This window comes from Oncorhynchus keta, chromosome 24 (assembly GCF_023373465.1).
Source record: "Oncorhynchus keta strain PuntledgeMale-10-30-2019 chromosome 24, Oket_V2, whole genome shotgun sequence".
NCBI lineage: Eukaryota > Metazoa > Chordata > Actinopteri > Salmoniformes > Salmonidae > Oncorhynchus > Oncorhynchus keta.
Genome location: NC_068444.1, coordinates 19,102,400 through 19,374,934, shown reverse-complemented (window position 1 = coordinate 19,374,934; position 272,535 = coordinate 19,102,400). Strand labels below are relative to the sequence as shown.

General features: G+C 43.4%; 2 protein-coding genes across 11 annotated transcripts in view; one reads left to right on the top strand and one right to left on the bottom strand.

Moving 5' to 3' along the window:
* Positions 1-25,244, bottom strand: part of LOC118402800 (proteasome activator complex subunit 4B-like) — a 75,719-nt gene extending 50,475 nt beyond the window's left edge. For 5 of the 9 annotated variants that reach the window (XR_008078336.1, XR_008078337.1, XR_008078338.1 and 2 more), the window contains exons 1-6: positions 24,688-25,244; positions 13,424-13,564; positions 12,394-12,510; positions 11,182-11,238; positions 8,970-9,014; positions 24-173 (exon numbers count right to left, since the gene is read on the bottom strand). Coding sequence is in view for 6 of the 9 variants with exons in the window: in XM_052477927.1 (XP_052333887.1) it covers positions 24-173; positions 8,970-9,014; positions 11,182-11,238; positions 12,394-12,510; positions 13,424-13,564; positions 24,688-24,884 (707 nt within the window). In the remaining 3 variants the exon portion in view is untranslated. Of the gene's footprint in view, positions 1-23; positions 174-8,969; positions 9,015-11,181; positions 11,239-12,393; positions 12,511-12,991; positions 13,068-13,315; positions 13,387-13,423; positions 13,565-24,687 lie in introns of those variants that run through there. The other 4 variants (XM_052477930.1, XM_052477931.1, XM_052477933.1 and 1 more) reach the window with 4 other exon arrangements.
* A 13,600-nt stretch (positions 25,245-38,844) lies between these two features.
* Positions 38,845-210,320, top strand: wdr27 (WD repeat domain 27). Of its 2 annotated transcripts, none has more exons than XM_035801061.2 (25): positions 38,845-39,070; positions 39,398-39,599; positions 40,519-40,660; positions 40,872-40,996; positions 41,197-41,310; positions 41,554-41,605; positions 41,696-41,766; positions 42,002-42,128; positions 42,855-42,939; positions 49,327-49,442; positions 50,270-50,334; positions 57,297-57,418; positions 59,286-59,359; positions 71,709-71,784; positions 72,501-72,572; positions 72,800-72,909; positions 73,035-73,124; positions 78,247-78,368; positions 84,498-84,634; positions 91,580-91,677; positions 92,972-93,093; positions 105,622-105,719; positions 122,466-122,568; positions 136,114-136,212; positions 209,662-210,320. In XM_035801061.2, the coding sequence occupies exons 2-25, from the start codon at positions 39,426-39,428 to the stop codon at positions 209,737-209,739; spliced, it is 2,472 nt and encodes an 823-aa protein (XP_035656954.1). In that variant the 5' UTR covers positions 38,845-39,070; positions 39,398-39,425; the 3' UTR covers positions 209,740-210,320. The 2 variants fall into 2 exon arrangements, with proteins under 2 accessions (XP_035656954.1, XP_035656953.1); XM_035801060.2 differs by having other exon boundaries at positions 38,846-39,234.
* The last annotated feature ends 62,215 nt before the right edge of the window (positions 210,321-272,535 follow it).

The following is a 272,535-nucleotide window of genomic DNA, read 5'->3' as shown; positions in this document are numbered from 1 at the left end:
TGCGTACGTGTGCGTGTTCTCACTTAAAGCCCTTGTGGTGCAGCTCTGGGGGTAGAGTGGTGGGGAGGAAGAGCTCAAAGTATCCTATTGCTCTCTGCATGGTCACATCAAATGGACAGAGCAGTGGACGCCACTCCTCCAACATCTCCTGGGTGGCCGACTCCGGGAAGTACCTGAAGAATAAAACAATTAGATTATTTATTGGACTACCGTGTTGGTGTAATGCATGTGAGCCATATGCCTACAACCTAAAGACAATATCTACATACATTCATTTTCACTCACCAAGGACTAACAATATGTGATAAGCATATGGCAATAGTTATTTTTAAACGCCTGCAGAATAATCACAGCTAATGAATTTATTTCATAACTAACCCCACAGCATAAAGGTTCAATTTAAAAAAATCCCACACCAAGACACGCAAAGAGCAACGTTGCACGTAGAAAATTGTCAAGGGCTGGTAGACAGAAATATATTCCTTATAATAGAATTTATATTTTCGCTGCTATGGCTTAGCATTCCATTTGTACACTGTATATTAAACAATGGTAGTTAAGCTGGTGTTTAGTTTAGTTAATGGAATCAGATTATGAGAAGACGTGTGAACACAACGTCAACAGCACTTGAACCTCAGAAGAGCTGTTATGCAGCGTTATAGCCCCACACCTCACCTCACTCCACCTCTATTCAATTCAAAGGGCTTTATTGGCATAGGAAACATGTGTACATTGCCAAAGCAAGTGAAATGGATAAACAAAAGTGAAAAACAAAAAGTCACCCGTAAATATTAAACTACAAAAGAACAAAGACATTTCAAATGTCATGTTTAAATACAGTGTTGTAACAATGAGCAAACATTGAAAAAAAAAGTGAACATAAATATCTGTTGTATTTACAATGGTGTTTGTTCACTGGTTGCCCTTTTCTTGTGGCAACAGGTCACACATCTTGCTGCTGTGATGGCACACTGGTGTTTCACCCAATAGATATGAGTTTATCAAATTATTTTATTTTTTATTCTTTGTGGGTATGTGTAATGAGGGAAATGTGTCTCTCTAACATGGTCATACATTGGGCAGGAGGTTAGGAAGTGCAGCTCAGTTCCACGTAATTTTGTGGCCGGTGTGCACATACCCGGTCTTCTCTTGAGAGCCATGTCTGCCTACGGTAGCCTTTCTAAATAGCAAGGCTATGCTCACTTGAGTCTGTACATAGTCAAATATTTCCTTAGTTTTGGGTCAGTCACAGTGGTCAGGTATTCTGCCACTGTGTACTGTCTGTTCAGGGCCAAATAGCATTCTAGTTTTCTCAGTATTTTTGTTAATTACTTGACACATTGGAAATAATTATCTTTTTGTTTTCTCATAATGTGGTGGTGTCTAATTGTGTTGCTCTCCTGGGTCTCTGTGGGGTCTACTTGTGTTTGTGAACAGAGCCCCAGGACCAGCTTGCTTATGGGACTCTTCTCCAGGTGATGGCTTTGTTATGGAAGGTTTGGGAATCGCTTCCTTTTAGGTGGTTGTAAAATGCAAGTTATTTTCTGGATTTTGATCATTAGTGGGTAATCGTCCGAATTCTGCTCGGCGTGCATTATTTGGTGTTTTACGTTGTACACAGAGTCTCAATTTGGTGTTTGTCCCATTTCGTGAATTCTTGGTTGGTGAGCGGACCCCAGACCTCACAACCAAAGGGCAATGTGTTCGAAACTCAGCAAAAAAAGAAACGTACTCACTGTCAACTGCATTTATTTTTTAGCAAACTTAACATGTGTAAATATTTGTATGAACATAACAAGATTCAACAACAGACAAACTGAACAAGTTCTACAGACATGTGACTCACAGAAATGGAATAATGTGTCCCTGAACAAAGGGAGGGTTCAACATCAAAAGTAACAGTCAGTATCTGGTGTGGCCACAAGCTGAATTAAGTACTGCAGTGCATCTCCTCTTCATGGACTGCCCCAGATGTGCCAGTTCTTGCTGTGAGAGGTTACCCCACTCTTCCACCAAGGCACCTGCAAGTTCCTGGACATTTCTGGGGGGGAATGGCCCTAGCACTCACCCTCCGATCCAACAGGTCCCAGAAGTACTAAATGGGATTGAGATCCGGGCTCTTCGCTGGCCATGGCAGAACACTGACATTCCTGTCTTGCAGGAAACCACGCACAGAACGAGCAGTATGGCTGGTGGCATTGTCATGCTGGAGGGTCATGTCAGGATGAGCCTGCAGGAAGGGTCTCAGATGAGGGAGGAGGATGTCTTCCCCATAACGCACAGCGTTGAGATTGCCTGCAATGACAACAAGCTCAGTCCGATGTTGCTGTGACACACTGCCCTAGACCACGACGGACGCTCCACCTCCAAATCGATCCCGCTCCAGAGGACAGGCCTCGGTGTAAAGCTCATTCCTTCGACAATAAACGCGAATCCGACAATCACCCCTGGTGAGACAAAACCGCAACTTGTAAGTGAAGAGCACTTTTTGCCAGTCCTGTCTGGTCCAACGACGGTGGGTTTATGCCCATAGGCGATGTTGTTGCCGGTGATGTCTGGGGAGGACCTGCCTTACACAGGCCTACAAGCCCTCAGCCCAGCCTCTCTCAGCCTATTGCGGACAGTCTGAGCACTGATGGTGGCATTGTGAGTTCCTGGTGTAACTCGGGCAGTTGTTGTTGCCATCCTGTACCTGTCCCGCGGTTGTGATGTTTGAATGTACCGATCCTGTGCAGGTGTTGTTACACGTCTGCCACTGCGAGGACGATCAGCTGTCCATCCTGTAGTGCTGTCTTAGGTATCTCACAGTACAGACATTGCAATTTATTGCCCTGGCCACATCTGCAGTCCTCATGCCTCCTTGCAGCATGATGAATGCACGTTCACGCAGATGAGCAGGGACCCTGGGCATCTTTCTTTTTGTGTTTTTCAGAGTCAGTAGAAAGGCCTCTTTAGTGTACTAAGTTTTCATAACTGTGACCTTAATTGCCTCCTGTCTGTAAGCTGTTATTGTCTTAACGACCCTTCCACAGGTGCATGTTCATTAATTGTTGATGGTTCATTGAACAAGCATGGGAAACGGTGTTTAAACTCTTTACAATGAAGGTCTGTGAAGTTTTTTGGGTTTTTACGAATGAATGATAGCTCACAGCTTTGTTGAAATTACCTGTGGCGCTGATGTTTAGGCCGAGGCATGAATAGATTTTTGTGTGCTCTAGGGCAACAGTGTTTAGATGGAATTTGTATTTGTGGTCCTGACAACTGGACCTTTTTTGGAACACCATTATTTTTGTCTGCTTTAGGCCCTCCATGGTTAGGGACAGAAGTCCAGATCATCAGCAAACAGTATACATTTTACTTCAGAAAGGGTGGGGCTTAAGCTGCAGTCCTGTCTCACCCCACAGCCCCGTGGAAAGAAATGTGTTTTTGCCCATTTTAACCGCACACTTGTTTGTGTACATGGATTTTGTATGTTTTCCCCCCAACACCACTATCCATCAATTTGTATAGCAGACCCTCATGCCAAATTGAGTCAAAGGCTTTTTTGAACAAAGCATGAGAAGACTGCCTTTGTTATGTTTCTTTGTCAGTTAGGTTATGCAGGGGAGTACGTGGTCTGTCATATGGTCATTTGGTAAAAAGCAAGTTTGACATTTGCCCAGTAGAAAATGTTTGAGTCTGCTGTTAATGATAATGCAGAGGATTTTCCGAAGGTTGCTGTTGACGCATAGTTATCGGGGTCAAATGTGTTCCAAATATTGGGGAATATGTCAGAGCTAAGGATGATAACGCTTAAGGTTTGAATTTTTTTGCCTGAAATGACATTCCCAAATCTAACTGCCTGTAGCTCAGGACCTAGCTCAGGATATGCATATTCTTGATACCATTTGAAAGGAAACACTTTTGTGGAAATGTGAAATGAAAATAGGAGACTATAACACCGATCTGGTAAAAGATAATACAAATAAAAAACCATGCGTTATTTTTGTACCATCATCTTTGAAATGCAAGAGAAAGGCCATAATGTATTATTCAAGCCCAAGTCTACCGATCCTGTAGAGGTTAAAGAGTTGAAGTATAGCCAATTGCAATTTGTGGTCTGTAAATGGTATCATTTCTATTAGGATACCATCAACACCACAGGCCTTTTTGGGTTGGAGGGTTTGTATTTTGTCCTGTAGTTCATTCAACATAATTGGAGAATCCAGTGTGTTCTGGTAGTCTTTAATAGTTGATTCTAAGATTTGTATTTTATCATGTATGTTTTTGCTGTTTGTTCTTTGTTATAAGGCCAAAAATATTGGATCCGTAGTTTATCGGTACATCTCTGTTTTGGATAGATAACTCTTCCTGTTGTTTGTTTAGCGGTTTCCAATTTTCCCAAAAGTGGTTAGATTCTATGGATTCTTCAGTTACATTGAGTTGGTTTCAAATGTGCTGTTCCTTCTTTTTCCATAGTGTATTTCTGTATTGTTTAGTGATTCACCATGGTGAAGGCATAGACTCAGGTTCTGGGTCTCTATGTATTTGTTTCAATTTCTTTTAGATTTTTGCATTCTTCATCAAACCATTTAGGGTTTCCGAGTGACACAGCGGTCTAAGGCACTACATCTCAGTGCAAGAGGCTTCACTGCAGTCCCTGGTTCGAATCCAGGCTGCACCACATCCAGCTGTGATTGGGAGTCCCATAGGACGGTGCACAATCGGCCCAGCGTTTGGCCGGGGTAGGCCGTCATTGTAAATAAGAATTTGTTCTGAATTGCCTAGTTAAATAAATAAAAAATTGATAGGGAAACCGAGGTCAAATATACTGTTTATGCATTCTACTGCCAAGTTCACACCTTCACGATTACAGTGAAATGTTTTGTCGAGGGAAGTTGTCTAAAAGGGATTGACTGTTGCCTAATTGTTCTTTGGTAGGTTTCGACACTAATTTCCTTCCTTAATATTATTCAGTTCCTTTGGCTTTGATGTCTCATGATTGAGTATTGCTCTGTTCAGGTAGACTGATTTTCCTCTGATCTGATAGGGGTGTCAGTGGGCTGACTGAACACAGAGACTCTGGGTTGAGGTCAGTAATAAAGTAGTCTACAGTACTACTACCAAGAGATGAGTTATAGGTGTACCTACCGTAGAAGTCCCCTTGAAGCCTACCACTGACTATGTACATGGCCAGTGTGCAACGGAGTGGCGCAGTGGTCTAAGACACTGCATCTCAATGGTTCAAATCCAGGCTGCATCACATCTGGCCGTGATTGGGAGTTCCATAGGGCGGCGCACAATCGGCCCAGCGTCGCGCGGGTTTGGACGTCATTGTAAATAAGAATTTGTGCTTAACTGACTTGCCTAGTTAAATTCATTTTTAAAAAGATCTGCAGGAGTTGTGACCCATTTTATTTGGTTATGTTGTCCTAGTTGAACCTAGGGGAGAGAACGCTGTAACCTCCAGGTAGGTGTTTGTCCCAGTCTGTGCTGAGAGTGTCAGGTTCCTGTTCAGTTCTGGTATTTAGGTCACCAAAGACTAGTACATGTCCCTGGGCCTGGAAATGGTTGATCTCCCCTTCTAGGATGAAGAAGCTGTCTTCATTAAAGTATGGGAATTCTAGTGTGGGGGTTATAGGTAGCACACAGGTGGATATGTTGCCCTGTTGAGATCATTTCCTTTAGAATTTCCAGCCAAAATGTAAAATGTTCCTGTTTTGATTCATTTAAGAGTGCGAGTAAAGTCTGCTCTATTCGAAAATAGCATACCCCCTGAGCCGCCACTTCCCCATTTCACACCTGGTAGTTTGGTGGATGGGACTATGAGCTATCTGTAACCTAGAGGGCAACCAGTGGGTCCACCTCCTCTATACCAACCACCTGGTAGTGTGGTGGATGGGACTACCAGCTCTCTGTAATCTAGAGGGCAACCAGTGGGTCCACCTCCTCTATACCAACCACCTGGTAGTGTGGTGGATGGGACTACCAGCTCTCTGTAACCTAGAGGGCAACCAGTGGGTCCACCTCCTCTATACCACCCACCTGGTAGTGTGGTGGGGACTGGGACTAGAGGGCAACCAGTGGGTCCAGCTATGAGCTCTGTAACCTAGAGGGCAACCAGTGGGTCCATCTCCTCTATACCACCCACCTGGTAGTGTGGTAGATGGGACTATGAGCCATCTGTAACCTAGAGGGCAACCAGTGGGTCCACCTCCTCTATACCACCCACCTGGTAGTGTGGTAGATGGGACTATGAGCCATCTGTAACCTAGAGGGCAACCAGTGGGTCCACCTCCTCTATACCACCCACCTGGTAGTGTGGTGGATGGGACTATGAGCTCTCTGTAACCTAGAGGGCAACCAGTGGGTCCATCTCCTCTATACCACCCACCTGGTAGTGTGGTGGATGGGACTATGAGCCATCTGTAACCTAGAGGGCAACCAGTGGGTCCACCTCCTCTATACCACCCACCTGGTAGTGTGGTGGATGGGACTATGAGCTCTCTGTAACCTAGAGGGCAACCAGTGGGTCCACCTCCTCTATACCATGTTTCTAGTAGGATGACAATGTCTGTATTCCACCTCTCGCTCCCTCTCTTCTCTGCTCACAGTAACAGGAAACTCTCCCCAGGACAGAATTAGATTTAATAGGATTATTAACCAACTAGTAGGTACACTAGCAACTCAGGGACTCAGTGACTAAGCTTTGACACACATGCTCACACAAACCTAGTCTTGCTTTGCATCCAGGGAAGGAACTAGCCATTATGACATTCGCAAATTGTCAGTCAATGTGCCTAAACTAAGTCCCTAAGAGAGAATTGTTCCTGACAGTTCAGTTTCACAGAATGTGTCTTATTTAATGCAGAGTAGACACGTGCCTCTGTCTGCATCTCTACTCTCGGTCTGTCATTCAATTGCAGGAGTGCTGAAGTAAGCACAATAGGTTAACATGCCATGTGAAAGAATCAGGTATTTTGGAACAGAAGAGACTGATTTGTTTCCGTAATCCGAGAGCACACACTTGTTCTTTTCTAGCGAGGGATGGAAGACGGGAGCGGCACAGTATAGGCAGGTCGGCCACCTGGCAGGCAGACAGAGAGGCCTAGTGCATGGTTCTATCTGCAATCAAAATCTGTATCTCACAATTTCCTGACTTGCAATGTTTCACAACTTCAGTAAAGCAGGACCTATCATCAATGAAGGCTGGGATATTCTACACGCAACAGGCCGAAGACTGAACACACAATCACATCATTAGTGAAGAGAAAGCCAGCGAGGCTCTATCACATCAGTGGAAACCAAGCTTGTTCTGGGCAGGTCTTCTGGTTTTGACAAGCAGAAGTGACGTTTGTAGCAAGATTGTAGAATTTATGCAGCAGTTTAGGAGAATTAACACAGCAGGTTATAAGAATTAGTTTAAGGTTAGGAAAGGGTTAGCAATTGTCCCAGATGACACGACTTGAACATATCTATCTATAACCAGGCCTGCCCTGAAACGGTCTTGATTTCCACTAATGCGATGCTGCCAGGGCAAGGGAGAATGGGAGGAGGCAGGCAGAATGAACCGTGGTGCGCATATGTCTTGGTAATCTGTGTCTCGCCTTGCAATATGTTTTGTGATAATTGCACAAGTGCTGTCACGTTACCAGAGTTTGGACTTCGACACCAGGTTTAGTATCCCGATACTCTATACCAAAACGATACCACGGCAACAAAACAAAAACAGATCGTATCAGCTAAAGTCACAGAATAAACACAGGTCTTTATTTTTTTCAACATTGAACAATATGTTGATAACTGGTAGAACTAAAATAAATAGAATATCCTCTATTCTACACTGAATAAAAATATAAATGCAACATGTAAAGTTTTGGTCCCAAGTTTCATGAGCTGAAATAAAAGATCCCAGAAATGTTTAAACATACAAAAAGCTCTAAAATGTTGTGCACAAATTTGTTTGCATCCCTGTTAGTGAGCATTTCTATTTTGCCAAGATAACCCATCCACCTGACAGCTGTGGCATATCAAGAAGCTGATCAAACAGCATGATCATTTCACAGGGGCACCTTGTGCTGGAGTCAATAAAAGGCCACTAAAATGTGCAGTTGTCACAATGCCACAGATGTCAAGCTTTGAGGGAGAGTGTAATTGGCATGCAGGAATATCCACCAGAGTGGTTGTCAGAGAATTGAATGTTCATTTCTCTACAATGAGCCGCCAACGTCGCTTTAGAGAATTTGGCTGTACGTCCAACTGGCCTCATTTTGCTGATGTCAACATTGTGAACACAGTGCCCCATGTTGGTGGTGGGGTTATGGTATGGGCAAGCATAAGCTATGAACAACAAACAATTGCAATTTATCGATGGCAATTTGAATGCACAGAGATACCGTGACGAGATCCTAAGGTCCATTGTCATGCCATTCATCTGCTGCCATCACCTCATGTGTCAGCATGATAATGCACAGCCCATGTCACAAGGATCTGTGCACAACTCCTGGAAGCTGAAAGTGTTCCAGTTCTTCCATGGCCTGCATACTCACCAGACCTGTCACCCATTGATCACGTTTGGATGCCATGGATCAACGCATACGACACATGTTCCACTTACGGCCAATATCCAGCAACTTCGCACAGCCATTAAAGAAAAGTGGGACAACCTTCCATAGGCCACAATCAACAGCCTGATCAACTCTGTGCGAAGGAGATGTGTCGTGGCACATGAGGAAAATGGTGGTCACACTGCACAGTGATTTTATTTAGTGTGGGGGATTGTTTTAGGTTAGGGATCTTTAATGTTAAGATCTCAATTTCATTTAAACATAACGTTCAAACCCCTAGACAAAATAACTCTTAAGGTGGTCCTCCAACTGTGTGAGTGTTGACCACAAGTGTCCCAAGAGTAGGCCTAAATGCAACCATGAGCACAGCAACTGAATTCATTAACAAATACATAGATCATAGGGGTTTAAAAATATACTTACGGTCTGCAGCTTCTCACAAGTGTTTTCAAAATGTTTTCCACCGAGCTAGAAACAGAAAGGGAGGAGAGAGAAAGAAAGAAAGAAAGGTAAGGCATCAGAACAGAGACAGATGTGTCTAAGGTGACTTAACTCAAACAATGAACACACTGAACACACCAACGCAACTAGGACAAGGATGAGTGACTGACTACAGGTACAGCCAAACCACGCATTTAAAGTGTACTGATCAAGTGTAGTGGGAAAAGTCCTGGCTCGCTACTCCTTTAGGGTGTGGTCACTACCAGTATGTTCATATGTTATGGTGCCTGTAATGAAGCAGTAGAGACTAGTGTATGTACCGGATCAACTTAAACACAGATGAAAAGTAAGGGATGTGTTGGGCAGGTGTGTACATCCACACAGCAAGGGAATCGAGGACACACAAACAGGCATAGCATGACAAAAGGGACTACAGAAACACCCGCCCCCACACAATGGGACTATTCCAGGGCCGTTCAACCTTTGTCCTGGATGGCCATGGGCCAGCAGTGTAACAGCAGCACATGAATGGTACCTAATTAACAGATTTACTTTGTTCATTCACAATCAGAATGAAGTCTTATCGGGCTTGGGGAAAATGTCTTGGAGGGAAAATAACTAGGCCTGAGGCTTTATGTAAACAGTAGGACTAGCCGTTATTACTTGTAATGAATGCTGACCTTGACAGTGGAGATAGTTGCCCAAAAGCAGATGCCCTCAGCCATTGTCTGAGGCTTCTTATCACCTAGCCTGACTAAACATATATATGGGGAATGTAACAGAAAAGGTTTACCAACAGAAAGTGGTTTGGACAAGTTCAAGTAGTCCCTTGAAATGAGCACAACTTACTGCCATTGTCCATTTTCTTCTGTTTGGTGCCTAAATAATACAACCAATACTAGTCCTCCATTACAGGACTTCTGACTGCTGTGGTTTTGGTTTGGTTACTTTTATTTTTTTGACAGTTACAATAGGGCCTCTGTATATAATGGCTTGTGAAGGTTAGACTCGTGTGACTAAACTCAGTGTCACATAAGTGTCAAAAGATTTAGCTGAGGACCAATATAACCCCAGCCGTTAGGCTCAAACACCCTCAATCCCCTGCCTTGCCCTCCACTCGTACATGCACGCTGAGCTCAAGTAATGCATTCTAAACTGCCCCTCTGTCCCATTCAACCGCGCTCTAAGCTCTGTTTCATTTAAGTATTTTTCAAATCAACCTGATTGCATTGCTTTAATTCAATAGACTAATGGGAACTACAACAAGCGATTTCTGCCAAGGACTCTTGGCTTTGCATCTCAGGGTTTGAGTGAGGAGAGCCTAATCTCTCCTTTCTCCTGAAATATGCACTTGTTCACTTCCCTTTATGGATTTCAAAGGAAATGATTGCTAGGCCTATATTGAAACTCCCTCTAGCCCATTCCAACACAAATATAATTATTTTAAATTTGTGGGGAATTAGTGAAAGAATGCACACTTTAGGAGGAAGGAGAAATTTGTGGGATGCAACCCACAGACAGACCACACTGAAAATCACCAAAGTAATGCACCAAAATAATAATGCAAAGCAGCATGACCAGAACACCATTACCAATGGCCAGACACTCAACCCTGGGGAACATCCAAATGTCCTTTAGAGTTTGAAGTGGGGGCGAGATCACCCCTATCTCATGCCAGTATACCGGGGGGTGATACAAGAGCTTCTACTCTTATGACTCTCACAGCAACATTTGTGGTGCAAAAGTGAACAGAACCGCAAAGATAAGCTACTCTAAACTTAATTATTATCTGGCAGCATGATTTAGGCCAAAAAACGCAAGCATTGAACCATATGCATTATAAGCACAGATCTGTGCTCTTTTGTACCACAAAGATGCCATCCATCATGGCCGTTTAGAAACCGGTTACTTCAGAATGGGCTAGGCTACTCTAGTGGGTCAATCCACCAAATCATATGGGACTTGACAAAGGGGGAGGGGATACATAGTTAGATGCAGTGCGACAGTGTCCAATATGAGAGAAATGTTAACATTGCTTTTTGGTAGTTGATTTTATGTCAAACAAGCTGCGTGGGGGTGTCCAGTGTGCTTTTCGGTTTTCAACATGCAACATAGAAAAATTAAAACCAAAAAGAGTGCCTCAATAAAAGGATGAAAAACAAAAAAAAAAACACAAGAGAAGCGTTGTCCTTACCACCTCTGAAACAATTTTATCATTACGTGTTTAGAGGAAGCACGAGGCCGTAGGGAACTGAATGTGAGAGGAGACAAAGGCATAAAAACACATTCAGATTCACACTATGAAAAGCCAAACCATTTCAATGAAATACATCCAAAAATTACACCTTTTTTTGTACTGCAGCAGCGCATCGCACATTTGATTTTAGATTTTTTTTCACTGCTCGTTTTCTTTAAAAACAAAAGAGGACCAAGCATCAGTAAACAAACAGTAGCAGCTTGCTTCCCTTGGTGAGAGAGCTGATGACTGTCATGTGCTAGCAAGGCTTTGTAGTGACACACAATGTTCCCATAGACCCATACAAGAGCACCTCGCACTGCTTGCTGGGAGAAAAGGTGGGGGGGTTTCCACTAGATTCCACAGCCAAAACTTGCTATGTCGTAAAAAGCCATTAAAACAAACATTGTTTTTAAGTCTTAATTTAAGGTTAGGGTTAAGCACAAGGTTAGCAGTGTGGTTAAGTTGGGGATATGTTTAAAATAAAAACAAATCTAGAAGATAAAAATGGTAGAAATAGGCAGGGTTTACAACTTTGTGGCTGTGGAAGCTAGTGATGACCAGGGACGGCAGCTCTAGGGCTATATGCCACCTGGGGGTAGGTACAGATTTTTCCACATTCAGAAATTAGCCCAGGCAACAACTGGGGGCAGGGACAACAGAACATGTGCATGTAAGAAAGGATGCATCGGGGGAGGGGGGGGCTGAACTGTATTTGGCAGTACCATAGCAATAGGCAGTACCTATACAGCACCAACAGTTACCAACATATTATAGCAATGTTTTTCACAATAAACCCATTTATAACACCACTAGAGATTCAGGGGTGAGGTCCATTTAAAAATAAAAGGTCATATCGATGAGTCTACATTGTGCGAAGCGGGGCACCGCCACCTTCCTGCTTTTAGAATCTTCCATGCATGCCTCAAGGAAGGGCTCAAAATGGGAAGAACCAATAGTGGCAGTCTTGGATGACTTTTGGATGTCATTGTATTGATGACTCTAATCGGGAAGTCACCCCGCAGTGTATGATGATGTCATAACACAGACTTTAACTTGAAGGTTTTACAGCTAAGTAGGTTGGTTTCAATGTGTCAGTCAATATGCAGAGTTATTTTTTATTTTCAAAGACCGTTTTAACCGTGCTGGTAAAAGAGAAGAGGGGCGTACTTGGGGAACCAGTTTAGTCCCAGGTGTTCAGTCTTTGAGTAGAGGATCCTGTCTTGCAGCTCATACAGGGGTCTCCAAGGCAACTCAAGATCCTCCCGCGACAGCAGCTCTCTTTTCCTGTCAGAAATAATAGTAGGTGGGGTTAAAACATGTAAAAGTACTTCATTTAAACTGTCTTTGTTGCCTCAGAGCTTCACACAATTAGGTGAGGGCAGGCCTCAATTTACAGAGAGTATTTCAACTCTTAAATGTGAGCGACACTTGAACTTCTCATACAATTATGAGGAAAACAGTAGACCCGCCAGTCACTGACAAACAAATAAATAGTCTATAATGTGACATTGATTGATGAGGATGGCAAAGACCTTGCATCATACTGGTCTCAAGCATGTTGATGGGGTTTTGTGTGTTGCTTACTTTAGGAGGTTGAGTGTGCGAGGCCCTGCATGAGCGAGCGAAGCCCATCACTGTGTGTGTAGCAGTAGCCCATGCTAACTTGAAGTTGATGAGGCGGGCCAGACCTCGCATCATGCCGATCTCCAGCATGTCAACGTGTGTGTTTGTATGCGTGACCGTGTGTTTAGCCCATGGGTCTTACTTAAGGAGGTTGATGAGCAGCCGGGCTAGTCCTTGCATCATGCCGATCTCCAGCATGTCAACGTGTGTGTTTGTATGCGTGACCGTGTGTTTAGCCCATGGGTCTTACTTAAGGAGGTTGATGAGCAGCCGGGCTAGTCCTTGCATCATGCCGATCTCCAGCATGTCAACGTGTGTGTTTGTATGCGTGACCGTGTGTTTAGCCCATGGGTCTTACTTAAGGAGGTTGATGAGCAGCCGGGCTAGTCCTTGCATCATGCCGATCTCCAGCATGTCAATGTGTGTGTTTGCATGCGTGACCGTGTGTTTAGCCCATGGGTCTTACTTAAGGAGGTTGATGAGCAGCCGGGCTAGTCCTTGCATCATGTCGATCTCCAGCATGTCAACGTGTGTGTTTGCATGCGTGACCGTGTGTTTAGCCCATGGGTCTTACTTAAGGAGGTTGATGAGCAGCCGGGCTAGTCCTTGCATCATACTGATCTCCAGCTTGTCGATGGTGATCAGCTCGTACAGCAGCTGGATGAACAGCACATGGTCCTCCTTGCTGAACTTCCTGCCATACAGCCGCATGTACCTACAAGAGAAGAAAAGCTTTAGGCTACAGCCACAAACACACAAGAATGCGGATTAAATCATATTCATTCAACAACTGTCGGTTTTTACTAGTCAAAAGTTCAATTCAAGGCAACTATTCTCGGACGAACTGAATATCCAAAAAGGACTAAAGCCTAGTGTGTTAGACAGACTATCAACTCTGTTTACCAACATCTGTCAAAAGAGGACTCCCACTGGAAAAAATAAGGAATTTTCAGACACAAAATGTGTGGCCCCAGCCATAGGGCTAGGCCTATAGCTAGCCTGAACAGCCACAGTTCAAAGTGAGCTGGCCAGGGAATAATAAATGCTTGACTTCTTGTATTGCGCAGAATGGACAGAAAAGGAGCTTTGGGCTATCCCTATATATAAAGTTAAATATAATATAAAGTTGCTGCTGCAGAATAAATATGTGCAAACGCCACAGAGACTCATGCTCCTGATCAACAAAAACAGCTTTATGGGTATAGCCTAGTATAGAGCAGGTGAATAAGAAATGTAGTATGGGGGTTTTTCTTTATTTTTACTCTTTTCTACATTGTAGAATAATAGTGAATACATTAAAACTATGAAACACATATGGAATCAGGTAGTAACCAAAAAAGTATTAAATAAAAATATATTTTAGATTCTTCAAAGTAGCCTCCCTTTGCATCGATGACACTCATGAGTGATGACATGTTCATGAGTGATGATTTTCCAACAGACTTTGAGTTCCCACATATGGGAACTGCTTTTTCTTCACTCTGCGGTCCGACTCATCCCAAACCATCTCAACTGGGTTAAGGTCGGGTAATTGTGGAGGCCAGGTCATCTGATGCAGCACTCCATCACTCGCCCTTACAAAGCCTGGAGGTGTGTATTGGATCATTGTCCTGTTGAAAGACAAATTATAGTCCCATTAAGCGCAAACCAGATGGGATGACGTATCGCTGCAGAATGCGGTTGTAGCCATGCTGTTTAAATGTGCCTTGAATTCTAAATAAGTCACAGACAGCGTCACCAGCAAAGCACCCCCACACCATCTCCTCCATGCTTCATGGTGGGAATCACACATGCAGAGATCATTCGTTCACCTACTCTGTCTCACAGACACAGCGGTTGGAACCAAAAATCTCAAATTTGGACTCATCAACCCAAAGGACAGCTTTCCACAGGTCTAATGTCCATTGCTCATGTTTCTTGGCCCAAGCAAGTCTTCTTATTGGCGTCCTTTAGTAGTGATATCTCTGCAGCAATTCGACCACGAAGGCCTGATTCACGCAGTCTCCTCTGAATAGTTGAAGTTGAGATGTGTCTGTTATTTGAGCTCTGGGAAACATATATTTGGGCTGCAATTGAGGCTGGTAACTCTTAATGAACGTGTCCTCTGCAGCAGAGGTAACTCTGGGGTCTGGCGGTCCGCATGAGAGCCAGTTTCATCATAGCGCTTGATCGGTTTTGCAAAGTTCTTGAAATTTTCCAGATTAACCTCTTGGAACACTAGGGGCAGTATTTCATTTTTGGATGAAAAAACGTTCCCGTTTTAAACAAGATATTTTGTCACGAAAAGACGCTCGACTATGCATATAATTGACAGCTTTGGAAAGAAAACACTGACGTTTCCAAAACCGCAAAGATATCATCTGTGAGTGCCACAGAACTGATGCTACAGGCGAAACCAAGATGAAACTTCAAACAGGAAATGAGCAAAATTTGAGCCGCTGTTTTCCCATTGTCTCCTTATATGGCTGTGAATGCACCCTGAATGAGCCTACACGTTCTGCCGTTTCCCCAAGGTGTCTGCAGCATTGTGACGTGTTTGTAGGCATATCATTGGAAGATTGGCCATAAGAGACTACATTTACCAGGTGTCCGCCCGGTGTCCTTTGTCGAAATTGGTGCGTAATCTCCAGCCCCCAGCATTCCTCCATGTGATTCAGAGGAGACTTCCACAAACGATATATCATCGAAGAGATATGTGAAAAATACCTTGAGGATTAATTCTAAACAACGTTTACCATGTTTCAGTCGATATTATGGAGTTCATTTGGAAAAAAGTTTGCCGTTTTGATGACTGAATTTTAGTTTTTTTTTGGTAGCCAAACATGACAAACAAAACGAAGCGATTTCTCCTACACGAAGAATCTTTCAGGAAAAACGGAACATTTGCTATCTAACCGAGAGTCTCCTCATTGAAAACATCCGAAGTTCTTCAAAGGTAAATTATTTTTATTTGAATGCTTTTCTTGTTTTTGTGAAAATGTTGCCCGCTGAATGCTAACGCTAAATGCTACACTAGCTATCAGTAATCTTACACAAATGCTTGTTTTGCTATGGTTGAAAAGCATATTTTGAAAATCTGAGATGACAGTGCTCTTAACAAAAGGCTAAGCTTGAGAGCTAATATATTTATTTAATTTCATTTGCGATTTTCATGAATAGTTAACGGTGTGTTATGCTAAGGAGCTTGCGGGATAATTACACTCCTGGATACAGGTTTTTTTCGTAGCTAAACGTGATGAACAAAACGGAGCGATTTGTCCTAAACAAATAATATTTTTGGAAAAACTGAACATTTGCTATCTAACTGAGTCTCCTCATTGAAAACATCCGAAGTTCTTCAAAGGTAAATGATTTTATTTGAATGCTTTTCTTGTTTTTGAGAAAATGTTGCATGCTGAATGCTACGCTAAATGCTATCAATAATCTTACACAAATGCTTGTTTTGCTATGGTTGAAAAGCATATTTTGAAAATCTGAGATGACAGTGTGGTTAACAAAAGGCTAAGCTTGAGAGCTAGCATATTTATTTCATTTCATTTGCGATTTTCATGAATAGTTAACGTTGCGTTATGGTAATGAGCTTGAGGCTGTATTCACGATCCAGGATCCGGGATGGCTAGAATCAAGAGGTTATTAAGACATGAATGTCAGTCAAAGTAATAATGTACCGTCGTTTCTCTTTGAGCTGTTATTGCCATAATATGGACTTGGTCTTTTACCAAACAGCCCTATCTTCTGTATACCACCCCTACCTTGTCAAAAAACAACTGATTGGCTCAAACACATTGGGGAAAGAAATACCACAAATTAACTTAATTAAGGCACACCTGTTAGTTGAAAAGCATTCCAGGTGACTACCTCCTGAAGCTGGTTGAGAGAATGCCAAGAGTGTGCAAAGTTGTCAAGTCAAAGTGTGGCTACTTTGAAGAAACTCAAATATATTTGGATTTGCTTAACACTTTTTTGGTTACTACATAATTCCATATGGTGTTATTTCATAGTTGTGTATTTTCCCTACTATATAGTAAAATAGTAAAAATAAAAATAAATAACCCTTGAATGAGTAGGTGTTCAAACCTTTGACTGGTACTGTATGAGTAAAGCAAATCGGGAAGGAGAAGATGCTAGGCCTTTAGCTAGATTCCGTTTCAAGGAAAGGAAGTCCCACACACAAAGCTTGCAAAGTAACAATATCGTATTAAACTAAACCTAGGCCTAAATTGCCTAGGTCCCAGTGACTCAGTCATAGTCTGGTCGGACATATGCATTGACATATGCATTGGCATGTAGCCTTAGTCCCAAATGGCACAATATTCTCTACACAACACAGACAGAGTAACCTGATGTAAATGCTACAACATTAACAAGGTGTAGAGTAACCTGATGTAAATGCTACAACATTAACAAGGTGTGAAGACACCGTCTAAGTGCAGCTATTTCCATAAATCAGGATGGAGCTTATACATTTGGAACAGGTCTCTTCTGGTTTGGGGAGCTCTGACGAATGCCTTACATTCAGAAGTTCTGAAATGGTTCACATAAAACTGTGCATCGATCTTTGTTAATTGTATAGGCTATTCTATACTGAAGGTATAGGTCTGGGGCACGTTCAGCAACAGGAAAGGTGGATACCTAGTCAGTTGCACAACAATACATTCAACTGAAATGTGTCCTCCACATTTAACCCAACCCCTCTGAATCAGAGAGGTGCGGAGGGCTGCCTTTATCGACATCCACGTCTTCGGCGTCCAGGGAACAGTGGGTTAACTGCCTTGCTCAGGGGCAGAAGGACAGATTTTCACCTGGTCAGCTCTGGGATTTGATCGTGCAACCTTCGGGTGACTGGCCCAACACTAACCACTAGGCTACCTGCCGCCATACCCAACGTTCATATAGAAATATAGTACGCAGAACAAACATGCATATCTGACATGCAGAATAAGGAATCAAATCAAATTAATTTGTCACATGCACCAAATACACCATAGACCTTACTGTGAAATGCTTACTTACAAGCCCCTAGCCAACAATGCAGTTCAAGAAATAGAGTTAAGAAAATGTTTACTAAATAATTAAAAAAGTAAAAGAAAATTACAACAATAATGAGGCTATACACAGAGGGTACCAATACCGAATCAATGTGCAGGGATACAGGTTAGTCAGGTTAGAAAATAACATAAAATTGATCAGAAACACAGTGTAGACATTGTTAATGTTGTAAATGTTTATTGTAGCTGGAAACGGCAGATTTTTAATGGAATATCTACATAGGCATACAGAGGCACATGTTAGCTAATCTATCATTAGAAAAGCCTTTTGCAATTATGTTATAACAGCTGAAAACTGGCCCCCTTTAGACTAGTTGAATATATGGAGAATCAGCATTTGTGGGTTAGAGTACAGACTCAAAATGGCCAGGAAGAACTTTCTTCTGAAACACAGTCTATTCTTGTTCTGAGAAATTAAGGCTATTCCATGCGAGAAATTGCCAAGAAACTGAAGATCTCGTACAATGCTGTGTACTAACTACTCCCTTCAGAGCAAAATGTCTCTAGAAAAGAAACTAGAAAAGAAACAGGAGTGGTGCACAACTGAGCAAGACAACAAGTACATTAGAGTATAGTTTGAGAAAGACGCCTCAAGTCCTTAAATGCAGCTTCATTAAATAGTACCCGCAACACACCAGTATCAATGTCAACAGTGAAGAGGGGTAAAGTGAATATGCATAGATAATAGACAGCAAGTAGCAGCAGTGTAAAAACAAAGGGGGGCAATGTAAATAGTTAGGGGCACAATTTTACATATATTATATGGCTCAAGGGTGTAGAAGCTGTCAAGGAGCCTTCTGGACCGAGACTTGGCGCTCCAGTACAGCTTGCCATGGGGTAGCAGATAGAAAGGTCTATGACTTGGGTAGCTGTTGGGCCTTCCTCTGACACCGCCTAGTATAAAGGTCTTGGATGGCAGGAAACTTGGCCCCAGTGATGTACTGGGTCGTAAGCACTACCCTCTGGGGACCCATGCAAAATCATTTCAGTCTCCTGAGGGGGAAAAGGTCTTGTCATGCCCTCTTCACAACTGTCTTGTGTTTGGACCATGATAAATAGTTGGTAATGTGGACACCAAGGAACTTGAAACTCTCGACCCGCTCCACTAAAGCCCGGTCGATGTTAATGGGGGCCTGTTCGGCCCTCCTTTTCCTGTAGTCCACGATCAGTTTCTTTGTTTTTCTCACATTGAGGGAGAGGTTGTTGTCTAAGACATCATCCCTATAGGCTGTCTCATCGTTGTCGGTTATCAGGCCTACCACTGTTGTCATCAGCGAACTTAATGGTGGTGTTGGAGTTGTGCCTGGTCGTGCAATCATGAGTGAACAGGGAGTACAGGACGGGACTAAGCACACACCTGAGGGGCCCCAGTGTTGAGGATCAGCGTGACATGTGTTGTTGCATACCCTTACCACCTTGTGAACACTATGGTGTTGAACACTGCGCTGTAGTCAATGAACAGCATTCTCACACAGGTGTTCCTTTTGACCAGATGGGAAAGGGCAGTGCGGAGTGCAATTGCATCATCTGTGGATCTGTTGGGGCGGTATGCGAATTGGAATGGGTCTGGGGTGTTCGGGAGGATGCTGTTGATGTGAGCCATGACCAGCCTTTCAAAGCACTTCATGGATACCGACCTGAGTGCTACAGGGCGGTAATTATTTAGGCAGGTTACCTCCGCTTTCTTGGACACAGGGACAATGGTGGTCTGCTTGAAACATGTTGGTTACAGATATTACAGACTCGGTCAGGGAGAAGTTGAAAGTGTCAGTGAAGTCACTTACCAGTTGGTCAGCGCATGTTTTGAGTACACATCCTGGTAATCCGTCTGGCCCTGTTGCTTTGTGAATGTTGACCTGTTTATAAAGGTCTTGCTCACATCAGCTACGGAGAGCGTGATCACAAAGTCATCTGGAACAGCTTGTACTCTCATGCATGCTTCAGTGTTGCTCGCCTCAAAGCAAGCATAAAAAGGCATTTAGCGCAAGTGGTAGCGCATCCGATAACAGATATTTAAAATTTTAGCGTCCTTTTAAGCATTCTCGTAGTTAGTTAACACACACGGAAGCAGTAGTCTAAGGCACTGCATCTCAGTGCAAGAGGCGTCACTACAGTCCCTGGTTCGAATCCAGGCTGTATCCCATCCAGCCGTGATACGGGAGTCCCATAGGGCGGCGCACAATTGGCCCAGCATTGTCCGGGTTTGGCCGGGGTAGGCAGTCATTGTAAATAAGAATTTGTTAACCTGTTATGGCTGCAACCCTTTGTTCTCAATTTCCACCTGAAGACATACCCAAAACTAACTGCCTGTAGCTCAGCATATGTGAGAGCCATAGGATGATAGTCATTTAGACAGATTACCTGGGTGTTCTTGGGAACAGGGACTATGGTGGTATGCTTGAAATAAGTAAATAAGTAGAAAATGTCAGTCAAGACACTGAGTACGTGTCCTGGTAATCTGTCTGGCCCTGCGAATGTTAACCTGTTTAACTTCGAGGGTAGGGGGCAGCATTCGGAATTTTGGATGAAAAGAATGCCAAAATTAAACGGCCTGCTACTCGAGCCCAGAAGATATGATATGCATGGATTTGGATAGAAAAGTTTCCAAAACTGTTAAAAATAGTGTCTGAGTATAACAGAACTGATTTGGCAGGTGAAAACCTGAGAAAAATCCATTCAGGAAGTTTTTTTGTTTGTTTGTTGGTTTTGTAGTTTTCTATTCAATGCCATTAGTATCCATTGACTTAGGACTCAAATTGCAGTTCCTATGCCTTCCACTAGATGTCAACAGTTTTTAGAAATTGTTTCAGGCTTGTATTCTGATAAGAGGGGGTGAGACCAGTCTGAATGAGTGGACCCTGACGTGTCACAGAGCTTTTTCATGCTCAATCCCGAGAGTGCATTTCTTGTTTTCCTTTTATATTGATGACGGTATTGTCCGGTTGAAATATTATAGATCATTTAGGCTAAAAACAACCTAAGGATTGAATATAAACATCGTTTGACATGTTTCTATGAACTTTACAGATACAATTTGGATTTGTCTGCCTGTTTTGACTGCGTTTGAGCCTGTGGATTACTGAAGAAAACATGAACAAAACTGAGGTTTTTGGATATAAAGAGACTATCAAACAAAACTAACATTTATTGAGTAAATGAATGTCTTCTGAGTGCAACCATATGAAGATCAAAGGTAAGGGATTCATTTTCTCTCTATTTCTGACTTGTGTAACTTCTCCTTGGCTGGCTACTGTTTGTAATGATTTGTCTGCTGGGCTATGTTCTCAAATAATCGTAAGGTATGCTTTCGCTGTAAAGCATTTTTTTTTTTAAATCTGACACCGTGGTTGGATTCACAAGAAGTTAATCTTCAAACCTATGTAAAATATGTTTTGTTTCCTGAACTTTTATAATGACCATTTCTGTATTTGAATTTGGAGCTCTGCAATCTCACTGGATGTTGGCAAGGTGGAACGCTAGCGTCCCACAAACCCTAGAGGTTAAAGGTCTTACATTGGATATGGAGAGAGTGATCGCACAGTACGGAAAATCTGATGCTCTCATGAATGGTTCGGTGTTGCTTGCCTCGAAGCAAGCATAAAAAAAGGTATTTAACTCATCTGGTAGGCCCGCGTTTCCCTTTCTTATCTGTGATAGTTTGCAAGTCCTGCCATATCCGACGAGTGTCAGATGCTTTATTCAGTACTTTGTTGAAACACCTTTGGCAGCGATTACAGCCTTGAGTCTTCTTGGGTTTGACCCTACAAGCTTGGTACACTTGTTTTTTGGAGAGTTTCTCCTATTCTTCTCTGCATATCCTCTCAAGCTCTGTCAGGTTGGATGGGAAAAGTCGTTGTACAGCTAATTTTCAGGTCTCGCCAGAGATGTTCGATCAGGTTCATGTCCGGGCTCTGGCTGGGCCACTCAATGACATTCAGGGACTTGTCCTGAAGCCACTCCTGCGTTGTCTTGGCTGTGTACTTAGGGTCAGTGTCCTGTTGAAAGGTGAACCGTCACCCCAGTCTGAGGTCCTGAGCACTCTGGAGCAGGTTTTCATCAAGGATCTCTGTACTTTTCTCCATTCATTTATCCCTCGATCCAGATTAATCTCCCAGTCCATGCAGCTGAAAAACATCCCCACAGGATGATGCTGCCACCACCATTCTTTACCGCAGGGATGATGCCAGGTTTCCTCCAGACGTGATGCCTAGCATTCGGGCCAAAGCGTTCAATCTCGATTTCGTCAGACCAGAGAATCTTGTTTCTCAAGGTCTGAGGGTCTTTAGGTGCCTTTTGGCAAACTCCAAGCAGGCTGTCATGTGCCTTTTACTGAAGAGTGGCTTCCGTCTGACCCCTCCCTCTACCATAAAGGCCTGATTGGTGGAGTGCTGCAGAGATGGGAGAACCTTCCAGAAGGACAACCATCTCCACAGAGGTACTCTGGAGTTCTGTCAGAGTGACCATCAGGTTCTTGGTCACCTCCCTTCTCCCCAAACTGCTCAGTTTGGCCAGCTCGAGAAAGAGTCTTGGTGGTTCCAGACTTCTTCCATTTAAGAATGATTGAGACCACTGTGTTCCTGGGGACCGTCAGTGCTGCAGAAATGTTTTGGTACACTTTCTCAGATCTGTGCCGACATAATCCTGTCTCGGAGCTCTAAAGGACAATTCCTTTGACCTCATGGCTTGGTTTTTGCTCCGACATGCACTCTCATCTATGGGACCTTATATAGACAGGTGTGTGCCTTTCCAAATCATGTCCAATCATTTGAATTTACCACAGGTGGAGTCCAATCAAGTTGTGGAAACAGGGTGCACCCGAGCTCAATTTCAAGCGTCTTGGGCTCCGGTCCAAACACTTAAGACACACCCTGTCCTCTCAACCCTCAAATTAAGTGGACACTTCTGATGACGTATCATGACAAGTATACACTTGCAGGGCGAGGGAAGGAGGAATGATTTTTAAATTAACCACCCTTGGCTGGAAATTCATTACTTGTTCATCCCGCGATGATCGTGTTTTCAGCCACAGGTAGCTTGTGGGTGCTTTATATGCGCTTCAGTCAATTATGAATGCATGTCTGCTTATATTAAATATATTATTAATATGCCTACTGTATGATAGCTAGCAAATTAATTAGCTAACTAACGTTAGCCTGCCTAGCTGGAAATTCTTGAAGGAAAATGTTATTTCCACAATTTCCTAAAGATAAAAAGTTAAATGTTTTTGTTTGGTTGTTTTGTTCGGTTGTGCCGTCATGTGCATTAGTAGCACAATTTCTAACGTATTGCATTTGTTTTTACTTACACTTGAATGTTCATTTCTCCATTGATGTTGTTAAGTTCACTGACTTTTCTTAGCGGGTGTACAATTGTCGCAAAATGGATTATGGGAAGTTTCAGGCCCGAGTGAACACAATTGTACCAAAAACGAGGGCTGAGGGGCTTACGTTGTAAACTTCCTCAGCTTGGCTAATAATTTGGACCGCCTTCCAAGATGGCGACGGGGATTCCCCCAAGGGCATAAAGCGAGGGTAAGTGAACGAGGGTGTGTCTTACGCGTTTGGACCGCAACCATAGCAAAGGGTCTGAACACTTATGTAAATAAGGTATTTTTTTATTTTGTATAAACTTGCAAAAAAATCTAAACTTGTTTTCGCTTTGTCATTAAGAGGTATTGTGTGTAGATTAGCAAGATATTATACATGTATATATTTTTAGTCAATTTTAGAATAAGGCCGTAAACTTTCAAATGCACTGTATGTGTGTCACCAAATACCTCAGAAAACCACACAGAATTTAAGTGTGACTGCATGTCATTAAAGGACTGGCAGTGTTAAGGCTATATGTGAACAGTGAGTGTGAAAGCAAACATTGAACAATTAGTGAGCCCTGAGCTAGGGACTACGGTGTCACGGGTGAGTGGACATTTCACTTTGGACCAATGAAATGGTCTCAATTGAGTAAACCCGCCTAGCCGAGCAATGTAAAACAAACTCGCTCAGTGTCTCAAGTAGCTAACTAGCTGGGCCATTAGGGAACATGGCAAGTGATGTTAGAAATATAAAGTAAATACTCTGTGGCAAGTTACCGGTAGTACAATCAACTAGTGAAGACCACAAGTATGTTTACAAACAAGATGCTTATAGAGTATTAGCCAAGTTAGTTAGCAAGCGTCATATTCTAATGACACAGCAATTGGTAGCATGGCGTTGCTTATGGCCACTGCTAACGTGAATCATATCGTGATGTATGACATGGCATTAGTTATGTTGCTTGCTATCTCGGGCTTGACATTTTAATGTTTACTCTCTGCTGCATGGCTATGTTAGCATTCTTACACGTTTGAGCACAAACCACATCTAGCTAGATACCTCACGTAAGAGCTTGTTTCTTGGCCTGGCTAATCCCGCTAGTTAGCTAAATCCACAACCGCCCGCCCAGTCAGTGATGCCAACACCGATCAAATAGTTAGCTCGCTACCGGTGGGCAGCACACTCGCTCCAACGTAAAACGAGCCTTAGCTAGCTATTGGCAGCTTCTAAACACTATTTGGCAAATGTATTATGTAGCTAGCGGCCCAAATTAACTTAAGAGTAGATGAATGATTAACTTTGTGCTTCTACATCTGCATTGCTTTGTTTGGGGTTTTAGGCTGGGTTTATGTTTAAGCACTGACATCTGCTGATGCAAAATTGACTTTATAAATACATTTGATTGATTAACTAGTTATCTACAGTAGCTATCTAGAAAGCCAGACAACTTAACTGGGTTAGCTAACGTTAACACTTACGTGGAAAGTTTCCTTGTCCAAAACAAGACACCCGGCCATATCTCTCGAAGCTGGACAGCCCGGCCCAAGTTTCCTTTGATTTTACCCAAAAGGTCATTGGATTCCTCGTCTAATATATCCGCGTATGGAAGAAGTTTGTTGTAGACGATGTCTTTTTGAGGGACAAATCCTAATTTCTCCGACACGTCTTCTTTCATATTACAATTTCCCAAATGTTGGTTGTGTTCTCTTCGTTGCTTGACAAGATAATGTAGTTCACTACCGTTGGCTCGTAGTATATCAGCTAGCTTTGGATGATCAGTTTGTATCCTTGTGTAACTTCGTGATAACGTTAGCTTGCTAGCTACAACATCTTAATGTTTCCTTTGTAACACCATGCTTGCTAAATATCACACTTGGGCATTGATATGGCTACACAAAAATGTAAATATCCGATATGCTTTCTTGAAAGAGTGCGTTAGCACTTAAAATGGGTTCCTTCTCATTTGGCTAGCTACTTATATCCATCTGACTACTTTCAACGTTTCTAAACCAGACACCCATCCCACGCAATCGGCTCCTCCCCTACAGTCATTTTCGCAAGATACAATAATTAGATGTTTCTTCTTCTTCTTCTTTGGGATTGGTTTGGCGGATCGTAAGGTGCATACACCGCCACTTACTGTACTGGAATGTGAGTCCATTCACGGTCAACCTACATTCAATTATTTGTGATACGTCGACATTTAAAAAAACAATCTCAAGCAAAGTCGATGAAACCAATTTTTGTTCTTCTTCTATGGGTTTAATGGCGAACTACACATAGACAAAAAACGAAAACTTCCTTAATCTCCATATGTCCCTTCTCAGGTTCTATGACCAAGGTCCTAGGCTAGGAATGGTACGACTTGTGACAAAACTATGCAACTCCTCCACTGAGCAGTGGCGGTTCTAGACCATTTCAAACTGGGGCCAGTTGTACTGTTAATAAGAGGGGCCAGTTACATTAGACGTTATTGTTGTCATATCGTTTTCTTCACTGCATTGCAGGCATTAGCATGCAAAATACCATGTTCATAATCATTCAACAATTTATTTGCATTTTCTGTCTAATAACGGATATAAAAAAAGAACCAGCAAAATTGAGTTATGTAAAAATTATTTCATACTCCACATTTAGGGGGGCCACAAGGGGGTCCAAAATTGTTGTCACAGGGGCACTGCTGCCTTTTTTTTTTATTTAGTTTATTTAGTAAATATTTTATGAACTATATTTTCATAAAACTGCATTGTTGGTTAAGGGCTTGTAAAGTAAGCCTTTCATGTTAAGGTTGTACCTGTTGTATTAGGCGCGTGTGACAAATACAATTTGATTGGATGACTTGAAATGTCACGTCAACTGCTTGTAATTCAAGGGAGAGAGATGCATAGCCATCTCGAGACAACTCCGATATAAACACTTTTTTTCTCAAAGTTCCCGGGATGTTACGTGTCCTACTTATATCAGTACACTAATAACACCGTAAACATTACAAAACTTACAAAAAATTTATCAAATAAACCTCCCGTAGCAAAAGAACAACTATTTGTTTGTTGACCAGATTCGGAACACTCATGGACTTCCATACAAAAAGTCATTGCTTGTTGAAACAACGGAAAATCGCCACCTGCTGGAGGGAGACAGATTTTCTGCCGAGTTGGGCCTCTCTTCCTCTCTGCTACGACCAAAGACAGTATAGTATGAAGATAGGCTAAAACTGCTTCTGCAATAGAAATCCCAGATCACACTTGTTGGCTAGCTAAACTCATGCGTAGAAACACGCCATCGGTTCTAATAGTCGTCTAGTGCCGAACTCCGTCGAGTGTTTTAGACACAACTTAAGGTGTGTCAGATTGTCACAAAAACAAAGGAATCATTTTTCACTTCCCCCAATGACTTCTCAAACCCCAGTCAGCCTTGTCTGTTTTGCAAGCAATCCCGAAAGTCTTGCAATGTTGTGTCTCTGGGTTTAGAAACTCTGCTACAAATCCCATAACTACGGAAGTGCAGAGAGGACAAATTAATACAAATCCATCCTCATGTCGAGATCACAACTTATTTATATCATGATCACAACATAGCAAAAGTTGTTTTGTCGAGATCACGAGATACATTCTATAAATACGAGCGGTCGTGTTGATACAGCGCTGTCGACTTCCACGCACTGGCCGTGAGACATGCATTTGACCCTCTTCTCACGTTCAGATGCAACAAGCCAGGGCCAAACATTTTTTGACAACCTATATTGTGATAATATCTTTGTATTATCTATAACCCATTAAAATGCATTCTAACGTTTACAGACAGTTCCAAAGTACAAATGTCACACAGTGGCAGAATAAATTCAAGTCCACAAATAAAATATTGCATGCAACAAACAGTTACATGACCTACACAGCATGGTCAAATGCAAGTTTGAAGTTAGTTGGCAAAGCTAATTTCACCATTGGTTTGCTCAAGTTATAATAACATCCTTACTAAAATGTTTTCCAAAGCAGCACGATTAAAATAGCCTAATGGAAAATACAAAATAAATGCACTTCAACTTGGACATGTTGTAGGCTAACTATAGGGAGAAACCCCTGGAATACTGATGTTAACCTGTGGTAACCCCAAGATGTGCATTAAAACAGACTCTGAGCACATTAACTATTGACAGAGAGTTTAGTTTAGTTTATTCATTTGATCATTCTAAAAAACAAGCACACATAAAACTTGAAAAAACCATACATACACACAAGTAAAATCATTGAGGATAACACACATTAAAGTCCGGGACTTATTTCCATTGTGGTTGTCTTGAGACAAGATGGCAAGGCAAGATCGAAACACGGTTGCACATGGTATAGCAGCGAGATAAAGATTTACTGGTGCGGCCTCCGCTATCAGCACCGACCAGTTGGACAGCGCCTCTCTCAACGAGCACATTCACACTGACTCGTCACAATAACATATGCAATTTAGAATAAACCTGTGCAGAATATATGCCCACAGTCCAGACAAGATAAATAGTTAAGTATTACCATCTTGCTGCAAACATGAAATAAACCGAGCTAAAACAATAAATTAACAATGAACATGGGACACAAATTGTAAGCATATAGACATTGATCATCTTATGGCAAAGATGAAAACAGAAACCATTTAAATAACAACATTTAACTATATGCCTAGTCTATTACAATGGCAATTTAATAACGCCATAAACAATTCAGTCAAATCAATCTGTGTGTGTGTACAAAGAGAACAACATGTTGACTCACCCTACTTGTAGAGGAATGCCATCCTCCTGTCTTTCATGCTGGCAAAATGGTCAATGACTTTGTCATACAGTACTCCGCTGGGCTTAAATTCATGCAGCACACACGTTTCCAGTGCCATTTTAGCCAAATGTGTGAGTCTCTCTTGTCCACAGCTATTGCGTAGGTAGGTTTGAATTATTTTCAGGCAGGAAAATGACCTTTCAGCAGATGTACTTGTAACAGGGATGGTGAGCATCAGTTTCAGGAGCTTGGGTAAAGTGGTGTACAGGTCATATTATTGCAGCAGCTCACCTGGTTTTTTGTGGAAGGAGGCATCAGCATAGGGTACCTGCAGCTATTCTTTCAACCACTGGTTGTCAAAGAAAGGGCGCATTTGGAACAGCTGTGTAAGTACTTTGTCAAGAAACCCCTCTTGCTTTGAGTACTCGGAAAATGACCCATATTCAAGAACATGGAAGAAGTCGATGCTCTTCATGTCAGCAAACCTCTTAACATGAACTCTCTCAGTTTCTATTTCAGAGCACTACTCTGGGCAATTTAATCTTTATCACAGTAATGATCCGATCAAAAGCAATGTCCAATCATCTCTGGCCTTTGTGCACAGCATGCACTGCTCTACTTTTGAAGTTCCAAGGAGTGGCACAGCCTCCCGGTACCTGAATGGTATTGTCAACCTCAGTAAGCATGACTGTGTTTTTGCATGACCGGGTAAAGAAGTTATGAAAATTGTCAATAGATGCAACAAAAAAAACAATGCATTTTGAATATTGTTTGTCCCCTGTACTAAAACTAAGTTTAGTTTGTGGGCATAACAATGAATGAACAGGGCATATTAACAATGGGTTTTCACGAACACCTAAACCCCACGTCACTGCTCACTAATGCAGCTTGCCCCATTGTAAGTCTGGCAGATGAGTTTGGCTGCTGGGTTGTATTTGCTGATAGTTTCCATTACAACAGTGCTAATCACCTCTTAGTTTTTGTCTGCGCTCATAAAAAAAAGGCATCTCTCACATATACACCTTTATCATATCTGTTGTGTTATCCACCTGGACTGCTATGAAGGGTGCTGAACTGATCTCACTGTCAATTTGACTTTGTATCACATCTGTGATGCTCTGAATGATGTAATTCTGTATGGTGTTTGACATACCTCTAAATATGCTGCTTGTCCCAAGGTGTTCAGCCGAGGCTGTATCGAACTCTGCAAATGCATTGACAAGTTCCCAAACGAGAGCCTTGTTGACCCGGACTCGACCAAAGAGCTTTAGTTTCAGGCTCGCTAGAATGTGTTTTCATTTTCTTTTCATATAGGTGAAGGGACCTACCCAGGTTAGCAAGATTTTGCTGCACCAAGACCATTCAGAGTTGAGCTACGGAGCTGTGAGGGGAACGGCACCACAGTACCTCCAGGCTCTGATCAGGCCCTACACCCAAACAAGGGCACTGCGTTCATCCACCTCTGGCCTGCTCGCCTCCCTACCACTGAGGAAGTACAGTTCCCGCTCAGCCCAGTCAAAACTGTTCGCTGCTCTGGCCCCCCAATGGTGGAACAAACTCCCTCACGACGCCAGGACAGCGGAGTCAATCACCACCTTCCGGAGACACCTGAAACCCCACCTCTTTAAGGAATACCTAGGATAGGATAAGTAATCCTTCTCACCCCCCCTTAAAAGATTTAGATGCACTATTGTAAAGTGGCTGTTCCACTGGATGTCATAAGGTGAATGCACCAATTTGTAAGTCGCTCTGGATAAGAGCGTCTGCTAAATGTCTTAAATGTAAATGTATGTAAATGAGCTCGCTCATCTCAGCTCAATGCTGATTGGCTATTATTTTATGATTATTTCTATCAAAGGAAGCCAAATGCTAGCTGGTTTCCCTTGCGATTGAATTCAATGCCAGGGGTGGCAACATCATGTTATACTCTTTTTGACCTGACAGCATCAGGTACATGGGCTACACATACGCTACTGAGACAGAGAGGATCTGTTTCCTTCGCTTTGATGATTTCTCTGTTGAGATATAGATTCAAACCAGGCCACTTGCGAATTGAATGAAAATTATGAAACAGAGATAGACGAAAAATAAATTATATGCTGTATATACTGATCAAAAATATAAACGCAACATGTAAAGTGTTGGTCCAACTGAAATAAAAGATCCCAGAAATCTTCCATATCCACAAAAAGCGTATTTCTCAAAATGTCTGTGCACAAATTAGTTTACATCCCTGTTAGTGAACATTTTTCCTTTGCCAAGATAATCCATCTACCTGACAGGTGTGGCATATCAAGAAGCTGATTAAACAGTTTGATCATGACACAGGTGCACCTGGTGCTGGGGACAATTAAATGCCACTCTAAAATGTGCAGTTTTGTCACACAACACAATGCTACAATGTCTCATGTTTTGAAGTAGAGTGCATGCTAACTGCAGGAATGTCCACCAGAGCTGTTACCAGATTATTTCATGTTAATTTCACTAGTATAAGCCGCCTCCAATGTATTTTTAGAGCATTCGGCAGTACATCCAACCAGCCTCACAACTGCAGACTATGTGTAACCACGCCAGACCAGGACCTCCGCATCTGACTTCTTCACCTGAGGGATTGTTTGGGGGGGGTTCCTTATATGAGCTGTAACTCAGCCTAAAACCCAACACAGCAAGAAATGCAGATGTAGAAGCACGGTGGCAGTCCTCTTCTGGCTGTGCCGGGTGGAGATTATAACAGAACATGGCCAAGATGTTAAAATGTTCATATATGAACAGCAGGGTCAGATAATAATAATCACAGTGGTTGTAGAGGGTGCAACGGGTCAGCGTCTCAAGAGTAAATGTCAGTTGGCTTTTCATAGCCGATCATTCAGAGTATAGCTGCCTCTAGAGAGTTGAAAACATCAGGTCTGGGACAAGGTAGCATGTCCAGTGAACAGGTCAGGGTTCCATAGCCGCAGGCAGAACAGTTGAAACTGGAGCTGCAGCACCACCAGGTGGACTAGGGACAACAAAGTCATCAGGCCTGGTAGTCCTGAGGCAAGGTCCTAGTGCTCAGGTCCTCCGAGAGAGGGAGAGAAAGAGAGAGAGAGAGGTTAAATTCAGACTGACCCTAGCCCCCCGACACATAAACCATTGCAGCATAAATACTGGAGGCTGAGACAGGAGGGGTCGGGAGATACTGTGGCCCCGTCCGACGATACCCGGACAGGGCCAAACAGGCAGGACATAACCCCACCCACTTTACCAAAGCACAACCCCCACTAGAGGGATATCTTCAACCACCAACCTACTATCCTGAGACAAGGCCGAGTATAGCCCACGAAGATCTCCCCCACGGCCAACCCAGACAGGAATATCACGTCAGTGACTCAACCCACTCAAGTAATAGGTAATATAGTAATAGGGTTTGAGGCAGAGAATCCCAGTGGAGAGAGGAGAACCGGCCAGACAGAGACAGCAAGGGTGGTTCATTGCTCCAGTTTCTTTCCGTTCACCTTCACACTCCTGGGCCAGACTACACTCAATCATAGGAACTACTGATGAGATGAGTCTTCAATAAAGACTTAAAGTTGAGACCGAGTCTGCGTCTCTCACATGGATAGGCAGACCTCTAAGCTGTTTGCTTAGAAATTCTAGAGACAGTAAGGAGGCCTGCGTCTTGTGACCGTAGCGAATGTGTAGGTATGTACGGCAGGACCAGATCGGAAAGCTAGGTAGGAGCAAGCCCATGTAATGCTTTGTAGGTTAGCAGTAAAACCTTGAAATCAGACCTAGCCTTAACAGGAAGCCAGTGTAGAACGGCCAGCACTGGAGTAATATGATTTTTAAAAATGCAAGATTCTAGCAGCCATGTTCAGCACTAACTGAAGATGATTTAGTGCTTTATCCAGATAGCCGGAAAGTAGAGCATTGCAGTAGTCTAATTTAGAAGAGACAAAAGCATGGGTTAATTTTTCTGCATAATTTTTGGACAGAAAGTTTCTGATTTTTGAAATGTTACGTAGATGGAAAAAAGCTGTCCTTGAAACAGTCTTGATATATTCGTCAAAAGAGAGAGTATTGTCCAGAGTAACGCATAGTTCCTTCAGTTTTATTTTAGACAACTGTACAACCATCAAGATGAATTGCCAGATTTAACAGAAGATCTCTTTGTTTCTTGGGACCTAGAACTAGCATCTCTGTTTTGTTTGAGTTTAAAAGTAGAACATTTGCTGCCATCCACTTCCTTTTGTCTGAAACACAGGCTTCCAGGGAGGGCAATTTTGGGGCTTCACCATGTTTCATCAAAATGTACAGCTGTGTGTCATCGGCATATCAGTGAAAGTTAACATTATGTTTCCGAATGACATCACCAAGAGGTAAAATATAGAGTGAAAACAATAGTGGTCCTAAAATGGAGCCTTGAGGAACACCGGAGTTTACAGTTGATTTGTCAGAGGACAAACCATCTACAGAGACAAGCTGATGTCTTTCCGACAGATAAGATCCAAACCAAGCCAGAACTTGTCCGTGTAGACCATTTTGGGTTTCCAATCTCTCAAAAAGAATGTGGTGATTGATGGCATCAAAAGAAGCACTAAGGTCTAGGAGCACAAGGACAGATGCAGAGCCTTGGTCCGACGCCATTAGAAGGTAATTTACCACCTTCACAAGTGCAGTCTCAGTGCTATGATGGGGTCTAAAACCAGACTGAAGCGTTTCGTATACATTGTTTGTCATCAGGAAGGCAGTGAGATGCTGCGCAACAGCTTTTTCAAAAATGTTTGGGAGGAATGGGAGATTCGATATAGGCCAATGGTTTTTAAAATATTTTCTGGGTCAAGGTTTGGCTTCTTCAAGAGAGGCTTTATTGCTGCCACCTTTAGTGAGTTTGGTACACATCCGGTGGATAGAGAGATGTTTATTATGTTCAACATAGGAGGGCCAAGCACAGGAAGCAAATCTTTCAGTAGTTTAGTTAGAATAGGGTCCAGTATGCAGCTTGAAGGTTTAGAGGCCTTGACTATTCTTTTTGTCAAAGAAGTTCATGAATGTATCACTGCTGAAGTGAAAGCCATCATCTCTTGGTGAATGCTGCTTTTTAGTTAGCTTTGCAACAGTATCAAAAATCCATTTGGGATTGTTCTTATTTTCCTCAATTAAGTTGGAAAAATGGATTGATCAAGCAGCAGTGAGGGCTCTTCGATACTACACGGTACTGTCTTTCCAAGCTAGTCTGGAGAATTCCAGTTTGGTGTAGCTCCATTTCCGTTCTAATTGTCTGGAAGCTTGCTTCAGAGCTCGGGTATTGTCTGTATACCAGGGAGCTAGTTTCTTATGACAATTGTTTTTTGTTTTTAGGGGTGCGACTGCGTCTAGGGTATTACGCAAGGTTAAATTGAGTTCCTCAGTTAGGTGGTTAACTGATTTTTGTCCTCTGACTTCCTTGGGTAGGTGGAGGGAGTCTGGAAGTCATCTAGGAATCTTTGGGTTCTCCGGGAATTTTGATGATCCTTGGTTGGGGTCTGAGCAGATTATTTGTTGGTTTGTGTCAAAAAGGTTTGTGTCCTTACCTTGAAAGAAGTCTATGGACAAGGAGACTGCAATCTATGATTTGATTTGGTTACCCACGGCCATCAACCATAACATTGTTATTATTACTTTATTATTATTTCCTGAATAAAGTGTCAACCCACCAAAAGAATATGTTGAAAACAATATTTGCATACTTTAGATTTCATTCCTGAAAATCTGAAAGTTACAAAGTTGTCGAATTTTGAGTGTTGGTTTAATGTTCAAAGCAGCCTGAAGACACCTGAGCTGTTTTTGGTTTTGTTGTTGTTGTTTTTTTTACTCACTCCAAGCTTTCTTCAAAAGTATGCTACACTGTTTGAAAAAAAGGTTTCCAAAATGGTTCTTCGGCTGTCCCCATAGGAGAACCCTTCTTGGTTCCAAGTAGAACCCTTTTTGGTTCCAGGTAGAACTATTTTGGGTTCCATGTAGAACCCTATGTGGAAAGGGTTCTACGTGTATCTCAAAAGGGTTCTACCTTGAACTAAAAAGGGCTCTTCAAAGTGTTCTCCTATGGGGACAGCCGAAGAACCCCTTTAGGCTCTAGATATCACAGTTTTTTTCTAAGAGGGTAGGTAGTATTGTTAGCTAGCTAGCTAGCTTGTTATCTATGCTGGTTCTTAGCTTCTGTAACTGATATGTATATAATTGTAAGGGACACTTCATGTTTTATGCATCATACTTACATTTACAGAGTGAGTGATCTCCATTCCTGACAGGCTGATTATATTCAATTTCAGCCTCAGAGCTTAATCAGATTCCCTAACAGCCTCAGAGGCTGGTAAAGTCAGGATTCTGTCTTGTAGACTGTTTCACGGGTAATGCTCCTTGCAGGCAGATTAGTAGTAAGTGCATTATGTATATGATCAATAGTTTGTGCGCTCTATTCCTAGTGCACTGATCAGATTCAATAGCAGCCTCAATGGCTGATAAGTCAGGATGCTGCCTTGTAGGCTGTCTGAAAGGAGTCTTATATATGAAACAGCTTACAAGGCAGTATCCTGATGTATCAGCCTCTGAGGCTGCTATTGAATCTGATCCGTCTGCTAGGAATAGATCTCAACCCCTGGATCAGATATGCGTCTGCCTATAAAGCACTTTGACTGCTAATATGCTTGAAAGGAGCCTTGCTCATGAAACAGCCTACAAGGCAGCATAATGACTCATCAGCCTCTGAGAACTATAATTGAATACCTTCAGAGGAATCTGTTAGCAGAAAAAGTATTTTATTAAAGGTCCAATGCTTTAAAAAAAATCTCAATATCAAATCATTTCTGGGTAACAATTGAGTGCCAGGAATAGAGCTCACCCACTCTGGATCATATGCATCAGCCTTAAAGGCACTGACTGCTTTGTCAGCCTGTAATGATCTTACCTATGAAACAGCCTACAAGGCAGAATCCTGATCTGTCAGCCTCTGAGGCTACTAGCAAATCTGATCAAGCTCTGAGGCTGAAATGGAATCTGATTGACTGTCAGGAATGGAGCTTTAAATTTAAATCAGTGGAGGCTGCTGAGGGGAGGACTGTTCATAATAATGGCCAGAATGGAGTGAATGGAATGGTATCAAACACATGGTTTCATGTGTTTGATACCATTCTATTCCAGCCATTACACTCCATTCCAGCCATTATTATGAGCCATCCTCCCATCAACAGCCTCCACTGATTCAAATATTATACACATATCAGTTACAAAGCTAACAACCAGCATAGATGACAAGCTTGCTAACAATACTACCTAGCTAGCTCACAAGAAGACAAGTTAGCTGCGTTGTCCCTTGCATGCGATTGGCTGTGGTCTTGGGGGCGGCTCGCAGCTTGGGAGACAGAACTTCATGTCAGGGATCTTTCAGGGCTTAAATGTCCCACGAATGCATTGCGATCACAGGGTTCCTTGAGGAGGTTATCGTGCATATGTACAAATGAATGGATGATGCATGCTACTTTTGATGATCATGATCTCGACAAAACAACTTCTGTTATGTCGTGATGAAGAGAAAATGATTGTGTGATCTCGACAAGATATACACCTATTTTTTTCCACATGTCCCTTCTGGACTTCTGTACATAACAGTATCGTATCAGTAAAATGCTTATCCTAGTTTTTTTATCCAGATAAATTCTGCTCCCTCGTCAGATGTACTCCCTACATGTTTTTGGAAGCAATTTTTAAGAGAAAAGAGAAAATCCCTAACATAACACATCATATGCTACAATGAAGATAATTTTATATGATCCCATGATAATGACATTTGGGTGAAATGTTGTCTTTCTGCTGGGAACAATTTAATGCGGGATCAGGATTTTGACAACATAGCATCATTTTGATTAAATATTTAGATAAACTGGGCCCTGGACTTTATTTGTCACGTGCGCCGAAACAACAGGTGTAAACCTTACAGTGAAATGCTTACTTACAGGCTCTAACCAATGGTGCCAAAAAAAGGTATGTGTGTGTGTGTGTGTGTGTATGTGTAGGTAAGTTAAGAAATAAAATAACAGTAGAAAGACATTTGAAAAAAGAGTAGCAAGGCTATATACAGACACCTGTTATTCAGGCTTATTGAGTATGTACATGTGGGTATCGTTAGAGTGACTGTGCATATATGATGAATAGCAGAAGCGTAAAAAGAGGGGTTGGCGGCTGGTGGGACACAATGCAGTTAGCCCGGTTAGTCAATGTGCGGGAGCACTGGTTGGTCGGGCCAATTGAGGTAGTATGTACATGAATGTATAGTTAAAGTGACTAAGCATATAAGATAAACAGAGAGTAGCAGCAGCGTAAAAGAGGGGTTGGGGGGGGGGACACAATGCAAATAGTCCGGGTAACCATTTGGTTACCTGTTCAGGAGTCTTATGGCTTGGGGGTAAAAACTGTTGAGAAGCCTCAATTGCCATGTGGTAGTAGAGAGAACAGTCTATGACTGGGGTGGCTGGGGTCTTTGACAATTTGTAGGGCCTTCCTCTGACACCGCCTGGTGTAGAGGTCCTGGATGACAGGCAGCTTTGCCCCAGTGATGTACTGGGCAGTACGCACTACCCGCTGAAGTGCCTTGGTCGGAGGCCGAGCAATTGGTGCCAGGCAGTGATGCAACTGGTCAGGTTGCTCTCGATGTTGCAGCTGTAGAGCCTTTTGAGGATCTCAGGACCCATTCCAAATATTTTTTTTTCCTGAGGGGGAATAGGCTTTGTCATGCCCTCTTCACGACTGTCTTGGTGTGTTTGGACCAATCTAGCTTGTTGTTGATGTGGACACCAAGGAATTTGAAGCTCTCAACCTGCTCCACTACAGCCCCGTCGGTGAGAATGGGGACGTGCTCCGTGCTCCTTTTCCTGTAGTCCACAATCATCTCCTTAGTCTTGGTTACATTGAGGGATAGGTTATTATTCTGGCACCACCCGGCCAGGTCTCTGACCTCCTCCCTATGGGCTGTCTCGTTGTTGTCGGTGATCAGACCTACCACTGTTGTGTCGTCAGCAAACTTAATGATGGTGTTGGAGTCGTGCCTGGCCATGCATTCGTGGGTGAACAGGGAGTACAGGAGAGGACTGAGCACGCACCCCTGGGGAGCTCCAGTGTTGAGGATCAGCGTGGCAGATGTGTTGCTACCTACCCTCACCACCTGGGGGCGGCCTGTCAGGAAGTCCAGGATCCAGTTGCAGAGGTAGGCGTTTAGTCCCAGGATCCTTAGCTTGGTGATGAGCTTTGAGGGTACTATGGTGTTGAACGCTGAGCTGTAGTCAATGAACAGCATTCTCACATAGGTGTTCCTTTTGTCCAGGTGTTTGAAGCATGTTGGTAATACAGACTTAATCAGAGATATGTTGAAAATGTCAGTGAAGACACCTGCCTGTTTGATGGTTCGTCGCAGGGCATATCGGGATTTCTTGTAAGCTTCCGGGTTAGAGTTCCGTACATTGAAAGCGGCAGCTTTACCCTTTAGCTCAGTGCGAATGTTGCCTGAAATCCATGGCTTCTGGTTGGGGTATGTACGTACAGTCACTGTGGGGACGACGTCCTCAATGTACTTATTGATAAAGTCAGTGACTGATGTGGTGTATTCCTCAATGTCATCGGAAGAATCCCGGAACATGTTTCAGTCTGTGAAAGCAAAGCAGTCCTGTAGTTTAGCTTCTGCTTCATCTACAAACAGGATCACATTAAATCCCCTTAAGATTTTTTTCTGAGCACTGCCTAGGGATATTCCTATCACATTGGCGTATTGCTAGATTAAGGACATGTCTCGGTCTGATTGAATGATGACATGAACCCTAGGTAGCTACAACAAAAGTGTACAGTATTTTGAGCACTAGGTACAACTATGTGTACAACAGACATGTATTTTTAGGTTATCAATTGGACTTGGTTAAAAACAGCTTGAGAATTATTATAAAAAGCAAATATCATCCATATTGTCAACTGCATCATTGACAGCTGAATATCCCCAACCTGTCCCAGCAGCGTCGTTTATGGTGATTGTACCTGTGGGCATAAATATGTATGTGTGTGTGTGAGTGTCAGTGTAAGTGTGTGTGAATGTATGGATAGAGACCTATGAGTGTGCATGGGTGGGCACTGGGCAGCCATTGATTGATTAGCTGTTCAGCAGTCTTATTGCTAGGAGATAAGCCTGTTGGTCTGAGACCTGATGCCAGACGGTAGTGGAGAGAACAGTCCATGGCTGGGGTGGCTAAAGTCTTAGGCAATTTTATGGGCCTTGCTCAGACAATGCCTGGTATAATTTTTTATTTTTAAGAACAGGGATTGTGGGTTTATTGTCAATGATCAGCTTTTATCAACTGGGACCCTGGAGCAATGAGGCTTCGGCTAGATAACACAACCACAAAGTCAAAATATGTCTATATTGTAAAAAATAAGGAAAACAAAAGGTCAGGGTCAGGCATAGTGTTAACAGTGTGATTAAGGATAAGGTTAACGTTTGATTTAAAATAAGATTTTAAGACCATACATTTTAGAAATGGGCAGGGTTTATGACTTAATTAGTGACGACTGAGCAATAGGGTTTAAGTGCCTTGGTTAAGGGCACTTCAACAGAAATCTCACTTAGTCAGCTTTGGGATTCGAACTAGCAATTATTCAGTTACGAGCCAAACGCTCTAAATGCTACCTGCCACCCCACAACACCGGTCAATCACAACTCCTTCTCCTCGTGCTATCGAGCGAGGACAGTTACGTTTAGATTGTGACCAATATTATACGTTATTTCTCCTCGCCCATTGACATAATTAGAAGGTTTGGCTGTTGACGTTGCGTTAGCCAGCATACAACAGTTGTGACCCGGCCATTCACGATCCAAGCTCTCTGAAAACCATGCACATAACAACAGTATCATCTGACGGTAGGTGCAAGTACTACAACACATGTGAAAGGGGAAACCTGAGCATCTGCTGTTGTTGTCCCTGGTATCCAAGCAACCCTCTAGAATACTTTTTGACCCATATTGCATGCTGTTGGTTGGTCTAGAAGGGTGTAGTGAGGAATTTGCTATATTTAGCTAGAGATACAATTAACCTGCATTTATTTTAAGGTGGGTGACTATCTATGTAGCAGAATATATTCTACTGTTAGAATACGACTGTTGTCTAAAGTATTAGCTAACGTCAGTTTGTAGGACATGTGCTCTGTTACCCATCTAGCTAGTAGGTTAACTTTAGCTAGCTGGGTAATCCTTACCACAGACCCCATATGTCGGTGAGTGACCGTACACAGTGCAGCTACTGCAACACATATTGCGATAAATAATATTTTAGCTGCTCCGATTTGGGTTATTAATATGGTTTTAGTGGGTTATTAGCCTAACTAGATATCCATTTATTTCAATTGATTATGATTTCTTTATTTTTGCTGTTTTCAGAGTAACTCCATAGCTAGAAACGATCACCATGGATGGTTGTGGGGAAAGCAGCGGGACCAACAGACTGATGGTGGAAAAGCTATCCTTGTCCTGTGATAGACTGCTATCTCACCTACAGCTGGCCTGCTGTCCCTCTCACTGTGCCTCACCACTACAAGGCAAGGACCTGTTGATACACTGCCTCCTGGACACAAAGCTGAAGGTCAGTTGGACACCCACACACACACACACTTACTCAAGGTCACATCAGGAGAAGATGGCATCTAAGATGTGATATTATAAAAATACCTATATGCCCTCCTCAGTAGCTTCCCACCGTTAATTACATGCATTCGGAAAGTATTCAGACCACTTGACTTTTTCCACATTTTGTTACGTTACTGCGTTATTTTAAAATTGATTAAATTATATTTTTTCCTCATCAATCTACACACAATACCCCATAATGATGATGCAAAAACAGGTTTTTAGAAATACCTTATTTACATATATATTCAGACATTTTGCTACGAGACTCAAAATTGAGCTCAGGTACATCCTGTTTCCATTGATCATCCTTGAGATGTTTCTACATCTTGATTGGAGTCCACCTGTGGTAAATTCAATTGATTGGACATGATTTGGAAAGGCACACACATTGTCTATGCAAAGTCCCACAGTTGACAGTGCATGTCAGAGCAAAAACCAAGCCATGAGGTCAAAGGAATTGTCCGTAGAGCTCCGAGACAGGATTATGTTGAGGCACAGATATAAATAGATATAGATATAAATATATATAAAATATATTTTGATTTGCTTAACACTTTTTTGGTTACTACATTATTCCATATTTGTTATTTCATAGTTTTGATATCTTCAATATTATTGTACAATGTAGATAATAAAATAAAGAAAAACCCTAGAATGAGTAGGTGTGTTCAAACTTTTGACCGGTACTGTATATGACGTAGTACGCCGTTTTTGGGGCCCACTTTTTGCTCATGAGCGCTACTTTCAGAACTACTGGCTATAAATTATACAAACGTACTGGAGAATTTCTTTAAAGTGTAAAGAAATCTGCCTGTTCAATCATTGCATCACTTGGCTCCACCACACTCCAATGCATCTCCTCCCCTCTGCAGGCCCTGCGACTGACTGGTCACCATGGAGACATCTCTGCCATGGTGTTTGGGACAGGTAGAGACCCTCTCCTGCTGTGCTCTGCCTCTGCAGATTACGTCATAATCTGGGACATCCAGCGCTGCTACAGGAGAACTAGGGAGGGTGAGAATTTTTGCTTCATAGCTGTATGAACAGTAAGACAACAATACTTTTAAATTCAGTGGCAACAACAATACTTTTAAATTCAGTGGCAACATTTTATATACTGGTAAGGCCTCATTTACTCACTCATTCAATTAATCAATTTACAATGCTATATAGTACAATTATTGAAATACTATTATTGAAATACTAAAAGCATAGATGTTTTCAGGGATAGTTACGTCTGGTACAGTTATTGGGACACTACTGGGCAAGGTCGTCCATCTGTCATTTTGTCCCTGTGATGAGCGAGTGGCTGCATGCTCAGGGGCGAAAGTATACATACTCAACTCCAATGTAAGTACAGCATGCTGAATGTGTACTCTACTCCTCAAATTCATCCTTTATAACAAGTGTTTTTATAATTCTTGTAAGATGATGACAAATGAATGGACAATAAAGTTGGACAATAAAGTTATCTTATCTTCTATTGCATATACTGTTTGTTTGACTGACCTCCAGATAGAGGATGTGTTGTCTGTTTGACTGACCTCCAGATAGAGGAAGTGTTGTCTGTGCTGGCTGGCCACCTGGGACCTTTGACAGCAGCTGAGTTCTGTCCATGGGACAAAGACATCCTGGTGTCCATATCAGAAGACCGCACGTTTAAGGTACAGTCATGTTATTCACTAACCAGTGAAATCACTTGGCTTCAGTTGTTTTGCTTGAAGTCGTTTTTGCGTCCCTTATCAAAGTGTACGCTACACTGTAGAAATGAAATGACTAGCTACTAAGTCAGCTGTAGCTTGCATCATTTCACATGTGCGATCATCTGTTTATTGCTCCAAGAGAGAATGTTGTCCATAGGAACAGGTTTTAAGCGTTTACTTATTGATCATTTCTCTTTTCGAAAGGTTTGGGGATTAAAAATGGAACAGATTCTCTATCAGTCTGCTGTATTGTCAGGTATGTGAACAGTGGATACACCAGTTTACGGTCCATTTGGTTTGATATTTAGTAAATAATAACTCTCTGTCCACACCCTCTGTCCTCCAGCATCTCCACTACTCAGTATGTTGTTCTTGGAGAAGAGCAGGCAGCTTGTCACTGGTTCTGCTGATGGACAGGTTGGTCTCTCACTCTCTCTCTCACTCTCTCACTCTCTCACTCACTCACTCACTCACTCACTCACTCACTCACTCACTCACTCACTCACTCACTCACTCACTCACTCACTCACTCACGCACTCACACACACACACACACACACACACACACACACACACACACACACACACACACACACACACACACACACACACACACACACACAGTAAATCTGGGATTTCCCATTGTTTCCAGGTGTGGAGCTTCACTCTTCCTGAGGACCACAGATGTCATTTGGTGACCAAATTGGACCTTCACAAGGTGCAGCAACGACACCAAAGACACCTGGACACAGTGGCCCCACAGACTGGTGGTGTACTAGGTAAGAAGAGATAGTAAAGTAGTTATGGACATGATTTGTTTGTTTCCTGTGATGTGTTTTAGCCATATGCCTGCTAGCCAAAGACACATTTTCATTTTCACATAACGTTTGGAACATGAACTTGAACTTATTTCCCACTTTTTCTCTCACATAATGAGTAAAATAAAATGTAAACTTGAAAGTGTTTTTCCTAACACTAGATGGAATCAGAACACTGAGTTATGTTCTGTAGGAGGTTTGGGGTTATATAGTAATATGCAGTGTCTAACTGTCCATCCAATAACTCAATAGCATTTTTTGCTACATTTCGTAAAGACTCTATCATGGACACTCTTACTGACAGTTGTGGCTGCTTTGCGTGATATATTGTTGTCTCTACCTTCTTGCCCTTTATGCTGTTGTCTGTGCTCCAATGTTGTTTGTACCATGTTTTGTGTTGCTACCATGCTGTGTTGTCATGTGTTGCTGCCATGCTATGTTGTTTTCTTAGATCTCTCTTTATGTAGTGTTGTCTTGTCTCTCTCTTCGTGATGTGTGTTTTGTCCTATATTTTTATTTTATTAGTTTTATTTTTAATTCCAGCCCCCCGTCCCCACAGGAGTCCTTTTGCGTTTTTGTATAGCCGTCATTGTAAATAATAATTTGTTCTTAACTGACTTGCCTAGTTAAATAAAGGTCAAATAAAATAATAAATGACCGTAAGCCACCTCTTGTGTTACATTCCAGGAATCACTCCAGACCCAGTGGAGTCGGCAAAGCCAGTCCTCAGAATTTGTGCTTATCACAGGCGCATTGATCATGGGCAGCAGAGGTAAAATGGGTTTCTCTCCAGGGTCCATGTGCTGTAGATAAAAGGGGTTAATGCAACACATTTCCTAATTTATCACTTGACACATCACGTGTTTAACCCATTGTCACAGTCAATTTTAGCAGATGTTTGATGCCTTTCTAGTTTATATCAGTGTTTCTAAACCTTTTTCGATTACTGTACCACCAAGTAGCGTAGCCTAGTGGTTAGAGCGTTGGACTAGTAACCGGAAGGTTGCGAGTTCAAACCCCCGAGGTACAAATCTGTCGTTCTGCCCCTGAACAGGCAGTTAACCCACTGTTCCCAGGCCGTCATTGAAAATAAGAATATGTTCTTAACTGACTTGCCTGGTTAAATAAAGGTAAATAAAGGTAAAAGTACATCTTGCTCTGCCCGGACTTCCCCTGAAATACCTCTCATGTGAAGTGCCCCCTCATCTGTAGCCATCAAATGCTTTGAAAGGCTGATCATATCTCAAACCAACACCATTATCCCAGACACCCAGGACCCACTCCAATTCGCATATGGCTCCAACAAATCCACTGATGACGCAATCTCTATTGCACGCCACATTGCCCTTTCTCACCTGGACAAAAAGAACACCTACGTGAGAATGCTGTTCATTGACTACAGCTCAGCATTCAACACCATAGTGCAATCCAAGCACCAAGCTAAGTATGCTGGTACTGGACACCTCCCACTGCAACTGGATTCTGGACTTCCTGACGAGCCACCCCCAGATGGTGAGGGTAGGCAACAACTCATCCGCTACGCTGACCCTCAACACGAGGGCCCCTCAGGTTTGCGTGCTTAGTCCCCTCCTGTTATCCCTGTTCACCCACGACTGCGTGATCGCGCACAACTCCAACACCATCATTCATTTTGCAGACGACACGACAGTGATAGAACTGATCACCTACAACGATGAGACAGCCTACAGGGAGCAGGTCAGCTACACTGCCAGGACAACAACCTCTTCCTCAACTTGAGCAAGACAAAGGAGCTGAACTACAGGAAGAGTGAACTACAGGAAACAGCGGCCGCCACCATCCACATCGACAGGGCTGTAGTGGAGCAGGTCACTAACAACCTATTGTGGTCCACACACACACCAACACAGTTGTGAAGAGGGCACGACAACGTCTCTTCCCCATCAGGAGGCTAAAAAGATGGGCCCTTAGATTCTCAAAACCTTCTACAGCTGCACCATTGAGAGCATCTTGATTGGCTGCATCGCCGCTTGGTATGGCATCTGATCGCAGGGCTCTACATAGGGTAATGCGTACAGTGCAGTACATCACTGGGTCCGAGCTCCCTATCATCCAGGACCTCTATACCAGGCGGTGTCAGACGAAGGCCCTAAAAATTGTCAGACACCCAAGTCATAGCCTATTCTCTCTGCTACCGCAAGGCAAGTCTGGAACCAACAGGACCCTGAACAGTTTCTAACCTCAAGCCATAAGACTGCTAAATAGTTAGTTAAATAGTTAACCAATAACTACCTGGACCATCTGCAATGACCATTGACTCTTTTGTCTCATCACATACGCTGCTGTTACTGTTTATTATCTATGCTGTTGCGTAGTGACTTTATCCCTACAAGTATGCTACAGTACCAGTCAAACGTTTGGACACACCTACTCATTCAAGAGTTTTTCTTTATTTGTACTATTTTCTACATTGTAGAATAATAGTGAAGACATCAACACTATGAAATAGCACATGGAATCATGTAGTAACCAAAAAAGTGTTAAACAAATCAAAATAATATATATTTTATATTTGAGATTCTTCAAAGTAGCAACCCTTAGCCTTGATGACAGCTTTGCACATTCTTGTCATTCTCTCAAACAGCTTCATGAGTTAGTCCCCGGGAATGCATTTCAATTAACAGGTGTGCCTTGTTAAAAGTAAATTCGAGAATGTCTTTCCTTCTTAATGTGTTTGAGCCAATCAGTTGTTTTGTGGCAAGGTAGGTGTGGTATACAGAAGATAGCCCTATTTAGTAAAATTCCAAGTCCATATTATGGCAAGAACAGCTCAAATAAGCAAAGAGAAATGACAGTCAATCCGGAAAAGTTCAAGAACTTTTAACGTTTCTTCAAGTGCAGTCGCAAAACCCATCAAGCGCTATGATGAAACTGGCTCTCATGAGGACCGCCACAGGAAAGGAAGACCCAGGTTTACCTCTGCTGCAGAGGACATGTTCATTAGAGTTACCAGCCTTAGAAATTGTATCCCAAATAAATGCTTCACAGAGTTCAAGTAACAGACACATCTCAACATCAACTGTTCATAGGAGACTGTGTGAATCAGGCCTTCATGGTCGAATTGCTGCAAAGAAACCACTACTAAAGGACACCAATAAGAAGAGACTTGCTTGGGCCAAGAAACATGAGCAATGGACATTAGACCGGTGGAAATCTGTCCTTTGGTCTGATGAGTCCAAATGTTTGATTTTTGGTTCCAACCGCTGTGTCTTTGTGAGACAGAGAGTAGGTTAACGGATGATCTCCGCATGTGTGGTTCCCACCATGAAGCATGGAGGAGGAGGAAGTGTGATAGTGTCACCAGCAAAGCACCCCCACACAATCTGTGATTTATTTTGATTTCAAGGCACACTTAACCAGCATGGCTACCACAGCATTCTGTAGTGATATGCCATCCCATCCCATCTGGTTTGCGCTTAGTGGGACTATCATTTGTTTTTCAACAGGACAATGACACAATACACACCTCCAGGCTTTGTAAGGGCTATTTGAATGAGTAGGTGTGTGTCCAAACTTTTAACTGGTACTGTACATATCTACCAAATTACCTCGTACCCCTGCACAATGAATCGGTTCTGGTATCTCGTGTGTATATATCATTACTCATTGTGTATTTATTCTTTGTTATTATTTTTCTATAACTTCTCTTTTTTCCTCTTTGCATTGTTGGGAATAGCCCATAATCATTTCACTGTTAGTCTACACCTGTTGTTTACGAAGCATGTGACAAATATTTGATTTGGTTTGATTAGACTTTACCAGTAGGCCTATGGTCTAATGATTCTTTTCAAGTACCCCTGTGGATAGGCCAAGTACCTCTGGTTGGGAACCACTGGTCTTTATTACAGTCTACTAGGCCTGTTTCCCCAGGTCATGTAGAGAGTGCTTGATTCGCCATTATTTCCACAGACCAGGAGTTTTGAGTGATCCAGGAAAATATGATATCATAAATGTAAATATATAACGTCGCCATTTACATTTCTCCAGCCTTGCAGGTGTTCATGTCTTTATTGGTAGTGACTAACAGGGTATGTTGGGGTGTCAGAGTGGTGTTTCCACAGTGATAGCAGGACACTTCCTATTAAAGGCTAGTTAAAGTGCCGTTAACAGTCTCAGGCTGTCCAATCAGCACTTGTTGCCATAGTGAAGTACTGTAGACACTATGCAAAGCCTGGGATGCACGTGCAGCTGTAGGCCATAGGGTGACTGAGTGATTAGTATAGAATGGTCAGGACTCAAGACTCTGACTTTGATCTGTCCATCACAAGGAGTCTTAGAGTAGGCATCAAAGCTATGCAGTGTGTCACAACAGAAGCCGGGTCCCAGATTGGTTTGTGCTATATAGCCAACTCATGTCAGTATACATAACCATCTGTACAGCTAACTCATGAAGGCATGACAGTGACAATCTGAGTCATGGCTACCATATCAGTATATACAAATAATATATATGCCATTTAGCAGACGCTTTTATCCAAAGCGACTTAGTCATTTGTGCATACATTCTACGTATGGGTGGTCCCGGGAATCGAACCCACTACCCTGGCGTTACAAGCGCCATGCTCTACAAACTGAGCTACAGAAGGACCAATAAATGTTTTAGCAGTTATAGAGACACAATTTGTATCACAGACTTATAGGCCTAGTCAATCATGGTTTGTTATTTCCTACTACAGTACAAGTTTATTTGTCAAGTCGAGACAAGGCATGGATTTCACTACTTAAACTAAACAGTGGACTATGTTGGACACGATCGTTGTTGGTTGAAGAGCCTCCTCTCCCTCTTCCCGTCTCCTCTCCTCTGCCACCCTGTCTTATTTATTCTACAGCGTGAGATGGCTATAGTTCCCTGGTTTCTACCTTATGATGTACATACAGTACCTTCGGAAAATATTCAGACCCCTTGACTTTTTCCATATTTTGTAACGTTACAGCCTTATTCTAAAATGTATTACGTTTTTTCCCCTCATCACTCTACACACAATACCCCATAATGACAAAGCAAAAACATGTTTTTATACATTTTTGCAAATTTATTACAAATAAAAAAACTGAAATATCACATTTACGTAAGTATTCAGAACTTTTACTCAGTACTTTGTTGAAGCACTTTTAGCAGCGATTACAGCATCAAGTCTTATTGGGTATGACTCTACAAGCTTGGCACACCCGTATTTGGGGAGTTTTCCCCCATTTTTCTCTGCAGATCCTCTCAAGCTCTGTCAGGTTGGATGGGGAGCGTTGCTGCACTGCTATTTTCAGGTTTTATCGACCCAGAGAATTTTGTTTCTCATGGTCTGAGAGTCTTAAGGTGTCTTTTGGCAAACTCCAAGTGGGTTGTCATGTGCCTTTTACTGAGGAGTGGCTTCTGTCTGGCCAGTCTACTATAAAGGCCTGGTTGGTGGAGTGTTGCAGAGATGGTTGTCCTTCTGTCCTTCTGTAAGGAACTTTGGAGCTCTGTCAGAGTGACCATCGGGTTCTTGGTCACCTCCCTGAACAAGGCCCTTCTCCCCCGATTGCTCAGTTTGGACTGGGCGGCTAGCTCTAGGAAGAGTCTTGGTGGTTCCAGACTTCTTCCATTTAAGAATGATGGAGGCCACTGTGTTCTTGGGGATCTTCTATGCTGCAGACATTTTTCGGTAGCCTTCCCCAAATCGGTGTCTCGACACAATCCTGTCTCGGAGCTATACGGACAATCCCCTCGGCCTCATGGCTTGGTTTTTGCTCTGACATGCACTGTCAACTATGGGACCTTATATAGACAGGTGTGTGCCTTTCCAAATCATGTCCAATCAATTGAATTTACCACATGTGGACTCCAATTAAGTTGTAGAAACATCTCAAGGATGATTAATGGAAACAGGATGAACTTGAGCTCAATTTCGAGTCTAATAGCAAAGGGTCTAAATACGTATGTAAATATGGTATTTCTGTTTTTTATATTTTATACATAAACTGTTTTCGTTTCATTATTATGGGGTATTGTGTGTAGATTGCTGACTTTTTTAAATTTATTTAATCCATTTTAGAATAAGGCAGTAACATAACAAAATGTGGAAAAAGTCAAGGGGTCTGAATACTTTCTGAAGGCTCTGTATGCAGCATTAAACCAGGGGAAAATTCAGCCTTGGCTTGGATCAAACACAATGCTCCCAGTTGGTTGTGTGTGTGTGGGCCTTGCCATCTCACCAGTTGCCGGCCACACTGTCTTTCTTTAGTGTGGGGTTACATTGTCATCTCCTCTTTAGTGTGGGGTTACATTGTCATCTCCTCTTTAGTGTGGGGTTACATTGTCATCTCCTCTTTAGTGTGGGGTTACATTGTATTGTCCTCTTTAGTGTGGGGTTACATTGTATTGTCCTCTTTAGTGTGGGGTTACATTGTATTGTCCTCTTTAGTGTGGGGTTACATTGTATTGTCCTCTTTAGTGTGGGGTTACATTGTATTGTCCTCTTTAGTGTGGGGTTACATTGTATTGTCCTCTTTAGTGTGGGGTTACATTGTATTGTCCTCTTTAGTGTGGGGTTACATTGTATTGTCCTCTTTAGTGTGGGGTTACATTGTCTTCTCCTCTTTAGTGTGGGGTTACATTGTCTTCTCCTCTTTAGTGTGGGGTTACATTGTCATCTCCTCTTTAGTGTGGGGTTACATTGTCTTGTCCTCTTTAGTATGGGGTTACATTGTCTTCTCCTCTTTAGTGTGGGGTTACATTGTCTTCTCTTTAGTGTGGGGTTACATTGTCTTGTCCTCTTTAGTGTGGGGTTACATTGTCATCTCCTCTTTAGTGTGGGGTTACATTGTATTGTCCTCTTTAGTGTGGGGTTACATTGTATTGTCCTCTTTAGTGTGGGGTTACATTGTCATCTTCTCTTTAGTGTGGGGTTACATTGTCATCTCCTCTTTAGTGTGGGGTTACATTGTCTTCTCCTCTTTAGTGTGGGGTTACATTGTCTTCTCCTCTTTAGTGTGGGGTTACATTGTCTTCTCCTCTTTAGTGTGGGGTTACATTGAAGAGAAGACAATGTACTGAATCAAAGGAATAATGTGTAACAGCGTTTTCCACATGGTTCTCTTCCTGTACCCCTCTGCTGTGTGTGTGTGTTTTTCCATATGGCATAAGGTTCTGTCCCTATGCCACCTGTATTGATAACAGCTGGGTGTGGATGGGAAGCTCTGATGGCCTCTACCTGGTTGACCTGGGCACCTCTGAGCTCCACATGACACTACTTTTCAGAGGTATGCTACTGCCCTCTGTGTGTGTGTGTGTGTGTGTGTGTGTGTGAGAGAATGAATGATGTGTCGATCTTGTGGGGAAAGGGGAAGAACAGCTTGGAAGATGAATAAGAATAACACCATGCACTGTATACTGTACATGAGTTATGACAGTATTTGTATTTATTATGGGATCCAGTATAGTGTGTCTCACTGACATATGCCCATGTGTATGATAGGTGTGTGTGTGTGTGTCTCACCGACATAGACCATGTGTATGATAAGAGTTAGTGGAGATGTGTGTGTGTGTGTGTGTGTGTGTGTGTGTTTCACCGACATAGACCATGTGTATGATAAGAGTTAGTGGAGATGTGTGTGTGTTTCACCGACATATGCCCATGTGTATGATAAGAGTTAGTGGAGATGTGTGTGTGTTTCACCGACATATGCCCATGTGTATGATAAGAGTTAGTGGAGATGTGTGTGTGTTTGCCTCACCGACATATGCCCATGTGTATGATAAGAGTTAGTGGAGATGTGTGTGTGTTTGCCTCACCGACATATGCCCATGTGTATGATAAGAGTTAGTGGAGATAGGTGTGTGTGTTTGCCTCACCGACATATGCCCATGTGTATGATAAGAGTTAGTGGAGATGTGTGTGTGTTTGCCTCACCGACATATGCCCATGTGTATGATAAGAGTTAGTGGAGATAGGTGTGTGTGTTTGCCTCACCTACATAGACCTTGGTGTCAGATAAGTCCCTGAGATTTATGGTTTTACCCTTCAGCAGACATTTGTATTCCACCCTTATTATTTGTTAGCTATTATCCCACTCTGTCTCTCTTATAGACTACCCCAACTTGAGCATCACCATGGCTGGATCATGGGCCATGTCCCAAGGACTGGATAACAGTGTAAGTAAATCACCATTGAGACCTGCTTCACTGTTGTCATGGGCCATGTCCCAATGACTGAATAACAGTGTGAGTAAATCACTATTAGACCTGCTTCACTATTGTTTCACTTCACTGAATAGGAATTTAGGACAAAAGCAAGACGGAGGGGGAGGCAGACAGACACGGATGTAATTCCCTGAAATTAGGCCTACCTTACACTGTAACACATAATTGCCTCTCATTCATAACAGAAAAACGTACTTTCCTCCTGGATGCAAACCACAGGCAACCCTTGTAAAGCCTTTACATCTCCCATAGTCCTAGTCTCGTGAAACCATAAACTGCTAATTGCATAGTTACACTGAACCTACATTATTTTTATATGTGAATTCTCTAAGACGCTCAAAATTAAGTATAGGGAACAAAAGTTTGAAAACAGTGTATTTTAAAAAAATATTTTTTTGTATGGAGTAAAATGTCAGTTGTAAAAAAATATATATTATTATGAAAAATGAGCAGCTTCCAAGAGGTGTGGAAAATACTCCGAGGTATGGGAATTGGACAGAATGGTGGAGGAATACAACACACAGGTCCTCTCAGAGCTAGATAAGATAGTGAGCAGTGCGTCTCACACAGCTCTGTTCTCTACATAAAAACATCAGTTATGACCCAGATGCAGACAACGTCAATTAACAATGGTTTAATTGTATTTATTTTAATAACATTTATTTAACTAGGAAAGTCAGTTAAGAACACATTTTTATTTACAATGACGGCCTAGGAACAGTGGGTTAACTGCCTTGCTCAGGGGCAGAATGGCAGAATTTTACCTTGTCAGCTCGGGGATGAGATCTATAAACGTTTCGGTTACTGGCCCAACGCTCTAACCACTAGGCTACCTGATGCCCAAATAATCCAACAGTGGCAGGCCATAGACAGGTCAAGGCAGGCAGGGGCAACGGTAGCAGACGGCAGGCAGGGTCAGGGTAGGCAGAGGCCAATAATCCAGAGTTCGGGCAAAGGTACAGGTCGGCAGGCAGGCTCAGGGTCAGGGGCAGGCAGAGTGGCCAGGCAGGCAGGGTCAGGGGCAGGCAGAGTGGCCAGGCAGGCAGGGTCAGGGGCAGGCAGATTGGTCAAAACCAGGAGGGAGAGAAAAAGAGAGACTGGGAAAAGCAGGACACAAAAACGCTGGTTGACAAACAAGACGAACTGGCAACAAACAAACAGAGAACACAGGTATAAATACACAGGAGATAATGGGGAACATGGACAACACCTGGAAGGGGGTGGAGACAATCACAAAGACAGGTGAAACAGATCAGGGTGTGACAAAAAGATTGTCGCCTCTATAGTGTGGATCCCTGGATATACATCCCTGACTTGTTTGGAAATGTCCCTTCTCATACCACTTTGACTTGATTTACTACATATATAGTAGGGATGTGACAAATGGAAATGTTTTCTTAACGTTTAAACTGCAGTTATTTTTAAAATCTGTTTTCCGTTAAAGCGATAAGAAAAATGTATAAAATGTAAATTCACAATACAGCTGCGTCGATGCCAGCAACAGTTTAGGTCTCACGGTACGTCCCTTTCAGATGGTTAAGCATTGCACCTGTACTACCATTATTGTACCTAAATTCCACTTCACAAAGTTTGCATTTCCTTTTCATTTAACTTGTTTTTTTATTTTTTTATTTTTTATTTCACCTTTATTTAACCAGGTAGGCTAGTTGAGAACAAGTTCTCATTTACAACTGCGACCTGGCCAAGATAAAGCATAGCAGTGTGAACAGGCAACACAGTTACACATGGAGTAAACAATAAACAAGTCAATAACACAGTAGAAAGAAAAGTATTGCCATACATCACCCGCTCCTGTCGCTTGCCTTTCTCTGTAATTTTTTCCAACTGTTAACGACGATGACGTAGTGGTGAAGAATTGATTCCTCAACTCAACTTAAAAATACGGAATCTTAAGAGAATATTGACACTCAGGAATGGGAGTCAACTCTGGTGTCGACTCCCATTTCTGAGTATCAATATTCTCTTAAGATTCAGTAGTTTTGGAATGGAGGATACTGATCAGTTGCCGCACTTCTGAGAACACAAACACTCACATCTTTCTTTGAGAGCTAGCGAGGGATGGAAAAAGAGGGAGAGGCACAGTATAGGCAGGTCGGTCACCTGGCAGAGATAGTCAGAACTGTGCGCTAGGCCTTTCTATCTGCAATCAAAGGCCGTATCTCGCAATTTCTTGCCATTCAATGTCTCACAACTTCAGTAAAGCAGGACCTATCATCAATGAATAAGCTAGGATACTGAGATGAGCGCGATGCAACACTTCGGTCACACACAGTAGCTTGAAAACTATTATGGACTACAAAGTAGAGCACAGCTGCGAGCTGCCCAGTGACACGAGCTTACCAGACGAGCTAAATAACTTCTATGTTTGCTTCGAAGCAAGCAACACTGAAGCGTGCGTGAGAGCATCAGCTGTTCCGGACGACTGTGTGATTACGCTCTCCGTAGCCGATGTGAGTAAGACCTTTAAACAGGTCAACATTCACAAGGCCACAGGGCCAGATGGATTACCAGGATGTTTACTCTGAGCATGCGCTGACCAATTGGCAAGTGTCTTCACTGACATTTTCAACCTGTCCCTGACCGAGTCTGTAATACCAACATGTTTCAAGCAGACCACCATAGTCCATGTGCCCAAGAACACCAAGGTAACCTACCTAAATGACTACCGACCAGTAGCACTCACGTCTGTAGCCATGAAGTGCTTTGAAAGGCTGGTCATGGATCACATCAACACCATTATCCCAGAAAGCCTAGACCAACTCCAATTTGCATACTGCCCCGACAGATCCACAGATGATCTGTTGCCCTTTCCCACCTTGACAAAAGGATGCTATTTTTATTTAACCAGGTAGGCTAGTTGAGAACAAGTTCTGATTTACAACTGCGACCTGGCCAAGATAAAGCAAAGCAGTGCGACACAAACAAAAACACAGAGTTACACATGGGATAAACAAACATACAGTCAATAATACAATAGAGAAATATATACAGTGTGTGCAAATGAGGTAGGATAAGGGGGGGTGAGGCAATAAATAGGCCATAGTGGCGAAATTATTACAAGTATGGCAAATTAAACACTGGGTTGATAGATATGCAGAAGATGAGTGTGCAAGTCGCAATACTGGGGTGCAAAGGAGCAAAATAAATAACAATATGGTGATGAGGTAGTTGAATGGGCTATTTACAGATTGGCTATGTACAGATGCAGTGATCCGTGAGCTGCTCTGACAGCTGGTGCTTAAAGCTAGTGAGGGAGATATGAGTCTCCAGCTTCAGTGATTTGTGCAGTTCGTTCCAGTCATTGGCAGCAGAGAACTGCAAGGAATGGTGGCCGAAGAAGGAATTGGCTTTGGGGGTGACCAGTGAAATATACCTGCTGGGGCGTGTGCTGCGGGTGGGTGCTGCTATGGTGACCAGTAAGCTGAGATAAGGCTGGGCTTTACCGAGCAACGACTTATAGATGACCTGGAGCCAGTGGTGGGTAGTATATGGGGCTTTGGTGACAAAACGGATGGCACTGTGATAGACTGCATCCAATTTGCTGAGTAGAGTGTTGGAGGCTATTTTGTAAATGACATCGTCGAAGTCAAGAGTTCGGTAGGACAGTCAGTTTTGCTAGGGTATGTTTGGCAGCATAAGTGAAGGATGCTTTGTTGCGAAATAGGAAGCCAATTCTAGATTTAATTTTGGACGGGAGATGCTTAATACTATTCATTGACTACAGCTCAGCGTTCAACACCATAGTGCCCTCAAAGCTCATCACTAAGCTAAGGATGCTGGGACTAAACACCTCCCTCTGCAACTGGATCTTGGACTTCCTGATGGGCCGCCCCCAGGTGGTAAGTGTAGGTAACAACACATCTGCCACTGATCCTCAACACAGGGGCCCCTCAGGGGTGTGTGCTCAGTACGCTCCTGTATTCCCTGTTCATCCATGATTGCATGGCCAAGCACAACTCCAACACCATCATTAAGTCTGCAGAGGACACAACAGCCTGATCACAGACAACAATGAGACAGCCGATAGGGAGTTCAGAGACCTGACAGTGTGTTGCCAGGATAACAACCTCTCCCTCAACGTGATCAATACAAAGGAGATGATTGTGGACTACAGAAAAAGGAGTTCCGAGCACACCCCCATTCTCATCGATGGGGCTGTTGTGGAGCAGGTTGAGAGCTTCAAGTTCCTTGATGTCCACATCACCAATAAGCTATCATGGTCCAAACACACCAAGACAGTCATGAAGTGGGCACGACAACGCCCATTCCCCCTCAGGAGACTGAAAAGATTTGGCATGGGTCCTCAGATCCTCAAAAAGTTCCACAGCTGCACCATCGAGAGCAACTGGTTACATCACCGCCTGGTATGGCAACTGCTCGGCCTCCGATCGCAAGGCACTACAGAGGGTAGTATGTACGGCCCAGTACATCACTGGGAACAAGCTTCCTGCCATCCAGGACCTTTATACCAGGCGGTGTCAGAGGTTGGCCCAAAAAATTGCCAAGGGCTCCAGCCACCCCAGTCATAGACTGTTCTCTCTGCTACCGCACGGTAAGCTGTACCGGAGCGCCAAAAAGGCTTCTTAGCGTCACCTGAGACGTCTGCGTCCCACCCAGCCATCAGGAAATGCAAATGCGCTACGCCAAATGCTAATAGCACTCGTTAAAACTCAAACGTTCATTAAAACACACATGCAGGGTACTGAATTAAAGCTACACTCGTTGTGAATCTAGCCAACAAGTCAGATTTTTAAAATGCTTTTCGGCGAAAGCATGAGAAGCTATTATCTGATAGCATGCAACACCCCGAAATACCTGAAGGGGACCTAAACAAAAGAATTTGCGTAGCCGGCGCTACACAAAACGCAGAAATAAAATATAAAACATTCATTACCTTTGACGAGCTTCTTTGTTGGCACTCCTATATGTCCCATAAACATCACTATTGGGTCTTTTTTTCAGATTAAATCGGTCCACATATACCCCAAATATCCATCTATGAAAACTATGTGATCCAGAAAAAAACACAGTTTCAAAACGCAACGTCATTTTTTAAAATTAAAAAAGTTGCCTAAAAACTTTCACAAAACACTTCAAAATGCTTTTGTAATCCAACTTTAGGTATTAGTAAACGTTAATAATCTATCAAATTGATCACAGGGCGATGTGTATTCAATAGCTCCACGTCTTCAAATCATGGTCGGAAATCTCTCTTCCAAAACATCCTGTCGTACACCGGATGGTATAGGGTCTCTCTTCTTCGTTTGACCAAGGAACAACCTCCAGGCAATTGCCAAGACTGGCGACATCGTGTGGAAGCTGTAGGACTTGTAAACTCGGAGCCATCTATTTAGCTGTGCCATAGACAATAAATGCAACTGGCGCATTGATATTTTTTCCACTTTTTGGTGATCAGTTTTCCTTGGGCTTTTCGACAACACACGTTCTGTTATAGTCACAGCCGTGATTTAACCAGTTTTAGAAACGTCAGAGTGTTTTCTATCCACACATACTAATCATATGCATATACTATATTCCTGGCATGAGTAGCAGGACGCTGAAATGTTGCGAAATTTTTTAAAGAATGTTAGAAAAAGTAAGCCATAGCCTTACCTTAAGAGGTTTTACCCCCAAGCCATAAGACATGCATTGTCCCACCCCAACCCCCATTTTTACACTGCAACTACTCTCTGTTTATTTTCCATGCATAGTCACTTTACCTACATGTACATATTTCCTAAATTACCTCGACTAACCGGTGCCCCCACACGTTGACTCTGTACCAGAACCTACTGTATATAGCCTCACTGCTGTTATTTTATTGTTGCTCTTTAATTATTTTTAATGATTTCTTTCTTAAATCTGCATTGTTGGTTAAGGGCTTGCTTGTAAGTAAGCATTTCACTGTAATTCCTGTTGTATTCGGCGCATGTGACAAATAACATTTGATTTTTATCTGTGCATGTGCACGGGGCTCGCTTCGTGCTTCAACGCTCTTAGTTGTTGTGGAAATTGACCCACTATGCTATTTACTTTCTGTTTACTTTTCTTAACGTTAAAACGGAACCCAAACCGCCTGCCGCGTGCGCCATCGTACATAAAAAGCATTTTTTGCCCCCACACCAAACACGATCACGACACGCAGGTTAAAATATCAAAACAAACACCGAACCAATTACTTTGGGGACAGGTCGAAAAGCATGAAACATTTATGGCAATTTAGCTAGATAGCTTGCACTTGCTAGCTAATTTGTCCTATTTAGCTAGCTTGCTGTTGCTAGCTAATTTGTCCTGGGATATAAACATTGAGTTGTTATTTTACCTGAAATGCACAAGGTCCTCTAGTCCGAAAATTAATCCACACATAAAACGGTCAACCGAATAATTTCTTGTCATCTCTCCTCCTTCTAGGTTTTTTCTTTTCTTGACTTTATATTGCAATTGGCAACTTTCATAAATTAGGTGCATTACCGCCATTAACCTTGTTCGTCTATCACTCATCCACGTAGGTATAACCAATGAGGAGATGGCACGTGGGTACCTGCTTCTATAAACCAATGAAGAGATGGGAGAGGCAGGACTTGCAGCGCGATCTGCGTCACAAATAGAACTGACTTCTATTTTAGCCCTTACTAATAACCCAGACGCGCGCGAGCAGTGGGTGCGATAATTGAATAATATAGATTTCTACATTTATTTTGCAACGCGAGTGGTGTAGTCATCCTGCTAACGTTAAGGATCCCAATTTCGTTTAAGTGTTTAAACGTTCACACCACTAATATATAGTACTTATCATACAGTACATTTGTCAATGACCTATGCTCCTCACAGAGTAAAAGGGTTCAGGTACAGTACTCACATAATTTCATTTTCTCTCTCTCCCCCTCCTCCAGATGATCTTTGTGGTGACCTCTCTATTTGAGGCCCTGGTGTCTGTATTGGAGGTGAGACTGCTGGGGTCAGGGTCCGTGGACAGCCTCTGTCAGCACCTGGAGGGGCTCTCCGTCATGCCCAGGTTTGTGTTTGTTTGTGTGTACTTCTGTTACCTTCTGGGGAAGACCCTGTTTGGGGTCGAGGCTATATCTGTATAGTGGACACAGGGTTCGCACTAGGTGCGTGAGGTGCTTAAAGTACTTGAATTTGGCACTCTGAAATCCAAGTACTGGATTCCTTGAAAATCAGAAATGTACTCAAGCTGATACTTAAAATGTACTTGAATTAAAAAGAGAGTAGAACAGAAAATCATCAAATATATTACAAAAATATTACAAAAACGTATTGGTCTTGCTAATTCGTTTTCAGGCAGAATATCGAGTTTTACAGAAATGACTGATTAGGCGCCAAACGTCACATCTATAGCATCCCCCAAACAAAAAAAACCTGACTCTCGGAGAATGAGTGTACAACTGGTAAATAGTTGCTGATATTTCAGTCAGATGTCTAGCTAGCCAGGTAGCTCAAGGTTATTAACCAGGTAGCTAGCTTTAACTAGCTGGCTAGAAGGATGAAGTTAGAAGCTAACATAGAAGGAGCCTGACCTTAGCAGCGGAAGTTGACTGAAATTAAGTTAGCTATAATCAAAAGATGGGCTACTATAAGTTCTCATAACAAAATACATTTTCTTTACTGAGAGTAGTGAGATAGACCGTGATTAGTCAGGCTGCAATGAAAGAGGCAAAAGAGATGCACAGAGAGAGGAAGCATCATCAGTACTGACGTGCCGCTCATGTATGTTGTAAATAAGTAGTGGAACACGTATTATTGAGTAGAACTTGTAAGGTAGTGATGAATAGTACGTTTTTTTTTTCATGAGGTTGTGGCGATATACTGGCACCCGGTGGCGACTAGAAACAATGGCATAATAGGAACCATTACATATTGATGGTCCTTGAAAATAAATATTAGTGCTTGAAAAAGTACTTGGAAGTCCTTGAATTTGACTTGCCACTGTCTGTACGAACCATGTGAACATCTCTAACAAATGAGTGTCTGTTCATCAAAAACCGTGTAATCTCTAATGAATAAAGTGTGAACTGTAAAGAATGTCTGAGCTCATGTTTGGCCAAGACTTTACAAAGAGAAATACGTAGTTGGACACTATTGCACTGATGCCATACAATTAACAACCAATGTTTTGACAGCAAACTGTCTTCAGCTTGACCTTACAGCACTGTGAAAAATAAGATGTACATTTCACAATTATGTAACCATGGCATGTATGGATGGTTTTGCAGGGTTAAACAGAAAGTTATACGGTTGGGCCCTGTACACACATTGGTTCAAACCAATAACTTACATGCATGTGTATCTATGGTGGTTCAAACCCCATTCACTAAACCGGTTGCTGCTTGAGGTGTGTTGGCACCATTAGCTCAGTGTAATTGGACACGTTTACTCATAAAAGAGTAGCAGGATAGAGAAACAGCACTGAGGCTTGTTCTCCCTCTCACGCAGATGCATGCCAGGGCAACCGACTGGCACGCATTGTGTGAGTACGTGGGTAGGGGTACTTTACTTTACAGGGTCTCTCCATTGCCATCGTGTGTGTGTGTTCCTCTAATGCAGATGCATGCCAGGGCACCCGACTGGTACCACCCAGCCTGTGTGTGTGTTCCGGTACTTTACTTTACAGCTGACTGTGTGCCCCCCTACGCTCAATCTCCATCCCCTCCTGGTCTCTCTGCTATTACCATCTTAAAGACCTATTCTGAACCTTTTATACTGTGTAGTTTTGTGATGAGTCAACAGTATCATACTGCTGAGAAAGTGGGTGGTGGGGGTTATTCATCCATAACCATCCATTGGAAAATGCAACACACACACAGCTTTTTTATTTCCAGTAGCCAAGGAGCAATTTAGTTTTTTCCTCTTCCTCCTTTTAGTGCCCCTCTGATGCCTGAATCTCCTCTCAACGCTGAGTTGAAAAAGAAGGGTCCTAAACCTCCCACAAAAACAGGTCAGCAGCAAGTATCAACCCTCCCAGTTTACCCCCCCCCACACACACACACACAAACACTGGGCTTGCCCCTTCACACATAAACACACTAATGCACACAACCACATGTTATAGCCCACACAGTGTTACCCAAGAACCACTGTTGAATGAATTTGAGTTTGTGGTTCGGTATGGGTCAGAGTGTAGTGCTAGCAACAGCAGGGTTTGTGGGTTAGGTTTCCATTGGGGTCACATATGCTAAAATACATGTGTAAAATATGCACTCACTTGGATAAAAGTGTCTACTAAATGGCATATAACAGTATTACTGTAGACATATATATTATTAAAAGGATTTACCGGTCCGTGGTTTTCTTTTATGATTGGCATGTCCACTGCTTAGTTTGGCTACAGGTCACCTCCCTTAAACTATATCATGTTCCATAGTGGGATTCTACATCTATTATTACTAGAGATACTGTAACTTCTTCCCCTGGCTAATTGCAGCCGCATAGACTAGAGCTACTGATCATCATTATCTGAAAATATAGTTGGAAGGATGGAATTATTACATTATCTACCTCTGCATAACAGATGGGATGGTCAAACTTCTGGACAGACATGTTTTCTACCTCTGCATATCAGTGGATACCCATGAAACATACATTATTAGATTCCTCTCAGTTCCTGTGTATTGCACATACAGAGTTTGCCTGACGACTCATCCTGAATTTAATTCCACTGCTCTGTTGGTTGCTCCACAGAAGAAACGTTAATGGAAGTGGTGTTTGGCTGGAGAAATGTGGATGGGTCGTCAGGCTAATACAGAATTGTACAAAAAGGAATATATGTTGTGTGTTCACTGAAATTATACTACCAGTGATGTAGATGCATTATTTGAGAAAAACTTTGATCTCAGTTCCTCAGATTGCACAAACAGAGTTGACTTCATTGATACCATTATCACTTATCATAGATGAGCTTATAACTTTGTACGACTCAGTTGGTAGAGCATGGCACTTCCACATCCAGGGTTGTGGGTTCGATTCCCAGGGTCAACCTGTAAGGTTCTGCTTTTCTTTTCTTCGTCAACCTTGTGTTTATTTTCTTTGTGTTCTTGAACGTAGGCCTGTTTCTTTGTGTTCTGTAGCATAGCCCTGTCTTTCATTTTTGATACCGCCCTGACTGCGTTCAACAACTTGAAACGCCTCTTCACCTCAGCTCCTGTCCTTCACCAACCTGATCCGACCCTTCCTTTCACCCTGGAGGTGGATGCCTCCGAAGTAGGAGTAGGAGCCATACTCTCTCAGCGGGTGGGAACACCTCCCAAATCACATCCCTGTGCCTTCTTCTCCCCCGCTGAGAGGAATTACGATGTGGGAAACAGAGAACTCCTCACCATCAAGCTGGCCCTTGAGGAGTGGCACCACTGGTTGGAGGGCGTACAACATCCCTTTCTCTTCCTAACAGGTCATCGTAATCTGGAACATATCAGAGGGGCCAAGAGTTTAAACTCCAGACAAGCCCGCTGGGCTCTCTTCTTCACACGCTTTCATTTTCATGTTAATTTCATCCCTGGACTCCCGGATGGCGCAGTGGTCTAAGGCACATTGCATTGCTAGCTGTGTCACCAGAGATTCTGGGTTCGAGCGCAGGCTCTGTCGCAGCCAGCCGCGACCGGGAGGCTCATGGGGCGGAGCACAATTGGCCCAGCGTCGTTTGGGTTGGGGAGGGTTTGGCCGGCAGGGATATCCTTGTCTCATCGCGCACTAGCGACTCCTGTGTCGGGCCGGGCGCAGTGCACGCTGACCAGGTCGCCAGGTGTACGGTGTTTCCTCCGACACATTGGTGCGGCTGGCTTACGGGTTGGATGAGCATAGTGTCAAGAAGCAGTGCGGCTTGGTTGGGTTGTGTTTCGGAGGACGCATGGCTCTCGACCTTCGCCTCTCCCGAGTCCGTTTGGGAATTGCGGCAATGAGACAAGCCTGTAACTACTACCAATCGGATACCATAAAATTGGGGAGAAAAAGGGGTAAAATAATAAAAATATACAATTTTAAAAAGTTACATCCCTGGAAAGAAAAATGTAAAAGCTGATGTTCTCTCCCGACAGTTTGACCTTCCGACCAGTAACTCAGACCCTACACCCATTCCTCCTTCCTCTTGCATTATGGGACCGGTACAGTGCGATGTTCACTCTGCCATACAAAAAGCCCTAACCTCTGACCCGGCTCCTCCTAAGACACCAGCTGGGAAGAGTTACGTACCTGCAGCTGTTAGACTCCAACTGATGCAATGATGTCACACGTCCTTGGGGTCAGGACATCCGGACATTACACGAACCACCAAACTTCTAGCCCGGAAGTTCTGGTGGTCCTCAATGGCATCCGACGTAAGGGATTACGTACTCTCATGTCCTGTCTGCGCCCAAACCTAAAGCCCTCGTCATCTCCCTTCCGGGAAGCTTCAACCTTTGCCAATCCCTCACAGACCTTGGTCCCACATAGCTGTAGACTTCATCCCAGACTTTCCTGAATCCTCTGGTAACACCACCATCCTTGTCATTGTAGACTATTTTTCAAAAATGTGTTGTCTGGTTCCTCCACCTCATCTACCTAACGCCATGGAATTGGCGGAGTGTATGTTCCAGCAGATGTTCCGTCTGTATGGGATTCCGGAGTACATCGTCTCTGACTGCAGGCCCCAGTTTGTCTTCCGGGTGTGGCAATCCTTCTGCGACTGACTGGGGGTCGCCCTCAACCTCTCCTCCGGATACCATCCCCAGACCAACAGGCAGACGGAACGCCTGAACCAAGAAATAGGGAAGTACCTCCGCCAACAATGTTCTGCCTCTGCACAAGGCTGGAGTCGGTATATGGCCTGGGCCGAATACGCTCAGAACTCACTCATGCACTCATCCCTCCACCTTACTCCGTTTCAGTGTGTCCTTGGTTACCAACCCCCCATGTTTCCCTGGGAGGCAGAGCCTGGTACTGTCCCAGCTGTTGAATGACTGCTTTCGGCGTAGTGAGCGGGTATGGGAGACAGCTCACCGGCCTACGCCACTCTTTCACCCCGGACAGTGTGTGTGGCTCTCTACCAGAGACAACCGGCTCCGCCTCCCCAGCAAAAAGTTCTGTCCTCGCTTCATTGGTCCCTTCAAGATAACTCATTGCATCAACCATGTCACATACTGCCTCATGTTACCCCGTCAATACAAAATCTCCTCGTCCTTCCGTCAGAGGGGAACCTGCCTACGCCATAAGGGCCATTTGTGATTTCAAACGCCTGAGAGGTCGCATCCACTCCCTAGTGGACTGGGAAGGTTATGGGCCTGAAGACCGGTCCTGTGTCCCCGAAGGGGGGCACGTAGCGTTCATTTTCATTTTTGTTCATTGATTTCACCTGTGTTGGTTTCTCACCTGGTCTCATCAGGTCGTGTCTTGATCAGTAGATACAGTGAGGTCATGTGTTGTTCAGTAGGGCTTGTTCAGTAGATACAGTGAGGCCGTGTCTTGTTCAGTAGATATAGTGAGGTTGTGTCTTGTTCAGTAGATACAGTGAGGTCATGTCTGGTTCAGTAGATATAGTGAGGTTGTGTCTTGTTCAGTAGATACAGGGAGGTCATGTCTGGTTCAGTAGATACAGTGAGGCCATGTCTTGTTCAGTAGATACAGTGAGGCCGTGTCTTGTTCAGTAGATACAGTGAGGCCGTGTCTTGTTCAGTATATATAGTGAGGCCGTGTCTTGTTCAGTAGATACAGTGAGGTTGTGTCTTGATCAGTAGATACAGTGAGGCCGTGTCTTGTTCAGTAGATACAGTGAGGTTGTGTCTTGGTCAGTAGATACAGTGAGGTCATGTCTTGTTCAGTAGATATAGTGAGGCCATGTCTTGTTCAGTAGATACAGTGAGGTTGTGTCTTGTTCAGTATATATAGTGAGGTCGTGTCTTGTTCAGTAGATACATTGAGGTCATGTCTTGTTCAGTAGATACAGTGAGGCCGTGTCTTGTTCAGTAGATACAATGAGGTCGTGTCTTGTTCAGTAGATACAGTGAGGCCATGTCTTGTTCAGTATATATAGTGAGGCCGTGTCTTGTTCAGTAGATACAGTGAGGCCGTGTCTTGTTCAGTAGATACAGTGAGGCCGTGTCTTGTTCAGTAGATACAGTGAGGTTGTGTCTTGATCAGTAGATACAGTGAGGTCATGTCTTGTTCAGTAGATACAGTGAGGCCATGTCTTGTTCAGTAGATACAGTGAGGTTGTGTCTTGATCATTAGATACAGTGAGGTCATGTCTTGTTCAGTAGATATAGTGAGGCCATGTCTTGTTCAGTAGATACAGTGAGGTCATGTCTGGTTCAGTAGATACAGTGAGGTCATGTCTTGTTCAGTAGATACAGGGAGGTCATGTCTTGTTCAGTAGATACAGTGAGGCCGTGTCTTGTTCAGTAGATACAGTGAGGCCGTGTCTTGTTCAGTAGATACAGTGAGGCCGTGTCTTGTTCAGTAGATACAGTGAGATCGTGTCTTGTTCAGTAGATATAGTGAGGCCGTGTCTTGTTCAGTAGATACAGTGAGGCCGTGTCTTGTTCAGTAGATACAGTGAGGTCATTTCTTGTTCAGTAGATACAGTGAGGTCATGTCTTGTTCAGTAGATACAGTGAGGCCGTGTCTTGTTCAGTAGATACAGTGAGGCCGTGTCTTGTTCAGTAGATAAAGTGACAGATCTGTGGTGTATAATTAGACCCTGGAAGCTCTGGCTCTACTCTGTTGGAGACAGTAGCACAGACTGTTTTACACTACAGACAGTTCGTTCCACACACACACACGCACACACGCACGCACACACACACACACACACACACACACACACACACACACACACACACACACACACACACACACACACACACACACACACACACACACACACACACACACACACACACACACACACACACACACACACAGAGAGAGACTGATTTACACACTGCCATTACACACAGTTAGTGCTAACAGAAATCTACTGTTAAAGAACATGGCTCCCCAGAGTGTGTGTGTGTGTGTGGCTCGGCCTACACCGTGCTCAACCCTAGAAAACTTTCCTAGGATTCCCGTAATTCATGGCCATTTGCTGTTTTGATTATACACATACTATATATACCATGGAGAATACAAACACAAGGAGTTTGCGGTGAATACACGCAGGCAGGCACGCATGTTTGCATGAAGGCAGGCAGGCAGCCACTTAGGTAGACAGGCACGCAGGCAGGCACTTAGGTAGACAGGCACGCAGGCAGGCACTTAGGTAGACAGGCACGCAGGCAGGCACTTAGGTAGACAGGCACACAGGCAGGCACTTAGGTAGACAGGCAGGCAGGCACTTAGGTAGACAGGCAGGCAGGCACTTAGGTAGACAGGCACGCAGGCAGGCACTTAGGTAGACAGGCACGTAGGCAGGCACTTAGGTAGACAGGCACGCAGGCAGGCACTTCGGTAGACAGGCACGTAGACAGGCACTTAGGTAGACAGGCACGCAGGCAGGCACTTCGGTAGATAGGCACGCAGGCAGGCATTTAGGTAGACAGGCACGCAGGCAGACACTTAGGTAGACAGGCAGGCAGGCAGGCACTTAGGTAGACAGGCAGGCAGGCACTTAGGTAGACAGGCAGGCAGGCACTTAGGTAGACAGGCACGCAGGCAGGCACTTAGGTAGACAGGCACGTAGGCAGGCACTTAGGTAGACAGGCACGCAGGCAGGCACTTCGGTAGACAGGCACGTAGACAGGCACTTAGGTAGACAGGCACGCAGGCAGGCACTTCGGTAGATAGGCACGCAGGCAGGCATTTAGGTAGACAGGCACGCAGGCAGGCACTTAGGTAGACAGGCACGCAGGCAGGCACTTAGGTAGACAGGCACACAGGCAGGCACTTAGGTAGACAGGCACGTAGACAGGCACGTAGACAGGCACTTAGGTAGACAGGCACGTAGACAGGCACGTAGACAGGCACTTAGGTAGACAGGCACGCAGGCAGGCACTTCGGTAGACAGGCCCGCAGGCAGGCACTTCGGTAGACAGGCACGTAGGCAGGCACTTAGGTAGACAGGCACGCAGGCAGGCACTTAGGTATACAGGCACGCAGGCAGGCACTTAGGTAGACAGGCACGCAGGCAGGCTCTTAGATAGACAGGCACGCAGGCAGGCACTTAGGTAGACAGGCACGTAGGCAGGCACTTAGGTAGACAGGCACGCAGGCAGGCACTTAAGTAGACAGGCACGCAGGCAGGCAGGAATGAAGGCAGGCAGACAGACATATAGATAGATAGATAGATGGGCAGACAGACACATGAATGGATGCTAGGTAGACAGGTAGACATTCAGGCAGGTTCAGCTAGTGTTCTTCATACTAGGAGAGAACAGTAAAACAGGCAAAACGTCAGTACAGGGACAAATCACAGATTATTATAAAGGGAAATCCAGCCACGTTGCGGACAGTGACGCCTTGCTCCTGGACAAGCTAAACACCTTCTTTGCTCACCTTGAGGAAAACATAGCTCCGCTAACGCGGGCCACTGCCGCTCACGGGGACTGTGAGCTCCTGTTCTCCGTGGTCGACGTGAGTAAGAAATGTAAGCGTTTTAGCCCTCGCAAGGCTGCCGGTCAAGACGGAATCCCTAGCCAAGTCCTCAGAGCATGCGCAGACCAGCTGTCTGGAGTGTGTGCGGACATATTCAATCTCTCCCTGTCCCAGTCTGTTGTCTCCACTTGCTTCAAGATGTCTACCATTGTTCCTGTACCCAAGAAAGTAAAGGTAACTGAATTTTAAGATGATGGCCGCATAGCACTCACTTCTGTCGTCATGAAGTGCTTTGAGACATTAGTTTTCATATCACCTCCACCCTACCCGACACCCTAGATCCACTCCAGTTTGCATACTGCTCCAACAGATCCATGGCTGATGCAATTGCCATTGCACTGCACACGGCCCTCCCCCATCTGGACAAGAGGAATGCCTACAGTTGAAGTCAGAAGTTCATATACACTTAGGTTAACATTTGTTTTTCAACCACTCCACAAATGTATTGTTAACAATCTATAGTTTTGGCAAGTCTGTTAGGACATCTACTTTGTGCATGACACAAGTAATTTTTCCGAAGGATTATTTAACTTATAATTCACTATATCACAATTCCAGTGGGTCAGAGGTTTACATACACTAACTTTACTGTGCCTTTAAACAGCTTGGAAAATTCCAGAAAATTATGTTATGGCTTTAGAAGCTTCTGATAGGCTAATTGACATAATTTGGGTCAATTGGAGGTGTACCTGTGGATGTATTTCAAGTCCTACCTTCAAACTCAGTGCTTCTTTGCTTGACATCATGGGAAAATCAAAAGAAATCAGCCAAGACCTTAGGGAAAAAATTGTACACCTCCAAAAGTCTGGTTCATCCTTGGGAGCAATTTCCAAACGCCTGAAGGTACCACGTTCATCTGTACAAACAATAGTACACAAGTATAAACACCATGGGACCACACAGCCGTCATACCGCTCAGGAAGGAGACGCGCTCTGTCTCCTAGAGATGAATGTACTTTGTTGCGAAAAGTGCAACTCAATCCCAGAACAACAGCAAAGGACCTTGTGAAGATGCTGGAGGAAACCGGTACAAAAGTATCTATATCCACAGTAAAACAGTAAAACAAGTCTCAAGGCATCAGTCAGGAAGTTAAAGCTTGGTCGCAAATTGGTCTTCCAAATGGACAATGACCCCAAGCATACTTCCAAAGTTGTGGCAAAATGGCATAAGGACAACAAAGTCAAGATATTAGAGTGGCCATCGCAACACCCTAACCTCAATCCCATGGAACATTTGTGGGCAGAACTGAAAAGGCGTGTGCGAGCAAGGAGGCCTACAAACTTTACTCATTTACACCAGCTCTGTCAGGAGGAATGTGCCAAAATTCACCCAACTTATTATGGGAAGCTTGTGGAAGGCTACCCGAAACGTTTGACCCATGTTAAATTTCATATGGCTTATATCCCGCTATCGGGATCGATATGACAACAGCCAGTGAAAGTGCAGGGCGCCAAATTCAAAACAACAGAAATCTCTTAAAACTTGTTGGGGCCGTGGTTCCGAGGTGGGAACATAAATCAGCGGAAATTTCAAGTGCGCCACGTATAGTTTTTGATAAAACGCAAACTTTCATTAAAATGCACATACAATGTACTGAATTAAAGCTACACTCGTTGTGAATCTATCCACCAAGTCAGATTTGTAAAATGCTTTTCGGCGAAAGCATGAGAAGCTATTATCTGATAGCATGTATCCCCCAAAATACTTCAACGTCACCTAACGACAGATTTTGCGATAGCCAGGGGCTACTCAAAACGCAGAAATAAAATATAAAACATTCATTACCTTTGACGAGCTTCTTTCTTGGCACTCCTAGATGTCCCATAAACATCATTTTGGGTCTTTTTTCGATTAAATCGGTCCATATATAGCCTAGATATCGATCTAGGAACACTGTGTGAACAACGGAAAAAAATAGCGTTTTCTAATGTAACGTCATTTTTTTAAATTAAAAAAGTCGACGATAAACTTTCACAAAACACTTCGAAATACTTTTGTAATGCAACTTTAGGTATTAGTACACGTTAATAAGCGATAAAATTGATAACGAGGCGATGTCAATTCTATAGGTGTCCGTCTGGAAATGCTGTCCGGATAAATCTCAACCAAAATATCCGGTCGGACACCGGAAGAAATGCGCTGCCTTGCGTCTGTTTGACCAAGAAACAAATAGTTGGCAAATGACAAGACTCTAGACAATGTGTGGAAGCTGTAGGTATTGCAACCTCGACCTCATTTAATCCGGTTCACCTTTAACAATCCTTGGAAGTGGCGCATGGATATTTTTTTCCATTTTCAGTGATCAGATTTTCCTGCACTTTTCGATGAAACGCACGTTCTGTTATAGTCACAGCCGTGATTTAACCAGTTTTAGAAACGTCTGAGTGTTTTCTATCCACACATACTAATCATATGCATATACTATATTCCTGGCATGAATAGCAGGGCGCTGAAATGTTGCGCGATTTTTAACCTCATAGTCCACCAATACCGGATCCGGGTTCGTGACTACGGCTCAAGCTCATTAGCATAACGCACAATGCGAAAAAATATTCCTAAAAATATTTAACCTCTACACATTAACAAGTAAAATAGCTCAAATTAAAGATAAACAAGTTGTTTATCTACCCAGCAAATCAGATTTCTAAAATGTTTTACGGCGAAAACATAGCACATATTTATGTCAAACCACCACCACAGACATAGCTCATTTGCATAGCCAAGTAGGAAAAAATATGCAATCAACAAACGCAGGATTAAAAGAAAAATCATTTCACTAACCTTTTGAAATCTTCATCAGATGACAGTAATATAACATGTTACACAGTACATTCATTTTTTTTCAATAATCTGCAATATATATCCATAAATCTCTGTTTACAATGATGCATCGTTCAAAAAATGCTACTAAAATGTCAGGAGAAATGCCGATAGCTCCGGCAGATAACGTCAGCTAACAAGGAATACACATCATAAACTTTGACTAAATATGCATGTTTTACATATGTATAGGAAGATACACTTCTTCTAAATGCAATCGCTGTGTTACATTTATTTTTAACGTTACAGGTTGCGTTCACTAGGCTATACTAGAGTCGGCGCTCCAAAATTAGCATTATCGCTCCTCTATCTTGGAGTCGACAGAAACCCAAATTTACCACATAAATATTCCCTTACCTTTGCTGTTCTTCCATCAAAAGACCTGGAAGGGATTATACTTACCAAACCAGCGTTTAGTTTTCAAGTCTGTGTCTTTCGGTTCTCAAAATAGCCACATTTCGGTCGAAATGTAGGCAAAATTCAAGTGGATGCGCACCAAAACGTCGAAATTACATATTAAATGTTGAGTAAACTTGTCAAACTATGTTCATAAATAAGCTTTAACATGTTATAAAGGTGCACAGAAATCGTGAGGACGAACAGAAACACACACGTCGTTTAATCGATCCTGAAGAAAATACATCACCCGGCCAGAGCGCGTAACAGTCACCTTTTTTTTTTTTTCGCTTGGCCGAGAGGTTTCGGCTCGCTCAAACTCCCGTGAGCGCGCGATTCTCACAATGAGAAGCCCCATTGAAAGCAGGCTTCGCGCTGAACACATACAGACTGTTCCCAGAGCGGTAGCTGTTTGGGAAGTGCGTGTGAGATGACGTCAAAGTTGGGCCAACTTTTTCCATGACAAGAGAGCATTTGGGAGAATGCATGCCCTGAGATTTCTGCTTTACATAGAGACAAAATTTAAACGGTTTTAGAAGCTTTAGAGTGTTTTCTATTCGATAATATTTTTTATATGCATATATTAGCAATTTTGGGGAAAAATATTTTCAGTTTACTATGGGCACACACTTTCTCCAACAGGGGCAGTATAGAGCATGAGTTCTAAGAGGTTAACAAAAAGCTGCGAATTTTCGCAGCTTCCCTAAGAGGTTTTAATTAAAATTCCTCAAACATAGAAGTATTTTACACCATTTTAAAGGTACACTTGTTGTTAATCCAACCACAGTGTCCGATTTCAAAAAGGCACACCAAATGATTATGTTAGGTCTGCTCCTAGTCACAGAAATACATGTATGTTTTGTTCGATAAAGATCATATTTACGTCCAAAAATCTCAGTTTACATTCGTGTGTTACGTTCAGTAATGTTTTGCTTCCAAAACATCCGGTGATTTTGCAGAGAGCCACATCAATTTACAGAAATACTCATAATAAACATTGATAAAAGATACAATGTTATGTTATGTTATGCATGGAATTTTAGATCCACTTCTCCTTAATGCAACCGCTGTGTCAGATTTCAAAAAAGCTTTACCGAAAAAGCACACCATGCAATAATCTGAGTACAGAGCTCAGACAACAAAACAAGCCATACAGATATCCGCTATGTTGTGGTGTCAAAAGAAGTCAGAAACAGCATAATAAATATTCACTTACCTTTGATCTTCATCAGAATGCACTCCCAGGAATCCCAGATCCACAATAAATGTTTGATTTGTTTGATAAAGTCTATAATTTATGTCCAAATACCTCCTTTTTGTTCGCGTTTTTAGTACACAATCCAATCTAACGACGCGCGGGCAAGTCCAGGCGAAAGTTTAGACGAAAACTCATATTACAGTTTGTAGAAATATGTCAAACGAAGTATATAATCAATCTTTAGGATGTTTTTATCATAAATCTTCAATAATGTTCCACCGGAGAATTCCTTTGTCTGTAGAAATGCAATGGAACGCAAGCTAACTCTCACGTGAGCATGCGTGATCAGCTCATGCCACTCTGGCAGACCTCTGACTCATTCAGCGCTTATTCCCCCCTGCCTCACATTAGAAGCATCAAACAAGGTTCTAAAGACTGTTGACATCTAGTGGAAGCCTTAGGAAGTGCAATGACCCCATAGACACGGTATATTCGATAGGCGATGACTTGAAAAACTACAAACCTCAGATTTCAGTTGGAAGAGTTGCAGAGTTCATTGAAAATAATGCCATTGTTGATTAGATGTTTTCCCATGAACCTGTTAGGCTAGCTTTGCAACCTTAGTCCAGAGTTACAGTTTGCACTGTTAGGCCTTCCCTAGTTACATTATGGCAATTATGGCAAAAGCAGCGCGGTGCAGTTCAGCTCTTATTTTATGGAAGTGTGTCACTTTTTACAAAGACTGTTTTAACATTCATAAAACTGCCTTCTAGTTTTAGTTAAGAACAAAGGACTTTGTTAAAACAGTAAAACAATCAAAGTATGCTCCAGAAAACACAAAATAACCATCTTTCCTTTTTCAAATGTAACGTGTAACCTTATTATAGCTTCTCTTAGTTACGAGGCTATTTGACTTTTCCTTATTTTGCCTGCGGACGACAGGATACGTTTTTTTGGGAAAACCACACACATGTTTTAATGGCTGTGGAAAAAGTGAGCTCACTCTCCACTCCAGAGAAGTGAAGGTTTTGACAGCGAGGAGAGGAGCAATGGGCTACGTCACACACACACACACACACACACACACACACACACACACACACACACACACACACACACACACACACACACAGGCACCATCATTCCCTCCCTTAGTCCACGAGGACAGAGACAGAGACATCTGTAGGATCCTAATGATGATCATACGAGGTAGAATATAACTACTTGATACTGTTGGTGAATGACGGGTTCATATAAATCTCTGCATATCCTATCAATGACTACATGTCTTATCTCTCTCCCTCTCTGGCTCAGGGAAACGTGGTGTGAAGGAGCAGCCTCTAGTTTTCCACACACAGGTCAAGTCATCAGGATACACACAATGTCCCCGGTAGGTGTGTGTGAGAGGGGAGTCCAACGGTTGAGGAATTGTTCCACCAGCAAGACTTTCTGTCCTTTTCTACCTATTGGAATAGAACGTTACACATCAGCGAGCTATAATGAGACAAGGAAATAAGTAACAGAGAAAATACACACAAAAACCTTACAATATTTAAACAGCCTTCATATTAGATTAATTATGTTTTTGTTAAATTTCTTTCTGTCTTTTTACATAGGTGTTAACTAAGACTGTTATTTTTCTAAATGTTAAGTATATGCAGATTATATTTTTGGTCCTGGGGTGTGTAGGTTCTGTTCACTGTTTTAGTTTCCAGTCCAAGTCTTGCGCTTAATTTATTATTTGGTCATATTTTATGTGGAAAGTTTAAAAAAATAAAATGCTCTTCCCTCTCTCATGTTTTCTTGCACAGGGGCAGACTGGGACCAGAAATCGGCCCTTGCTTTTGTAATACACCAGTAACTTTTTTTCTTTGAGGCCCCACCCCCATTATTAGCCAAATAATTATCATTTTGCGTAAAGAAAACAAGTTAGACAGGCCCACTGGGCTAAATATTCACGGGCAAATGCCAGATGGCCAGTCTGCCCCTGTTCTTGCATCAATATTAAGGCCGATGTGTTAGGGTTCAGGGTTGAAGTTACATTTATATTATGCTGTTAATAAAATGAAGAAAATGCAATTTTACATAAATATGTTTGCTTTTCAGAATGACAATGTTCTCACCCAAGACCAATGTTCAGAAGAAGACCCCAGGACCTACAAAGACCAACAAGAAGATGTAAGCAGACCACCATGTCCAGATATATTTAGGGCTGGTTTCTCAGACAGATACAGTACAAAGCTTAGACCTGGACTAAAAGGTAGTTTAATGGAAAATCTTCAATGAACATGCATTTTAGACCATTAGTTGGATTAGTCTTAGTCTGGGAATCCGGCCCTTTGTTTTGTACAACATTCTTGATGTTTTTTCCATATGAATATCAACATAATTCTGCTTTATTTTAGAGGATGTCTCATTAGTGAATACCCAGGAGACACTGCAGCACCCAGTGTCCCACACACTAACCTCAGCACAGTCAAAACCCCTACACCAGTTTGCTGTACCCAATACTCAGGTAACTCTCTCTCTTTTTTTCTATTTTTATCATACTTTCATTTGTTCCTTCTTTGCTTTACCAAGAATCATTAGAATCATACAAGCTAATATATATATATATATTTTTTTGTCCTCTCTGCCCAGGAGATGGAAAGCAGATTCTGTGTGGTCTGGGAGACAGATCTGTATTGTTGTACAAGTCCTCCCTCACTGGCACTCCAGCTGTTTACACAGGTAGTGGGGCAAGAAAACACACGCACACGCACACGCACACGCACACACACACACACACACACACACACACACACACACACACACACACACACACACACACACACACACACACACACACACACACACACACACACACACACACACACACACACACACACACACACACACGCACACACAGATTAGAAACCTCTCAAATTCTGTTTATTTTACCTCAAGATTGTTTTGGTCCACGGTTCCCTTTTCCTCCCTGTTCCCTCCTTTTCACTCTCCTTTAAAATAAGTCTCAGTGAAAAAGCAAAGCAGTCGAAACCTTAAAACCCAAAGAACATGACGGAGTGTGGTTTTTGATGACTTTGTTTTATTATTTATTGAACCACATTTTTTGTTTATCTATCTCACCTGTCAATCATGTTGTGAATGATGTTCTAGCTCTGAGGTGAATCAAGGCAACTGTGGAGAGGATTGTTTTTCTTTTTCTCCCGCATTATTACTGAGGGTGAAACTTAGTTACTATATGGCTGAAAAATAAAGAGAGGAACTGAGCTTATAACCCTGTTTTTATAAGCCTAGTGGAATACAGACTAAATCACTACCTAGCTTATTTTCACACTGTTCTCAGCCCAAGCTATCCAAGACCCAAAGTGTCCCTTAACCGTGATGGAAATAGTAACCTGCACCAGAGTCACATTCACTTTGGAATCTTACAGGATGTTTTAGCATTTAAAGCCTGTATGCTAGGAGTGTTGCTGGCCTTTTTCTTAATGCTTCATTACTGTTTTCATATAAAGTGTGAATGAAGTGAATACTCTTCAGAATGCTATTTAAACTCAACTATTATCTGATATTTTCTTTACTGTTGATACAGGGTAGCCTTAGCCTATGATGATTTACTTATTTCATCTGGGATCGTAAACGATACTGGAAACAGGTCCAGAGGCTCAAGATAAAAGGCTTCGGGAGAAGATCCAAACATCCACCCATATCCTCTAACATCGAGATAAAAAAAAAATATATATATCCTGGTTAAGCATTATCTGGTTCTCTGCCACGGCGTGAGCGTGAGTAAGGTGTTTGGTTAACATTGTCTTTTACATTCTCCTGAGAAAGAGTAGGACTTATTGATGGTTTGGAGAGAAAGCTGTGTTCTGCTCTCCTCCGCAGATGGGTACTACAGCAACATGTCTTCCTAACTGTTTCTGGCGCTAATTTAAGATATTGCTCAACATCTGCACTCCAGCTCACCCACAGCCTCCCTCCCTCCCTCCCACACACACACACGCACACACACACCCCTGATGCTTGCTTTGATAGCAGCATTCTCTTGGAGGTGAATTGTGTTGATTTATAGAGCTTTCTACAGTCAGCAGACCACAGGATTCTAAATATCTGTCCCTGTGATCCACACACAAACACCAGTCAGTCGGTGTGGTTGGGTTCTTAACAGCTAAGACAGAGACTAGTATGGCCAGTAAGTGTGGTTGGGTTCTTAACAGCTAAGACAGAGACTAGTATGGCCAGTAAGTGTGGTTGGGTTCTTAACAGCAAAGACAGAGACTAGTATGGCCAGTCAGTGGATGTCATATATCAATGAAAGGATGAGTGGTTTGGCATATTGTAGGCCAGTGCCTGTTAGTTGTTGTTAGACTGTCTCCACTAGATGACAGTTCTGTAGGCCAAATCAAATTTTATTGGTCACATACACATGGTTAGCAGATGTTAATGCGAGTGTAGCGAAATGCTTGTGCTTCTAGTTCCGACCATGCATTAATATCTAACAAGTAATCTAAAAATTCACAGCAACTACCTTTTACACACAAGTGTAAAGGAATGAATAAGAATATGTACATATAAATATATGGATGAGCGATGGCCGAACGGCATAGGCAAGATGCAATAGATGGTATAAAGTACAGTATATACATATGAGATTAGTAATGTAGGGTATGTAAACAATATATAAAGTGGCATTGTTTAAAGTGACTAGTGATACATTTATTACATCCAATTTTTTATTATTAAAGTGGCTAGAGTTGAGTCAGTATGTTGGCAGCAGCCACTCAATGTTAGTGGTGGCTGTTTAACAGTCTGATGGCCTTGAGATAGAAGCTGTTTTCAGTCTCTCGGTCCCAGCTTTGATGCACCTGTACTGACCTCGCATTCTGGATGATAGCGGGGTGAAAGGGCAGTGGCTCGGGTGGTTGTTGTCCTTGATGATCTTTTTGGCCTTCCTGTGACATCGGGTGGTGTAGGTGTCCTGGAGGGCAGGTAGTTTGCCCCCGGTGATGTGTTGTGCAGACCTCACTACCCTCTGGAGAGCCTTACGGTTGTGGGCGGAGCAGTTGCCGTACCAGGCGGTGATACAGACCGACAGGATGCTCTCGATTGTGCATCTGTAGAAGTTTGAGTGTTTTTGGTGACAAGCCAAATTTCTTCAGCCTCCTGAGTTTGAAGAGCCCTCTCCTGTACTCCCTGTTCACTCATGACTGCGTGGCCATGCATGCCTCCAACTCAATCATCAAGTTTGCAGACAACACTACAGTGGTAGGCTTGATTACCAACAATGACGAGACGGCCTACAGGGAGGAGGTGAGGGCCCTCAGAGTGTGGTGTCAGGAAAATAACCTCACACTCAACGTCAACAAAACAAAGGAGATGATCATGGACTTCAGGGAACAGCAGAGGGTGCAGCCCCTATCCACATCGATGGGACAGTAGTGAAGGTGGAAAGTTCTTCACCACGCTGTCTGTGGGTGGATCATTTCAGTTTGTCCGTGATGTGTACGCCGAGGAACTTGAAACTTTCCACCTTCTCCACTACTGTCCCGTCGATGTGGATAGGGGTGTGCTCCCTCTGCTGTTTCCTGAAGTCCATGATCATCAAGCCTACCATTGTAGTGTCGTCTGCAAACTTGGTGATTGAGTTGGAGGTGTGCATGGCCACACAGTCATGGGTGAACAGGGAGTGCAGAAGAGGGCTGAGAACGCACCCTTGCGGGGCCCTGGTGTTGAGGATCAGCGGGATGGAGATGTTGTTTCCTACCCTCAACACCGGGGGGCGTCCCGTCAGAAAGTCGTGGACTCAGTTGCACAGGGCGGGGTCGAGACCCAGGGTCTTGAACTTAATTTAGAGTTTGGAGGGTACTATGGTGTTAAATGCTGAGCTGTAGTCGATGAACAGCATTCTTACATAGGTATTCCTCTTGTCCAGATGGGTTAGGGCAGTGTGCAGTGTGATTGCGTTGTCTGTGGACGTATTGGGGCGGTAAGCAAATTGTAGTGGGTCTAGGGTGTCACGTATGGTGGAGGTGATATGATCCTTGACTAGTCTCTCAAAGCTCTTCATGATGACGGAAGTGAGTGCTATGGGGCGATAGTCATTTAGCTCAGTTACCTTAGCTTTCTTGGGAAAAGGAACAATGGTGGCCCTCTTGAAGCGTGTGGGAACAGACGACTGGGATAGGGATTGATTGAACATGTCCGTAAACACACCAGCCAGCTGATTTGAGCATGCTCTGAGGACGCGGCTAGGGATGCCGTCTGGGCCGGCAGCCTTGCGAGGGTTAACATGTTTAAATGTTTTACTCACGTTAGCTGCGGTGAAGAAGAGCCCGCAGGTTTTGGTAGTGGGCCGTGTCGGTGGCATTGTATTGTCCTCAAAGCGAGCAAGGAAGTTAGTTTGTCTGGGAACAAGACATCAGGGTCTGCGACTGGGCTGGTTTTCTTTTTGTAGTCCGTGATTGACTATAGATCCTGCCACATACCTCTCATGTCTGAGCTGTTGAATTGCAACTCTACTTTGTCTCTATACTGACGCTGAGCTTGTTTGATTGCCTTGCGGAGGGAATAGCTACACTGTTTGTATTCGATCATGTTTCCGGTCGCCTTGCCCTGATTAAAAGCAGTGGTTTGTTCTTTCAGTTTTGCGCGATTGCTGCCATCATTCTACTGTTTCTGGTTGGGGAAGGTTTTAATAGTCACCGTGGGTACAACATCACCGATGCACTTGCTAATAAACTTGCTCACAGAGTCAGCGTATCCGGAACATATCCAAGTCCACATGATCAAACCAATCCTGAAGCGTGGAATCAGTTTCTGTCTATATGCTGGGAGCAACAAAATGGAGTCGTGGTCAGATTTTCCGAAAGGAGGGTGAGGGAGGGCTTTGTATGCGTCGCGGACGTTAGAGTAACAATGATCCAGAATTTTGCCAGCCTGGGAGGCGCATGTGGATATGTGGTTTCCAGTTTACATAGAGTCCAATGAAGTTCTTTTTGGGCCGTCGAGGTGTCTGCTTGGGAGGGGATATACATGACTGATTATAATCAAAGATAATTTTCTTGGTAGATAATGCAGTCGGAATTCTAGGTCAGGTGAATAAATGGACTTGAGTTCCTGTATGTTGTTATGATCACACCACGACTCGTTAATCATAAAGCATACACCCCCGCCGTTCTTCGTACCAGAGATATGTTTGCTTCTGTTGGCCAGGGCTTGGTTAGGTGCTGTTAGACTGGCTCCACTAGAGGGCAGGGGGTCATTATAAAAGTTCTCTCCTGTACCTGAGACCAAAGACATGACATTGGTCAAAGAGCATTGGATGTATAAAAGTATATGTCAATGTCTGTGGGGATGTTGTTGTAACCCTCACTCTGTTTAGCTGTCCAGTACTCCGGTTTCAGATTCACCACTGTGGTTTTAATTAATACCCTCTTCATAATTCTAAGCCAAGCCGGCCATAATATACAGTAGCTTCTGGAACTTTGCTGGAAAAGACGTTAGCTACGTCCAAAATGACACCCTATTCCTTATGTAGGGTACTACTTTTGTCTGTGTCGTTATGAAGCTCTGGCCAAGGGTAGGGGACTAGGGAATAGGGTGCCTATCAGAGCCAGAACATGGCATTACAGCATGGGTTAGTACAATGAAAATGTATGTGTGTCTTTCGGAGGGGTAGGGTTAAAGATTAAGTCAAATTTCGGTTGGACTTTGTGTACATTTGACAAATAAAGTGATCTTCATCTTAAAAGGGTACCAGGTTCACTCACTACTGCTGTTTCATTAACTCCTTGTACTTGTCCATCAACTCCAGGCTGACTCAGCACAACTCTGGATGTGTTTGCAGGTCATGACAAGGCAGTGAGCAGTGTGGCCTGGAGTCACAGCAGACAGTGGTGGCTGAGTGCCTCAGAAGACAGGACCCTCCGCCTCTGGCCCACAGGAAGTCCTGAGCCTGCCGTTACCATGGTAAACACTCAACATACATACAGAAGGCACAATTAATCCCAACATTTGTTGTACACATAATATAGAAAACATTAGGAACCCCTGCTCTTTCCATGACATATACTGACAAGGTGAATCCAGGTGAAAGCTATGATCCCTTATTGATGTCACTTGTTAAATCTTCTTCAATCAGCGTAGATGAAGGGAAGGAGACAGGTTAAAGAAGGATTTTTAAGCCTTGAGACATGTCAAATCCAATTTTATTAGTCACATTGCAGAGTCCATGCCCCGGCAAATTAAGGCTGTTCTGAGGGCAAAAGTGTTGTATACTCAGTGTATATAATGTAACAAAATAGTGCTATCATCATGGCATAGTAACTTTCCATCTCAGGTTTTTCCAGTGTCCATGATGTGACAAGCCTCATGGAATAGTAAAAGCCTAGTTAATGAGGTTGATGACATACTGTGTCTCTTGGCCCGGCGTTGTGTGATGTTGTTAGAGGGAACATCTGCACAGAACTCTGCTCGTCTGTCTGTCTGTTGGCTGTGAGCATGTGCAGATCCTCTTCACTCCCTTACTGGACATCACACTCTCTCCTAGAAGTCCCAGAACATTTTACTCAAATCAAATCAAAGTTTATTGGTCGTGTGAAATGCTTATAAACCTGTATACGTCTTTCATTTATATCCCTATGCTTTCCAGGTGGGGATCAGTTCCATTTCAATTCCGTCTCAATTCAATTCCAATTTTCTTGAAGACTGCTTTAATAGTTTTGACAGAAGCTTCTGACAATTTGAGATAGGGTAACAAAGTTTGTTTGTCTCCAGAGCGGTTTAGAGCGCATTGTGACGTTTCATTTTGGCAGCATATTCTGATTCTTTTTCAAAGCAGTTTTCTCCCCTCAGCTGCTGCTAACCATCCAAGCATCTCTCTTCTAAATGAGGAGATCCTAGACTTGGCAGGAACTCTAGCAGTTTGTCTATTTGTCGTGAACTGAAGCAGTTTAAGTAAGCATCTTGGCAACAACAAATACATGTAATTCAGGGAGGGAAACTATGCAGGGTGAAGAATTATTGCGCATGGCTTTGCACAATGAAGTTGATAAGATTTCTGTGTAATGAAGATCCACTATCTATCAGACATTGGAATTGGTTCAGGGAAAAGAACTGGGAAAGACATTGATCTCTGGTGTTCCGGAACAGAACCGTTATTTTCAAATCTTCAGAACCGGTTAATAATGTTATTTTTTCTTCCAAAATGGTTCCTAATGTTTAGTACATAATTCTGTAAAGTTATAATGCTAGTAAAAGCCTAAACACATTCCAGTTCACATCATGTCATGATGTTCAGCGCTTCAAGCCAAGCCCCCTCCATGGCCACCCCTCTCTTGCTCTCTCCCCACCAGTGAAATTTCATTTGCGCCTCATTATCTGACCAATCAATGGTAAATAACTAGCTTAAGTGTTCCATAGCAAGCTTCTCATCTGTGCTAATGGGTCGAGTAAATTAATTCGCTATTTCGTAAAAATCTATGTTGATTTCACATGTAAAAAATATAGGAAAAAGGACTATATGAACCCTAACTTGGGTTCGAACTGGTTCAGCACTTTATTTTCCGGTGGGAACAAACTGTCATACATTCCGCATCACAGTTGGTGGTTTTCTGATTAGGGTCGCAAAATTCCAGAATCTTTCCCAGGTTTTTCAGGAATTTCTGTTACATTAGATAGGCTATATAACGTTGCAGCTCCTACAAGCCCTGGGGCTAAGCGCCTGATGAGGCATGACAGCCTATATATAATCTCTTGCTTTGTCTTTTGGCACTGAAAAACGCTTCCTTCCCCTCTATTCTCCTCTCTTTCCTTCTCTTCTCCTTTCTTCCCCACTCTTCTCTTCTCTGTCCTTTTCTTCTCCTTTCTTTCCCACTCTTCTCTTCTCTGTCCTTTTCTTCTCCTTTCTTCCCCACTCTTCTCTGTCCTTCTCTTCTCCTTTCTTCCCCACTCTTCTCTGTCCTTCTCTTCTCCTTTCTTCCCCACTCTTCTCTGTCCTTCTCTTCTCCTTTCTTCCCCACTATTCTCTGTCCTTTTCTTCTCCTTTCTTTCCCACTCTTCTCCTCTCTTTCCTTCTCTTCTCATTTCTTCCCCACTCTTCTCCTCTCTGTCCTTCTCTTCTCCTTTCTTCCCCACTCTTCTCTGTCCTTCTCTTCTCCTTTCATCCCCACTCTTCTCTGTCCTTTTCTTCTCCTTTCTTTCCCACTCTTCTCCTCTCTTTCCTTCTCTTCTCCTTTCTTCCCCACTCTTCTCTGTCCTTCTCTTCTCCTTTCTTCCCCACTCTTCTCTGTCCTTCTCTTCTCCTTTCTTCCCCACTCTTCTCTGTCCTTTTCTTCTCCTTTCTTTCCCACTCTTCTCCTCTCTTTCCTTCTCTTCTCCTTTCTTCCCCACTCTTCTCTGTCCTTCTCTTCTCCTTTCTTCCCCACTCTTCTCTGTCCTTCTCTTCTCCTTTCTTCCCCACTCTTCTCTTCTCTGTCCTTCTCTTCTCCTTTCTTCCCCACTCTTCTCTGTCCTTTTCTTCTCCTTTCTTTCCCACTCTTCTCCTCTCTTTCCTTCTCTTCTCCTTTCTTCCCCACTCTTCTCTGTCCTTCTCTTCTCCTTTCTTCCCCACTCTTCTCTGTCCTTTTCTTCTCCTTTCTTTCCCACTCTTCTCTTCTCTGTCCTTCTCTTCTCCTTTCTTTCCCACTCTTCTCTGTCCTTTTCTTCTCCTTTCTTTCCCACTCTTCTCTTCTCTGTCCTTTCCTTCTCCTTTCTTTCCCACTCTTCTCTTCTCTGTCCTTTTCTTCTCCTTTCTTTCCCACTCTTCTCTTCTCTGTCCTTTTCTTCTCCTTTCTTTCCCACTCTTCTCCTCTCTTTCCTTCTCTTCTCCTTTCTTCCCCACTCTTCTCTTCTCTGTCCTTTTCTTCTCCTTTCTTCCCCACTCTTCTCTGTCCTTTTCTTCTCCTTTCTTTCCCACTCTTCTCTTCTCTGTCCTTTTCTTCTCCTTTCTTTCCCACTCTTCTCTGTCCTTTTCTTCTCCTTTCTTTCCCACTCTTCTCTTCTCTGTCCTTTTCTTCTCCTTTCTTTCCCACTTTTCTCCTCTCTTTCCTTCTCTTCTCCTTTCTTCCCCACTCTTCTCTTCTCTGTCCTTTTCTTCTCCTTTCTTCCCCACTCTTCTCTGTCCTTCTCTTCTCCTTTCTTCCCCACTCTTCTCTTCTCTGTCCTTTTCTTCTCCTTTCTTCCCCACTCTTCTCTTCTCTGTCCTTTTCTTCTCCTTTCTTCCCCACTCTTCTCTGTCCTTTTCTTCTCCTTTCTTTCCCACTCTTCTCCTCTCTTTCCTTCTCTTCTCCTTTCTTCCCCACTCTTCTCTTCTCTGTCCTTTTCTTCTCCTTTCTTCCCCACTCTTCTCTGTCCTTCTCTTCTCCTTTCTTCCCCACTCTTCTCTTCTCTGTCCTTTTCTTCTCCTTTCTTTCCCACTCTTCTCCTCTCTTTCCTTCTCTTCTCCTTTCTTCCCCACTCTTCTCTTCTCTGTCCTTTTCTTCTCCTTTCTTCCCCACTCTTCTCTGTCCTTCTCTTCTCCTTTCTTCCCCACTCTTCTCTTCTCTGTCCTTTTCTTCTCCTTTCTTCCCCACTCTTCTCTGTCCTTTTCTTCTCCTTTCTTTCCCACTCTTCTCTGTCCTTTTCTTCTCCTTTCTTTCCCACTCTTCTCTTCTCCCCTCCTTTTCTTCTCCTTTCTTCCCCACTCTTCTCTGTCCTTTTCTTCTCCTTTCTTCCCCACTCTTCTCTTCTCTGTCCTTTTCTTCTCCTTTCTTTCCCACTCTTCTCTGTCCTTTTCTTCTCCTTTCTTTCCCACTCTTCTCTTCTCTGTCCTTTTCTTCTCCTTTCTTCCCCACTCTTCTCTGTCCTTTTCTTCTCCTTTCTTCCCCACTCTTCCCTTCTCTGTCCTTTTCTTCTCCTTTCTTCCCCACTCTTCTCTGTCCTTTTCTTCTCCTTTCTTTCCCACTCTTCTCTGTCCTTTTCTTCTCCTTTCTTTCCCACTCTTCTCTTCTCTGTCCTTTTCTTCTCCTTTCTTTCCCACTCTTCTCTTCTCTGTCCTTTTCTTCTCCTTTCTTTCCCACTCTTCTCCTCTCTTTCCTTTTCTTCTCCTTTCTTCCCCACTCTTCTCTTCTCTGTCCTTCTCTTCTCCTTCCTTCCCCACTCTTCTCTGTCCTTTTCTTCTCCTTTCTTTCCCACTCTTCTCTTCTCTGTCCTTTTCTTCTCCTTTCTTTCCCACTCTTCTCTTCTCTGTCCTTTTCTTCTCCTTTCTTTAACTCTCTTCCCCTCTCTCTCTCTCTGTTAAAGAGTACCACATTATGCAGAGCCTGTTCCAGTGGTACCACACCCGGCTCCTAACATATGTCGACCAAGAAGACCACCTGCGTCTGTCTTTCCCACTGTCTCCTCTATCTATAAACCTCTTTACTTCTATACTGCCAAAAATAAAAGCATCAAAGATATGAGTGGCTTCAAAACAGAGGACCACATAACTGCTCCACAACGAGAGCATAGCATGCTGACAAGGACACAGCCCCTCTCCCTCTGCTTCAATCCAAATTATATTCTTTCATGAGTCTCTTTTTCCACATGGAAAATAGAAATTCCTGTGTCTTACTGACTTTGAGGCCAGGGAAAACTCCTCACAAAGCGTTTTAAAGGGAGAAAGAGAGAGGGGAAAGAGAGAGAGGGATTTATGAATGCAACCAACCCTCCTATTATGAATGAAACCCATCTATTAAACCCATCTATTAAACCCATCTATTAAACCCATCTATTAAAGGGTACATCTATTTAATGCACATGTGGTATCAGGCCATGAAAGTAGAGGCTCATAAAGCAATAATTATATTCCAATAGTAAATTTCAATGTTATTTGAGGCTATATTCATTTTTAGGATAGGGGGCAGCATTCGGAATATTGGATGAAAAGCATGCCCAAAGTAAACTGCCTGCTACTCAGGCCCAGAAGCTAGGATGTGCATATAATTGATAGATTCGGATAGAAAACACTCTAAAGTTTCCAAAACTGTTAATATAATGTCTGTGTGTATAACAGAACTGATATGGCAGGTGAAAACCTGAGGAAAATCCATACAGGAAGTGCCATTATTTTGAAATGGCTGTTTTTCCAATGAAAGCCTATCCACCATTTAAAGGGATAGGACCCAGATTCCGTTCCCTATGGCTTCAACTAGTTGTGAACAGTCTTTAGACATTGTTTCAGGCTTTCATTCTGAAAAATGAGGGAGAATGACCACATTGAGTGAGTGGACCCTGGGATGTCCCCAGAGCTCTTTGCTGCGCACGACCGAGAGCGCGCCTTGTTTTTCTTTTATATTGACGACGCTATTGTCCGGTTGAAATATTATCGATTATTTAGGCTAACAACAACCTGAGGATTGATTATAAACATCGTTTGACATGTTTCTACGAACTTTACAGATACTATTTGGAATTTTCGTCTGTCTCTTGTGACCGCATTTGAGGCATTGGATTACTGAACAAAACGCGCCAACAAAATTACGTTTTTTTGATATTTAGAGGGACTTTATCGAACAAAACAAACATTTATTGTGTACCTGGGAGTCTTGTGAGTGCAACCATATGAAGATCATCAATGGTAAGCGATTAATTTTATTGCTACTTCTGACTTTCGTGACTGAGTGCTGTCCTCAGATAATCGCATGGTTTGCTTTCGCCGTGAAGCCTTTTTGAAATCTGACATGGCGGCTGGATTAACAACAATTTAAGCTTTATTTTGATGTATTGCACTTGTGATTTCATGAAAGTTAAATATTTATAGTAATTTAATTTGTATTTGGCACTGCAATTTCACCGGAAGATGTCGAGATGGGACTGATCCATAAGAAGTTTAAATAACTTATCATAATAACCCTTATTAAACAGTCATCAAATGGTTGGCCCTCAGCTGAGACGGATGCAAGATAATTCAAGTTATTCATCAGGTAGTGAGTGATTGGTTTGGTAACACTTAACCAAACACACTTTTGGTAACATTCTGCAGATATGTTTCATAACTTGTTATAAGCCATTTGTAAGCTTTTATAATTATTCTTCCTTCAGGGGGGTGATGAGAAGTTCTCCAAAACCATCCGGGGGGCTCAGTTCTACTACCTGGATAAGTTCCTGTTACTGGCATCTGGTCCCTCCCTACACCTCTACCTGTATCACCTGGACAACACACAGGACGACATTAAAAGGTAAGGATATGAAAGATAGAAAAGTATATAGATTGATATATAGAAGTTGCCTCTGCTGTCGTATGACCCCTCCTTACACCGGTACCTCTATAACCTGGCTGGATATCACACAGGATGACATTAAAAGATAATGATAGGAATATTTTAATGATAGGAATCACATTTGAATTATATGAACAACACATACTCATCTGCCATTGGGTAGGCTGGTGGATAGGGCAACAAAAGGTTCCCAACTTCTGGCTGTCCTTGGTCATCTTCTCCACTGTGCCCCAGTTCTGCTGATGGTGTTGGAGCTCAGTCTCCATTGTTCTATCGTACATTTCAACCAAACATGTAACATGTATAATAGCTCAGCTAGGAAGCACTAATTGACTTTGATTGCATCTGGGAGGAGGCTATTGGTTCATGTTTTTTGGACCATGGATATCAACAGATATTTTTTTAATGTGTCATCCCATCAATTCATACTGAACAAAATATAAATGCAACATGTAAAGTGTTCCATAACATGTAAAGTGTTCCATAACATGTAAAGTGTTCCATAACATGTAAAGTGTTCCATAACATGTAAAGTGTTCCATAACATGTAAAGTGTTCCATAACATGTAAAGTGTTCCATAACATGTAAAGTGTTCCATAACATGTAAAGTGTTCCATAACATGTAAAGTGTTCCAGAAATGTTCTATAAGCAGAACAAGCTTAGCTAGCTAGCTTTGTGCACAATTTTTTTACAGCCCTGATAGTGAGCATTTCTTCTTTGCCAAGAAAGTGAATCCACCTGACAGGTCTGGCATATCAAGAAGATTAAACAGCACGATCATTACACAGGTGCATCTTGTGCTGGGGACAATAAAAGGGCACACTAAAATGTGCAGTTTTGTCACAGAACACAATGACACAAATGTCTGAAGTTTTGAGGGAGCGTGCAGTTGGCATGCTGACTGCAGGAATGTCCACCAGAGCTGTTGGCAGAGAATTGAATGTTCATTTCTCTGCCATAAGCCGCCTCCAACATCGTTTCAGAGAATTTGGCAGTATGTCCAACTGGCCTCACAACCACAGACCACATGTAACCACGCCAGTCCAGGACCTCAACATCTGGCTTTTTCACCTGTGGAATCGTCTGAGACCAGCCACCCAGACAACTGATGAAACTGAAGAGTATTTCTGTCTGTAATAAAGCCCTTTTGTGGGGAAAAACTCATTCTGATTGGCTGGGCTTGGCTCCCAAGTCAATCAATCAATCAAATGTATTTATAAAGCCCTTTTGACATCAGCCAATGTCACAAAGTGCTATACAGAAACCCAGCCGAAAACCCTAAACAGCAAGCACGGTGGCTAGGAAAAACGTCCTAGAAAGGCAGGAACCTATGTGGGTGGGTCTATGCCCTCCCAGGCTCACCTATGGCTGCTCCCCTGCCCAGTCCATAGATTAGGGCCTAATTAACTTTTTTTTCAATTGACTGATTTCCTTAAATTAACTGTAACTCAGTAAAATCATTGAAATTGTTGCATGTTGCTTTATTTATTTTTCTCAGTATTGTTAGTTTACAGTCACATCACAGTCGCATAATTAGCTGCATTCCTGAAAATCACTTCTTAGAACACATTCTTAGGAGAGAGAGAGATGTATAGGGCAAAGGACAAGAGTTGGCTCTCCTCACTTCCTGTTTATGATCAAACCAACAAGTTTATATAACATGGGGTATGGAAAGCATGTGGGAAGATCACCAACGAGGAGATAGCCATGCCCAGCACATTAGCCGAGAAACGCTAAGCAAGGGGACATTGATCCTTGGACAAAACAACAAAACAAGGACAAAACAACAATTATTGATTCCCATTCAAAATCCTATTTTTGCTGCCCACATTATAATTTCCTCCAGACTGAGTCTCTCTCTACAGACATGCTGCCAACATGATCATTTATTCTAGACTGAGTCTCTCTCTACAGACAGGCTGCCAACATTATCATTTATTCCAGACTGAGTCTCTCTCTACATACAGGCTGCCAACATGATCATTTATTCTAGACTGAGTCTCTCTCTACAGAGCATGCTGCCTACATTATAATGTCCTCCAGACTGAGTCTCTCTCTGCAGAGCATGCTGCCTACGGAGCGGTCTTCCGGTCAGACTCCGGAGACGGGCACATTGTGCACCACTCCCTAGCATTCTTCTCGCCAATGTCCAGTCTCTTGACAACAAGGTTGATGAAATCCGAGCAGGGGTAGCATTCCAGAGGGACATCAGAGACTGTAACGTTCTTTGCTTCACTGAAACATGGCTCACTGGAGAGACGCTATCAGAGTCGGTGCAGCCAGCTGGTTTCTCCATGCATCGCGCCGACAGAAACAAACATCTTTCTGGTAAGAAGAGGGGCGGGGGCGTATGCTTCAAGGTTAACGTGACGTGGTGTGGCCACAACAACATACAGGAACTCAAGTCCTTCTGTTCACCTGATTTCGAATTCCTCACAATCAAATGTCGACCGCATTATCTACCAAGGGAATTCTCTTCGATTATAATCACAGCCGTATATATCCCCCCCCCCCCAAGCAGACACATCGATGGCTCTGAACTAACTTTATTTGACTCTTTGCAAACTGGAAACCATTTATCCGGAGGCTGCATTCATTGTAGCTGGGGATTTTAACAAGGCTAATCTGAAAACAAGACTCCCTAAATTTTATCAGCATATTGATTGCGCAACCAGGGCTGGAAAAATCTTGGATCATTGCTATTCTAACTTCCGCGACGCATATAAGGCCCTGCCCCGCTCTCCTTTCGGAAAAGCTGACCACGACTCCATTTTGTTGATCCCTGCCTACAGACAGAAACTAAAACAAGAAGCTCCCGCGCTGAGGTCTGTTCAACGCTGGTCCGACAAATCTGATTCCACACTCCAAGACTGCTTCCATCACGTGGACTGGGATATGTTCCGTATTGCGTCAGACAACAACATTGACGAATACGCTGATTCGGTGAGCGAGTTCATTAGAATGTGCGTTGAAGATGTCGTTCCCATAGCAACCATTAAAACATTCCCAAACCAGAAACCGTGGATTGATGGCAGCATTCCCGTGAAACTGAAAGCGCGAACCACTGCTTTTAATCAGGGCAAGGTGACCAGAAACATGACCGAATACAAACAGTGTAACTATTCCCTCCGCAAACAAGCTAAGCGTCAGTATAGAGACAAAGTAGAATCTCAATTCAACGGCTCAGACACAAGAGGTATGTGGCAGGGTCTACAGTCAATCACGGATTACAAAAGAAAACCAGCCCCGTCACGGACCAGGATGTCTTGCTCCCAGGCAGACTAAATAACATTTTTGCCCGCTTTGAGGACAATATAGTGCCACTGACACGGCCCGCAACTAAAACATGCGGACTCTCCTTCACTGCAGCCGACGTGAGGAAAACATTTAAACGTGTCAAGCCTCGCAAGGCTGCAGGCCCAGACGGCATCCCCAGCCGCGCCCTCAGAGCATGCGCAGACCAGCTGGCTGGTGTGTTTACGGACATATTCAATCAATCCCTATCCCAGTCTGTTGTTCCCACATGCTTCAAGAGGGCCACCATTGTTCCTGTTCCCAAGAAAGCTAAGGTAACTGAGCTAAACGACTACCGCCCCGTAGCACTCACTTCCGTCATCATGAAGTGCTTTGAGAGACTAGTCAAGGACCATATCACCTCCACCCTGCCTGACACCCTAGACCCACTTCAATTTGCTTACTGCCCAAATAGGTCCACAGACAATGCAATCTCAACCACACTGCACACTGCCCTAACCCATCTGGACAAGAGGAATACCTATGTGACAATGCTGTTCAGCGACTACAGCTCAGCATTTAACACCATAGTGCCCTCCAAGCTCGTCATCAAGCTCAAGACCCTGGGTCTCGACCCGGCCGTGTGCAACTGGGTACTGGACTTCCTGACGGGCCGCCCCCAGGTGGTGAGGGTAGGCAACAACATCTCCACCCCGCTGATCCTCAACACTGGGGCCCCACAAGGGTGCATTCTGAGCCCTCTCCTGTACTCCCTTTTCACCCACGACTGCGTGGCCACGCACGCCTCCAACTCAATCATCAAGTTTGCGGACGACACAACAGTGGTAGGCTTGATTACCAACAATGACGAGACGGCTTACAGGGATGAGGTGAGGGCCCTCGGAGTGTGGTGTCAGGAAAATAACCTCACACTCAACGTCAACAAAACTAAGGAGATGATTGTGGACTTCAGGAAACAGCAGAGGGAACACCCCCCTATCCCCATCGATGGAACAGTAGTGGAGAGGGTATTAAGTTTTAAGTTCCTCTGCGTACACATCACAGACAAACTGAATTGGTCCACCCACACAGACAGCATCGTGAAGAAGGCGTAGCAGCGCCTCTTCAACCTCAGGAGGCTGAAGAAATTCGGCTTGTCACCAAAATAACTCACAAACTTCTACAGATGCACAATCGAGAGCATCCTGTCGGGCTGTATCACCGCCTGGTACGGCAACTGCTCCGTCCACAACCGTAAGGCTCTCCAGAGGGTAGTGAGGTCTGCACAACGCATCACCGGGGGCAAACTACCTGCCCTCCAGGACACCTACACCACCCGATGTCACAGGAAGGCCATAAAGATCATCAAGGACAACAACCACCCGAGCCACTGCCTGTTCACCCCGCTATCATCCAGAAGGCGAGGTCAGTACAGGTGCATCAAAGCTGGGACCGAAAGACTGAAAAACAGCTTCTATCTCAAGGCCATCAGACTGTTAAACAGCCACCAATAACATTGAGTGGCTGCTGCCAACACACTGACTCAACTCCAGCCACTTTAATAATGGGAATTGATGGGAAATTATGTAAAATATATCACTAGCCACTTTAAACAATGCTACCTAATATAATGTTTACATACCCTACATTATTCATCTCATATGTATATGTATATACTGTACTCTATATCATCTACTGCATCTTTATGTAATACATGTATCACTAGCCACTTTAACTATGCCACTTTGTTTACACTCATCTCATATGTATATACTGCACTCAATACCATCTACTGTATCTTGCCTATGGCGCTCTGTACTATCACTCATTCATATATCTTTATGTACATATTCTTTATCCCCTTACACTTGTGTCTATAAGGTAGTAGTTTGGAATTGTTAGCTAGATTACTTGTTGGTTATTACTGCATTGTCGGAACTAGAAGCACAAGCATTTTGCTACACTCGCATTAACATCTGCTAACCATGTGTATGTGACAAATAACATTTGATTTGATTTGATATTTTGAATTTCCTCCAGACTGAGTCTCTCTACCGAGCATGCTGCCTACATGATCATTTATTCCAGACTGAGTCTCTCTCTACAGAGCATGCTGCCTACATTATAATTTCCTCCAGACTGAGTCTCTCTCTGCAGAGCATGCTGCCTACATGATCATTTATTCTAGACTGAGTCTCTCTCTACAGAGCATGCTGCCTACATGATCATTTATTCTAGACTGAGTCTCTCTCTACAGAGCATGCTGCCTACATGATCATTTATTCTAGACTGAGTCTCTCTCTACAGAGCATGCTGCCTACATGATCATTTATTCTAGACTGAGTCTCTCTCTACAGAGCATGCTGCCTACATGATCATTTATTCTAGACTGAGTCTCTCTCTGCAGAGCATGCTGCCTACATGATCATTTATTCCAGACTGAGTCTCTCTCTACAAAGCATGCTGCCTATATGATCATTTATTCTAGACTGAGTCTCTCTGCAGAGCATGCTGCCTACATGATCATTTATTCTAGACTGAATCTCTCTCTACAGAGCATGCTGCCTACATGATCATTTATTCTAGACTGAGTCTCTCTCTGCAGAGCATGCTGCCTACATTATCATTTATTCCAGACTGAGTCTCTCTCTACAAAGCATGCTGCCTATATGATCATTTATTCTAGACTGAGTCTCTCTGCAGAGCATGCTGCCTACATGATCATTTATTCTAGACTGAGTCTCTCTCTACAGAGCATGCTGCCTACATTATAATTTCCTCCAGACTGAGTCTCTCTCTGCAGAGCATGCTGCCTACATGATCATTTATTCTAGACTGAGTCTCTCTCTGCAGAGCATGCTGCCTACATGATCATTTATTCTAGACTGAGTCTCTCTCTGCAGAGCATGCTGCCTACATTATAATTTCCTCCAGACTGAGTCTCTCTCTGCAGAGCATGCTGCCTACATGATCATTTATTCTAGACTGAGTCTCTCTCTGCAGAGCATGCTGCCTACATGATCATTTATTCTAGACTGAGTCTCTCTCTGCAGAGCATGCTGCCTACATTATAATTTCCTCCAGACTGAGTCTCTCTCTGCAGAGCATGCTGCCTACATGATCATTTATTCTAGACTGAGTCTCTCTCTGCAGAGCATGCTGCCTACATTATCATTTATTCTAGACTGAGTCTCTCTACAGAGCATGCTGCCTACATGATCATTTATTCTAGACTGAGTCTCTCTCTACAGAGCATGCTGCCTACATTATAATTTCCTCCAGACTGAGTCTCTCTCTGCAGAGCATGCTGCCTACATGATCATTTATTCTAGACTGAGTCTCTCTCTACAGAGCATGCTGCCTGCAGTACCATATAATGGCTAGCAGTTGTCCGTTCAACACCAGTTATTGGAGGTGTAGGGCAGATTTTTTAGGCCAGGGCCCGTATTCATTCAAAGTCTCAGAGTAGGAGTGCTGAGTCAGGATCATTTTTGTTTTTTAGATCATAATGCCCAATGATTTTGAGACACTTTTTTTGAGTATCGGCCCACATCTGACTTTAATTATTAAGTACACAGACTTGAAGCTTTATATAGTATATTATACAGTCTATATCTAATTTCCACAATTTAACTCCAAGCACAAATCTATCTTTATTCTTGTTCAGGTACCAGCAGAGGAGTGCCATCAAACTGATAAGATGTTTAGAGACTAAGTCAGGAACAGACATCACTGCTGTGTCAGTCATCAACGACTTCTACTCCTGTATCCTTCATCACACAATCCAGTGATCACTGTATCTGAGAAATATAGGATCAGCTATCCACTCTCTCCTCAAACCGAGGTAGCAGTTCATTCATGTCTTAGATCATCATTACCAAAAGCATTCATCTACCCTCATATCTACTTACCATAGTAGTTTATTCTTAATATTAGTGACTCTATTTGATAGTATTTATCTACAGTTGTTAACACAATTCTACAAAGCCTTTGATTATGGATCATAATCTGTAGAGAGTCTTTATCACTAGTGCTGATCAACAATAACCCATATCATTCACTGACTGACAGCAAGGAATCTCTTCAGTCTCCATTTCTAAACAAACTCACAAATAACACCGTAACACACAGAGAGTGGAAAATCTTACAGAATCATCTGATGTCTACTTTCCTTTCTACTTTGTCCGTTGCCAAGCACAACGCAGCTTAATACCTCAGTAAAAACGACACTCAGTCCTCCAAACATTGCTATAAATGGACTTTAGGGTTCAGAGGATTTATTAGAAAATAAATGTATTGTAAAACTCTTTAACAAGGAGACATTCGGGATGGAGACATTCGGGATGGAGACATTCCTGAAACATTCAAGTAATTGAGTCCCAAATGACACCCTATTCTCTTTACAGCGCCCTATTCCCTCTGGGTCCTGATCAAAAGTAGTGTACTAAATATGGAATATGTTGCTATTTGGGATGCAGACATCGTGTTGATTTAGTGCCAAGATCAACTGTGGCAGACCGGAGGCTACACGTGAGGTTTGAAGCCCTTCCTGAGCAGAATAGGCTAGAGCAGCAGGACCTGGGGCTGTGGTGGATATGACACGGTTGTGTTACCAGAATGGTTTCGTAAAACATATTGAAATGAATGGTTCATTCTCGCTGAGTGGTATAATTTACTGGACTTTCACTTAAAGGGGCAATCGGCAGTTGCCACATAATTTTTTTTAAACGTATGAATTGATGATATGTACCCATTGAGTCTTGAAGAATCTAGCTTATAAATGACTCGTGTGCTTAGTTCAACTGTTTTACCTTATAACTTCAAAACATGGTTAAAACTGTCATTTTGATGTCATGGATGGTATCCATATCTCTTTGAGAGTGGTTACATTGTTCCAGCCCCATCCCTCAGCTTTTTACTGAAACAGGCAGGGAGGATGCTTTGATATTGTTTCTACTCCTTATTGCCCCTTTAACAATTATCCATGTGAGTTTCAAAGTGAAACTCAACTGCCCATTGAGTACTGTAATGGACTTTCCTTAGCAGCTGTATGTGTCAGACATAGTGCTGGTGAGTGGTGCTGACCGCTCCATCCAGGTGTTGGACATGAACACAGGGACAGTGGTCTCACAGCTCCCTGATGCCCACAGCAGAGCTGTCCATCACATCACACAGAACAAGGTAAGAAGAGAACCCCGAGCACACAACAGTCACAACACATTCAAAACCCTTATATAGACTAGCATAAACATTTACCAGGAGGAGGCGTAATCTGGGTTCAACAAACCAGCCCTATCTATATGTTGTCAAATGTATTTGAATTATGACTTTTCTAGGAAGTACGTGGAACAGTTCAGATTACATTGTCGGCTGTTGAAGTGATTGAGGTGATGTCACTAGGGTTTTTCGTTCAGGAAAGGTCAGAGAGGGATGGAGTTAGTGATTAAAATACCACATAATGGTCGAGTCTATAAAAGCTGAGAGAATCATGGTCTGAGGTCACTTCCTTCCCTCAGTGGGGCTGTGACATGTGGCTGTGATGCCACACTCCTCCATCTCTGGAATGCACACTGGGTTCCTCCAAAGATACAGCTTTATAGGTCAATAAAGTCACTGAAAATCCATTAAAGCAAAACCCTTTCCTAGTAATATGCCACCATGTTTTACTGTAGATTGGAATTTGGTGCATTCGGCGAGCAATTTATTTGCAAGTGTGTATCCTAAAAGTAGTACATCACTAAAAGCAAGTTTACCGGAGGACAGATTGGAGTGGAAAAGTGCACAGTCGTCTTGTCTTGGTACGTCCGCAACACCCATACTACAGTCAGACGATGTAGTGCTTGGCAGACCAGACATGGGTATTATATTATTATTTAAGGAGCAGTATAAGTTTACCTTAAAGCTCATAGGGATTTGGTCAAACTGTAGAAATAGGGTGCCTTTTGGGACTCGGTCTTTAACTCTTTCACAGTCCTCCCACGACACAGAACTTTTCTGGAGGACATAATGAAAGTGGGCTAGCTTGCCTTGGGCCTTGGGCAGGCAGTGGTATGGCAGCAACACCCATCTTCCATCATACTGGACTGTCAGAGGATGTATTCCTTGGCAGACCAGACATGGGTGTTGTATTATATAAGATAGGGTCTTAGCCTACATTGTGGAAGAAACAGATCTCTTTCTGGGGATGAAAGTGTCAGGCTGTGGTGTGAATGAAGAAGACCATGATGAGACAGTGGTTGTATCCTAAATGGCACCCTATAGGCCCTTGTTTAAAGTAGTGCACTATAAAGGGAATGGGATGCCGTTTAAGACGTAGTCTGTGTCTCCAAGAGTGAAGGACTCGTCGAGCCATCATCGGTATAATTAATCTATTTTAGGAGTAAAGCCACACTCTCGCTCACACACACACACATGCACACACACACTTTGGTTAAAAGTAGTGCACTATATGGGGAATAGGTTTCCATTTGGACCAGAGCCCAAGAATGGTCTCAGCCTCAACTAGTGCATATGGAAATATCCTGTGTGCCGTAAATGCATGTTCAATAAATTATACAAGTGTATAGGAGGGGTGTGCATATCATTCCAGTCTTTGACATGACTGTCAAATTAATTCAACATGTTTCAGAGCTGTTTCTATTTAAAATATTATATATTATGTCTCATACAAGACCAAGTTATTAATATGAAAACAAGACAGTTTTGTAACAAGAGCAATATCTATAAGTAGCCATGTTTTATGTCTCTGAGATATGTCTGGAATATTAGACAGACAGTAGATAGGGGGACAGACAAATGCACAGACAAATTGATAGACAGAAAGACAGAGACCGACACATTGACAGACAGACAATGATCATGGGGTTGAACTGGGTAGAACTGGAACACCAGGGAGACTGTATGGTTGGACCCATTGACCTGACTATGTTTACTGTGAAGAGGGGGCACGGATCTGCTCTCGTGTTGACCTGACCCGCCCAACACAGGCCTTTGACACACACACACACACACACACACACACACACACACACACACACACACACACACACACACACACACACACACACACACACACACACACACACACACACACACACACACACACACACACACACACGCTGCATTATTATCATCAGAGAACACACACGCAGTCACAGAGGCAGTAGTCTGGATTAACTGGGTGAACTGCACCTAGTGGCCTGGCTTAACTTGCATTAACCCATCCTGATCCCTTCTTCAGCTGGGAACCACTCTCCTACCACCTGCTCTCCCACCGCCTGCTCTCCCCCACCGCCTGCTCTCCCACCGCCTGCTCTCCCCACCGCCTGCTCTCCCACCGCCTGCTCTCCCACCGCCTGCTCTCCCACCGCCTGCTCTCCCACACCGCCTGCTCTCCCCCACCGCCTGCTCTCCCCCACCGCCTGCTCTCCCCACCGCCTGCTCTCCCACCGCCTGCTCTCCCACCGCCTGCTCTTCCACCGCCTGCTCTCCCACACCGCCTGCTCTCCCCCACCGCCTGCTCTCCCACACCGCCTGCTCTCCCACCGCCTGCTCTCCCCCACCGCCTGCTCTCCCACACCGCCTGCTCTCCCACCGCCTGCTCTCCCACACCGCCTGCTCTCCCCACCGCCTGCTCTCCCCACCGCCTGCTCTCCCCACCGCCTGCTCTCCCACACCGCCTGCTCTCCCACACCGCCTGCTCTCCCCCACCGCCTGCTCTCCCACACCATCTGCTAGCTCCCACCGCTTGCTCTCCCACACCACATGCTCTCCCACACCGCCTGCTCTTCCACCGCCTGCTCTCCCACACCACCTGCTCTCCCACACGCCTGCTCTCCCACACCGCCTGGTCTCCCACACCACCTGCTCACTCACACAAGCTGCTCTCCCACGCCATCTGCTAGCTCCCACCGCTTGCTCTCCCATACCGCCTATGTAGTTCACACCGCCTGCTCTCCCCCACCGCCTGCTCTCTCCCACCGCCTGCTCTCCCACACCTGCATATTCCCTATGTAGTTCAATACTTTTGAGGCTAGATGGCGAATCAGCCTGCTCTCCCACCGCCACGCCATGCTCTCCCACCGCCTGGTCTGCCTTACTATGGGGCCACCTGCTCTCCCACTTAGGGACAGCCTGCTCTTAATGCCTCAGCCATGGGAAATGCCTTTCTCCCTGTGTACACCACCTGCTCTCCCACACCACCTGCACTCCCACCGCCTGCTCTCCCACCGCTTGCTCTCCCACACCACCTGCTCTCCACACACCACCTGCTCTCCCACACCGCCTGCTTATTATCACCGCCTGCTCTCCCACACCGCCTGCTCTCCTGCACACCGCCTGCTCATCCCATCCTGACCGCCTGGTCTCCTCCACCACCTGCTCACCCACCACCTGCTCTCCCACGCCATCTGCTCCCCCACCGCCTGCTCTCCCCACCGCTTGCTCTCCCCCACCGCCTACTCTCCCCCACCGCCTGCTCTCCCCCACCGCCTGCTCTCCCCCACCGCCTGCTCTCCCACACCGCCTGCTCTCCCACCGCCTGCTCTTCCACCGCCTGCTCTCCCACACCACCTGCTCTCCCACACCACCTGCTCTCCCACCGCCTGCTCTCCCACCGCTTGCTCTCCCACACCACCTGCTCTCCCACACCGCCTGCTCTTCCACCGCCTGCTCTCCCACCCGCCTGCTCTCCCACACCGCCTGCTCTCCCACACCGCCTGGTCTCCCACACCACCTGCTCACCCACACAAGCTGCTCTCCCACGCCATCTGCTAGCTCCCACCGCTTGCTCTCCCACACCACCTGCTCTCTCACACCGCCTGCTCTCCCTCCACCTGTCTCCCTCGGCCCAAAGACGTCTGGCACCCTTCTCTTTCACGCAACATAGGATAGCATAGAATGTAGGCTGCAGCATATTCCCTATGTAGTTCACTACTTTTGAGGCTAGATGGCGAATCAGTAGAGTGAGAGTCAGGGTAAAGTAGTGCACTATATAGGGAATAGGGTGCCATTTGGGATGCAGACACAGTGTGTTGAGTCTCTTTTCACCTTGTATTTTCCCAGTCACGCCACCCCATTGTGTGCAGTGCATTGTGGGCGCGCTGCGTCAATGTGGGGTCATCCCTCTTTCTGGATGCCTTAGGGCTATGGGGCCACCTGGGCGCTGCCTTGGGGTCTTAGGGACAGTGCAGGGCACAGGGGCCGGAGGGTTAATGCCTCAGGATCATCATGGGAAATGCCTTTCTATGCCTGGAAAGACTGTGTACATCACACACACACACACACACACACACACACACACACACACACACACACACACACACACACACACACACACACACACACACACACACACACACAAATACACATACACACTGGTGATGCGAGGATTGACTCATAACGCACAGTCCCAGCCATTATATCTGCGGGGTTGGGTTTAGTGGCATTAAATATTGTATGGATGAAAGGCGGTGGTTGGGTTGAATAAAGAGAAAACAATACCTTAAAAATCCATAAATGTATCATTCTTGTGCAATTTATATCTATAGGCTACATTGACCTTTTTTCTTTCCTTATTTTAATGCTATATTGCATTAGTGTGTGAGCCTAAGCTTTAGGGCCTAACTGTACGTGGGCCAAATAGCCTACACTCCAATCACCAAATACTTTTGGGAACAGGCAGAAAATGTTAACGCCAATCCACGGAGGCAAAAAGGACAATGTGAGAGTTGAATTCAGTAAGAGAAAAGCTGTGAAATGGGACAGTTGAAATAAAAGTGAAGGGAGGTCCAGAAAAGTAATGTTTGGGAAAGACTTGGTCAAGTGTTACATTTACATTTAAGTCATTTAGCAGACGCTCTTATCCAGAGCGACTTACAAATTGGTAAAGAGGATGATAGCACTGCCGGTTGTGATGAGTATGAGGGGCTGTACAAATTCCACAGTCACAAGACGGGGGACTTCAAATAGGCCTATAGCAGGTCAAGGGAACTGTAGCCTACTGTTCAGATGGGTTACATGGGAAATGAAATCTGGACACTGACTGTTGGTCTATAACCTCTCACAAATCGGTAAAATGATACACCAAATGTTGGCAAATTTTTTACTCAGGAACAGGAGTGGAGAAATATGATTTCTTTCTTTCAGCATCTTGAGAAAATGCAAATGAAAAGTTAGATACCGTCTGTAGAGGTGCTGTCTTTATCAGCATCATAAAAGCTGATAGTATTTCAACCACAAAATATACACCCAAGCGGCACTGAAATCTTATCAGAAACATGTTTGGTCGTTTTCACAGCTTTCTATTTCCTTACAACCAGTCAAACTGTCATTTGGACATTTTGCACAGAAAATCATTCCTGTTTTTTTGGGTTATTGCATTTTCTTCCCGGTTCCTAAATGTCTTTGCTCAGCAAAAGAGGCAGAGATGGCAGAGAACTTTACCGATGTGAACCAAGTTGAATAATTATTTCTGTCGGTTTATGACATTCTGGTGAGCAAGGGTTAATTTAGTCTTCTAGGGCAACATAATGACAGAAGAGAAGCTGCATGTATCTAATTATAGACCAGTTCACTAACAAATAGGCAACGAAATGTTGGAAATTATAAGCAGAAATAAATCTAAATCTGGCAAAAACAATCCTGTACCCCCTGTAAAATAATATTTCCTCTATTTTCTATACTAGCGAGACAGGGTCAGGTGAGGGCCTCAGATTTACACTCATAGTCGGGCGGTTGTTGATGGGTTATTGGTAATTGCGGGCGAGTGCGGGTGAACAAAAAGCTGACACACACACACACAACATAGATAACATCCCCCCTCTCCTCACCTAATTTCCTCCCCTCACTTTCTCGGACCTTAATAAATCTGTTTTATAAGATGTGTTTCTTACCCCCCCCCAAAAAGTATTGAAGAGTTCAACGTAGAGGGATGTGTGTGTGCACCATATCTCTCTATATTGACTGGACATGTGGCTCAGACATTGTGAAGAGCTTCTCCAACCCTGCTTGAACTTTCCATCTTTTCCTTTCTCTCTGCAAAGATCACCTGGAAATCATCAGAGCCGAGGCACTTCTCGGAAACTACAACTTGAAATGCCCTCTCAGACTCACTTTCCCACACTCTTACTGGAAACCTAACCTAAACAAAACAAACCTCCTCTCCTTCATTATGTGCATCATCAAAGAATCTGATGTAGAAGTCATAAATTGACCCCATGAATATCCCTAAAGGGCAAGATGATAAAAAGTCTGTTTGTTTTAGTGAGTGAAGAAACAGCCTCAGTCCAAGGGTGTGTCCAAAATGAAACCATATCCCCTATATAGTACACTACTCTTGATCAGCTCTGGTCAAAAGTAGTGCACTATATACAGAATAGAGTGCCATTTGGGGGACAGACCAAGTCTCTTATCCCATCTTGATGGGTTGTGTGGTGGTGGGGGAAGATGAAAAGAATGACACATTTGTTTCCATTCCAGCATTCAGCATAGTAATGCAGCTATAGGCTCTCAGCACCCTATTCAGGTGTTACCTCTACTCTGTCTCCACCTGACTCTACTCTGTCTCTATCTGACTCTACTCTGTCTCCACCTGACTCTACTCTGTCTCTCTCTGACTCTACTCTGTCTCCACCTGACTCTACTCTGTCTCTATCTGACTCTACTCTGTCTCCACCTGACTCTACTCTGTCTCTATCTGACTCTACTCTGTCTCCACCTGACTCTACTGTCTCTCTCTGACTCTACTCTGTCTCCACCTGACTCTACTCTGTCTCTCTCTGACTCTACTCTGTCTCCACCTGACTCTACTGTCTCTCTCTGACTCTACTCTGTCTCTCTCTGACTCTACTCTGTCTCCACCTGACTCTACTCTGTCTCTCTCTGACTCTACTCTGTCTCCACCTGACTCTACTGTCTCTCTCTGACTCTACTCTGTCTCTCTCTGACTCTACTCTGTCTCCACCTGACTCTACTCTGTCTCCACCTGACTCTACTCTGTCTCCACCTGACTCTACTCTGTCTCCACCTGACTCTACTCTGTCTCCACCTGACTCTACTCTGTCTCTCTCTGACTCTACTGTCTCTCTCTGACTCTACTCTGTCTCCATCTGACTCTACTCTGTCTCCACCTGACTACTCTGTCTCTCTCTGACTCTACTCTGTCTCCACCTGACTCTACTCTGTCTCTCTCTGACTCTACTCTGTCTCCACCTGACTCTACTCTGTCTCCACCTGACTCTACTCTGTCTCCACCTGACTACTCTGTCTCTCTCTGACTCTACTCTGTCTCCACCTGACTCTACTCTGTCTCCACCTGACTACTCTGTCTCCACCTGACTCTACTGTCTCTCTCTCACTCTACTCTGTCTCTCTCTGACTCTGCTCTGTCTCCACCTGACTCTACTCTGTCTCCACCTGACTCTACTCTGTCTCTCTGACTCTACTGTCTCTCTCTGACTCTACTCTGTCTCCATCTGACTCTACTCTGTCTCCACCTTACTCTACTCTGTCTCCACCTGATTCTACTCTGTCTCCACCTGATTCTACTCTATCTCTCTCTGACTCTACTGTCTCTCTCTGACTCTACTCTGTCTCTCTCTGACTCTACTCTGTCTCCACCTGACTACTCTGTCTCCACCTGACTCTACTCTGTCTCCACCTGACTCTACTCTGTCTCTCTCTGACTCTACTCTGTCTCCACCTGACTCTACTCTGTCTCTCTCTGACTCTACTGTCTCTCTCTGACTCTACTCTGTCTCTCTCTGACTCTACTCTGTCTCCACCTGACTCTACTCTGTCTCCACCTGACTCTACTCTGACTCTCCACCTGACTCTACTCTGTCTCTCTCTGACTCTACTCTGTCTCTCTCTGACTCTACTCTGTCTCCACCTGACTCTACTCTGTCTCCACCTGACTCTACTCTGTCTCCACCTGACTCTACTGTCTCTCTCTGACTCTACTCTGTCTCTCTCTGACTCTGCTCTGTCTCCACCTGACTCTACTCTGTCTCCACCTGACTCTACTCTGTCTCCACCTGATTCTACTCTGTCTCTCTCTGACTCTAATGTCTCTCTCTGACTCTACTCTGTCTCTCTCTGACTCTACGCTGTCTCCACCTGACTCTACTCTGTCTCCACCTGACTACTCTGTCTCTCTCTGACTCTACTCTGTCTCCACCTGGCTCTACTCTGTCTCCACCTGACTCTACTCTGTCTCTCTCTGACTCTACTGTCTCTCTCTGACTCTACTCTGTCTCCATCTGACTCTACTCTGTCTCCACCTGACTCTACTCTGTCTCCACCGGATTCTACTCTATCTCTCTCTGACTCTACTGTCTCTCTCTGACTCTACTCTGTCTCTCTCTGACTCTACTCTGTCTCTCTCTGACTCTACTCTGTCTCCACCTTACTCTACTCTGTCTCCACCTGACTCTACTCTGTCTCCACCTGACTCTACTCTGTCTCCACCTGACTCTACTGTCTCTCTCTGACTCTACTCTGTCTCCACCTGACTCTACTCTGTCTCCACCTGACTACTCTGTCTCCACCTGACTCTACTGTCTCTCTCTGACTCTACTCTGTCTCCACCTGACTCTACTCTGTCTCCACCTGACTCTACTCTGTCTCCACCTGACTCTACTCTGTCTCCACCTGACTCTACTCTGTCTCCACCTGACTCTACTGTCTCTCTCTGACTCTACTCTGTCTCTCTCTGACTCTACTCTGTCTCCACCTGACTCTACTCTGTCTCCACCTGACTCTACTCTGTCTCCACCTGACTCTACTCTGTCTCCACCTGACTCTACTCTGTCTCCACCTGACTCTACTCTGTCTCCACCTGACTCTACTCTGTCTCCACCTGACTCTACTCTGTCTCCACCTGACTCTACTCTGTCTCCACCTGACTCTACTCTGTCTCCACCTGACTCTACTCTGTCTCCACCTGACTCTACTGTCTCTCTCTGACTCTACTCTGTCTCTCTCTGACTCTGCTCTGTCTCCACCTGACTCTACTCTGTCTCCACCTGACTCTACTCTGTCTCCACCTGATTCTACTCTGTCTCTCTCTGACTCTACTGTCTCTCTCTGACTCTACTCTGTCTCTCTCTGACTCTATGCTGTCTCTCTCTGACTCTACTCTGTCTCCACCTGATTCTACTCTGTCTCTCTCTGACTCTACTGTCTCTCTCTGACTCTACTCTGTCTCTCTCTGACTCTACGCTGTCTCTCTCTGACTCTACGCTGTCTCTCTCTGACTCTACTCTGTCTCCACCTGACTCTACTCTGTCTCCACCTGACTACTCTGTCTCTCTCTGACTCTACTCTGTCTCTCTCTGACTCTACTCTGTCTCTCTCTGACTCTACTCTGTCTCCACCTGACTCTACTCTGTCTCCACCTGACTCTACTCTGTCTCCACCTGACTCTACTCTGTCTCCACCTGACTCTACTCTGTCTCCACCTGACTCTACTCTGTCTCCATCTGACTCTACTCTGTCTCTCTCTGACTCTACTCTGTCTCTCTCTGACTCTACTCTGTCTCTCTCTGACTCTACTCTGTCTCCACCTGACTCTACTCTGTCTCCACCTGACTCTACTCTGTCTCCACCTGACTCTACTCTGTCTCTCTCTGACTCTACTCTGTCTCTCTCTGACTCTACTCTGTCTCTCTCTGACTCTACTCTGTCTCCACCTGACTCTACTGTCTCCATCTGACTCTACTCTGTCTCTCTCTGACTCTACTCTGTTTCTCTCTGACTCTACTCTGTCTCCATCTGACTCTACTCTGTCTCCATCTGACTCTACTCTGTCTCCACCTGACTCTACTCTGTCTCCACCTGACTCTACTCTGTCTCCACCTGACTCTATTCTGTCTCTCTCTGACTCTACTCTGTCTCTCTCTGACTCTACTCTGACTCTTTAACATGCAGGGGTTACCTCTACTCTCTCTCTCTCTCTCTCTCTCTCTCTGACTCTACCCTGTCTATCTCTGACTCTACTCTGACTCTTTAACATGCAGGGGTTACCTCTACTCTCTCTCTCTGACTCTTTTACATTCAGGGGTTACCTCTACTCTGTCTCTCTGACTCTTTTACATTCAGGGGTTACCTCTACTCTCTCTCTCTGACTCTTTTACATTCAGGGGTTACCTCTTCTCTCTCTCTCTGACTCTTTTACATTCAGGGGTTACCTCTTCTCTCTCTCTCTGACTCTTTTACATTCAGGGGTTACCTCTTCTCTCTCTCTCTGACTCTTTTACATTCAGGGGTTACCTCTTCTCTCTCTCTCTGACTCTTTTACATTCAGGGGTTACCTCTACCTCTACTCTGCCTCTCTATGACTCTTTTACATTCAGGGGTTATCTCTACTCTGTCTCTCTCTGACTCTTTTACATTCAGGGGTTACCTCTACTCTCTGACTCTGCTCTGTCTCTCTCTGACTCTTCTCTGTCTCTCTGCCTCTAACCTTCAGGGGTTACCTCTACTCTCTTTCTCTGATTTTACTTTTGCCTCTCTCTGACTCTACTCTGTCTCTCCCTGACTCTTTAACATTCAGGGGTTACCTCTACGCTGTCTCCATCTGACTCTACTTTGTCTCTCTCTGACTCTACTCTGTCTCTCTCTCTCTTTCTGACACTTTAACATTCAGGGGTTACCTCTACTCTGTCTCTCTCTCTCTTTCTGACTCTTTAACATTCAGGGGTTAACTCTACTCTCTCTCTCTCTCTCTGACTCTTTAACATTCAGGGGTTACCTCTACTCTCTCTCTCTCCCTGACTCTCTCACATTCAGGGGTTACCTCTACTGTCTCTTTCGTACTCTCACATTCAGGGGTTAGCTCTACTGTCTCTATCGGACTCTCTCACATTCAGGGATTTTCTCTGCTGTCTCTCTCTGACTCTTTAGCATTCAGGGGTTACCTCTACTCTCTCTCTCTCTCTCTGACTCTTTAACTTTCAGGGGTTATCTCTCCCTTCTCTCCCTGACTCTCTCGCATTCAGGGGTTATCTACTGTCTCTCTCGGTCTCTCACATTCAGGGATTATCTACTGTCTCTCTCGGTTTCTCACATTCAGGGATTATCTACTGTCTCTCTCGGTCTCTCACATTCAGGGGTTATCTCTACTGTCTCTCGGATTCTCTCACATTCAGGGGTTATCTACTGTCTCTCTCGGATTCTCTCACATTCAGGGGTTATCTACTGTCTCTCTCGGACTCTCACATTCAGGGGTTATCTACTGTCTCTCTCGGTCTCTCACATTCAGGGGTTATCTACTGTGTCTCTCGGTCTCTCACATTCAGGGATTATCTACTGTCTCTCTCGGTCTCTCACATTCAGAGGATATCTACTGTGTCTCTCGGACTCTCTCACATTCAGGGGTTATCTACTGTGTCTCTCGGACTCTCTCACATTCAGGGGTTATCTCTACTGACTCTTTCAGACTCTCACATTCAAAGATTTTCTCTGCTGTCTCTCTCTGACTCTCAACATTCAGGGGTTATCTACTGTGTCTCTCGGATTCTTTAACATTCAGGGATTATCTCTGCTCTCTCGGTCTCTCACATTCGGAGGATATCTCTGATTCTTTAACATTCAGGGGTTATCTACTGTCTCTCTCTGACTCTCTCACATTCAGGGATTATCTCTACTATCTTTCTCTGACACTCACATTCAGGGGTTATCTACTGTGTCTCTCGGACTCTCTCACATTCAGGGGTTATCTCTACTGACTCTTTCAGACTCTCACATTCAAAGATTTTCTCTGCTGTCTCTCTCTGACTCTTTAACATCTTGGGGCCACCTCTACTCTCTCTCTCTCTGATTCTTTAACATTCAGGGGTTTATCTCTGCTCTCTCTCTCTCTCTGATTCTTTAACATTCAGGGGTTATCTCTGCTCTGTCTCTCTCTGACTCTCTCACATTCAGGGATTATCTCTACTATCTTTCTCTGACTCTCACATTCAGGGAATATCTCTACTGTCTTTCTCTGACTCTCACATTCAGGGATTATCTCTACTGTCTTTCTCTGACTCTCTCACATTCAGGGGTTATCTCTGCTCTGTCTCTCTCTGACTCTCTCACATTCAGGGATTATCTCTACTGTCTTTCTCTGACTCTCTCACATTCAGGGATTATCTATACTGTCTTTCTCTGACTCTCTCAATTCAGGTGTTATGTCTACTCTGCCTCTCTGACTTTCTCACATTCAGGGGTGGTGGATTACCCAGCGATAATTCTGTGCAGTCTTATGTATATGAATTATGAATAATGTATTTTAGAACTGTATTTTCAGAAGGACACACCATAGCAAAACATTTAGCATTCTGTGTTCTTCGGACACGTTTGGGTAGTACCTCACTGTTTCACCCTGTTTAAAACGTGTTCTTTCTTCCTAACTTGACATAGAATTATTTGATATTAACCAGATTTAATTTAACATTAAAGATGAAATCCGCAGTAGGGGGAAACAGAAGCACTGGCTGCCCCATCACCACTCTTATTGTTTTTGTTGCCGAGCAGGGAAAGCGTCACGCAGCATGTTAAAAAAGAAAGAAGTGCAATCTATATTGTGCTCTTCTATCGTGCGTGCGATGTTGGGGGAAAAAACAGTGTTTGTTGTTTGCAGAAGCTTCTTTGTTGTTCTTCAACAGATGTGTCACCATTAAGGATTCCAGTCTTAATATCTTATTTATTTATCTGTTTATCCTCTAGGGCTCTATGTTCAGTAGCCAGACCCCAGACTCCTACAACCTCTTCCTGACCAGCGCAGTGACCGACGGAGTTAAGCTGTGGGACCTGAGGACACTCAGGTTGGTTGGTCAAACTCCACTGGTTCTTAGTCCGGCACTCTGTTCATAACCACTGTTACCCTATCCTCCTCTACTGAGTCTCCATGTGGCAGCATTCACTCTCTACCACTCTCATCCTCAACTGATTCACCCTCAACTGACTCTAAACCACAACTGAGTCTCACTCTGGCAGCATTCACTCTGTACCACTCTCATCCTCAACAGACTCACCCTCAACTGACTCTAAACCACAACTGAGTCACTCTGGCAGCATTCACTCTCTACCACTCTCATCCTCAACAGACTCACCCTCAACTGACTCTAAACCACAACTGAGTCACTCTGGCAGCATTCACTCTCTACCACTCTCATCCTCAACAGACTCACCCTCAACTGACTCTAAACCACAACTGAGTCTCACTCTGGCACTCCGCACCATGATTGCCCTATTTGTCATGCAGTTGGAATCACTAATCCTTTTCACTCACACACACTTGATTTTTCACATTTTTGAGACTTTGATTACTGATTAACTGCACATTGACAGACCAAGAACTTCAAACCAACTGCCATCCGGAACCATTCAAAATCTGCGGGCTATATAAAATAAGTACTTTTAAATATTTGATAGCTAAAGCAGGAATTGACTCCACATGTGGTTTAAAAGCATTTGATTTCTTTCCATTTCCTCTTGCTACAGGGAACCTGAAACATGTCCTCTACTGAGAGCTGGTGAGACTTTTCACACTTTCAGAGAGAGAGAGAGAGAGAGAGATATTTGGCAGCTTTTTTCCTCCCTGCTCTTGCAAAAAAATTTTTAACAAAAATTCCCATCTCATGCAGTTTCAGTGTGGTGGAAGAAGCTTTGGGGGATAGTTGCGAAGGCACAAGTTGCTTATTGCTTGCTTTTGGCTAAATTGATAACAGCGTGGCACTTTCAATGCCAAGATTGTGGGTTCAATTCCTGCACGCATTACATACAAAAATATGTAATAGTAATAGTTGTTAAACCCAGGTCTGAACTAAGTGCTGTGTAGTTGTTAAACCCAGGTCTGAGATAAGTGCTGTGTAGTTGTTAAACCCAGGTCTAAGCAACCGTAAAATCTGAGCTCTTCTCCACTTACCAGCACTCCATTGTCTTTGCCCCATGATGTAACCAAGCTGGTCCGGGTTTGTTTTAGCTGTCTTGCCAACTCCTATGGGTTAGGGTCACTGTCAACAAGACAGCACAAACGGATCTGGGACCGGTCTATATTTGAACTACAGGACATCTGAAAACAATCAGTATCCCAAATAGTTTGGCTTATGCATTTGTTAAGGATGAGTCTTAAAGTATTAGCACTAATTCAACGTAAATCATGACAAAGCTTTTGGCTGAGTGCCAGCTGGCCTAGGTGTTAGTAATCTACTTTAGAGCAGGTGTACTCCTCTTGCTGACCCTCGCATATTCAAAGTATTGCTCGATTTCATTAAATATTCTATGACACGAGAATTTTAACAAAAATATCAGACAAAAATGTTTTGCTGCCCCTTTAAGGTTACCTTGGTAACAGGGCCACTCGAGTCATCAAGTGTGCCTGTGAGGATATCACTAGCAGAGGCCAACGGTGTCTCTTTTTGCTAGCAGTGACTCAAACAACTCAAACAATGAAAAGCAACCTAGTTTGTGAACAAAACAATGTAAATAGCTAAGAAACACAAGGACAAAGTTTCACTTTAGTAGACTTTCGCATAAATTAGACCAACTTTTATGCCTGTGCCCATTGCTTATAAAAACAAATATAGCAGGACTCATAGCCCCCCAGACAGGCAGTGTTTCTGCATGAGGTTGGATAGCTATAACATTAGGATTCATATTTCTTTGTTCATTACCAGATAAGAAACAAAATGGCAGAAATACTTTGAAAACAGCTACTGGAGTATTTATTTTGCTATAAATCACAACTCGCACTTGTTCCCATACTTGACTATCTTTATTAAATGCTCACACCTTAGAGGCCGGAGTGTTACCACGCGCCAACGTGGCTGGTGAACTAGACATTCTTTCCCTCCAATGCCAAAATCGATCCGCATTTGGCAGGTGGCGGGTGTTAATTTTACGATTACAAGCATACTCATAACATGATGCAGGCACCGCTATGCTTGAAAATATGGAGAGCGGTACTCAGTAATGTGTTGCATTGGATTTCACCCAGACATAACACTTAGTATTCAGGACAAAACAATATATTGCCTTGCCACATATTTTGCAGTATTACTTTAGTTCCTTGTAGCAAACAGGATGCATGTTTTGGAATATATTTATTCTGTATAGGGTTCCTTTTCACTCTGTCCACCATCTCTGCAGCATTCCACCAATACGGCCTTTATGGTAGACTGTCCAGACGGAAGCCAGTGGAGTAACTACAATGTTGTTTTCTCCTATCGCAGCCATTAAACTCTGTAACTGTTTTAAAGTCACCATTGGCCTCATTGTGATATTCCTGACTGGTTTCCTTCCTCTCTGGCAACTGAGTTAGGAAAGACACCTGTGTCTTTTCGTCGGGACTAGGTGAATTGATACACCATCCAAAGTGTAGTTAATAACTACTCCATGCTCAAAGGGATATTCAATATCTTTGCGAGGCATTAGAAAACCTCCCTGGTCTTTGTGGTTGAATCTGTGTTTGAATTTCACTGCTAGACAGAGGGACCTTACAGATAATTTTAAGTGTGGAGTAGAGAGATGAAGTACTCATTAAAAAATCACGTTAAAAACTATTGCACACCGAGTGGGTCCTTGCAACTTATTATGTGACTTGTTAAGCACATTTTTACTCCTGAACTTATTTAGGCTTGGCATAACAAAGGGGTTGAATTTATTTACTCGACATTTCAGCTTTTCATTTTTAATTAATTTGTAAAAATGTCAAAAAACGTATGTAGGCCTATGACAAAAAAATCTATATTTGATCAGAACAATTTGGAAAAAGTTGAGGGGTGTGAATACTTTCTGAAGGCACTGTAAATGCTTTTTTTGTGCATTTGAGTATTTTCATTCGGATAGTATTCAGACCCCTTGACTTTTTCCACATTTCGATACGTTACAGCCTTATTCAAAAATGTATTAAATACAAAATGTTCCTCATCAATCTACACACAATACCCATAATGACAAAGCGAAAACAGGTTTTTAGAAATATTTGCAAATGTATTAAAAATAAAAAATAGAAATACATTATTTACATATATATACAGACCCTTTGCTATGAGACTCAAAATTGAGGTCAAGTGTATCCTGTTTCCATTGATCATCATAGAGATGTTTCTACATGTTGATTGGAGTCCACCTGTGGTAAATTCAATTGATTGGACATGATTTGGAAAGGCACACAGCTGTCTATATAAGTTCCACAGTTGACAGTGAATGTCAGAGCAAAAATCAGGCCATGAGGTTGAAGGAATTGTCTGTAGAGCTCCAAGACACGATTGAGTCGAGGCACAGATCTGGGGAAGGGTACCAAAAAATAATAATAATTCTTAAATGGAAGATGTTTGGAACCACCAAGACTCTTCCTAGAGCTGTCTTCCCGGCCAAACTGAGCAGTCGGGGGAGAAGGGCCTTGATCAGGAAGGTGACCACGAACCTGATGGTCAATCTGACAGAGCTTCAAAGTTCTTCTGTGGAGATGGGAGAACCTTCCAGAAGGACAACCATCTCTGCAGCACTCCACCAATCAGGCCTTTATGGTAGAGTGGCCAGACGGAAGCCACTCTTCAGTAAAAGGCACATGAGAGCCCACTTGGAGTTTTCCAAAAGGCACCTTAAGACTCTCAGAACATGAAAACAAGATTCTCTGGTCTGATGAAACCAAGATTGAACTCTTTGGCCTGAATGCCAAATGTCACATTTGGAGGAAACCTGCCACCATACCTATGGTGAAGCATGGTGGTGTTAACATCATGGGATTTTTTTCCATCTGTAGTTACTGGGAGACTAGTCAGGGTCGAGGTAAAGATGAACAAAACAAAGTACAGAGAGATCCTTGATGAAAACCTGCTCCAGAGCGCTCAGGACCTCAGACTGGGGCGAAGGTACACCTTCCAACAGGACAACGACCCTAAGCACACAGCCAAGACAACGCAGGAGTGACTTCGGGATAAGTCTCTCAATGTCCTTGAGTGGCCCAGCCAGAGCCCGGACTTGTACCTGATCGAGCATCTCTGGAGAGACCTAAAAATAGCTGTGCAGCGACACTCCCCATCCAACCTGAGAGAGCTTGAGAGGATCTGCAGAGAAGAATGGGAGAAACTCCCCAAATACAGGTGTGCCAAGCTTTTAGCGTTATACCAAAGAAGACTCGAGGCTGCAATCGCTGTCAAATGTACTTCAGCAAAGTACTGAGTAAAGGGTCTGTTTGATTACGTAAATGTGATATTTCATTTCGTTTTTGAATTTTTGGGGTAAAAAAATGTTACGTCTGTTTTTGCTTTGTCATTATGGGGTATTGTGTGTAGATTGATGAGGGGGGAAAAAACAGTTTAATCCATTTTAGAATAAGACTGTAACGTAACAGAATGTGGAAAAAGTCAAGGGGTCTGAGTACTTTCTGAATGCACTGTCTTTGAGTATTTGAATGGTAATTTGTAAAAAGCAAATATTTGATCAAATTGTATTTGAAAGTAAAATATTTATTTATTTATTTGCGTCAGTGTTTGAGTATTTTGAAATACTTTCTAAGTGTATTTCCAAATACATCCCAATATTCAACTACTTGTTTTTTCAAATAAAGGTTATCTGAATAGTTGTTTTGAAATGTATTGAAAAGTAATTCTACCCAGTACAGCCAGAGCAGGATAGGCCTCCCCTATGATTCTGGTTCCTCTCAAGGTTTCTTCCTTCTAGGGACTTGTTCCTTGCCACTTTGCCCCTGCTTGCTCTTTGGGATCTTGGCCGGGTTACTATAAAGCACTTTGTGATTGATAAATGTTTTCTCTCAATGAGGATTCCATTCTCTCTTATGAAAGGACTTTCATTCTTCAACACTAAATCCTTCTCAGCAGGATCTGAATGTTCACAATAACATTATTAGAACACCCCATGTTTGGGATATAGGTCCCATTTCTGTCTATTCAAATACACATACATTCTAATTAAATGAATTAAATCTCTAAAATTCCAAATGTAAACATTCCAAAGGAGTTAAGCCGCTACCTCTGGAGCGCATGTACGATGTACCTCTGCTAGCATGGGTTCAAATTTGACCCACTGCTTTTTCAGCACTCTCTCGCCTACCTTTCTCATCGGTCTCTCTCTATTCAATAAACAAAGTTGATTAGTATGGTATCTCCTTGACAAATGAATTTGAACTACGTTTTGTACATTTTGTTTTCCACCCTGTCCACCCTGTTTATAGATATCCACAACCTGCATGTATGCAGGTTATTGAGAGGTAGGTCTAAGCTAGAGTCATTGGCTCTGAGTAAGCCTATCCTATGTGGCTATCAATGCCAATTGATGTCGAACTCCACTTTGCTTTGGAATTTGAACACCTTCTGTGTCTCATTATTTTGTGTCTGAGCTGAGTGAGACTGCTTCCATTGCATGTGTTCTATCCAGCCCTGGGTTCAAACACTATTTGAAATATTTTTTAAATACCCTTACCGTTTAGTGTTGTCTGCCTGGAGTGCCAGGTTGGTGGGGTTTGCACTTTTGGGACTATTCTATTGGTTCCATTGCACCAGGTAAGCTCAATCAAAATGATTTCAAATCATTTTTTGAATCCAGTTCTGGTCCTATCCAAGGCCCAGACAGTGTCTGTCAAAGCCTGAATCTGTTTAGATAAATATTTGTGCCCCGTTTCCAGGTCATGTTCTGGTCAGGGTCTTGTTCTACGGCCTGTCATATAGTGGTCCAATCCTGTCTCTCTCTGTGTGTGTATATGTGTGTGTGTGATTGTCTCTTAGAGGAAGCCAAATGGTGGATGTGATATTGAAATATGTGTGAGGGCTTCATTCATCTCTCTTGTCATTCCCTTCGGTCTTAATCCTTGACGATATTATTGTTCTTTGCTCAATTTAAGAATCTGCTGGCGCAACACTGCGTCTCAGCAAATCCAAACATAGTTTACATTTACTTGGTAGAAGTGGTTGGACAAGTTAAGGATAACTTGACCTTTTTCTTCTGTGGTGTGGCCTTGATTCTATATTATAGAGGCTGCACACCCTTGCATCCTACTCATCATGATCATTGTTCCGTGACAAAGACAAATCTTTGTCTCCCTCCTCCACTCCATTTCACTTGTCTTCTTCTTCTTCTTCTTCTTCCTGAAGATACGTATTTCAGGTTTGGGTTTGTTCTTCAAAAGTCTGGTTCCTGTCAAGATGTCTTCCTGTACTCACAGCCTATCACCTGACAGACAGTTTATTGAAACAGGTCAGGATATTTGATTTACCTCTGCCCCTAAGCCTAGGGTTAAAGGTCAATGTAGAAGCCTCCAAGGAATGTCTCATATTGATGATGTCAGACTATTTAATCATGCAGGTGCACACATGTGACAGGCAGCTGGTCATAACATTGGCCTATGTCAGTTCATTAGTTATTAGTGTATATTTCCCTGAGCACTCTAATATTGTATTTATAACTAAACTGAGTTATTTTCCATTGTCTCAGGGTCTGTGTCCCAAATAAAACCCTATTCCAGATAGTGCACTACTTTTGACAAGGGCCCATATGGATCTGGCCAAAAGTAGTGCACTGTATAGAATATAGGAAGCCATTTGGGACACATTCATTGCCTTGCTATGACCGTGTGTTGACATCATGTACCTGAAAGGATTTGGTACCAAAACCCAAAGAGCTCGGAAAAGCTTACATTTTTTCCTCAAGCTTCATTAAAAAAATAAAGTGACATCATCTCAGTGAAAAGAAAGAGAAAAGTGAAAATGAAACATTTTGGCCATCAGTCATATACCTTTTCAGACAGATGGAAGTATATTTGCTTGTGTTGTGTCCCAAATGGTGCAAAATTGCCTATAGTGCATTACTTCTGACCAGATCCTTATTGCCCCCTTCGACCCTGGTCAACAGTAGTGTACTGCCCTTTCAGAAAAATCACCTAATTTCACAACTCACATGAGTTGGAACACTTCACATGTAGTTTCAAGTAATCAAGTGTTGCTTTACATGTCACCTGTTACCACATTAACTTCACATAAAATGGCGTGATTATATGAAAATGTGTTGAAATTCATGTTGTTTTTCCATAAGGGTGAATAGGGGAAAGGGTGCCATTTGGGACGAAGCCTTGGTTTATTTGCTAAGGATTTGTTCTATATAGACATTGGCCTCATTACAAGTGACCTGTAATGTCCCAATCTCATCCAAATCATTAAACTGCTCCCTAATCGGTCACAAACCAGAAAGTGACTATTGTGGCTCAGGAGAAGTGTGTGTGTGTGTGTGTGTGTGTGTGTGTGTGTGTGTGTGTGTGTGTGTGTGTGTGTGTGTGTGTGTGTGTGTGTGTGTGTGTGTGTGTGTGTCACTGGCGTAGCATTATTTGAGCTTAACATTTACATTTACGGGTATTTCACAAGGGGAAAATATATACACTACCGTTCAAACGTTTGGGGTCACTTAGACATGTCCTTGTTTTTGAAAGAAAAGCACATGTTGTCCATTAAAATAACATCAAATTGATTAGAAATACAGTGTAGACATTGTAAATGACTATTGTAGCTGGAAATGGCTGTTTTTTAATGGAATATCTACATAGGCGTACAGAGGTCCATTATCAGCAACCATCACTACTGTGTTCAAATGGCACGTTGTGTTAGCTAATCCAAGTTTATAATTTTAAAAGGCTAAATGATCATTAGAAAACCCTTTTGCAATTATTTTAGCACAGCTGAAAACTGTTGTGCTAATTAAAGAAGAAATACAACTGGCCTTCTTTAGACTAGTATCTGGAGCATCAGCATTTGTTGGTTCGATTACAGGCTCAAAATGGCCAGAAACAAGGGACTTTCTTCTGAAACTCGTCAGTCTATTCTTCTTCTGAGAAGTTAAGGCTATTCCGTGCTAGATATTGTCAAGAAACTGAAGATCTCGATCAACGCTGTGTACTAATGAAAACCAGCCAGTACACATCAGCGCTACATATCTCCTTCGCACAGAGTTGATCAGGCTGTTGATTGTGGCCTGTGGAATGCTGTCCCACTCCTCTTCAATGGCTGTGCAAAGTTGCTGGATAATGGCGGGAACTGGAAAACGCTGTCATACAGGTCAATCCAGAGCATCCAAACATGCTCAATAGGTGACATGACTGGTGAGTATTCAGGACATGGAAGAACTGGGACATTTTCCAGCATCCAGGAATTGTGTACAGATCCTTGCGAAATGGGTCTGTGCATTATCATGCTGAAACGTGAAGTGATGGTGGCGGATGAATGACACGATAATGGGCTTCAGGGTCTTGTCACGGTATCTCTGTGCATTCAAATTGCCATCGATAAAATGCAATTGTGTTTGTTGTCCGTAGCTTATGTCTGCCTATACTATAACCCCACCGCCACCATGGGGGACTCTGTTCACAACGCTGACATCAGCAAACCAATCACCCACACGACGCCATGCACATGGTCTGCAGTTGTGAGGCCGGTTGGACAAATTCTCTAAAACCACGTTGGAGGTGGCTTATGGTAGAGAAATGAACATTACATTACCTGGCAACAGCTCTGGTGGACATTCCTACATTCAGCATTCCAATTGCATGCTCCCTCAACTTGAGATATCAGTGGCATTGTGTTGTGTAAACAAAACTATACATTTTAAAGTGGCCTTTTATTGTCCCCAGCACAAGGTGCAACTGTGTAATGATCATGCTGTTTAATCAGTTTCTTGATATGCCACATCTGTCAGGTGGATGGAGAAATACTCACTTAACAGGGATGCAAAAAATTGTACGCACAATTTTTGAGAAATAATATTTTTGTGTGTATGGAATGTTTCTGTGAACTTTTATTTCAGCTCATGAAACATGGGACCAACACTTTACATGTTGTGTTTATATATTTTTTCAGTGTATTTTCTTGCAATAGCCCTCTTTGACTTTAAAGAATATTTCTCTCAAAACTGTGAGTTCTAAAAGATGTGTCTGGAGATTACGTGAACTCTGTCAGATTGGTCTAAACTCCTAAATGAATCGGGAATGAGCAGGGACAGCTATTCCAGAAGGACCCTTAATGTCCTCATTACATGTAGTGCAACAAGGCCACTCATGGTCCATAAAGTTCTCTACTTTTGATAGATTTAAATAAACAATTGGAATCACCATGGTCACAAACAAACTATTTCCACAACTCCATCTGCCTGAAAGAAAAGGAATTTTGTTTCAAATATGTTACATTTAATTAAGTTATAGTGTCATAAAGCATCATAGGAAAAGCTAAATTGCTACTCTGCATACCACTTGAAGGAAGACGAAAAATGTGTTTTTTGTCAAACATCAACTCAATTCCGTCAGAGCTGAAAGAGACGATTTGAATGGTTGGGATTTTCAAATGAATCATGAATCATATTTTATAAATGTTTGAATTGAACTTGTATTTAGTTTTGCAAAATGATGTCTGTTTTGAGTATCTGTTGTCAGCTCTGTCAGTGGCTTGTCAACTCCATCGCTGATTGCTAACCCCCTTAAGATTATATTTTTTGTCAATATTCAGAAAAAAATATTTTAATCGCTGCAACATATGCTTAAACAATTGACATGTTTGCTGTTGAAGACCTAAGGGATACTGTTTGCTTTATAACCCAGAAGAGTCTTAAGCCCTGGCGGGGTTCTACTAAGATATATGGAATTGTTTTAAGAAGGTTATACCAGGGATAATTTTGATACTTTGATTTTGAATTTGAATATACCTTGAAGTATAAAATAAATATATATCAAAAATATTTGCTGAAAATTATTAGCCCATACAACATATTGAATAACAGATTCACTACATAGAACAACAGACAGTACCCCAAGAATTGAAAAGGAAGTTTGTTCTGAAGTGTCAGTCCTGTCTGAGAGATATAAGAAAGATCAGGAAACATTTGTAAAAAAAAAAAAAAAATTCTACATATATTTAACACCTTATTTTTGGCATTAAATAGTCTCCATATATACCGCCATACATTTGTTCAACTGGTACCGGGGGACCTTCAGGTAAATCTTCTGAAGCCTGTTGGCGTCCCAGAGCCAAAATGACATGTTCGCAAGAGTCTCACCTTTCCACAGAGGGGTCATATTAGTGTGCATCCCAAACTGTCTGGATGCTGCAGATGATTTTGTGAGAAGAGCGATTTTCAGGATGCCTCATGGTCTGACAAACTCTAGCTCTGTCACTTAGTCATTTAGTCATTTAGCAGACGCTTTTACCACAAGCGATTTACAGGCACAATTAGTGTTAAGTGCCTTGCTCAAGGGTTCATTGACAGATTTTTCACCTAGCCGGCTCTGGGATTGGAAACAGTGACCTTTCGGTTACTGGCCCAACGCAATTAACTGCTACCGTCTATGGAAAATGACTGGTCGTCCATTCTAAACAAGACAGTTGCTATGCATGATGGATAACGTTCTTGTCACTTGCTAGCTAGCTAGCCAACTTCAGCAAACTCTGTTACCCATTTGCCAGCATCCCACTGTTATTCTTCTAATATAGTATGGACAGGAGTCATAGGAGAGCTAGGCTCCACTGGTAGGAGTCCAGCTAGAGACAGTTTCTTGGACACAAATTAAGTCTAGTCTGGACTCAAACACCTAGTTCAATGGAGATTCTCCATTGAGCATAGTTTTATTCCAGGACTAGGCTTAATCTGTGTCCAGGAAATCAGCTCCTATTCTTACACAGCTGTTATTCATTTAGTTGGTTCTGCTCTTCTCTAAATATGTTATATTGTTTTTCCCAAAAATGAAATGTTTGCAAACATCTTCCTAGCGCTCCCAGGGTTGATGACACAGGGTCCAGAATGCACTGCAGGGCGGCCAGGCACACACGCACCCACCAGGCAGTCTGTTGCACCAGGCAATCTGTTGGTTGGTTCTAGTCCACTGATTGAAATATGAGAGATTTTTTTAAATATAGTTGTTTATCTTAGTTGTCGTAATCTTTCATTCTAACGAGAACCAGGCAGGCCCAACCTGGATTGTGAAGAGAAAATGAACAAAAGGCACAATATTAACATTGCTGGGTTCAAATACTATTTGAAATCATTTCAAATACTTCGGCTGGGCTTGATTGAGCTTGTGTGTTTCAATGGAAGCAGTATATATTTTTTTTTCCAAAAGTGCCAACCCTGCCCACTGTTGTACTGTACTCCAGGAAGGTTGAAGCTGAATGCTGAACTTATTTTAAGAGATTTCAAACAGTATTTGAGCCCAGGACTGAAAGTGAGCTTTGCTGAATCCAAGTATCCTAAGTACTAAGTTATTAGTAATGTTGCCTGGCAGGCGAAGTAGGAACAAAAACTAATAAAAAGAAGGCAGGCCGTAAAGAAGCAGGCGGTCGGTTTGGGAAGGATAAACACATGCATGGACAAACATATGCACATGCGCAAACACACAAACCCACACAGACAGACAGACATACCAACACACACACCCAAGGGTGTTTGGTTCTCACACACAGGATGAGAGCATTTGAATTAGTGTTCCTTTTTATTGTGACCTTTACGTTAATAAATGCCTTTGTGTCCCAAATGGCACTTCTGACCAGAGTAGTGCCCTAGATAGTGAATAGGGTGCCATTTGGGACTCTGATTAAGCTTTTCAGGGTAGGTTAAGCACCAAGGGTAATATTCCCTGCGTGTTGTTTAATTTGAACTGTTGTGTAGATCTACCAGGAAATACACACACACTCTTTCTCCCACTGGCACCACAGCTACCATCAGCAACGTTTCTGTACTATGGCTTCTCCTATTTGAATAGTTGCTTCAGTTGGGAGAAACTGGCTTTATAAGCCATGTAAACCACTGACCAGCGTTTATTATTACTCAGCAATCTGTTATCCCTACACACGTCATAGTGTGTGCAGTTGTGGCCTCCAGCACATTTCCAAACAATGAGACAACAGCCCAGACGCAGCAAAAAAAACATTCCTCAACAATATGTGCTGGGTAACCAGTGATTCTGTGCCTGTAGTCAAAAGCCTCTCAGAGTAGCAGTGCTGATCTAGGATCAGGTGGGTTCGCATTATTATGCATTTTGATTAAAATGCTAAACTGATCCTAGATCAGCACTCCTATTCTGAGATGCTTTAGGAATACAGGCCCTGCACATCACATCAGCATGCTTCCTGTTTCTGAGATGAGTGAATGTCTAGTGGTCTGTTTCTGCTTAGTTCAGAAATATCTGCTGGAAACCCCCACTGTTAAATCCATACTGTAATCTAGCATTATACACTGGAACTTTAAAAAAAGAAGGATGAGTAGAAAATAAAACTAATTTTGGCCCAACTGCTTCCTTGTTAAAGGTGGTTGCATTACTTGACTGTCTGACAGGGATGACATCATGCAGTCTAGTTTCAAGAAAGGGAAGAAATAATCAAATAAAGCAAAAAAAGTAACTTTTTACATATTTTATCTTTACAGTGGTCTGCAAATTCAATTATGGTGGCTACAAAAACCTCTTATGGGAAAATGACTATGATATTATTCACCTAGCCTTTGAGGGGACACTGATTGAAGTGGAATCTAGCATTAGACATTTAGTAGCCAGATGATTTCTATGATTAGCTTGTTGATTATATTGACGAGTGACTCAGAGGACCAAGGTGGATTTAGTAACGTCGTCGGCTCGGGTCCAAGGGGAACAGACCTTCCTATCCCTGTCTGGGTTAGTCATCAGCAGCATGCCGCATTGTCATCACTCACTCACTCACTCACTCACTCACTCACTCACTCACTCACTCACACACACACACACACACACACACACAATGCATTGTCATTACTCAGATAACGCTGGGACGGTGGGTTGGACCAAACTCAGTTTCCTCCCCTTCCTCCTCCTCTACATCTTCCTCTCTGTGCTGTCATTGCTCAGTCAAAATATTATCCCCACACATTCTTCCTTCTCCTTTCCCTCCTCCTCCTTCCTTCTCCTTTCCCCTTCCTCTTCCTCCTCCCTTCTCCTTTCCCCTCCTCCTCCTCCTCCTCCTCCCTTTCCCCCCTCCTCCTCCTTCCTTCTACTTCCCCCCTCCTCCTCCTCTCTTCTCCTTTCCTTCCTCCCTCTCTCTCCTCCTCCTTCCTTCTCCTTTCCCCCCTTCTCCTTTCCATCCTCCTCTTACGGCTCAGTCACAGTGAGACAAAAAAGCATTAGGTCGTCTGTCTGTTATCAATCAAATGTATTTATAAAGCACTTTTTACATCAGCAGATGTCACAAAGTGCTTATTCAGAAACCCAGACTAAAACCCCAAACAGCAAGCAATGCAGATGTAGAAGCACTGTGGCTAGGAAAAACTCCCTAGAAAGGCAGGAACCTAGGAAGAAACCAGGCTCTGAGGGGTGGCCAGTCCTCTTCTGGCTGTGCGCGGTAGAGATTATAAGAGTACTTGGCCATTAAGACCAGATTGTTCTTCAAGATGTTCATAGATGACCAGCTAGGTCAAATAATTAACACAGTGATTATAGAGGGTGCAACAGGTCAACACCTCAGGAGTAAATGTCAGTTGGCTTTTCATTGCCGTGCATTCAGAGGTCGAGAGAGAGACTCAAATCAGCAGGTCTGGGATAAGGTAGCCCATCCAGTAAACAGGTGAGAGTTCCATAGCCGCAGGCTGAACAGTTGAAACTGGAGCAGCAGCATGACAAGGTAGCACGTCTGGTGAACAGGTCAGGGTTCCATAGCTCCTTCCTGTCCGGGGGGACCGGACAGGAAGGTCACGTCATTGAATCAACCCACTCAAGTCGAATATAGCGAGAGAAAAAAAAGCCTGGCAAGACATCCCTCTCAGGGACGGCATGGGAGAACACTAGCAAGCCTGTGACTCAGCCCCCAGAGGCAAAAAGGCAAGGGTGGTTCGTCACTGCAGTACCTTGCCATTCACCTTCACACCCCTGGGCCAGACTACACTCAATCATAGGACCTACATAAGAGATGAGTCTTCAGTAAAGACCTAAAGGTTGAGACCGAGTCTGCGTCTCTCACATGGATTGGCAGACCATTCCATAAAAATGAAGCTCTGTAGAGCTGTTTGCTTAGAAATTCTAGGAACAATAAGGAGGCCTGCGTCTTGTGACCGTAGAGTACGTGTAGGTATGTTCCAGTGTAGGCTGGTGGGAGGAGCTATTGGAGGACAGGCTCATTGTAATGGCTGGAATGGAATCAATACAATGCTACCAAACACATGGAAACAACATGTTTGACTCCGTTCCATTGATTCCATCCCAGCCATTAGAATGACCCCGTCCTCTTATAGCTCCTCCCACCAGACTCGTCTGGTACCAGTCTCTTACTGCAGGGCCAAATCGGAGATAGAGGTACGAGTAAGTGCATGTAATGCTTAGTAGGTTAGCAGTAAAACCTTGAAATCAGCCCTATCCCTAACAGGAAGCCAGTGTAGAGATGCAAGTACTGGAGTAATAAGATAAAGTTTTGGGATTATTGTCAAGATTCTAGCAGCCATATTTAGCACTAAGTTTATTTAGTGCTTTATCCGGGTTGCCGGAGAGTAGAGCATTGCAGTAGTCTAATCTAGAAGTGAAAAGCATGGATTTGTTTCTTTTCATAATATTTAGACTAAAGGTTGGGGCTCTGGATGGATCATTCAAGGACATTGAGACCTGTCCCAAAGCCATTCCTGTGTTGTCTTTGTTGTGTGCTTAGGGTTGTTGTCCTGTTGGAAGGTGAACCCTCACCCCAGTCTAAGGTCCTGAGCAGGTTTTCTTTACTCCATTTATCTTTCCCTCGATCCTGACTAGTCTCCCAGTCCCTGCCTTTGAAAAACATCCCCAGGTTTCCTTCAGACGTGACGCTTGGCATTCAGGCCAAAGGATTCAATCTTGTTTCTCATGATTTGAGATGCCTTTAGGTGCCTTCTGGCAAACTCCAGGCTGTCATGTGCCTTTTACTGAGGAGTGGTTTCCTTCAGGCCATTCTACCATACAGGCCTGATTGGTGGAGTGCTGCAGAGATTGTTGTCCTTCTGGAAGGTTCTCCCATTGCCACAGAGGAACTCTGGAGGTCTGTCCGATTGACCATCAGGTTCTTGGTCACCTCCCTGACCAAGGCCCTTCTCCCCTGATTACTCAGTTTGGCCGGCCAGCTCTAGGATGTGTCTTTGTGGTTCCAGACTTCTTCCATTTAAGAATTATGGATGCCACTGTGTTCTTCAATGCTGCAGAATGTTTTGTGCTTCGACACAATCCTGTCTCAGAGCTTTACAGACAACTCCTTCGACCTCATGGCTTGATTTTTGCTCTGACATTCACTGTCAACTGTGGGACCTTATAGACAGGTGTGTGCCTTTCCAAATCATGTCCAATCAATTACATTTAGCACAGGTGGACTCCAATCAAGTTGTAGAAACATCTCAAGGATGATCAATGGAAACAGGATGCACCTGAGCTCAATTTCAAGTAGCAAAGGATCTTAATACTTATGTAAATGAGGTTTTTCAGTTTTTTTGGCAAACATTTCTTAAAACTTGTTTTCGCTTTGTCATTATGGGTTATTGTGTTATTGATTATGCAATTTTTTATTGAATCCATATTATAAAAAGTATCTAACTTAACTAAATGTGCAAAAAGGGAAGGGGTCTGAATACTTTCCAGATGCACTGTATATAGGATGTCCCTTGACTATAATACAGTATTATACATACTATACATACTGTATGTACATTCCTTTCAGAAGCATTGGAGTCAACATGGGCCATCATCCCTGTGGAACCCTTTCGACACCTTGTGGAGTCGATGCCCCGATGAATTGAGGGTGTTTTGAGGGCAACGTGTTCCCAATGTTTGGTGTACTCAGTGTATGTTTATATTTTACGGTCTCTGACATCGCTTGTTCTGATATTTCAATTTTTCTGTATTATGTGTGTATAGTTTTTTATTAGATTTTTATTGCTAGGGATTACTGTACTGATGGAGCTAGAAACACAATCATTTCACTGCACCAGCGATAACATCTATAAATCTCTGTACACGACCAATAAACTTGGATTTTATTTGGTACTGTAACTCATTGGGCACCACTCCCACGTTGACACCTGGGAACCCTTTTTTGTTTTCTGCTGAAAGGAGCTTGCTCTGGGGTGCAGTGGCACTTTGCTGCTAGACTAGGTTAGTTCCTAGTCCCTAAGGGTAGCAGAATAAATGTGATATTTGATACTACTTCTCTTTGAGATCTCAATGGTGAGATGTTTGACATTTTACATTCTCGTAAATCAGTATGTTTGTGTGTGTGTTCTGAACGAGGCATTTTTGCAACTAGTGGAAATATTTGGCATCCTGGGTAACCACACACACACAAACACAACCACCCAATATGAACGACTGTGGATACCAGGACTGAGGCCATCGTTTGCAAATGTATTGTGAAATCTGTTGTAAAATGTATTTTAATGTTTCAAAATTGTATTTTATTGTATGTTACTGCCTTAATGGGTAATGGGGATCCATAATAACTGAAATACAACACACCTAAATAAATCTAAGCAGAATCATGAAATGTTCAAATAGAGCAGCAATAGTAGTTTTCATTGGCCTTCTTTAAATCTCCCACTCTGTTTTCTCTCCATAGGTGTGTGCGGCGGTATGAGAACCACTTGAATCGCTGTCATCCCTGCACCGCAGCCTTTTCACCCTGTGGACGATTCATTGCTTCTGGCTCTGAAGACAACTGTGTGAGTGGTGGTTCCTTCCTACTTGTCCTCCCTCTCCTCCTCCTCTTCTTTTCTCTCCCTCTATTCCTCCTCCTCTTCTGTCTCATCATCCTCCTTTCTATGGAAAAACGTGAACTGGTATGGAAGTTAAAAGGTAGGAGTTGAAATACAGGTGGAGAGTCAGAGGTCCGTGTTACTGGATTTCACAGGCTTCGTCCTCTCCCCTGCACTAATCATTTTTGACACCATCTAAAATACCTTCAATACCTGTAATAAGTCTGAAATATCTTCACCTAGAGTTGTTTAATGTTAAAGTGACACATGACACATCAGGAAATGTCATGGAAAGCATCTACGATGTGATGTCAAGGGCCACCAGCCCTGGTCTGCATAAAGCGCTGAAATTGTCTTAAATACCGTTAACTGGAGTCTGTACTGTATGGTGTCACAGGCCATCACCCTACGTTGTAATAGCTGTAGTAAATCATGCAAAGGGTTGCCATGAATTTGACAGTAACTTAAAGGGAGCAAGGTGACAAGTGCAATCCTGTATTTCCTATTACAGTAGGTGCATTTGTTTTATGTTACAGTGACACATGATACATAGTCATTTATTTGATGTAAATAATTTTCCCGTGTCCCACAGAGAATAGGAAGCACTACCATTTTACACAACATTAAAGACATGCTCCGGAACCTTTGAAACCTCCCGCTTTGGGCTGGATGTGTCAATGTGTAGTTCATACATGCATAATCTATGATCAGAATTACTGTTTTACCTCAATTAGCCACAAAATCCCTAGTTTGAAAGCAACTGTTTTTCTGGAAGCTTTCCCTACATTTCCTCCCGTGTGGGCCAACCCCCTAGCAATTTGAGTTCTAGCCAATGATCTTCAGCCCCTCACCATTTGAGTGACAACTAACAAGATGCACACACATCAGCAGAGCGAGAGAGAGCAATGACGTGGTGCAAATATCTGCACAGAGGTGACGGAGTACGCAATTTCCAGCTCAAGAGCACTACTTTCACTACTGGCTAAAAAGTATACAAAAGTACCGGAGAATCACTTTAAATACGGCCAATGACCAGTTTTATGTCTTTAGTACATTCACCTAGAGTTGTTTGATGTTAATCTGACAATGGAATGACATGACTCATGCTTTTTCCAAGACAGTCCCACAGAGAATAGGAAGCAAGAGGAATGCTTGTCATGGCAAGCGCATCACTGGCAAATCAATGCATGTGTGTGCTCTAACCTTTTGGGGTCCAAAGCTAAATGTTGTTAGGGGCCTCCAGACCTCATGGGCAAAACATTTTAGTGGCCCCCCTCTTGACGGCAAAGAGAAAAAATATAATTGTAGAGTCAATTTCCTGCAGTTCTCCACATTTTGCCACGGGACTTAGAAAGAATGTTGCAGTTTTAAAGCAAGTTTGCTGCAATTTGACTCATTTTGTCACGGGGCAAAGAGAAACATTTGCAGTTTTACAGTTAATTTTCTGCAATTCTACACATTTTGCCATGACTTATACCATGTTATTATGACATCTGGGTGAGTGACTAACAAAATCCCTGCGTGCCCGGTTGGTAATTCAACCATGATTACTACAAGTATAGACAGCTGACTCATTTACCAATCTAAGAACGTTTAGCCGACATGGAATGGCAGTGTTAATTTCATCAACAATAACTATGAGGAAAAGTGCTCATCAACGACTTATTCCTGAATGAAACTATAGCTAGAAGAGATGCCCTGGAAAAAAAACGCAAACTATAACAAATAACTTTTCATTTTAGTTGATGAAAATGGGACGAGACAAGAATTCCATGTGAGACTAATGGGCATTTAATTTGACATGAAGCTCCCTTTCATCTGTTTTGTCCAATCATACGCCAGCATACATGCATAATATTTTAGGTAATCCTCTCATTGGTAGTTGTGACTTGACTTGTATCTAACCTCAACTAGAAACAAACAGTTTACTCTCTTACTTTCATGTAGGCAATGTTTTCTTTGATCACAACAGAAGCTCTATTTTCCCATGTGTGCTGTTATTCATTAGTCTGTGTTGACGCACTTCCATTGTAGTTCACAAATGCGAGTTGCAGTTGCTTTTTGTTGCTATTTGTTGAATATTAGGAGTACAGTAGTACTTCTGGCATTTTTGTAAGCCCCTGTCATTCACTCCCTTGACAGTTATGACTGTGAGATTTTAGTAATTTAGCAGACTCTCTAAGCCAGAGCGATTTACAGTTAGTGAGTGCATACATTTTAATACTGGTCCCCTGTGGGAATTGAACCCACAACTCTGGCACCATGCTCTACCAACTGAGCCAAAGACGAGACTAAAATAGTCCAGTTTTAGTCGACTGATAATAATTCAAACTAACTATGGATGAAATTACAAACATTTTACTAAGACTAAAACTAAAATAGCTGCCAAAATTAACACTGACATGGGCTATTTGAGTCTCTGTCAGTGACTGACATAAAAAGAGAAAAACTGCTGATCCAGAGTTCCCCAATTTTTTATTATTGTCAAAGAATGGGTGGGGGCCCCCTAGCAGCCATGGGGCTGTAGGCGGTCGCTTATGTTGTTTATGCCTGGAACCGGCCCTGCATGTCTGTGTGCTTGCATGTGATTTCCAGGCAGTTCATTCCAGTGTATGTGTGTTTGTCGTTAATTTGTTTGCGCATGTTTGTGCGTGCATGCATATGTGTGTGTGTGTGTGTGTGAGAGGGCATCTAGACAGAGCAGTGCAGATTTACTGCAGTACAATGCCTTCTTTTCCTTTTATCTCCTGATAGAGATGGATTTGCAGAAGAATGCTTTCTGTTCTGGGTGTATAATTTATACGCTGGCATCCGATTTGAGTTATAGGCTCAAATTGAGTTATAACGCTGTTATGGGTAACTTCTAAAGCTCCGACTTTACTTTATCGACAAGCCTTGTGCGCCATCTGGGCTAAAGGCCAAACTGCAGAATGCTTAAGATTATGGACAGGGGCACACTCAACTACTGTAAATATAGAGCTCAGGTGAAAAGGTTGATGCACTGTAGTGCATATTTTGTCTTGAGCGGATGGTCGGGGGGCCAGAACATAATTACTAATAATTTGTTGACTACAAATTGACTACAATAATTTATTGACTACAGATATAATATTTGATTAAAACATAATAATTTCAAACCTTGATTACATTTGTATATGATCACGTCTCTCTATTATGCATGGCAATATATCCCATGGAGCTGAGTTCCTGGTGTTTTTTTTCAGCATTTTATGTCTGAAGAAATGTATTATAATAATACCCTGTTTTATTTTTGCTCAGGAAACAAGTTAAAACCACGGTCTGCCAGTTGGGGTGTAGCCTTAGTTGCCTGCCTATGAAACAACTAAATGCGCTGCTGGTGGTTTAGGTGCATGTAGTTGTACAATACATGGTAAACATGGCACAGTACATGGCACAAACACATGCTATACTGTTATGTTATTTCCATGACGGACACCTTTTAAACCTTCTACAGAATAGGTCTTCCCTCTTCTTGCTGTACAAAACATTGTCTGCGTCCCAATTCTCCACCCTTCTCCCCGTCATGGATTTACAAATGGTGGAAACCCAAAGCCAGTGCTTACCCCAATCCAATGCTTTCCAATTCATGACGGGGAATGTGAGAGACAAAGACTGTCATGGAATTGGATCTTCAAAGGCCAGAATACACACACTCACCTCAGATTTGTACCACATGGCAAAGCGAAAGGGGCTCATTCCTGAACGATGTGTAGAGGTCACAAATCCACGTTCATTGTCACATTTTATTTGCTCTCTCTTCCCTCTTTCTTCACAGTTTTTTTTTCTTCCAATCGTGTCTGTCTTTCCTCTGGACTTCTGAGTAAATCTAATCTCTGGTCTTTTATTGAGCAGCTGCTTTGTATTTAGTGTTCCCTTACGGAAAAAACACATGAATTTCACGTGAATACATGTGAAGTGTTCCAAAAACACATGTTTTTATGTGATCACATGATCTTATGTGAGGTTAATGTGATAACAGGTGACAACCACAGGAGGTTGGTGGCATCTTAATTGGGGGGGACGGGCTGGTGGTCATGACTGGAACAGAATGGGCGGAATGCTATCAAACACGTGGTTTCCATGGTTTCCATGTGTTTGATGCCATTCCAATCTCTCCGTTCCAGCCATTATTATGAGCCGTTCTCCCCTCAGCAACCTCCACTGGTGAGAACATGTAAAGCAACATGTGATCACGTGTGAAGTGTACCTAAAACACATGTTTTCACATCATCATTTTGCTTTACATGTTCTCACCAGTGGAGGCTGCTTCGCGGTGTAATAATGGCTGGAATATGTAAAAAACTTGATAATGTGTAAAGTGTTCCTAAAACACATGATTTAACATGTTAAATTTCATGTGAAATGATGTGATTTTCAACGTGAAATCATGTGGTTTTTCTGAAAGGGTTGATCCTCTCTATGACTGGTGCCAAACCAGCGCCAGAACTGTCTAAACAATTCATCGCTCCCAACCAAGACAACAGTCAGTGGAACTTCTTACATGAAGTCATCGTGTTGAGATGGGGAGTTATGTTAACCTTCTTAACAGGCCACTGAACAGTAAAACAGAACACTGGAACATCATTTTGAAATAGTACACTACCGATGTCACAAGAATTCATTCTTCTGAAGATTAGTCACTGGAACTTGGAACTTCTTCCATGTTTGTCCAGTGTTGTCATTGCTAGGCCACTAAACAGTCCACTAGAACACTGAATAGATCAAGAGATCAAGATCAGTTTATCCGTGTAATTGTACACAAGGTCCAATGAAAATGTAACTTCCACTTTATCCCAACGCTTACGAAAGACACACTTATGCATGCATACACATACAGGTTGGAGCAGGAGCCTGCAACACTACAGTGTCCCTGGAGCAGTGTGTGTGGGAGTTTAAATGCCTTGCTCCAGAACTGATGAGTATATCCGTCACAACAATTCATCCCTCCCAACCAAGACAACAGTCAGTGGAACTTCTAATCCATGGCTGTCCACTAGCACAGTTGTGTTGAGAGACAGAGTTGTTGGGAAGTTCTGTTCAATTGGCTTCAGGGTCACTAAACAGTACAACTGCACAGTCGATTGAACATTGAACTGAATAAACCACTTCAGTAGACCACTAGAGTAGACCACTAGAGTAGACCACTAGAGTAGACCACTTCAGTAGACCACTAGAGTAGACCACTAGAGTAGACCACTAGAGTAGACCACTAGAGTAGACCACTTCAGTAGACCACTAGAGTAGACCACTAGAGTAGACCACTAGAGTAGACCACTAGAGTAGACCACTTGAGTAGACCACTAGAGTAGACCACTTCAGTAGACCACTAGAGTAGACCACTAGAGTAGACCACTAGAGTAGACCACTAGAGTAGACCACTTCAGTAGACCACTAGAGTAGACCACTAGAGTAGACCACTTCAGTAGACCACTAGAGTAGACCACTTCAGTAGACCACTAGAGTAGACCACTAGAGTAGACCACTGAACCAATGATACGGTTAACCTTCAAACATTTATCTTTAAAGCTAGAGCACGAATAGAAGAACATTGAACCCTTGGGTATAGGCCTATAACTTTTAACTTTTAAGTCAAGCACTTTCTTGTTCTACAAAGAACTTCAACACAGTTATCGTGTTTTGGTGTACAGATAAAATATATGAATGCATGTAGTAGCTATTTTGGTGGCCTGGTGAGTCCAATTCCTTGAAGATGACTGTTCAATTTAGTATTTTAAAGAGTTGGCTCAACATAGCTTCTTGCCATGTGTGGACCAGACTAAGTAAGAGATTTAATTTGTATAAAAGAGTTGTTAGTGAAAGACATGAAAGCGTCCACTTGCCATTCAACATTTAGCTGGTTAGGACAATGTACTAAAATGTGATGGATTGCTTCCATCAATTTTAATTAGTCAGGTAGGTGAGAGGGTCAAGCACACTCAACTCGAGCTCTGTAACTCAAATGTTAGTTACAGAGAAAGTACAAGGCCCTGGGAACCATCACAACCTAAGAGGCCTACAACTCAGTCCAGTCATGAAGCTTATTTTAGATGGCTGTTGAGCAAAGACGGTGAATAGCACCCTGGTGGTTTGGTAATAAGAAACCCAGACCTTAAACTATGTGGTTTGAATGCTTCTTTCTCCAGGTATAAATCTTGCCCTGGTTTTGGAGGTCAAAGCGAATACGTTTTTCCCTCCCTCCACTCAGTGATATATATCTGTAATATAACCGAGCATGTTCTTCAGCCAAATCTTTGTGCCAGATGACTCGATCAACTGTCTCGATTGATGTTTTGTCTTGTATCTTCATACCAATGGTGTTCGTTTAGTTATGAATTCATGATTGTTTGTTATTTAGAGTGCATGATGTACAGTACATCTAACAACAAATGTAGAGATGTTATAGAAAGATGAGAGGCTGGTTACACAGTTTAGATGTTTGTAGAAAGATGAAAGGCTGGTTATACAGAGTCAGGTTTTTTTTGGTCTGATGACCTGACGAGTCTCAGGTATAAAACATGGGGGTCATTCCATGTCAATTCAACGAAACCGTGAACTCCACCAATCTCAGATCGTGAAACTTCAAATGATGAGAATCAGATAATACAAAGATACAGGCGTCCTTCCTAACTCAGTTGCTGGAGAGGAAGGAAACCGCTCAGGGATTTCACCATGAGAACAATGATGATTTTAAAACAGTTACAGATTTTAATGGCTGTGATAGGAGAAAACTGAGGATGGATCAACAACAATACTAACCTAAATGACAGAGTGGGAATAAGAAAGCCTGTACAGAATTTTAAAAAATCTAAAACATGCATCCTGTTTGCAACCAGGCACTAAAGTAATACTGCAAAATATTTGGCAAAGCAATTCACTTTTTGTCCTGAATACAAAGTGTTATGTCTGGGGCAAATCCATTACAACGCATTACTGAGTACCACTCTCCATATTTTCAAGCATGGTGGTGGCTGCATCATGTTATGGGTATGCTTGTAATCGTTCAAAATAAAAAATAAACAGAATGGAGCTAAGCACAGGAAAAATCCTAGCGGAAAACCTGGTTCAATCTGCTTTCCACCAGACATTGGGAGATGAAGTCACCTTTCAGCAGAACAATAACCTTAAACACAAGGACAAATCTACATGGGAGTTGCTTACCAAGAAGACAGTGAATTTCCCTGAGTGGCTGAGTTAGTTTTTAGTTAAATCTACTTAAACATGCATTCCCTCCTTCAACCCATGTGTTTTTTAGGGAGGATATGACATATTATGTCCCTATAGTGCCTCTCATGGTATTTTTTCCAATGCAACATTTTTGTTGAGGCAGAGTTGTTTTAATTACTTTTCCAGACTAGTGCGTATCAAACTGTGTCTGTAAGACATCCAAGATTTTTCTGAAGAATCCCTTCTTCTCCCTAGCCGACTTTACCTTCCTTTTTTTCTTCTGTGTGTTTGGTGAAAGCAGTGGAATAATATATGGATGCTGATGGTTGTCGGATTATTAATCGCAGGGACTTGTCTTCTCTCGATGAAGCAACAGAAGTTTGAGAGCATCTCCTTTGAGAGTGGACGCTTCCAGGCAGTTCCTGGCAGCCGGTGGGGCTTGGTGAAGCGTGTACGGTAGTGAGCTACACCATACTTTATTTGTGACCGCCCTGAGAGTGGCGTGAGCCAGAGGCATTTGTATTTGTCTTCATATTTAACAAGACAATCATGGAAAAAGAACTCTCAAAAAAGAACTGAACACCCCCCCCAAAAGACTCCCTAAAAATTGAAATTGTGTTAGGGCCTATATGATATGACACAGTTTCCACACACTCAAATAAGAACAGAATGTAGGCAAGTACACTAGAACAAAGCTGTTATCAGAAGGCTTCGGGATTCAGTGTGTATGCCTGGACTTTAATTGTAAAGTTGGATGTTACAGCTTACAACTCCCAGTGTTGAGGGAAAACTATCTCTAAGCCTGCAATCAAAAAAAATAACATTGATTATTTTCTTTGTATTTAGAGCTTAGTTTGTTGTCAAAAATAATATGACAATTCAAGTAAAACAGGACTTTATTAAGTTAAAAGGACAATTGAAATCCTGTGCCTTTAAACAGCTTGGAAAATTCCAGAAAATGTCATGGCTTTAGAAGCTTCTGATAGGCTAATTGACATCATTTGAGTCAATTGGAGGTGCACCTGTGGATGTATTTCAAGGCCTACCTGCAAACTCATTGCCCCTGCTTGACATCATGGGATAATCAAAAGAAATCACTCAAGACCTCAGAAAAACAATTGCAGACCTCCAGAAGTCTGGTTCATCCTTGGGAGCAATTTCCAAATGCCTGAAGGTACCGCGTACTATTGTTTGTACAGATGAACGTAAGTATAAACACCATGGGACCACGCAGCCACCATACCACTCAGGAAGGAGACGTGTTCTGTCTCCTAGAGATTAACGTATTTTGGTGAGAAAAGTGCACATCAATCCCAGAACAACAGCAAAGGACCTTGTGAAGATGCTGGGGGAAACCGGTACAAAAGTATCTATATCCACAATAAAACAAGTCTTATATCGACATAACCTGAAAGGCCGCTCAGCACGGAAGAAGTCACTGCTCCAAAACCGCAATAAAAAAGCCAGACTACGGTTTGCAAATGCACATGGGAACAAATATTGTACCTTTTGGAGAAATATCCACTGGTCTGATGAAACAAAAATATAACTTTTTGGCCATAATGACCATCGTTATATTTGGAGGAAAAAGGGGGAGGCTTGCAAGCCGAAGAACACAATCTCAAACGTGAAGCCTGGGGGTGACAGCATCATGTTGTGGGGGTGCTTTGCTGCAGGAGGGACTGGTGCAATTCACAGAATAGATGATGTCATGAGGAATTAAAATTATGTGGATATATTGAAGCAACACCTCAAGACATCAGTCAGGAAGTTATAGCTTGGTGACAAATAGTTATACCTGAAATGTTTGACCCAGTTAAACAATTTAAAGGCAATGCTACCAAACCCTAATTGAGTGTATGTACATTTCTGAACCACTGAGAATGTGATGAAATAAATTAAATCATTCTCTCTACTATTATTCTGACATTTCACATTCTTAAAGTAAAGTGGTGAATTTTTATTTTTCATTTTTTCTATGATTAAATTATTAAATGTCTGGAATTGTGAAAATCTGAGTTTAAATGTATTTGGCTAAGGTGTAGGTGTAAGGAGTGTGTACTGGTGGCAGAGAAGTCAGCGCAGGAGAGCAAAGACTGTGTTCCTACGGCGCAGTTTAATAATAACGGCGCCCAGTGTTACCCTGTGAGGGGGGAAGATCTGTAAGAAAATCCACCGACAGGTGCGACCAAGGCCATTGTGGAACGGGTAAGGGGTGTAGCTTCCCTCTGGGCAGGTGCCAAGGTGCCTTACTATGGACGCACACCAAGCAGGAAGAAACATAAACCCTCACATCTTTAGCCAAGGTAAGCCACCAGTACCTCCCGCTCAAACAGCGCGCTGTCCGACCGATCCCAGGATGACCAGAGGAGGGTGACGTATGGGCCCAATTGATCAAACGGTCACGAACAGCAGACGGGATGTACAGATGCCCAGCGGGACACTGGATGGGAGAGGGCTCTGCACGCTCTGCACGTAACGCCTGCTCAATATTCGTGTCCAGCTCCCACACTACCGGCGTGACCAGAAAGGAGGCGGGGAGTATGGGAGTGGGATCCATGGGCCGCTCCTCTGTGTCATACAACCGGGACAATGCGTCTGCCTTCACGTTCTGGGAGCCTGGTCTGTAGGAAAGAGTGAACACAAAACGGAGCCAGACCCTAATGGTTGACTATCTAAGGCGTGAACGGGCAAGGGCACAGCCACGGGAACAATAGGGATCCCTAAACTATGGGCGAACGATTTATCTATAAAATTCCCAGCCACGCCTGAATCGACAAGTGCCTTATGCTGGGAATGCAGGGAAAACTCAGGGAAAGTGACATACACAAACATATGTGCAACAGAGGGCTCTGGGTGAGAATGGTGCTGGCTCACCTGGGGTGGCTCCAGAGCGCCCTGCCTGTTGCCTCGATACCCAGAGGAACCAACCCGGCACCAACCGGCAGTGTGCCCTCTGCGGCCACAGATGGTCACGAGCTGGAACCCCCTCCGGTCTCCCCACGCACCGCCCCTCTCAGCTCCATGGGTATCGGAGAGGGGGTGCGGGGGGTTCGAACCAACAGACCCCGATCTGTAGGGCTTTCCCGGTGAGGCACGAAACGAGGGCGGACACCCTCTCACGGCCCGACCTGGACGGTTGCCAGGTATAATTCCAGCTGTAATAGGATCCCCTGGCAGTTCACAGCCTTCCCATCATATTCCTGGGGAAGGGAGAGACTAATCCCACTGGGTCCAGGAGAAGGAGGGGCGTGTAGTGGAGACCGCGGTTGTGCAGGTGGAGGTGCTGGGTGAACTCCCTGTCTCTCCCAGTGGTCCATTGTCTGGACAACGCGGTCCATGGCGATGCCAAGATGGTGGAGCATTGCTGCATGCTCCCGGACGCGCTCCTCCACCCCTATACACGGGGTTCCTGCTCCTGCTGACTCCATAAGTTTGGGTCCGGAATTATGTAAAGAGTGCGTACTGGCGGCAGAGAAGTCAGGCGCAGGAGAGCAAAGACTGTGTTCCAACGGCGCAGTTTAATAATAAAAATCATCTTGAACAAAAACAATATATACAATGGGACAAAACCCCTTCGCACGCCAGACATAATGTGCACATACACTTACAATAAACAATTCCGGACAAGGACATGGGGGTTAACAGAGGGTTAAATACACAACATGGAATTGGAACCAGGTGTATGGGAAGACGAGACAAAACAAATGGAAAATGAAAGGTGGATCTGCGATGGCAAGAAGGCCGGCGATGTCGACCGCCGAACGCCGCCCGAACAAGGAGAGGGACCGTCTTCGGCGGAAGTCGTGACAGTATGTAAACTTCCGACTTCAACTGCATACAATTATCTGTTAAGTCCCTCAGTCGTGTAGTGAATTCCAAACACAGATTCGACCACAAAGACCAGGGAGGTTTTCCAATGCCTCGCAAAGAAGGGAACCTATTGGTAGATATTTTATTTTTAAACAGACATTGAATATCCCTTTGAGCATGGTGAAGGTATTAATTACACTTTAGATGGTGTATCAATACACCCAGTCAGGACAATAACCTAAAACACAAGGCCAAATCTACACTGGAGTTGCTTACCAAGATGACAGTGAATGTTCCTGAGTGGCCGAGTTACAGTTTTGACTTAAATCTACTTCAAATCTATGACCTGAAAATTGTTGTCTAGCAATGATCAACAACCAATATGTCAGAGTTTGAATCATTTTGAAAAGGACAATGGTCAAATGTTGAACATTCCAGGTATGGCTCTTAGCTCTTAGAGACTTACACATACAGACTCACAGCTGTAATCACAGCTGTAGGTGCTTTTACAAACATTTAAAAAAACAAAAACAGGTTTTCATTTGTCATTATGGGGTATTTTATGTTGATGGGTGACATTTTTTTTGTTTAATACATTTTGAATTCAGGCTCTAACACAACAAAATTAGGAATAATACTTGCTGAAGGCACTGTACATATACACTGGGTGTACAAAACACTCCATGACACAGACTGACCAGGTGAATCCAGGTGAAAGCTATGATCCCTTATTGATGTCACCTGTTAAATCCACTTCAATCATTGTAAATTAAAGGGAGAAGGCAGGTTAAAGAAGGATTTTTAAGCCTTGAGACAATTGAGACATGGATTGTGTATGTGTGCCATTCAGAGGGTGAATGGGCAAGACAAAGTATTGAGGTGCCATTGAACGGGGTATGGTGCCAGGTGCACCAGTTTGAGTGTGTCAAGAACTGCAACACTGCTGTGTTTTTCACACTCAACAATTTCCCATGTGTATCAAGACTGGTCCATCACCCAATGGACATCCAGCCAACTTGGCACAGCTGTGGAAAGCATTGGAGTCAACATGGGCCAGCATCCCTGTGGAACGCTTTCCACACTTTGTAGATTCCATGCCCCGATACATTGAGGCTGTTCTGAGGATTAAAGGGGGTGTAACTCAATATTAGGAAGCTGTTCCTAATGTTTTGTGTACTGAGTGTAAGTAGACAGTTATCACTCACTGTAGGTTGTGAATATAAGGTTAGTAGACCCTACTGATTCATAGTGTTGTCACACATTAGGCTCATCATCATAAACATGCATGACCTCATCACTCTACGCTGACCTTATTCACTAAGTAAAAATAAAACATTGCCACACACAAAGACATTTAGGAGTACAATGAAAACTATTTGACTGTAGAGCCCTGGACCATCCGTCGAGTTAAAAATTAATCACCCATGTTGTCCGTATTAAAAAAAAATAAATGTCATCTTCATTTAACCAATCCCATTGATGTCAGAAGACCTCTGTCCCAAGGGAGACCTGGTCATTATTGCCATAGATTATGAGACTGTAGGTCCTGATGTTAGACTTCAGAGGCGTGTTCCGTTACCCCCTACCTTTCTTACTCTACAGCTGTTGTGGAGATCTATAGGGGGCCTCAGGCTGGAATGAGGCAAGGCTTGCAGGGCTAGATGACCTATGTGGTGAGGTAGCAGGACTGGACCCAGATGACCTCTGTGGTGAGGTAGCAGGACTGGACCCAGATGACCTCTGTGGTGAGGTAGCAGAACTGGACCCAGATGACCTCTGTGGTGAGGTAGCAGGACTGGACCCAGATGACCTCTGTGGTGAGGTAGCAGGACTGGACCCAGATGACCTCTGTGGTGAGGTAGCAGGACTGGAGTCCTCATTGAGGATTCCTTCCTGTTCCAACTGCCTGATGTGATGCTCTGGCCTTACAAACCCCATCAGAATGCATCAATAAGAATGTACATTCTAGTAATTCTATTTCTATGGCTGTATCTGTAGCTCGGTATCTCTACCATGCTATGGGCCCTTCTAGGGAGCACTATCCCCATGCCTTTTTCGGGGAAGCCTAATAAAAAGCAGCTGCAGGAATCTGATGAGTCGTCGTCTGGTAACAAACATCCCCACATCTGGTTTTATCTGTGTTCACTGCTTATGGTCCCCCGTCCTCATCCCTCCTTTCCCTCCTACTTCTCCTCTTCCTCCTCCTCTTCTTCCTCCTCTCCAACTATCTTTCACTCACTGTTCTTTCTTACTTTTTACACACTGTGAAAAGTCTCTGCCTTTGTTTGTCAGTTCTTGGAGAAGAGATTGGAGTAGAAACTTCCAAATTGTACAAAATAATCGAATACCTATAGACTTTATTATGTTGGTCCTCTTCTGCAGTATTCAGACTTTCTTTTAAGGTTTATAAGTTACAGATTGACTACCTTATACTTTACGTTTTGACATCAGCAGCCAAGTCATTCAACAAAATATGTTGATGTACCTCCTTGACCCATTTTCTCCTCTCTGCAGGCCTATGTGTATGACATCCGCAGCAGCAGCTACCTCCACAAGCTCCAGAGACACTCCGACACCATCCTCAATGTGACCTTTAACCCTGCTACACCTGAGGTGAGGACTGGCCAATAGCCTCTTAAAATTACACCCTCTCTCCGCATTCTATTGTCTTCTTTTCTGGTCTGTCTTTCTATTACCTGTCCATATTCACATATACAGTGCCTTTGGAAAGTATTCAGACCCCTTTACTTTTTCCACATTTTGTCACATCTTATTCTAAAATGTATTAAATAAAATGCATTCCTCAGCAATCTACACACAATAACCCATAATGACAAAAGTAGAAACAGGTTTTTAGACATTTTTGCGAATGTATTTAAAATGAAAAACAGAAATACCTTATTTACATAAGTATTCACACCCTTTGCTATGAGGCTCGAAATTGAGCTCAGGTGCATCCTGTTTCCAATGATCATCCTTGAGATTTTTCTACAACTTGATTGGAGTCCACCTGTGGTAAATTCAATTGATTGGACATGATTTGGAAATACACAGCTGTCTATATAAGGTCCCACAGTTGACAGTGAAGAACATAGTGGCATCCATCATTCTTAAATAAAATAAGTTTGGAACCACCAAGACTCTTCCTAGAGCTAACCATCCGGCCAAACTGATCAATCGGGGGAAAAGGGCCTTGGTCAGGGAAGTGACCAAGAACCCGATGGTCTCTGACAGAGCTCTGTGGAGTCTTCCAGAAGGACAACCATCTCCACCACTCAGGCCTTTATGGTAGGGTGGCCAGACCGAAGCCACTCCTCAGTAAAAAGGCACTTGGCAGCACGCTTGGAGTTTGCCGAAAGGCACCTAAAGAATCTCAGATCATAAGAAACAAGATTCTCTGGTCTGATGAAACCCAGATTGAACTATTTTGCCTGATTGCCAAGTGTCATGTCTGGAGGAAACCTGGCACCATCCCTACAGTGAAGCATGGTGGTGGCAGCATCGTGCTGTGGGGTTTTTAAGCTTGAGAGCATCTCCAGAGAAGAAAGGGAGAAGCACGCCAAATACAAGTGTGCCAAGCTTGTAGTGTCATACCCCAGAACACTCAATGCTGTAATTGCTGCCAAAGATGCTTCAACAAAGTACTGAGTAAAGGGTCTGAATACTTATGTAAATGTGATATTTCAATTTATTTTTAATAATTTAGCAGACATTTCTAAACCTGATTTTGCTTTGTCATTATGAGGTATTGTGTGTAGATTGATGAGGATAAAAACAATTTGATACATTTTAGAATTAGGCTGTAACGTAACAAATTGTGGATTAATCAAATGGGTCTGAATACTTTCTGAAGGCGCTGTTTATATAAATGAGTGGATTTTAGTAGTTCAGCAACCCCCGTTGCTGACAGGTGTATAAAATCGCAATGCCAAGCGGTGTAAAGCTCACCACTATTGGACTTTGGAGCAGTGGAAACGTGTTCTCTGGAGTGATGAATCACGCTTCCCCATCTGGCAGTCCAACGGACAAATCTGGGTTTGGCAGATGCCAGGAGTACGCTACCTGCCCCAATGCATTGTGCCAACTGTAAAGTTTGGTGGAGGAGGAATAATGGTATGGTGCTGTTTTTCATGGTTCAGGCTAGGCCCCTTAGTTCCAGTAAAGGAAAATCTTACTGCTACAGCGTACATTGACATTCTAGACAATTCTATGCTTCCAACTTCGTGGCAACAGTTTGGAGAAGGCCCTTTCCTGTTTCAGCATGACAACGCCCCCTTGCACAAAGCGGGGTCCATAGCGAAATGGTTTGTCAAGATTGGTGTGGAAGAACTTGACTCACCTGAATTGGCATGAATTGGAACACCGACTGCGAGCCTGGCCTAATCGCCCAACATCAGTGCCCGACCTCACTAATACTCTTGTGGCTGAATGGAAGCAAGTCCCCGCAGCAATGTTCCAACATCTAGTAGAAAGCCTTGCCAGAAGAGTGGAGGCTGTTATAGTTCAAAGGGGGGACTAACTCCATATTAATGCCCTTGATTTTGGAATTATATGTTTGTCAAGCAGGTGTCCACATACTGTTGTAGTATACTAGTCATGTGCTATACTTCCTCCAGCTCACCTCGCTCCCTCTCTTGTTAACTTATTGTGAAAGAAATATCCGTACAGACTCAAGTCAGTCTGAGCATGGTGGTAATTCATTAACCAGGCATAGAATAAGGCTTCTGGGTTATTTTGTTGTCCTGCTCCCCTTGGACTTCATCTCCTATCAATCGGATATTGGACACAGCTTCAGAGGGAGGCCCAGCATACAAAAACACACTGTGATTTCTGCTGCTGTGTTTCGATTCCATGGAGAACCTCTGGGATTACAGACATGGGTTCAAATTATGGTATGTGTTTGTTTTTTCAGATACTTTGAGTGTTTGCTTGAGTCTGCCCTGGGTGCCATATGGGTGGGCTTAGCAATTTTGGGACTAGACCATTGGTAATAGTGTGCCAGGCAAGCTCAATCAAATTAATTGAAAGGATTTAGAAAAATATTTGAACCCATGTCTGGTAATGTCTGCTGTGTGGATTCCATGGAAAGGAAAACCCCCAGGATTATTAGATTAGTTGAATCCCACTTTGTACTAAAGGTCTGCCAAGTTCATTAAATAGTACCCGCAAAACACCCGTCTCAACGTCAACAGTGAAGAGGCGACTCCGGGATACTGGCTTTCTAGGCAGAGTCCAGTGTCTGTGTTCTTTTGACCGTCTTAATCTTTTATTTTTATTGGCCAGTTTGAGATATGGATTTTTCTTTGCAACTCTGCCTAGATGTCCAGCATCCCGGAGTCGCCTCTTCACTGTTGATGTTGAGACTGGTGTTTTGCGGGTACTATTTAATTAAGCTGCTAGTTGAGGACTTGTGAGGCGTCTGTTTCTCAAACTAGACACTCTAATGTACTTGCTCAGTTGTGCACCGGGGCCTCTCACTCCTCTTTCTATTCTGGTTAGAACCAATTTGCGCTGTTCTGTGAAGGGAGTAGTACACAGTGTTGTACGAGATCTTCAGTTTCTCTCATGGAATAGCCTTAATTTCCGAGAACAAGAAGAGACTGACGAGTTTCAGAAGAAAGTTATTTGTTTCTGGCAATTTTGAGCCTGTAATCGAACCCACAAATGATGCTCCAGATACCCTACTAGCCTAAAGAAGGCCAGTTTTATTGCTTATTTAATCAGGTAAACAGTTTTCAGCTGTGCTAACATAATTGCAAAAGGGTTTTCTAATGATCATTTAGCCTTTTGAAATGATACACTTGGATTAGCTAACACAACGTGACATTGGAACACAGAAGTGATGGTTGCTGATAGTGTCCCTCTGTACGCCTATGTAGATATTCCATTCAAAATCAGCCATTTCCAGCTACAGCAGTCATTTACAATATTAACAATGTCTACACTGTATTTCTGATCAATTTGATCAAGTCTACTGTATTTAAATGACACTTTAAACATGTTCATGATTCTGCAACAAAATTTCCCCATGGGGACAATAAAGTCCATAACGTAAAGTAAACACACTGCGCTGAACGAACAGCAGACGAATTGCAGACGAAAGTGCATATCGATATTCAGTGCCCTTAGTCATCCTCCATGAACTCCCAGTCTCACCTCATTGTGGATGAATATAGATTTTTCAACATACTGAACTCAATGTGTCAGATTTAAAGTTGCAGTATGGTTTATAGTTCTTTAGCTCTCCTCCTGAATCTAGAGTCATCAAGACAGGATGACAGAGGCACTCAATCCGTTTTACAACTCTCACCTCGCATGGTGATGGAAAGGAACACTTTGGCCTAACATCCACTCAAGTCATGTCGGGTTAACAGGGGCCTCTGGTGCACTGCTTCTTTCCTCAAAATAGCACGTTAATCACCACACGACTAAATAATTAAACTGGCTACCAGTATTTCTAAAAGTAGCCTCGTTCTGTCGTTCTGTCTCTGTTTAGGGTCTAACACAACTCAGTGTACTGTAACTCAAACTTTCATTACTTCAAACACCCTGAAGATGAATTATGTTTTTTGATACCAGCACTAGGATTAAACTGAACCATGAAACCCTGAAATCCGAGGTAGAAATTATAAATAGCTCAAGCTCTGATGGACTAAACAGAGACAGGAGTGAAAGTGGAGCTGGAGGGAAGCAGAGTAGTTGGAGAGCATGTTGATTTACAGGTAAGAATGGCTTGTGCTATGGCGCTGAGTGTTCTCTGGACACACTGCTTAGTGGGGTATTAAACATCCCCAGTGGGGTATTTAGCACACACGCACATGCATGCACACACACACGTATGAAAACACACACTTGCACACACTCTTGGAAGATGGAGCTGCATTGGGTAGCAGCAGCCTTATGGGCTCCAGACCAATTCTGCTATTTTGTCCATTTTTTTTACTCTGATCTTGTTTTTTGGGCAAATAATGTTTCTGCCATCATTTCCTATAACCAAAAACAGCTTCTGGACATCAGAACAGCGATCCCTAACTTTGGTTTGGATGAAAAAAATGTATTCAACAATTAGGCAGGCCTTTCATTTATTTATTTGTACCTTTATTTTAACAAATGTGCCCTGTATATACAACATAAATAAATATATACTTTATACCCAAACATACAGATTAAAATACAAAAATACAGGATTGGGAAGCTCAAATCACATCACAAATCACTCAGAAAAACATTCATCCACAAATAATTCCCAATCAATACTTTTAATTGCCTGAATGGCACCAGAACATCAAGATGAAATGTATTTAGAATTGTGTTCCAGCAATACGGTGCATTAAACTAAAAGCAGATTTACATAGCTCGGTGGAGATCTACATAGAGATTGAGCAAAGTCCAGCCAACCTTTTGATACAGGATGCTGTGATAAGTATCCAAACTGTTATCTGTAACAAAACAAAGGGCACTATGGTAGATGGCATCCAATGTTTTAAGAGGAGTAGCAGCTGCACTTTGATAAAAATATTACCATAATCAAGAATAGATAAAAAGGTTGACTGAATAATCTGTTTCCTACTGCTTAGAGAAAGGCACAATCTGTTTCTGTGGAAAAATCCAACTTTAAATCTTAACTTCTTAACCAGCTCATCTATATGTTTTTAAAACGTCAAATCCATTTCAATCCAAATGCCTAAGTATTTATATGCGGGAACACGTTCAATTGGAGAACCATCGAATGAGTGAACATGTAGTTCATCTGAAACATTCTTACGAGAGTTTGAAACCAACATGTATTTAGTTTTGCCTGTATTAAGCACAGATTTTAAGTTAGAAAGGGATTCCTGCATAGCTATAAAAATCTGACTGTCATTTTGACACAGCCAGATCAACAGTCGGCGCAATAGCATACAAATAACATTTTGTCACATACATGTTTCGCAGATGCTATTGCGGGTGGAGAAAAAATCTTGTATCATAGTATCATCCTCGCATATACAGTGGGGCAAAAAAGTATTTAGTCAGCCACCAATTGTGCAAGTTCTCCCACTTAAAAAGATGAGAGAGGCCTGTAATTTTTATCATAGGTACACTTCAACTATGACAGACAAAATGAGGGGGAAAAATCCAGAAAATCACATTGTAGGATTTTTTATGAATTTATTTGCAAATTATTGTGGAAAATAAGTATTTGGTCACCTACAAACAAACAAGATTTCTGCCTCTCACAGACCTGTAACTTCTTCTTTAAGATGCTCCTCTGTCCTCCACACATTACCTGTATTAATGGCACCTGTTTGAACTTGTTATCAGTATAAAAGACACCTGTCACCTGGTCAAAATGATCACAAGAACGGTGACCTAGTGAATGACCTGCAGAGAGCTGGGACCAAAGTAACAAAGCCTACCATCAGTAACACACTACGCCGACAGGGACTCAAATCTTGCAGTGCCAGACGTGTCCCCCTGCTTAAGCCAGTACATGTCCATGCCCGTCTGAATTTTGTTAGAGAGCATTTGGATGATCCAGAAGAAGATTGAGAGAATGTCATATGGTCAGATGAAACCAAAATATAACTTTTTGGTAAAAACTCAACTCGTCGTGTTTGGAGGACAAAGAATGCTGAGTTGCATCCAAAGAACACCACACCAACTGTGAAGCATGGGGGTGGAAACATCATGCTTTGGGGCTGTTTTTCTGCAAAGGGACCAGGACGACTGATCCGTGTAATGGAAAGAATTAATGGGGCCATGTATTGTGAGATTTTGAGTGAAAACATCCTTCCATCAGCAAGGGCATTGAAGATGAAACGTGGCTGGGTCTTTCAGCATGACAATGATCCCAAACACACCGCCCGGGCAACGAAGGAGTGGCTTCGTAAGAAGCATTTCAAGGTCCCGGAGTGGCCTAGCCAGTCTCCAGATCTCAACCCCATAGAAAATCTTTGGAGGGAGTTGAAAGTCTGTGTTGCCCAGCAACAGCCCCAAACATCACTGCTCCAGAGGAGATCTGCATGGAGGAATGGGACAAAATACCAGCAACAGTGTGTGAAAACTTACAGAAAATGTTTGACCTCTGTCATTGCCAACAAAGGGTATATAACAAAGTATTGAGATAAACTTTTGTTATTGACCAAATACTTATTTTCCACCATAATTAGCAAATAAATTCATAAAAAATCCTACAATGTGATTTTCTGTTTTTTTTCCCTCATTTCGTCTGTCATAGTTGAAGTGTACCTATGGTGACAGGCCTCTCTCATCTTTTTAAGTGGGAGAACTTGCACAATTGGTGGCTGACTAAATACTTTTTTGCCCCACTGTAGGTATTACAGACTAGGTCAGGGAGAGGTTGAAAATGTCAGTGAAGACATTTGCCTGTTGGTCCACACATGCTTTGAATACACCTCATAGTAATCCGTCTGGCTCCGCGGCTTTGTGAATGTTGACCTGTTTAAAGGTCTTGCTCACATCGGCTACCGAGAGTTTCATCTAGAACAGCTGGTGCTCTCCAATGCATATCCTTATAAACTCACTCACCGAATCGGCGTATAAATCGATATTATTATCTGAGGCTACCCGGAACATATTCCAGCCCCTGTGATCGAAACAATCTTGAAGCGTGGATTCTGATTGTTCAGACCAGCATTGACTAGTTCTTGTCACAGGTACATGCAGTTTCAGTTTCTGCCTATAGGACGGGAGGAACAAAACGGAGTCATGGTCAGATTGGCCAAAAGGAGGGTGGGGGAGGGCCTTGTATGAATCGTGGAGTTAGAGTAGGAGTGATCCAGTGTATTGCCGGCATGAGTGCTACAATCAGTATGCTGATAGAATTTAGGTAACCTTGTTCTCAAATGTGCTTTATTAAAATCCCCAGTTACAATAAATGAAGCCTCAGGGTATATGGTTTCCAGTTTGCATAGAGTCCAGTGAAGTTTCCTTGAGAGGGAATATACACGGCTGTGACAATAACCGACGAGAATTCTCTTGGGAGATAATACGGTCGGCATTTGATTGAGGAATTCTAGGTCAGGTGAACAAATGGACTTGAGATCCTGTATGTTGTTACGATTACACCATGAGCCGTTAATCATGAGGCATGCACCACCGCCCTTCTTCTTCCCAGAGAGATTTTTCTTTCTGTCGGTGCGACGCATAAAGCATCCCGGTGGCTGTACTGACTCCGACAACATATCCCGAGAGAGCCAGGTTTCCATGAAACAGTATGTTACAATCCCTGATGTCTCTCTGGAAAGCATCCCTTGCCCTAATTTCGTCAACCTTGTTATCCAGAGACTGGACATTGTCGAGTAATATACTCCAAAGCGGTGGGTGGTGTGCACGCCTCCGAAGTCTGACCAGATGGCTGCTCCGTCTACCTCTTCTGCCGGCGACGTTGCTTTGGGTCGGCCTCTGGAATCATATCAAATGCCCTGGGTGGTGGTGCGAACATAGGATCCGCTTCAGGAAAGTCGTATTCCTGGTCGTAATGTTGGTAACTTGACCTTGCTCTCATATCCAATAGTTCTGTATGTAATAACACTTAAGATTTTCTGGGCTAACAATGTAAGAAATAATACATTAAAAAAAGGACTAGAAGCGAGGCAACCTTCTCTGTCGGCGCTATCTTGCCACACTCTACAATCTCTATCTTCTGACCTTTGATAGATGCTGCAGAGGTGGGCGTTGTTCGCTTCCTGAAGTCTATGCACATCTCTTTGATCTTGTTAGTATTGAGGACCAAGTGTGATTCATCACACCACTCACCGGCTGATGGATGTCTGACTGACAACATTTTTGCCCGCTTTGCACTCGGTTTGCAAATTGCGACTCTCGGCCGGCAAACGCTACCGGTGTTTCAGAGCCTTTACGGAGATTAGGATACTTATACACTGATTGATAGACTGTAATAGACTGATGTCATAGAGGGACAAACTACTTTAGGATTATCTCAATGGATGGCAATCTAAACTTTAGAAATGTATTTATGTCAGATTTACAGTGTAATAAAATGTATTCCATTCTTTTAGTGTTCCAAGGAAAAACAATGATTAATGCTTTGCAGATGTGTGAGAAGGCTTTTGTCATCTAAGGCTTTGATATTATTGATAGTGATCTACAATGTGCAATATGCAGGAATATGATTGGTGGGTCTGTGTGGGAGGAAGGAGCCTGCACAGATCAACTCCCAGTCTGATGTAGTTTGGATGTGGATTGCTGTCCATAATATGGTATGGAATAAATATAGAGTACACTCAGCACCTGAGCTAAAGCGATGTATGTTGTATGACCACCACACATATTTAATCAAATAATAATTTGGGTGCTTATATTTGTTCTGTTTCACACATGTACAAGTGTTTATTAATATGCCTGTGTGAATTGGAAATGTATTTTTTGCATAGCCCAATTCTGCTTGAGACACCCTCAGAACAATTTGGGGTTAGTGGATTGCTCAAAGGCACATTGACTTATTTTCAGGTTGTCGGCCTGGGGATTCAAACTATATTTGGGGCCACAGATATTGTAAAACTGTCAAATTGTTTAAAGTGTCAGTGAGTGTTCCATTCGTATTTATATCAGTTTCCTTTACTGCTCTAATAATTTGCTGTTTTATAACATTCCTAATATTGAGTTTCACCCCACCCCCCACAAGGTGTCAGAATCATTCTACAGGGATGCTGGCCCATGTTGACTCCAATGCTTCCCACAGTTGTGTCAAGTTGGCTGGATGTCCTTTGGGTGGTGAACCATTTTTGATACACACGGTAAACTGTTGAGCATGGAAAAATCACCTGGAACCTACTACCATACCCTGTTCAAAGGCACTTACATATGTTGTCTTGCCCATTCACCCTCTGAATGATACACATACACAATCCATGTCTCAATTGTCTCAAGGCTTAAAAATCCTTATTTAACCTGTCACCTCCCCTTCATCTACACTGATTGAAGTGGATTTAACAAGTGACATCAATAAGGGATCATAGCTTTCACCTGGTTTCACCTGGTCAGTCTGTCATGGAAAGAGCAGGTGTTCTTTTTTATACTCAGTGTATATTTTGTACCTAGTCTGAAGTGGTAGATACAGAACATTTCCTTGATCAAGTTCCTTGATATGCTTTGTTCCTATGAGATCCCCTGATATTGCAAGTTTTCTTGTTGGAAGCTCTCTAGGATCATTAAAGATTAGGACTTGGTCCAAAAGCCTGGAGTGGAGACTTAGTCAGTGTTTAAATCACATAAGGTTGTATAACTCACTTCCACGTGTTCAACAGTTCTCAGAGGGAAAGTTGAAAAGTTGAAGAGATGATGGTATCCAGGTTGACTTGGCTTGGTTTTATTATGTGTTCATGTCAGGATTGGTTGCTTTTTTAGAATATAATAGGCTACTGATAAACTTTGTCAACAGCCAGTACCAATTAGTCTACTCAACAACCTTTGATGGAGAACTATAGGGAGCCTCAGTGTCTTAAGGGGAAATCATAGTCCTTTTTGGGACAGAATGGAAAGAAAGATTTCAACTTTTTTCTGTAAACGAGTCTCCTCTTTTCATGCTGACTCTGTACGTTCTTCACTTTATTGTCTCAATACTCACCTTTCCTTCTATCACCGCTTGGCTCTTCAACACCTTTCTGAGAGGAAAGCTATGTCTGTTCCAAATGGCTCCGTATTCCCTATATAGTGCACTATATAGGGAGTAGGGTGCCATTTGGGATGCAGTGCCTATGTTTCTTAATGACTTCATATGGCATCAGCAGTCAGCACTACTCCTCTCTCTGGCCCACGGAGCAGCTGCAGAAGCCATGCCTCACTCCTCGGAATCTGTTTAAGGGTTATTTCCATTCTTGATATTTACCCTTTGATTCTTCTTCAGCACAACTGTCTTACTTTATCACAACTCCATTCCTTAGCTGTATTACAAAACAAGTGGCAGGGCTGTCGTTTAGCTGAAAAACAAATCCCAGACTGTAGCTTTAAAGATGGGATGCTCAGCCTTAGACAGACTACTGCTGTATTCCAGGACAGGTTGCGGTGCCAAGACCTTTTAACCGTAACTCATCTATCTGCTGAAGAGATTGTCTGCATTCTTTATCAGGACAAAAAAAGCCATTTGCTTCCACCTTAGCTGTATACCAAAACAAGTGGTGGCTTTATTGTCCTGATAAAGAATGCGGAGAGCAGACAATCTCTTCAGCAGATAGATGAGTTACTGTTGATTCTTGAAGAATATAACTTATAAATCATCATGAGCTTAGCACAACTGTCTTACTTTATCACAACTCCATCCCTTAGCTGTATAACAAAACAAGTTTAGCTGAAAAACCTCTGCTGAAAAGATGTTCTGCTCTCTGCATTCTTTATCATGTCAACCCCCCTCCCCCCTTTAAAAATAACAGTCAAGCCCATAAAACTCTGGATGATATGATGGTTACTGCTTTTCGGTAGTTAGATGAGGTTACAACGCTACCTAGTCGTTTGTTTGAGTAACGTGTCTTTTCAGTAGTTAGATGAGGTTACAACGCTACCTAGTCATTTGTTTGAGTAACGTGTCTTTTCAGTAGTTAGTTGAGGTTACAACGCTACCTAGTCATTTGTTTGAGTAACGTGTCTTTTCAGTAGTTAGATGAGGTTACAACGCTACCTAGTCATTTGTTTGAGTAACGTGTCTTTTCAGTAGTTAGATGAGGTTACAACGCTACCTAGTCATTTGTTTGAGTAATGTGTCTTGAATGCAAACTGTTGTTTACATAGTGAATTGTGATAGATTAATTACTGTATACTAATACTGCCCTAGCCCCTCATACCGACTCTCCCTCGTTAGTACATTTACATTTTAGCCATTTAGCAGACAGGTAAGACAACCAGTCATAGTAAGTAAAACTTTTTCCCACTAAATATCCCTGTCCATTTGCTTATAAGTAGTTCAGTCCTCTTATTAGCTTCCAAACATCCTGAACAGTGCTGATAAGATAAGTGACATGTTTTACAATTGAAGCTGCTTCACTTTAGCAGTTTTGGGAAGGCTAGTGTAATGGCTCTGGTCGAAAGGAGTGGACCACAGCGCAGCGTGGAAAGTGTTCATGATTTTTATTATAAAAAAAACACTCAAACAAAATAACAACTCGAAAGCGAACAGTTCTGTCAGGTAAGACACTAAACAGAAAACAAGACCCCACAAAACCCAAAAGTAAAATGACAACTTATATGATCCCCAATCAGAGTCAAACAGCTGCCTCTGATTGGGAACCACACTCGGCAAAAAAACTAAGAAATAGAAAACAGACTTTCCCACCCGAGTCACACCCTGACCTAACCAAACAGAGAATAATAAGGATCTCTAAGGTCAGGGCGTGACAGCTAGTAAAATACCATTTGTTCTTGTCCTTAATAGTATATTTATGAAACGTTCAAAGTCTTACTTCATAGGTATTCATAGATTTATGTTTGTTTTCAGGTCAGTTGATTGGAGATATTAACGTCTGTTCTGCCTGCAAAATATATTAGTCTTGAGCGCTTTGTGATATGTTACCAACAAACATGAAAAACATAAATATTTGTTTCTGGCTCAAATCTCAATGTTTCCAATGTGTTGTATCAGAGGATTTATTATTAGTGATTTAAAAGTTTGTTTTTATGGGAGTTCCATAACGTTTAGTCCCCAGCAGTGTAGTCAGTCACTGGTAAATCCATTAGTTAACAGGTAACTGGAAGAGGTTGGGCTCAAAGGGGAAGATGACTGACTCACAGGAGATAGGGGAGGAAGAGATTGATCAACTATATTTCATAAAGTCTCCTCAACATAATGCCAGGAAAGCAGGCCCTAATATGCAACTCCACCATGCTATTATTTAGTGGGGTATGTTTGAGATGAATGTATAAAAAATAAAAAATAAATTTTGTTGGAGAGAATATGGACTTTGTTGATTGTTGATGAAAACCACAGTTGGCCATTTGTGGACTTGATCTCTGCTGGCATCGTGGAAATTGCCTTTAAAAGTCTATCGCTGTGTGCAGGTTGTTAATCTGCGTTGGATTGAATCCAGGTGTCACGCCTTGGTCATAGTGTTTTGTGTTTTCGTTATATATTTGGTCAGGCCAGGGTGTGACATGGGTTTATGTTGTGTTTCGTATTGGGGGCTTTGTAGGTATTGGGATTGCAGCTGAGTAGGGGTGTAGCATAGGTTGGCTGCCTGAGGCGGTTCTCAATCAGAGTCAGGTGATTCTCGTTGTCTCTGATTGGGAACCGTATTTAGGTATCCTGGGTTTCACTTTGTATTTTGTGGGTGATTGTTCCAGTCTCTGTGTAGTTTCGCCAGATAGGCTCGGTCACTTTGGTTTTTCTTTTTACTTGTTTTGGAAGAGAAGAGAACGAGCGCCATTCTCCTTGTGGAGATGGTGCTAAATACATCAACACGGTCAGTCCCTGGGATTGGGCTGGCCAACACGATTCGTTTTGCTTGGAAGGAAAAGGAGTTGGAGCCTTTAGGACGGGAATCTTTTGGAAGGATAATATTGATGGGGATTCTAAAGCTGACGGTGAAGGACGTGTTTTGTTTCCAAGGCAACTCGTTGGAGGGAGCATACGACGTGGCACTATATACAGAGGAAAAACACGATGATATCCTGAGAAGGGCAAGAGCAGTGGGAGGTGAGAGGCCGATGTGCCACTATGAAATAACAAGCCTGGCGAAGAATAACTTTAGGGTTGTAACTGTCAACATTTACAACCCTTACGTTAAGGACGAAGAGGTGAGGGCTTTTCTGGGGAGATACATGGATAACGTCTCCTCAGCAAGGCACCTCAAAGAATCCCTTGGGTTTTGGAATGGGAGGAGAGGCTTCCAGGCCCTCCTCAGAGAGGACCCAAAGGGACATGGTGGCTACCTCCAACCTCCTGCTATGTTCTCCCTAGGGGCTGACAGGGGGACGTTGTTTTATGCACGTCAGCCCCCATTTTGCAGGCGCTGTATGGCCTACGGTCACATATTCGCCTCGTGCAGTACAAGAAAATGCAGATTTTGTGCATCTGAGGATCACGAGGCGAGGGATTGTGACAAGCCTAAGACGTGCCATGGGTGTGGCTCGTCAGCACACCTGTGGCGGGGGTGCCCGGCCCGTCAGAGGTCATATGCGTCTGCGGCTGGGGGGGGGGGGAGCAGGGGCGGGGGATGGGGGAAGAAGAGGAGGGGAAGGAAGCACGCCTCATGACCAGAGTACAGGTCCAGAGGGGAAGGCCACAAGGAAGGAGGAGGAGCAAGAAGCGGCGGATGGAAGAGAGAAGGAAACGGAAGGAACGGGAGTAGGAGAACCAGGAAAAGCGGCGGAAGAAGGCAACCGAGTGGAGGAGCATGAGAGAGTAGAAAGCGAGGGAGGAGTGGTGGAGAAGGAGATGGTGGAAGAGCAAGTGGACTGGGGGGAAAATTCCCTGGTGGAAGAGATGAGGGGTATGGTGGAGGAGCTGGCGGGGGGGAGGGGTGGTATCTCTCCACTGCCGTCATCACCAAAGAAGAGAATGAAGAGGAGGGTGCGATTGGCCGACAGTGAGAGGGAGGGGATGGCCAAGAGAGTGATGGGGGTGGGAGAAACCTCTGGGTTGCTGCTGGTTTCCCCAGGCCCTCAACTGCTGTTGGGTGGGGACACACCTAACAAGACTCAGGACTGGGTACAGGAGGAGGTGGGGAGTTGGGCTGCATGTTAAGATGACGCAGTACGCCGACGACACTTCCTTGCTGTTGTGCAAGGACTTGTGCCTGACAAGGTCCCTTGCCATCTTTGGGGATTTCCTCCGAGCGTCGGGAGCAGTTCTGAACCATGCAAAGTCTTCCGTCAAGTTTTTCGGAAGATGGCGCGGTAGAACGGATGTGCCTGGGGGGTTATCTCTCTGTGAGGGGGCCCTGAGGATTCTCGGGGTCCATTTTGAGACCTCCGGCTCAGCGACGCTAAACTGGAACATGCGTATCGCAGTGGTACAGAGGAAGCTAGCAATGTGGAAAGCTAGGTATTTGTCTTTTATGGGCAAAGTCCTGGTCCTAAAGGTGGATGTGTTGCCGTCTCTTTTGTATTTGGCATACATCTACCCATTGCCGGCTTGTCTGAGGAGGCCTCTAGTGAGGCTTGTGTTTCAGTGTATGTGGAGTGGCAGGTGCGAGTGGGTCGCCAGGGCACGCATTATCTGTCCCATCGGGGAGGGAGGTAGGGGGGTACCACATTTCCCCCTCAAGCTGGACACAATTTTTGTTTCTTTCTTGTTAACGGAGCTTGCTCATCCAGCGTTACACCCGTCCGGTTACCTCCTGCGGGTGTTTTTCTCGTATTTTTTATTTTATTTTTTATTTCACCTTTATTTAACCAGGTAGGCTAGTTGAGAACAAGTTCTCATTTGCAACTGCGACCTGGCCAAGATAAAGCATAGCAGTGTGAACAGACAACACAGAGTTACACATGGAGTAAACAATTAGCAAGTCAATAACACAGTAGAAAAAAATGGGCAGTCTATATACAATGTGTGCAAAAGGCATGAGGAGGTAGGCGAATAATACAATTTTGCAGATTAACACTGGAGTGATAAATGATCAGATGGGCATGTACAGGTAGAGATATTGGTGTGCAAAAGAGCAGAAAAGTAAATAAATAAAAACAGTATAAAAACAGTATGGGAATGAGGTAGGTGAAAAAGGGTGAGCTATTTACCTATAGACTATGTACAGCTGCAGCGATCGGTTAGCTGCTCGGATAGCTGATGTTTGAAGTTGGTGAGGGAGATAAAAGTCTCCAACTTCAGCGATTTTTGCAATTCGTTCCAGTCACAGGCAGCAGAGTACTGGAACGAAAGGCGGCCAAATGAGGTGTTGGCTTTAGGGATGATCAGTGAGATACACCTGCTGGAGCGCGTGCTACGGATGGGTGTTGCCATCGTGACCAGTGAACTGAGATAAGGCGGAGCTTTACCTAGCATGGACTTGTAAATGACCTGGAGCCAGTGGGTCTGGCGACGAATATGTAGTGAGGGCCAGCCGACTAGAGCATACAAGTCGCAGTGGTGGGTGGTATAAGGTGCTTTAGTGACAAAACGGATGGCACTGTGATAGACTGCATCCAGTTTGCTGAGTAGAGTGTTGGAAGCCATTTTGTAGATGACATCGCCGAAGTCGAGGATCGGTAGGATAGTCAGTTTTACTAGGGTAAGCTTGGCAGCGTGAGTGAAGGAGGCTTTGTTGCGGAATAGAAAGCCGACTCTGGATTTGATTTTTGATTGGAGATGTTTGATGTGAGTCTGGAAGGAGAGTTTGCAGTCTAGCCAGACACCTAGGTACTTATAGATGTCCACATATTCAAGGTTGGAACCATCCAGGGTGGTGATGCTAGTCGGGCATGCGGGTGCAGGCAGCGATCGGTTGAAAAGCATGCATTTGGTTTTACTCGCGTTTAAGAGCAGTTGGAGGCCACGGAAGGAGTGCTGTATGGCATTGAAGCTCGTTTGGAGGTTTGATAGCACAGTGTCCAATGACGGGCCGAAAGTATATAGAATGGTGTCGTCTGCGTAGAGGTGGATCAGGGAATCGCCCGCAGCAAGAGCAACATCATTGATATATACAGAGAAAAGAGTCGGCCCGAGAATTGAACCCTGTGGCACCCCCATAGAGACTGCCAGAGGACCGGACAGCATGCCCTCTGATTTGACACACTGAACTCTGTCTGCAAAGTAATTGGTGAACCAGGCAAGGCAGTCATCCGAAAAACCGAGGCTGTTGAGTCTGCCGATAAGAATTTGGTGATTGACAGAGTCGAAAGCCTTGGCGAGGTCGATGAAGACGGCTGCACAGTACTGTCTTTTATCGATGGCGGTTATGATATCATTTAGTACCTTGAGTGTGGCTGAGGTGCACCCGTGACCGGCTCGAAACCAGATTGCACAGCGGAGAAGGTACGGTGGGATTCGAGATGGTCAGTGACCTGTTTGTTGACTTGGCTTTCGAAGACCTTAGATAGGCAGGGCAGGATGGATATAGGTCTATAGCAGTTTGGGTCCAGGGTGTCTCCTCCTTTGAAGAGGGGGATGACTGCGGCAGCTTTCAATCCTTGGGGATCTCAGACGATATGAAAGAGAGGTTGAACAGGCTGGTAATAGGGGTTGCGACAATGGCGGCAGATAGTTTCAGAAATAGCGGGTCCAGATTGTCAAGCCCAGCTGATTTGTACGGGTCCAGGTTTTGCAGCTCTTTCAGAACATCTGCTATCTGGATTTGGGTAAAGGAGAACCTGGAGAGGCTTGGGTGAGGAACTACGGGGGGGCGGAGCTGTTGGCCGAGGTTGGAGTAGCCAGGCGGAAGGCATGGCCAGCCGTTGAGAAGTGCTTATTGAAGTTTTCGATAATCATGGATTTATCGGTGGAGACCGTGTTTCCTAGCCTCAGTGCAGTGGGCAGCTGGGAGGAGGTGCTCTTGTTCTCCATGGACTTCACAGTGTCCCAGAACTTTTGGAGTTGGAGCTACAGGATGCAAACTTTTGCCTGAAGAAGCTGGCCTTAGCTTTCCTGACTGACTGCGTGTATTGGTTCCTGACTTCCCTGAACAGTTGCATATCACGGGGCTATTCGATGCTATTGCAGTCCGCCACAGGATGTTTTTGTGCTGGTCGAGGGCAGTCAGGTCTGGAGTGAACCAAGGGCTGTATCTGTTCTTGGTTCTGCATTTTTGAACGGAGCATGCTTATCCAAAATGGTGAGGAAGTTACTTTTAAAGAATGACCAGGCATCCTCAACTGACGGGATGAGGTCAATGTCCTTCCAGGATACACGGGCCAGGTCGATTAGAAAGGCCTGCTCACAGAAGTGTTTTAGGGAGCGTTTGACAGTGATGAGGGGTGGTCGTTTGACTGCGGCTACGTGGCGGATACAGGCGATGAGGCAGTGATCGCTGAGATCCTGGTTGAAGACAGCGGAGGTATATTTGGAGGGCCAGTTGGTCAGGATGACGTCTATGAGGGTGCCCTTGTTTACAGAGTTAGGGTTGTACCTGGTGGGTTCCTTGATGATTTGCGTGAGATTGAGGGCATCTAGCTTAGATTGTAGGACTGCCGGGGTGTTAAGCATATCCCAGTTTAGGTCACCTAACAGGACAAACTCTGAAGCTAGATGGGGGCGATCAATTCACAAATGGTGTCCAGGGCACAGCTGGGAGCTGACGGGGGTCGGTAGCAGGCGGCAACAGTGAGAGACTTGTTTCTGGAGAGAGTAATTTTCAAAATTAGTAGTTCAAACTGTTTGGGTATGGACCTGGAAAGTATGACATTACTTTGCAGGCTATCTCTGCAGTAGACTGCGACTCCGCCCCTTTGGCAGTTCTATCTTGACGGAAGATGTTATAGTTGGGTATGGAAATCTCTGAATTTTTGGTGGCCTTCCTGAGCCAGGATTCAGACACGGCAAGGACATCAGGGTTAGCAGAGTGTGCTAAAGCAGTGAGTAAAACAAACTTAGGGAGGAGGCTTCTGATGTTGACATGCATAAAACCAAGACTTTTCGATCACAGAAGTCAACAAATGAGGGTACCTGGGGACATGCAGGGCCTGGGTTTACCTCCACATCACCCGCGGAACAGAGAAGGAGTAGTATGAGGGTGCGGCTAAAGGCTATCAAAACTGGTCGCCTAGAGCGTTGGGGGCAGAGGATAAGAGGAGCAGGTTTCTGGGCATGGTAGAATATATTCAGGGCATAATGCGCAGACAGGGGTATGGTGGGGTGCGGGTACAGCGGAGGTAAGCCCAGGCACTGGGTGATGATGAGAGAGGTTGTATCTCTGGACATGCTGGTTGTAATCGGTGAGGTCACCGCATGTGTGGGGGTGGGACAAAGGAGGTAACAGGGGTATGCAGAGTGGATCTAGGGGCTCCATTGTGAACTAAAACAATGATAACTAACCTGAACAACAGTATACAAGGCATATTGACATTTGGGAGAGACATACAGCGAGGCATACAGTAATCACAGGTGTTGAATTGGGAAAGCTAGCTAAAAACAGTAGGCGAGGCTAATCAGCTAGCACAACAAACAGCAGGTAAAATGGCGTTGACTAGGCAACTGGGTCGACAGATAAAACAAACAAGCAGAATGGAGTACCGTGATTAATGGACAGTCCAGCGTGCGTCAGCTATGTAGCAAAGAGATCAGTGTCCAGGGGGCAGCGGTGGATGGGCAGGGAAGCTGGGCTGGCGAGTGTTATCCAGGTTTAAAAAAAAAAAAAAAAAAAAAAAAAAAAAACTAACAATGACTAAATAGCTTGTAGCTAGTTAGCTGGTTAGCGTCTGGAGGTTCTTGAGTGTGTCATAAAAATAAAATAAAAATTAAAGGTGATAGCGATTCCGTATCACAGTGGGTGAGGCAGGTTTCCGGAAGGTATAAACAAAATAAAAATCAAAGAGAGATAGAAAGTAAATGGGTTCAGAGTGTTTAGAACGCAGTGAGCCAGATGGTTAGCAGGCCTGTGCTAACAAGCTAACAGTTCGTAGGCCCGGGCTAGACAAGCTAACCGTTAGCAGGCCGAATTAGCAAGCAGGGAGATAGCGAGGGCTAGAGAGCTAACCTTTGGGGGACGTCGCGATGGGGTGAGTCTGTTTATTCCTCTTCTTGCGGTGACATCGACAGACCGGTCGTGGGCCCGGGTAATTGTAGCCCAGGAGTATGCTACAGGTGCTCTAGTACGCTAGGTGAGCTGGAGACACAGCGTTTCAGAAAGCTCGCGGGCCTTGGCCAGCAGATGGATCTTTGGCGATGTCGCAACGAAAAAGCCTGTTGAAACCACCTCGGACGATTATGTCGGCGGACCAGTCGTGATGGATCGGGCGGGGCTCCGTGTCGGCAGTAAAGGGTCCAGGCCAATTGGCAAAAGAGGTATTGTTGGGCCTCTTCGGCTAGTCGGGAGATGGGCTTAGCTCAAGGCTAACTGTAGCTTGTTTTGGGACAGAGACGTTAGCCAGGAGTAGCCACTCGGATTGCAGCTAGCTAGTTGCGATGATCCGGTGTAAAGGTTCAGAGCTTGCGGTAGGAATTCGGAGATGTGGTAGAGAAAGAGCAGTCTGATATGCTCTGGGTTGATGTCGCGCTGGTGTCCTAGTTAGCTTTGAAGACCGCTAGCAATGGCTAACTGAGTAGTAGCTAGTTAGCTGGCTAGCTTCTGACGGTTCTAAAGTAAAGTATAGAAAAAGCAGATCCGTACCACATTGGGTGATGCGGGTTGCAGGAGAGTATATTCAGCTCTAGTTTGAAAGTGAGATTAAAATATGTACGAAATATATACAGAAAAAAAAAAAAAAAAAAAAAAAAAAAACGAAGAAGACTATATTTACACTAGACAGGACGGGACAAGACAAAACACACGTCCGATTGCTACGCCATCTTGGATAACGATCAGGCGAGAAGCATAATGGTGTGGTCTAACACGGGTCCTCGGGCGGAACAGCTGCCGTGGCACTTTGGTCATGCGGCCAAGTGGCTGCGTGCGCACCCTGAGGTTGAAGTTGCCCGAGTAGGTTTAGATCACAGGCACCTGTACGAGGAGGTCAGAAAGGCAGGGAGTCCGGCGCCTGTAGTGGGCATCTCGGAAGTGGTCTGGGAGGGAGTGCAGGCACGGGGTCTGGACAACAGGCTCAAGGACCTGAATTGGTTGAGCCTTCATAAGTGTTTGCCGGTACGTTCCATCTTGTACCGGTATAGTTTGGTGCAATCCCCCACCTGTCCAAGATCCTCTTGTGGCAGGGAGGAGACTGTGCGCCATGTCTTTTGGGACTGTGCCTTTGCCGGAGTAGTATGGGCTAGGGCACGGGTGTTGTTAGGTTTGGTAAAGGGGGATTTTGTATTGACGTGGGCCAGGTTAGAGAGGGGTGTAGGGAGAGCGAGAGGGACGGATAGGGACAGGTTTCTGCTCTGGGTTCTCATGAGTCTCTTTAAACGGGAGCTGTGGGAAGCAAGGCAGAACATGGTGACGACAGGGAGAGATTGGGGGGTGGAAGGGATAGTGAGGAGGGTGGAAGGAGATTTGAGGGGGAGGATGAAGAGGGAGGAGAGGAAGTGGGGGCAGCATGCTGCTCGGGAGAGGTGGAAGGGGGGTTTTAGGGCTGGGTGTCATTTAGATTTGTATAAGGATAGATTAGGGACGGGGAGATAGGGAAAGGTATTTTGTAGGGTGACGGGGAGGGAAGATGCTCCCCTGAGGTTTTGTTTGGGGTTTATGTTTAGTTTAATTAGTTTAATTAAAATACAATTATTTGAGTATGTATGTAAATTATGAGTTGTAAAGAATGAATGGTATTGAAGATAATAAATTATTTTTTATTAAAAAAAAAAATAGGCTGTAATTAGGTTTCACGTTCCGTTATGTTGTTTTGTATTTGTATCAGTTATTTCATGTATCGTGATCCTTCATTAAAGATCATGAGTAACCACCACGCTGCATTTCGGTCCGACTCTCTTTCTACAAACGAAGAACGCCGTTACACCAGGCCTTATTTAATTTACAAAACAAATCCTTTCAAGGAGGGCCCAGGTCAAAATCTCAAAGTGGAAGCATCCCTAGTCTCAAACTATTCCGAGGGCTCTTCTTCTTCCACATCAAATGTTTGGTACGTTGCCTGTGTGGCATATGCCTGTAAGGAAACTCCCTACACCTGTGTAGTATTACTGAAGGTCTCAGACCCAGACTAATGTTTCTCTTCATTTTTAGGGTGGCAGGTAGCCTAGAGGTTAAGAGTGTTGATCTAGTAACTGAAACGTCACTGGTTCGAATTCCCTTGCCAACTAGGTGAGAAAGCTGTCAATGTGCCCTTGAGCAAGGCAAGGCTCCTGTAAATTGCTCTGGAAAAGAGCGTCTGCTAAATGATAATCTGGCCATGCCGGATTAAGCCTGAGGTAAGATGTGTCTTTTTTAATGTTGTTTTTATGACACCCTATAAAAAGACTGGTAGCCTTCATGTGTGAAGCTTGTTTATGTTGGACAATCAAAGCTGCAAAGAGGCTCAATGTAAATGCAAGAGGAGTAGGAGTACATTAAATGCAATGCAAGATGGAATACAATTATGGAATTAAAAGTTAGTGAAATGAGAACCAGGCTACAACGAGCAACCAACAAGTAGGCTGGTGTGTTATCTGAAAGTGGTTGGGGAGAGCGCATCATGTGGCCTCAAGAATTAGCCTAGCTAGCTATAGCTGGCTAGCTAGCTGGCTAGCTTCTCTAGGCTACGCCTGTCAAGACAGGCACTCTTATATGAGATGATAAATAACGTTGTGACTACTAGAAGTTGGCTAGTTTGCCTTGGTTACTGGTCTCTCTCACTCAGTCTGCTCACCTGCCCCTCATCAGCTGCAGCAATAGAGCGCCAGCCTCTCGCAACAGTGCTCAGGTAAAAAAAATATATATATATAAAAAGACATATCTATTTAGAATATCTGGATATCCAACTAAAGTTCATGATACTATTAGAATATTAAAATGATTTTAGACCCCCACTCCTAATACAGGTTGAGGTTGACATGTTCATCCTGCCAGTCAGTCAAGGCTTCAGATGAATTCATCCATTGGGCGTTCAAGGTGGTCACCACATTCCTTCACATCCAGAACTATTTTTCAGGACTTTCCAGCTCGGCTTGTTTTTCAAGGCTAGTTTTCCAAACTTTTGCAGACTACTTCTGGACTAAAAAATCACTTTCAAAGGAGATTCTCCATTGAGCGTTGTTTTTAGTCCATTAATTGGCTATTATTACAGAAACTTCTCAATGGCATGTACAGTTTGGTAAAAGTAAAAATGAAAAGCAACAGTGCTACTACTAGTGCTCAGAGCCGTGACAATGACCAGGCCAACACATGCCTGGCTGGAGGCCTCTACTACATCCTCAGAGAAACTTTTGCAGAATGAAAGAAAATGTCGTCTGATAAAAGACGCCTCTGACTGATGATTCAAACTGGAATCAGAAAATAGGTCCTAATATGCAACTCCGCCATGCTCTTATTTACTGGGGTATGTGTCAGATGAATGTGAAAACATGTCATTTTTGTTGGAGAGAATATGGACTTTGATGATTATTGATGATTGTAGAGATTAACCACAGTTGGCCATTTGTGGACGTGATCTCTGCAGACATTGTGGAAATTTCCTTTAAAAGTCTATCGCTGTGTGCTGTGTTGGTTTGATTCCCAGCCTCATTTTGCTTAAAAACAAATCCTTTTAAGGAGGGCCCAGGCCAAAACCTCAAAGTGGAAGCATCCCTAGTCTTATTCCATTCTGAGGGCTCTTCTTGTTCAACATCAAATGTTTGGTACGTTGCTGCTGTGTGACATATGCCTCTAAGAATATGCCCTAGACCTGAAGACAAGATGGTGCCGACAGACATGGTTGCCCTGTTCCTAGCTCCCAGCCAAATTTGCAGTATTTTTTTGTGTGTGTTTTATTTGATTACATTATATGTTCAAAATACAGCCAGAAATAACTTTTGGATATTAGATTGCCGGTCACTGACCACCATTTCGACTAGAAATGTAACTTTCCTGATTTGGATCAGTTGTTCGTACCCCCGAGGCATTTCCACTCATCCCAAGCGTTGCTCCATGATTCGGCGACCGAGAGGAGGAATACGGAGTGGGCTTTTAGTCCGACTCAGGAGCTGTGCATACCATACACTGCTTCTGAGTATATTACTCGCTAATGTTCACTACTTGGTCAATAAAGTAGACAAACAAATGTGTAATGGATCACTTACAGAGAGATCTTAGGTATTGTAACATACTCTGTTTCACAGAATCATGGCTCTCCCCGGATATACTGTTCCCATCCAGACAGCCAGCGAGGTTCTCTGTATCTTGCGCAGACCGGAAAAAAGAACTCTCTGGAAAAAAGAAAGGCGGTGGTGTATGTTTCATGATTAACTACTCATGGTGTGATTGTGGTAACATACAGGGACTCAAGTCCTTTTGTTCTCCTGATCTTGAATACTTCACTATCAAATGCTGACCGCATTACCTCCTGAGAGCATTCTCTTCGGTCATCTTCACGGCCATGTATATTTCCCATCAAGCCAAACACCGGGACAGCTCTCAAGGAACTACACTGGACTTTATGTAAACTGGAAACCGCATATCCTGAGGCCGCATTTATTGTAGCTGGGCACTTTAATAAAACACGTCTGAGTGGGAAAAAAAAGCTATCAAAGTTTTATCCACACATCGTTTTTACTACTCGCTCATCAAGAATTCTTAACGATTGCTAATCGCCCTTCTGGAAAGGCTACAAGGTCCTCCCCCGCCCTCCCTTTGGCAAATCAGATCACTCCTCCATTCTGCACCTCGCTGCCCATAGGCAGAAACTTAAACAGGAAGTACCCGTGGTAAGGACTGTTCAATGTTGGTCTAACCAATCGGAATCTAAGCTTCAAGATTGTTTTGATCAACTGGACTGGGATATGTTCCAGGTTGCCTCTGAGAATAACATTGATGTATACGCTGACTCTGAGTTCATCAGGAAGTGCATAGAGGATGTTGTTCCCACTGAGACGATTAGAACTTATCCAAACCAAAAACCGTGGATAGATGGAAACATCTGCGCCAAACTGAAAGCGTGAACCAACGCATTTTAAGGTGACTGGGAACATGGATGAGTACAAACAGGGCCAGCGCCAGAACAAATCAGTTGAACGGGCCTTCAATTTCCATGGACGGGCGCATTTTTTTGCGGGACGTCTTATGTGTGCACAAGTTTGCTTGTTCACAATTTTTCATGAGTATAATAGTAAAGACCATAAGTGGCTTGCTCGTTTCAAGTTTGGCTTACAATTTAGCCTACTATTTCTACCCATCTGTGTGCCAGTTATGATGATAATTTTTATATGCTTATTTTCATGGAACAGTTTAATTTCAATAATAATGTTTTTGTTTCTCGAAATCATTGTCACGTGGTTAATTATAAAAATCTGAAGTAAAAAGTTAAAAATCTAAATGTTAAAATTCAACTATGGCGAGAGGAACAGCCTCTGCCATATGGACACATTGATACACTGTGATCTATAGGAGGCTAATGGAATGAGAGTATAGAACTCAGAGATAGCCTGTAGGCCAATGCAGCAGTAGGCCTACAACTTCCATCGTCAACTAAGTAAAATACATACAGTAGGCCTAAAGTTGACTAAATAAAACAGTAGAAAATATCCTGATGAAAATTCTGGTTCTTTCAATCACATGTATCTTAGCTGTGTTGTTCTATTCCCATGTCTCTTCTTCTCTTCTACCCTTCACACTGATACGTTGAGATTCTCTGTTGAAAGTGGAAACATTGAACCGTGGATAGTTTACTGGCCTGATTACTGTGGAGTTTAAAGACACTTCATCAGTCTCTCGCTCTCTGTTTTTCTCTCTAACTTTCTCTCACTCAGTCAGAGCGTGCTTCACTTTCTCAGACTCAGCCCCTCTGTAGCCCAGTGTGCTGCCTGGAGTGGACAGATAGGACATACATGTGGTCAAAGCACGGGCTTCACTCTAGGGTTGGGCGGTATCCAGATTTTCATATTGTCATACCATCCTTCTCTAATTCCAGGATTTACGGTATTACCGGCTTAGTACATAAGGGGGTGCCAAGGCTGGTTGCTAAATATGTTAACGAGCGCAAACAACAAACAAATTACAAAGACAGGCAATCCAGCTCATGAAGGTGTGTGTATATATAAAGTGCATTCGGAAAGTATTCAGACCCCTTGACTTTTTACACATTTTGTTACATTATCGCCTTACTCTAAAATGTTTATTTTTTATTTTTGAAATGTCCCTCATCAATCTAAACCCATAATGACAAAAAAATATGTTTTCCGATAATTTAGCAAAAAAAAACAGATACCTTATTTACATAATTATTCAGACCCGCCTCCTGGGTGGCGCAGTGGTTAAGGGCGCTGTACTGCAGTGCCAGCTGTGCCACCAGAGACTCTGGGTTCGCACCCAGGCTCTGTCGTAACCGGCCGCGACCGGGAGGCCCGTGGGGCGACGCACAATTGGCCTAGCGTCGTCCGGGTTAGGGATGGTTTGGCTGGTAGGTATATCCTTGTCTCATCGCGCACCAGCGACTCCTGTGGCGGGCCGGGCTCAGTGCGTGCTAACCAAGGTTGCCAGATGCACGGTGTTTCCTCCGACACATTGGTGCGGCTGGCTTCCGGGTTGGATGCGGGCTGTGTTAAGAAGCAGTGCGGCTTGGTTGGATTGGGGGGACTGGGGGGACGCATGACTTTCAACCTTCGTCTCTCCCGAGCCCGTATGGGAGTTGAGACGATGAGATAAGATAGTAGCTACTAACAATTGGATACTATGAAATTGGGGAGAAAAAGGCATAAAAAAAAACAAATCAAAATAAAATTAAAATTCACAAAAATATTCAGACCCATTACTATGAGACTCGAAATTGAGCTCAGGTGCATCAAGGATTGATCATCCTTGAGATGTTTCTAGAACTTGATTGGACTCCACCTACGGTATGTTCAATTGATTATACATGCTTTGGAAAGGCACACACCTGTAAGGTCCCACAGTTGACAGAGCATTTCAGAGCAAAAACCAAGCCATGAATTATCCATAGAACTCTGAGACAGGATTGTGTCGAAGCACAGATCTGGGGAAGGGTACCAAAAAATGTCTGCAGCATTGAATGTCCCAAAGAACACAGTGGCCTCCATCATTCTTAAATGGAAGAAGTTTGGAACCACCAAGACTTTTCCTAGAGCTGTCCGCCCGGGCAAACTGAGCAATCGGGGGAGAAGGGTGCAAGTCACCAAGACCAAGAGCCCGATGGTCACTCTGACAGAGCTTCAGAGTTCCTCTGTGTAGATGGGAGAACCTTCCAGAAGGACAACCATCTCTGCAGCATTCCACCAATCAGGCCTTTATGGTAGAGTTGCCAGACGGAAGCCACTCCTCAGTAAAAGGCACATGATAGCCCGCTTGGAGTTAGCCACAAGGCACCTAAAGGACTCTCAGACCATGAGAAACAAGATTCTCTGGTCTGATTGAACTATTTTGCCTGAATACCAAGCGTCACGTCTGGAGGAAACCTGGACCATCCCTATGGTGAAGCATGGTGGTGGCAGCATCATGCTGTGGGGTTTTTCAGCGGCAGGGACTGGGAGACTAGGCAGGATCGAGGAAAAGATGAACGGAGCAAAGTACAGAAAGATCCTTGATGAAAACCTGCTCCAGAGCGCTCAGGACCTCAGACTGAGGCGAAGATTCACCTTGCAACAGGACAACAACCCTAAGCACACAGCCAAGACAACGCAGGAGAAATATGGTATGTTCCTCTCAGTTACTTATGTACAATGTCAGCATCTTTCACACCCTCTTAAGCCTTAGAACCATATTTTTAAAAATGCACATCCCAAACACATGGCCAACCGTCAGCATGGTCAACCCCTCCATTATCTCAGCTTTTAAAGTGATGGGGAGTGTGCTTGTTCATCCTTTGGGACAAGTATGGAGAATCAGCTAATCCCATTTTGATTTTAGGACCTATATGTCTTGAACTTGATGACTTAGGAACAGACAAAACGTGTTGTATCACCACACATGCTGTTCTCAGCCTCATGGTTTGCATAGATGGAGATGGAACAACCTTTTGGAATTCCTCTGTTTCCACATACCTGTATTTGGCCTCAGATGCACTGCATAGTTTCCTTGTTTTGGCCTTTAGGATGGTCAGGTGTGACCAATAACGAAGTGAACTGAGTGTGCTCTGCAAAAGTGCTCATGTTTAGTTTTTGACAAGACTCTGTCTTCTGTCTCTGTCTATCTCTAATTCTCTCTCTCGAACTGTGTGTACTGGCAAACATTGTTGAGTATCAACATTCTGACACAATTCATCATTGTGTCAGAATGCCTGCAGGACAATAAATATCAAAACAACATGTTGCAAAATGTATTTAAAGAACAAAGACAGTTGAAGTGCATTTTGACAGTGAAACATACAGTACATGCAATTGTTAGGGTTAAGTTCAATATTCAATATTCACATTCATCACACAAGCTCCACACAACATACATACAACATACATACATACAACTACACACAACAATAATGTGAAAGGGAAATGTACGTTTAGATATAGTTTAGTTATAGTTTAGATATAGTTCATATCCCAAATATCAAAAGAGCAACAACAAAAAACAAGAGTGATGCTCTTACGCTGATGTGGACATACTCGGTATTCATATCCCACAGTAAATTATCTCATTACAATACATTTTCATGGAAAGTTCGCAAAAATAGATAAGCTCTTGCTCCCATGGAAAGGAAAATACCTGTCTATTTGTGGGAAAATCACCCTGATTAACTCTTTAGTCATATCACAGTTTACCTATTTGCTTATGGCGTTGCCTACATCTAGCAACCTTTTTTTTTATTATATGAGAAAAAAAAGATTCCATTATATTAGGAATAGCAAGCCAGACAAAATTAAACAGGCCTATTTATATAATGAATATAAATTCAGAGGGCAGAAATGATTAAATATTAAAGCATTGGACCTCTTACTGAAGGCTTCAGTCATACAAAAATTATACTTAAAACCAAACTGGTGCTCTTGCAGATGAGTAAGAATATCTGTCCCCATGTTCAACAATGGCCTTTTCCCCTTTATTCAGGTTACGATGTCTCACTTTCAGGTATTTGAAAATGAAATCATCTCCAAAATATTGCTATTTTTAAAACAAACCATAGAAAGTTGGTTGCAATTGCTGTTTAATCGTGTTGACGTGTTCATGGGGTAAACATCCATCCACTTTGAATGAGAATCAGTCAGCACAAGGAAACATTTTCCGAGGAAAGGTCCAGCGTAGTCCACATGTAGGTGTGTCTATGGTTTTTCTGGCCATTCCCATGGATGTAATGGCGCGGTGGGGGGTGACTTCCTGTTACTCTGACAATCTGCACACCGGCTAACCTCATTTTCCACATCGTGGTCCATCTTTGGCCACCAGACATATGACCTCACAAGGCCTTTCATTCTCGACATACCTGGATGCGACTGATGCAACAAATTCAGTAGCAATCCCCGCCCTTGTGGTGTGATAACTACTCTTGAACCACACAGAACACATCCATCTCGAACACTCAATGCCAAGCGGCGAGTGTGGTAAGGCATGATCTGAGGCTCAGTCACTGTAGGCCATCCTCTCAGGATAAATTCATGCACTTGTGATAATGTCACATCCTTTGAAGTCCATTGCTTGATTTGGGCGGTGCATCATCCAACACATCGATCATCAAAACCTGGTCATTTTCTTCTTCCTGAATGATGTTTTCTGGAACGGGCAGCCTACTCAGAGCATCAACATTCCCATGGTATCTACCTGGTTTGTAAATTATTATGTTAATACCTAGGATAGGATAAAGTAATCCTTTTCACCCCCCTTAAAAGATTTAGATGCACTATTGTAAAGTGGCTGTTCCACAGGATGTCTTAAGGTGAATGCACCAATTTGTAAGTCGCTCTGGATAAGAGCGTCTGCTAAATGACTTAAATGTAAATGTAAATGTACTCATAGGCCCTGAGCCACACAGCCCAACGTTGAACTCTTGGAGAAACCATTTGTGGTACTGGCTTTTGTGGAACAGAGAGATCAGAGACTTATGGTCGGTCACGATAGTGAATGTTCTCCCGTACAAGTACTTGTGGAATCTCTGTATTCCGAATGTGACAGCCAGTCCTTCCTTGTCCAGCTGAGAGTATTTTTTTTTTGGGGCGGCAGGGTAGCCTAGTGGTTAGAGCATTGGACTAGTAACCGGAAGGTTGCAACCCCCGAGCTGACAAGGTACAAATCTGTCGTTCTGCCCCTGAACAGGCAGTTAACCCACTGTTCCTAGGCCGTCATTGAAAATAAGAATTTGTTCTTAACTGACTTGCCTAGTTAAATAAAGGTAAAATAAAAAAAAAATATTTTTCTCTGCTGTTGTTAACGTTCTTGACATGAACCCGATAGGTTTCTCTGCACCATTCTCCATCCGGTGTGATAGCACCGCCCCCAAACCATACGATGAGGCATCACGCGATAAGATGAGATCTCTGTCTGCTGAGTAGTGCACTAGCACTTCAGCTGACTGCAGTAACACCTTTGACTTTGCAAAAGCTTCTTCCTGTCTTTCTGACCATTTCCAGGCCACATCCTTCCTTAGCAGTTGATGTAGAGGAACTAAGAGGGTACAGAGGTTCGGGAGGAAGCAATTATAATAATTCAATAAGCCTAGATAGGCTTTCAGCTCTGTAACGTTTGTCGGAGCTGGAGCTTCCACAACAGCCCTCCCTTTAGCTTTGACAGTGTGTAACCCCTTGGAATCCACCTTGTGACCCAGGTACTGCACTTCATCAGCTAACAGTGTACACTTGCTCCTCTTCAGCCGGAGACCGGCGTCCTCCATCCTCCTCCAAACTTCACATACGTTTCTGAGATGTTCCTCCTTCGTGACTCCGTGTGACAAGAATGTCATCGAGGTAAACCGCTACCTTGGGTATCCCCTGTAGAATTCCCTCCATAGTTCTTTGGAAGATAGCTGGTGCAGAAGACACCCCGAAAGGTAAGCGTTTATAGGTAAACATCCCTCTGTGGGTGTTTATGGTCAGGTACTTCTGTGAAGCTTTATCCATTAGCAGTTGCTGATATGCGTGACTCATGTCCAGTTTTGTAAACTGATGCCCTCCAGATAACGTTGAAAGCAAATCCTCCACTTTGGGTATAGGGTACTGGTCCAGTGAGGAAATTCTATTTACAGTCAGCTTATAGTCACCGCATAATCTGATTGAACCATCTGGTTTTAGCATAGGAACAACTGGTGCTGCCCACTCAGAAAACTTGACAGGTACAATAATTTTGCACGCCCAATTTTTCAATTTTTGATTTGTTAAAAAAGTTTGAAATATCAAATAAATGTCGTTCCACTTCATGATTGTGTCCCACTTGTTGTTGATTCTTCACAAAAAAATACAGTTTTATATCTTTATGTTTGAAGCCTGAAATGTGGCAAAAGGTCGCAAAGTTCAAGGAGCCAAATACTTTCGCACGGCACTGTATATAATCTTTTAAAAATGTCCACAGTTTCAGACCCTCTCAGGTTCTCTGGCAGGCTATTCCAGAGGCTGGGGGCATAATAACTAAAAGCTGCCTCTCCATGTCTCTTGGTCCAAGGCTTTGGGATAGTAAAAAGGCCAGTGCCAGAGGACCTAAAAAGCATGTCTGGCATGTATTGGTGTGTACAATCGTGGATTGATTTAAAAACCAATAGAAGAATCTTAAAATAATTCTAAAACTCACAGGCAGTCAGTTCAGAGACCTTAAAACCAGTGTAATGTGTGCTCTCTGTCTGGTCTTGGTCACTACACGTGCTGCCCCATTCTGTATGTTTTGCAGTTGATCAATGGCTTTCTTGGGTCGACCAGACAGGTGAGCATTACAGTAGTCAAGCCTGCTTAATAAAATCATGGATGAGTCTCTCTTTATCAGCCTGAGAGAGAAACGGCTGCACCGTGGCAATGTTCCTCAAGTGGTAAAAAGCTATTTTGGTCACATTCCTAATGTGTGATTCGAAATTAAGTTCAGAATCTAAAATAACATCTAAGTTTTTTACCTGGTGTTTTATCTTTATTGCCAATTAATTCAAATGTGCGGCCAGATTCTCTCTCTGTGCTTTGGCTCCAATAATAAGTACCTCGGTCTTGTCTTAATTCAGGAGGGTGCCACTGGGTGGCGCCGGCTGTTGGTATGCACCCAGGATCCGTGCTGACTCCCGGGGCTGGTAGGTCTGTCTCAAGCTGGGCAAAGCTGTTTGATAGACAGATCAGATTTTCTCGAATAGATGGGTGGCCGGACAAATCCCTGTCCATTTTCCAGTTCCACCTTATCTTCATCTTGTGATTGTGTGGAAATAATCTCACACCAGAAGCATTTGTACCCAGCCGTGGATAGAAACACCGGTGGGCTATCACTGCTAGCATTAGTCTGCTCCATTTTTTTGACAGTTCAAGCCCTAGTTCAGGCAGATGGGAAAGGCATCCTGTCCTGGGGGATTTGTGAGTCTTTCAGTCAGGACCCTGGAGGGTTTAAGTCAGTTCTGTATCCAGAAACAGCTGCTTCCTCTTGTCTTCTCTTTTCTCCTCTTCTCCTCTATTCTCTTCTTCTCTGCTCTTCTATTCTCTCTATTCTCCTCTCATCCCTTTCCTATTTTCTTCTAAATGTTTCTCCTCTTCTTTCTCTCTCTGTCTGATCTTCGTGTTGATCCTATCCACTAAAATGCCGTGATGTGCTGAGTGCCTTGGCCGATCTGGACCAGGCTGCTTCTGATTAACTTAGAATTTCTGTTGATCTAATGTTTGGCCAGAGTGGGTGGATTTCCTTAGTTGTTTCTCTCTTGTATGGGGCCGACAACCAGAAGTGTAAATAACAGAGAGATTACAGGATTAAGTTGGGATGCAGAAACAAAGACGGTCCCCTTCTGTTGAAATGGTTTGACCCAAGAGAGAGAAAGACAAAGCTTGTGGTTGAATTAACCCTGACACTTGAGTCTATCCTAGTTCCATATCAATGTGAATCAATACTGTCAATCCTCCAACACCCATGTACTGTAGGCCTACAGTATTCACAGTTTCACATGGTACCTATAGTATATTAGCCGACAAATGCTAATATGGGTACCATAACTTGCAATGGATTTGTGCCACACATGCGAAAACATTAGCATGTGAAAACAGTGCCAGGGAAACAAAACCAAAGCTAGGATTGCTGTCATACCTTGTCCATAGACTGCTCACAGGGTAAGGAAACCAACATGTAATTATGTCATTTGCGTGAACTATCCCTCTAACAATGTTTCCGCTCGCAGGCCGTCATCAGGGTGTGAAACATCTTTATGCAAACTTTACAGATGCACTCCGGGACCTTAAGCACAAGACATTTGTAACATATTGCACACATTTGATGATGTAGAACACAAAAAACGGGGACCTGTTTTGGCTCATTAGCACCACTTTCCAAACTACTGGCTGAAATTATACAAATATTTGAGAGTGTGGCTTAAAGTGAATACCATGAGTAAGGAGAAACTGTAACAAGTCATCACATACTGTAGTTGCATACTTCAAAAACCACCACCCTCTTAATATATGTTAAACTCCATCTGCTCTCCAGGAGTAAGGCTATCCACCCAACCATTCTGTATTTACACAATAATGACAGATCCCAGCTCTCAGGTTTACTGTTATTCCCCCTGGCCTTCTTCGTCTTGTAAACTCCTGTGGGTTTTCATAGGGGCATACCTCTGTAAACCTTTAATAGGTTTCCTGTGTAGGATCTAAATCGGCTACCATAAAAGTCCCCTTACCTCGCAAGTGCTTGTCTAAGTACTTTCACACTTGTAACAGCCAGGGATGATGCCTTGTTGCAACTATTTCTACATGTGCCGTGTTTATAAAAGAGGATAGCATGACTTTACTTTATTAAAACTCCTTGTTTGAACAATACAGGTGTTGCATTGAAGGCTGGTGCATCAATGCAATGCAAGTATGTGCTTGTGTGATGAGTAGCTATACAATATATCTCAGTATAGGGGGTTATTTTCTGCTTGTGCATCCTTATTTCGAAACCAAACATCCACTGGTGTGCGTGGCCAAAGAGCTCTATTTTCATGTCGTCTGACCGTAGCACCGGTTCCAATCCAAGTGTCAATGCATTTAGCGAACTCCATGCATTTACATTTGCTGGATGACATGAAAATATAGCTCTTTGGCCACGCACACCACAGGTGGGGTTTGGCGTTGAAATAAGAATGTATAAGCAGAAAAGAACCCCATACCTACTGTAGAATATGGTGGTGGAGCTTTGATGTTATGGGGCTATTTTGCTTCCACTGGTCCTGGAGCCCTTGTTAATGATGCCATGTACTGTATCTACTTCCCCAGAGTCAGCAGAACTTGTGAACACCATTTTTATGTTCCTGTGTCCAGTATGAAGGAAGTTTAGAGGTAGTTTTGTGAGCCAATGCTAAATAGCGTTGGTGCAATGACTGGAAGTCTATGGGGAAGTAGATAAAGGACCTCATTGCCAAAATCCTGAAGTACCCCTTTAAAGTCAACGGCATCATGAACTTTACCCAGTACCAGGACATTTTTGCCAAAAAACTGGTTGCCTCTGCCATGACACTTGGCTGCAAGTGTATCCTCCAGCAAGACAATAACCTCAAGCACACATCAAAATCCACAAAGAAATGGTGAATTGACCACAAAATCTACTGTCTACTATCTACTGTCTCCGGACTTGAACCCCATTGAAAACCTGTGGTTTGAATTGAAGAGGGAAGTTCATAAGCACAGACAAGCAATATCAAAGATCTGGAAAGATTCTGTATGGAGGAATGGTCTAAGATCCCTCCCAATGTGTTCTCCAATCTCATAAAACATTTTATATTATTAGCCTCAGTGCTATTTATCTTGCAAGGTGCGGTATTGAAAGGTTTTCAAATCAAAGTTTATTGGTCACTTACACAGATTTGCGGATGTTATCGCAGGTGTAGTGAAATGCTTGTATTCTGAATGCTCAGCTATGTAAAGCCAATTGACATTTATTCCTGAGGTACTGACTTGTTGCACCCTCTACAACCACTGTGATTATTATTTGACCCTGCTGGTCATCTCTGAACATTTGAACATCTTGAAGAACAATCTGGCCTTAATGGCCATGTAATCTTATAATCTCCACCCGGCACAGCCAGAAGAGGACTGGCCACCCCTCATAGTCTGGTTCTCCTCTAGGTTTCTTCCTAGGTTCCTGTCTTTCTCTGGAGTTTTTCTACTTCTACATTGCTTATTGTTTGAGGTTTTATGCTTTGTGATATCTACTGATGTTTTAGAAGCGCTTTTTAAAATACATTTTATTTTATTTTATTGAAAACAGGGGTGCCAATAATTTTGATGCCTAACTTTTTGAGAGAAAAAAGTAACTTTCGGCGAGCAATTGAATTAGTATAAAATAATATAGTTGTCCCATTTTTTTTGTTCCATACAATATAGCTCAGTATTTGTATTGTTTATTTTATACAGTATTTTTTGCTCATCTTTAGAGCTGTTGAGGTGATTCATTCCTCTTTAATTTTGCCCTTTTAGGATGACAGTTAGGTAGAGCGTTACAGTTTTTCCCTCCACAATGCTCCACTCCACAGACAGCTACTGGTGTCAGAGAGCTATCACACTCCTCCACTAACTTCCACACATCCTCTCAAATACTCCTGTACTCTACCTATGTCTCTCTCTCTCCCTCAATCTCTGTTTCCTTCTTTCTCACTCGTCACGTCCTCATCTCTATATCTCTCTCCCTTTCTCTCTGAAGCTCAGTTAACTGACTAAACTGACCGTGTGCATCTGTAAGAGTCAGGTGGTAGTGGGGGGGTGTCATGGTGGTGGGGGTATGTCATGGTAGTGGTGGTGTGTCATGGTGGTGGTGGTAGTGGGGGTGTGTCATGGTGGTGGGGGTGTGTCATGGTGGTGGGGGTGTGTCATGGTAGAGGTGGGAGTGTGTTATGGTGGTGTGTTATGGTGGTGGTTTGTCATGGTATTGGTGGTGGTATGGTATTGATTGTGGTGGTGTGTCATGGTAGTGGTGGTGGTGTGTCATGGTAGTGGTGGTGGTGTGTCATGGTAGTGGTGGTGGTGTGTCATGGTAGAGGTGGGGGTGTGTCGGGTGGGGGTGTGTCATGGTAATGGTGGTGGTATGGTATTGATTGTGGTGGTGGTGTGTTATGGTAGTGGTGGTGTGTTATGGTAGTGGTTGTGTGTTGTGGTGGTGTGTCATGGTTGTGGTGGTAAGTCATGGCAGTGGGGGTGTGTCATGGTAGTGGTGGTGGTGGTGGTGTGTCATGGTAGTGATGGTGTTGGTGTGTCATGGTGGTGGTGTGTTGTGGTAGTGGTGGTGTGTCATGGTAGTGGTGTTGTGTCATGGTAGTGGTGGTGTGTTGTGGTGGTGTGTTATGGTAGTGGTGGTGTGTCATGGTAGTGGTGGTGTGTCATGGGAGTGGTGGTGTGTCATGTATTGGTGGTGGTGTGTCATGGTATTGGTGGTGGTGGTGGTGTGTCATGGTAGTGGTGGTGGTGTGTCATGGTAGTGGTGGTGGTGTGTCATGGTGGTGGTGTGGTGTGTCATGGTAGTTAGTGGTGGTGGTGTGTCATGGTGGTGGTGGTGGTGTGTCATGGTAGTGGTGGTGGTGTGTCATGGTAGTGGTGGTGTGTCATGTGGTGGTGGTGGTGGTGGTGGTGGTGTGTCATGGTAGTGGTGGTGTTGGTGGTGTGTCATGGTGGTGGTGGTGGTGTGTTATGGTTGTGGTGGTGTGTCATGGTAGTGGTGGTGGTGGTGGTGGTGTTGGTGTTGGTGGTGTGTCATGGTAGTGGTGGTGTGTCATGGTAGCGGTGGTGGTGGTGGTGGTGTGTCATGGTTGTGGTGGTGTGTCATGGTAGCGGTGGTGGTGGTGGTGTGTCATGGTAGCGGTGGTGGTGGTGGTGTGTCATGGTTGTGGTGGTGTGTCATGGTGGTGGTGGTGTGTAATGGTATTGGTTGTGGTGGTGGTGTGTCATAATGGGGTCATTTGAAAAAGTAATATCAGGTTTCCAGGATATGGAAGTCAGAACCACAAGTCATTCACGCAGAGCATTTGATTTGTTTCTTCCCCCCATGCCTTTTACTATGATCTTCAAAATTCAAACTTCTTCTCTGATCTTAATTTTCAGTTGACGCTCAATCGAAGAAGAGTTACACCTAGTTTTGGCTTATTTACAGCAATATTCATGGTTTGATTGGATGCTGGAAGCTTGTAAATGTTCACGCCCATCATATGGAGCACGTACCATCTGGTCAAAGACATGGATGCCTTGTGATTAATCTTGATGCTAGCATCACAAGACATCAAATCAAAGTTTATTGGTCATAGGTGTAAACTTTACAGTGAAATGCTTTCTTGCTGACTCTCCTCAACAATGCAGTACAATAGCAATATCAATCAAGAATCCTCATGACTATACTTAGAATGAACAAATACACAGTAGTCTGACACTAACTTATTCCTTTTAACTCCAAGTGGGGCAAATGGCCTATATATTGGGCCTACAGTTTGATAAATCTCCTTTCTGTAAATGTAACTTACAAATTAATACCGGTATTCTTCAAAGTAGCTACTCCTTGACGGTAATTTGTGTCCTGTCATCAACAAAATGGTTCATAACATTAGTAATTTCTACTGCACTCGAAGCCAGGTCATTGGGATTAATAATTGACAGTTGTCAACAGAAGAGTTACCTATAGTCAGGTCCAAAATGATTGGAACCCTTGATAAAGATGAGCTAAAAAACATTTGGTACCATTCCCCAGATCTGTGCTTCGACACAATCCTGTCTCAGAGCTCTACAGAGACTTCCTTCAACGTCATGGCTTTTTTTGCTCTGACATGCACTGTCAACTGTGGGACCCTATATTTCTGAGTACTAATTAGTGGAAAAAAAGATTAGAATTGGAGATCGATACACAACCATGGACACTGACTTAAACCTACAGAAAACCTACAAATGTTTCTGCAGCATTGAAGGTCCCCAAGAACACAGTGGCCTCCATCATTCTTAAATGGAAGAAGTTTAGAACTACCAAGACTCTTCCTAGATCTGGCCGCCCTGCCAAGGAATCGGGGGAAAAGGGCCTTGGTCAGGGAGGTGACCATGAACCCGATGGTCACTCTGACAGAGCTCCAGAGTTTCTCTGTGGAGATGGGAGAACCTTCCAGAAGAACAACCATGTCTGCAGCACTCCACCAATCAGGTCTTTATGGTAGAGTGGCCAGAGGGAAGCAACTCCTCAGTAAAAGCGGCGCAGGTCCTAATCCAGGCACTTGTCATCTCCCGTCTGGATTACTGCAACTCGCTGTTGGCTGGGCTCCTGCCTGTGCCATTAAACCCTACAACTCATCCAGAACGCCGCAGCCCGTCTGGTGTTCAACCTTCCCAAGTTCTCTCACATCACCCCGCTCCTCCGCTCTCTCCACTGGCTTCCAGTTGAAGCTCGCATCCGCTACAAGACCATGGTGCTTGCCTACGGAGCTGTGAGGGGAACGGCACCTCAGTACCTCCAGGCTCTGATCAGGCCCTACACCCAAACAAGGGCACTGCGTTCATCCACCTCTGGCCTGCTCGCCTCCCTACCACTGAGGTATGTACAGTTCCCGCTCAGCCCAGTCAAAACTGTTCGCTGCTCTGGCCCCCCAATGGTGGAACAAACTCCCTCACGACGCCAGGACAGCGGAGTTTCCGGAGACACCTGAAACCCCACCTCTTTAAGGAATACCTAGGATAGGATAAGTAATCCTTCTCACCCCCCCTAAAATATTTAGATGCACTATTGTAAAGTGGCTGTTCCACTGGATGTCATAAGGTGAATGCACCAATTTGTAAGTCGCTCTGGATAAGAGCGTCTGCTAAATGACTTGTAAATGTAAATGTAAAAGGCACATGGCGGCCTGCTTGGTGTTTCACCAGAAGACACCTAAAAGACTCTCAGACCATGAGAAACAAGATTCTCTTCTCAGGACCTTAGACTGGGGGCAAAGGTTCACCTTCCAACCGGACAACAACTCTAAGCACACAGCCAAGACAATGCAGGAGTGGCTTCAGAACATGTCTCTGAATATCCTTGAGTGGCCCAGCCAGAGCTCGGACTTGAATCCCATCGAACATCTCTGGAGAGACATGAAAACAGCTGTGCAGCGACACTCCCCATCCAACCTGACAGATGGTCCTTTCTTTACAATAATGACCCCCCCTCTCACTGTGTGGCTCCTCTCCTGTGGCCTAAGCTCCTTAAACAGCTCCTCAGATTCTTAATAGCACCCAGCAAAGATTATCAAAGACATTCTGTCCTTTTGTAAAGCCATCCAAACACATTGGATGATTGACAAATAGTTAGCACGATCAAAACTGTTTTATTGAGCTAGTCATATTCTCAATGTGATATGCATATATATATATATATATATACACACACACACACACACACACACACACACACACACACACACACACACACACACACACACACACACACACACACACACACACACACACACAGTGGGGCAAAAAAGTATTTAGTCAGCCACCAATTGTGCAAGTTCTCCCACTTAAAAAGATGAGAGAGGCCTGTAATTTTCATCATAGGTATGAGAAAAAAAATCCAGAAAATCACATTGTAGGATTTTTAATGAATTTATTTGTAAATTGTGGTGGAAAATAAGTATTTGGTCAATAACAAAAGTTTATCTCAATACTTTGTTATATACCCTTATATACCCCCTGTTGGCAATGATAGAGGTCAAATGTTTTCTGTAAGTCTTCACAAGGTTTTCACACACTGTTGCTGGTATTTTGGCCCATTCCTCCATGCAGATCTCCTCTAGAGCAGTGATTTTTTGGGGGACTGTTGCTGGGCAACACGGACTTTCAACTCCCTCCAAAGATTTTCTATGGGGTTGAGATCTGGAGACTGGCTAGGCCACTCCAGGACCTTGAAATGCTTCTTACGAAGCCACTCCTTCGTTGCCCGGGCGGTGTGTTTGGGAACATTGTCATGCTGAAAGACACAGCCACATTTCATCTTCAATGCCCTTGCTGATGGAAGGAGGTTTTCACTCAAAATCTCACGATACATGGCCCATTCATTCTTTCCTTTACACGGATCAGTCGTCCTGGTCCCTTTGCAGAAAAACAGCCCCAAAGCATGATGTTTCCACCCCCATGCTTCACAGTAGGTGTGGTGTTCTTTGGATGCAACTCAGCATTCTTTGTCCTCCAAACACGACGAGTTGAGTTTTTACCAAAAAGTTATATTTTGGTTTCATCTGACCATATGACATTCTCCCAATCTTCTTCTGGATCATCCAAATGCTCTCTAGCAAACTTCAGATGGGCCTGGACATGTACTGGCTTAAGCAGGGGGACACGTCTGGCACTGCAGAATTTGAGTCCCTGTCGGCGTAGTGTGTTACTGATTGTAGGCTTTGTTACTAGGCTAGGTCCCCCCGTGTGGTTCTGAGATTTTTGCTCACCGTTCTTGTGATCATTTTGACCCCACGTGGTGAGATATTGCGTGGAGCCCCAGATCGAGGGAGATTATCAGTGGTCTTGTATGTCTTCCATTTCCTAATAATTTCTCCCACAGTTGATTTCTTCAAACCAAGCTGCTTACCTATTGCAGATTGAGTCTTCCCAGCCTGGTGCAGGTCTACAATTTTGTTTCTGGTGTTTTTTGACAGCTCTTTGGTCTTGGCCATAGTGGAGTTTGGAGTGTGACTGTTTGAGGTTGTGGACAGGTGTCTTTTATACTGATAACAAGTTCAAACAGGTGCCATTAATACAGGTAACGAGTGGAGGACAGAGGAGCCTCTTAAAGAAGAAGTTACAGGTCTGTGAGAGCCAGAAATCTTGCTTGCTTGTAAGTGACCAAATACTTATTTTCCACCATAATTTGCAAATAAATTCATAAAAAATCCTACAATGTGATTTTCTGGATTTCTTTTTCTCATTTTGTCTGTCATATTTGAAGTGTACCTATGATGAAAATTTCAGGCCTTTCTCATCTTTTTAAGTGAGAGAACTTGCACAATTGGTGGCTGACTGAATACTTTTTTGCCCCACTGTGTGTGTGTGTGTGTATATATATATATATATATATATATATATATATATATATATATATATATATATATATATATATATATATATATATACACACAGAGGCCCCAGAGGATCAACAGTAACCACATAACATATTAAAGACGTGGAAGGTTTTAGACATCTCCCCACAACCACTCTACTTTATTAGACACGTGATAAAGAGAGTGAGAGCTCTTGTAGTTTTATACATCTCTCCTCCACCTAGACATTGGATAGAGACAAGGAGAGGGAGTGAGTTTAGGTTGCTGCCTTACCAGGGCTAGTTTCATTTACATATGTATAAGAAACACATCACTCGCAGCACGCCATTATCTTGAAAGTTCACATTCAGTCTCCGTTTGACGGATATGCTGGGCATGAATGTTCATGACACTTAGGGTATCACGCTAATGAAACATGCTTGTAGTGTTTTGGATCGTCTACTGTGCAGAATCACTGATCAATGAACTCATCGTTCACCTTGTATTCCCAAATAACTCTTTACTATAACATCATTTCTGTGTCCGATGATGTATGTCTATGGTCCCGCTTTGCTCAAAATGATTCCTTCAAGAGAAACATCTTAGGGTGTACACAGATTATCCACCCTTCTTCCGAAGTGTGCACTTGAACACTTCCTGTAATGGATATACTATGGTGGAAACTCCCTCCAGACCCAATGCCCCAATCTTATGCTTTAAAATCAATGAGAGAAGGGTGGAGAATCACGATGCAACCTTGACTGTTTATGATTGGTTGTAAATGTGTGGATGACCTTCAGGATCACACGTGCACACACACACATGCTGGGCTTCAAGTTCACGTCAGCATTCCAGTTCTTTCCCCCTGCTCTCTGTATTGAGTTATGTTGTGCTGTTCCCCTCCACAGTATAGGAGTTCTGAGAAAGCTTTAGAAAGCTGGAGTCGTGTTGACCGCTCACTTGCAGGCCAGGGCCGCTTTAAAACGTTCAACTAACTATGGCTTTCCTTCAACTATTCAAATAGATCATGTAGTTATTTGATTCGAAACCCACAACCCTGGCGTTGCAAGTCTTCAGACAAATGATGAGAACCAACATGGAAGTATTTCATATAGGGCCTCCCATATGTTTAGATGTATTTTATTAATCATTCTGTCACACCCTGACCATAGTTTGCTTTGTATGTTTCTATGTTTTGTTTGGTCAGTGTGTGATCTGAGTGGGCATTCTATGTTACATGTCTAGTTTGTCTATTTCTATGTTTGGCCTGATATGGTTCTCAATCAGAGGCAGGTGTTAGTCATTGTCTCTGATTGGGAACCATATTTAGGTAGCCTGTTTGGTGTTGGGTTTTGTGGGTGATTGTTCCTGTATTTGTTTGTTGCACCAGATTGGGCTGTTTCGGTTTTCCACGTTTTCTTGTTTTGTATATTGTTCAAGTTATCATCTTTATTAAAGATGTTTATAAATAACCACGCTGCGTTTTGGTCCGCCTCTCCTTCCCAGGAAGAATCCCGTTACACATTCTTTATCATCTTTTAGCTATCTGTATCTGGTTGATGGATCTTGTAGCTCAACCTAAAAAAACTTGTTGTTCTTAGCTTCAGTTACATAATGTGAGTTATTCTATCCGTGTGTGTGTGTGTGTGTGTGTAATGTGAGTTATTGCTATGCTAAGCTAGCTGGCTCAATGCGATGGAAGGAAGAGGCACAAATCAACAGTTCAAAGTAGGGTTGAATGGCAGGAACCCGGTTACCGGGATTTAACACCCAAAACCACTCCCATTTCCCAGGATAAATAACTGTGAGAAACCGGTAAATTATAATAAATTATTTATATGAGCAGGAATGCGTGAACAATAACTGTTAAATGATACGCAATGTCTAAATCTGGCTTCTCTATGGCCTCTTGCATGATGAATCAACGCTCAGGGTGGGAACAGACAGCCCATCTCAGTATGGAGCACAGTTCACAATGCATGTCGACCTATCATCTCATCATGCTAACTTTTTTTCTTGTGACCAGTGGTGGAAAAGGTACCCAATTGTCATACTTGAGTAAAAGTAAAGATACCTTGACAGAAAATGACTCGAGTCACCCAGTAAAATACTACTTGAGTAAAATATTTGATTTTAAATATACTTAAGTATTAAAAGTAAATCATTTTAAGAATATACTTAAATACCTAAAGTAAAAGTATAAATTTGGAAATTCCTTATATCAGGCAAACCATATTCTTGTTTTTTTTATTTAAACAACATGGGTGTAATTTGGGAGGTGTCCTGTTCCGCTGAGAGAGAACCGCTCCCAGGCCGACCGTAGATGCATCCACCTCCAGAACAAAAGGAAGGGTAGGATCTGGCTGCCTAAGGATTGGTGCAGAGGTGAAGAAGCGTTTCAAGGTCTCAAATGCAGTAAGGGCGGTGTCGGTCCATTGGAGGGTACTGGTGAAGGCTGAGAGATGTGCGGTTGTGCTGCTGCAGTTCCGGATGAATTGCCGGTAGTAGTTGGAGAATCCTTGGAAACGTAGTTCCTTTACGGTGGTAGGTTTGGGCCAGTTAAGCATGGCCGTGACTTTGCCTTCGTCCATTTTGGTGTCAGTACGAACCATAGGAAGGTTACCATAGTAACATGAAAGGCGCTCTTCTCAGCCTTGACATAAAGATGGTGATCCTGTAGCCGTTGGAAGAACTGTTGTACGTGTTCTGCAAGGGAGTGAGAGTAGATCAAGATATCGTAAATGTACACAATGAGGAACTGGTTGATCTTGTCCTGGAAAACTTCATTCATGAAGGACTGGAAGACTGTGGGAGCATTTGTGAGACCGCAGAGCCTAACCAGGCATTCGTAGTGACCCCTAGCGGCGATGAATGCCGTCTTCCACTCATCCCCACTTCAGATACGGACCAGGTTGTAAGCACTACGAAGGTCCAGTTTGGAATAGATGGTAGCCTGTCCAACTTGTTCTAGTGTGGCCAGAATCAGAGGAAGGGGGAAGCGATTCTTGATGTTAAGGTCAATGAGGGGTTGGTAATCTATGCAGGGAAGGAGACTACTATCCTTTTTTTTTGTACAAATGAGAAACTGGATGCAGCCAGAGACGTGGATGGACAGATGAATCCCATGTCGAGATCCTCTTCAATATAGGGGTCCATAACCTCATTGTCTGGGATGGGCAAGGGGTAGATCTAACCCATAGGGGGCGATGCCCCAGGAAAGTCGACCGCGCATCCTCAGGGCGATGAGGGGGCAGAATGATCATCTTCTTGATGAAGACACTCAGGAACTGGGCATATACAGGTGGGATGTGGGTTGGAATGGCAGACTCCGATCTTTCTAGAGGTAGCACGAAAGGGTATACTGAAGCAGTTCTTAAAACAGGCGGGAGTACATGACAGTAGTTCCCCTTGCCGCCAGGAGATGGCAGGGTTGTGAAGGCTTAGCCAGGGGTGACTGAGGAGGAGGGGTTCTTTATAGGTGAAGACAACACCATTAACTGAATGACCGAGTGAAGGAGGCCAATCTGAAGGGTGATCCTTTCGGTCATGCGAGTCACAAGACCAGTTCCGAGAGGTTGTCCGGCCAGCGCATTGATCCTAAGGGGAGGATTAACAAGGATTAGTTTGATCCTTAACTGTTGTGCCAATTGTTCGTCAATTACATTTCCTGCAGCCCCCGAGTCCTCTAGTCCCTCCACAAACTGAGTGACCCCATTAGCAGAAAGAAGAGCCGGGATCCCAAACTGCCTTTTGATAAGGTAAAAAAAAAAGTGAAGGTCCTTACCCGGGTGGAAGTGCAGGGGTTGTGGTCACCCCTTTGTGGGGGGGCGAATAGGACTGTCCTCTAGTGGTCCTTCCACATACCTTCCCCCCCAGGACCGAACCGGAGGGTCGGGCGCCAGACGCACCATCTTGGTCGCGTCGGGCTGCATTCCCGTTCCTCGATCCGGCCCTGTGGATGACATGGAAAGAGAACGGTTGTAAAGACAAAAACCATCTGGCTATTCTGTTGTTATTGTTTCTCTTACCAGCCATCCACGTGAGGGGCGCATGGTCAGTAACTAATGCAAACCTCCGACCCAGTAGGTAGTACCGGAGATAATCGAGGGCCCACTTGATGGCTAAGGCCTCTTTCTCTACGGTCGCATACCTCTGTTCCCGATCGCTGAGTTTCCTACTAATGAAGAGAATCGGCTTCTCTGCTTCACCTTTACCCTGAGCTAGTACGGCCCCGAGCCCTGTATCCGAGGCGTCGACCTGCACAATGAACTCTTGTGAGAAGTCCGGAGCCTGTAGAACGGGATCAGAACACAGGCCATCTTTTAGCAATTGAAAGGCCTCTTCCGTCTCGTCTTTCCACTCTACCTGGTTTGGCAGGTTTTTCCTGATGAGGTTTGTGAGGGGGTTGGCAATGGTTGCATATCCAGGGATAAAACGGCGATAATATCCTGTTATCCCTAAGAAGGCCCGAACGTCTCGCTTGGTCCGGGGTCGAGACCAGTCACGAATTGCCCTGGTCTTCTCTGCCTGCGGGCGTATTTTCCCATTCCCCACGGTATACCCCAGGTATTCCGCTTCGGACAGGCCCAGGCAGCATTTATTTGGATTGACTGTCAACCCTGTGGCTTCCAAACTCACGAGCACCGCCCGTAATCGCAGGAGGTGACTATCCCAGTCCTCGCTGTGGATGACCACATCGTCTATGTACGCCGCTGCATACTCTTGATGGGGCCGTAGAATGGCATCCATGAGGCGTTGGAAGGTTGCAGCGGCTCCGTGCAGTCCGAAGGGCATCCTCACATACTGGAAAAGCCCCTCTGGGGTGGCGAAGGCAGTCTTTGAACGATCCTCCGGAGCCACCGGCACTTGCCAATATCCCTTCGTCAAATCCAGGGTAGTGATGAACTTGGCCTTTCCTAAGCGCTCCAAGAGTTCATCCACGCGGGGCATGGGGTACGCATCGAATGTAGAGATGGCATTCACGCCCCTAAAGTCGTTGCAGAGTCTCATACTACCATCGGCTTTGGGGACCAGGACTATGGGACTGGACATCTCCCTCACCTCTTTCTTAGCGATGACTCGGCGAGCCTCAGGAATCCTGTAAGGGCGGATATGCACTTTCTTGCCGGGTTCAGTGTGGATATGGTGGAACAGGACATCTGTTTGTCCTGGGAATGGAGAGAATATTCGACCAAAGTTCATAATCAGCTTGTCTAGCTGTCTTGACTGCTCCGGTAGGAGAGTTTGGCCACGGCGCACCTGTGGTAGAGCCTCTTTTTTTTCTTTGCCCTCCAGGGCCATCAAAGCCACCTCCTCCTCTTGTCCATGGTACGTCTTCAGCAGGTTTATGTGATAGAGTTGGACCTTCTTCCTCCTGTCAGGTTGCTTGATGAGGTAATTGACCGGTGAGACCCTTTTCATTACCTCGTAGGGCCCCCTCCACTGCGCCAGCAAGCGATGTTCGGCCGTGGGCACAAGCACCATCACTTTCTCTCCCGGTGAACTCACGGGGGGTCGCAGATTTATCATAGGCCCGGCCTTGGGTCCTTTGGGCCTTCTCCATATGCTCCTTGACTATGGGCCACACTGCTGACAGGCGGTCTCTCATCAGGGTAACGTGTTCTATTGTGGATCGAAAGGGGCATGGTTGGGTCTCCCACGTCTCCTTGGCTAAGTCGAGGATTCCTCGACAGGGTCTGCCATAGAGCAATTCAAACGGTGAGAGAATCCAGTGGATGCCTGGGGTACTTCTCGCAGGGCAAACATTAAGTGTGGGAGAAGCATGTCCCAGTTTTTCCCGTCTCGGGACACCACTCTTCTCAACATGCTTTTAATTGTTTTGTTCAAGCGTTCACACAACCCATCTGTTTGAGGGTGGAATATGCTTGTACGTATCTGTTAAACCTGATATAACCGACACAAGTCCTTCATCAACCGGGACATGAACAGGGTTCCTTGATCGGTTAAGATCGTCTTGGGAAGGCCCACACGAGAGAACATCAGGAATAACTCCTTGGCAATTCCCTTTGACGACATGTTACGCAGGGTTATGGCCTCCGGGAACTTGGTAGCGTAATCTATAACCACTAGGATGTACTCGTGTCCTCTGGCGGATTTTGGGAGGGGTCCTACGAGGTCCATAGCTATGCGTTCAAAGGGATCTCTATGATGGGGAGAGGAATCAAAGGGTTACGTAGGTGTGGCCGTGGGGCTGTACGTTGACATTGATCACACGTCTTACAATACCTGGCCACATCTCGGGTGACACGGGGCCAATAGAATCTCTGCATGATTCTGTCAATAGTCTTGTCTCGTGCCAGGTGTCCTCCTAGGACGTGGGAATGGACTAACTGTAGAACTGTATCCCTGTATGGTCTAGGCACCATTAGTAGTTCCTGGTTTTCCCCCCTTCGTCGTACGACCCAGTATAAGAGACCCCGCCTGATTGCATAGTAAGGAAGAGGGGGCTCACCTGATCCGTCGACGTTCCTCCCGTTCCTCATGGCCTCCCTTAGGTCTGGGTCTCTATGCTGCGAGGTGCCGAACTGTCCCTTTAATTCCTGGGGCAGGTCAACCTCAGTAGAGGGATGTGGAGGTTGTTCCACATCCCCATCAGGGGGGACCGAGGAGAATCCCTTCCAGGTTCCCTCCTTGGATGGAGCTTCAAATATATCCCTTAGTGCCTGGTTGCTCCTTCCTTCCTGCGTTGTGTATAACCCTTCACAGGTGTCTTCATCGGTGGTTTCCTGGAATATCTGTCGTAAACGTTGGGTCGCTATTTCTTCCTCTGCTGTAGAGGACGAGGACGCGGCTACGTCTCCTTGTAGTACTACTACCTCGGGCTTGGAGTTTCTCTTCTTTCCTGTCCCCCTTCTTCCCGTGCATAACGTCATCTGCCGAAGCTCCTTATATAGGGGACAGTCTCTCCCGATCAATAATGGCACCTTCAGCTGGGGCACTTTCCCTGCCCTGACTGTACACCTTCCTTTTGGAGTGAGAATAGGCAGATTCACAGTGGGGTAATAGTGGGTGTCTCCATGGATACAGGATACGGCTACTTTGTCTGGTAGCAGTGTTGCGGAGGTCACCATCCACTCCTCTACTAACGTAACCATACTTCCCGAGTCGAGAATAGCTACCACATCTTGTCCTTCAACTCGTACCGGAATCTCTGAGGCTGGGGCTATCTCTGCTAACCAACAGTGTTGATCCTGCCCCCTCAAAACGGGATGTGTGGGGGTAGGCAGTGACGACTCCGTGACCATGGGCTCATCCTTGCTAGGACATTGTGGGGCATAATGGTTGGGAGACTGACATTTATAACACCGACCCGGCTGTGTGGTGGCTGACTTCTCCCACCTCCGGGGGGGGCTTGGACGTTTCGGTGGCGGGCGCGCCGGGGTGAGTCGTGGTACGGGATTGGAAGCCTCCTTCCGTTCCTCCTTGTCACTTTTTAACAACTCCCCTGTAGACCGATATGTTTCCACCGCCTGGGCTATGTCGTCGGCTGACAACGGGTTGGCTTGCCCCACAACCCTTTTTAAGTCACTGGGTAATTCTCTCAATATCTTGTCCACTACGAGAGTCTCTATCACATGTCCTACTCCCTTTCCAGGTTCTAGCCACTGTTTCGTCAGCCGTATTAAGGCGAAGATCTGGGCACGGACGGGTTGATCAGCTGTATAGGTCCATTGATGGAACTTTACAGCCCTATCTCTGGCAGTCAGCTGGTACCGGGACAGGAACTCGGTTTTTAGTCGCCCATAGTCCGCAGCTTCGCGGGAATCCAGGTCAAAATAGGCTTCCTGAGCCACCCCGGTCAAAAGAGGAGCTAATGCGCTAGCCCATTCTGTGGGCGGCCACTCTTCCAAGGTGGCCGTCCTTTCGAAGGTCATGAGGAAGGCCTCAATATCATCCTCCTTGGAGAGATGAGGTAAGATGGCGTGAGCAGCCGCTCTTGGCCTAACTCTAGGTTCTTCTCGTCGACTCAGCTGTTGTTGCAGGAGTTCTATGGTTGTCTGCTGTGCCGTGATCAATTGTTGTAGTAGGGCGTTATCCATCGTTCTTGAATGGTTCCTCCGGGTCTACTGGAAGAATATTGATTTACTCACTTATCCTTGTGTCACTCGTCCACCTAATGCCTGCATCCTCCACCAATGTGAGCGTACCAAGTAATTAGGCGTCACTCTAAAGCGGGAAGGTGGAATAAACGAGTCAGGAGTAGGTTTTTCTGATTGAACACGGTTCTCTATTGAGGGTATTTTGTCGACAAAAAAACATAATCAATGAAAAATCTTCCAACGAAAAAACACACTTCTTCTTCTCCAGATGAAACAAGAACACAATAGGATAATCTTTAAACTACAACAAACATAAATCACGGGTTTGTCACCGTCTTAGTGGTTCTTTCAGCACAGCTTCTCTCTCTCGGTGGCCATCTTCCAGAGATAGTTTCCCCCCTCTCTGCTGGTTCCATTCTCTCTTGTATAGGGGAAGGAGAGTATGTCATTAGTACCGTAAGCTGTGCTTAATTGACTCTGGTTACCTTGTCTCCCATGCTTTGTTGGGCTACTATCCATGAGCCCAGCCTGTCCTCTAGTGGTCCTTCCACAGTGGTTACTCTCTCCACAATAAAGGCACCGGTTTTCAAGTAACCACCGGTGTCTCTCGGCTGGCGTGAGAGGGGCGCGGCCGAGTGAAATGGGTTCTGGGCTATTGGACCGTGATGGACGAGAGAAGGGTTTGAAAGACTTGCAGGCCATGGGCGACTATCTCCTCTGCAGGCCAGTTCGGTCTGTAACTCTCGATTAAGACCCCTCCGGTAGACTGTAAGGGGAGCTGGTTCACTCCATCCACTGCCGGCAGCCATGGTAATCAAGGACATACTCAGTGGTGGTGAGACGGCCCTGTCTCAGCTCACATAACAGGTGTGTGACGATCTGAGACTGAATGGTCAAACACCTCCTTGAAGAGGGTGTGAAAACGTGATTTAGAGGAAATATCAGAACTTTGAGTGGCCCACAGGGTTGTGACCCAATCCAGAGCTTTGCCTGTGAGTAGGGAGATAATGAAGTCCACCCTGTCTTTGTCAGAGGTGAAGTCAGCGGGCTGATGGTCTATGTACAGGTTACACTGCATGAGAAATACTTGACATTTCCCTGTGGAGCCGTCATATTTATTAGGCATGGATATGGGGGAGATGAACGAGAGGAGGCTTTGGCACCTGATATCGGTGAAGCAGAAATGTACAGGTGAAGGAGGTTGCAGAGTTCATCGATTCAGGGGAGACAGAGAGCTGGTTTCAAGCACAGGGTGCAGCAGGTGTTTATTGCAATGGACCACAGGAGGAGGCAGGTAGCTGGGTCCAGGGGCAGGCAGAAGGTCATACACAGGAGGAGGCAGGTAGCTGGGTCTAGGGGCAGGCAGAAGGTCATACACAGGAGGAGGCAGGTAGCTGGGTCCAGGGACAGGCAGAAGGTCATACACAGGAGGATGCAGGTAGCTGGGTCCAGGGGCAGGCAGAAGGTCATACACAGGAGGAGGCAGGTAGCTGGGTCCAGGGGCAGGCAGAAGGTCATACACAGGAGGAGGCAGGTAGCTGGGTCTAGGGGCAGGCAGAAGGTCATACACAGGAGGAGGCAGGTAGCTGGGTCCAGGGGCAGGCAGAAGGGGGTCCAGACAAAGGGGGTCCTAAAGGGAAACAGTACAGGCAGGGAAAAGGCTAGTAACGTAGTCCGGGAGATCAGGCAATAGGCAGATAACAGGAAATCAGAGTACAGGCAGGGAATAGGCAAAAGGCGTCGTTAGTGAGGCAGGCAAAAACTCTCATACACGGGAGGAGTAAATCACAGGAAACCCAGCGCTCCGAAAGACGTGTGTCACAAAACAAACAATACTTCACAGTGATGGGGGGTACAAAGAACTGAACTAAATACTGTGTGATAATGACATACAGGTGTGTGAACAGGTGATTAGAATTCAGGTGATTGGGATCTGGAGAGTGAGCTGCGTTCAGGGGATCCAGGTGTTTGAGAGTGTGAGCTGCGTTCAGGGCATCTATGTGTTTGAGGGTGTGAGTTGGAAGCAGACGTTACAGATACAGAATTAATATACCATTTATTTTTGTATTGCCCTCAGGTAGCCTGTTTCTGGTCTCAGGTTCAAGAATGGCTGAAAATGCATAACATTGATCTAAAATTGAAATTGTACTGTTAGGAGATCTGGAGAGACCGGGTCAGTCAATTACTAATATACTAACACTCTTGGTAAACGTATATATCTTCAACTCGCAATCTGTGGATTCTATTCGATTAGATAGATTGAAATTGTATGTTAAACATCACAGCATAGTTGAAAGATATATACAGTGGGGCAAAAAAGTATTTAGTCAGCCACCGATTGTGTAAGTTCTCCCACTTAAAAAGATGAGAGAGGCCTGTAATTGTCATCATAGGTACACTTCAACTATGACAGACAGAATTTGAAAAGAAATCCAGAAAATCACATTGTAGGATTTTTAATGAATTTATTTGCAAATTATGGTGGAAAATAAGTATTTGGTCACCTACAAACAAGCAAGATTTCTGGCTCTCACAGACCTGTAACTTCTTCTTTAAGAGGCTCCTCTGTCCTCCACTCGTTACCTGTATTAATGGCACCTGTTTGAACTTGTTATCAGTATAAAAGACACCTGTCCACAACCTCAAACAGTCACACTCCAAACTCCACTATGGCCAAGACCAAAGAGCTGTCAAAGGACACCAGAAATAAAATTGTAGACCTGCACTGAATCTGCAAAAGGTAAGCAGCTTGGTTTGAAGATCAACTGTGGGAGCAATTATTAGGAAATGGAAGACATACAAGACCACTGATAATCTCCCTCGATCTGGGGCTCAACGCGAGATCTCACCCTGTGGGGTCAAAATGATCACAAGAACGGTGAGCAAAAATCCCAGAACCACACGGGGGGACCTAGTGAATGACCTGCAGAGAGCTGGGACCAAAGTAACAAAGCCTACTATCAGTAACACACTACGCTGCCAGGGACTCAAATCCTGCAGTGCCAGACATGTCCCCCTGCTTAAGCCAGTACATGTCCAGGCCCGTCTGAAGTTTGCTAGAGAGCATTTGGATGATCCAGAAGAAGATTGGGAGAATGTCATATGGTCAGATGAAACCAAATATAACTTTTTGGTAAAAACTCAACTCGTCGTGTTTGCAGGACAAAGAATGCTGAGTTGCATCCAAAGAACACCATACCTACTGTGAAGCATGGGGGTGGAAACATCATGCTTTGGGGCTGTTTTTCTGCAAAGGGACCAGGACGACTGAAGGAAAGAATAAATGGGGCCATAAGATTTTGAGTGAAAATCTCCTTCCATCAGCAAGGGCATTGAAGATGAAACATGGCTGGGTCTTTCAGCATGACATTGATCCCAAACACACCGCCCGGGTAACGAAGGAGTTGCTTCGTAAGAAGCATTTCAAGGTCCTGGAGTGGCCTAGCCAGTCTCCAGATCTCAACCCCATAGAAAATCTTTGGAGGCAGCATCCACTTCCAAGATGGCGTAGCAGTAAGTCGTCCTGTGGCATCGTCTCCCTTGTATATATCGTTTCTTTTTCTTTTTTACATATTTTTCTTCGCATATCTTTAAAAACATTTTGCTAAACCTAAGCTTCCGAATACTCTCCTGCAACCCGCCTCACCCAATGTAGCTACTTTTTCCTAAAGTATTTATATTTACTTCGGAACCGGAACCCCTCAACTGAAGCTAGCCAGCTAACCACCAGCTATGCTAGCCGGTCATCAGCTAACCTTTAGCTCGGAAAGCTCTCGCCAGTTCGACCAACGCGACGCTAACCAGAACATAACGGACCTATTAATTTTTTATCCCCGGATTCCCAACGCAAACGGAACATTTTTCAGCTGGATCTTCACAACTAGCTATCTAGCTAAACCGCAACGCCGGATGATTACTCCTGGCTAGCGTTTCCAACCACTTAGCTTGAAGCTAGCCCGGCCAGAGCACCTGTGCTTACCCCCGTAGCATACTCCTGGGCTACAATACCCGGGCCCACGACCGGTCTATCGATGTCACCGCATGAAGAGGAATAAACAGACTCACCCCATCGCGACGTCCCCCAAAGGCTAACTCTCTAGCCCTTGCTATCTCCTTGCTTGCTAATTCGGCCTGCTAACTGCTAGCTTGTTAGCCCTGGTCCGCTAACTGCTACCTTGTTTACCCCGGCCTGCTAACTGTTAGCTTGTTAGCACAGGCCTGCTAACCGTCTGCATCGCCGCGTCCCAAACACCCACTGGACCCATATGTACTTTCTATCTCTTTCCGATTTTTAATTTGTTTATACCTTCTGGAAATCTGCCTCACCCAATGTGATACGGAATCGATATTATTTTTAATTTTTAGAACACACTCAAGAACCTCCAGAAGCTAACCAGCTAACTAGCTACAAGCTATTTAGTCATTGTTAGTTTTTTAACCTGGATAACACTCGCCAGTCCAGCTTCCCTGCCCCATCCACCGCTGCCACTGGACACTGATCACTTGGCTACATAGCTGATGCACGCTGGACTGTCCATTAATCACGGTACTCCATTCTGCTTGTTTGTTTTATCTGTCGGCCCCGTTGCCAAGTCAACGCCATTTTACCTGCTGTTGTTGTGCTAGCTGATTACCTGTTGTTGTCTCACCTACTGTTTTAGCTAGCTTTCCCAATTCAACACCTGTGATTACTGTATGCCTCGCTGTATGTCTCTCTCAAATGTCCATATGCCTTGTATACTGTTGCTCAGGTTAGTTATCATTGTTTTAGTTCACAATGGAGCCCCTAGTTCCACTCTTTATACCCCTGATACCTCCTTTGTCCCACCTCCCACACATGCGGTGACCTCACCCATTACAACCAGCATGTCCAGAGATACAACCTCTCTCATCATCACCCAGTGCCTGGGCTTACCTCCGCTGTACCCGCACCCCACCATACCCCTGTCTGCGCATTATGCCCTGAATATATTCTACCATGCCCAGAAACCTGCTCCTCTTATTCTCTGTCCCCAACGCTCTAGGCGACCAGTTTTGATAGCCTTTAGCCGCACCCTCATACTACTCCTTCTCTGTTCCGCGGGTGATGTGGAGGTAAACCCAGGCCCTGCATGTCCCCAGGCACCCTCATTTGTTGACTTCTGTGATCGAAAAAGCCTTGGTTTCATGCATGTCAACATCAGAAGCCTCCTCCCTAAGTTTGTTTTACTCACTGCTTTAGCACACTCTGCTAACCCTGATGTCCTTGCCGTGTCTGAATCCTGGCTCAGGAAGGCCACCAAAAATTCAGAGATTTCCATACCCAACTATAACATCTTCCGACAAGATAGAACTGCTAAAGGGGGAGGAGTTGAAGTCTACTGCAGAGATAGCCTGCAAAGTAATGTCATACTTTCCAGGTCCATACCCAAACAGTTCGAACGACTAATTTTGAAAATCACTCTCTCCAGAAATAAGTCTCTCACTGTTGCCGCCTGCTACCGACCCCCTTCAGCTCCCAGCTGTGCCCTGGACACCATTTGTGAATTGATCGCCCCCATCTAGCTTCAGAGTTTGTTCTGTTAGGTGACCTAAACTGGGATATGCTTAACACCCCGGCAGTCCTACAATCTAAGCTAGATGCCCTCAATCTCACACAAATCATCAAGGAACCCACCAGGTACAACCCCAACTCTGTTAGCAAAGGCACCCTCATAGACGTCATCCTGACCAACTGGCCCTCCAAATACACCTCCGCTGTCTTCAATCAGGATCTCAGCGATCACTGCCTCATTGCCTGTATCCGCTACGGAGCCGCAGTCAAACGACCACCCCTCATCACTGTCAAACGCTCCCTAAAACACTTCTGTGAGCAGGCCTTTCTAATCGACCTGGCCCGGTTATCCTGGAAGGACATTGACCTCATCCCGTCAGTTGAGGATGCCTGGTCATTCTTTAAAAGTAACTTCCTCACCATTTTAGATAAGCATGCGCCGTTCAAAAAATGCAGAACTAAGAACAGATACAGCCCATGGTTCACTCCAGACCTGACTGCCCTCGACCAGCACAAAAACATCCTGTGGCGGACTGCAATAGCATCGAATAGTCCCCGCAATATGCAACTGTTCAGGGAAGTCAGGAACCAATACACTCAGTCAGTCAGGAAAGCTAAGGCCAGCTTCTTCAGGCAGAAGTTTGCATCCTGTAGCTCCAACTCCAAAAAGTTCTGGGACAACTGTGAAGTCCATGGAGAACAAGAGCACCTCCTCCCATCTGCCCACTGCACTGAGGCTAGGTAACACGGTCACCACCGATAAATCCATGATTATCGAAAACTTCAACAAGCATTTCTCATGACAATCTGGACCCTCTATTTCTGAAACTATCCGCCGCCATTGTCGCAACCCCTATTACCAGCCTGTTCAACCTCTCTTTCATATCGTCTGAGATCCCCAAGGATCGGAAAGCTGCCGCAGTCATCCCCCTCTTCAAAGGGGGAGACACCCTGGACCCAAACTGTTACAGACCTATATCCATCCTGCCCTGCCTATCTAAGGTCTTCGAAAGCCAAGTCAACAAACAGGTCACTGACCATCTCGAATCGCACCGTACCTTCTCCGCTGTGCAATCTGGTTTCCGAGCCGGTCACGGATGCACCTCAGCCACACTCAAGGTACTAAACGATATCATAACCGCCATCGATAATAGACAGTACTGTGCAGCCGTCTTCATCGACCTTGCCAAGGCTTTCGACTCTGTCAATCACCATATTCTTATCGGCAGACTCAGTAGCCTCGGTTTTTCGGATGACTGCCTTGCCTGGTTCACCAATTACTTTGCAGACAGAGTTCAGTGAGGGCATGCTGTCTGGTCCTCTGGCAGTCTCTATGGAGGTGCCACAGGGTTCAATTCTCGGGCCGACTCTTTTCTCTGTATATATCAATGATGTTGCTCTTGCTGCGGGCGATTCCCTGATCCACCTCTACGCAGACGACACCATTCTATATCATTTCAGCCCGTCATTGGACGCTGTGCTATCTAACCTCCAAACGAGCTTCAATGCCATACAACACTCCTTCCGTGGCCTCCAACTGCTCTTAAACGCTAGTAAAACCAAATGCATGCTTTTCAACCGATCGCTGCCTGCACCCGCATGCCCGACTAGCATCACCACCCTGGATGGTTCCGACCTTGAATATGTGGACATCTATAAGTACCTAGGTGTCTGGCTAGACTGCAAACTCTCCTTCCAGACTCATATCAAACATCTCCAATCGAAAATCAAATCAAGAGTCAGCTTTTTATTCCGCAACAAAGCCTCCTTCACTCACGCCGCCAAGCTTACCCGACTTCGGCGATGTCATCTACAAAATTGCTTCCAACACTCTACTCAGCAAACTGGATGCAGTTTATCACAGTGCCATCCGTTTTGTCACTAAAGCACCTTATACCACCCACCACTGCGACTTGTATGCTCTAGTCGGCTGGCCCTCGCTACATATTCGTCGCCAGACCCACTGGCTCCAGGTCATCTACAAGTCCATGCTAGGTAAAGCTCCGCCTTATCTCAGTTCACTGGTCACGATGGCAACACCCATCCGTAGCACGCGCTCCAGCAGGTGTATCTCACTGATCATCCCTAAAGCCAACACCTCATTTGGCCGCCTTTCGTTCCAGTACTCTGCTGCCTGTGACTGGAACAAATTGCAAAAATCGCTGAAGTTGGAGACTTTTATCTCCCTCACCAACTTCAAACATCAGCTATCTGAGCAGCTAACCGATCGCTGCAGCTGTACATAGTCTATTGGTAAATAGCCCACCCATTTTCACCTACCTCATCCCCACACTGTTTTTATTTATTTACTTTTCTGCTCTTTTGCACACCAATATCTCTACCTGTACATGACCATCTGATCATTTATCACTCCAGTGTTAATCTGCAAAATTGTAATTATTCGCCTACCTCCTCATGCCTTTTGCACACATTGTATATAGACTCCCCTTTTTTTCTACTGTGTTATTGACTTGTTAATTGTTTACTCCATGTGTAACTCTGTGTTGTCTGTTCACACTGCTATGCTTTATCTTGGCCAGGTCGCAGTTGCAAATGAGAACTTGTTCTCAACTAGCCTACCTGGTTAAACAAAGGTGAAATAAAAATAAAGAAATACATTTTAAAAAGTCTGTGTTGCCCAGCAACAGCCCCAAAACATCACTGCTCTAGAGGAGATCTACATGGAGGAATGGGCCAAAATACCAGCAACAGTGTGTGAAAACCTTGTGAAGACTTACAGAAAACGTTTGACCTCTGTCATTGCCAACAAAGGGTATATAACAGTATTGAGATAAACTTTTGTTATTGACCAAATACTTATTTTCCACCATAATTTGCAAATAAATTCATAAAAAATCCTACAATGTGATTTTCTGGATTTTTTTTCTTCATTTTGTCTGTCATAGGTACACTTCAACTATGATGAAAATTACAGGCCTCATCTTTTTAAGTGGGAGAACTTGCACAATTGGTGGCTGACTAAATACTTTTTTGCCCCACTGTATGGTGCATAGAAATCCGAAGAGGGTGACCAGCAGAGATAGGTGGGATGGGCTGAGGGATGAGATCTGGATTATGAGACAAGCGGGAGAGGAGTTGCTGTGTGGGAGATAGAATGACTTCAAAGATAAAAGTTGAAAAAATTAAACGTAACAAAAAGTACATTTGAATGACACTGAGGGGCAATGTTGTTACAGCTAATGCCGGTTTGGCTGAGGCTGATGCCGTGCATATTCACACACTCTCAGTCAAATGCACACATGTGCACATACACAAACGCACACACGTAAATAGTGCAATGCATGCACTCAAACATATTCAGTTGGCCTTGCTGTTATGATTTTTGCTGTCCTTGATGTCTTTTGTTTTTTGCATTGTTGTTTTCTGTTTTCGTTTGTCTTTCTCTTTTGATAAGTAATCCTTCTCACCCCCCTTTTAAGATTTAGATGCACTATTGTAAAGTGACTATTCCACTGGATGTCATAAGGTGAATGCACCAATTTGTAAGTCGCTCTGGATAAGAGCGTCTGCTAAATGACTTAAATGTAAATGTAAAAATGTTCATTTTGTTGGTTGTTGGTTCATTGGGAGTCTTCGGGTCTTCGGGGTGGGGAATGGAAATATTATTTATTTATTTATTCTTCTGTGGGGCGGGTCTTGAATGGTTGAGGGGCAGCTTTTGGTGAACTGTGGGGGGATCTAGGAGGGCTGGTGGCCTGGCAGTTGGAAGCTTGGGCCAGTGACTGGTTTGGGTCCCCGTTTTTGACCTTGTGGGAGATCTGTCGACGTGCCCTTGAGCAGTGCATTGACCCTGGTTGCTCCTGTCTGTCGCTCTGGATGTGAGTCTGTTAGATGACTAATGTGATGTAGTTGTTGAGCGTCTTCACTGCAAATATATTGTATGTTTTTAAATATTCAATAATAAAATTTAAAAGTAGATTACGGCGATTCCACCATTCTCTTTTACAATAATGTCTGAGCCAGACAAGGATCTTAATCTCCCTAAGCACAACATTTATCAGAGTTACAGACCAGAGCAGGCTATTCCCTCCCGTAGAGCTAGTATCCCAGATGACACACACATCACTGTGGGATGTTCCATACTGTAATATGTGCTAGAGATGAGATGAGGTAGCAGGGAGATGAGATGGGGGAGTTGAATAGAGGGAACAGGGGCGGATGGAAGAGACACTAAGGTCAAGCAGTCAACCACTCAGCCTCTGTTCCAAAAACACACACACACACACTGAGACACCTGTGTTGTCTGCAGGGAGAATTAACCGATCCCAAACCAAGGGGAGGTGATGTGGAAATGTTTTGTGTGTTGCTATGGGTGATTGATATTCTTGGGCTGCATGCATCCCAAATGGCACCTTATTCCCTATATAGTGCTCTACTTTTGACCAGAGCCCTATGGGCCTATTTCCTACATGGTGCACTACTTTTGACAAAAGTTTGGCCGGGGTAGGCCGTCATTGTAAACAAGAATTTGTTCTTAACTGACTTGCCTAGTTAAATAAATAATGAAAACGATTTGTGATCCTCGAGGATCTTTATTGAGACATAATACTCAATGTAACAATACAGTAGAAAAGGTCCTGGATTACATTTAACATTTTAGTCATTTAGCAGATGCTCTTATCCAGAGCGACTTACAGGAGCAATTAGTAGTTACCCAACGCTCTTAAGCGCTAGACTACCTGGGTTCCTATTGAGACCAAAACACATTAATTTCTGTCTAAATACGTATGTACTGTAATTCCATTGTCTCACGTCGGATACTTTCAGGAGTCAACTTTCATGGAAAGAGTAATGTCATAGCTACTTAACGAGACTTCTCAATTGACCATTTGATTTGGGAATCAGTTCTACTCTTTTTGCTAATAGCCAGGATGTAGTGGCCATAGCCAGGATGTAGTGGCCATAGCCAGGATGTAGTAATAAGGATGTAGTGGCCATAGCCAGGATGTAATAGCCATAGCCAGGATGTAGTAGCCATAGCCAGGATGTAGTGGCCATAGCCAGGATGTAGTAATAAGGGTGTAGTGGCCATAGCCAGGATGTAGTAGCCATAGCCAGGATGTAGTGGCCATAGCCAGGATGTAGTAATAAGGATGTAGTGGCCATAGCCAGGATGTAGTAGCCATAGCCAGGATGTAGTAGCCATAGCCAGGATGTAGTGGCCATAGCCAGGATGTAGTAATAAGGATGTAGTGGCCATAGCCAGGATGTAGTAATAAGGATGTAGTGGCCAAAGCCAGGATGTAGTAATAAGGATGTAGTGGCCATAGCCAGGATGTAGTAATAAGGATGTAGTGGCCAAAGCCAGGATGTAGTGGCCATAGCCAGAATGTAGTAATAAGGATGTAGTGGCCATAGCCAGGATGTAGTAATAAGGATGTAGTGGCCATAGCCAGGATGTAGTAGCCATAGCCAGGATGTAGTGGCCATAGCCAGGATGTAGTAATAAGGATGTAGTAATAAGGATGTAGTGGCCATAGCCAGGATGTAGTAATAAGGATGTAGTGGCCATAGCCAGGATGTAGTAATAAGGATGTAGTGGCCAAAGCCAGGATGTAGTAATAAGGATGTAGTGGCCATAGCCAGGATGAAGTAATAAGGATGTAGTGGCCAAAGCCAGGATGTAGTAATAAGGATGTAGTGGCCATAGCCAGGATGTAGTGGCCAAAGCCAGGATGTAGTAATAAGGATGTAGTGGCCAAAGCCAGGATGTAGTAATAAGGATGTAGTGGCCATAGCCAGGATGTATTAATAAGGATGTAGTGGCCAAAGCCAGGATGTAGTAGCCATAGCCAGGATGTAGTAATAAGGATGTAGTGGCCATAGCCAGGATGTAGTGGCCAAAGCCAGGATGTAGTAATAAGGATGCAGTGGCCATAGCCAGGATGTAGTAATAAGGATGTAGTGGCAAAAGCCAGGATGTAGTAGCCATAGCCAGGATGTAGTAGCCATAGCCAGGATGTAGTCATAAGGATGTAGTGGCCATAGCCAGGATGTAGTGGCCAAAGCCAGGATGTAGTAATAAGGATGTAGTGGCCATAGCCAGGATGTAGTAATAAGGATGTAGTGGCCATAGCCAGGATGTAGTGGCCATAGCCAGGATGTAGTAGCCATAGCCAGGATGTAGTGGCCATAGCCAGGATGTAGTAATAAGGATGTAGTGGCCATAGCCAGGATGTAGTAATAAGGATGTAGTGGCCAAAGGCAGGATGTAGTAATAAGGATGTGGTGGCCAAAGCCAGGATGTAGTAATAAGGATGTAGTTAACCCCTATGATAAGACGAGGCAACCATGAGTACGCCGTCTGTCTGTCCATCCTTCTGTCAGTCAGACAGACAGTCAGTGTCAGTGTGTAGTTGGAACTTTCTCAGTCGGGGTCCTGTCCTGGGGTAAGCTAGACCATCTGGGGTAAGCTAGACCATCTGGGGTAAGCTAGACCATCTGGGTAAGCTAGACCATCTGGGGTAAGCGAGACCATCTGGGGTAAGCTAGACCATCTGAGGTAAGCTAGACCATCTGAGGTAAGCTAGACCATCTTGGACTGATGAGCCATGTTGACCCTGTCAGTCGTCCATATGTCTGTCTGCTCTGGCTGTCTCTGTACTGCAATCTGCAGTTCAGACAATATCAAATGGGTCACCGATTTGTTTAAATAGCTGAGGGATGCGGCTAGAGAACCACTCTCAAATTCATAGATAGGGCTATGGATGCAAGGACTGACCATCCATGTGATCAAAATGATAGTTTTAAACATGTTTTGAAGCTGTAAAAAGCTGACGGATGGGGCTGGAGAAATGTAACCATTCTCAAATTCATAGACTATGGATGAAAGGTCTGACCAGCCATGAAATCAAAATTATCGTTTTAACCATATGTTGAAGCAATAGTCTTTGTTTATAATTACATTGTTTACAATCAATCAAAGGACTAAAACAAGCTTATTTGGGGGGTTCTGATGGGGCTAGATAGTTGATCTAAGTTCATGAGGCATTTATAAGTTATATTCTTCAAGAATCGATGTGTATATCATTCATTTATAAGCCCACTAATGGATGTAGAAACTGTAGATTGCCCATTAAAAGTCCCACCTCAGACAGACATAAAGACATGGAATGCCCTGTACTAAGCGGATGGGGAACAATCAGCAAGTTGATGCAATTACTATGTACGATTATACCTACGGTTGCAAAGGGAGAGTATATTACTGGAAACATTCTAAGTTTACCAGTAAACTACCAGAATGTTGGTATCTTTCAAAGATGTAATGTATTGACGAATACGCTGATTCGGTGTGCGAGTTCATTAGAACGTGCGTTGAAGATGTCGTTCCCATAGCAACAATTAAAACATTCCCTAACCAGAAACCGTGGATTGATGGCAGCATTCGCGTGAAACTGAAAGCGCGAACCACTGCTTTTAATCAGGGCAAGGTGACTGGTAACATGACCGAATACAAACAGTGCAGCTATTCCCTCCGCAAGGCTATCAAACAAGCTAAAGCGTCAGTATAGAGACAAAGTAGAATCTCAATTCAACGGCTCAGACACAAGAGGCATGTGGCAGGGCCTACAGTCAATCACGGACTACAGGAAGAAATCCAGCCCAGTCACGGACCAGGATGTCTTGCTCCCAGGCAGACTAAATAACTTTTTTGCCCGCTTTGAGGACAATACAGTGCCACTGACACGGCCTGCAACAAAAACATGCGGTCTCTCCTTCACTGCAGCCGAGGTGAGTAAGACATTTAAACGTGTTAACCCTCGCAAGGCTGCAGGCCCAGACGGCATCCCCAGCCGCGCCCTCAGAGCATGCGCAGACCAGCTGGCCGGTGTGTTTACGGACATATTCAATCAATCCCTATACCAGTCTGCTGTTCCCACATGCTTCAAGAGGGCCACCATTGTTCCTGTTCCCAAGAAAGCTAAGGTAACTGAGCTAAACGACTACCGCCCGTAGCACTCACTTCCGTCATCATGAAGTGCTTTGAGAGACTAGTCAAGGACCATATCACCTCCACCCTACCTGACACCCTAGACCCACTCCAATTTGCTTACCGCCCAAATAGGTCCACAGACGATGCAATCTCAACCACACTGCACACCGCCCTAACCCATCTGGACAAGAAGAATACCTATGTGAGAATGCTGTTCATCGACTACAGCTCGGCATTCAACACCATAGTACCCTCCAAGCTCGTCATCAAGCTCGAGACCCTGGGTCTCGACCCCGCCCTGTGCAACTGGGTACTGGACTTCCTGACGGGCCGCCCCCAGGTGGTGAGGGTAGGTAACAACATCTCCTCCCCTCTGATCCTCAACACTGGGGCCCCACAAGGGTGCGTTCTGAGCCCTCTCCTGTACTCCCTGTTCACCCACGACTGCGTGGCCACGCACGCCTCCAACTCAATCATCAAGTTTGCGGACGACACAACAGTGGTTGGCTTGATTACCAACAACGACGAGACGGCCTACAGGGAGGAGGTGAGGGCCCTTGGAGTGTGGTGTCAGGAAAATAACCTCACACTCAACGTCAACAAAACTAAGGAGATGATTGTGGACTTCAGGAAACAGCAGAGGGAACACCCCCCTATCCACATCGATGGAACAGTAGTGGAGAGGGTAGCAAGTTTTAAGTTCCTCGGCATACACATCACAGACAAACTGAATTGGTCCACTCACACAGACAGCATCGTGAAGAAGGCGCAGCAGCGCCTCTTCAACCTCAGGAGGCTGAAGAAATTCGGCTTGTCACCAAAAGCACTCTACAGATGCACAATCGAGAGCATCCTGGCGGGCTGTATCACCGCCTGGTACGGCAACTGCTCCGCCCTCAACCGTAAGGCTCTCCAGAGGGTAGTGAGGTCTGCACAACGCATCACCGGGGGCAAACTACCTGCCCTCCAGGACACCTACACCACCCGATGTTACAGGAAGGCCATAAAGATCATCAAGGACATCAACCACCCGAGCCACTGCCTGTTCACCCCGCTATCATCCAGAAGGTGAGGTCAGTACAGGTGCATCAAAGCTGGGACCGAGAGACTGAAAAACAGCTTCTATCTCAAGGCCATCAGACTGTTAAACAGCCAGCACTAACATTGAGTGGCCGCTGCCAACACACTGACACTGACTCAACTACAGCCACTTTAATAATGGGAATTGATGGGAATGATGTAAATATATCACTAGCCACTTTAAACAATGCTACCTTATATAATGTTACTTACCCTACATTATTCATCTCATATGCATACGTATATACTGTACTCTATATCATCGACTGCATCCTTATGTAACACATGTATCACTAGCCACTTTAACTATGCCACTTTGTTTACATACTCATCTTATATGTATATACTGTACTCTATACCATCTACTGTATCTTGCCTATGCTGCTCTGTACCATCACTCATTCATATATCCTTATGTACATATTCTTTATCCCCTTACACTGTGTATAAGACAGTAGTTTAGGAATTGTTAGTTAGATTACTTGTTGGTTATTACTGCATTGTCGGAACTAGAAGCACAAGCATTTCGCTACACTCGCATTAACATCTGCTAACCATGTGTATGTGACAAATAAAATTTGATTTGATTTTATTTGATCTATCACAAGACATCTAGTGGCTCTTCAGATTTTTACAGGTGTCTGTAATGATCTCTGACTTTGTGGCAATGTGAAATATATAAAATTATTATTTTAAAATAAAAATATAATGACAAATCTGTAAAACATGATCCTAAATATAAACCATCAATTTAGTGAATACCATTGGTGTTTAATATGAGGGTTTCAGCATGAAATATCCTTTATATATTTTTACACACACACATGTATTTATTTATTTTACTATGTCAGTATGTTTTTGCTGTAAATGTTTGGTGGCAGTTGTGAAAAACATCAATAGTTGGAAGAGTTGCAGTTAATTGAAAATAATGCCATTGTTCGTTAGATTCTTTTGTCATTAATTTGTCTATTATTTCTACAAGAAACTCATGGACAATGATACAGTGGCATGAAAAAGTATTTGCCCTCTTTCTGATTTTCTCTATTTGCATATTTTTGATACTGAATGTTATTAGAACTTCAATCAAAACCTGATATTAGATAAAGGGAACCTGAGTTTACAAATAACTGTCACGACTTCTGCCGAAGTCGTTGCCTCTCCTTGTTCGGGCGGCGCTCGGCGTTCGACGTCACCGGTCTTCTAGCCATCATTGATTCTTTTTTCATTTTCCATTGGTTTTGTCTTGTCCTCCCACACACCTGTTTTCAATCCCATTCATTACCTGTTGTGTATTTAACCCTCTGTTTCCCCTCATGTCTTTGTCAGAGATTGTTTTATTGTCAGTGTAGTGTGATTGTTGTATAGGTGCGCGTCGGGTCCTCGCACCCATGTTGTTTGTTTATGTTAATTTAGTGTTATGGAGCATACTCTGTGGACTTTATTAAAAGACTCCATTTTACACTCCATTTGACTCTCCTGCGCCTGACTTCCCTGCCACCTATTACACCTATGCATGACAATAACAAAACATTATGGAATGCAGTGTTTGGTTTTCGACAGACATAATGGGACCCATCTTGTCCAAAAGGTTGACTGAAGTTTTCAGAAAAAGTACCTGGAAGCACCTGGATGATCATCAAGAATCTTGGAAGAATGTTCTATGGACAGATGAGTCAAATGTATATATTTTTGGACGACATGGGTCCCATTCTGCCTGGTGAAAAACCAAACACTGCATTCCACAGTAAGAACCTTATACCGACGGTCAAGCGTGGTGGTGGTGTGATGGGTTGGGGATGCCTTGCTTCCTCAGGACCTGGACGACTTTCCTCAGGACCTGGACGACTTGCCTTAATAGAAGGAACCATAAATTCTACAGGAAAATGTCAGGCCATCTGTCTGTGAGCTGAAGCGCAGCTGGGTCATGATGCAAGACAATCATCTGAAACACACAGTCAAGTCTACATGAAAATGGCTAAAAAGCAACAAATTTGAAGTTTTGGAATGGCCTAGTCAAAGTCCAGGCCTTATCCCAATTGAGATGTTGTCGCAAGACTTGAAATGAACAGTTCATATTTGAAAACCCATAAATGTCACTGAGTTAAAGCAGTTCTGCATGGAAGACTGGGCCAAAATTCCTCTACAGCGACATGAGAGACTGATCAACAACTATAGGAAGTGTTTGGTTGAAGTCATTGCAACTGAAGGTAACACAATTGTTGTGTTATTCGTTGACTCAGGTTCCCTTTATCTAATGTTACGTTTTGGTTGAAGATCTGATAACATTCTGTATTGAAAATATTTAAAAGTAGGGCCTCCTGAGTGGTGCAACAGTCCAAGGCACTGCATCGCAGTGCTAGAGGCATCACTACAGACCCTGGTTCGATCCAGCGACTGGGAGACCCTTGAGGTGCGGCACAATTTTCCAGATTAGGGGAGGGTTTGGCCAGCCGGGATGCCCTTGTCCCATCACATTCAGCAGCTCCTTGTGGTGGGTCGGGCACATGCACGCTGACTTCGGTAGCCAGTTGGACAGTGTTTCCTCCGACACATTTGTGCAGCTGGCTTCCGGGTTAAGTGAGCAGTGTGGCTTGGGAGGGTTGTGTTACGAAGGACGCATGGCTCTCAACCTTCACCTCTCCTGAGTCTGTACGGGAGTTGCAGCAATGGGACAAGACTATAACTAACAATTCGATATCACGAAAAACTACATGTCATTTTATTTTTCAAAAGTACAGAAAATTAAAAAGGGGCAAATACTTTTTCACAGCACTGTATATAAAATTAATGCTATATATGAATACATTTTTTAAGTTATTCAAGTAAAAATTACCTAAGTTCTGCTAGATAGTCATAGATTTTCTGTTAATTACCAAAACGACATGAAAATTCTGGTAACTTTGGGAAACTACCGGTTGCTTTGCTACCCTAATTTTACCTACCAACCAAATTGTATGAGTGTGTTGTTTTTTTCCTTCAGTCAGGTCATAATTATCATGGCATCAAATCATGAACACACCCCCTAGGAAGCCAACATCATATTTCTAATTACTAGACACGTCTTACATACATGCATGATTATCTGAGTTATTATGATTCACCAAATGTGTACACTTATTGTATTGCATGACTTTATTTAAACTCACACAGCTGAAGTTATAATTATTTTGAGTTCCAGTTGGAACTTAATAGGAGGGTTAGCTAGATTGTTAGGGGTATTTGAAGGGTTAGCTAGACAGTTAGGGCTTGTAGGAGGGTTAGCTAGATGGTTAAGGCTAATAGGAGTTTTATATAGATGGTTAGGGTTATTTAATAGGAGTGTTAGCTAGATGGTTAGGGCCATTTAAGAAAATGGTTAGCTACATAGTTAGGGGTAATGGGAGGGTTAGCTAGATGGTTAGGGATAATGGGAGGGTTAGCTAGATGGTTAGGGGTAATAGGAGGGTTAGCTAGATGGTTAGGGGTAATGGGAGGGTTAGCTAGATGGTTAGGGCTAATGGGAGGGTTTGCTAGATGTGTAGGGGTAATAGGAGGGTTAGCTAGATGGGTAGGGGTAATGGGAGGGTTTGCTAGATGGGTAGGGGTGATGGGAGGGTTTGCTAGATGGTTAGAGGTAATGGGAGGGTTAGCTAGATGGGTAGGGGTAATAGGAGGGTTAGCTAGATGGTTAGGGGTAATAGGAGGGTTAGCTAGATGGGTAGGGGTAATAGGAGGGTTTGCTAGATGGGTAGGGGTAATAGGAGGGTTAGCTAGATGGTTAGGGGTAATGGGAGGGTTAGCTAGATGGTTAGGGCTAATGGGAGGGTTAGCTAGATGGTTAGGAACATTTAATAGGAGGGTTAGCTAGATGGTTAGTGGTATTGGGAGGGTTAGCTAGATGGTTCGGGGTATTGGGAGAGTTAGCTAGATGGTTAGGGGTAATGGGGGGGTTAGCTAGATGGCTAGGGGTAATGGGAGGGTTAGCTAGATGATTTGGGGTAATATGATGGTAACCTAGATGGTTAGGGCCATTTTTAATAGGAGGGTTACCTCGATAGTTAGGGGTAATGAGAGGGTTTGCTAGATGGGTAGGGGTAATAGGAGGGTTAGCTAGATGGGTAGGGGTAATAGGAGGGTTAGCTAGATGGGTAGGGGTAATGGGAGGGTTTGCTAGATGGGTAGGGGTAATAGGAGGGTTAGCTAGATGGGTAGGGGTAATGGGAGGGTTTGCTAGATGTGTAGGGGTAATAGGAGGGTTAGCTAGATGGGTAGGGGTAATAGGAGGGTTAGCTAGATGGGTAGGGGTAATGGGAGGGTTTGCTAGATGGGTAGGGGTAATAGGAGGGTTTGCTAGATGGGTAGGGGTAATGGGAGGGTTTGCTAGATGTGTAGGGGTAATAGGAGGGTTAGCTAGATGGGTAGGGGTAATGGGAGGGTTTGCTAGATGGGTAGGGGTAATGGGAGGGTTTGCTAGATGGTTAGGGGTAATGGGAGGGTTAGCTAGATGGGTAGGGGTAATAGGAGGGTTTGCTAGATGTGTAAGGGTAATAGGAGGGTTAGCTAGATGGGTAGGGGTAATAGGAGAGTTATGTAGATGGGTAGGGGTAATAGGAGGGTTAGCTAGATGGGTAGGGGTAATAGGAGGGTTATGTAGATGGGTAGGGGTAATAGGAGGGTTGGCTAGATGGTTAGGGGTAATAGGAGGGTTATGTAGATGGGTAGGGGTAATAGGAGGGTTTGCTAGATGGGTAGGGGTAATAGGAGGGTTATGTAGATGGTTAGGGGTAATGGGAGGGTTAGCTAGATGGGTAGGGGTAATAGGAGGGTTAGCTAGATGGTTATGGGTAATAGGAGGGTTATGTAGATGGGTAGGGGTAATAGGAGGGTTATGTAGATGGGTAGGGGTAGTAGGAGGGTTAGCTAGATGGGTAGGGGTAATAGGAGGGTTAGCTAGATGGGTAGGGGTAATAGGAGGGTTATGTAGATGGGTAGGGGTAATAGGAGGGTTAGCTAGATGGGTAGGGGTAATAGGAGGGTTTGCTAGATGGGTACGGGTAATAGGAGGGTTATGTAGATGCGTAGGGGTAATAGGAGGGTTAGCTAGATGGGTAGGGGTAATAGGAGGGTTTGCTAGATGGGTAGGGGTAATAGGAGGGTTATGTAGATGGTTAGGGGTAGTAGGAGGGTTAGCTAGATGGGTAGGGGTAATAGGAGGGTTAGCTAGATGGGTAGGGGTAATAGGAGGGTTAGCTAGATGGGTAGGGGTAATAGGAGAGTTATGTAGATGGGTAGGGGTAATAGGAGGGTTAGCTAGATGGGTAGGGGTAATAGGAGGGCTTGCTAGATGGGTAGGGGTAGTAGGAGGGTTAGCTAGATGGGTAGGGGTAATAGGAGGGTTAGCTAGATGGGTAGGGAAAATAGGAGGGTTAGCTAGATGGGTAGGGGTAATAGGAGGGTTTGCTAGATGGTTAGAGGTAATAGGAGGGTTATGTAGATGGGTAGGGGTAATAGGAGGGTTAGCTAGATGGGTAGGGGTAATAGGATAATTAGCTAGATGGGTAGGGGTAATAGGAGGGTTAGCTTGATGTGTAAGGGTAATAGGAGGGTTATGTAGATGGGTAGGGGTAATAGGAGGGTTATGTAGATGGGTAGGGGTAATAGGAGGGTTAGCTAGATGTGTAAGGGTAATAGGAGGGTTAGCTAGATGGGTAGGGGTAATAGGAGGGTTATGTAGATGGGTAGGGGTAATAGGAGGGTTATCTAGATGGGTAGGGGTAATAGGAGGGTTAGCTAGATGGTTAGGGATAATAGGAGGGTTATGTAGATGGGTAGGGGTAATAGGAGGGTTAGCTAGATGGGTAGGGGTAATAGGAGGGTTATGTAGATGGGTAGGGGTAATAGGAGGGTTAGCTAGATGGGTAGGGGTAATAGGAGGGTTATGTAGATGGGTAGGGGTAATAGGAGGGTTAGCTAGATGGGTCGGAGTAATATGAGGGTTATGTAGATGTGTAGGGGTAATAGGAGGGTTAGCTAGATGGGTTGGGGTAATAGGAGGGTTAGCTAGATGGGTAGGGGTAATAGGAGGGTTTGCTAGATGGGTAGGGGTAATAGGAGGGTTAGCTAGATGGGTAGGGGTAATAGGAGGGTTATGTAGATGGGTAGGGGTAATAGGAGGGTTAGCTAGATGGGTAGGAGTAATAGGAGGGTTATGTAGATGGGTAGGGGTAATAGGAGGGTTAGCTAGATGGGTTGGGGTAATAGGAGGGTTAGCTAGATGGGTAGGGGTAATAGGAGGGTTTGCTAGATGGGTAGGGGTAATAGGAGGGTTAGCTAGATGGGTAGGGGTAATAGGAGGGTTAGCTACAGCAGACTGTGTCCATTTAATGTTTTACTGACAGAATAATAGTAAAACAAGGAAAATTATCCTACATGGGGTCATTTCCCACGTCCATAAGGACAAAGGCTATTTTAAGTTTAGGGGTTAGGGATAAGGTTTAGGGTTAGGATAAGGTTTAGGGTCGGGATAAGGGTTAGGGTTAGGGTTAGGATAAGGTTTAGGGTTAGGTTTAGGGAAAATAGTATTTTGAATGGAAATACATTTTAGGTCCCCACAAGAATATAAGAAGTGTGTGTGTGTGTGTGTGTGTGTGTGTGTGTGTGTGTGTGTGTGTGTGTGTGTGTGTGTGTGTGTGTGTGTGTGTGTGTGTGTGTGTGTGTGTGTGTGTGTGTGTGTGTGTGTGTGTGTGTGTGTGTGTGTGTGTGTGTGTGTGTGTACGGATCCATGTGTCTGTGTACGTGCGTGCATGTCTATGTGTATGGGTGGGGTGACTGACTTCCTGCAGAGCTTGTGTGTGAGTGAGAGAGACGCAGACAGACAGTCAGCATGTGTGCAGGGCCTGCTCCAGGCATAAGCAGTCGCTTAGGGCCCTGTCCTTTAGAGGGCCACCATAAAGCATTCATATAGGCTTCATAAGCACCACATAAATGGGTCACAAATCATCTATAACTGAGATATCATATTAACATGGCATAAGTCATGGAAAATGTGTACATGGAAAATTGTGTAGAATTGCAGGAAATTAGCTGTAAAATTGTAGAAAACAATTCCCTCTGCCTCAAGACAAAAAAAAATAGAATTCAATGATTGCTACATTTTCTTAACGCCCCATGGCAAAGATTGTAGAATTGCGTGAAATTAACTGTGTGAAATTAAAATGATTTGCGGCAAGGTGGGGGGGCTCCCAACCAAATCTTGCATAAGGCCCCCAAAAGGTTAGAGCCAGCCCTGCGTGTGTGTCAGTGAACTCTCCTATTCTAGCGTTCCACACACAGCTGGATATTGTCCCTGTGTCTCCAGTAAGGAGGATCTGCTACAGCATCAACATCCGAACCAGAAGAGATTAAAAAAATAAACCCTGATAGATGTAGGGCGAGACAGTGTGTGTGTGCGTACGTTTGTGCGCATGTGTGTGTGTCTGATTAAATAAATAAACCCTGATAGATACTAGTCAGCCCTACTAGTGTTTGACTCATCTTCCATCCAAACACTTCAGACTCTTCTGACTCTTTCCCAACAGGGGCATATTCACTCATAAATCCTCAGAAAGTTTAGCTGAAGTGCAAGGTTAGGGCTAAGCAGACTACTTGTGTTTGACTGATGTTCTGACTCTTTCCTATCATATCAGGATGTTGACTGCATATGGGCCTATTCACTCATCCATCCTTAGAAAGTTTAGCTGATGTACTGGTCTCTCGTTGATATCAGACCTGGCTCCAATCATATTTAATATATTTGAAATACTTGTGCTTTATTGAGCTTGCCTGGTGCAATGAAACCAATGGAATAGTCCCTGTCATTTTTTGCACCTGTGCAGATCTTTTGTGTGATGGAATACAGATAATTTTTGGGGTGTATGTTAACCTGAGGTCACAGACTAGTACAGTACAGTGTTGACTAATGTCTCGGAGTGACATCAATTTCCACAGCTCTCATAACCCGTTATGAATGAGTACCATAAGTCTCACTATGAACCCCAAATGGAAGGTTTGTCAGTATGCGTCCCAAATGGCACCGTATTCCCTTTATAGCGCACAACTTTTGACCAGAGCGCTATGGGTCCTGGTCAAAAGTGGTACACTTAATAGGTACTGGAGTGCTGTTGAGGACACAGACTCTCTCACACTGGCCAGAATCTCACTATGAACTCTAATTGGAAGGTTTCCCAGGTTGCATTGGAGCCTGTAGATTGGCTGCCGTAGTGGTGAGGTAATGTTACTCTGGCCCGGGTCACTGGCTGATTGGCCGACAGGGGATAGTTGAGATCATGATCCCTCCTCTTTGAGAGAGAGATGCAGCTGAGGACAAGGGGATACGTGTGTGTGTGTGTGTGTGTGTGTGTGTGTGTGTGTGTGTGTGTGTGTGTGTGTGCGTGCGTGCGTGCGTGCGTGCGTGCGTGCGTGCGTGCGTGTCTACGTCCGTGAATGCGTGTGTCTGTATCCATGAGTGTGTGGGTCAGGCTGCTTGGCTTAATATCTTTTTTACACACAATAACCCATAATGCCAGTGAAAACATATTTTTTTAAATGTTTGCAAATGTATTGAAAATGAAATACAGAAATATCTCATTTACACAAGTATTCACACCCGTTACTCAATACATGTTAGAATCACCTTTGGCAGGTATTACAGCTTTGCAAACCTGGATTGTACAATGTTTTTTGCACATTATTATTTTCAAAATTCTTCAAGCTCTGTCAAGTTGATTGTTGATAATTGCTTGACAACCATTTTCAAGTCTTGACATAGATTTTCAAGCTGATTTGAGTCTAAACTGTAACTAGCCCACTCAAGAACATTCCATGTCATTTTCCCTGTGCTAGCGCTATTCTGTTTCTTTTTATCCCCAAAAACTCCCTAGTCCTTGCCAATAACAAGCATACCCATAACATGATGCAGCCACCACCATGCTTGATTCTCAGTGATGTGTTGTGTTGGATTTGCCCCAAACATAACGCTTTATATTCAGGACATAAAGTTAATTTCTTTGCCACATTATTTGCAGTTTTACTTTAGTGCCTTGTTGCAAACAGAATGCATGTTTGCAACAAGGCTTCTTACTTTTGTAGTATTTTGGAGTAACTACAATGTTGTTTATCCATCCTCAGTTTTCTCCTATCACAGCCATTAAACTCTGTAAGTGTTTTAAAGTCACCATTGGCGTCATGGTGAAATCCCTGAGCAGTTTCTTTCCTCTCTGGCAACTGAGTTAGTAAGGACACCTGTACCTTTGTAGTGACTGGATGTATTGATACACCATCCAAAGTGTAATTAATAAATTCACCATACTAAAAGGGGTATTCAATGTCTGCTTTTTTCATTTTTACTCATCTCCCAATAGGTGCCCTTTTTTGCGAGGCATTGGATAACCTCCCAGGTCTTTGTGTTTGAATCTGTGTTTGAAATTCACTGCTCCACTGAGGGACCTTACAGATAATAGTATGTGTGGGGTACAGAGATGAGGTAGTAATTAAAAAATCATGTTAATTATTGCATACAGAGTCCATGCATCTTATGTAGAACTATGTAGAACCTAAAAGGGTTATTTGGCTGTCCGCAAGGAGAACCCTTTAAATAACCCTTTTTGATTCCACGTGGAACCCTTTTGGTTCCAGGTAGAAATAACCCCTTTGAGTTCCATGTAGAACCCTTTCCACAGAGGGTTCTTCATGGAACCCAAATAAGTTCTACCGGGATCAAAAAAGGTTATTCTTTTGGAGAGCCGAATAACCCTTTTTTCTGAGCATGTAGGTTATAGGGGGCTATTTGGGACACAGTGTGGACGGTCTGAGAATTGCTATGAGATATCATAAACCTGGGGATTTAACTGCTGCAAAGTTCTTAGTTTAGCTTTGTTGTAGAGATCAGTGCTGTTATGCACTATTGCATGGCTTTCCCCAATTAGAAGTTTGGATCATGCTGAGTTAAATGTAACAGTATGATAGAGGGAATAAATAGCCTAATAGCCTGGTCCCAGATATTTCTCTACTGTCTTTTGTGCTCCTACGGTCGTTTTCATGCCAGTTGATATTTATAGGACTTAGCAAGACAGCACAACCAGACTATAGGATCATGTAGAGAGGCACCCTAAAGAGTTTAGCGTGATAGGTATGGATACTTGCCTGGCTACCCAAACTCCTTGCTCCGGCCAAACGCTACGCCACACCCACAGCGTTAGTTTCTTCTCCTCAACGAGTCTCGATCTGAGTACCTCCCTGGCGATTTCTAGAACGCAAACACATTCTAACCGTTCTGATGTGTCCCAGAAAGCGATGGATTGGGCCAGAGCCAGAACACGTGGGTAAAGCGGCATTTAGAACATTTACATTTAAGTAATTTAGCAGACGCTCTTATCCAGAGCGACTTACAAATTGGTGCATTCACCTTATGACATCCAGAACATGTCTTAGTTGGCTTTGCTACTCTGTTTAGTTACAGATGATCCAATCGCTAAATACTTAGTTTTGTACAGAACTCCTCATTTTGACGTCCCCCGAAAAGACTTCAAAGGTGCCAGTCTCAGACTGAAGTATGAAGCGAACATACTGTAGAGCAGCGGAAGATCTTAGTTTAAGTCATCAGGAAAAGGGAATACAGTCAGTCTCTGTTTATAATCACCCTCATGTGATCAGTCAAAGGGTAGGTTGATGATGTCATCCTTATTCTCTGTCTTTCTCCTTCCCAGCTGCTGACCGGGACTCTGGACGGGAGGCTGAGTCTGTTCCGCCCTGGCAACGCCGCCATCAGGGTCACCCTGTCATGACAACCGGCTGGATCCCATTACAACAGGCAAGCGCATTCAAACATTTGAAAGAAAGCAAATGCTATATGAACCCAGGTCTGGATCTGACAATGACGCTTGTGTTATTTACACCATACTGTAATGGGGACCAACGGGCCTCGTTAGCTAGAGAGCTTCCTTTTATCCCATTGGCTGTGATCTCACAGTGAGGCTTTACAGAGGGATGGATGCCAGGGCCTGGAGAGTTACAGCAGCATTACTGAGACCCAGGGGCTACAGTGACATCACCATCTGACTGCACCGCTCAGCAGCCTGCGAGTCTGACACGCAGACGTTACTACATACTAACACACCCATCCACATGTACAGATGTATTTACATTAGAATGGAGACACACACAGACCTAGACAGAAAGAAAAGACTGGTATGTTTAGTACAGAACTATATATCACCTACAGTGCCTTGCGAAAGTATTTGGCCCCCTTGAACTTTGCGACCTTTTGCCACATTTCAGGCTTCAAACATAAAGATATAAAACTGTATTTTTTTGTGAAGAATCAGCAACAAGTGGGACACAATCATGAAGTGGAACGACATTTATTGGATATTTCAAACTTTTTTAACAAATCAAAAACTGAAAAATAGGGCGTGCAAAATTATTCAGCCCCCTTAAGTTAATACTTTGTAGCGCCACCTTTTGCTGCGATTACAGCTGTAAGTCGCTTGGGGTATGTCTCTATCAGTTTTGCACAACGAGAGACTGAAATTTTTTCCCATTCCTCCTTGCAAAACAGCTCGAGCTCAGTGAGGTTGGATGGAGAGCATTTGTGAACAGCAGTTTTCAGTTCTTTCCACAGATTCTCGATTGGATTCAGGTCTGGACTTTGACTTGGCCATTCTAACACCTGGATATGTTTCTTTTTTAACCATTCCATTGTAGATTTTGCTTTATGTTTTGGATCATTGTCTTGTTGGAAGACAAATCTCCGTCCCAGTCTCAGGTCTTTTGCAGACTCCATCAGGTTTTCTTCCAGAATGGTCCTGTATTTGTCTCCATCCATCTTCCCATCAATTTTAACCATCTTCCCTGTCCCTGCTGAAGAAAAGCAGGCCCAAACCATGATTCTGCCACCACCATGTTTGACAGTGGGATGGTGTTCAGGGTGATGAGCTGTGTTGCTTTTACGCCAAACATAACGTTTTGCATTGTTGCCAAAAAGTTCAATTTTGGTTTCATCTGACCAGAGCACCTTCTTCCACATGTTTGGTGTGTCTCCCAGGTGGCTTGTGGCAAACTTTAAACAACACTTTTTATGGATATCTTTAAGAAATGGCTTTCTTCTTGCCACTCTTCCATAAAGGCCAGATTTGTGCAATATACGACTGATTGTTGTCCTATGGACAGAGTCTCCCACCTCAGCTATAGATCTCTGCAGTTCATTCAGAGTGATCATGGGCCTCTTGGCTGCATCTCTGATCAGTCTTCTCCTTGTATGAGCTGAAAGTTTAGAGGGACGGCCAGGTCTTGGTAGATTTGCAGTGGTCTGATACTCCTTCCATTTCAATATTATCGCTTGCACAGTGCTCCTTGGGATGTTTAAAGCTTGGGAATTCTTTTTGTATCCAAATCCGGCTTTAAACTTCTTCACAACAGTATCTCGGACCTGCCTGGTGTGTTCCTTGTTCTTCATGATGCTCTCTGCGCTGTTAACGGACCTCTGAGACTATCACAGTGCAGGTGCATTTATACGGAGACTTGATTACACACAGGTGGATTGTATTTATCATCATTAGTCATTTAGGTCAACAATGGATCATTCAGAGATCCTCACTGAACTTCTGGAGAGAGTTTGCTGCACTGAAAGTAAAGGGGCTGAATAATTTTGCACGCCCAATTTTTCAGTTTTTGATTTGTTAAAAAAGTTTGAAATATCCAATAAATGTCGTTCCACTTCATGATTGTGTCCCACTTGTTATTGATTCTTCACAAAAAAAAACAGTTTTATATCTTTATGTTTGAAGCCTGAAATGTGGCAAAAGGTCGCAAAGTTCAAGGGGGCCGAATACTGTATATGCTGTGTGACTTGAATGTCATGTTATGCATTCAGTCTGGGTGGAATAAATCTAGTCTAAGCTTTCTTTGGTGTCCGACTGGATTTGTACCAGAACTTAGAACCTAACAGAAGATATAGAAAAGACTAGAACGTCCTAACCCTGCCCACCTGGCGCTCTAGGCATTTTAACACAAATGCTTAAAGTATTTGAAAGATTTCTAATTGTATTTCAACCCAAGTCTGTTCTCAATGCAATGCATACTGACTGTTCCTAATCAAGACCTGAACTATCTATGGCACTCAACCCCCTTACTTGGCATGAGGCAGAGTTTGGTCTTGAAACTCTTTGTTTTCAGTTTTATAGTGAGACAATAATGTACCAGTGCCCATCTTTTGAGGTTTTCAGACTTTATAGCCATCTGTAGTTGATAGTGAAGATTCCATAATGGGATGCCGAGTGATCACATTCATGATTTTATTTGATGCCCCATGCAAAGACACTCCGGGGTAACACAGTGCTTTATTCATCTGAAGTATCTTTATAAGTATGTTTTGTAAATACAGTTTCTAGGTTCTGTAAGGTTCACAAGCATCCTAAACTTGTTATACGCACTCTATCTTGGCTACATCTATTTTTTTTTTTTTTAAATAAATACAACATTTACTGGGAATTTACGGGGGAACGGTAAATGGGATGGTTTGGATATTGTTATTTTAAATAGCTTACGGTATGCCGTTGGAAATATATTTCAACAATACAGTAATTAGTGTCTTAATCATTTTGCTATCACTTTCAAGCACGGAACATGGCCAGTAAACAGCATTATACTGGATATACAGGCGAAGTCGGAAGTTTACATACACATTAGCCAAGTACATTTACACTCAGTTTTTTTCACAATTCCTGACATTTAATCATAGTAAAAATCCCCTGTCTTCGGTCAGTTAGTATCACCACTTGATTTTAAGAATGTGAAATGTCAGAATAATAGTAGCGAGAATGATTTATTTCAGCTTTTATTTCTTCCATCACATTCCCAGTGAGTCAGAAATGTACATACACTCAATTAGTATTTGGTAGCATTGCCTTTAAATTGTTTAACTTGGGTCAAACGTTTCAGGTAGCCTTCCACAAGCTTCCCACAATAAGTTGAGTGAATTTTGGCCCGTTCCTCCTGACAGAGCTGGTGTAACTGAGTCAAGTTTGTAGGCCTCCTTGCTCGCACACGCTTTTTCATTCTGAGATCTTGGCTGATTTCTTTTGATTTTCCCATGATGTCAAGCAAATAGGCGTTGAGTTTGAAGGTAGGCCTTGAAATATATCCACAGGTGCACCTCCAATTGACTCAAATGATGTCAATTAGCCTATCAGAAGCTTCTAAAGCCGTTACATAATTTTCTGGAATTTTCCAAGCTGTTTAAAGGCACAGTCAACTTAATGTATGTAAACTTCTGACCCTCTGGAGTTGTGATACAGTGAATTATAAGTTAAATAATCTGCCTGTGAACAATTGTTGGAAAAATGACTTGTGTCATGCACAAAGTAGATGTCCTAACAAACCACTTGCCAAAACTATAGTTAGTTAACAAGACATTTGTGGAGTGGTTGAAAAATGAGTTTTAATGACTCCAACCTAAGTGTATGTAAACTTCCGAATTCAGCAGGTAGTCTTTGACACCTTAATTGGGTAGGACGGGCTTACAGAAGTTGCTGGAATGGAATCAATGGAATGGTTTAAAAAACATGGTTTCCATGTGTTTGATACCATTCAATTCTGGTTTCTGTGTGCTTGATTCCATTCCATTCTGGTTTCTGTGTGTTTGATTCCATTCCATTCTGGTTTCCATGTGTTTGATACCATTCAATTCTGGTTTCTGTGTGTTTGATTCCATTCCATTCTGGTTTCCATGTGTTTGATTCCATTCCATTCTGGTTTCCATGTGTTTGATACCATTCAATTCTGGTTTCTGTGTGTTTGATTCCATTCCATTCTGGTTTCCATGTGTTTGATTCCATTCCATTCTGGTTTCCATGTGTTTGATTCCATTCAATTCTGGTTTCCATGTGTTTGATACCATTCAATTCTGGTTTCTGTGTGTTTAATTCCATTCCATTCTGGTTTCTGTGTGTTTGATTCCATTCCATTCTGGTTTCTGTGTGTTTGATTCCATTCCATTCTGGTTTCCATGTGTTTGATACCATTCAATTCTGGTTTCTGTGTGTTTGATTCCATTCCATTCTGGTTTCCATGTGTTTGATTCCATTCCATTCTGGTTTCCATGTGTTTGATTCCCTTCAATTCTGGTTTCCATGTGTTTGATACCATTCAATTCTGGTTTCTGTGTGTTTGATACCATTCCATTCTGGTTTCCATGTGTTTGATACCATTCAATTCTGGTTTCCATGTGTTTGATACCATTCAATTCTGGTTTCTGTGTGTTTGATACCATTCAATTCTGGTTTCTGTGTGTTTGATACCATTCCATTCTGGTTTCCATGTGTTTGATACCATTCAATTCTGGTTTCCATGTGTTTGATACCATTCAATTTTGGTTTCTGTGTGTTTGATACCATTCAATTCTGGTTTCCATGTGTTTGATACCATATTATTCAATTCTGGTTTCCATGTGTTTGATACCATTCAATTCTGGTTTCTGTGTGTTTGATACCATTCAATTCTGGTTTCCATGTGTTTGATACCATTCAATTCTGGTTTCCATGTGTTTGATTCCATTCCATTCTGGTTTCCATGTGTTTGATCCCTTACCATTCACTCCATTCCCGTCATTATTATGAGCCGTCCTCTCCTCAGCAGCCTCCTGTGGTATGTAGCTAATGTTCTGTTTTATTCTACCTTTTTTGGGAAGAAAATGTTTGTGGTAAATGTAAATTGCAGCTGTTTCTGCTTTGATCTAGAATGCAGTAGCACATTATTTTATAATAGCCCTATAAAATTAACAGGGATTACATAACACATCACTTTGGTTCTTTCAGTTTATTTTTCTTTCACCCTTTAAGTACATGGAAAACCAGACGTAAACGTATGTGTCTCAGAGGAATGAAACACTCAAAGTCTGGCTGCCATGAGCCCCCGTCCTTCATTATGTTCATGGCCGTTTGGCACATTCTCTTTTTTTACTCTCATGTTTGTCCTCAGATAATTATACCAAGATTGAGACATTCAAGAAGCTAAATTGCAGTTTTTCATTTTTGGTTCTGGGCACAGAGAGTTTCATACTGCTACTGTCATCTCATTTCTGTTGCCATCCTGCTATATTACAAGCCTAGCGCCAGATCTGTTTGTGATGTCTTGCCTACTCCTATGGTCATTGTCATACCAAGTTTGGCTGCCAAATCCCAAAAGAACAGGAGATGTAGAGAATTGGTTTATAAACAAAGAAAACGGTTTTCCACAGCAATTTAGTAAGGGGGGCAAAATAAGTGTAAAAAAGGAAGAAGTATGTCTGCAACAGGACAGCAGGAGAAACTTGAGTGTGCATCTGGAGAGGAAAATGATCTAACTAATATTTAACACAGCATGCCATTTACTGGCAAACAGAAGGATCTTCTTTAGGTCACTCTCAAAAAGACTATCTAAAGGCTGTCTTTGCCTTTGTGCATATACTTTTTCCCAAATTCAACATTTGCACAATACCTTGCAGCTGCCAGAATATCCTTCCATTTATTTTTCAAGTTTCTTAATAGCCTGAGAACTTAATAGCTCTTCTCTGATTCTCTAGACTTAACTGTTTCATACACATGGCTGGCTTGTACAGGTGTCACACACACACGCACGCACGCACGCACGCACGCACGCACACACACACACACACACACACACACACACACACACACACACACACACACACACACACACACACACACACACACACACAGAGAGAGCTGAATAGGTGAACAATCTGCCGATGTGTCTTTGAGCAAGGTACTTAATCCTATTTGCTCCTGTATGTCGATCTGGATAAGAGCGTCTGCTAAATGACTAAAATATTAAAATATTAAATAAACACCCACACACACTCCCTATACTAGCCATCTACTGATGGACATTCACTTTAAACTCCTCACCAAGGGCTCTACAGTAATGTAAACCTTTCCTGAGGCAGTTTACATTCAAGCCACTTGTTGATATACATTGGTAATGAACCTATTTCTCTATAACCACCAGGGGGTCTCCTGTATCCTGCCTCTAGCTGTGTCAGGGAGCTGGTGTCAGTTGACATGACTCACTCTTCTCAGGGTCTGAATAAGGGTCATGGTGTTATTTGTGTATGTGTGAGTAGATTCTCTGATATGTAGCAGGGTGTACAGTTGTTGGAAGAATTTAGGTTCAGATTGTTTAATAGTCACATGTACAGGTTGCAGGTGTAATGACAGGGTACAGTGACAATATTAGGCTTTGAGCGCCAATGTGCAGGACTAGTGAAATACAATAATGAGGGGGTGGGGAGCAGCAGGAAAAAAGTAGCTTGGGGAGGGGGGAGCAGGTAGCTGACTAGTAGTGGCTATTCAGCAGCCTGACGGTCTGAGGGTAGAAGATATTGGCCAGTCTTTCAGTTTTTGCCATGATGCTCTCGTACTGCCCGCGTCTAAGTGATTGAAGTGGGGAGAACAGGCCAGGGCTTGGGTGGCTGGGGTCCCTTATGATCTTCTTGGACTTCCTGCGACAACTGGTGTTGGAGGTGTCCTGTAGGGCAGGCAGTGTGCACCCAATGGTGCACCCAATCACCCTCTGAAGAGCCTTGGAGGCGGAGTTGCCGTACCCGACAGTGTGCTCTCTATGCTGGTCCTGTAGAACACTTTAAGGTCCCTCGGGGACAGGCCAACTTTCTTCAGCATCCTGAGGTTGAAGAGTCATTGTTGTGCTTTCTTCAATACGGTGTCCATGTGGTTAGACCATTTCAGCTTCTCTGAGATCTGTACGCTGAGGAATTTGACATTATTGACCATCTTCACAGCGGCCCTCTTGATGAGGATGGGGGCGTGTCCAGCCTGGTTACTCCTGAAGTCCATAATCAACTCCTTTGTTGTTCTAACATTGAGGGAGAGGTTTCTTAGCTGGCAACACGCCATCAGAGTGCCTACCTCCTCCCTGTAGTCTGTCTCAACGTTGTTGGTGATCAGGCGAACTTGTCGGGTCATCAGCTGTCGGGTCATCAGCGAACATGATGATGGAGTTGGAACTGTGTGAGGCCACGCAGTCGTGGGTATACTGAGGACACAAGCTTGTGGTGACCCTGTGTCAGTGTTGAGGAGTTAATGTTGCCTACCTTCACCACCTGTGGACGGCCCGTCAAGTCCAGGACCCATTTACGTAGAGAGGAGTTCAGACCCAGGGCCATGAGCTTTGTAATGAGCTTATAGGGCATTATGTTATTGAAGACAGAGCTGTAGTCAATGAACAGCATCCTCACAGATGCATTTATTTTGTCCAGGTGGGGAAGGGCAGTGTGTAGTGCAATGGTGATTGCGTCGTCCATGGATCTGTCAGGGTGGTAGGCGAATTGGAGAAGGTTGAGTGTTTCAGGGAGGGAGCAGGTGATATGGTCTTTAAGTAGCCTCTCAAAGCACTTCATGATGACGGAAGTGAGTGCTACTGGTCGGTAGTCATTTAATTAAGTTACTTTCCCTTTCTTGGGCACAGGGATGATAGTGGACATCTTGAAACAGGAGGGTATAGAGGCCTGAGCTAGGGAGAGATTTAAAATGATCTACACATGCTCTGAGGGCACGGCTAGAGATGCCATCTGGGTCAGAAGCTCTGCGAGGGTTAACACATTTGAATGACTTACATACGTCCTCAGTGGAGACAGAGTTTGTAGCCCATGTTGTCATCGGGGGCTCTCCTCGGCAGCTCACAATCATTGTGTCATTGTCCTCTTGAGAAAAGTTGTTTAGCTCTTCAGGTAGGGTGGCGTTGGTGACTGCGATGTGGCTGGCTTTCTTTTTGTAATCCATAATTGTTAGGAGCCCCTGCTACATACCATACACGCCTTGTGTCTAGCCGCTGAATGGCTCCTCGACTTTGTCTGTACTTGTGTTTCACCCTCTTGATCAAGTCATATTTGTACTGTTTAACCAAACTATTGTCCCCCGTCACCTTGCCCTGTTTATAATCAGAATCTCTCTCTTTCAGTTTTCCTACAAGGCTGCCATCAATCTATGTTTTTTGATTCAGGTGCGTTTTGAAAGATACTATCGGTATGTTCATTGACGTTATCTCCAGAGGCGACCTGGAATATATTCCAGTCCACGTGATCAAAACAGTCTTGGAGCGGGAATTCTGATTGGTCGGACCAACGCTGTACAGATCTGATCACCGGAACTTCCCTCTGGAATCTTTGTTTGTAGGCAGGAAGATGCAAGATGTCATGGTTGGGAGTCATGGTTGGGTTTTCTGAAAGAAGGATGAGAGAGGGCCTTAAACTGTGTCAAAAAGGCATGTGGCAGTGGTCAAGAGTAGAATTTCCTTTTTGCATTTGGTATTTAATTAGTATCCCCATTAGCTGTTGCAAAAGCATCAGCTACTCTTCCTGGGGTCCACACAAAACATGAAACATGACATAATACAGAACATTCATCCACAAGAAGAGCTCATGGACATAATTTAAATTAAACAATTTTACAAAAGGCTCACATAGCCTACATATCAATACATACACACAAACTATCTAAGTCAAATAGGGGAGAGGCGTTGTGCCGTGAGGTGTTGCTTTATCTGTTTTTTAAAACCGGGTTTGCAGTTCACTTGAGCAATATGAGATGGAACGGAGTGCCATGCAATATTGTCTCTATATCATACTGTACGCTTTCTTGAATTTGTTCTGGATTTGGGGACTGAACAGACACCTGGTGGCATGTCTGGTGGGGTAAGTGTTTGTGTCAGAGCTGTGTGTAAGTTTACTTTGCAAACAATTTGGGATTTTCAACACATTGTTTCTTATAAAAAGAAGTGATGGAGTCAGTCTCTCCTCAACAGACTTCTTCCGTCGCAACGTCCCTCTAAGGCACTTCTGCTAGCCTGCTATCCCCGGCCCACTAGCTGTCTGAACCTATAATCACTCGGCTACGCATGCCTTTCCCTAATGTCAATATGCCTTTTCCATTGCTGTTTTGGTTAGTGATTATTGTCTTATTTCACTGTAGAGCCTCCAGCACTGCTCAATATGCCTCAGCGAACCCTCTTGTCCTACCTCCCACACATGCGGTGACCTCAACTGGTTTAATTGATGTCTCTAGAGACAATACCTCTCTCATCACTCAATGCCTAGGTTTACAGTGGGGAGAACAAGTATTTGATACACTGCCGATTTTGCAGGTTTTCCTACTTACAAATCATGTAGAGGTCTGTCATTTTTTCATAGGTACATGTCAACTGTGAGAGACGGAATCTAAAACAAAAATCCAGAAAATCACATTGTATGATTTTTAAGTAATTCATTTGCATTTTATTGCATGACATAAGTATTTGGTACATCAGAAAAGCAGAACTTAATATTTGGTACAGAAACCTTTGTTTGCAATTACAGAGATCATATGTTTCCTGTAGTTCTTGACCAGGTTTGCACACACTGCAGCAGGGATTTTGGCTCACTCCTCCATACAGACCTTCTCCAGATCCTTCAGGTTTCGGGGCTGTCGCTGGGCAATACGGACTTTCAGTTCCCTCCAAAGATTTTCTATATTGGTTCAGGTCTGGAGACTGGCTAGGCCACTCCAGGACCTTGAGATGCTTCTTACGGAGCCACTCCTTAGTTGCCCTGGCTGTGTGTTTCGGGTCGTTGTCATGCTGGAAGACCCAGCCACGACCCATCTTCAATGCTCTTACTAAGGGAAGGAGATTGTTGGCTAAGATCTCGCGATACATGGCTCCATCCATCCTCCCCTCAATACGGTGCAGTCCTCCTGTCCCCTTTGCAGAAAAGCATCCCCAAAGAATGATGTTTCCACCTCCATGCTCCACGGTTGGGATGGTGTTCTTGGGGTTGTACTCATCCTTCTTCTTCCTCCAAACACGGTGAGTGGAGTTTAGACCAAAAAGCTCTATATTTGTCTCATCAGACCACATGACCTTCTCCCACTCCTCTGGATTATCCAGATTGTCATTGGCAAACTTCAGACGGGCATGGACATGCGCTGGCTTGAGCAGGGGGACCTTGCGTGCGCTGCAGGATTTTAATCCATGGCGGCGTAGTGTGTTACTAATGGTTTTCTTTGAAACTGTGGTCCCAGCTCTCTTCAGGTCATTGACCAGGTCCTGCCGTGTAGTTCTGGGCTAATCCCTCACCTTCCTCATGATCATTGATGCCCCACGAGGTGAGATTTTGCATGGAGCCCCAGTCCGAGGGTGATTGACCGTCATCTTGAACTTCTTCCATTTTCTAAAAATTGCGCCAACAGTTGTTGCCTTCTCACCAAGCTGTTTGCCTATTGTCCTGTAGCCCATCCCAGCCTTGTGCAGGTCCATAATTTTATCCCTGATGTCCTTACACAGCTCTCTGGTCTTGGCCATTGTGGAGAGGTTGGAGTCTGTTTGATTGAGTGTGTGGACAGGTGTCTTTTATACAGGTAACGAGTTCAAACAGGTGCAGTTAATACAGGTAATGAGTGGAGAACAGGAGGGCTTCTTAAAGAAAAAGTAACAGGTCTGTGAGAGACGGAATTCTTACTGGTTGGTAGGTGATCAAATACTTATGTCATGCAATAAAATGCTAATTAATTACTTAAAAATCATACAATGTGATTTTCTGGATTTTTGGTTTGATATTCTGTCTCTCACTGTTGAAGTGTAACTATGATTAAAAAAAATTACAGACCTCTACATGCTTTGTAAGTAGGAAAACCTGCAAAATCGGCAGTGTATCAAATACTTGTTCTCCCCACTGTATGTTTATATATATGCATGCGTGTATGGATGTATATATTTACCAAAAAAATATGGGGGATTGGAAATGATGCAGACAATTACATTGGAAGCAACATTCTTTCCGCAATATTAAGCTGATCCACCCCTTAAAAAAATATATAATAATAAAAAGACGAGGGTAGGCAGTCTGTGCATATTTGTAAACAAGGAAGTCTCTAGATTTTGCTCGCCTGAAGTAGTAACACTTTTACGCTGCTGCTACTCTCTGTTCATCATATATGGTTAGACTGTAAACTCTCCTTCCAGACCCATATCAAACATCTCCAATCCAAAGTTAAATCTAGAATTGGCTTCCTATTTCGCAACAAAGCATGCTTCACTCATGCTGCCAAACATACCCTTGTAAAACTGACCATCCTACCAATCCTCGACTTTGGCGATGTCATTTACAAAATAGCCTCCAATACCCTACTCAACAAATTGGATGCAGTCTATCACAGTGCAATCCGTTTTGTCACCAAAGCCCCATATACTACCCACCATTGCGACCTGTACGCTCTCGTTGGCTGGCCCTCGCTTCATACTCATCGCCAAACCCACTGGCTCCATGTCATCTACAAGACCCTGCTAGGTAAAGTCCCCCCTTATCTCAGCTCGCTGGTCACCATAGCATCTCCCACCTGTAGCACACGCTCCAGCAGGTATATCTCTCTAGTCATCCCCAAAACCAATTCTTTCTTTGGCCGCCTCTCCTTCCAGTTCTCTGCTGCCAATGACTGGAACGAACCACAAAAATCTCTGAAACTGGAAACACTTATCTCCCTCACTAGCTTTAAGCACCAACTGTCAGAGCATCTTACAGATTACTGCACCTGTACATAGCCCACCTATAATTTAGCCCAAACAACTACCTCTTTCCCAACTGTATTTCATTTATTTATTTATTTTGCTCCTTTGCACCCCATTATTTTTATTTCTACTTTGCACATTCTTCCATTGCAAAACTACCATTCCAGTGTTTTACTTGCTATATTGTATTTACTTTGCCACCATGGCCTTTTTTGCCTTTACCTCCCTTCTCACCTAATTTGCTCACATTGTATATAGACTTGTTTATACTGTATTATTGACTGTATGTTTGTTTTACTGCATGTATAACTCTGTGTTGTTGTATCTGTCGAACTGCTTTGCTTTATCTTGGCCAGGTCGCAATTGTAAATGAGAACTTGTTCTCAACTTGCCTACCTGGTTAAATAAAGGTGAAATAAATAAAAATAAAAATAAATATATGCATAGTCACTTTAACCATATCTACATGTACACACTACCTCAATCAGCCTGACTAACCAGTGTCGGTATGTAACCTCGCTACTTTTATAGCCTCGCTACTGTATATAGTCTGTCTTTTTACTGTTGTTTTATTTCTTTACTTACCTATTGTTCACCTAACACCTTTTTTGCAGTATTGGTTAGAGCCTGTAAGTAAGCATTTCACTGTAAATTCTACTACACCTGTTGTATCCGGTGCATGTGACAAATAATCTTTGATTTGATTGTGACAAATTTGTTTTCTATTTGATATGAAGGTGGGTGTATTGAAAGGTATCATTTTGAGAGAGAAATATACTGCTTGTTAAACAAAATCTCTGTCTCTGAGCAATTGTATTAGTATAGAAGAATGTAATTGTCAAAAATATTACCATGTATTTGTATTATTTCTTTTATAGTCTTTTTTGCTCATCTTTATCAAGGGTGCCAATCATTTTGGAACTTACTGTACTGTAGGTTATAGGGTGGGAGGCAGACTCAGACTCTGTTCATCATCAGCTATCACTGGGATTGCCACATAGGTCAGCCCAAACACATCTGTGTTTTTTCAAGAAATACATGCTACTGCCAAAGATCACACGAACTGGATGTAGTACAAAGAATAGGAGACTGAACTCTTTAATCAAATGGAAGAAATGGTGTGTGTGGATATTTCTCATAGAGAGAGAGATGGAGAGTGTGTCTGTGTATGTATGTATGTATGTATGTATGTATGTATGTATGTATGTATGTATGTATGTATGTATGTATGTATGTATGTATGTATGTATGTATGTATGTATGTATGTATGTATGTATGTATGTATGTGTGTGTGTGTGTGTGTGTGTGTGTGTGTGTGTGTGTGTGTGTGGATATTTCTCATAGAGAGAGAGATGGAGAGTGTGTCTGTGTATGTATGTATGTATGTATGTATGTATGTATGTATGTATGTATGTATGTGTGTATGTATGTATGTATGTATGTGTGTGTGTGTGTGTGTGTGTGTGTGGATATTTCTCATAGAGAGAGAGATGGAGAGTGTGTCTGTGTATGTATGTATGTATGTATGTATGTATGTATGTATGTATGTATGTATGTATGTATGTATGTGTGTGTGTGTGTGTGTGTGTGTGTGTGTGTGTGTGTGTGTGTGTGTGTGTGTGTGTGTGTGTGTGTGTGTGTGTGTGTGTGTGTGTGTGTGTATGTGCACGTGTTTCGCTATAGACAATAGAGATGTCTGTGTTGTCATTGTGAGCTTTAGTGTTCTTGAGCCAGAGACATTCAACTGGAATAAATCAATTGTCTCTGTGTTGAGTTCGTTTATCTAGTCATCTTTTTTCTCCAATTTCTTGTGATTGAATTGAATAAACTATTTATCAAAACAATATTATTTCAGGGTTGTTATTGAAAGGAAGAATGTATTGTTCATTTATCTCCAAATGTATTTCTTTGTAGTTATCTGTACGAACAAAATAAACATTTTATGAATAAGTTGAGCTGGTCTTTCGACCTGAACACTGCTTAGAAACAACCCAGAGGAGAATGTTAAAGTAAAACACTCTAGGAAGGCATTTGGATTGTGAAATGTAATCATTGCTATCTTACTCACATCCACTCTCCAAACAAATCCATCCAGTTTGAGCAACAAGAACAACATAGAACCACATAGAACATAGAACCACAACACGCTCTCTGTAAGGAAAAAGGAGGAAAAAAGTTGCCAGTTGCTACGTGTAATATTTATGGAGCGAAAAAAGTGTTTTTGCTTTGCTTCTTTGGTGTCACTTTCCACACTGACCTCATCAAAGAGGAATGAGGTGAATACACACACACACACATTAAACCATTTCAGGTTTGACCAACACACCCTCTCACCACAGGCTGCCGTGGAGCAGGATGTAATCATTGTTGAGCTCTTTACTGCTTGAGCACTTCTGTTGCCCTTTCCTCCCGTGTCCAGGTTCATGATGTTCTGACTGGGAGAAACAGTAGGATATGGCCAAGCTGTACATACTCGTCTGTCTGTCCTTTCAGGAAGGAAGGGTTGGGAGACTATTGATTGTTATATTGAGGTTCCACAGTGGTCTTCTATGGGATCTCTCTCTCATTGGACAGAGAGGCACATTTCCCTACTCTGATAGATTGTTACTTGTGTGTGAAAACACAGAGTCCGCTCAACCAAACGCACGTGATTTACAGTATGGAAGTCCTGTTTGAAGTCATATTTTATCAAACTAGCAAGTGTTGTGAAAAACGACAAATTACATTGATTTCCAACAGAAGGGCCAATTTTTATGTGGCAATGTAGGGAGAGAAGTTTAAAGGCCTTTCATAGCATAAGACATAATTCTGTGCATTCATGAAAAAAATATACAGTTGCTACGCATTCAAGGATATTTCTTTATTTTTACTATTTTCTGCATTGTATAATAATAGTGAATACATCAAAACTATGAAATAACACATGGAATCATGTAGTAAAAAACAAATCGAAATATATTTTATATTCTTTAAAGTAGCCACCTTTTGCCTTGATGTTAGCTTGGAACACTATTGGCATTCTCTCAACCAGCTTCATGAGGTACATTACATTACATTTAAGTCATTTAGCAGACGCTCTTATCCAGAGCGACTTACAAATTGGTAGTCACCTGGAATGCATTCAATGAACAGGTGTGCTTTGTTAAAAGTTCATTTATGGAATTTCTTTCCTTCTTAATGCATTTGAGCCAATCAGTTGTGTTGTGGCAAGGTAGGGTTGTATACACAAGATAGCCCTATTTGGTGAAAGGCCAAGTCACACTTAATCAGCATGGCTACCACAGCATTTGGAAGCGATATGCCATCCCATCTGGTTTGCGCTTAGTGGGACTATCATTTGTTTTTCAACAGGACAATGACCCAAAACACATCTCCAGACTGTGTAAGGGCTATTTGACCAAGAAGGAGAGTGATGGAGTGCTGGATTCTTTCTTTCGGCACACGTGCTGAAAGTTGGCCCTCATGACTGGTTGAGAGAATGCCAAGAGTCACTGCTTTGACTGATTTTTTACACTGTCACACAGGGGATAACATCGCATGAGTTGCCACTATAAAAATGAGTTATAGAAAAGAAGTGTGCAAAAAGATATGCATGATGAGGAATGACGCATAAGACAATACATTGCATTGGTGATACCCTCTCCCTGTCTCTCTCCCCCTCTCTTCTATCTCTCTATTTCTCCCTCCTCTCTCAATACATTGACCCCTATCTTTTTGTAAAAGCGTACGTACCAGACTGATGTTTATCAGTTAAACCAGGCTGGCAGAGCTAAAGCACACAGACACAGACACACAGGTGAACAGAACAGTTGCATCCAACATGTTTGGAAGCTCAACAGACTACATCTGCACTGGGGAAATACACTACGTAGCGTTCAGAGACGGGAACACATCTTACCCACAAAACACCCTGCGTGTGATCTATTTATTTGAACTCTTTCCTCAACATATTTGATGTTATTATTAATCTATTTTATGGGAACATTAGGCCAATGGGCCAGTGGTATTTTCCATGAAAGAAAGCTGCTATAAAAAATAAGTTTTTTTTGTTCAGTCATGTGACCTTTTGACTTCAACCGTCTTTGCTGATAGTGTACTGCCATTGTATTTTGTCTACTTTTTGAATTTTGGGTGTGTTGTAAGAAAATCGATCAGAAATACTTTACTATTAAAGGCTAAGTAATTGGAGTATTTCTATCTGTCAAGTTCTCTGTGAACTACCACAGTCATGTGTCACATATTTAATGTACTCAAGACTGTAAAGGGCAGAACATCATATTGAAATTCATTACCATTTGGAATTCATCTTAATAGCATTACAAATACAAATAAATGTTTTGCTTAGTGGAAAGGGTCACAAGAAGGGAAGATACTGCTCTTATAACTGGCATCACATCAATGAGAAAATACGATATAAAACCCAATCTTTAATGATAAATTAAAATCCTAATTGTTTTGGCATGGTTCATACCTTCCTCTCAAAAGGGCACCACTTGTGGCTAATCCCAATTTGCCAATTTACTGTGATGGCATAACAGTTTTTATTTAATTAAGGTAAGACAAGTTAGGAATGACTTTGTTCAAGGTGTGAAGAATTTCCATGGGATATCCACACATCCAAACATGGAAGTTTTGTTTATGTTTTCATTGTTGTGGTTGGAGCTCCCTTGCAAAAGAGATTCTTATAATACAGAGCCTTCAGAAAATATTCACACCCCTTGATTTATTCCACATTTTGTTGTGTTACAGCCTGAATTTAGAAATGCTTTTAGAAATGTTTGCAAATGTATTGAAAATGTTATACAGAAATATCACATTTACATAAATATTCACACCACTTGGCTATGACACTCCAAATTGAGATCATGTACATCCAATTTTCTTTGATCATCCTTGAGATGTCCAAGAGTTGTCCAAAAGTAGAGACAGTATCCAGAAGGAGCCACCTCCACCACTTTTCACACTAGGGACAGCAGAGCTAGACAATGATATCAAAGCCACAGAATGGAGATGTGTCTTGGCCCTGCTTTCTGCTCTCAGCTGATGGAGGCGATATCTGACACCCACTAGGCTGGACACAGATTCAGCCTGTTCACAGTTTAAGGGGACAGCCAGCCAGCCAATGATATCAAACCCCCAGTATGTGGGCCCACTGACTGAGCTGCACGTTTGGGCCCATATTCACAGTCTCAGAGTAAGAGAGCTTTGCACACCTGGATTGTAAAATATTTGCCCATTATTCTTTTTTAAATTATTCAAGCTCTGTCAAGTTTATTGTTGATCATTGCTACACAGCCATTTTCAAGTCTTACCATAGATTTTCAAGATGATTTAAGTCAAAACTGTAACTAGACCACTCAGGAACATTCAATGTTGTCTTGGTAAGCAACTCCAGGGTAGATTTGACCTTTTTTTCAGTTATTGTCCTGCTAAAAGGCGAGTTAGTCTCCCTGTGTCTGTTGGAAAGCAGACAACCAGGTTTTCCTCTGGGATTGTGCCTTTGCTTGTAGCTGTATTCTGTTTATTTTTAGCTGAAAAAACTCTGTAGTCCTTGTCGATAACAAGCATAGCCATGACATGATGAAGCCACCACCATTCTTGTTAATATGAGTACTCAGTGATGCGTTATGTTCAATTTGTCCCAAAAATAACGCTTTCAATTCAGGATAAAAATATAATTTATTTTTATGCAGTATTACTTAGTATTTTAGTATTTATTAGGATCCTCTATTAGCTGCTGCCGAGGCAGTGGCTTCTCTTCCTGTGGTCCAAACAGGAAACAACACAACAAATATAATATATAGTATACATAAATATATACTGAACAAAAATATAAACGCAACATGTAAAGTGTTGGTCCCATGATTCATGAGCAGAAATAAAAAATCCCAGAAATGTTCAATACACACAAAAAGCTTATTTCTCTCAAATGTTGTGCACAAATGTGTTTATATTCCTGTTAGTGAGCATTTCTCCTTTGCCAAGATAATCCATTCACCTGACAGGTGTGGCATATCAAGAAGCTGATTAAACAGCATGAAGGCCACTTTAAAATGTACAGTTTTGTCTCACAACACAATGCCACAGATGTATTGAGGGAGTGTGCAACTGGCATGCTGACTGCAGGAATGTCCACCAGAGCAAATAATTGAATGTTCATTTTTCTACCATTAGATGCCTCCAATGTCATTTTGGAGAGGAGTATTTCTGTCTGTAATAAAGCCCTTTTGTGGGGAAAAACTCATTCTAATTGGCTGGGCCTGGCTCCCCAGTAGGTGGGCCTATGCCCTCCCAGGCCCACCTATGGCTGAAACCCTGCTCAGTCATGTGAAATCCATAGATCAGGGCCAAATGTATTTATTTCAATTGACTGATTTCCTTAAAGGACCTGTAAGGTGTTCTTTTATCTGTTTTTTAAATCTGTTTTTATTGCTAGTTTGAGTTACCTGGGGTGGCAGAGAGTTCCATGTAGTCATGGCTCTATTTAATACTGTGTGTTTCCCAGCCTCTGTTCTGGACCTGGGGACTGTGAAGAGACCTCTGGTTACATTTCTTGTGTGATACTGAGTGTCCGAACTGTGTGCCAACGGCTTGTTTGATGCAGTCAATCTCTCCCCCACTCTGAGCCAGGAGAGATTGACATGCATGTCATTGACATTTGCCCTCTGTGTACATCTAAGTACAGTCCGTGCTGCTCTGTTTTGGACCAACTGCAATTTGCCTTTGTCCTTCTTTGCCGCACCTGACCATAAAACTGGTGCGACAAAACTAGGGCCTCAGGTTGACTGAGATATCAAGAAAGCAAAGCAAAGCCTTATCATTAACAGAACTCTTCATGTTTTAGTAGCCATTGAGTATATGTTTTGACTACGATAGCTTGCTATGTAGGGTGACACCCAGTAGTTTGTCTCTTCAACTTGCTCAATTGCCACATTATTCAATAATAGATCCAGATGAGGTTTAGGGTTGAGTGAGTGATTTCTACCAAAAATGGTGCTTTTAGTTTTTTAGATATTTGGCACCAGCCTATTGCTTAGTTACCATTCTAAAACTGACTGGAGCTCTATGTTAAGTATATACTGTTGAGTCGTAAGCGTACCTGGACATATAGACTTTATTCAAGGATCAGCGAAAGGTCATTAGTGAACACAGAAAACAGTAATGGTCCAATCCGGCTGCCCTGCGTTACACCACACTCAACCGAATGTGCATTAGAGAGGCATCCATTAAAGAAAACCCTTTGCGTTTTATTGGATACGTCACTGTCAATCCACGATCAATAACATCTACATTTTTCTAGCAATATGTTATGATCAATAATATCACTGAAGTCTAAAAAAACAGCTCCCACAATCTTCTTATTATCAAGTTATTTTAGCCAATCATCAGTAATTTGTGCCCTTGGCAATCCTGTCTCTTCTGTAGATGTTATAACTATATTTTTCTACCAATGTATCAAAGGAATTATCTAAGTAAGTTTCAGAGATAGCCAGTATACGAATGCTTTCTATTGCGAGCAAGTTATCAACTTCATTAACCTTGTTTCTTAGGCTACCTAGGTTAATGTTAGCTATTTTTGTTTTTGTATTTTAACCCCTTTTTCTCCCCAATTTCGATCTTGTTTTATCGCTGCAACTCCCCAATGGGCTCGGGAGGCGAAAGTCGAGTCATGCGTCTTACGAAACAACCTGCCAAACCACGCTTCTTAACACCCGTCCGTTTAACCAGGAAGCCAGCCGCACCAATGTGCGGTCGTCACCGTTCAACCGATGACGAGGTCAGCCTGCAGGTGCCCGGCCCGCCATAAGGAGTCACTAGAGCGCGAATGAGCCAAGTAAAGCTCCGCCCCCACTGCCCCGGCCAAAATCTTCCCTAACCCGGGACGATGCTGGGCCAATTGTGCACTGCCCTATTGGACTGCCGATCACGGCCGTTTATGATACAGACCGGGATCCTACCCAGATCTGTAGTGACGCCTATGCATCACTCGGTAGGCCCTAATGTTGGCTTTTTCCAATGCTTTTCTGGGATTCATGATTGTTTTTATTGCTTTACTGGGAGGCTTATCAGAGGTTAATATGACATGATATTTATATTTGAGCTGATGGGCTTCTCACAGTGGGCTTCCTCTTAGGACAATCTCAGTGCTAACAGTAGGCCCATGATAGGCACATGATTACTGCTGACAATAGCTGTCGGATTGACAGAGGCAAATGGAGGAACATAAATTAGGTTACTTACATTATGACTGCAAACACCCCTGGGAAAATGAGGAGAGGGTCCTGGCACCAAAATCATTTGGATGGACTCCATCATTCCTGTAGAGCAGTGGTTCCCAAAACGTCTTATAGTCCCGTACCCCTTTAAACATTCAACCGCCAGCTGCGTACCCCCTCTAGCACGAGGGTCAGCCACACACACACTATACGATACATTTATTAAACATAACAATAAGTGTGAATTTTTGTCACAACCCAGCTCGTGGGCACAAATAAAAATATAATAATAATCAATAATTTTGCTCTTTATTTAGACATCTTACATATAAAAGCTAATTTGTTCATCAAAAATTGTGAATAACTCACCACAGGTGCATAACTCTGCAATGTTGGGTTGTATTGGAGAGAGTCTCAGTCATAAATCATTTTCCACACACAGTCTGTGCCTGTAGTTTCATGCTAATGAGGGCCGAGAATCCATTCTCACATAGGTACGTGGTTGCAAAGGGCATCAGTGTCTTAACAGCGCGATTTGCCAAAGCAAGACACTCTGAGCGCAGCCCTATCCAGAAATCTGGCAGTGGCTTTTGATTAAATTCAATTTTCACAGAACCGCTTGTTGCAATTTCGATGAGGCTCTCTTGTTCAGATATCGGCAAGTAGACTGGAGGCAGGGCATGAGAGGGATAATGAATCCAGTTATTTGTGTCATCCGTTTCAGGAAAGTACCTGCGTGATTGCGCACCCAGCTCACTCAGGTGCTTCGCTATATCATATTTGACATTGTCCTGTAAGCTTGAGTTCATTTGCACACAAAAAGTCATACAATGATGGAAAGACCTGTGTGTTGTCCTTGTTAATGCAGACAGGAAAGAGCTACAAATTCTTAATCAGAGCCTCAATTTTGTCCCGCACATTGAATATAGTTGCGGAGAGTCCCGGTATTCCTAGATTCAGATCATTCAGGCGAGAAAAAACATCACTCAGACAGGCCAGTCGTGTGAGAAACTCGTCATCATGCAAGCAGTCAGCCAAGTGAAAATTATGGTCAGATGCAAGTGGCTGTTCCACTGGATGTCATAAGGTGTATGCACCAATTTGTAAGTCGCTCTGGATAAGAGCGTCTGCTAAATGACTTAAATGTAAATGTAAATGTAAGTAAAGAAAACTTTAAGCTCGTCTCAACTTTAAGCTCAATTTTAAATAACGTGTCAATACCGTGCTCCTTGATAACCAGCGGACTTCTGTAGGTTGTAAAAGCGGTACATGGTCGCTGCCCATATCATTGCATAATGCAGAAAATACACAAGTGTTCAGGGGCCTTGCTTTAACAAAATTAACCATTTTCACTGTAGTGTCCAAAACCTCTTTCAAGCTGTCAGGCATTCCCTTGACAGCACAGGCTCTCGGTGGATGCTGCAGTGTACCCAAGAGGCGTCGGGAGCAACTGCTTGAATGGGCATGACCAGTCCACTATGTCTCTTGGTCATGGCTTTTGTGCTGTCAGTACAGATACCAACACATCTTGACCACCAAAGTCTATTTGATGTCACAAAGCTGTCCAGTACTTTAAAATATCCTTTCATGTTGTCCTGGTTTCCAGTGGCTTGCGAAAGAGGATGTCTTCCTTAATTTACCCCCATTAACGTAACAAACATATACCAGGAGCTGTGCCAGGCCCGCCACATCTCTTGACTCACCCAACTCAATCATCAAGTTTGCGGACGACACAACAGTGGTAGGCTTGATTACCAACAACGACGAGACGGCCTACAGGGAGGAGGTGAGGGCCCTCGGAGTGTGGTGTCAGGAAAATAACCTCACACTCAACGTCAACAAAACTAAGGAGATGATTGTGGACTTCAGGAAACAGCAGAGGGAACACCCCCTATCCACATCGATGGAACAGTAGTGGAGAGGGTAGCTAGTTTTAAGTTCCTCGGCATACACATCACAGACAAACTGAATTGGTCCACTCACACTGACAGCGTCGTGAAGAAGGCGCAGCAGCGCCTTTCAACCTCAGGAGGCTGAAGAAATTCGGCTTGTCACCAAAAGCACTCACAAACTTCTACAGATGCACAATCGAGAGCATCCTGGCGGGCTGTATCACCGCCTGGTACGGCACAGCCCTCAACCGTAAGGCTCTCCAGAGGGTAGTGAGGACTGCACAACGCATCACCGGGGGCAAACTACCTGCCCTCCAGGACACCTACACCACCCGTTGTTACAGGAAGGCCATAAAGATCATCAAGGACATCAACCACCCGAACCACTGCCTGTTCACCCCGCTATCATCCAGAAGGCGAGGTCAGTACAGGTGCATCAAAGCTGGGACCGAGAGACTGAAAAACAGCTTCTATCTCAAGGCCATCAGACTGTTAAACAGCCACCACTAACAGTGAGTGGCTGCTGCCAACACACTGTCATTGACACTGACCCAACTCCAGCCATTTTAATAATGGGAATTGATGGGAATTATGTAAATATATCACTAGCCACTTTAAACAATGCTACCTTATATAATGTTACTTACCCTACATTATTCATCTCATATGCATATGTATATACTGTACTCTACATCATCGACTGCATCCTTATGTAATACATGTATCACTAGCCACTTTAACTATGCCACTTTGTTTACTTTGTCTACACACTCATCTCATATGTATATACTGTACTCGATACCATCTACTGTATGCTGCTCTGTACCATCACTCATTCATATATCCCTATGTACATATTCTTTATCCCCTTACACTGTGTATAAGACAGTAGTTTTGGAATTGTTAGTTAGATTACTTGTTGGTTATCACTGCATTGTCGGAACTAGAAGCACAAGCATTTCGCTACACTCGCATTAACATCTGCTAACCATGTGTATGTGACAAATAAAATTTGATTTGATTTGATTTGATTTGTAACGCACTGGCTTGTATGTGAAGCAGTAACCGTTTCAAACATTTCCTGCGTAATTGTTTCAAAACACTGATGCATCGTGAAACAGTGTTGTTTGATGAAGTCATTGTCTGTATAGTTTTTTGGGCCTTTTCCCCAAAGCATAGTCCCAGCCATATCTGCTGCAGCAGGAAGAATTAAGTCCTCCACAATAGTATGGGACTTTCCTGTCCTAGCCACTCGGTAGTTCACCATATAAGACGCTTCTTGCCCCTTCTTATTAATGGTATCTGTTGCTTTCATACATGTCTTACTACTCGAAAGTCTTGTCATGTTTTGTTTCTAAATATCTGTGCAAGAGTGAAGGTTTCCCGTGAGAGAGTAACGGTTAATGTGATTGGATGTTAATTATTTGACGAGGCAACCTGTATTTGACATGGTGTTATTTTGCTGAACACCAGATGGTTTGATTTTATTTTTGGCAGTGAAACGAGGCTACTCAGGCGAGAGAAAAAACCTCACCCAAATGTATAGCCCAGTTGGAAAATATAAATGTATTGTTTGAAAATGTGATGAAAAATATATATATTTTAATGTGAATCACATTTGTATTTGGCGTACACCTTACGGCATTGCGTGTACCCCCAGTTTGGGAATACCTGCTGTAAAGCATCATCTGTTTCCAAAGACATCGAAGTTATCAATAAAAGTTATGCTAAAAGAGTTCTATAGTCTTTTAGTCAGATGTGTAATGCCAGTAGCCTGCTCAATCTTTCTCTGCCTCGGCCCAGTGATGGCAAACAGCCAGAAATAATCGTAAATGCCTTGTTGCAGCCATGACGCATGTTTTTTAATATTTTTATTCTGTACATGCCTCCTTCTTTTTACTCTGTCATTTAGGTTAGTATTGTGGAGTAACAACAATGTTGTTGATCCATCCTCCGTTTTCTCATATCACAACCATTAAACAGTAACAGTTTTTTAAAATCTATATATTTATTTTTGTATTTTACCCCCTTTTTCTCCCCAATTATATTTTTTTATTTAACACATCTATTAATCAGTGCCCTACTTTGCGATGCATTGGAAAACGTTTCTGGTCTTTGTGGTTTCATCTGTTTGAAATTCACTACTCGATTGAGGGACCTTAAAGATAATTGTATGTGTGGGGTAGAGAGATGGGTTGGTCATTCGAATATCACGTTCACCGCTATTTTTGAACACGGAATTACTCCATGCAACTTATTATGTGAAAAAGTTTTGTCAAACAGTTTTGTTATATTTCAGTCTTATGTGATGTATATAAAGTGTAATTTTAGGGTTGCAAACTAAATATTTAATACATTTCAACTCTATATCTGACATTATGTACATCAAATCAAATCACTTTTTTTGTCACATGCTCCTAGAAGGCCAGCATCCCAGAATCGCCTCTTCGCTGTTGACATTGAGGCTGGTGTTTTGCGGGTACTATTTAATGAAGCTGTCAGTTGAGAACTTGTGAGGTGTCTGGTTAGCGCCAGTATGCGCTGTTCTGTGAAGGGAGTAGTACACAGCGTTGTACGAGATCTTCAGTTTCTTGGCAATTTCTCGCATGGCCTTCATGTCCCAGAACAAGAATAGACTGATGAGGTTCAGAAGAAAGTTCTTTGTTTCTGGCCATTTTGAGCCTGTAATCGAACCCACAAATGCTGATGATCCAGATACTCAACTAGTCTAAAGAAGGCCATTTTTATTGCTTATTTAATCAGGGCAACAGTTTTCAGCTGTGCTAACATAATTGCAAAAGGGTTTTCGAATGCTCAATTAGCCTTTTAAAATTATAAACTTGGATTAGCTAACACAACGTGCCATTCGGACACAGGAGTGATGGTTACTGATAATGGGCCTCTGTACACCTATGTCAATATTCCATTTGAAAAAATCAGCCGTTTCCAGCTACAATAGTCATTTACAACATTAACAATGTCTACACTGTATTTCTGATCAATTTAATGTTATTTTAATGGACAAAAAATGTGCTTTTCTTTCAAAAACAAAGACATTTCTATGTTTTTGAACGGTAGTGTGATGACATTAAATAAATGTGGAATACTGATTTGGTTTGCAAAAAGTAATCAACGTAATAGAATTTTGGCTTTTTAAATCCAATGGTATGGTGACATTTTTTGTTGACATTTAATTTAATTTAAGATAGTTGACAACTCAGATGTTGAACTGACATCTGTTCCCAGTTGGAAGAGATTGGCCATTTTTTGTTCGATTCTTTACATCCACTGGGTTTCACAAGATGACAGCTTGGTTTGCTCGGGAGTCCGTAACACATTAAACAACACAAATTACAAGTCAAACGCCCATTTAGCAAGCTAAATGCATAGCTTGTTGGCTACTGTTAGCTAGTCAGCTAGCTTGTTAAATAGCCATTTTCGCAAATTAACTTTATATGACCAAAAAATATGCCTAATCGTTAATCTACATGAACTTATTCCTGTTAACTGTTATAAGTTATAATTACTTACACTTGCTTCCATCCTAGTATTTTTGTCAGCCTGAAGCAACTTAAGGGTCGCAGAGTTTATTTTTCTTCGTGTGATCTTCCGGCAGACTAGATGATTTGTTGTGTATTTCGGAAAGTGCATTGCACATTTGTTCACAAAAAAAGGAATTGCACCACTATCTAAACTTATATACAGTATACTGTATATACCACAATCCCTGACACCCCCCATCACCCCTTCCCACTACTTTGGCCATAACAGATCCTACAGGGAGGCTGGAGCCCCTTCTCTCAAAACCCCCTGTTGTTCTTCTGCATTAAAATCTCTGACACCCAAAACATTGTCTGCTGCTTCTACTACCTATTCAATCTTCTGGGATTTCCTTCCCATCTGTGCGGTACAATTAATGACCATAGCAATAAATGCTGAGAAGCCAACCTTACTAAAGCAAAAACTGTTTGGGTCACTCTGTACTGGCCTACTACTCACAGGCTCCCTCACCCTTTGCCCACCATCCTCTACTTTCCTCAGTGCCTCAGCATATGACACTTTCTGCACTGCTCTCACCATGGAAACTTCAACCTGTCTCACTCGCACAGGTCATTTCTGATACCCAGCAACATGACCAACCTCACAATTGAAACACACACGCTCACACTTTTTCCACAGAAACTATACACTCCTTTATTCCATGTCATCCTGCACACTTCTCACACCTCAGAATCTCCCTGAATCACAGACACCGGGGAACCTCAACTTTAGTCGATCCACGTCAATACTCAACACCCCCCCAGTTGTAGCTCCTTTCAGTGGCGCTCTGCCCTGGAGAGCAAAGCAGGACACAGCTCTCGTCTCGAGTCGCGAAACGTGTAGTTTCCTTTCCCTCTGGGAAGCAGGCACACAACAAAATCAAGACAAGTCCACTTCTGGATACTTTGACCGAACTGACAGACCCCAACTCCTTCACCCAGCCTGAGGAGTATTGGGAATGAGCCCAAGGCTAAGAGCACTTAAATAGGTCAGGGGGTGTGCATATGTAAGAATAAAGACTAATGGTTGAGGGAGTTGGTGGTATCATGTATCTATTTATCCAACCCACTATCACAGGTTATTGTGAAAGAGACAAATTATTTATTGGAAATTCAATTATTTGTGTACAGTACACAATTTTGTATACAGAGCATTTCACAGATAAAGACAGTAGGCTAATTATGATTGAAACGGTAGGAGGGAGGTTGGTCAGGGGGGATGGATGGGCCAGGGGTTGGAACCAAAATAATTTTACAATCGTTTCATTCTGAACAGAATACAAAAAAAAATTGTTCCAATGTCCGACCACCAAAATACATTTCAGAACCAGTTTGAACCCCCCCAAATGTACGGGTTGTATAATTTCTTTCTGTTCCTTTTTAAACCTCTTTTTTACATTAGCTCTACATTAAATTACTTCACCAATCAGTGCAGGTGGGAAAGCTAGGGTTGTTTACATGTGCGATGGACAGCCAATTGTAGGTGCGAAAATGTGACTGAAATTTTGCAATGGGGAGAGAGCTTGGATTGAAGCACTGTGTATCATGTTATGACATGCAATATCTGAATTAGGCCCACATAATTATACCCATTGAGGAGCAGCTTCTATGGAGGAACTTTGAACATCTTTGAACTTCCAAGTTGGGAGTTCGGTTGCCTAAACATGCACACACACTAGCAAAGATTTTCAGTTGGCAGGCAGACACTGGAGTAAGTTTCTGAGTAACAGAGTGAAGGCTTTGCATAGGCACCTTGTTGCATTTTTGTGGGACTGAAAAAAATGCCCAGAACGTAAAATAACATTATTATCCGGTTCCCATGCTTTTAAAATAATGGTTCTGTCCCGGATCAGTAGAGATCACTTTTGTTCCCAATTCTGATTCTGTTCCTCGAAAAATGTGGTTATTTTCCCGTTTCCGGTTCTGTTCCAACCCTTGCTAATAATGCAAAGATCTAGCAACCCAAACATTGCGTGTTCGAATCACATCATTGACAACTTTATCATTTTAGCATATTAGCAACTTTGCAACTACTCACTACTTTTTACAGTCGTATGAAAAAGTTTGGGCACCCCTGACAATTTCCATGATTTCCATTTATAAATAATTGAGTGTTTGGATCAGCAATTTCATTTTGATCTATCAAATAACTGATGGACACAGTAATATTTCAGTAGTGAAATGAGGTTTATTGGATTAACAGAAAATGTGCAATATGCATTTTTTTTTAAATCAGACAGGTGCATAAATTTGGGCACCCCAATAGAAATATCACATCAATATTTAGTAGAGCCTCCTTTTGCTCAAATAACAGCCTCTAGACGCTTCCCATAGCCTCTAATGAGTGTCTGGATTCTGGATGAAGGTATTTTGGACCATTCTTCCTTACAAAACATTTCCAGTTCAGTTAGGTTTGATGGTTGCCGAGCATGGACAGCCCGCTTCAAATCATCCCACAGATTCTCAATGATATTCAGATCTGGGGACTGGGATGGCCATTCCAGAACATTGTACTTGTTCCTCTGCATAAATGCCCAGGTAGATTTTGAGCAGTGTTTTGGATCGTTGTCTTGTTGAAATATCCAGCCCCGGCGTAACTTCAACTTTGTGACTGATTATTCAACATTATTCCCAAGAATATGCTGATATTGAGTGGAATCCATGCGACTCTCAACTTTAACAAGATTCCCAGTACCGGCACTGGCCACACAGCCCCACAGCATGATGGAACCCCCAACAAATTTGACTGTGGGTAGCAAGTGTTTTTCTTGGAACACTGTGTTCTTTTGCCACCATGCAAAACGTCCCTTGTTATGACCAAATAACTCAATCTTTGTTTCATCAGTCCACAGCACCTTATTCCAAAATTAAGCTGGCTTGTCCAAATGTGCGTTTACATACCTCAAGCGACTCTGTTTGTGGCGTGTGTGCAGAAAAGGCTTCTTCCGCATCACTCTCCCATACAGCTTCTCCTTGTGCAAAGTGCGCTGAATTGTTGAACGATGCACAGTGACACCATCTGCAGCAAGATGATGTTGTAGGTCTTTGGAGGTGGTCTGTGGGCTGTGTTTGACCGTTCTCATCATCCTTTGCCTTTCCGATATTTTACTTGGCCTGCCACTTCTGGCCTTAACAAGAACTGTGCCTGTGGTCTTCCATTTCCTCACTATGTTCCTCTCAGTGGACACTGACAGCTTAAATCTCTGCGATAGCTTTTTGTAGCCTTCCTCTAAACCATAATGTTGAACAATCTTTGTTTTCAGGTCATTTGATAGTTGTTTTGAGGCCCCCATGTTGCCATTCTTCAGAGGAGAGTCAAAGAGAACAACCACTTTGCAATTGGCCTTAAATACCTTTTCTCATGATTGGATGCACTTGTTTATGAAGTTCAAGGCTTAATGAGCTCACCAAACCAATTGTGTGTTCCAATTAATCACTGCTAAGTAGTTACAGGTATTCAAATCAACAGAATGACAAGGGTGCCCACATTTTTGCAGAGCCTATTTTTCACATCTGATTTAACTTCATACAACTTAATATTGCTACACTAAAAATCATTGTCTGGACAATACCCCAGTACTCAGCTTTTATTAGAAAATGAATGGCATGCCACTGTGATCATTTTCTGTGCCGACAGAGTAAATTATTATGCAGCCTCAGAGGGGTGCCCAAACTTTTTCATACAACTGTAACTACTTAGCTAGCATGTTACTTAACCCTAACCCATAACCTTAACCCCTAGCCTAGATCATGTTAGCCACCTAGCTAACAACAATTTGGAATCTGTAAGAAAATTATATAATGTACACGACTGCGTTATGAAGAAAATCACCTGTCACAAATTTGGAATAAGTAATTTGTGTCTATTCCACAGTAAGCAGTGCTAGTGTGTTCATTTATCCAGGTATGCTGGGTAATGGCTAGAGTTAATGGGATACAGCGAGATTCTGTTAAGAATACGCTAGCGTACCTGTACACTTCCAGTCATTGCGCTAAAGCTAGTTAGCATTGGCTCGCGAAACTAGCTCTAACGTCCTTCATACAGCAGGCAGATACAACAACAAAAAAGATATCCATGAGTTCATTAACTGACAAAATCTTGCAGTATCCCTTTAAGCTAATAGGGATCAGACTCTCTGATGATACTCATTATGGTCATTAAAATACAAACCACACCATGAATATTATGGCAGTTGGAAATGTTACATAAACATGCTTTGCTTTAGTCAAATCAGATAGACAGTGGTTTCCTTTAGTTTCATAACAAAACATTCAGTTACTTGATTTGTGGCTGTTGTTTTGTTATTGTTGTTTCGTTGCTTTTACTAAATACTTGAGGAGGCAGCTGTTTCATATCTTTGTCTGAAGTTAAACAAATTGAAATGTCTGGGCAGAATGAATTGAATAATGACGAAGCTGGTTTTGCGGGCATGTCTTTAGTTTGGTAGGCCATATGGTGATATAATTGCACCGGTACCCATGATTTTGATGATGAGCGCCCCTTCATCCTTTTGAGACACTCAACACATTGTTAGCATTACACATTGAGAGACCATAACAAATGGCAGCATATTCCAATATCATTTCTACAACCAATTCTCCACTGATTTGCTAACATGGCAACTTAAATGAGACCTTTACCCTGAATGGCCTATACAGATGGAACATACCCCAGACTCAGTGTGCCAACTCTGAAACCTGGACCCAATAATGAGCAGCACATTCTATTCTGGGATCTCAGGAATCCAGGATTCTTCAGCCTCTGTCAGAGTTCCAAATGGCAACCTATTCCCTATATACTCCACTACTCTTGACCAGATCCCTGTATTGGCTATGTAGGGAATAGGGTGCTATTTGGGACTCAGGCCAGGAATCTTCATCCCCTCCTACTAGATCATTCCTGCAAGGAGGGTGCAGACCAAAGTGGTGGGACATGTGTGTCCCAAATGGCACCCTATTACCTACATACCACTTAAAGTGGTACACTATATAGGGTGCTATTTGGCTCTGCTCAAAGGCAGTACACTATAGGGAATAGGTTGGCATTGGGGATGAAGCCATAGTTTTCCCCTTCTTATTTTTTCCTTGAAACATGCGTGACTCCTGATAATCTTTTCTGTGTCTGGGACGACTGTTTTTCTTTCTTCCTCTACGTGTCCAACAGCAATATTTTACCACTTTGGATCATTTGAAGATCCGGAATATCAATCTCCTATGTGTGATAGATTGTTGACACTTTATTTGCATCCCAAATTGCACCATATTCCCTATATAGTGCACTACTCTTGACCAAGTGCTCTTGCCCAAAGTAATGCACTATATAGGGAATAAGATGCTGTTTGGGAAACAGCCTTTAACTTTGATGTAGAGATACAGTGCCTTCAGAAAGTATTTGTTTTTGGTCATAGGTCCAGGCTGAAGAATTGCAGTATTTACCTGGAGCTAACCCTGCAGATAGCACTACGGGGCGATCTGAAAAGTCATAGTCAATCGATCAATAATATAATAATACTTTCAGCAAACATGTTTATTTTCAATTTACAATTTTTAGGAACAATGAGAATAGAAAGGTTCAGAACTTTTGTGAAACATCACAGCACAGTTGACAAATATATGGCAAATAGAAATCCAATATGGATGGCGTTAAGATATAGATGGGAGGGGTTGAATGGAGCTGAAAGTTGGGACTAATAACAACAAGATAACTAATGTAAAACATATTGTGCCCGTAAAACGTATATAGGTATATAGGTTAAGGACAAGAGTTAAAAACAAACAAAATAAAACTATTGTAAAATAGACTGTCCATAAAATGTATATAGTATGAATAAGCTGGAAATACAGGCCTAAGCATTGTTGTTCACTAGCTTGCTCCAAATGAGGGAGGGGTGGTAAGGTTGGAGGGTAATAAAGGAAATATATATATTTTTAAAGATGTGTATATATATATATATATATATGTATGTATATGTATTTATATGTATGCATGTATATGTATACACTACCAGTCAAAAGTTTTAGAACATCTACTCATTCAAGGGTTTGTTTGTTTTATTTGTACTATTTTCTACATTGTAAAATAATAGTGAAGACATCAAAACTATGAAATTACACATATGGAATCATGTAGTAACCAAAAAAGTGTTTATTTTATATTTGAGATTCTTCAAAGCAGCCACCCTTGGCCTTTATGACAACTTTGCACACTCTTGGCATTCTCTCAACCAGCTTTACCTGGAATGCTTTTCCAGCAGTCTTGAAGGAGTTCCCACATATGCTGAGCACTTGGCTTCTTTTCCTTCACTCTGCAGTCCGACTCATCCCAAACCATTTCAATTTGGTTGAGGTTGGGGGATTGTGGAGGCCAGGTCATCTGATGCAGCACTCCATCACTCTCCTTCTTGGTAAAATAGCCCTTACGCAGCCTGAAGGTGTGTTGAGTCATTGTCCTGTTGAAAAACAAAAAATATTTTTTTATTTCACCTTTATTTAACCAGAACAAGTTCTCATTTACAATTGCGACCTGGCCAAGATAAAGCAAAGCAGTTTGACACATACAACGACACAGAGTTACACATGGAGTAAAACAAACATACAGTCAATAATACAGTAGTAACAAGTCTATATACGATGTGAGCAAATGAGGTGAGATAAGGGAGGTAAAGGCAAAAAAAGGCCATGGTGGCAAAGTAAATACAATATAGCAAGTAAAAAACACTGGAATGGTAGATTTGCAGTGGAAGAATGTGCAAAGTAGAAATAAAAATAATGGGGTACAAAGGAGCAAAATAAATCAATAATATAATAAATAATATAATAAATGATAGTCCCACTAGCCCAAACCAGATGGGATGGCGTATCACTGGAGAATGCTGTGGTTAAGTGTGCCTTGAATTCTAGCACCCTCACACCATAACACCTCCTCCTCCATGCTTCACTGTGGGATATACACATGCGGAGATCATCCGTTCACCCACACCGTCTCTCACAAAGACACGGCGGTTGGAACCAAAAATCTCAAATTTAGACTCCAGACCAAAGTACAAATTTCCAACGGTCAAATGTCCAATCAATCAATCAAATGTATTTATAAAGACCTTCGTACATCAGCTGATGTCACAAAGTGCTGTACAGAAACCCAGTCTAAAACCCCAAACAGCAAGCAATGCAGGTGTAGAAGCACAGTGGCTAGGAAAAACTCCCTAGAAAGGCCAGAACTCAGGAAGAAACCTAGAGAGGAACCAGGCTATGAGGGGTGGCCAGTCCTCTTCTGGCTGTGCTGGGTGGAGATTATAGCAGAACATGGCCAAGATGTTCAAATTTTCATAGACGACAAGCAGGGTAAAATAATAATAATCACAGTGGTTGTCGAGGGTGCAACAGGTCAGCACCTCAGGAGTAAATGTCAGTTGGCTTGTCATAGCTGATCATTCAGAGTATCTCTACCGCTCCTGCTGTATCTGGAGAGTTGAAAACAGCAGGTCTGGGACAGGTGGCACGTCCGGTGAACAGGTCAGGGTTCCATAGCCGCAGGCAATCCATTGCCCAAGCAAGTCTCTTCTTCTTATTGTTGTCCTTTTAGTTTTGGTTTCTTTGCAATAATTCAATCATGAAGGCCTGATTCACACAGTCCCCTCCAAACAGTTGATGTTGAGATGTGTCTGAAGCATTTATTTGGGCTGCAATTTCTGAGGCTGGTAACTCTAATGAACATATCCTCTGGGTCTTCCATTCCTGTGGCGGTCCTCATGAGAGCAGGTTTCATCATAGCTCTTGATGTTTTTTGCGACTGCACTTTCAAGATCTTGAAATTGTCCATAGTGACTGAACTTCAAGCCTTAAAGAAATTATGGAATTATGGAACTGTAATTTATCTTTGCTTATTTGAGCAGTTCTTGCCAAATAGGGCTATCTTCTGTATATCCCCCTACCCTGTCACAACACAACTGATTGGCTTAAACGCATTAAGAAGGAAAGAAATTCTACAAATGAACTTTTCAGAAGGAACACCTGTTAATTGAAATGCATTCCTTGTGACAACCTCATGAAGCTTGTTGAGAGAATGCCAAGAGTGTCCAAAGCTGTCATCAAGGCAAAGGGTGGTTATTTGAAGAATCTCAAATATAAAATATAGTTTGATTTGTTTAAAACACACATGTTTACTACATGATTCCATATGTGTTATTTAATAGTTTTGATGTCTTCACTATTATTCTACAATGTAGAAAATATGAAAAAATAACGAAAAACCTTGAATGAGTATGTGTTCTAAAACTTTTGACCGGTAGTGCATAAATATATTGTTATTTTCAAAAAAATATATGGGGGATTGGAAGTAATGCAGACAATTATATTGTTGGAAACTACAATCTATCTGCAATATTAACATTGATTTACCCCCCCCCCCCCAAAAATTATTATTTTTATATATACATATATTTTTTTCTTTCTCTCTGTACCATCTACACACAATACCCCATAACTACAAAGTGAAAATATTGAAAATGTAATGTAAATAAACACCCTTGTACAGAAGAACGTGTGCGGCTCCGCCATCTTTTTATTTGGCCAGAGATGAGGTTTTCCAGTTTAGCCTTCTGGCCTACTATGTGACATGGACATAAAGTGAATTTCTTTGGCATATGTTTTTCAGTTTTACTATAGTGCCTTATTGCAAGCAGGATGCATGTTTTGGAATACTTTTTATTCCTTACAGGCTTCCTTCTTTTCACTCTGTAATTAAGTTAGTATTGTGGAGTAACTACAATGTTGATCCATCCTCAGTTCTCTTATCACAGCCATTACACTCTGTAACTGTTTTAAATTCACCATTGTCCTCAAGGTGAAATCTTTGTAGTGACTGGGTGAATTGATAGACCATCCAAAGTGTCATTAATAACTTCACCATCTTCAAAGGAATATTGAAAGTCTGCTTTTTTCTTTTTTTACACACACCTGACCAATATTTGCCCTTTTCTGCGAGGCATTAGAAAACCTCCCTGGTCTTTGTGTTTGAATCTGTGTTTGAAATTCACTGCTCAATTGAGGGACCTTACAATTATCTGTATGTGTAGGGTACAGAGATGAGGTCATTTGCAAATCATGTTAAACATGGAGTGAGTCCATGCAACTTATTGTTTGACTTTACTTTTACTTACTTTACTCTCAACTTATTTAGGCTTGCCATAACAAAGGGGTTGAATACTTTGACTAAAAACAATTCCACTTTGACATTATAGGGTATTGTGTGTAGGCCTGTGACACAATCTCAATTTAATCCATTTAGAATGCAGGCTATAACACAACGACATGTGGGAAAAGTCCAGGGGTGGGAATAATTTCTGAACTGTATGTGAAATGACAACTATATGTGCTCAGATTTTATATTATCTTTAAATGTAAAGGTCAAACTTGAAGAAAGTTTTGTCAGGATTCTTCATTAACTTCAATGGAAGAGTAGGGCGTCCTACCCCGTTGGCCTCGATTGCGAACGACAATGGCTATGGGTTGAATTAGGGGCTGCATTCAATCCGTATCACGGAAGGTCCGAATCATGGAAGGTCCGTATTGAAATGTAAAGGTCATTTCCAATTGAGTCAACATATGCAGTGTTTACCGTGAATGCAGTCTACACGAACGCGGGAACACTGCCTTTATATTTCATTGGAGCTATAAAGAGGATATTCCGCAATACTTCTGTGATACAGATTGAATCCAGCCCTAGTTCTAAAATAAGACATGGGCCATCACTTTATTGGACTGAATCCTTGTTGTGCTTCCAGTCTGTCTAGTAGCCTTCCACACAGAAATATTAGCTGATGTTCTAGTTCGTCCAAGTGAATGGGCTCAGTTTGCATGTGTCATCAATCAAAAATAAATAACTAAATATATATTATTATTTTTGCAAAAAGGACAGTAACGCACAAAAATACCCAAAAGGAAGATAGAATGAAAGAAACTGACTTGATCTTCAAACTGATCTGTCATCACTAAAGTGTGTGATGACAGGAGTAAGCCAGCCAGCCAAGCACTGATTGTTTCACTTGAGAACTGTTTCACAATGTACTGAGGAGGTATTTCACAGCACCTAAAAACATTGAAATGATCAACAATAAACATCTCACATACTTGGAACTTCTGACAAAATAATTAATCTTACTAAATGTCATTGTAAACACAACACAAATAAATAGCATCTTAAGTTAGTTCGTATTTAATAGTCCAGTGGATAGGTGAAATAATTGTTCCATTTTATGATACAAGTATCAAACGTGGTACACTAATACTAAGTACCTAAAGAAGGCGGTCTGGGATGCCTGTCAGTCAACCAGGGTGGCCATTTTAATAAAATGGCTGCCCTCCTGATTTCCTGTTGATGATGCTTATTATGCATTAAGGTTGAACCAAAAGAATACATGTAACAAATATGAAATTAAATATGAAACAATTAAATATTTGAAGTTGAATTAAACAATAATGTATGTAAATGCTAATATTATGTACAATATTTAATTGTGTTTCTATATGATAACAATAGCCTAATATGTTTAATATGCCATACACTATTGTTTTTTAACAGTTTCACTAATGAATTCTAATTAACTTAATCATTATGACACACCCCTCACTATTGTCATTGGTTGCACTAATCGCCGTTAGTCAGCACCTCCAAACAAATGAATTTTTCTGGGTGTGCGCCAGCTCATGTTTTTTATTCTGGAAGAAGATAGGGTAAAATAATTAATGACTTTGCAATGTTATCTACCCCCTAAGTAAACTCCACAGATAATATAGACACTCATTCTGACCATAAAGTACTCTTACGACCTTATTTTTGGCTATAGTGCCGTCACATATTTTGTCCATTACCCCCGTGGCGGTCGTTTCCAACAAATAGGCTAAGAAACCCAAGATAGGTAACTGTTTGGATAGATGTCACCAGGGGTGCTCTGCTCCGGTCAGAGACCAAGCAGATGACAGAGAGTGCCAAAGTTCACATATTTACTGAGGACTTGTGGTTCGACATGGTAAAGTTGGATTTACGTGTGGTTCTGCAACAAAGGTGAGACATAAGCAGGTTGCATAACAAAAATGTAAATAATAAGTGATAAGGATGAAGCTATTCAATCAATATATCTCAAATAAGAAAATAAAGAATTTACATGACATCTTAATGTTATGACTTAACTAAAATATACGTTGAAATAGGAAAGAAACTTATTCTTAACTTGGATGCAAACAACTGGAAAGAAACTGAGTAATGGCTTGACAGGATTTAAATACAATCTAAAGTTGTGAATGGCCTATCAGGGTGTAACAGGGTTACAGTATAATGGTGATTCCCATTGCCACTTTATTGTTAAGCCAAGGGGTTTTTGGTTTTAGTTTGGTCTTGCCTTCACCTACTCAACAGGGCATCTTATTGGCTGGTTTGCGACACTATCATACGAGGGAGGATGTTTCAGTTAGAATCATCCCAGTGAACAAGCACCAAACCAGCGGTAAGTTGTTGGTTGCAAAGCACTGTACGTCGAAAGTGATTTTTATACTCCCAAGTGATGATTTAAATGTATCATTTATATACATTTGTTTGTAAATGTTATTCGAACATCAGACATAAGATGCAGCGTTTTTTGGTGAATATTTGTTGTGCATTTTGTTGTAGAGAATTCCCGCTAATACTAGCTAGCAACTTACTGTGTCTGGTGGGGGGGTTTGTATATTTTGTACAGTGCATGTGTGCAGAGTTGGATGGTGAACTGTGCATTGCATGACGTGCAATTTTGTGCTGTTCCTATCAGAATAAATCTCCATGACTGGTGCCACACGTTGGAGCTTGTGTCGATGATTGATTGTACACAACGCAAGAAGAGTACTGTTACAAGGGCAGTCCTGATAATTAGTGACAAGTGTATGGCAATGAGAGAGGGTCAACAGGTGGAATCAACTTGGTTGATCAAGTTCATCTGAATAGTATGCCGCTTTTGTACGGCCGCCAACTAGCTGCATGGGGCGGTATTGGACACGATTCACATGGCCATATCTCCATAAATAATTTGTACATACAGCCCAGTGATGACTTAAGATGTGTGAAGGGGTCTGGAAAACACAATAAAAGGGTCAAAATGTACCATTTGGAAAGTATTCAGACCTTTTTCCACATGTTGTTACGTTACAGCCTTATTCAAAAATGGATTCAATTGTTTTTTTCCTCATCAATCTAGACACAATACCCCATAATGACAAAGCAAAAACAGGTTTTATACATTTTTACAAATGTATTAAATATAAAAAACTGAAGTAACACATTTACAATATTCAGACCCTTTACTCAGATCCTCTCAAGCTCTGTCAGGTTGGATGGGGAGCATTGCTCCACAGCTATTTTCATGTCTCTCCAGAGATGTCTCTCCAGAGATGTTTGATCGGGTTCAAGTCCGAGCTCTGGCTGGGCTACTCAAGGATATTCAGAGGCTTGACCCCAAGCCAGTCCTGTGTTGTCTTGGCTGTGTGCTTAGGGTTGTTGTCCTGTTGGAAGGTAAACCTTCGCCCCAGTCTGAGGTCCTGAGCACTCTGGAGCAACTTTTCATCAACAATCTCTCTTTACTTTGTGCCATTCATCTTTCCCTCCATCTTGACTCGTCTCCCAGTCCCTGCCACTGAAAAACATCCCCACAGCATGATGCTGCCACCAACATGCGTCACCGTAGAGATGGTGCCAGGTTTCCTCCAGGCGTGACGCCTGGCATTCAGACCAAAGAGTTCAATCTTACTTTCATCAAACCAGATAATCTTGTCTCTCATGGTCTGAGAGACCTTTAGGCACATTTTGGCAAACTCCAAGCGAGTTGTCATGTGCCTTTTACTGAGGAGTGGCTTCTGTCTGGCCTCTTTACCATAAAGGCCTGATTGGTGGAGTGCTGCAGAAATGGTTGTCCTTCTGGAAGGTTCTCCCATCTCCACAGAGAATCTCTGGAGCTCTGTCAGAGTGACCATTGGGTTCTTCGTCACCTCCTTGACCTAGGCCCTTCTCCCCCGATTGCTCAGTTTGGCTGGGTGGCCAGCTCTAGGAAGAGTCTTGGTGGTTCCAAACGTCTTCCATTTAAGAATGATGGAGGCCACTGTGTTCTTTGGCACTTCCAATGCTGCAGAAATGTTTTGGAACCCTTCCCCAGAACTGTGCTTCGACACAATCCTGTCTCGGAGCTCTACGGACAATTCCTTCGACCTCATGGCTTGGTTTTTGCTCGGACATGCTCTTTCAACTGTGGGACCTTATAGAGACAGGTGTGTGCCTTTCCAAATCATGTCCAATCAATTGAATTTACCACAGGTGGAATTCAATAAAGTTGTGGAAACATCTCAAGGATGACCAATGAAAACAGGATGCACCTGACCTGAGTCTCATAGCAAAGGGGTCAATGTTTATTATGTAAATAAGGTAGTTATTTTAAAAAACATTTTTAAAGAAATGTGAAAACATTTCTAAAAACCTATTTATGCTTTTTCATTATCAGGTATTTTGTGTAGATTGATGAAGGAAAAAAAATATTTAATCAATTTTAGAGCAATGCTGTAACTTAACAAAATGTGGAAAAAGTCAAGGGGTCTGAATACTTTCCAAATGCACTGTAAATATTTTGTCTTGCCCATTCACCTTCTGAATGGCACACATACACAATCCATGTCTCAAAAATCCTTCTTTAAACTGTCTCCTCCCCTGCATCTACACGGATTAAGTGGTTTTAGAATGTGACATCAATAAGGGATCATAGATTTCACCTGGATTTATCTGGTCAGTCTATGTCATGGAAAGAGCAGATTTTCATAATGTTTTGTACATTCAGTGTATGCAAGATAGCCTACTATTTCTAATATGATGATTGGATTGGATAGTCATAATTTAGGCTAATAATACACTGCTCAAAAAAATAAAGGGAACACTAAAATAACACATCCTAGATCTGAATGAATTAAATATTCTAATTAAATCATTTTACATTCAACAAAATCACACAAAAATTATCAATGGAAATCAAATTTATCAACCCATGTAGGTCTGGATTTGGAGTCACACTCAAAATTAAAGTGGAAAACCACACTACAGGCTGATCCAACTTTGATGTAATGTCCTTAAAACAAGTCAAAATGAGGCTCAGTAGTGTGTGTGGCCTCCACGTGCCTGTATGACCTCCCTACAATGCCATCCTACAATGCCTGGGCATGCTCCTGATGAGGTGGCAGATGGTCTCCTGAGGGATCTCCTCACAGACCTGGACTAAAGCATCCGCCAACTCCTGGACAGTCTGTGGTGCAACGTGGCGTTGGTGGATGGAGCGGGACATGATGTCCCAGATGTGCTCAATTGGATTCAGGTCTGGGGAATGAGCGGGCCAGTCCATAGCATCAATGCCTTCCTCTTGCAGGAACTGCTGACACACTCCAGCCACACGAGGTCTAGCATTGCCTTGCATTAGGAGGAACCCAGGGCCAACCGCACCAGCATATGTTCTCACAAGGGGTCTGAGGATCTCATCTCGGTACCTAATGGCAGTCAGGCTACCTCTGGCGAGCACATGGAGGGCTGTGCGGCCCCCCAAAGAAATGCCACCCCACACCATGACTGACCCACCGCCAAACCGGTCATGCTGGAGGATTTTGCAGGCAGCAGAACGTTCTCCACGTCGTCTCCAGACTCTGTCACGTCTGTCGCATGTGCTCAGTGTGAACCTGCTTTCATCTGTGAAGAGCACAGGGCGCCAGTGGCGAATTTGCCAATCTTGGTGTTCTCTGGCAAATGCCAAACGTCCTGCACGGTGTTGGGCTGTAAGTACAACCCCCACCTGTGGACTTCGGGCCCTCATACCACCCTCATGGAGTCTGTTTCTGACCGTTTGAGCAGACACATGCACATTTGTGGCCTGCTGGAGATAATTTTGCAGGGCTCTGGCAGTGCTCCTCCTGCTCCTCCTTGCACAAAGGCGGAGGTAGCGGTCCTGCTGCTAGGTTGTTGCCCTCCTACGGCCTCCTCCACGTCTCCTGATGTACTGGCCTGTCTCCTGGTTGCGCCTCCATGCTCTGGACAATACGCTGACAGACACAGCAAACCTTCTTGCCACAGCTCGCATTGATGTGTCATCCTGGATGAGCTGCACTACCTGAGCCACTTGTGTGGGTTGTAGACTCTGTCTCATGCTACCACTAGAGTGAAAGCACCGTCAGCATTCAAAAGTGACCAAAACATCAGCCAGGAAGCATAGGAACTGAGAAGTGGTCTGTGGTCACCACCTGCAGAACCACTCCTTTATTGGGGGTGTCTTGCTAGTTGCCTATAATTTCCACCTGTTGTCTATTCCATTTGCACAACAGCATGTGAAATGTATTGTCAATCAGTGTTGTTTCCTAAGTGGACAGTTTGATTTCACAGAAGTGTGATTGACTTGGAGTTACATTGTGTTGTTTAAGTGTTCCCTTTATTTTTTTGAGTAGTGTATATCTCCATCACTGTTTGCAAAAAAGACATTTCAATGCAGCACGTATTGGAGTAGTTATAGGCTATAGGCCAGATACAGATACAGATACATTTCTTGTTGGCCTTTTATGAACACATTTCATGCAATTTCTACTACATTGTATATGAATGGAGATAGTAGCAGAATCTTTTTTAACACTATGAAAATGACAGGGTAGCCTACTCTGCTGACACTGACAAACAGATCAATAAAAACAACATTGTCTGATCCATATAATCGGCTTACAAAAAGGGGAGACACAAATATGACGTTCATTTAACCTGAAGAAGGAAATAATTGTCCAAAAAATCGAACAAAAGTGTCACCAACCCAATCATAAAGACAGTGAATATGGACACTCACTGGGGATATAGCTAATGTCCTCCGCTGCTGTTGAGAACTGTGCTAACTGAAAGACAGATTGGAGTCTTTTCATTGTCGTCTCTTTACAACAAGCTATTTGCTTTTCAAACGTTTTTTTCCGTGATTGTATTTTTAAATATTTCGATATGCCTGCCTGGGTCTCTCTGCTTTTTTAACGTGTCATAAATACAACCAGTCATGATGTTTTTATCTGATTGTCAAACAAATACTGTGCGTATCCCCAGTGAGCGTACATATTCACATAAAATGATTTGTACCAATTATTTATGGACATTTGGCCACAAAACACCTATGTGTATTGCAATGACATGCACTAATGTTATATAGTGGCGTAATAGCCTATCTTTTTTCAGCGTTTTGTGTTAATTGTCATAGGTTCACATTTTACTGGTACGGCATACACCACTATTTATTTTGCCGTGAAGCCGTACCGGACTGGCTTACTTTCACTCCTGGACTTACTTACTTTGTGTAAAAGCTGAAAGGTCTCATCATAAAAAGATTTGTATCAATTATTTATGGACATTTGGCCATGTGAATCTAGTCCAATATGTCCTCATGCAGCTGGTTGGTGGCCATATTGTACAAATCGTTCTAAACTCTACCAGCTATACTTAATCCAAGGTTATACTTACCCCAGGCTTAAACTACTGCAGCTGCAACACTGATTTAAATCTCTACTGCTGCTCTACTGCAGGGACTTTGTGATATAGAGCCACCAAATTTCACACACAGCTGGTGCATGTCTAATTTTTGGCTATAGTGCCATTGCAGATTTGGTCTTTTACCCCCCCAAATAATCTGTAATGGCACCATAGCCACAAATCATACATAGAGTTTAAAACTATTTGTAGAGTAGCAGTAGTGCTTTAAATCAGTATTGCACCAGCAGCAATGCAGCACCTTCTGTGCCCAGGGACCCAAGGCCAAAGCTCCTCCCCCTCCTTGTCGTATTCTTAGCTACTCTGGACAGCTTTGAATAGGCACCACTGTTTCTCTTTCACACTCTCCTTCTGTTTCTTTTCTTCTCTTTCTCTCTCTTTCTGTTTCTTTCTCTCTTTACCCTCTTTTGCTCAATCTGTTCATCTCTCTCTTTCTCTTTTGTCTTCTATCTGTCACATTCTCTCTTTCACTCTGTATTTTTCACTCTGTCTCTTCACTGTCACACTCTTTCTCTCTCTAACACACATTCAGTCTAATCCTTTGTTAATCTTCTCTCTGCAGATCGCAGTCTTTTTCACTGTGGATTTTCCTCACTAATCCCTGTCTCTCTTATTATGTCGAAACGCTCCCTTTCCCATCTCTTTCACATCTCGTCATCACAATGGCATGACATTTAGAATGAGTCACACCACAATAAAATAAAGGGAGTAGCTTCCCTGCCATATTGTGGTTGCTTCTGTGGTTTCCCTCCTTTTTTTCTCCTGTTAATATGTGCTATTTAGAAAATGCTTTTATCCAAAGTGACTTACTGTACAGTGAGTGTATACATTTTTAGAATGTGTATGTGATTCCTGTGGGAATTGTTATTTTGTGATTTCATCTAATGGTAATTTCTTACCTTATTAGACTCAGTCATAAAGACATTTTCTTTATTTAATGTATTTTCATGCATTGACAATCTTTTTAAAGGAATATGAGTGGGTTAATTAAAACAATTGAAATAATGACTCAAAAATAAGCGAAGTATAATTCATGAAACAATTAAAGATTCTCAAGCTCTCCAGGGTCGGGCCTCCCGGGTGGCGCAGTGGTTAAGGGTGCGCCAGCTGTGCCATCAGAGACTCTGGGTGGCCTAGCGTCGTCCGGGTTAGGGAGGGCTTGGTCGGTAGGGATGACCTTGTCTCATCGCGCACCAGCGACTCCTGTGGCGGGCCGGGCGCAGTGCGGGCTAACCAAGGTTGCCAGGTACACAGTGTTTCCTCCGACACATTGGTGCGGCTGGCTTCCGGGTTGGATGTGCGCTGTGTTAAGAAGCAGTGCGGCTTGGTTGGGTTGTGTATCGGAGGATGCATGACTTTCAGCCTTCGTCTCTCCCGAGCCCGTACAGGAGTTGTAGCGATGAGATAAGATAGTAGCTACTAAAAAACTATTGGATACCATGAAATTGGGGAGAAAAAGGGGTACAATTTAAAAAATAATAATAATACTTTTAAAAAAGCTCTCCAGGGTCTATATTGGTGTTGAATAGCTGAGTAATTTCTGTTGCTCCTCAACTCAGTTCCTCTACTGAGAAGCCCACTGTGAGTCTGCGAGTCTGGAAGTCATTATCAGATGATTGCATTTCAATAATGAAAATACAACAGCAGGGAAAAGGGGAGAGAATTGATTGTGGAAGGGACACTGATTGCTATTATGTAACACCAGCCGTTAACGTTAATTTAGTCTCAGATCATTGCCTTATTAATGGCACAGCTCCAAAAAAACACAAAACATGACAATTAACAAAATACTGATACACTAATAGACAAGGATAGTCACACAAGTTTAAAATACAATGATATACAAGCAATATACAGTATAATAATAAAAATAGTACAAACAATACAACTAAAAACATGTGTGTGCGTGTGTTTGTGTGTGTGTCCCCTCACAGTCCCTGCCATTCCATAAAATGTTGTTTAATCTTTTTTTAAAGTAATTTTTCTGGTTGCTTGAGTAATTAGAGATGGAAGGCAGTTCCATGTGATCATGGCTCTGTGTAATACTGTGCGTTGCCGTGAATTTTTTGGGTCTCGGGGACTGTGAAGAGGCCCCTGGTGGCAAGTCTTGTGGGGTATGTACGGGTGTCTAAACTGAATGTTATTTGATTATACAGACCATCTAGCATATTCATTACAGTAATACTTATCATAAAAACTAGAAGAGTATCAGCTAATCTCTCGTCAACCCGCAACCAGGAAAGAATGGCATGCATGTTGTTGATGTTAGTTCTGTATGTGCAGTTAAGGACAAGGCATGTTTTGAGCCAGCTGCAGCTTTGCTAGGTCTTTCTTTGCTGCACTTGACCATATTACCGGACAGTAATCAAGATAGAACAAGACGAGAGCCTGAACAACTAGTACAGTTGATTTTTCTGTGAAATCTTTTTATAACAGACAATCTTGGTGTTCTCTGGGGACAGGTTGAAAAGCATTAAACATTTATGTCAATTTAGCCAGCTAGCTTCCAGTTGCTAGCTAAGTTGTCCTATTTAACTAGCTTGCTGTTGCTAGCTTGTTTGTCCTGGGCTATTAACGTTGAGTTGTTATTTTACCTGAAATGCCCAAGGTCCTCTAATTAATCCACACATAAAACGGTCAACCGAATCATTTCTAGTTATCTGTCCTCCTTCCAGGCTTTTTCTTCTTTGGACTTTATATGACGATTGGTATCTAACTTTCATAATAAGGTGTATTACCACAACCGACCAACCTCAGTTTATCTTTCAATCACCCATGTGGGTATATCCAATGAGGAGATAGCACGTGGGTATCTGCTTCTATAAACCAATGAGGAGATGGGAGAGTTAGGACTTGCACCGCGTTCAGCATCACAAATAGAACTGACTTCTATTTCAGCGCTTGGCAACGCAGACATTCGTTGGCACTCGCGAGCAGCACACACACACACACAGTATCACATACACACAAGTATATTTTCTCAATGGAAGAAAGTGCACGTTGATACTTTCCGTTGAAGGCTAGATTTGCCATTATACCAGACTCCTCCCTCTTCCTCCGTCCCAATTAAATCCATATAATAATCGCCATGATGGCACCCAGAATCAAATTAACTCAAATCAAATTTTATTTGTCACATACACATGGTTAGCAGATGTTAATGCGAGTGTAGCGAAATGCTTGTGCTTCTAGTTCCGACAATGCAGTAATAACCAACAAGTAATCTAACTAACAATTCCAAAACTACTGTCTTCCGGGTTGGAGCGAGCGGTCACATTCGCACTTCGGTCCGCAGGTAGTATTACTTTTCATTACTTTTCATTACATTTCATTATAGTACATTATAGTTTCATTATAGTACAACGGTTTGATTTGTCTAATCTTAGCAATTTCTTCTTAGCTAGCTACATAGCCGTCTTTGTATCAAAGATAATTGCGTAATTATCGTATTTCGTCGTCCTAACGTAGTCTACTGCCCAGCAGCTAGCCACATAGCTAACGTCCACCGTATAGCACCACTGTAGAAACTATTACACTCAACTGAACGACTTGATTAGTATAGTGTTAGCTAGCTACATAGTTGTCTTTGCTGTCTTCGTATCCAAGATAATTGTGTAGTTTAGAGTGTGTAGTCTTAGAGTGATTATCTTAATTTACTGAGGTTAGCTAGCCAGCTATTTGTCGTCCTTAACGTAGGAGACACTGCTAGCTAGCTAACAGCTAACAGCTAACAGCTAGCCAGCTATTTGTCGTCCTTAATGTAGGAGACACTGCTAGCTAGCTAACAGCTAACAGCTAGCCAACGTCTACCGAATATAACTTCTGCACTCAACAACCCGGTCGCATTCCGCTTCGCTCCACAGGTAGTATCACATTTTCATTTCATTACAGCACAACGGTTTGATTTGCTTGATCGTAGCTAGCTACATAGCTAGCTACATAGCCGTCTTTGTATCAAAGATAATTGTGTAGTCTAGAGCGATTTTCTAGGTTAGCTAGCCAGCTATTGTCGTTCTTTTAATGCAACGTAACGTAATCAACACTGCTAGCTAGCCAGCTAGCCCCCGAATAGCTGCACTGTAGAAACTATTACACTCAACGGAACGACTTGATTAGTGTAGTGTCAACAACGCAGCCACTGCCAGCTAGCCTACTTCAGCAGTACTGTATCATTTTAATCATTTTAGTCAATAAGATTCTTGCTACGTAAGCTAAACTTTCTGAACATTCGAGACGTGTAGTCCACTTGTCATTCCAATCTACTTGCATTAGCGTAGCCTCTTCTGCAGCCTGTCAACTATGTGTCTGTCTATCCCTGTTCTCTCCTCTCTGCACAGACCATACAAACGCTCCACACCGCGTGGCCGCGGCCACCCTAATCTGGTGGTCCCAGCGCGCACGACCCACGTGGAGTTCCAGGGCCCCAGGTAACCTCTGGAACTGCAGATCTGCGGCCAACAAGGCAGAGTTCATCTCAGCCTATGCCTCCCTCCAGTCCCTCGACTTCTTGGCACTGACGGAAACATGGATCACCACAGATAACACTGCTACTCCTACTGCTCTCTCCTCGTCCGCCCACGTGTTCTCGCACACCCCGAGAGCTTCTGGTCAGTGGGGTGGTGGCACCGGGATCCTCATCTCTCCCAAGTGGTCATTCTCTCTTTCTCCCCTTACCCATCTGTCTATCGCCTCCTTTGAATTCCATGCTGTCACAGTTACCAGCCCTTTCAAGCTTAACATCCTTATCATTTATCGCCCTCCAGGTTCCCTCTGAGAGTTCATCAATGAGCTTGATGCCTTGATAAGCTCCTTTCCTGAGGACGGCTCACCTCTCACAGTTCTGGGCGACTTTAACCTCCCCACGTCTACCTTTGACTCATTCCTCTCTGCCTCCTTCTTTCCACTCCTCTCCTCTTTTGACCTCACCCTCTCACCTTCCCCCTACTCACAAGGCAGGCAATACGCTTGACCTCATCTTTACTAGATGCTGTTCTTCCACTAACCTCATTGCAACTCCCCTCCAAGTCTCCGACCACTACCTTGTATCCTTTTCCCTCTCGCTCTCATCCAACACTTCCCACACTGCCCCTACTCGGATGGTATCGCGCCGTCCCAACCTTCGCTCTCTCTCCCCCGCTACTCTCTCCTCTTCCATCCTATCATCTCTTCCCTCTGCTCAAACCTTCTCCAACCTATCTCCTGATTCTGCCTCCTCAACCCTCCTCTCCTCCCTTTCTGCATCCTTTGACTTTGACTGTCCCCTATCCTCCAGGCCGGCTCGGTCCTCCCCTCCCGCTCCGTGGCTCGACGACTCATTGCGAGCTCACAGAACAGGGCTCTGGGCAGCCGAGCGGAAATGGAGGAAAACTCACCTCCCTGCGGACCTGGCATCCTTTCACTCCCTCCTCTCTACATTTTCCTCCTGTCTCTGCTGCTAAAGCCACTTTCTACCACTCTAAATTCCAAGCATCTGCCTCTAACCCTAGGAAGCTCTTTGCCACCTTCTCCTCCCTCCTGAATCCTCCTCCCCCTCCCCCCCTCCCCCTCTCTGCAGATGACTTCGTCAACCATTTTGAAAAGAAGGTCGACGACATCCGATCCTCGTTTGCTAAGTCAAACGACACCGCTGGTTCTGCTCACACTGCCCTACCCTGTGCTCTGACCTCTTTCTCCCCTCTCTCTCCAGATGAAATCTCGCGTCTTGTGACGGCCGGCCGCCCAACAACCTGCCTGCTTGACCCTATCCCCTCCTCTCTTCTCCAGACCATTTCCGGAGACCTTCTCCCTTACCTCACCTCGCTCATCAACTCATCCCTGACCGCTGGCTACGTCCCTTCCGTCTTCAAGAGAGCGAGAGTTGCACCCCTTCTGAAAAAACCTACACTCGATCCCTCCGATGTCAACAACTACAGACCAGTATCCCTTCTCTCTTTTCTCTCCAAAACTCTTGAGCGTGCCGTCCTTGGCCAGCTCTACCGCTATCTCTCTCAGAATGACCTTCTTGATCCAAATCAGTCAGGTTTCAAGACTAGTCATTCAACTGAGACTGCTCTTCTCTGCATCACGGAGGCGCTCCGCACTGCTAAAGCTAACTCTCTCTCCTCTGCTCTCATCCTTCTAGACCTATCGGCTGCCTTCGATACTGTGAACCATCAGATCCTCCTCTCCACCCTCTCCGAGTTGGGCATCTCCGGCGCGGCCCACGCTTGGATTGCGTCCTACCTGACAGGTCGCTCCTACCAGGTGGCGTGGCGAGAATCTGTCTCCTCACCACGCGCTCTCACCACTGGTGTCCCCCAGGGCTCTGTTCTAGGCCCTCTCCTATTCTCGCTATACACCAAGTCACTTGGCTCTGTCATAACCTCACATGGTCTCTCCTATCATTGCTATGCAGACGACACACAATTCATCTTCTCCTTTCCCCCTTCTGATGACCAGGTGGCGAATCGCATCTCTGCATGTCTGGCAGACATATCAGTGTGGATGACGGATCACCACCTCAAGCTGAACCTCGGCAAGACGGAGCTCCTCTTCCTCCCGGGGAAGGACTGCCCATTCCATGATCTCGCCATCATGGTTGACAACTCCATTGTGTCCTCCTCCCAGAGCGCTAAGAACCTTGGCGTGATCCTGGACAACACCCTGTCGTTCTCAACTAACATCAAGGCGGTGGCCCGTTCCTGTAGGTTCATGCTCTACAACATCCGCAGAGTACGACCCTGCCTCACACAGGAAGCGGCGCTGGTCCTAATCCAGGCACTTGTCATCTCCCGTCTGGATTACTGCAACTCGCTGTTGGCTGGGCTCCTGCCTGTGCCATTAAACCCCTACAACTCATCCAGAACGCCGCAGCCCGTCTGGTGTTCAACCTTCCCAAGTTCTCTCACGTCACCCCGCTCCTCCGCTCTCTCCACTGGCTTCCAGTTGAAGCTCGCATCCGCTACAAGACCATGGTGCTTGCCTACGGAGCTGTGAGGGGAACGGCACCTCAGTACCTCCAGGCTCTGATCAGGCCCTACACCCAAACAAGGGCACTGCGTTCATCCACCTCTGTCCTGCTCGCCTCCCTACCACTGAGGAAGTACAGTTCCCGCTCAGCCCAGTCAAAACTGTTCGCTGCTCTGGCCCCCCAATGGTGGAACAAACTCCCTCACGACGCCAGGACAGCGGAGTCAATCACCACCTTCCGGAGACACCTGAAACCCCACCTCTTTAAGGATAGGATAAGTAATCCTTCTCACCCCCCTAAAAGATTTAGATGCACTATTGTAAAGTGGCTGTTCCACTGGGTGTCATAAGGTGTATGCACCAATTTGTAAGTCGCTCTGGATAAGAGCGTCTGCTAAATGACTTAAATGTAAATGTAAATGTAATACACAGTGTAAGGGGATAAAGAATATGTACATAAAGATATATGAATGAGTGATGGTACAGAGCAGCATAGGCAAGATACAGTAGATGGTATCGAGTACAGTATATACATATGAGATGAGTATGTAAACAAAGTGGCATAGTTAAAGTGGCTAGTGATACATGTATTACATAAGGATGCAGTCAATGATATAGAGTACAGTATATACGTATGCATATGAGATGAATAATGTAGGGTATGTAACATTATATTAGGTAGCATTGTTTAAAGTGGCTAGTGATATATTTTACATCATTTCCCATCAATTCCCATTGTTAAAGTGGCTGGAGTTGAGTCAGTGTCAGTGTGTTGGCAGCAGCCACTCAATGTTAGTGGTGGCTGTTTAACAGTCGGATGGCCTTGAGATAGAAGCTGTTTTTCAGTCTCTCGGTCCCAGCTTTGATGCACCTGTACTGACCTCGCCTTCTGGATGATAGCGGGGTTAACAGGCAGTGGCTCGGGTGGTTGTTGTCCTTGATGATCTTTATGGCCTTCCTGTAACATCGGGTGGTGTAGGTGTCCTGGAGGGCAGGTAGTTTGCTCCCGGTGATGCGTTGTGCAGACTTCACTACCCTCTGGAGAGCCTTACGGTTGTGGGCGGAGCAGTTGCCGTACCGCTGCTGCGCCTTCTTCACAATGCTGTCTGTGTGAGTGGACCAATTCAGTTTGTCTGTGATGTGTATGCCGAGGAACTTAAAACTTACTACCCTCTCCACTACTGTTCCATCGATGTGGATAGGGGGGTGTTCCCTCTGCTGTTTCCTGAAGTCCACAATCATCTCCTTAGTTTTGTTGACGTTGAGTGTGAGGTTATTTTCCTGACACCACACTCCGAGGGCCCTCACCTCCTCCCTGTAGGCCGTCTCGTCGTTGTTGGGAATCAAGCCTACCACTGTTGTGTCGTCCGCAATCTTGATGATTGAGTTGGAGGCGTGCGTGGCGACGCAGTCGTGGGTGAACAGGGAGTACAGGAGAGGGCTCAAAACGCACCCTTGTGGGGCCCCAGTGTTGAGGATCAGCGGGGTGGAGATGTTGTTGCCTACCCTCACCACCTGGGGGCGGCCCGTCAGGAAGTCCAGTACCCAGTTGCACAGGGCGGGGTCAAGACCCAGGGTCTCGAGCTTGATGACGAGCTTGGAGGGTACTATGGTGTTGAATGCCGAGCTGTAGTCGATGAACAGCATTCTCACATAGGTATTCCTCTTGTCCAGATGGGTTAGGGCAGTGTGCAGTGTGGTTGAGATTGCATCGTCTGTGGACCTATTTGGGCGGTAAGCAAATTGGAGTGGGTCTAGGGTGTCAGGTTGGGTGGAGGTGATATGGTCCTTGACTAGTCTCTCAAAGCACTTCATGATGACGGAAGTGAGTGCTACGGGGCGGTAGTCGTTTAGCTCAGTTACCTTAGCTTTCTTGGGAACAGGAACAATGGTGGCCCTCTTGAAGCATGTGGGAACAGCAGACTGGTATAGGGATTGATTGAATATGTCCGTAAACACACCGGCCAGCTGGTCTGCGCATGCTCTGAGGGCGTGGCTGGGGATGCCGTCTGGGCCTGCAGCCTTGCGAGGGTTAACACGTTTAAATGTCTTACTCACCTCGGCTGCAGTGAAGGAGAGTCCGCATGTTTTCATTGCAGGCCATGTCAGTGGCACTGTATTGTCCTCAAAGCGGGCAAAAAAAAAGTTATTTAGTCTGCCTGGGAGCAAGACATCCTGGTCCGTGACTGGGCTGGTTTTCTTCTTGTAGTCCGTGATTGACTGTAGATCCTGCCACATACCTCTTGTGTCTGAGCCGTTGAATTGAGATTCTACTTTGTCTCTATACTGACGCTTAGCTTGTTTGATAGCCTTGCGGAGGGAATAGCTGCACTGTTTGTATTCGGTCATGTTACCAGTCACCTTGCCCTGATTAAAAGCAGTGGTTCGCGCTTTCAGTTTCACGCAAATGCTGCCATCAATCCACGGTTTCTGGTTAGGGAATGTTTTAATTGTTGCTATGGGAACGACATCTTCAACGCACGTTCTAATGAACTCGCACACCGAATCAGCGTATTCGTCAATGCTGTTATGTGACGCAATACGAAACATATCCCAGTCCACGTGATGGAGGCAGTCTTGGAGTGTGGAATCAGCTTGGTCGGACCAACGTTGGGAGCTACTTGTTTTAGTTTCTGTCTGTAGGCAGGGATCAACAAAATGGAGTTGTGGTCAGCTTTTCCGAAAGGAGGGCGGGGCAGGGCCTTATATGCGTCGCGGAAGTTAGAGTAACAATGATCCAAGGTTTTTCCAGCCCTGGTTGCGCAATCGATATGCTGATACAATTTAGGGAGTCTTGTTTTCAGATTAGCCTTGTTAAAATCCCCAGCTTCAATGAATGCAGCCCCAGGATGTATGGATTCCAGTTTGCAAAGTGTCAAATAAAGTTTGTTCAGAGCCATCGATGTGTCTGCTTGGGGGGGAATATATACGGCTGTGATTATAACCCCGCTCCTCACATGTAACATAATTCTACATCATGGCTTGGCACTGCTAATACTGGGCTAATGTTATCCATCACTAAAGGGTATCAAACCTGGGTACTTCAGACAGCTGAAGACTACATTCATCTCGATGCTGCTTTGTACCCAAAATTATTTACTTTACTAAATTATGTCCATATTTGGAGTAGTACTACAACCACAGAATGTTGCGTCAACCTCATTCAGTGTGGATATGTCTTACACATGTATAATGTGACGTATGTGGCACGGTCTACAGACAATCACAGACTACAAAAAGAAAACCAGCCACGTCACGGACACCGATGTCTTGTTTCCAGACAAACTAAACACCTTCTTTGCCCGCTTTGAAGATAATACAGTGCCACCGACGTGGCCCACTATCAAGGACTGTGGGCTCGCCTTCTCCGAGGACAACGTGAGTAAGACATTTAAACATGTTAACCCTTGCAAGGCTGCCGGCCCCGACGGCATCCCTAGCTGCGTCATCAGACGAGTCTTCTGTCCACACGTGCTTCAAGTTGCCCACCATTGTTCCTGTACCCAAGAAGGCAAAGGTCATTGAACTAATTGACTGTCACCCCACTTCTGTCATCATAAAGTGCTTTGAGAGGCTAGTCAAGGATCATATTTCCTCCACCTTACCTGTCACCCTAGACCCACTTCAATTTGCTTACCGCCCCAATAGGTACACAGACGATGCAATCACCATAACACTGCACATTGTCCTATCCCATCTGGACAAGAGGATTACCCATGGAAGAATGCTGTTCATTGACTATAGCTCAGCATTCAACATCATAGTACCCTCCAAGCTCATCATTAAGCTCGAGGCCCTGGGTCTCAACCCCACCCTGTTTAATTGGGTCCTGGACTTCCTGACGGCCTGCCCCCAGGTGGTGACGGTAGGAAACAACATCTCCACTTCGCTGATCCTCAACACTGGGGCCCCACAAGGGTGTGTGCTCAGCCCCCTCCTGTACTCCCTGTTCACCCATGAATGTGTGGCCATGCACGCCTCCAACTCAATCATCAAGTTTGCAGACGACACAACAGTAGTAGGCTTGATCACGAACAACGACGAGACAGCCTACAGGGAGGAGTTGAGGTCACTCTGAGTGTGGTTGGCAGCAATACAACCTCTTTTTCAATGTCAACAAAACATAGGAGATGATCGTGGACTTCAGGAAACAGCAGAGGTAGCACCCCCCTATCCACATGGACAGGACAGCAGTGGAGAAGGTGGAAAGTTTTAAGTTTCTCGGCATACACATCACATACAAACTGAAATGGTCCACCCACACAGACAGTGTGGTGAAGAAGATGCAACAGCACCTCTTCAACCTCAGGAGGCTGAGGAAATGTGGCTTGTCACCTAAAACCCTCACAAAAATGTACAGATGCACAATTGAGAGCATCCTGTCGGGCTGCATCACCGCCTGGTACGGCAACTGCTCCGCCCACAACTGCAGGGCTCTCCAGAGGGTGGTGTGGTCTGCACAAAGCATCACCGGGGGCAAACTACCTGCCCTCCAGGACAACTACAGCACCTGATGTGCACAAGAAGGCCAAAAAGATCATCAAAGACAACAACCACCCGAGCTACTGTCTGTTCACCCAGCTACCATCCAGAAGGCGAGGTCAGTACAGGTGCAACAAAGCTGGGGCCAAGAGACTGAAAAACAGCTTCTATCTCAAGGCCATCAGACTGTTAAACACTAACACATAGAGGCTGCTGCCTACATACAGACTTGAAATCATTGGCCACTTTAATAAATGGATCACTAGTCACTTTAATAATACCACTTTAATAACACATATCTTGCAATCCTCATCTCATATGTATATACTGTATTTTATACCATCTATTGCATCTTGCCTATGCCGCTCTGTCATTGCTCATCCATATATATATGTATATATTCTTATTCCATTCCTTTACTTAGATTTGTGTGTATTAGGTAGTTGTTGTGGAATTGTTAGATTACATGTTAGATATTGCTGTCGGAACTAGAAGCACAAGCATTTCGCTACACTCCCAATAACATCTGCTAACCATGTGTATGTGACCCATAACATTTGATTTGATTTGATTTATTGACGCATCTGTTAACAACTCGGTTGTTATGAAATATAATCCACCCACAACGTTTCTTTAAAATCCAGTCAAATATTTGGTTGTATATCAACAAATCTCCCTCTCTAAGGTCATATTTAATCCTTCCATGGGAAGAACAGTAAAACATCTCACTTGAATAAAAACAAGATTCCAACAATATGTCCATCCCTAACCTGATCCCAGATCTGTTAGTGCTCTCTTGCCAACTCTTTTGGTCATTGTGGCGTAATGACAATGGCCATAGAAGTTGGCAAGACAGCATAAACAGATCTGGGACCAGGCTAGTTTATCCCGTGAACAACAATGAACTCCCAATGACATCATGCACTGAAATTCAAAAGTCACTATTTTAGCATGGGGAACTTCTAACAAAATGCATTGTAACTACCATGGTGGAGCATTTTAATGGCATGTTTTGGACAACTTTTATGGTTTGAGCAGTGTTCCGATCATGACTCCCCTGTCGATCCCCTCTTACAACACTGTGTTGACAACTCATGGGACGCTGCTCTCCAAGTTAATAAAGAGAGCTGTATATCTGGTGACCTACAGCAAGTTACTGGCTTCCAAATAACACTACATTACCACAAAAAGATGTGAATGTTACAGTGATATCAGACCATGTTGCTCAAACTGGGAAATCTAATTGATTTAAGATATAGGCAAATCCAGCTAAAATTCACATGAAGTTGGTGTTTGGATATATCTGAAATGTCTTCTTTTTCATACCCCTTTTCATGGTATCCAATTGGTAGTTACAATCTTGTCTCGTCGCTGCAACTCCCGTACAGACTCCGGGAGAGGCGAAGGTCAAGGGCCATGCATCCTCCGAAACAGAACCCAACCAAGCTGCACTGCTTCTTGACACAATGCCCACTAAACCCGGGAGCCAGCCGCACCAATGTGTCGGAGGAAACACCATACACCGGGCGACTGTGTCAGCGTGCACTGCACCCGGCACGCCACAGGAGTCGCTAGTGCACGATGGGACAAGGACATCCCTGCCAGCCAAGCCCTCCCCTAACCCAGATGACGCTGGGCCAATTGTGCGCCGCAAAATGGGTCTCCCGGTCGCGGCCGGTTGCGACAGATCCTGGACTCGAACCCAGAATCTCTAGTGGCACAGCTAGCACTGCAATGAAGTGCCTTAGGCATCTGTGCCACTTGGGAGGCTGTTTGGCTATATCTAACTGAAGGTAATACCTTCAAGGTATATGCTACTAATGGTTGTCACACTTTATATTCCCCTGTAGTTGATCTACAGTAATGGCAAATACATATCTTAATCAGGGGCTCACCTTCTGACCGTGTATTCAATGGGATTCTGTTCTTTCAGAAGGATTTAATTTAACATACTCTAGAACAGTGTTCTCAACCTGGGATATCTGGCTGGCCTATCCACAGAGAGTAGGCTACCTAGACCCCTAATGATCAGTTGCACATGAGAATGCACTTGTGATTGGCCGTTCAGTAAACAAAGGAAGATGAGATCCACTGCTTTGAAAAATGTGATATACTGCTTGGTATACAATGTCAGGTCAGCCATGGCATAAATATATTTTTGCAAAGCACAGCAGATCTTGCGAAATCATATACATCATTGCCCCAGAATAAATGTAAATGTGCTTGGAGTATGCCACGTGCAATAAATACCCAAATAAAATCTAATCTACTAGGAAAATATGGATAAAACATTTTGGGGTATAATCGTCAAATAAATGCCACCTTTCAATCTGAGACTGGAGAATTGTTGAAGGATATGTTTCACAATGCCAGCCATCCTCGCCAAATGTAATTTACTGGTGTGACTCAATGGCTGCTCAATGGCTGGCGTAGCCTGCATTAAGGGGCAATTTGAGGGGAACACAAAAGGCAACAATTTGCCTTCATCTAATTTTATTGCATGGTTCAAGTCTTAGTTTTGGAGTTTTTTTATACTTGCATGATGATGAGTTTACCAAAATATGCACACATGTTGTGTCTTCACATGTCACTCTCTCTCTAATAGCCTGGTTACACCAGACTGAACGAGTGAAACAATGGTGGACTCCATGTTCAGTCTGGTCTAACCAGGCTATTAGAGAGAGAGAGAGAGAGAGAGAGAGAGAGAGAGAGAGAGAGAGAGAGAGAGTGACATGTACTGCCTTGAAGTCAGCACAAATTCCCAGCGTTCCCTGTTGTGGAATTTCCTCTGGTGTCACACTAACCCAGTTCCTGTTAAAAACACACATAGAAAGAGACTGAATGACAGAAAGCGAGAGGGGAGTGAGAGACAAAGACTGCTGATGAGATGTTTGCTCAGATCACAGTTCCTCTGTTTCCCACTTTAAAATGTGGATCTCTGCAGTCCACTTAAAAGACATGTGATTGGTGGACTCCAGCTGTTAATTGTCTGTGCCAATGGGAGTTGTTTCAATACAAGTAACTAGGGTAAAAGATGAAATCCACCACCGGGCAACTGTTACGATTCCTGACTTTCTCTCTTTGATGTAGTTATTATCTTTATGACACCAGTATAATAGTATAAACACATCTGCCATAGAGACAATTCTTTGTGCTGCCCTGCCGTCAGTTTGTGACATACAGTTGAAGTCAGAAGTTTACATACACTTAGGTTGGAGTCATTAAAACTTGTTTTTCAACCACTCCACACATTTCTTGTTAACAAACTATAGTTTTGGAAAGTCAGTTAGGACATCTACTTTGTGCATGACACAAGTCATTTTTCCAACAATTGTTTACAGACAGATTATTTCACTTATAATTCACTGTATCACAATTCAAGTGGGTCAGAAGTTTACATACACTAAGTCAACTGTACCTTTAAACAGCTTGGAAAATTCCCGAAAATTATGTAATGGCTTTAGAAGCTTCTGATAGGCTAATTGACATAATTTGAGTCAATTGGAGGTGTACCTGTGGATATATTTCAAGGCCTACCTTCAAACTCAGTGCCTCTTTGCTTGACATCATGGGAAAATCTAAAGAAATCAGCCAAGACCCCAGAAAAGAAATTGTAGACCTCCAAAAGTCTGGTTCATCCTTGGGAGCAATTTCCAAACACCTGAAGGTACCACGTTCATCTGTACAAACAATAATACGCAAGTATAAACACCATGGGACCATGCAGCCGTCATACTGCTCAGGAAGGAGACGAGTTCTGTCTCCTAGAGACGAACGTGCTTTGGTGCGAAAAGTGCAAATCAATCCCAGAACAACAGCAAAGGACCTTGTGAAGATGCTGGAGGAAACAGGTACAAAAGTATCTATATCCACAGTAAAGCAAGTCCTATATATTGACATGACCTGAAAGGCCGCTGAGCAAGGAAGAATCCACTGCTCCAAAACCGCCATAAAAAAGCCAGACTACGGTTTGCAACTGCACATGGGGACAAAGATTGTACTTTTTGTAGATATGTCCTCTGGTCTGATGAAACAAAAATAGAACTGTTTGGCCATAATGACCATTGTTATGTTTGGAGTTAAAGGGGGAGGCTTGCAAGCCGAAGAACACCATCCCATCCGGGAAGCATGGGAGTGGCAGCATCATGTTGTGGGGGTGCTTTGCTGAAGGAGGGACTGGTGCACTTCACAAAATAGATGGCTTCATGAGGCAGGAAAATTATGTCGATATATTGAAGCAACATCTCAAGGCATCAGTCAGGACGTTAAAGCTTGGTCGCAAATGGGTCTTCCAAATGGACAATGACCCCAAGCATACTTCCAAAGTTGTGGTAAAATGGTTTAAGGACAACAAAGTCAAGGTATTGGAGTGGCCATCACAAAGCCCTGACCTCAATACTATAGAAAATGTGTGGGCAGAACTGAAAAAGCGTGTGCGAGCAAGGAGGCCTACTAACCTGACTCAGTTACACCAGGTCTGTCTGGAGGAACGGACTAACATTCACTTTGACAACTGCACCGGCATCAATCAATACGTTTTTACTAATAATGTGTGGAAACGGCGGCAGCCAAAGATTGTCTGGATTCATATCCTTGGATTGGACTACTGTGCCTATGAACTTAAATGCTATAAACTTGAAACCAACACTTCAATATCAGGAATAAGACTGACATACTTGGTCAATCTTTTTAGTTATTTACAATTTATGTCAATAAGAAAATACATTTTCGTTCTATTCTATTCCCTGCGTTTTGTTCCTGTCAAAATAGGACAGGACGTATCCAAATCTATCTTCCAAATCTATCTTCAATAAACGCGGCGCGTCTATACCCCATCTCCACCAGCAAGCGGAAACCCCAGGAAGGAAGGTATAATTGGTGGAATATACAAGCCATTCCTTTCTGTCACTGTAGAGGGGAGTAGAAGCTAGGAGCGAACTATCCTTTCCAGACCGGAGACAGTCATTCTTGTTTGCTAGCTAGCGAGCCAGTTTTAGAGGAAGGATTCCATAAATGTTTCTCAAATTATCAGCGAATATGCTAACATTCCATTCAAGCAATGCAGTCAATCCACAGTCATACAGTACAGTACAGTACAGTACTGGCTGAAATCAGTAGACAAGTTGTAAATGCAACAAGTAGGCCTACTGACATTGTATTATATAATAACACTTTTGAGGGTTTATGACAGGCCCTATCACTAGGACGATACAGTGCCAAATTAAATCAAGTTAAACAGCATGATCGTTATACAGGTCTACCTTGTGTTGGGGACAATAAAAGGCCACTCAAAAAATGTTCAGTTTTGTCACACAACACAATGCCACACATGTCTCATGCAATTGACATGCAGACTGCAGGAATGTCCACCGGAGCTGTTGCCAGCCGGCCTCACAACTGCAGACCACGTGTAACCACGCCAGCCCAGAACCTCCATATCCGCTTCATCACCTGTGGTATTGTCTGAGACCAGCCATCTGGACAGCTGATGAAACTGAGGAGTATTTCTCTCTATAATAAAGCCCTTTTGTGGGGAAAAACTCATTCTAATTGGCTAAGCCTGACTCCCAAGTGGGTGGACCTATGCCGTCCCAGGCCCACCTATGGCTGTGCCCCGGACCACTCATGTGAAATCTATAGATTAAGGCCCGATTAATTTATTTCAATTGACTGATTTACTCATATGAAATGTAACTCAGTGAAATTGTTGCATGTTGCGCTTATATTTTTGTTCAGTATAAAAAAGGCTGAGTCAGTAAGTATTCAACCCCTTTGTCATGCCAAGCCTTAACTTCAGGAGCAAACATGTGTTTAACTAGTCAGATAATAAGGTGGACTAACTCAGTGTGTAATAATGGTGTTTAACATAATCTTGACGACCCCATCTCTGTACCCCACACATATAATTATCTGTAAGGTCCCTCAGTCGAGCAGTGAATCTCAAGCACAGATTCAATGTTTTCCAATGCCTCACAAAGAAGGGCACCTATTAGTAGATGTGTAAAAATTAAAATAAGCATACATTGAAGCTGTTAATTACACTTTGGATGGTATATCAATTCACCCAGTCACTACAAAGACACAGGTGTCCTTCCTAACTCAGTTGACAGAGAAGAAGGAAACAGCTCAGCGATTTCACCTTGAGGCAAATGGTGATTTTAAACCAGTTACAGAGTTAAACGGCTGTGATTGGAGAAAACTGAGGAAGGATAAACAACATTGTTGTTCCTACACAATACTAACCTACATGACAGAATGAAAAGAAAGAATAATGTACAGAATAAAAATATTCCTAAGCATGCATCCTGTGTGCAGTAAGGCACTAAAGTGATACTGAAAAAATGTGGCAAAGAAATGTACTTTTTGTCCTGAATCCAACGTATGTTTGGGGCAAATCCAACACAACACATCACTTAGTACCACTCTTCATATTTTCAAGCATGGTTGGTGGCTGCATCATGTTATGGGTATGCTTGTCATCAGCAAGGACTAGGACATTTTTTTAGGATACAAAGAAAAGGAATAGAGCTAAACACAGGCGAAGACTTAGAGAAAAACCTGGTTCAGTCTGCTTTCCAGCCGACACTGGGAGAGAAATCCACCTTTCAGCAGACCTATAACCTAAAACACAATGCTAATTATACACTGGACATTGAATGTTTGTTTGGCCTAGTTGCAGTTTACTTAAATCGGCATTGACAATCTATGGCAAAATTCGAAAATTGCTGCCTAGCAATGATCAACAACCAACTTGACAGAACTTGAAGAATTAAAAAAATTATAATATTGTACCATCCAGGATTGCAAAGCTCTTACACGGAACCCAAACCGGCGCGTGCGCCATCGTGCATACATTTATTTTGTCCCCCCACACCAAACGCGATCACGACACGCAGGTTAAGATATCAAAACAAACTCTGAACCAATTACATTCATTTGGGGACAGGTCGAAAAGCATTAAACATTTCTGGAAATTTAACTAGTTAGCTTGCACTTGCTAGCTAACTTGTCCTATATAGCTAGCTTGCTGTTGCTAGCTAATTTGTCCATGGATATAAACATTGAGTTGTTATTTTACCTGAAATGCACAAGGTCCTCTACTCCGCCAATTAATCCACACATAAAACCATCAACCGAATCGTTTCTAGTTATCACTCCTCCTTCCAGGGCTTTTCTTCTCTTGACTTTATATTGCGATTGGCAACTTTCATAAATTAGGTGCATTACCGCCACTGACCTCATTCATCTTTCAGTCACCCACGTGGCTATAACCAATGAGGAGATGGCACGTGGGTACCTGGTTCTATAAACCAATGAGGAGATGGGAGAGGCAGGACTTGCAGCGCGATCTGCGTCAGAAATAGAACTGATTTGTATTTTAGCCCTTGGCAGCGCAGACGCTCGTTGGCACGCACTGTCACGACTTCCACCAAAGGTGGTTCCTCTCCCTGTTCGGGTGGCGCTCGGCAGTCGGCATCGCCGGCCTACTAGCCATCGCCGATCCATTTTTCCTTTTCCGTTTGTTTTGTCTTTGGTTCTTTCACACCTGGTTTCATTTGCTTTAATTTCTGTGTGTATAATTACCCCTGTTGCCTGCTTAGGTTTGTGCAGGATTATTCGTGAGAGGTTGCTCGTTGAGGTTGTGCCTTAGTTATTTTGACATATTATATCGAGTGTGTATAAGTTTAAGGAGCGTTGTTTTTCCTCCTTCCGTGAGTAACTGTGTTCTCTTTTGTCGAGGGAGTTTATTTGGTATTGTACCTGACCTTTTTGTGGTGGACTTGCCTATTAAAAGACGCTACTTGGACATCTCTGCTCTCCTGTGCTTGACTCCTTCAGCTACCTCTAAACACAATAACGTAACACATGCAAGCAATGTGGGTGAAATAATTGAATAACATGGATTTAAAAATGTATTTTGCAACGCACGCGACGCGAGTGGTGTGATCAGACTGTTAGAGACTTACCCAGAAAGACTCCCAGCTGTACTTATCTAATCAAAATATATCATTGTTACATTTTCCAGACAGTCACTCACAAACTATATATAAACTACCATCACTGTCCATGGTGATGAAATGTCTATGTGGCTGCCTATTGAAACGGTGATAGGATTTCTGTGGTGCCAGGGCATGTAGCATGTAGCTTTGCTTTAGCTAATGGATAGCCTAAATGTGTATTGGTATAGGCTTATTTGGTCTTCATTTTCTCATGTTAACCCTAACATTTCACAAAGCTATACTGTACATGGTGTCACAGGGCATCCATTTAGACAGCTGGGTGGCAGCAATAATGTATTTACTTGGTCAATAATTAATGTTGAAAATTAAAACATTGCCGATTGTAAAATAAATGTCTGATTCAACTAATCAGCAATCAATAGATTTTTTTTAATAGTTTTTATTTTGTATACAACTGTCCTGCATAGCCTACTAAATCTGCATGACATGAGCTGTGCATGGCTTTAGACATAAAAAGTTATGCCTAAAACCAGTCTATTAATGCCAATCTCTCTTTTTTTCTATGTATAGTAGCTACAGTATGCGACTGATTGCATCGTCTTGTATTTTTGTGTGCAAATGTTTTCGTCATGGCCTGTAGGTCCTACTGTTTTTCTATCCTAAGCATTGACAACCCAGACAGTCATTCCTGAGACATTGTGCATTATATGTCCATTGTGCTGCACACACTTGTTGATGTTGCAACCACACAACTCAAATGCTGGTTCACCAGTATGAACAAAATTGTAAACTGCTTTTTTTTGTTTGATCCTTCAAAAACTGTTGTCCGCTCAAGATTATAATCTGTGGCTGTCCAGTATCCAGACGACATGTCCCAGAGTTTCCTATACAGTTAATCTCTTTCCGTAACATGTTGAAGCCGGCAATTAAGGAGAAAGCAAGAGGGTCAATTAAAGATGTTAACTGGTGTATTTGAAGCACCACTCCCTTTTCTGCCCAGTTTCCCTGTAACTGTCACTTCTGTAAGGATCGACACTGGTAGACGAGAAGCAAGTACAGGGAGTGAACATTTAATTAACAACGGATATGAAACAGGACAGCATCTGGACATGAAAACATAACAACATGAATGCTGACATGAGGAACCAATGGAGGAACAGACCGATATAGATGGGGCAATCAACAAGGTGAAGGAGTCCAAGTGAATCCAATGAGTGCTGATGCGCGTAATGACGGTGACAGGTGTGCGTAATGTAGGGCAGCCTGGCACCCTCGAGCGCCAGAGAGGGAGAGTGGGAGCAGGGGTGACAGCTTCTGCAGAAAGATTGTTTTCTAAACTAAAATTCATAAAGAACTACATAAGAAGCATTAGGCTCTCGGCCTGATATGTGCTTTGAACATCTGAGTAACCTCCACTCATTGAACTGGCACC

Bases quoted from the DNA above. Each gene is read 5' to 3' on its own strand.
- wdr27 (XM_035801061.2), top strand. From the start codon at position 39,426: ATGGATGGTTGTGGGGAAAGCAGCGGGACCAACAGACTGATGGTGGAA. The intron at 59,360-71,708 runs GTCAGCAGCAAG...TCTCTGGCTCAG, and splicing joins TAAACCTCCCACAAAAACAG to GGAAACGTGGTGTGAAGGAG. The intron at 136,213-209,661 runs GTGAGGACTGGC...TCTCCTTCCCAG, and splicing joins TTAACCCTGCTACACCTGAG to CTGCTGACCGGGACTCTGGA.